Source organism: Pezoporus wallicus, unplaced genomic scaffold (assembly GCF_028554395.1).
Source record: "Pezoporus wallicus isolate ANWC-B61680 ecotype Strahan unplaced genomic scaffold, APGP_CSIRO_Pwel_v1 contig_2908, whole genome shotgun sequence".
NCBI lineage: Eukaryota > Metazoa > Chordata > Aves > Psittaciformes > Psittacidae > Pezoporus > Pezoporus wallicus.
The window spans coordinates 5958071-6220574 of record NW_026642179.1 but is presented as its reverse complement, the minus strand read 5'-3'; the positions used below and the strand labels follow the sequence as shown (position 1 = coordinate 6220574).

The window sequence follows — 262504 nt, the reverse complement described above, 5'->3', positions numbered from 1 at the left end:
ACATTGTACATTTAATGCAGAGAAGGGAAGAATTGTGCAAACGGGGTATGATAGCCCAGAGACCACCTCTAAATATGTTCATACACTCTATTAAACCAGGAGATAAAGTATTAGTTAAACCATGGAAAGAGGCATCTTTAACTCCTCGATGGGAGGGACCATTTCTTGTACAGCGATTCGTACGGCCAAACGTGCATGGACCCATGCAACACGCGTCAAGGGACCGATTCAAGATATACAGTGGAAAGTGACCAGCCAACCTGGGGACCTTAAGATGACCTTAAAGAAAGCAATATAAAATATAATTAAAACGTGGCTGTGGGAAGGTCCAAAGACGTTGTGAGGAACCCCACTAATCAATGGTTTGGGCTTGAATCATGGTAGTTTATAAACCCAATAAGACATTATATACTTAGATTTGACAGACAGGTCCTGTTAGAAGGAATATATAGAACTTCTGCAGGAAGGGTAGTAACTTTGGATTGGGAGCAATCACCTGTGGAAAGTTTGCATATTGAAAAACCTTCCATAATACCCTGTGTCTGTGGAAAGGTCCGACTCTTTCGATCTAATCAGGGAATACACACCACTTGGGTCCTAATTAAATGTGAAAGTTGTAACCAGAGGTGGTTTTGTTCCTCCCCTTGTAGACGCAATCTTTGTTGTTGGTGTGAAAAAGAATACCCAGATAAGCTACATTTTGAACCAGAAATTTTAAAATGAGTTTGCGGAAGGTCACGCCTAATCCCAGAAATCTGGGATGTGTGAGAAGAGGACTGGGATTGAACAATTGAAATTTGCAAAATTCGATTTGGGTGGAAACAAAGGAAAACCAGGAATAAAAATTGATTATTGAGAATCAGAAAATCAGTGGGCTCATAAGTGCCTTTAAGGGCGGCTACCTATATCCAAAAGGGGAGATGATTGGAACAAGGGGAACATATACCCGAGAGCCCTAAACTCTGCCCTCCAGGATATTAGGATTCAACTGTGGCCGAGCCCCTGAAGACTGCAACTGCTGCCGAGAAGAAAAATGACCTCACTGCTCCAGGCAACAGAGTAGGCGATGGAGGAAGAGGCGTACTAAGGTGGGGATATAGAGGGACCATAGCCACCAAAAGTTTAGGGTGGAAAGAGGCGCAAATTAAGTGGATGGGCCAGGTGGGTAGTAAGACCCCTAATAAATTCCGAAGGAAGGATTGGAAATCCGAATTTATGAGAGGAGGTAACCCACCAATTTTCTGGATCATCTATTGGATATGGGGATGGACATTAATCCCGGTAAAAGGATATGTCCATCAACCTTTCAAGTGGACCTTGTACAGATGGGAAGATCAACGAAAAGTCCAAAGTATAATCACATCAGGAGGGCCCACTTCTACTCCTAGCCTCTGTCAAATAGCGCCGATAAGCCCATGCTTAGATCGTATGGGATTTTATTTCTGCCCAAGCTCGAATCCAGGAAAAGGATATTGCAATTACCCCATGGAATATTATTGTGCCTACTGGGGATGCGAAATAATAGCCTCAGATTGGGTCCCTGGAAATCCGGACAGGTTTTTAAGGGTACAATGGGGGCCTTATGGATGTACCCCTCCAAAACGAGATTGGAGTGGAAGAATAGTATCCCCAGGAAACTCTCAGCATCTTATGATTAATATAACGAACCCTTTCGACCAAGGGTGGATAACGGGGAAAACTTGGGGGGTACGATGTAAGGAACCAGGAGCCGATAGAGGGGGCCTCATTTTAATAAAGGAGGAACCAATCCCACAAGATCCTAAACCCGTAGGACCTAACAACGTATTAGCAGAAAAACATCAGAGGAAGTTCCTAAAATAGACAAAGTGGGAGTTAAAAATGACACAATAATTTCTAACAACTCAATGATTCTCGTATTGAATGACACTCAAAATCCTAAGGACAGTAATGGAGACAACTTTCTTTTGAAATTAATGGAAGCTAGTTACCAGTTGTTAAATGCCACCAATCCCAACCTAACCGAACGTTGCTGGCTGTGTTATGGGATAAAGCCTCCTTTTTATGAAGCAGTGGGAGTTACTACAAAGGCTAGGCGTGTAAATGGTTCTAAGCCAGCAGAATGTATATGGGGAAAGGAAAATCAAGGGATAACATTGACTTAGGTCACTGGAAAGGGCAGATGTGTAGGAAAAATTCCAAAACATCAAGAACATCTACGTGAAGCTAATACAACTGCTGCTAAACAGAAAAAAACAGCTAAGGGGTTATTACCAGCCAAAAACGCCAAGTGGGTTTGCTCAAACATAGGTATAACACCTTGCCTGTCACTAGAATTGTTTAATGATTCCTCAGATTTTTGTATCCAAGTAATGATAATACCAAGAATTCTTTACCATCCTGAAAATTTTATGTATGACCACCAGACTGCCCAAGACCATCACCTGTTTAAACGAGAACCTTTCACTGCATTAATGATAGCCACTTTGATGATCTTGGGAGGTACAGGAGTAGGTACAGGGATAGCCTCATTAGTAAAACAAAGTAAAGAATTTCACACCTTAAGAATGGCTGTAGATGAGGACATAATGTCCTGGGTTCAGCAGTAGCAGTCATTTTTTCTCCTTCTTGGTAGCTAGTGTAGTGCAGTGTTTTGACCCAAACTGACCAAAGAGGTATTCCATACCACAGAACGTCATGCCCAGGATGTAACTGGGAGTTAGCCGGAAGGGCTGGGAGACTGCAGGGTTGGAGGAGGTATCGGTCGGTGCTTGGTCGGGCTGAGGGGGGCAAGTTATCGGTCGGCTGGTGCTGAGGTGTTGTACTCTCTTCCCTTGTTATTTCCTTTATCATTATTATCATTGGTGGTAGCAGTAGTGATCTGTGTTATACCTTAGTTACTAAACTGTTCTTATCTCAACCCGTGGGAGTTGCATTCTTTTCGATTCTCCTCTCCGTCCCTCTGGGAGTAGGGGGAGGGCAAGAAAGGGGGGGGGGGGGGAAGTGAGCGAACGAGTTACCAGACTGGGTTTAAACCACGACACTTAGTCAGAATCGAGCAATCCATAAGTGCCCTAGAAAAATCTGTACGGTCGTTATCTGAAGTAGTGTTACAAAATCGAAGAGGATTAGACCTAATGTTCCTACAACAAGGAGGGCTTTGCGCCACACTTAAGGAAGAATGTTGTGTGTATGCTGATCATACTGGGATTGTAAGGGATACCATGACCAAGTTAGGAGAAGGACTAGAAAAAAGAAAAAGGGAGCGAGAAGCCCAACAAAGTTGGTATGAGTCATGGTTTAATTACTCTCCATGGTTGACTACATTACTGTCTACCATTGCAGGGCCTTTAATATTGTTAATTCTGGGACTAACTTTTGGCCCCTCTGTGTTTAACAAAGTGATTGTAATTGTGAAAAGCAGGCTAGAGGCCGCCCACTTGATGCTTATTAGGGCTGAATATGAGCCACTAGATAAGGAATCTGCAGTAGAAGACGCCTTAATTTTAAGCCACGCGGAACTCCAAAGATTTGATGAACAAAATGGTAAACAGAAAAAGGGGGGATAGTGATGAGTAAATTCCTGTTTGTTAATCAAATTTTGCTTGCTTAGGAGTTACTGGAAAATTACGCCACCTTGACATTTTGCTTATAGACCGCAGGCATCCAGTAAAGTAAACAATGTATGGGGGAAGGAGATAAGGAGCCTTCCTCCCCACACCCACCGGGAGGCAGAATGAGACCCCTTATCAACAGGCCACACAGACGCAGAGTACGCCAGGAAGTGATACGTATATTGGATGAAGAAGAGTATAAAAACAGTGACTTTGGGGAAGTGGGGTGCGTGCCGTTGGCGGAGCAGAGACTCCCCGGCCGCCCAGCGCTGTTTTGCTTGCTGTCGCTTGCTCAGCAAACCGATTTGATTCATTGGTCTGGCTCTCGTCAATTTATTTGAGCCACATTCATAACAATGAGAAAGAAGAAGAAACAAGGGAATAAGCTAGTCCCCTCTGTAATCATATAGACTGTTAAAACAATAAGGAACGCTTTTAGGTTTGTTTAGCTGCTTGAATGCTTTAAGGGGGTTAGGTAACCAAGGAGACCCATCCTGTTACGAGATGTGGTGAAACCTATGCACTGAACAAATAACCATATGAGGAATAAAATATACAGGTCTAAGATTGTGGTTAAGCTTATGATAGACATCTTCCTGTTAATGTATTACCAAGAAGTTTCAGTATGTTTCTTCACCTGGAGAGAAGACCCCAGCAACGGGATAGGTACAAATGAAAAGGAGCCACATCGAGTTTCAGGCAAAGAAGACAACAGGATTGGCTGAAACTCAAAACCAGGAACTGAAACCCTGGACCGAGAAGTATAAGAGACTGGACCCCCAAAACCCCGGTGTGCATCTTTGGCGGAGCGGAGACTCCCCGCACACCCAGCACTGCTTGCTTATTGCCTCTTGATATTAATCAATTGTAATAAAATAATTAAATCAGATCATGGCCAAGGCTAAATTTTTATAACAAAATTGGTGACCCTGACATCATCTCTGTGACTGTTTGGAACTATAGCTCTTATGAGGGGCGCCCCCACAAATTGTGGCTCAGGGACTGTAGTCATGGGCAGTCTCATGAGATCAACAAACAGAGAGGCAATAACCAAGGAATTCGAGCTCCCTGAAAACTGGAGTGTAAATTACCCGTAATTCTTGTGCACGAAGATCCGGACGAGAACAGCGGACTGTAAGTATCGTTCGGTTGGGTGGGAAGGCCAGTGTGTGAGGCGCAACAAGGTTGCATGGTTTTCCTCTAACCGTGGTTTCAGTAAGGAAACCAGTCGGTGACGAGACGGGGGGGGGGGGTGCGTGTGTGTAAGAGAAGGAGTGTGTGATGAGACATGAACCAAGCACCCTGAATCTGTGAAGGCACGGGTCAGGATATCAGGATTTGTGAAGTGAGTGTGGACCTTTTCTAAGCGTGTTTCCAATCTCCCGCGAGGGACTTGGCTGCTGAAGGAGGGAAGCGATTGTGGTTGATTGAGAGAAAACACACCCAGCAGGAAATGGGTCAGAGTTACAGTCATAGGTCTAACTTAGGAAGGGGCCCATGGAGAGGTCCCGGGGTTCGGGGTCCACGGAGAGGCCTCAGGAATAAGGCAGGGAGCAAATTACCAGATATATCCCCAGACAGTCCCTTGGGGATGATGCTTGAGTACTGGGATTCTTGGCCATCCCAGAAAGGAAAGAGTAAGGAAAAAATGGTCCATTGCTGTATGGAAGTGTGGACTAGAGAAGAAATTTGGCCTGACCATTTATACTGGCCAATATTTGGGTCTTTTGATGATTGGATATGTAAGGCTCTAAATTTATATGTGAATGGCAAAGAACCTTTTAATCAGGAGGAAAGTGATTATGCAGCATTCTGGAAAGGATCATCTATCACGGTCTCGTTGTTTCCCTTGAAAGAAAAGAAAAAGGGGAACAAACCAAGTAAACCATCATGGGAGCCGTTAGATAATTTACCCCCTGTACCACCCCCTTACCAGGGACAGGACTCAGGAAATGAACGAGGAGGTATTTATCTTCCAATACCACCCGATCCGGCTCCGTCGGCTCCCCCATCTTCCCCTCCTTCTAGTCGTACTAGAAGTAAAGTAAAAATAAACGAAAACAAAAACCCACAGGAAGAGATAGAAGGGAGGGTAACTTTAGTACCCCTCCAAGAAGTTCCAATGGGAGGGAGTATGGGAGGAACTGTATTTGTAGCAGTACCCTTTAACACGGGAGATGTAAGATCCTTTAAAAAAGAAATGGGTTGGTTGTTAGATGACACTTTAGGGGTCTCTGAACGACTAGACCAGTTTTTAGGACCCAATACTTATACTTGGGAAGAAATGCAGTCTATATTGGGAATATTATTTACTGCAGAAGAAAGATCTATGATCAGACAGGCTGGAATGTGAAACTGGGAGAGACAACATCAACAGGGTCCTCCCGGAGAACTAAAATGGCCTAATCAAAACCCTAATTGGAACAACCAGAATGCCCATGATAGGCAAAATATGATGGATTTGAGGGAAATTATTATCCAAGGAATTAGAGATGCGGTTCCGAGGGGACAGAATATAAATAGAGCCTTTAGTGAACATCAGGAGAAAGATGAGTCCCCTACTGATTGGTTAGAAAGGTTAAGAAAAATGTTACAAATGTATTCTGGTGTAGATCCGACTTCCCCAGTAGCAGAAGCCCTTTTAAAAGCACAGTTTGTGGCAAAATCCTGGGGAGATATCAGAAGGAAGTTAGAAAAACTAGATGATTGGCAAGATTGCGGACTTCAGGAATTGTTAAGAGAGGCTCAAAAAGTTTAGGTACGGAGGGATGAAGAGAAACAGAAAGCAAAGGCAAGAATATTTGTAGCAGCAGTGCGAGAAACTCAGAGACAAGAGCGGCCTGGGCTAATACCCAAGAGCTCAGGACCCGGGTATCGAGAAAGAAGACAGTCAGAACCAAGGGAAAAGATATTTAAGACCACTTCTGGGGAAATACCAGAATGTCATTATTGTGGGGAAAAGGGACACATTAAGAAAAATTGTAGGACGAGGATGGAAGATGAGAAAATGTTTAAAGAGGAAGAATAGGGGTGTCAGGGGCTATACATTCTGGGGACAAGAACATCACCTGAGCCCTTGATAAATTTAAAGATAGGTTCCCCAGGGAAAAGAAATAACATTTTTAGTTGATACTGGGGCCGAAAGATCTACGGTCCCGTGTGTTCCTAGGGGATGCCGAATAAGTAAAGATACCACTCTAGTAGTGGGAGCAAAAGGAGAACCTTTTAGGGTTCCCGTTATCAAAAATGTAGAAATTGAATCTGAAAAGAAAATTTGTATAGGAGATTTTTTGTTAGTGGAAGAAGCAGGGAACAACCTATTGGGACAAGATTTAATTATAAAGTTAAGAATAAATTTGAGGGTGGAGAAGGGAGAAATTATGGTAAACTTATATCAATTAACAGAGAAGGATGAGCATATAAATTCAGAAATTTGGCATAATAAAGGGGAAATAGGAAAATTAGATATTGAACCACTGAAAGTAGAAATAACGAATCAAAAAGAACCCATTAGGGTCAGACAATATCCGATTTCTTTAGAGGGAAGAAAGGGATTGAAACCAATAATTGAAGATTTGATGCAAAAAGGAACTTTAGAACCCTGCATGTCACCACATAATACTCCAATTCTCCCGGTCAGGAAACCCGATGGGAGTTACGGTTAGTTCAAGATTTAAGAACAGTTAATCAGAGAACTGTTACCCAGTTCCCTGTGGTGGCAAATCCATACACCTTATTGAATCAGGTATCACCAGAACATACCTGGTACAGTGTAATTTATTTAAAAGATGCTTTCTGGGCCTGTCCTTTAGCTGAAGAAAGTAGAGATTATTTTGCCTTTGAATGGGAAGATCTGGAGACAGGTAGAAAACAGCAATTAAGGCAGACAGTACTACCCCAGGGCTTTACTGAATCACCAAACTTGTTTGGACAAGGAGAATTTGTTAACGTCCTTCAAAACTGAAGGCAATGTAAAACTCCTACAATATGTAGATGATTTACTGATAGCTGGATCATCAGAGGACGAAGTCAGGGAAAACACTGTAAGTCTATTGAATTTTCTTGGGAAAAAGGGATTGAAAGTTTCAAAATCCAAATTGCAATTTACAGAACCGGAGGTGAAATATTTGGGACACTGGATCAGTAAAGGGAAAAAGAAACTAGACCCAGATGGGGTGGCAGGAATTATAGCCCTACCTGCTGCAAGGACAAAGAGGGAGATTCGACAGTTATTGGGATTATTAGGATATTGTAGACAGTGGATAGAAGGATTTAGTGAAAAAGTAAAATTTTTATATGAAAAACTCACACTAAATATAGTAAAGTGGTCCCCAGAAGACGAGGAAAAATTCCAACACATTAAAGATACTTTAATGAGAGCTCCTGTATTAAACCTTCTGGATTTAAATAAACCATTTCAGCTGTTTGTAGATATGAGTAATCATACTGTGTATGAGGTGTTAACCCAAGATTGGGCAGGAAGTAAAAAGCCCATTGGATATTTCTCAAAATTGTTGGACCCTGTAAGTAAAGGCTGGCCAACATGTCTACAAGCAGTAGTAGCGGTGGCTTTTAGTCCAAAAGGCTAGAAAAGTGACCTTTGGAGGATCCGTAGTGGTCTATACCCCACACAACATTCAGGGAAACCTCCAACAAAAAGCAGACAAATGGCTCACAGATAATAGAATATTAAAATATGAGACTATTTTAGTTCATTCTCCTGATTTGGAATTAAGATCTACAATAGCTCAAAATCCAGCACAGTTCTCATTTGGAGAATCGGGAGAGGTATCCACTCATGATTGTATAGATGTGATAGAATTGCAAACAAAAATCAGACCAGATCTAGAGCAAGAAGAGTTGGAAGAAGAGTTAGAAGAAGAGGAAAAACTGTTTGTGGATGGATCCTCATGAGTAATCGAGGGGAAAAGAAAATCAGGATATGCAATTGTAGATGGAATAAAATGGAAAATAATAGAATTGGGCCCATTGAGGCCTAGGTGGTCGGCACAAGCCTGTGTATTATATGCTTTGTTAAGAGCATTAAAGAGATTACGGAACAAAAAGGAGACCATATTTACAGACTCTAAATATGCTTTTGGAATCGTACACACCTTTGGTAAAATATGAGAGGAAAGAGGTTTGATAAATACCCAGGGAAAAGGATTAGTGCATGAGGAATTATTTAAACAAATATTACAAGCTATAAGGGAACCTGAAGCAATAACCATAACTCATGTTAGAGGACATCAAAAGGGATTACAGTTCAGAACCAGAGGGAATAACTTAGCAGATGAAGAAGCAAAACGGGCAGCTCTATTAACTTTGACAACTAGTGAATATATAGGAGAGAAGGAAAAACAGGTAGATGAACAGAAAGTGTATTCTCAAAATGAGATTAAAAAATATGAAAGATTAGGAGCTAAATTAGAAGACAATAAATGGATATTACCTGATGGGAGAGAAATGTTACCTAAAAGTTATGCTAGAAGAATATTACATAGATTAAATCAACAGACACATTAGGGAACGAGAGCACTTACTGATCAATTTTTTAAATTTTATGGCTGTATAGGGATTTTTGAAATAGCCAAACAAGAAACATAAGGGTGTCTAACTTGCCAGAAAGTTAACAAAAAACAAATGAGACAAGCTCCAAAAGGGGGAAGACCTTTGGCCCACCAACCCTTTGAAAGGATACAGATTGATTTTACTGAACTACCAAAAGTAGGACGATATAAATATCTTCTAGTAACAATAGATCGATTAACACATTGGGTTGAAGCCATACCCACTGCTAGAGCGACGGCTCAGGTAGTGGCAAAACAATTACTTGTAAACATCATTCCTAGGTATGGAACGATTGAAATAATAGATTTGGATCAAGGATCCCATTTTACCTCTGAAGTCCTTAAAAGTGTTATAACTGCTTTGGGAATACAATGGGAGTATCACACCCCTTGGCATCCCCAAAGTTCTGGAAGAGTAGAAAGAATAAATCAAACTTTGAAACATCAATTATCAAAATTAATGATCGAAACTAAAATGTCATGGATCAAATGCCTTCCTCTGGCCTTATTAAATATTAGAATTATGCCAAATTCAATTACTGGAATTTCACCTTTTGAGATGTTATAAGGGATGCCCTATACTCAAGGATTACCAATAGATCATCCCAAGTTAGAGGATGCTACTATTCAAAGTTATATCACCATTTTAAATCAGAACATGCAAGAACCCGGGGCCAGAGGAATGCTAGCACAAAGCACTCCCTTAGAATTTTTAATACATTAAATTCAACCAGGGGACAAAGTATTAATAAAAAGCTGTAAAGAAGAAAGTTTGTCCCCTCGTTGGGAAGGACCATTTCTTGTTCTTTTAATCACAGAAACTGCAATAAGAACTGCTGAAAAGGGGTGGACACATGTATCATGAGTGAAAGGACCCATAGGAGAATGGAAAGTTGTGACTGAACCTGGAGACACCAAGCTAACCCTCAAGAAGACTTAACTGAATAACTGAGGGAATTCATATTGACTCCTGTAAATATGATATGGGAAAAGTAGGCATAACTGAACTCATTTTGGTAGATAATAGAAGAAGAGACAATACCAGTCCATGTCCTTTCTGTAAACGTTGCAATCTGTATATTAGGGCAAGGTGTCCCAATTGTTCGAGATATATTACTACTCGCAGAGGAGACTAAGAACAATTTTTGAGAAATCAGTTACAGTTCTTTTGCATTTGGTGTGAAACTACAACCCTGTTGGAACAGCTGTTGTGGGTCAGATATTATTGTCGTAATAGCTGACAGGAAATATACCTCTAACCTGCCAGAGAGGGCAAGACCGGAGGGAACCGGTACTGCAGCTGGAAGGGTCTGCCCAGGGCTGCAACCCCTGGGGCTGTGACCACTGAGCACTATGATCCTGACCGGACCTCTTTTGGTGGTGGTTCTCCTTGGGCCCATATGGGCAAATGCCATGGCTAATAAAAACAACAGCTGTGACAAATGCACTACCACAACCCGACGAGGGAGAGTAATCTCTCAAATACTAGTCTATCACACCCTGTATGAATGCAAAGGAACAATAATTGGCAATTGTGTACACAACCAAACTCAGTATAAACTTCGCAAAGAAAAGGAGAATAGGATTGTGTGTTTTGATCCGAAAGAACTTCCCTATATATATTAGGTTGAACTAAGAACAGGAGGAGTGAATTTTCAATCCGGGAGAAATAAATTAGGCAAAATGCTTGGTACTAGTAATAAGGTTCCCAATCTTAACTCCTCAGTATCTATAATTTTTGATGTTTGTGAAGCAATAAATGAACCCCCTTTAACCCCGTTCGGATCTTATACAGGGTGTGGAGATATAGGATGGAGAAGATACTATGGCACATTAGAAAAATATATGTGTCCGGGAACTAAAAAAGTAGATGGATATCTGTGTACTTCCCACTGTGATTATGGAAGTGGAGGAGGAGCAGTGTCAGGGACAGGGACTTGGGGTTGTGTAGGTTGGTCCACTGCAAATTGGGTTAACGCAAATACCGTTATCCAAATTTAGAAGCTTCAATTTGAAATATTCCTGCTAAACCGGACTGTGGACCAAATGAATGTTCTCCACTCAATTTAACTTTATATATAGGAAAATGGAAAAAGCAAAACATCAAAGAGTTTGGAATTTTCATATGGGCTTCAGGCACTGATCCATATGCTGAGGTTCAAATTATATTTAAAGAGAGTATTAGAGAATCGATCCAACATCATTTATTATTCAATTCATTTTATCATGAAATGGAAACAGGAGTCCAATATGAAATTCCCACAGTTGCTAAAAATCTCTTTGTAAATCTCGCCAAAAATATAGCCAAAGCTTTGAATGTAACCACCTGCTCTGTCTGTGGAGGTACTAACCAGGGGGAAAGATGGCCCTGGGAAGCAAAGGAAAGTAATATAAGCAATTCTGCGATTTGGAAAATTCAAGAAAGGAATAACAGGCAACAACAATGGGTTTTACAAACAAATATAGTAGGGAGAAGTTGTTGGCAAAACTTAGAAAATGGTGAAAGACCAGTAGGAAATTTACTTTGTGAAGGAGGCTATATATGGAACAAAACAAAGAAAAACTGGGGAAAATGGGGAAATCCTACAGAAATGAATCAGAAATTCAATAATTGGACTAATGGAACTAATATACCAAAGGGGTGGCCTGCTCCAGATGGACAGTATTGGATTTGTGGTAAAATAGCCTTTGCATTTTTACCTCAAAATTGGACAGGATCATGTATACTGGGAACAATCAGACCTAGTTTCTTTTTATTACCCATAGGCAAAGGGGAACGATTAGGGATCCCAGTATACACAGAAACAAATGAACTAAGGAGAAAAAGACACAAAAGGGAATTGCAAATCGGTAATTGGAAGGACAATGAATGGCCACCTGAACGAATAATTTCATACTATGATCCAGCCACTTGGGCTGAAGATGAGTCTTGGGGATACAGGACCCCTATATATATGCTGAATAGAATTATAAGGCTGTAAGCTGTAGTGGAAATAGTAGTAAACAAAACCAGAGGTGCACTAGGATTGGTTGCAAAGCAAAATACAAAAATGAGAACTGTGATATATCAGAATCGCCTAGATTATCTGTTAGCTCAAGAAGGAGGAGTCTGTGGAAAATTTAACCTTAGTAATTGCTGTCTAGAAATAGACGATGAAGGAAAAGCCATAAATGAATTAGTAAAAGAAATGAAAAAGATAGCCCATGTTCCAATACAAACCTGGAATGGAATCAATATTGGAGGATTAGGATCTTGGGGACAATTTTTTAATGGAGATTGGATGACTAAAAGTGGAATAGTGATATTGGGAATAATTGGTGGACTGTTAATCATCCCATGTGTAATTCCGTGTTTTGCTAAATTGATATGGACGGTTGTTCAAAATATGCAATTCACTGCTATACCATTGGAATCTGAGAAGACCAATCAGGGGGAAACCCATTACAGTGATGGTGTTGAAAACAAGGGCGACTCCAATATTATCTGCAGCTCGAAAAGCTGTTGTGAAATTAAAAGCCAAGACATGAATCAGTAAGTTACAAAAAAACAAAACGGGGAATTGTAAGGAATACCAGAATGATTCGTGTCAGGAACTTGGGAGTGCTGGTTGCTATTGTACTATGTCCCCCTGTGATCATTATACCATGTGTGAGATGTGTAATAATGCTCAAGATTATGATGGATATTTCTGTCAAAGCGATGATGAGAAAGAAGAAGAAACAAGGGAATAAGCTAGTCCCCTCTTTAATCATTTAGACTGTTAATAAGGAACGCTTTTAGCTTTGTTTAGCTGCTTGAATGCTTTAAGCTGCTTGCTTATTGCCTCTTGATATTAATCAATTGTAATAAAATAATTAGATCAGATCATGGCCAAGGCTAAATTTTTATAACACCTGTGTTTTCACTGTGCCTCTGGCAGGGAGCTGTGCCAGCCACGTTGTGCTCTTGGTTTCTCCAATCCCTGCAGAGCGAGCTCCTAGTCCTGCCTCCTCAGGGCCCCAGGGTGCTCCCGCAGCTCCTGGGTTCAGAAATGTCGCATTCTAAGGAAAACACGGTGATTCCTTCACCCACCGCCACAAGCTGAAGACCAGCTGGGACTTAAAAGAGAGCGTGCAGTCAGAGGAACTGGGGACTGATAAATGTAAAGGCTCTGTAGTAAAAAATAGGTAGATAAATAAATAAATTTTGTATATTTAACATGCAAATAAAATACATGTAAGCAATGCAGTACTTAAAGATAAATTTCACATTACAAAGTTACCAGAAGGCCGTGATCTGTTTAAAAGGTTTAGCTTTTAAACAACTGACTATACTGACTAGATCTTATGTATCCTGAGCAACAGTGAGGGAAACAAAGCTCTTGATGTAACTCTGTAGTCAGCGTGAGTTGCATCAGAATGATTCATGTCAGCAACTCAGGGGTCCTAGTGATCATTGCACTTTGTGTGGAGATAGAATCCCTTGTGATCATTGTGCTATGTGCAAAGCGTATGATAAGTGTCCCTGTCAATACCACAGTGAGGAGGAAGAAGAAATAAGGGAATAATTCCCCTGGGTCAACTGCAATATTGTGCAAAGAAATGTTTTGTTCATTGTTTAAACTGCATGAACGTCCTTAGAAAACGGGGGGGGGGGGTAGGTAACTTCGAGATACGCCCTGTTACAGAACGTTGTGAAATCTGTGCGCTGCACAAATAAACACATAAGGAGTGGAATTTATGGGGGCTAAGATGGCAGTCAGACTTGTGATAGACATCTTCCTGTTAATGCATTACCAAGACGTTTAGTAACCTTTCTAAGATATTTCTTCACCTGGACACAAGACCCCAGCAACAGGTGGAGAAGTCCGGGAAAAGAAGACAACAGGACTGGCTGAAACCCGAGAAGCCCGGGAAAAGAAGACAACAGGATTGGCTGAAACCCAAGCCCAAAAAGTGTAAGAGACTGTCCCCAGAAGTTCCCCTCGTGCATCTCGGGCGGAGCGGAGACTCCCCGGCGCACCCAGTGCTGCTTGCTTATTGCCTCTCAATATTAATTATAATAAAAATCAATTAAAACATATTGGCGATATTAGGTTTTTATAACATATGGGAAAGTGATTTTTACTAAGCTTTCTACATGAGTTGACTGCTCACTCATACAAGCACTAGGGTGACTGTCTCCATGCGACTGGTGTGACCTGTAGGTTAAGGGACTGGAATGTGGTGGAGAAGATGGCAGCTGCTGAATCCTCTCTGTACATCCAAAGTTCCTGTTTACTGCTGAAACAAAAGCAAGAAATTAGGGTGTCTTTACAAATAGATTAAGGAAATTGTGTAATTGGCAAACAGCCCTGGAACAGAGACAGGTGTACCTCCACAAAAAGAGTAAGAAAATGGTGTAATCAGCAAGTAACAAAATGTCACAAAACCGCAAAGCTTAAGGCTATGAACTTCTGAACTGCTAGAAGAAATGCACATGGTTGATAGGGTTAGAATATTAACTTCTCCACCTAGAAGGAGCATAAAGTAGAAAATAATGATCATACAACATCTGAAGTAAAGAGAAGTACATACTAAGGAGAATATGTAGTAGGTGTATTGAGAAATCTGTACCTCCAGAGTACCTATGCCAGTGGTGAAAGGGAGAGGGTGGTATGCTGCTGTTACAAAAACTCCGTCTTAGCCATGATCTGATTCAATTACTTTATTACCATTGATTAATATCGAGAGGCAATAAGCAAGAAGCGCTGGGTGCCCCAGGGAGTCTCCGCTCCACCAAAGACGCACACCAGGATCTTTGGGGTATAGTCTCTTATACTTCTCGGTCTTGGGTTTTCGCCAATCCATCGCCTTCTTTACCCTCATGTCGATGTGGCTCCTTTCCATTGTTCTTTTCTTGTTGCTGGGGTCTTTCTCCGGTGAAGACGTTCCTGAACTTCTTGGTAACGTATTAACAGGAAAACGCTTACAAGCTTAGCCGCAGACTTAGCATTTTGTTCTATACCTTATATGGCTATTTGCCTAGTACCAAGTTTCACAACATCCTGTAACAGGATGTTGCAACATTTAGGTAGTTGAGCAAAATGGGTTATCCCTTTGTTTCTTCTTCTCTTTCATCATTGTATTGACATGAACATCTATCATAGTCATGATCATTCCTATACATCCTACACAAGGTACAATGGTCACAAGGAGTTCCAAATTGTTGACACGAATCATTCCTGCATATTCCACACTGCCAGGCAGATAGGATTAAAAAGAGGCTGCATCCTCTGACCAATTTGAGAGGTATCACAGACGAATGTCCCTGTGGACTCTCCCTTTATTCAAATAAAGCTCATTAAAAGACTCCACTATCTCTTTTTCGGACATTAATTGGTGATTGTGAGGTTCAGTCTGCATACTGCTGAGAACAAACATCTTTTTGATAGGCCATATATATATATATATATATATATATATATATATATATATATATAAATAACCTTTTGCAGTCAACAGTTACTATGATCTTGCCTTCACGAGTCTTGGGAAACATATCTGAGTCAATGCTGTGGTTTTGTTTTTCCTTTCTAGTTACCTCCTGGCTCCAGGCCATTTGTCGCCCAGTGACAAGCAGCTTCCTTAAAGGATCCTCAGTAGAGTGACAGTTGACCACAAGTTTGTAGTTATAATCGGAGCTTTATTATTATATAAAGAGTTTAGCAGCCAGCATAGCTTATTGTTACAAAGAATTTCTAGCAATTGGCGTAGCTTTCCTATTACTTAAAATTTCAGTTAACTAGGCTTTTTAGTCCTTCAGAGTCACCTCTGCAGATCAGGTCAAATTATTAATAATAAACGCAAAGTACAACAATCATAATCTAGACTTTGACTTTTGAAAGCATACAAGTCACACACTCAACCCTCAGAGGAAGAAGAATGGAGACAGATACTCCAGCCAATGGCAGAGGTACCTGCATTCCCTGTGCCTGTATCACACAGGGAAATAAAAAGGCCTTAGCAGTTCATCTGCTGTTGGATCCACTTGAAAAACCTTTTGGATAAGCTTATCTATTGATACCTCTCAATTTGGAAGTGTGGTCTTTACCACTTCCATAAAGTAGTAGATTCCAAAGAGGCTGCCAGAAAATCGGTGCAAGAAGTTTGGGGCCAGGAGGCAGGTGCATATGGCTTTATTTTCTTCCTATCTGATTACTGAATGGAACCATGCATAGCCTGTGCTTTGATCCAGCTGAGCCGCAGACCTTCAGTAACAATGCATCATGTCCATTTTATTCAAAACCTCAACATTTCTCTTGCAAAATTCTGTGGTCCCTCATGGGACCTTAATGCTGCCTCAAGCCAGGTGGAAGAGCGGGTGTTGCTGGTTTGATGGTTCTGATCTGCCCTTGTGCAAGACCCACAGCCCTTGAGCAGCTTGACTGAAGACAACTGAAACCCTCATTATCCCTCATTTGCATATAAAATATACACCAAAGTGAGAACATGACTTCACACACACGCCGTCATCAGCAGCCAGTAATCTGACCACAGTCTCACCTTCTCTTCTCCCAAAAGTATAAATTTGGCATTTGAACTCCTCCGTGGCAGAGAATGAGAATACAGCCCCACTGTGCAGAAAAGTCTCCTTGTCAGGAGAGGAGAGTGGAGCAGTTACAGTCTCCTCCTCAATTCTCCACAAAACAGGGAAGCCTGTTGGGTAAGATTTACACCTCCAACTATTTTGGATGATACCCAGGTGGAACTAAGCTTAATGAATTACCATTTGGTTGTTTTTCCATATGAGATCAATTAATCGTTGCCTAGCCTTGGATTTTAGAGCTAATACAGTAAATGAATTTATGAACAGCAATCCCAAATCTGTATTTCTGGTTCTTCAATAAACTGCATTATTTGTGAATCCATAATCGTGATAATTCTTATTGAATGCTACTGTACATATAATGTTGAATTGGTTATAATCAGAAATTAAGCCTAGATGCACCCAGCCTCTCTGATCTCTGAGGACTGGCTGGAACACAAGGGGTTTTATTTTCGGCCAAATTTCTATGCTTTTAATGCAACACATATATATCAGAGGAAATCCAAGAATAGCCAGAAACAGCAGACTCAGAGTAGGGGAAATGAGATCATGTGCCATGACAGGACACTAATCAAACTCTCAGCACAACACAAACACATTTATCATCTATTTTGGTGCAACAAAGACCAGCTCATGGGTTTAGCACATTTAGAATATTGCTGGTTTAACATCTGGAAGGCAACAGCAATGTAACAATGCTGCACTTAAGAAAGCTGCAGGATAAGAGGATAAGGGCTCAGTGACCAATTATCTCTGATTATCTCTGGGATGGATATACAAATTGTGATTTGCCAGGGATGATTAGCAATTAATCTAAGGGATATAAGGAAGTACAAGGGGCCACAGAAACTCAAGAAAAAAAAAAGTTAAAAAAGAAAAAAAAAGAAAAAGGAAAAGCATTAAAAGATTATTCAGTCTGAGGTGGCATCAGCAACAGAGAACCAGCACCAAAGGTCCCACCATCTCATAGTGTCTTTCAGACAAAATGTCCAGCACACAGCTACACAAGTGCATAATACTTGGGAATACATTGGGTGATCAATTGGCTGATGCATGGAGCTGTAAGAGACTGCACTGAAATCAGGCTCCACCATCCATTGTCTCAAAGATTGGTGTGAAAAGCTGAGATGGGATTCCGCCCTCCATTGTCTGAGAGACTGGTGAGAGGAGATAAGACACCACTGTCCATTGACAGATGGGAGGGAAATGCTGAGATAAGGCCCCAGCTGTCCATTGCCTGAGAGATGGGTGGGAGGACCTGAGATAAGACTCCTCCCTCCATTATTTCAAGGATTGCCGAGAGGAGTTGCTGCCCATTACCTCAAGGGTTGGTGTGAGGAATTGTTGTTCATTAGCTTAAGGATTGCCAACAAACATGTGCTGAAGATCTGGCTGCAAGACCAGGGAAACTGGATACATGTGATCCACTAGGAATTTGCAGTACATGACATTAAGAACAGAGATACCCGCCCTCCAACACATAATAAAGGGAAAAAAAGTAATCGCTGCTGGGGACACCAATTGCAGAAGACAATGACTATAGATTCTTAGGATGCTGCTGGATCCACACTAGTGACTATCTCTCTCTGCACTCTGGATGCTTGCTTAATTTCTGTCTTTTTTCTGATTTGTCCTATAGCTTTTTACAATAATAATCTTTTTTATAATAACCATCTTTGCTTTAATAATTATCTTTTTATAATAAACAAACTGATCAATTGCAGCACTCGGCCTCATTTGCGTCTAAATTTCACTCTGAGGATCAGAACAACATATTTCTGACACTGGGTTTTTCTCCAGTCGGACCTTGACACAGGCTCAAAGAGTTCTAGTAGATGGTGTTACATCAGGCTGGTATCCACTTGCCAGTAAGGTCCCACAAGGCTCAATTTTAGTGCCAGTGCTCTTCAGTGTTTTTATAAGCAGTCTGGATGCTGGAGTCAAATGTACGTTAAGTTTGCCACTGATACTAAATTAGGAGGAGCTATGGACTGCTCCAGTAGATGTGGATAGACTGGAGAGCTTGGGCCATCACCAAACAGCTGATATTTAACAAGTGCAGGTGCTGATTTTCCACCTGGGACAGGGTAATCCTGGTTGTCCATACAAACTGGGAGATGAGAGGCTTTGGGAAAGCCCCATGGAAAGAGACCTGGGAGTTTGAATATAAGTCAACAGTGTGCCCTAGCAGCCCAAAGTTGGGACAACAACCCAACTGTGTCTTAGGGTGCATGTCACAGACCTGAGGTCACCAGCAGCCCTGAGTGTCCCTGCCCAGCTCCCCAAGGGCTCCAGCTACCCTGCCCATGGCCCAGAACCCCAGTTCAGAGCCTTCCCTGTCACTCCCTGCCCCAGTGAGAACAGAGCAGTGCCAGTTCACAGCTCCCCACAGCCCTGCCCTGCCCAGTCATGGGCCCCACTGAGCTGTGCCAACCCATAGGTCAATGCCCGGGCCCCAGCCTTGGTTCACCCACAAGCTCTGCCTGGACATCCTGGGGCTGTGTCTGACCCAGGTTCCCCTCATGGGCTGGTGTCCCAGCAATGCCCTGCTCCCAGCTGGAGCAGTGGGATAGACCTGGCTGCCAGCTGTGCCCTGCTGACCATTGGAAAAGCAGTCAGGGCTAGTGTCCGGTTGTGGCTTATCTCAGGGATGTCCCTGGCTCCTGAATTATGGATCTATCAAGAACTCACCAACAAAGTTTTAAGTTGACAAGCAGGTATCCCTTATTGTGGTGCCGGGAGACACAGGGGATAGCTCCTCTGAGTGTGTCTATGCCAAGTGCTAAACAAGCTGTGACTATATAGTCATTGAGCATACATACGTGTAACATACTTGCATATTCATGAGGTTACTTATGTGTTACATCATTCTTCTCAACAGTTTTTCCCGCATGCGCACAAATATGTGGCAGTGGTCTTTGGGGGTTTACTTCTTCCGACAATCTTCATCACTTGGCCGCTCCTTGAACTCTTGTCCTGGCAGTCTTTGGAGTATGCACAGTAGATAAACACTTAGCTAGCTTAACTAGTTTATTAACTACTGACATAATTGAATGATTTCTTCCCGTCCTTTTACTTAGCAGTTAACTTAGCTATAGCTCATCCTGAACATCTGCTAGTTTCAGATAATCTTTATCTACACGTCCTGTTTTGCTTACAATAAGTATTGTGCAAGGTTATAAGGTCCTAGAACTATGTCAACTACAGCCATTTATCTTATACAAGGATGACCACTAAGCAGAACTAAATTTACTTCCTTAGATTATATTCCATCCTTTATTTCTCTATTTCACTCCACTCACATGCTCTTCTTTTTGACAGCACATTATTTACTATCATGCTCACGTGGTTACACACCAAACAATTCAATGTTGAAGTAATTAGAAGCTGGGGTCACTGTGAACTGATGATTATCATCTGGGGCAGGATGTTCGTTTTGTGGACTGAGACTAGGTCATGCACATCGAGCCATGTCCTTGATTCCTCACCAATCTTACTCATCCTCTCCTTGAAATGAATAACCCTGCTGTCTAAGGGATATAGTAGTCCATATGTTTGAGGTGTGATGCACGTACTCATTTTTCATTACAGCATTTGATTGATTTGATATGACAGAGGAGCCGTTCTAATTGTAGTCACAGACGGACCTTCAATTTTATCCCACAAATTGTGTTATGTCAACAACTTCAAATGCAAAACTGTGTCCCCAGTCTCTGCATATATACACAGTCAAAGGAGCACCTTCACTTCTATCATTCCTACTCCTCCAATCTTCTGCTTTATCTTCTCTAGTATCTCTGACCATTCCTGGTGCATCTCAGTTATCCAGATTAAAATTCCTCCCCCTGGAGGACTTTCTAGTGAAGATAAGGGTATGATGAACAGCATCTTCATTAAAAAAAAGGGTTTGGAAGAAATAAATCCCACGTACGAATCATCTGGAGCTTCTTAAAGCTTTATCAGGATCAGGATAACTGGTAATTTTAGTTCTTCCTGCTCTTCACTGTCTTCCATAATGCCTCTCCAATGGTTTGGTTTTCATGCACCACTTGTGCAGCCACAATGACTGAAGGTCATTTAGCAATTGAAACCTTTGCTTTACCCGCAGACCTTGGAGGCCAGTTGTGGTCACTAAACCCTTGAAGCATAGTTGCACATGTGGAGTGTGTTTCCACTTGCCGTGTAATGCATTATATGTGTATATGTGTCTCTGTCTCCTTTTCCCTTACCTGTTTTTTTGATCTTCATGTTTCTGTTGGGCATGTTTCTGATATTTGCTGTTACTTATTTTATCACATGCCTCAGGCTGGCCATTTCTCTGAAAGGCATATTTGCAATTCTTTTATCAAGTTTCCTAATCCTATTCCTCTGATGAGCTTTCACATCTGATCCACAAATGGTTCGCAGACTGACTCATCCATTTATCAGTATTTTTACATGAATCCTTATTTAAAGTAATATTCCCATCTCCTGATTTCCACCACCTTTTTTGCTCAAGCAAATAACCAGAATCATATTCTCTGCATACAGTAATCTGAATCTCAAACCACCCATCCTTCTATTACCTCATGACCTCTAAAATTACTTGCAAGCCTGTGTGCAGGGCTGGATTACCTGCCCAGAATTGTGTCCTCAGGTCTGCACATCCAGTGTTCCAACATTGAACTTTGTCATGGAGGAATCCAGAACTTCACCCGTAAGAGAGAAGCGACAATATACTTTATTGATATAACAAAATTCAGTGGTAAGTGTGACAGGGGTTTAATAGGATTGGTGTCAAAGTTCATTGAATCATTTACTGCATAGAAGACAGGGTTACATAGAACTGTGAGGGAGGTCCTCTCATTGAGTCATTAAGAGAGAACTCCTTGCTTCCTAAGCTCCTTCTCAAAAAAGTGGTTAGGGGCAGCTGGATCCACTCCTAGTCCCAGACTTAGTCAAGTGTTTATATCTAAAGAAATATATATGTATGCATGATCAATCCTTTATATCACATAGTAGAGATTTTAAAGTTTAGTGTGCTATTAGTCACTGTCATGGAGGCCCACAAAATTTACTGAGGTAGGTTAGAAGCCACAAAGAAAATCTATTCTAACAAAAAAATCATTTAATACTCCAACAACATTAGTAAACTACAGGTTCTAAATGCCAAGCAGAATCAAATATGACTGATTTAACTTGAAGTTGTAAAGGGAAATAACCCAAAACACATTTCAATCACCAGCCAAGATGAGGGCTCTCAACCTTGAAGGGTTATCTCAGGCAGTGTCCTGTCCAGAGGAGAGAGTCCTCCACTATAGATGCACCACTCCAAGGAGGACCAACTCAACTCTTGCCCTGCACCAGGAGCCCATCTATACCCCAGTCAAATCTGATCTGTGGTGAAAAATATGATCTGAGGGTTCTTGGTTTTCAACCAAAGTGTGGGTCTAGCAACAGCCCATTGTTCAAGCCTGTTGTAACCAGAATAAGCAGATTTTGTGGTTACCCAAGCCAGCCCAGAGTCAGTGGATATATGCTAGATCTATCAGATATAGATTTATATTTCAACAGAGACGAGAGTAAGCAGAGTATTTATTAGCAAGTGGTGTGGCTCAACGATCCTTCCATCAGGGTAGATGCGGCTGCCAAAAACTTCCAACAGTGAACCAAATTTTGCTTGTGCTGAAACTATGCGTTCGTGTTTCAAAGCCTTCTACCAACAGAATACTCTTTTACAGTGATTGGGCATTCATGTTTTGGTCCTTAATACTAAGGGCATGATATCATACCCTGAAGAAGAGAATCAGATTTTTAATACCAGTAAGATGCTGTATTTAGATAGATTTTAAGGACAAATTGGGGGGGGGGGGAATTATGTATTCATGTATTATTTTACCTTTAATGTATAAGGTGAATTTTGAAGGTTGCTAGAACTCTAAAATAAGACCATATTGGAATGTGCTGAGACTATTAGTACACCCAGATAACATTATCAAGATACTGTATGTTAAATTATGTTAAGCTACATCAGAGAAAACATGAGCTATGCTACTGAGGAATTAATACCTCAATAGATGTAAACCTGATGGAATCACACATGAAAATGCTGTCAGGAAACTTCATCTTCAGGGAATAGCCTTTTAGCCTAGGTGAAGTGCTGTTGCCATTGCTGGTAGAGAGGCCAGAGGCTGTGATTTAGTTTTGTACTGCTTCAAGGCTAGGATTTGTCAACAGTTGCCTTGTCTGGGCTTGTCTTGGCCTGCCTGGGGCATTCTCTTAGTTTGTTTAGCCGCAATAGCAGCTGCTGACAATCAGATTACTTATTATATTACCTAAATTGTTTTAACTTTAGTTAGCTTTTTGCAATTGTATGCTGTAGTGTTACAGTAGTTTCGATGCAACTATTGTTGGTGAAAATAGGTCGTTATTCCATGTAGAGGGAGCAGTGTGTGACATGGAAGTCAGAGGAGTACAACTGCAGTACAAACAGACCTTGAAAATACAGGCACAAGATGATACCGGGGCCCCAGGGTTATAAACAAATCACCACTGGTCAATTACTGGTCACTAAAGGAATGCAGCCTTGGGAGCTGGCTAAAACTGGTTTTAAGGATAGCAAAGAGAACAAAGAGCCAGTATCCAACATTATATTAACTAAACCACAGACAGTGAATTCTGTTATAATAAGGAACTGTGAAAAAGGAACACATGGTACATGTTAAAAAATATATAAAAATAAGTCCAAGCACAGATCCTCTAGGGAGGAGGAAGTCCTTACCACGAACATCAAATTCCTCCAACTGAAGAACAAGGGACACCAGTGAATCACCATAACTCTTCTTTTCAAGTAAGAGTTGTCACTGTCAAACCTAGGGGTCAGAGGGGGAGTGGAATAGTGAGTCTAACACCAGAGAACAGGAGTAGGTATTATGAAGTTTCTGTACAACTAGCAGTTTAAACAGTTTTAACTGCTGGTACAATTAGCATTTTTAGTTGCTAATTAATGCCTTTTCCTGTAGTAATTATATTAATTGAACTATTATTGTTGGTACCATTGTCACCAGGGTGATTACAATGCTTTGATGTTAATGCAAACAGTAGCTGTGCTAGTGAAGTGTAGTTGAGTGAGCATATATGCAGTTCCAAAGCTGGGGTTCCCTGAGAGTCCCCCAGGTTGTCCCTCATATCCTGGTGTCTGCTGTTTGACTCCATCCTTTGAGCCAGCTCAAGTTAAGCATTTTTCACAGCCCCATGGGGGCTTATCAGCCCAAACAAAGGGGTCAGGGGGGTTGGAACTTTATGAGCTTTAAGGTCCCTTCCAACCCAAACCATTCTATGATTCTATGATTCCATGATCCTGTCTACACAGTATCAAAAGCTAACATCCTTGTTTGCTTCATTTATGATAATTCTTGCAAGGCCTCTGCTGGTTGAATGCAAATAGTGCCTCAGACAAGCTCAGTTTCTGGGCTCTCATGCTATGCAATGTAAGTGCTGTTTGAAACAAGATCAAGGCCCAGGCTCTCACACAAGCACATAATACCTAATCCAGGTTTTTGCCCCTGTATCATGAATGCCATGTGACCATTGCTCAACCCTATTTGACAATAATCATTGTTTAATTAATCAATGTGTTTAATCATAAGCACATATGTAGTATATTGTTCTGTCCACTTGGAATACAGTGTGTCTTTGATCACCAATTGCATATATTGATCCTAGGAACTGTAGGTTTATTAATGTGAAAAGGATATTAGGGTGTACTGCCAAGGGACTTTTCAAAGCTAAGTCTGCATTCCAAACTTCATTGCTATCAGGGCTGATCAACCTGTATTGTGAGCAAAGCTCTGTAAGAGTGCAGGGGAGCACAGAGCTGGCCAACCTTGCCAGGGATGGGATCTGCACAGTGTGTTGTGCCATCATAGGCCCATCCTATGCTTTGCCATCTCAGGGTTTCCAGCAATACAAAGCATGTAAGATTTTCTAACTTGCTATCATCTTTTCTGGAACATTAATAAATTAACTTTTTCATGAGCAGGTTTGTGCCCTTCTTGTTGGGAACCAAAAAGAAGTGACACCTTCTGATACCAAACAGTCATTAGCTTTTTTAAAGAAGCTGCTATTGATTTGAAAACTTTGGTATGAAACTGGAATGAAATTAGGGTGGTACTGTTTTGACAGAGAAAATTATGTATTCACTGAAGTAGTAAAAACGAGTTAATGCATAAATGGTAACATACTAACATAAAAGAAGGTAATCCCTGAAGAGATAAAGAGAATAACTATTTATCACAAAACTGCCCTTCCCTACAGAAGGATCAGCACCTGACTAAGTACTCATTTGGTTTGGGTGAAACTGATGTAAGACTCCTCATTTTTTGCTTTACTCAGACACAATAAATGTAATTCATTTAGCAAAAAATTCATTGTGCTTTATCTATTGTAATAACATCATCTTGGGTTTGGTCAGCTTTGAAAATCAAAACTTCTAGGCTTGCCATCTGCTTGATACTTGCCTACTTGGAACTCAGTTACCTTCTGCGCAATAGCAGTTAAATATATATTGAGTTCTATAACTTCAACTTGTATTCCCTGGTTTGGTACTTGCAGAGTGTAATTATTATGTTGTTGTATTTCCTATTTGACTATCCCATCTCTGAGAATAAGTACATGGTCTCTTCCTCTGAGAGGGGATACCCTTTTGGATAGCATAAAGCAGATGCTGTTTGCTTCTTTTCACTTATTCTGTATAAAGTATGGGATGATTGATAAAAAATTTTCTCAGTGTCACGTAGGGCTGCACTGTCTGGTCTCACTTTATCAGTCCAATGACCAGGCACCTGCTCTTGAGTTGTCTTCAGGAGAATGGATAGGTGCTCTGACACATAACTTCTATTTTATTTTCTTTAGTTCTAAACATATTTATTTTCAGCCAGCACGTATAGCTGCTCTGCCCAGAGCTGTCATTTTCCTTAGCCAATAAGTCTTCAGTCTATGTTGCTGGTAATGTAGCAAAATGAGAAAGGGAAGATGCTTTTTTGTTTTAAACAATACTGATCTCACTCACACTCATCATCTTAATGCCATCGACCTCATGAGTACCTGCCATATTCAAGTCATCTTAGCCAGACTGCTAAGATAGTCTTGGGTCTGGCCAAGACTGCTTTTGAATGACAAGGAGGAGCAAGTGGTGTACCAGATGGAGAGTGGTCATCATATCTCTCTGTTCCAGAGTACAAGGATTCTAGGTTGAGAGAAACGCAACACAATAAAGAGTCATAACTAGTTTATTAATACAGAGAAAATATAGAGGTAACAAAAGATACAGTAAAGGATATCTTTGATGTTTGGTTATCTTACCAACCCCAAGGACCATGTAATGACGATCATGAAGCCATCTCCAAGAAACATCATCACAGTGTGAGGTGGCAGGCTCAACCATAGTGGGTGTCCCCATGGAGGCAACGTTGACCCGGGTGGTACAAAGTTCTGCATCCTCGCATTGTATGAGGCTCAGGCTTTTATACTGACAAAAATGCACACTCATTCCGATGCAGGGGGCCAGCCTACATTGGAAGAAGTGGCCAGCAATATCTAGAAAAGTCTCCAAGGGTACTGTCTTTTCTGGGGAGTTCTAAAGCATAATTTTCTGGGGAGGAACCAAAGCTGGACTTTCTGGGGAGCAGCAAAAGCAGGACTCTCCAGGGAAGAACCAAAGCAGAACCTTCCGGGGAGGAGCCAAAGCAGACAAACAGCACTTTTCTAACATTGTGTGTTTCACCATGGACTATTATCTGTTGTCCCTGACACACTTTCTCTTGGCTGGGGAAAATAAATTGAGTTTGGAATGTACCTTTCATTCCTCAAGGTACTTCTGGAGTTGACAGTAATTGTAATCTTTTGTCTTTTTATCCTATCCAAGCTTCCTGAATTAACTTTGCTGATTTACTACTCTTTGTGCCTCTCTCTCCAGATATTTTATGGATCAAATCCTCTTCTTTATCTTCCTGCCATTCTCTCTTCACACCTTCAGTTCTGTCCATCATTTCCCCAGTATGCTTACTGATATTCTGTGATCTTGCTGACAATCTGGTATCTATGCCACCAACACTTGCCATTCTTTTACACCTGCTGTTACTGTTTCTGGTGATACTTTCAAACATATATGCATATTTACTAATCTTAATACCTCTATTATAAATCTTTGCATCAGTAGACCCAACCAGTAATAGAAATTTGCTTTTTTCTCTCTATCAGTCACCATGTGTAGTTCCTACTTCTTTTCTTTTCCAGAAAATGGATCTAACCACTTCTTTTCACAACAAAGAGGCAATTGCTTTCCCACCTTGGGTTCTCTGCCAGCTAATGTGGCAGTTAATGAAATAAAACTCACTATAAGATCACAGAGATAGGGAAAGTGATTTTTATTAATCTTTGTAAATTAGCTGACTTTTTTTACTCATATTTTCACTAACAGAAATATCAGTATGTGTGTGTCCAAGGTGTGTCCAAGTAATCTAGCCAGGATGACTTGTGGATGACATACAGGACAAGACATGCCAGTACTGAATCCTCACTTCATGTCTTAAGATCCTCTTCATTGCTGAGAACAAACTGATTTTGGCTAAGCCTTTTATAGCCTTTAAGAGTCAACAGTTACTTCGAGCTTATGCTGCTATATCTGGTTTCACTCTGTGTGTGTCTTAGTCACCACTGCTCACAGTCAATGCTCTGCTTTTGTTTTCCCTATCTAGTTACCTTCTGGCTCCAGGCCAGTTCCTTTATCATCCTTTCATCTTACCTTATGGTTTCATTTTCTTGCTATCTGGTTATTGATTGAAAACATGCTTAGGTTGCACTGTGATCCAGGTGAACTGCTGAACTTAGGTAACAATATATGCCATTATTTTAGTTCTTGTTCAACTGTTTCTTCTCATGTTTCCACTTGCCCAAGTACATTTCCATTCTCACTTTGTTCAGAACAACCTGAGTACAATCTTTACTGGCGACGTGCACAGTGGGATCCAGTGCACCCTCCTCAAGTTTGCTGACAACACTGAGCTGTGTGGTGCAGCTGCCATGCTGAAGGGAAGGGGTGCTGTCCTGGGTTCAGCAGGAATGGAATAGTTGCAGTCACAACATAATCTAGGGAGGAGGGGAAGCTGTAAGGAAGCAGAGATGGGGCGCCTGACCCGGGCTAGCCAGGGAGGTATTCCATACCACAGCACGTCATGCCCGGGGTGGGGGGTAACTGGGGGTTACCCGGAAGCCCGTGTCCTTCACAACATAATCTGATGGAAATATTTCATCCCAAAACTAGGCTAGTAATGCCTTGCCTGTGCATGGCTAGGTTCAGAGGTAACTTACAGATAAGCCCCTTTGCTGCATACATATTTGATTTAACATATTTGAGTTATTTGATTTGATTTACATATTTCTTTATTTACACATTTCTTTAACATATTTGATTTTTACTGAAATGCTAAACAGTATGCTGTTGATACAGGGTTAACCAACGTACAAGGGAGTTGTACAAGGGGGTTAGAGGAATTTGCTTGCTTAAACAAAAGTATTGTCTGTATCTATCATGCCTACTAAGCAGAACAAAGGCACTATCCATTGATAAGGAAAAGCAGACACCTGATTCTACTGATAAGCAGCTATTGATAAGGAAAAGCAGAGGCCTGAAGGGGGAGAAGCAGGTGGTTTATGGCTGGGACACGGACCAAACCCTAAGGCCATATGGGAAGACTAAAAGGTGAAAAGTTCAAGAAGAGGAAGACTCATTTACTTCATCCTGAAGACCCCTACCCACAGGAGGAAGACTCAGTTACTTCATCTTGAGACCCCTGCCCATGACCAGAGGGGGCACTGCGCAGGCACAAAGGACCTTCTAACTCATTATAATACGAAGCGGGGATGGGACATGAATATGTATATGCGTATTGTGCAACCTTACGAATATATATAACTTTAGAGAATAAATGTAGAGGGAAACAGCCCTGAGGCACGCATGACTTTGAGGAATTATCCCCGTGCGTCTCAGCGCTGAATGAAAAGCATACCTACTTTACAACTTTAACGAGTTGTGGAGTCTATCCACGTATGTATCACTGTCTTACATGGCTCAGCTTGAAGCCCAGTTTACTGCACAGTATTCTCTCAAGATAAAAGTCAGAGGTACTCCAGTTTTGAAGGGTACCTTTGCCACTTAGTCATTGATTCAAATAGGCTAAGTTTGGCTGAACCATTTGCAGAAGCTCAGCCTTTGGGATCAGTGGCAATTTAAATGTTGGAGTTACCTCTTTCCTTCAGGTTTTTATAATGGTTTGATTTGATTTCCCTGCATTCCCATCAACTTGGGGATTATCTAGTACCATGGAAGTGTGTTTTGTAACCTGCTATTTACAAGTCAGTGGGACTAATGACTGCGTTTTGCAACACTGAAAGTGCCTCCTCTGGAAATCATGTTCTGTCAGGTAAGGAAGTCCATAAACCTCTATGCTATCCTTTTCTAGGAGAGTTTTTTGATCAAGTTAGTTAAGGATATCAGCAAAGACAAGTAGGTAATTATTTCCCCTTGCTGGAATTTGCAGGAATCCTGTCTAAGTGATGATCACGGTTGTTGTGGAACTGAAAATGAATCTTTGTTCTTCTTTGTTTCATTAAGCCTCCATCTTATTTGATTAATCAAGGCTTGGGGCATTGGAGTATTTACTTTCTTTTCTAAGCACAGGTATTTAGTGCTTGTTTGGAGAATTTTCAGGGTTGTTGGATTAAGGCTGCCTGCAATACAGAACATTTTATGGGCAATATGAGTAGCTTCCTGCTTTTGTATAGGGAGTACTGTTCCTTCTGCAAATCCTCTGCCCTTCTGAGGGATTTTAAAACAATTTCATATGTGCACATGTCATGTCATATGGTGCATTTCTGATGAGTTCTCTTACATCATTTGACTCATGGTGTTTGTTACAGGCAAACTTAACCACAAAGCACCTATTTTAACCACATAACCTAAACAATTACAGCAGTTATATATTATTTAGACACAAAGTTCTGAGTAGATGAGCAAGTGGAGGTGTGTGGGAGGGATATGGAAGGCTGGTTTCTGTCTTTTGCCATGCAAGAATTTTACATGACAGATAACTTGCTCTGGGGTCAGATGAGCATATGTTAATCATGGTCTGAAAGGGACCTCCTGAAATCCATCATGACTCCTCTCTCCTCCAAACATAAGGTTAGATAAAGTTATACAACTCTTGCCCCCGGCATTAAGCAATATAGGAGCTTCATGTTAAATTAATGACTGTTTAGAGTCACCATAAACACTTGTGTATACTATCAACATAAACCATACAATTCACATTACCCTTTCTCATTCGTTTCTCAATCATTAAATATATCTATCTGTATTAGATTTATACTGTAATGAGTAAATTCCTGTTTGTTAATCAAATCTTGCTTGCTTAGGAGTTACTTGCTTAGAGTTACTTGCTTGCTTAATAGTTACTGGAAAATTACGGTGCTTTGACATGTTGCTTATAGACCACGGGTATCCGTGAAAGTAAAGGATGTATGGGGAAGGCGATAAGGAGCCTTCCTCCCCACACCCACCGGGAGACAGAATGAGACCCCTTATCTACAGATCACACAGACGCAGAGGACGCCAGGAGGTGACACGTATATCGGATGAAGAAGAGTATAAAACCAGTGACTTTGGGGAAGTGGGGTGCGTGCCGTTGGCAGAGCAGAGACTCCCCGGCCACCCAGCGCTGTTTTGCTTGCTGTTGCTTGCTCAGTAAACCAATTTGATTCATTGGTCTGGCTCTCGTCAATTTATTTGAGCCACATTTATAACAATACTATAAAATTTCCTGTATAGACTGGCTTTTGCATGTAACCTTTTTCCTGTCCACAGCTAAAGCAAGCAGAAGGTGCTTTTAACCATCTGCAGCCCACTGGAATATAGCCTTATGAGTACAAACCTAACTGATGTGGTTCACTTCTAAAGCATGATGGACCTTGGATATCCAAGCTAAAAAGCTTCCTTTTACAGCTGTTTGTCAGCAGCTGTTAACAACTGCTTCCATAGACCTGCTGTCTCAGCAGACCAGTTGAACGAAATTTGTTCCTGCTGAATCAAAAACAAATCCAGGGAGTCTTGCTTCCACCAGTTGCACAACAATTTTCTCAGGAAAGTACCCTCATTTTCACAAATCTGTCCATTCCTAAGCAACAGCATAAATTCTGAGCTCCCTCTCCCCTGAACATCACAATTACTCTGCTTTTTAGACACTGTAGGAAAATGTGTATCTTGTGGGGCACATTTCTTTTGCAGTTAGTCCCGTCCCCTTGATGTGGATTTCAGCTGTGTCTCAGCAGTGTCCCATTTCCAAACCACCAGGAGCCCCCTGTACTGACTATCCCCATGCACATTGTATTTTCCGCTTTAAAATCCACTGTAGGATATTGGTTTAATTCAGAGAAGAGTGTTTACACCAACAAAAATAACATGCTAGTTAGCTAGCTATTTCCATCTGCTCCCATGGAAATGAAAAGCAGAAGTACAAGGGTGAGGTTGGCACCACATATCTAGGAGGCAGGATGAGGTCTAGAGGATTGAGACTTATTCTATCCCATCTATCCCTTTTGAAACCGCACCCAGAAGGTAAAGTCCATTGTAGGGCTGAGCAAATTTAACAGCCCATCATCACCTTTTATTTTAGGTTTATTTTGCTGTAAGAATATATAGTGCATCTTTGGGCTAGGTTCTTCATCTGATAGTATAGGAAACTTGACTTTGCAACTGCCAGCAGTTTTGCTTATTATTACATGAGTGAAAAACTGTGAGAATGCTTTTCATAAGTATGTATTTCTGTGAGTCCTACTGGCTCTGTGCATCTTTCTGCCCCTCCACAGTAGTACAGGCACCTCACTAGGGCCAAGCCAGGTAATGCAGAATAAAATGTAAGTGAATCTAAATGAACCAGGTCAATACTTTACTTGGGCTATTCAGATCAAGCAACAAGTGTTTATCAGTAAATAAAGACCTGAGAAAGTATGAAAATCCTGGCAACATTATTCCAGAGACATGTTGTCTGAAAAGCAGATTGGTACTGATGCGAAGGGTTAACCGATGTACAGGCGGGTTAGGGTTAAGCCTCTTGCTTAACAATGTTACTGCTTACCCCTGCTTACTCAACAAATGCGTGCTCAACACTTACCATACTTGCCAGAACAGGGTGGGAGGACCAAGGCTATTGATAAGAGGAAGGAACAGTAACTCCTGTTCTCTGGACCCCTAAACTGGCTGAAATCAGCTTTGAGGTTTGGACAGTGACTAAATCACCAGGGAACATGTGCAACAACTAGTGGTGAAAAGTTCAAGGAAGACTCGTTTACTTCATCTTGAGACCCTTGTCCGCGACCACCAGGAGACATTACACAAGAAAGGACCTCTTACCTCATTATAGTACGAAGCGGGGATAGGTCATGAATATGTATAAGTTTGTTGCATAATCTAATGCATAGGTAATAGTTTAGAGGATAAATATAGAGGAGAACAATGCTGTGGTACTCATGCCTTTGGAGGAGCAATCCCCCATGCGCCTCAGTGCTGAATAGAGCATACCTACTTTACAATTTTAACGAGTTGTGAAGTCTACCCACGTATCAGTACCCATTGTGCAGTAAATCAATTCCACACACTCAGGAGAGATACTGTGTTTATTCAGGCCTGGGTGCTCCGTGAACATCTCCTCGAATCAAGCACACCAACAGCAAGTTTCAATATTCTTTTATACACAGAAATAGTACTTTATGCACACCTGCTACATACTGATTTGTTATTAACATATTATTATATATTAATATAACTACATATGCTCAGAGAAAGGGGCTTCACCTGGGCTGGGTTCTTTATGACCTGTGGGTTTGATCTTAATGCTGTAACAAAACAGTTCTCTTCAGGATGGCTTAAAAAATAGTTTCATTGCCAAGTTAGTTAATCAGATGATTACTTTGCCAGGCTGTCAAATGACTCATCTTTGATACAATCATTCCTGGCTGTTCTCCTTTGAGCACTTAAATAGAAACAGGGCCTGGTTTTACCCATGCCGTATTGTTAATGGAGGTCATTTTGACCCATGTTCAGGAAATAAGTTTAATACTTGAAGTTGATGCAGAGGGTTGACCAATGTACAGGGGGGTTGTACAAGGGGGCTGTACAAGGGGGTTAGAGGAATTTTGCTTGCTTATCAGAAAGTATTGTTTGCAAATACCTATCACGCTTGCCATGCAGTACCAGGACAATAAGCTACTGATAAAGGGGAGAAACAGACTGATAAGGGGGAGAAACAGTTACTTAGTTACAGTGAAAACCAGGTTTGCGTTCTGGACATTGACCAGACTCCTAAAGAGCATGCATGACAGCTAGAGGTGAAAAGTTCAGGCTTGAGGAAGACTCATTTACTTCATCTTGAAGACCCCTACTCACAAGAGGAAAACTCATTTACTTCATCTTGAGACCCTCGCCCATGACCCCGGGGGGGGGGGGGGGGGGGGTACTGAGCAGGTGCAAAGGACCTTCTAGCGCATTATAATAGGAAGCAGGGATAGGACATGAATATATATAGGTGTATTGTGTAACCTTATGAATATGTATAACTTGAGAGAATAAATGTAAAGGGAAACAACACTGAGGTGTGCATGCCTTTGGAGGAGCTATCCCCCATCTGCTTCAGCTGAATAAAGCATACCTACTTTACAACTTTAACGAGTTGTGGAGTCTATCTATCTGCATATCAATTTGGCGAGACAGCCAGGAGACCTCTGTTCTGCTGCAGGATCGGGTGAGGGGTGGATATCCTAGGCGCCCCAGTCTGCTTGCCTGGAGGAGCTCCGCTTCTCTTCCGCTCACTGTGGGGACAGACAACGACCTGTGCCGGCTGTGGAAAACGGTATGCTTGGAATTTAGGTTTGTAATTTAGGGGGCCTGTAAGTCATACGCGTGGGCCGGGGCTACTGTAATGCGCGGAGAGGCATCTGGCACACAGTGTTGTTCCCCTTGGCATGTAGGGCTTGCAAGCATGGGACTCGCTGACCGATAGAGGGGCTGCTAGTGATCCTGAGGGTGGATCGTGTGAGTCCAGGTTTTCACCACATAAACCGTGGCTAATTGAGGGGTTTAAGAAGAGTTCCCTCTGCGCCCCAGTGGCTGTATAAGAGAAGTATAACCCCTAATATTTGTGGTCCTATTCTTGAGACCTGGACTTTACACTCAGAGAATTATAGCCTCACATATGGGTGCCTAATAACTTTTGAACAGTGGAACCTGCCGTGGATACTAGGACAGTGTAAATTTTGCTGGAACTGAAGCTGCGATCTAACAACAGGGGAGTTGATCTGCAGAATCCAGAGATATTATTTTAATGAACCCCCTGAGAATATCATAAAACTTGTGTATAGGCGTTCTCATACTAATTTTATAATTGCATCCAAGGAGCACTGGGAGAGAGAGGCTATAGAGATTTGTAAAAGATTGTTTGAAATGGGAGCCGGTCAAAGCAAGGAAATTTGGAAGAAAAGCCCATTGGGTTACATTTTGACACACTGGAAAGAACTGTGAGGGTTTCCTGGGGGCTCAATAAATAGAAAACTGATCAAACTTTGTAACCAATGGTGACCTTTATACAAATTGGAAGATGGGGAAAAGTGGCCCTTCAATGGAACTTTTGAACTATAATACATTGTTACAATTGATATTGTTCTTAAAGTTACAAGGAAAATGGGATGAAGTGATGTGTTATAAATTGAGACCACAACGGATCATAATCCAATTAAAATTTTATTAATTATAGCAAGTAGAATATGAGCAAAAACAGCGCTGGACGACAGGGGAGTCTGCGCTCCGCCAACTGCCGTCCTGAGCAGTTCAAACAGCCCCTTTTATACATCTTTACTTCCGCGTTCATGAAGTAGTGGAGGTACTCTGCGCATGCTTCAGCTGTTGCTAGGGGGTCAACTTCTGTCTCCTGGTGGTCGTTGAGGCTGAAGTAAGAAGTCTTCCTCCTTTGTCCCATAGTTGACCTTTTACTCATATATCCTTATATGGAGTTGTTTGTCTTATTTCTGCCAGTTCCTGGAACATCTTACAGTTATCTTTAATCAACATCTGCTATGTTTGTATAAGCGGTACTTGGTTTAGTTCGTGTAAGCGATTGCGGTTATCTTATCTTGCACAAGCTGTGTCTGGTGGCTGTTTGAGTAAGCGATTTCATATCTTTTGTTGCCTAACCTTTACATTGGGCTTAACATAAATCTTAATAAACAATACCCTTATCCTTAGTTTCTTACATGATGTATGCAGATACGTTTTTCACTTTAAGAAACCACCCGGAGTGACAAACTAAACGCAAAATTAATATAGCTCTGCCACATCCCTTAATTTTTGCTTTGGAAAAGTACAGGGGAAAACTGAAAATTAAGCTGGAGAGATGTGGTTCAGCCTGTGATATCGGGGGAATAATGTTTAAAGTTAAAAAAAAAAACAAAATAGTAATCAGGAAAATAAACAGGAAAATTATATATCACAGGTACCCCCGAGAGGAGCATCCTCTGTATCTGTCCTATCAGATATTGATAAGGAGGAGGAGATTGCTGTCACTGGCAACAAGCAGCACATTCACATTAAACCAGAAGTGCTGTTGCACAGGCAGGCATCTGCAGCCCCTGCAGAGCAGGGTGAGCAGCTGTGAGAGAAAAAAATACAAGAGGGAAAACCAAGGGGGAAATTATGGGAGCTCGTGCAGCTCCTGTGTTTGAGCAGGGGATGGGTGCTGGGGCAGGCAAACAAGCGGGAACAGACATGTCGACAGACGGGACTGAGGGGTTGTTGAATAAATGTGGACGGGAGTAAAGGAGGAAGCATGGAGAGCATGTAGGAATCGGGAACAGGTAGAAAAGAAAAAGCTGGGTCGTGCTATAGCCACGGCTGCGGTGGTTGCTTTGAGACTGGTGGAGGAGGAGGAGTGTTGGGCAGAGGAGGGGGAGTGGGCTCTTCTTCTGTTCAACTGGATCTGTGTGCATGCTATGGGGAGTTTGGACACTGGAAGCAATGTTCATAACCAGCTTAATTAACATTACAGCAATCACCCTGTCCTCTGACTTAGCAGTTAGTTTAACTGCTCTCATCCTGGACATCAGCTAGTCCAGGATACTCCCCAGTAGATGCTTACACCATCTTAATGGGTTTATTAACACCCCAAACATAGCAATCATCCTGTTACTTATCAGTTAGTTTACCTGTGCCCACCCTGAACATCTACTAGTCGCAGATACTCCCCATCCCCAGGTCCTGTTTTCCTATTCTGCTTTTCTCACACCTTTTGTGCTAAGGTCCTGAGGACCTGAACCTATGTCAACTACCTTCAAGCACCCGCAGTTATTTTCCATTACAAAGCCATCAAATTTAACATTACTTAGAACTGATTACATTTTGTACTTTTGTGCCTCCTTGTCTCAACCTGGAAAAGCCAAAAATGCACCCCCAATACAGATTAAGATCAAGGAGGGAAGACAGCCAGTCAGGATTAAACAATACAAGGTGTGCATGCCTTTGGAGGAGCTATCTCCCATGCGCCTCAGCTGAATAAAGCACACCTGCTTTACAATTTTAACGAGTTGTGGAGTCTATCCGCGTGTCACAATAACTATGACTACCAACAGCAGATGAAAAATGTATTACATCTGAGAGGAAACAAACAATCCCACAAAAGTCCTGGATGAAAGCAATTGCTCTGTAACACAGAGCTCCAGCTTGCTCCCAGGCAGTTCACTGACTCACAGCCACGAAGTCAGATGCGAAGCCGCAAGGGTTTAGCAGGAAGGATTGTCCAGCTGTGTCTGAGGGTGGGTGGGCTGGCAGGAGTCTTTGGCAATAAGGAAAGTGAATGGGCTGAATAGGGCAGTCAGGCCCCAGTGTTTCTGAATGAATCAATTGAACCCTCTTCCGTGGAAGTTCAGGGATCCGAGCACCTGTGATGCATACGGGCTGGGACGCATCCTGGTGCAGTTCCCCTTCCAGGCATGTTATCACAGTCTGCTTCCAGGGTGGGGCTGGAGTGGGGGGAAGGTGGCTGGAGCAAGCTAAGAAGAGCTGTAAGGTGCTGAAAGGTCTGTTATCTGCAGCTGTCTCTGTCCTGAATGACCTTTCCAACATAATTGCTCTCTGGTGTCTCTTTTGTTCCCATTTGCCATTCCCAGAGTCAGCCCAGGACTCACAGCAATCCTGGTTCTCTGTCAGTGCTGGCCAAACACTGCTTCCAAGTGAAAGGCCCTTTTCTGTTAATGCATGCAACACTGAAAAGACTCTAAAAATCAACGTAAACTTCTCACATAAATATGGAGTCTCCACAGAGCAAAAGAGCAACAGATGGAGAGAGAGAAGAAAAGAACGGTAGAAGCAGAGCAGGTATATCCAAATCCCACGCAAGGGACCTTGACTTCACTCACCACAAATCTAAACGACAGGTATAAATTCTCCTCGCTTTACTTATGTGAGAAAATGAGTTTGGCTTGCTCTCACTCTCTCTTTCTTTCTCTTTACCAAAGCTCAGTCTTTAGTTACTCCTCCTTGCTGTAAGTTTCTTTGGATTGGAATTGGACAATCTCCCAGGTTCTGGAGGGACCCGGAATCCTGAGAATGCTGGCCCTATTTGATGAAACTGAGAGCTGGTAAACTAACAAAGAACTGACTAAAGACGGGATACACTGTTTGCAGTAGAAATTGTGTTTTACCAGCAGTGGTTTTTAAGGAGCCCTGTAGCAAACTCTGTATGTCTGCACATTCATATTTCTATATTTTTTCTTATTTTCTTTTTTCCAAATAAGACTCTGAATTTGACTGTAATGATTTGTGTGTCTCACAGGGAATTTGGACCTTAACCCTGCGTGCTTGCTACCCAGGACCTTGGATATACCAAATGTGTAGGTGCCTGTCCTAGCTGTGTGGTGGCTCTGCCTTGGCAGGGGCGTTGGAATAGATGTTCTCCAGAGGTCCCTTCCAACCCTAACAATTCTGTGGTTTTAACTTATTTCCCCAAGCCAGTTTCATTTAGCACCCTCTGAGTGTACATGTGGCTCTTAATTACATTCAGAAGCCCTACCATAACAGTGATCTGGGGAAAGGCAGGGCCCTGAGGGATTAGTGGGAGCACTCTGTCAGAGGTGGTCTCTTTTTCTGAGCTCCTGTAATACTAGAGATAGCCATTGTTTATGTGCATAGCTCTTCTTTTCCCAGAATATAAGCAGCTCATTTAAGGCCAACTAGCACAATTCATCATCAAATGAACTGTCTCAGAGCACAGTGTAAACCATCCTGCCTTGATAAAAACAAGGTAGGGAGGCAAGGTCAGACAGCAGTGGTATGATGTATCTCACAGGAACAAATTAATAGATTCCCAGTGTTTTCCTGCATACACATTATAACTGAAGATAATTTAGGAGGCACTGCCGTCAAAATAGTACAAATCAGTAGCAGAACCTTTTTTTCTCACACAAAGAGCATTTATTCAGTTCAGGTGCAAAGGAGAAGCAGCCCAGCAATTTAAACATAGATTAAGTAGCCTATTATCCCATGCTAAACTGTGTTTACCCATCTATCCATCTATCTAAAGCTTTTTCACTGTGTTAACAAAATGTCATACATTGCCAAAATGCTTGGTATGTATGCTTAAATGGATATATATAGTGTTCTCACAGACCTTTACTATCTTGCTTAACTAATAAGCAAAATTACTGGCAGGTGTACAGTCATGTTCTCTACACCAAATGAAGAATCTATCCCAAAGATGCATTACATGTTCTTATAGGAACACAAGCACTGTATAAAAGGTAGATTAATTAATTAAAAATAGAACTTCCTTTTTCAAGGCTGAAAGTTTCAAAACATGAAAAATTAACGTTTCAAGCATAAAAGCCATGGATTTATACAGTGATAAGGGAATAGACTCCGCAACTCGTTAAAGTTGTAAAGCAGGTATGCGTTTATTCAGCTGAAGGTGCATGGGGGATTACTCCTCCAAAGGCATGTGCGCCTCAGTGTTGTTTTCCTCTACATTTAGCCTGTAAAGTACTACATATGCATTAGGTTACACAATATGAACATACATATTTATGTCCCATCCCTGCCTCGTATTATAATGAGCTCAAAGGTCCTTTGCACATGCGCAGCTCCTCCTGGTGGTCGTGGGCAGGGGTCTTCAGATGAAGTAAACGAGTCTTCCTCGGGCCTGAGCTTTTCACCCTTGGTCCTCACACATGCTCTTTAGGAGCCTGGATGAGTCTGGTCTATGTCCAAATGGTTTTGCTGAAACTTAAGTAACTGTTTTCCTTATTAGGAGGTTATGTTCTGGTACTGCCTGGTAAAGCACGATAGGTATTTGCTGAGCAATATATCTGTTAAGCAAGCTATGTAACTTAAGCAATACCCCCTTGTACAATTCACCTAACCCCCTTGTACAATAGTCCACATCAACAGGTTCATGCATTTAGATAAGTAGTATCAGCAAGTTCAGCAATTTATATCTAATTCTGAACAAGAAAAATAATAATAATAATACAGTGCCATCAATTTCTGTCAGATATTTGACCTTTTCAGCTCTTCTGTGTTGTCTGGTTGGTTTGCCAGAGTTACACCTGCCTGGGTTACCTGCTTTGGGTAGATCATGCCTTTGCCTTGCCTTTAACACTTCGTGTTTCCCCATGACATGCAGTTAGCCTGTTTCTTTAGGATGGTATGAGCCTACATCATGGCATGAATTAATCACATTCAGTTATTTTCAAGTTTCTGTCTTAAAACATTGTGTGGACTTCATCATCTCTGGCACTATCATTGATTAGTCTTCCCCTTGAACTTCTGCTCTCCAGCCACTGTATCTTTTCCACTGTCTTTAAAGACAAGCAGTCTATATTGCTCCAGTGCACCACAGAAACGCAGCAACAGGCAGCAATGGAATTAATTTCTTGTTAGGACAAAACAGACAAACTCTTTAACAGAAGTCTGTGAATTTTCATCAGTGAATCTCATTCTTGTTTATCATTTCTGAAGGAAAAATGCTGGATGACCAGGCTGGAGGATGTCTGGAAGAAAGTAACTATAAAGGCCAGGCAGACAGGATTCTGAAGGATTTAGTTTTGCGTGGCCTTAACAGTTCTGTTTGATGGGCTTAAATAATAAAGGTCAGCTAAGTATATTCAGAGGGTGGAGAAGGAGAAGGAGCATTTAGATTTCCCAGCCAGTTGCAGCTCATTTTGTAAGCAAGGTAATAAATGTCTGACAATCAGGTTCCTGGAAGCTGAGAGGGGAGTGTTAGGAAGAGAAAATAAAAGAACAGCAAACCTAAGAAAACACAAAAGTCCACCTACAAAACAGCAAATAGAGGATGTTTTTTCAAATTGATCTATTCTGACACAAGCGCAGCATGATTTCCTGCAACCATCCTGGGTAAAGCAGTTTATTAGCACTTCCCTCAAGGCTTGTTTTTCACAACCAGCTTGTATAGCCTTGTGTGTTGGGTCTCACAAGATCTCTTGCTTGTTCTTTCTAACCATTAGCCACATCTCAACTTGTAGAGAACTGGAAAATTTGGAGGTGACAAGAAGCATGAGCCCATAACGAATTTGACAGAGGGTGATCTCCACCTCACCTTCAGCTGGCTAGGGCGTTTCTGGCGATGGTGAAAGCTCCACATTGCACAGTGCCAGGCAGCCCAGAAGGGAGAGACACACAGAAATGCCAGAGGAGCAAGGCAGAAGGGGAAGCACAGTCCACTGCTGTGTGGTTGGCCAGCTAGAGGTGCCAAATTCTCTTTAAGTCTAATGTAGTCTAACTGCTGAGAGAGACGGGTTGACAGAGGTGAAGAGGTGGGGCTCAAAATGCTCCATGTGAGCTTGCAGAAGGAGCTACTGAGTCATCAGTGTGACCAAAACATTGGAGAGTCTTTGTTATTCATAGCCCTCTGACATCAGGTGAGATTGCTATGGCACTGGAGGAGAGCTGCAAGGAGCTTGTCAGGATGAGATACAAGCAGAGAATGAAGCCCACACATGTATCTGAAGGGGACGTTTACTTCCTTAAGGATAGAGAGTCCAGCCTTACCTAAATTTTAGACATTTTTTTTCTCTGTAGTTCTGCCTGAATGCATTGGGAAAAGGAAAAAAGGCCATTGCCATGTAACTTCTGCTAGGGGTTCCTTTGAGTGCTGAGCTTGCCTTCTCACCTTCTAACAGACTTTGTGGAAACTACCTGCATAAACTTGTTACAGTGTTTTAGGAGTAACAGCCGGGGCTGAGTGTGAAAAGTGGCACATGGGAGAAAGTTGCAAGACCATGTGATAGGTAATGGCCATTTATATTTATATTTTCCTGTGTAATGGATATTCTAATGTCATTAGCATTAGGTGGGTAGTGAATAAGCTATGCTACCCTTCCTCTGTTAGATATTGCTCCCTTAAAACAGCAACAGTCGCTGATCGAGTTGACTTCATGAAGGAGTATTAAAACCTACACCAAGTGCTACTTCCATTTGGCACCTATTCCTCATCATATTCCAGGGACCAGTGTCGTTAGCTCTAAAGGCTCTTTCCAGTATGTGTCCTAATCAGTCTGGAGTATTAAAAGTACTGGAGCTACAGAAAGCCTCTTTAGTTCCAAAAGTTAGTTTACCACACACACTTATGAGAAATCCCTGCAGAAGGAAAAGGAGAAACTGCAAGCTTGCAACAACGGCTACATTGAATGAAGCACATTGCAAAGGACTCTCAAATGCTGAAAATAAAAGCATGCATGGGAAAAATCAACAGTAATTCTTTTTTTCCTTGTCTAACAATGATGAGTGTCTTGCATGGGAATACAAGAATTAACACTCAGGGATATCAGCACCATTGAGTTACTGCCAGGAAATTCCAAAGCTGGTCTTCAGAAGGGATAGCTGGATGCTTTGTCTGTTAGCTTCAAAGCACCAACGCATTTGTCTCAAGATGATATTAACATTTGTGTGCCTCTAGCAAGAACATTACAAACCCTGTGCTTCTTCTGCTCTTCCTTTATACATCGATTGAAGGTGTTGCATATTATCTTCCATTGTATTTCAAAGAGTCTGGCAACTGGCACCAGAGATACATACTGATCTGTATATTGGCATTGCACCATTATGCAGGCAGAGAGTGATCCCTCTAGTTCACGCACTCGTCTTCTTTTTTACTTAATGTGACCACACACAGTTCAAATGCACCCACAATGTCTCAAACCCAGCATGTATCACCTCGTGCACAACACCCAATTCACACATAGAGCCAAGGTATTCGTTTATTGCACATAATTTGTTATTATGTGCAAAGAGGACTGCTACCAACCCATACAAAATTCACAGTTAGTTACACAATTCAGTTCAGGTTAATAACTCCCCGTGAATCTCACACCATTCACCAATTGGGTAGTTAATTTACATTGTTGATTTCTTACTACAGATGCTCAGGGAAAGGGTATTTTAACCTGGGTGGGGGTCTTTCGACCTCAAGCACAATTTTTAATATTCAGATGAAGTTATAATGAGGATAGATCATCTAAAAGACAGCCTAATCAAGTCTTGCTGACACACTGAATTCGTATCTTGATGATGTCCATGTGTTTTCAGGAGGGTACCAGTTTTCAAGGATAGTATTTTCTGATAAGAAATTCTTCAGCCCTGTTTCATAATCCACCTACATGAGGTCTTTTTCTCAGCTATCAATTATCTTCATTAGTCAGTGTTGTTTCCAGGTCAATCTGACCTTTTAGGAGGCCCTTGTATCTATTCAGGCTTTTTCAATAGTAACACAAGTTCCAATTTTAACTATACAGCCTACATCACCCACACAGCTCCTAAAAAGCCTGTTTCCTGGCAGGGCTTTTCCATGCACAATAGATGTGATGCACAGTAGGTTTCCATACACAGCTGCTGAGTGATGCTCTAAAGAGACTGACAAAGTTTTTTATTTTACATTTTTCTAATTAAATATTCAGTTACAAAAAATCATGTGAATTGACAGTAAAATCTCTGCACTCAAAGCAACAAACTTCTACTAATAGATCTCTAATAGCTCATTTCAAATGGGACTAAAACATGCTTGTTTTTCTTTTGGAAAGCTTTAAAAATAGGCTGAAAGGATCTGAAAGAGATTAAGTGGTGTTGATTCAGATTTTGTCTACATTAGCAAGGAAGTCAATGCAACAGTAACAATGAAATATTTGCCCAGAGAAGCTGTGGATGCCCCTTCCCTGAAGTGTTCAAGGCCATGTTGGACTGGGCTTTGAGCACCCTGGTCTAGTGGAAAGCATCCTTGACTGTGGCAGGGGGTTGGAACTAGATGATGTTTAAGGTCCCTTCCAACCCAAACCATTCTATGATTCTATGAAATATGCTGATCTTGAAGCTCTTCACCTCCTCATTCCTTCCAGTTCAGGAGGTTTACTTCAAATTTGACCTAATTTACTGTGGTGTTGAACATCCTCCTCAGACAAAGTTCAACACTTTTGAAAAGAAAACCCCAAAAGAATCAAATGTAAACATGTGCTAACTATATTTCTGCAAAGAGATGTCAATAATAAATAGCTTAAAGGCATTTTAAATACATACACCTCTGTATACCTAGTGTGCACATATATATACAAGTAGTATATGTGTATATGTAGAGACTGGCTTCCTATTGTTATGCACCAGGAACTGCATGAACCCTGAAAAATGTAGGGACTCAAAACTTCGAATATATACAAGACAAAGAATATAATGGGGCTATCTGGAGCCACACTTTGAAAAACATGACACTGATGCAACAACTGAAAGACTCTTAGCTTGCATCTGAAGTAGAGAGCTTATCTTGATTAGATAAGCATGCCTTAGTAAGACTGTCAAGTACCTTGATGAGTGGTCTACAGATAAACGGGATACCAAGTTAAAGAAAATGCAGACATCCTGGTGAAAACTCAACCAATCATTCTCATAACAGAGGTGGAAATGACTGTACACCATGGGTGAGGCTGCAAGAAACAGCACTTGGATTCCTGTCTTCTTCAGAATTGGGTGTGCAGAACTCCTTTGCAACCTAATTAGGCTACAACAACCATTAAAGTTTGACTGTAAGAACTATAATAGAAAGGCTAAGATTTGTGGGAACAGAATGGGAATGTCTGGGTGTGGAGACAGCCAAGTACACCCACCCATTAGGGAAAGGGGCCTGTGTTACCACTTTCTGGTATGGAGGAGGATGGCTGAAGTACAAATATGGGGAGGCCTGGCAGATTTGTTAGTGTCGAGACAAACACATAACCACCGGGATGGTTAGATGAGGTGCTTTATTGAGGCGCCAGGAACCAGGGTTACGCACCCAAATCTGGTTCCGACTCCCGTCACATCGTGTTCACACTTTATACACTAAAAATTTCGTAATAATACATATTCAACACAGATTACATCATTGACTAATACATATGCATCAAGGATTGCTACATCAGTCTATTACGACATCAGCCTCTTTTGCGCTTGCGCAGCCCCCTCTGGTGGTCGCCCTGATGAAGTAAGGAGTCTTCCTCAGATGAAGTAAGAAGTCTTCCTCAGGTCCTCTTCACCTTTTCTCTACTTGGCCAGGTCCCAATCGTCTTGTGGACGTTAGCATTCTCTTATCTTCACCAGGATGCTTCTGGTATGCCCTTTTTGGCTATCTTAAACTTAGGTTCTGCTTGGGTAGAGTTTTACAATACATACACCCATACTCCCCTCACCATATATAGTTACAGACTACCATAGTTATAGAGTAACTATGATACAAAACGGCAAAGTTACAACGTTTTCTAATATACAAAGCCTCACTATTGATTTATAAATTTCTCAAATATAATCATTTAACTATTTTATATGATTATTTTATTGTAAAAACTTCACCCTTTTCTAACAGATTGACCATATCACACTCCCACTGACCTGCCAAGGCAAGCACCATGTGCTTACCATGGTGGAAGCAACCACAGGATGGCTGGAAATCTATGCTGTGCTCCACAGGACTGCCCAGAACACTATCCTGGGCCTTGAGAAGCAAGTCTGGTGATGACACAGGAAAGCAGTCTAGGTTATTGCTGCCTCAGGCAAAGGCAAGTCCATTTGTGGGATTGGTTTTGCTCAAGGACCTTGGTGCACTTGGTGGGTAGTGCAGGAGAATGGGGAAGTCTAGTCCATGCCTCAGGGGGATTTGATTTTGGGTGAAAATAGGCAATTAATTAAACTGTATGATGTTTATTGCAATATAATACTCTATATTATCACTCCTATGGCAGCTAGATACCCACCATCGCAGCGGGTGTCTGGCAGCACCTGTATTCACCACTCTAAACTCCCATTTTGATCACCATTAATGAAGAATGAACTTTGATGTAACTGGACAAGAGCAGTGGTGCTGGAATTGGAAATGGCTTCAGCATACAACAGTACAACACCGCACAATACCTCTACTACTGTGGATGGATTTTTAGCAAAGAATGGCCACGTTCCCAAGTCAGCAAGTGCCTATGTGGAGTTCGACATGAACCGAGGATGAAGGAGGACGTGGGTAAGGAAGCAAAAGTAACAGTGCAAGCAAGATAAGAAGAAACTGGAATGTGCTAAGATACAAAATAGTGAATTGTTAGCAAATTTTAAAGGTTAAGTTCCCATACGCTTATTTGATCAATTGTATACCAGTTGCTGTATGCTACAAGAATATATATCAAAACATAATATACTAAGCTATTGTATATGTATCCAATCATAATACAACAAGCTATTGAAGATGTATCTAATTATACTACAGCAAGCTATTGTAGATATATCCAAATATTATACAGCGAGCTATTGTATATGTAGCCGTAGTTGCTGTGTGTTACAAGAATATGTATCCGATTATAATACAGCAAGCTATTGTAAGCAGATGCAGAGAACAGTATAAAAAGGATAGATGCTTTGTAATAAACGGCTTTGGTCTGATGACATTGATCTCTGACTGAGTCCGTTTTTTCTGTGGCATACTGCCCTGTGAAAGTCTGTTGTGACAGATGGAGCCCAAAGTCATGGACTAAGTTAACAGACTTTTATAGGGATGGTCCATAAACTAAGGGAAAGATACCTGTGTGTGCATATATCAGAAGACAGGAAAGGTGATGGTGTTCGGCAGTGTGGGATGTGACGTGACATGATTGGTATTAAGGGTACTGTCCTGGTTTCAGCTGGGATAGAGTTAATTTTCTTCCTAGTAGCTGGTGCAGTGCTGTGTTTTGGCTTCAGTCTGAGAATAAAGTTGATAACACACTGATGTTTTACTTGTTGCTAAGTATTACTTAGCCTGATCAAGGACTTCTCAGTTTCCCATGCTCTCCCCATGAAGAACAGAGCATGGGAAACTGAGAATCCAGGAGGGAGCATAGTCAGGGTAGCTGACCTAAACTAGCCAAGGGGATATTCCATACCATAGAATGTTATGCTCAGTACATAAACTGGGGAGAGTTGGATAGGAGAGGGTAGTCACTGCTCAGGGACAAGCTGGGCATTGATCAGTGGGTGTAAGAGACTGTGTCGGTGAAAACACCACCGAAGAGACAGCATCAGCAAAAAACGACATTGCTGACACCGCTGCCTCAGTGGATGTTGGTGCAGGATGTTTGTCCCAACATTGCTACAGCAGGAAAACCATCGACACCTTGGAACAACAGGGGAGAGCTAACCCAACCCCCAACAGGGGAGAAACTTAACCCAACCCTTGTGTATGTGCACAGACCCGGGGTCAAGGAGATGGAGGAGTCTGGAGGCCCCTGAGGACCACCTAAAGCTTCTGGAAGATCCCCTAGTGATGGTACTGGGCATGCGCATTACTGCTGATGGATGGAGGATGTGGTTAAGGAGAGCAGGTCATGACAACTCTATAAAAGAACGGCACCAACCAGCATGAGGGAGAATGTTTTCCTCAATGGACTTTAAAACTAGTCAGACTGTCAGGATGCCACAGCTCTGGGGTGGTAGCTTGCGATGACAGATGACATGGACTCCTCTCATGAGGTGAAGAGAAGACCCTTTATTGAAATACAGCTCGAATTTTATACCCCCTGCCCCAGCCCTGCAAAGTGCGCACAGCAATTTTTGCTCCCCTTATTTCTATACAAAATATTAATCACAAGATTATGACATTATTCCTTTTTCTTTGCACAGGCTTATCTCATGTTAGTCTTATGATCACATTATTGCAAACACAGCATCTTATAATCACATTATTGCAAATGCAGTGTCTACACATTCCATTTTTGCTCAGAGCCAGTTCCTTGTTCTTTCTCCTGGTTCCTTTTCTCTTCTTTATTTTTATCTCTCCCAAGGCCTGTGTCCAACCGTCTGTATGAAATCCCAACTGCTGCTCGTGGTGGAGACTAAGCTGCATCCATCCTCCACAGAAGCTATTGCTGTGAACTCTTTTATTCTTTCCTCTTACTTTCCTTCTTTTCTCTCTTCATCTCCCTCTCTCTCTCTGGAATTTGCAAATCTGTTGTTGTACAAATACAGTTCCTTGGTGCTTGACTCTGTTTTGAGTCTCAGTTCTGTTCCCGAGAATACAAGCAAAACTGCGCTCAGGCCTTTGACCGGCATGAGACACTTTCTCAAAACCCAGGCCGTTAGTGTGAGTTCAGTGGAGGTAACGTAATCAGGGCCAATGCAGTTTTGCCTGGACCAGAGTATATGGAGCTAAGACGATATTAAAAGTAATAATGAATCAAATTAGGACACTGATACTAAGAGAGCAATTGTAGGCTCATAGGAAGGAATTAGGCATAGAGTGACCTGTTTTTATTTTATATTACAACAATTAAGCTGTTACTACTCCAACTAGCTCTTCAAGCACTGCCTCACAATGATGTTTCTAAGAACGGTGAAGACTGCCTTGTTGACCCATCAGGCCAACACAGCTGCAGCCATGTGATTTGCATTAACAAGAACTGTGATGAATTCTCCACAGAAGCGTCATAAATGTTATTTTCAGATTAAATTATGCAGTGAGACCACTCAGCTTGACCTCAAAGCACATAATGGAACATATTAAACTGGCTGCATCACTCCAAAGAACTTGGAGGAGTTTTATATGGGATAATTCAAGAAAAATCTGAACTTCCATGGGAAATTAGGAATTCCTTAATACATGCTATGGGCTAAAAGGCATTATGTAAGGAAAATACTGTTAATATGTAGACAGTGAACAGTCACAAGATCTGTAGTAAAAAAAAAAATGAAGGAAAGCCATTCTGAAAATTTCAGGCAGTGTATGACAGAGAAATAAGATGGGATGGATCAAGAGCTGACCAAGAGTTTATGGATCAGGATTAAAGGGAGGGCAGGGGCAAGGGATATTACAGTGGGGTTCTGCTACAGGCCACCAAACCAGGAAGACTGAGAGCGTGAGGCTTTCTATAGACAAGTAGGTGCAGCCTCACATTCACAAGCCCTGGTTCTCATGGGGGACTTCACCCACCCTGGCATTCATTGTAGGGGTAACACAGCAGGGCACAAGCAACCCAGGAGGTTCCTGAAATGCATTTATGATAACTTCCTTCTCCAAGTGACAGTGGAACGAACAAAGAGAAGGTCTGTTTCCTTCTTCTGTCCATGAAAGGATTGACAGAAAGCTGGTGCTTGAAGGTGGGATAAGAGAACTAAGGGAAATGTTGTGTGTTCTTAATAATTATTAGGAAACTTGTGCTTCCATAGTGTTAACACAGTGTCACCTCTTAAAAAGATGGTCATAAGACAAGGAGAAAAGAGTTATGGGATATTTAGTAAAGGACTCCTGCATATAGAATGGGAATGCTCCCAAGCAACTCACAGATGGCACACTCGGTTCTTGCTACAGTAAGCACCCCTCAGCGCCTCTGAGTTGCCTCATTTCTGCGGTCGAGGGGAAGGCTAAACCAAAGCTTGCTCTGTTGGCTTCGTGTGCTTCCTGCTTTTGTTAAAAAAAAAATCTCAACTGGCCCGTGCTGACTGAATAGAATTACAAAGGTAAATATTTATCCACGTGCGTGAAGTGTCCCAGCCAAAACAGGAACATCCAGGTGATTTTTTCTTTAAGTGATTTTACAGCTTATGCTCTTAAAGAGCATGATATGAATCATCCTATTACCTACTAATGCATATTTCTAACTATTAAATCATAACAAAGTACATTTTGTAGGTCTTGTAGTATCATCATCCATCAGCATCCTTGAGGATTATCTGTTAATCCAGATGTTGCAGTCACTGATTTCAGCAGTTATCTGGGAATCATCAGCAACCCATGTTTCTCCCAGATATTTAATTCTGGGTAAACAGGGGTTTCCTTATCTTAGTCGATCACTTGCTCTTTTTAGTAGGGGTGACAGGTCTGAAGATAATGATGCAGCAATTATATGCTAATAATGTTGTTAGGTCTAAAGAACTGTGTAGTCTAAATTTATACCACACTATCGAGACAGAAATGTAAAAGACAGAAGGAAAAAGAAACTGAATTGCAAATAGCAAGATCTGGCAGGCAGCAGGGTCTCGTCTCTGCAGATTAATGGAGGTTAGGAAAAGCGGTGCTGTGGTATGACTGCGATGATGCCAGCTATGAGGGAAACTGGTTGAAACAACTGCACCCCTTGCCTGAAGGCTGCTGATCTCCCCAGGTCCCCTTGTGCTTCTCCCCTGCTTGGGAAGAACTCTGCCCTAAATACTAAGCGCTGGGGGCTTAGTGGGGCGAGACTGACACTTTGTGCGAGTTTTGGGGCTTTTCATGCGCTTCGTGAGCCGCCCCCCCCTCCCCGCCACGACCCCCGAGTCGATCCCAGGGCTGGCCGAGAGCAGGACTACATCTCCCGTCATGCCTGCAGTACTGAGAGAGCCGCCGCCATTTCGGTACCGTCCGCCGGAGCCGTTGGGTCCGGGCGGTGCTGCGTTCCCCGTTTCCCGCCGCTGCTATGAGCCGCCTCAGCGGCGGTTGGGAAGGCGCCGGCGAGGAAGCCCAACTCCTCCTGGACCTGTGAGTGCCGTCCCGACACCCTGTCCCTGTGCCCGCCGGCCCCCTCTCCGTCCGGAGGTCCGGCGGGTTCCGGGCTAGCCGGGCGGGTTAGGCCGCTGCGCTCAAAGCAGGGCCGCGGCCTCGAGTAAAAGCATCGCCGCCGAGCAGCCCTCGGGGCCTCCTGTGGGGAGCCCGGAGGAAGGGTTTGGCCAGGGGGGCAGGGTTGGGCAAGCCTTTGGCCGGGGTGGCACAGTTGGTGACAGGGTTTGGTCATGGTGACAGGGCAGGCGGCAGGGTTCAGTGGGAGCCCCAGGAGAGGTGACGGGGTTTGATGGGGTGGCAGGGTGAGTGATTTAGTTTGGCAGGGGTGACAGCATGGGAAGAGTTCCAGGACAGGTGGCAGGGTTTGACAGAAGTGACAGAGCTTGGCAGGTAAAGCATGGGATGATCCCTGACACATCTGGATGTGGAGGGATGGGTGAGTATCCCTGGCTTCACCTGGCCCCAGTGAATCCACCGAATGGTGTTTTCTTTGTGGTTTTCATTATGCCAGATTCCTCTGCGTTCAGGAGGGAGTCTGAGCATAAGAATAAAGTATTTGATTTGACAACTGAAATTAGCTAGCAAACAATACAGTTAGACTTCCATTCTTATTTTAAAGCACTGAATATGACATAGTTCCCCTGGTGTAGCCAAAAAGTGGTTTAGTTTCTTATAAAGTAGAATAAGAGTGAAAACATAACTGAAATGATTGTTGAAACTGTAGAGCAGTAATGTACCCTGAGAATATCCACCAGTTGTTTGAAAAATAATATAATTAATCTTAATAAGCTTTCCTCTCAAGCTAAGATTAAAATTATGTGGCAAGAGACAGTTAAATGTAACCAGATGATTTGGCACAGCTTACATTGATTTCCATGTATCTGTATAGGTTTTTGAAGTATTTTCTGCAAATTTGAACCAAGTAAGTCAGTCTGTTTGGTCCCTACTCCGGTATGGCTGTGTTAGCCACTTAGTTATCTTCAAGAGAAAAAAAATTAAATTTGCATTGAGTTTTTAGATACCACAGTTTTTACATACTACAGTATATGGTGACAGTTGGCCTCCTTCAGGATGAACTGACAAGTTCATTTACCCAGTGGCCAAAATGTAGAGTCATATGAAAATATGCATTTAGTACTTCAGCACTGAAGTGTGTGCCCTTGTATGATAGAGGACTGCTTGCCCATTCGCATGGCATCCATTATACAAGAGGGAACAGCCACATGGAAAGTGCACACATAGCCCCCCCAAAAGGCTCAGAAACTATTATTTGACTCACCCTAGCCAAAGATAGGTGCTGTTTTAACACTGAGGAGGTGCTGGTTCATTTGGGATCTCCACAGGAAAGATGTGGGTTTTCAAGGCTAGTTAACTGGTTCATTACATAAAGGATAGTAGAAAACATGACAGCAGTCTGCTGCTCCTTCTGACGCTGGGGACCCTGGCTATGGCAGCATGAGAAGAGCCCCCCTCACACTGAGCAGCATGCTGTGCAGATCCCGTCTGGGGTGAGGTCTTTGGAGCTTTGATGAGATTTTCTTTTAGGAAGTAAACAACTGTTCTTTATTTCTGCAGTTAAGCAAAGGAATGTTACATGTAGGTATGCTGTTTAATCTCAAGACAAAGAATGTGGTGGTGTAACTTGCTTGAACATGCACTGACTTGGAGCCATGTACAGGCTTCTCAGTGTCAGTTAGCCAAGTTCATCCAGCAGCCACCGCAGTTTGGTGAAGATACTGCATTCTTACACATCTCCAGGGGAACAAGTTGAAGGCAGTCAGGGTGTGTGCTTAGGTTATGTAACAGCAACTTGTGCTGATACACTGCAAGCCAGTCCTGTGTTTACACTGCTTAGATTCAGCTTGACATCAGTGTCTTCTAGTTAGTGTCTTCTGCAGTGACCTGCTAGAGGTGCCCTGACTGCACTGTGGTAACTTTAGTGGGTTTTTTAATGTGCTTCCACACTGGAAATCTTGCTTCTTTCCTTGCTTAAATCTGTGCCACACTTCAGACTTGTAGAGCCTTAATATTTTGACCTCTCATGAGTTTTCAATTGATATGAATTTAATTTGTCGTGATTTGGTGGCAGTCTGGTGCCAGACAAGGTTCTTTTGAAGAAAAAAATTGTCACTTGAGACTCAGAGTTGTGGCTCTGTGCTAAATCTCGTTTGACTTAACTCTAGGCTACTGCTGCCCCCTGCCCTCAGCCACTTGTTTTGGCAGTACTATTTCTGTGACCTCACAGTTTCATGATTTATTAATACAAAATTAGTAAAGATAATACTAGGATAGAAAAATTTATGTCTCAAGTGACAAACGTCTGTCATCAGATCTAGTTTTAAGCACAGAGTTAAGAGAGTTGGGCACAAGGTTACACAGCACAATTCATATTAAAAGAGTGCTACAAACTAGGCAGTGAACAAAATACTGTATCTGAAAATAGCTCCTTGACGTTTTTAGCTGAGGTGAATCAAAGGTGTTCCTTCTCTGGAACCAGCTGTCCTAACTGAAGGTTTACGGCCTACCAAGTGGGGGCTTTGCTGGTAAAAAGGCTTTTCTTAGAGCTTATGAATGTATGACCAACAAACTCATTTTGTGAGCTGGGTTAATGGTTGCAGTCAATGAGGCTAATTTATGCCTAGCGTTGACTGGGGAGCACTTGCCACAGAAGGATCAGCTGATTGACCCCAAAGGGCAACAGCTGAATTGGTGGTAGCATGGAACAGCTGGAACTGATAAGGTTTGAAGGCAGCATAGCCAGTTGCAGAAGGTGACATCTTATGGCTTGATTTTTCTAATTCTAGTATGTAATGCCTATTTTTGACTATACTGTAACTTTCCTTTATTTCAGGTGCCTTCAGTGTTTGACAAAGAACCTTTCCAGATATGCTGCAGATATTAAGTCATTGCCACCCAACATAAAGGATAAACTAATTAAATTAATGAGTAGGCAAGGGCAAATAACTGATTCAAATATCAGTGAGGTAAGAACCCATTCAAAACTATACTGTCTGTGCTAGTTAATACACAAGAAAGAGCTAAACTAAAACTTTAGACAACAGATAAATTCAGGCCTGTTTACTGTATGTCTCTACCGTTTTTTCCTTAAACTTCAATAGCCTTCATTAACCTTTATTAGTAGTAATAAGATCATGTTTGTAGTGATAAAAGTGTTCTCTGTTCAGTGACATGTATCATCTCTTTTCAGTATGGGAAACTAGACTTGAAAACCAATTTCCATTCCTGAATGTAGTGTGTTTCAAGAAGCTAGTGCATAGTTTAGTAACAAAAAGATTTCAAGAACTTGTTAGATTTCTTCTATGTTCTGTTGACATTATGCACACGATCTCCATATTTCAAAGGATTAAAATTTAAATAAATTACATGATGATGGGAGGGCTAGAAATCGATGGTCAAATTCTCACATCTCTTGTGCTCACTGATGTGTGCCAGTTTTTCAAAATGAAACCAGTTAATGGCTTTTGTTTTAGCTGCAAATTCAGGGGCACGTCTGTTTTGGTATCTATCTGTTGCTATCTTGTTTAGCCTCAAAGGGAGGTGAGAGAATGGAGGAAAGCTAAAGGTTGGCCTTAGTGAAATGTAAAATGAATGACTCCCTGTTCATTCCTGCTTTGACCTGTAACTTGTAAGAAGCAAATAATATCAGTTTCTTAGAGTCAGAATAGTGAAGCCAAGACTAGAGGCAGAATCGGAAGTATTGTAGAAGACTTACGAACAAGAAATTTTATCTTTAGTACGCACCATTTTTGGATTGTACAAAATAAGTCTCTGAGTAAAAATCAGAGTCTTATTCATTTATCTTATTTTGAAAGGTTTGAGTTGACACAATTTGGTTTAGGCTATCTTTTCAGTAAGTAATCCTTTCTAAGCATCCTAAGAGATATATATATAATTAAAACCACGTGATCGTGTGTCTATAAATGTGCAAAACTTATTAGGATATCTTTAGTCTGGAAATAAACTAGAGAGTTTAAGATACAGTCTTTTCCTCTGTTTGTAAAATCTCATCTTACTTGTAATTCATCTGTGCCTTCTTTGGAGACTGTTTTCCATTCTGACACTGGGATACTCTGTGCTGCTTCCTTTTCTCATGTGTTTTCTCCTTTCTCTGTTCCTGAAATTTCCTGCAGTTATAGCCTTAGCTGTCATCACTTTTCTTAGACATGTTATACCTTAGCTCTCTTTACTAACAGTTTCCAGGTTTATTTCACTTGTATGTTTAAAAGTACGCTGGCCACCTCTTGAATTCTGAACACATAGCATTTCTCCATACCAATTTGCTCTGCGGTTTTCCTGTTCCATCATCTTGCAGATATTTTTTCTGCTTAGCATAGCAAAAATGGCTTATGTTAGTTAGCTCTTCTTACTACTCCTTGTTCACATCATGTATGACTGAAATATTTTACATGTGGCACATTTGCAATGTTTCAATTAGTCATCCATACAGATAAGGAATTCTCTTTCTTTGCTATTACTTCTGTCCTGGCCTTTTCTTTCATAGTCTCCACGGTACTGTAGCTAGGTCTATTCTCTTGGAATTTTCCAGGCTGTATTATCTCGTTTGCTTTTATGTATATCCTTTCTATGGTGTTTAAGTATCTTGCCTAAGGTTAAAGATCTTCCAGTAGAAATTCTGTTAAGTTGCACTTATGTATAAACTTGTATTTCATCTCTTACCTCCCTGTTCTTTCCAGATTTGTGTTATCATGCATTTTTTTTCCCCTTATTCTGCTTTTTCCTTGGAGCAGCCTTTCATGAAACATGGTAAACTCCGTACTCCAATTCACTTTTACCATAAAGATCTATAAAGCCATTCAGCATGTGTCCACAAGATATACGTCTGTACTTCAGTGTCCTGAACTCTGCATCCAAACAATCCTTATTCTATCTAAAGTTCCATTTTCTTTGAGACATATTAGGTTTTAGCTGTCAAAGCTATCTGAGGTCTGCCATTCAGAAATCAGAAAGTTTTGCTTGTTTTTCAAAAGACTTATTTGACTTTGTCAGTAAAGATTTTAGCACCTTATATATTTGCAAAACATAAGTATTCCTTGTAATATCTTTACTGTGCCTCTTAGAATGGTGAACCTGAAAAAGAAATAGGCCTTTAACAAGCCTGTCAGTTATGCTGTTACCTTTGCTTGTGTATGGAAATCTACTGTATGGTTTTATCCTTGTTAAGGAAGGGAATTGCAAGCTGAAGGGAGTAATAGTAATGTGAAAATTTGATTTAGCGCTTGCTTGTTGTTCTGAAAGACAGCTCAATGAAGGTATAGGTTGTTTGCACAAGAGGGAGCTATGAACAGTATTTATTAAAAAGTAGTGGGAATGCTTGAAAATGAAATTAGAGGTTATATATATGGGTATTGTTACTAAAATCAGAGGATTTCCATTGCTGTGGGTCTAAATTTCATAAAAAATGTCCCCTTGGGGAAGATTTCACAAAATCCAACCTATGGTCTTATGGGAGTGAAACAGCCTATTTAATGAGGATTTAGAACCTCCTCATGGTATGATAATGGGATTGCTTGTTTATGAGAAAAAGCGCGTGTGTGTAGGTGACAGAAATACACTGGGGCAAAATATCTTTAAAATATTACCCTTTTCTGTTCAGTGAATTTAAGTTTTGATCGCCATCAGTATATTTTTACACTTCAGATTACTGCCATCAAAATTGTAAGACTTTGAGGGTGTTATCCTCGGTAAACATAGGTGAGCTAGCAGAAGCATTAGTGATAGCAACTGCACCATCAAAACAGTATTTCCACTGTTTAAATAGTAGTGTTAATGTGCTCCTACTGTAGATGTGATCACAGAAATGGAATGGTCATGCTGTAGGGGATGAACAGTTGTGGCAAATATACCATATTTTCTTTAGAATTTTTAGGTCCTAGAACTGGGAGCCCCATCCCCTAGTGAATATTTTTAAAAAGTTCTATGTCATGTCTAACATTACAAGGATTTTAGATAAAAATAGGTATGTTCTATGACATAGCAGAGTTTGCCTGAAACAGTATGTTTTCATTACAGGTATTGCACCCTGCTGTAGAGTCTCTAGACCTTCGAGACTGTGATATTTCAGATAATGCGTTACTGCAGCTTCATAACTGCAAGCAACTGAAAAAAATCAACTTAAACTCTTGCAGAGAAAACAGATTTGGAATCACTTCAGAAGGTATGTTGTCTGTGCACAGGTAACAGGGATCTTAATTCTGTTTCATTTTTCTTGTTAGATTGGAGTAAGTTGCAAAAAATGTCTTGGGTAAATGTTGCTTAAAAAAATCCCCAATGTCACACCAATACTAATTACACGGTTGTGTAAATTACAGGCCTGGAGCATTGATTAACTTACAAAAGAGAGCTATCAGGTTACTCGCATGATAGTTTTCTGGTAAAACTATGGTACATTTGATAATCTGTTCCACTTCATCATAATTATTCCTTCCTCAGAACTTGTTTCAGAGCCTTTCCAATACCACTGGGATTGAAGTTTCATCAAATGTGTTTGTTATTAAATAAGCTTATATATCTTCTCTGACTTAAAAGACTTGACTTGCTTTAGGACTTCAGGATTTCAGGTGTTACAACTTGAAACTGGAGGTTAAAAGTATCAGGAGCTATTAGCTTAAAAGAATTAAGCTTGCTGAATTCTATTTCCCGCAAGTTTTGTTTTGTCTTTTTGGTTAGACTTACTCCTTGCTCCATCATTTACTCATCCTTATTGAAAATTGAGGCAAAATATTCATTTAGTATTGAGCTAATGTATACCATACTTTAAATCAGTCCTGGTTTGTATTTTCTTACCATTGCACACTGGTACACTTTTTAAGTGGTTAAACTTTTAAAAATGGATTTTGTTGATTTTTCAGTGTCACCTCATTACACTTTTTGACCCCTGAGATACAGTTTGTGATGGTTTTCCTCCATGGCTTCATCTATCCACTGATTTCTAGTATGGTTCTTAAGGTACCAGCTAAGCCTAAAGCTCTTTAGGTATATTTTTTGTCTGTTTAGGTAGAGGTTCCTGATCACTTTATAATTAAAATTGCAGTCTAGTTCTTTATTGCAAGTTCCTAGTCCACTGAATTTTACTAACTCTCCTTCTTTTAAATTGAGAATCAGTTATGAAGCCTTTAATTTAAGCTGGAACAGTTCTTTCTCACTCATCTCAGTTTTCATAGAGAAAAAAACAAAACAAACCAACTTAAACCCAACCCATTTGCATTACCTTTTATTAATTCAGTACTAGGTGTGTGTGTGTGGGCATTGCTTGGTTTGTTTGAGTGAGGCTTTTTTGTTTGTCTTAACAATCCTGTTGCCTACCACATGTAGGAATATCTGAGCCCTGAAACATTTGCTCTATAGGTTGCACATGGAGTATCTCATGTCCCTTAATACAATATCCAGTGGTACTTCTTTGTCAAATTCAACTACCAGTACTGTCTGTTCTGTCCTTCTTTGCAAAGTGGTTTTGACCCAAGTGTGTGCTATTTTATCAATGCTTCCGTGGACTTCTTGCATGGTAACATATCTTAATGTTATTCAGCTGTTTATTTTTATCTATCCAGAAGTAATGTATTTTTCTGTACCCCTATAATTATCATGTTTCTGTCATCCTTACAATAAAAGTTCCTTCACAATTTGCATCTGCGGTTCATGTACTTTTACTGACTACCAATATTTTGGTCATTACTGACTATCTGGGCTCTTAGGGCACCAACAGACCCTAATGGCCATGACTGGTCTCACCTGCCAGATCCACCTATGCTAACTGCCTAGGGACCCTCAAGTCCTGGCCTCAGCCATGTCATAGGTGTACCTGGTTCCTGTCCTGTTTCTGAACTATTGTTTTGATTTTTTGAATTGACCTTTGACATAACTTCTTACCTCACTTTTTACCTGGGACCTAGCACTACCATTATTCTGCTTTCGAGCTATTGGCCTTTCCTTGTGCACTCACTGAGCTGATACCTCATGTATGTAAGATCTCTCAGGTATCCCTCTGCATTACAGAAAGGAATTCAGTATTTAGAAGTTTTAATCAACTCCAGCATTGTTCATTGTTCATTGTAATTTTCTTTTTCTTATTCTTGAATTAAAAGAAACCAACCGCAAAACTGAGTCTGCTGGGATGGCATGAGATGAAAGTTAAGCAGCCAATGACCAGAGGACAGCATACTGGATTCAGCATGGTGGTTATGTAAAAAAATGAGTAATTCTTTAAATTGCTCTGTTTCTCTGACAGGTGTCATAGCACTGGCCTTATCCTGTCCTTACTTGCGTGAAGCATCTTTTAAAAGGTGCTGTGATATAACTGACAGTGGAGTTCTTGCTCTTGCGCTCAACTGCCAGTTCCTACAAATAGTGAACTTGGGCAGTTGTTCAGGCATCATGGATGCATCTCTGCAAGCACTAGGAGAAAACTGCAGATTTCTTCACAGTGTGGATTTCTCATCTACTCAGGTAGCTATGGTGGCAATTGGCCAATTGACTTCTATTTGTTTATTTTATAAGATTGTTATGATAAGGTTGAAAAGGGATCTTTTTAGCTGTACTCTTGACAAGATTTAGGACCATAGGTCCTTCCAATTTCCTCCTTTCAAAGAAGAAGAAAGACACAGTTTGCATCTTGGTAACCAGAAAAAACCCACATTTTGATATTACAGCATGTACTGTGGACCAAACATAAACTTTTATTAGAATCAGCGTAATAGTGGAGATTTTTTTTTCAGTATCTTTATTGAGAGCAATAATTTTCTTCAAGTTGTAATCAAAAATATTTCATTTAAAGAAAGTAGAATCTTACAGATATCATTGGCTTTTTATTAGAATAAACTGACCTGACTAATATAGGATATCAAACAATATAAGCCTCTAGTAGAAGTAAACACTGTAATTAATTCTAGTTCAGGAGTGACTCTGCTTTCTCAATGGCTTGTCAGAGTTACGGAGTCAACTTGGAAAGTGACATTTAAAATGTCAGAAAGGGCAGGTAAGAGAACTTAACAACAGTATTCAGTGTAAGAAGGGGAGCTCAGCTACAACAGCAATGCTGTAACATACTTTATAATTACAGTAAGATAATGAAGTGAGGGAAAGGATTTTCTGCTGTAAACATCTGGTTGACTGTGATGGTGAGTGGTTATGTTGAATGTGAGCCAAGCACAGAGAATTCGTAATGAAGTGTCAGATTTGGAAAACACACAACAGGTTCTTATTTTAGATGCTGTTCTTTCTGATTTTGCAGAAGTAGAGCATCAAAAGTAATTTTAATCTTTTCCTTGGTAATTTTTATTTTTAACATTTAACTCTATTTCTTCAAACTTTCTTCATTACTTTTTTGCTCCCTTGCCTCTCTTCTCCTTCATAGGAGATAACTAAGTTTCCCCATTTTCCATGTTTTAAATGAGATTAAAGTTTCTTGAGTAACTAAATGTTTCCACATTTTGAATTCTTTTCTGATAATGATACCATGATAATACACTAGAATTCTGAATTTTTTGACTAAAAATAAATAGAAACATATACAAGATGTAAATGAAATAAGTGTGAAGTGAAGCAGAGAAACTATGGATAGCTCTTGCCTCTAGAGATCACAAGGCCTAACCATACTCTTGTGTTTGAGTGCCAGAGTGCGTAGTAAAAGTATCAAGTGTAACTTGCAAAGCTGTGTGAAAAAGTAAGATGGCAAGAACATTGGAAATAAATGAACAGGCAAAGGAGGACACAGCTCACTTGTAGGAATGTGGAAGCAGATGTGAGCTAGACCACAGAGGGACTAAATGCTTCAAGGTGATGTAGCCATTTTTAAAATAGGTCTCACCTGGTGCCTGCAGAGATGAAGTACAGTAAGTAGAAGGTATGGAAGTAGTGTAGGGAAGGGAGGGGACTTTGTTTTAATACAAAACTGGTTTCATGCTCTCATGCTCTCATAACCATATACGCACAAGCAACAAGACAGTAGCATTCAGATGATCTCTCAGTGTTCAGTCTGGCCCAGGTTTGTTTTGGTGACATGAAGATACTCAGGCTGATCTTAGACTGGTGACCACTGGTTTTGGATGTGTCATTTTAAACCCTTTTGGGAACTGACAGTAATTACTCTCTCCATTCTGTCCCACTTGTGGGAATTATTAGAATTTATTCATTCACTGCTCTTTGTCTCCTGGTCTGGGTGTCTTGTGCTAAATGTGTTGCCATCTTAATGACCTGCTAAGATAGGTATTGACAATACCTGACAGTTCTTACAGGCCTTTATATGCCTTCATGCTGGGACATTCCTGTCCGTTCTCCATTTGTACTGATCTGACCCTTTCTGTTATAGTTCTGTAAGGCAGACTGGTAATAGAGGGCCAGAAAACAATTGGAGCAACAGGAATAACCAAACCTTTAAACAGAAATCGAGCTTGTGGTCTATGGATTCTAGCTGTCCGATTTGGCTGAGCCTTACTGTGTGTATTTGGTGACTACTATTCCTGCCATCTAATATAAGCTCTGTGAAAAAGCCTGTGTGATGAATCTGACATCCAGTTCAGCTTTCAAAGTGAAGAAGAAGTTTAATGAATTTGGTTCCTGGAAGCAAACAAGTAAATTGCCCTTTATTGCCTTTCTAAGGAAAGGAATGTCTTTTGTCTCTCTCCTTGTGCTTGCAGGTAATCATTGTTCAATCACTTTGATGAAACTTTTAGAGCAAGTGCATGATAACTGCTGTAAGGCTGCTTGTTTGAGAGATTTTCATCTTGTGTAACTGTTTTGCTTCAGAGAACAGATAAAACACTCCTGTGATTCCTTTTTTGTCTTTTTTCCCAATCCAAGAAATTTCATTAATATTTGCAGCAGTCCTGAAAACAGGAGAAAAAGTAGTCTGGGTAGAGCACAAGTGGTTTAAGCCTTAAGAAATTAAAAACTGCAATGCTCTGACCATGATAGTGTGGCCACTGTTCAGTGAGGCAAGGAAGCTGCAGGACCAGCAGTGACACAGTTGGAAACATCTGTTTAGAAAGGCAGGCTGGATCACACAGCAGTATAATGCAACAGTAGGTAACAGACTGAAAAAAGCTATACTTGGGTAATTTTCTCTACAAGCTTAGCTGGGAAGAAAATCCTGTAATGTTAAGTGTATTCAGTGAATGTAGGGAGTGAATAAATTAATAACATTTCCACACACCCCCAAATAGCTGTATTTGAAAAAATGAGCTTTAATCTGCTGTATTGATAACAACGTGATTTTTTTCTCTAGGTAACAGATGATGGTGTTGTAGCACTAGTAAGTGGAACATGTTCGGAAAATTTAAAGGTAACCTAATAACAAAGAAATGAACTAAAACAGTTGCCTGCATTTTAAAGTTATTATCAGTATTGCTTCTGAAAGACAGTTTTTATTGACTGACGTTTGCCTTTACGTACACACTTGGCCTGATCTTGGTTATGAATTGAATATTTTCAATCTCTGTCTCTCTGTAGCAGTGCCCCATACTAGCTTTTTGAGAAGCTCAGTCTTTCCAAAATGAGTTTTCTGCTGTTTAATGTAGTATGGTTATTTTAACTCACATTCTTTCAAGAGAGCTGTATAATAAGTGCAAATGAATGCTTAACTTTTTCCTTTGATTTCTGTGTAGTTATTTCTTGATTCTGTTGAACACTGAGGCAGAATTTGTAATGTGAATAATTTCACAGATACAAGAAATCACTTAGCAACTCTGCACAGATAAATCTCTTAATTTGTGAAAGCAACCGTGAAAATGAAGTTGTCTTTGCGTAAAGAATATCTGGACACTGAGGCAGTGATAAAATGTTGAAGAGGCATCCCATACCTCTTGCCACAAATGATCTACTTTTCTATGTAGTGCATATCTGTATGTGTTTACTTTCGTAAAGAGTGGTTCTGAATCCAAGCTAGGCATTTAGAAGTTAAGATGGGAAACAAGTCACAGTTGCTAGCTTATAATAAAAACAAAGCCAAAAAAAAAACCACCAAAAAAACCCCCCGCAACCAACCCCAAACAAAATACCAAATCTGAGTCAACTGACAGTATTAATAACCTGGAAAAATAGAACTGTTACTGTTTTATTTGGAGGACAAACAATTAGGTTTGGTTCTTTTCCGGCTAATTTTGTCTATTTTGGACAAACCTTTTAGTCTTGAATCTAGTCTTCATAAGTGATGTAGTACAAGATGATACTACCTTTCAGAAAATAGCAGTGAGATATTTTTTATATACTAGAATTGACTTGAAAATGTCTTTGTCTTTTAGCTGGTTATACCTTTAGCTGTAGCAAAACATTGATTCCAGCTGTTCTAAACAACCCTGAGACTATGCAGATAGCCTTCATAAGAGGCATAGTAGGTCAAGTTTTCTTCTAGGTGGGAATCTATGAAAATGATTGGACAAAGGAAAGCTCTGCCTTCAAAATGATGGGTGCCCTGACAGGCTTTTGTAACTACTATTTTCATAACAGGAGATCCACATGGAACGCTGTGTGAACCTGACTGACGTCGCTGTGGAAGCGGTCCTTACTTGTTGTCCGAAGATACACATTTTTCTGTTCCATGGATGCCCTTTGATAACAGGTAGGTCAAATCATGCAGCAAGCAAGAAGAGTAATTACTTCTGATAGTATCTTCTTGGTGTTTGGAAACACACACTACACTTTGTAAATAATCCCAAAAAATAATAGCTCAATAAATTAATAGTCATACTGTGAGATTTTTCAAAGCAAGGTGAGAGTTTTGCTTTGATATATGGAAACCATCAAAGAGGGAATTTTTGTTGTTGTTCTTGAATTTGGATTTTTTTAATTCCCTTCCCCCCTAGCCCAACGTACTGATGAAGACCTAAAGTTGATGATAAGACTTCAGAAACATGTGTTAGCATCTTAAACCCCTCCTCTATTCCAAAAGTATGCCACAGTATCCATTCTAGAAGCAGTGGAACGGAGAAGGACTGGTCAGCCTAAAACAAATTTAAGAGAGGTTATGATATATCTTGAGCTTTTAAAGTTTGTTTGATTGGTGATGCATTGCGGTTATGTGACTGGAGAAAAAATTGAGTAGTTTTGAGTTACTACAGGTGTATCTGAAGTGCGATATTGTAATAGCAAATTACAATAATAAACATAAATGCAGATATGGAATTATTTTGCTGTTAACCTAATTTCTAAACACCACTTACGTATATTCGGAATGAATAACAAGAAATTCCTTGGTTCTGTTCCAGATCGTTCCCGAGAAGTTTTAGAACAGCTGGTCATATCAAACAAAATCAAACAAGTAACATGGACTGTTTACTGATTGTTTATCATGTACGTATGAGTGTAAAGTTTACAGCTGGGAGAGCTCTTTCAGGAAACAAGCACCTTGGAGAAATAGCACCTTGGTGACTTTTGGACCATCAGATTGCTTCCCTCCTTGTTCCCACTAGAGGTCTCCATCGCCATTCCAGTCCTTGCCTGTGAGTCTGGGCTTCCCCGTTGTCTCTACTTAGAGCCCTGTATGTCTTTGCATTGCTAATCATACTTCGGTAAGAGGAAAGTTAAACTATAATTAATATTACACTGTCATCGCTCAGCCTCCTTCAAGAATGAGATTTGGCTACTACTCTGTATCTTTTACCATCGTAGTTACATATACAAACCAAATTTAAGTAAGTCTGTGTTCTGAGTTTGTAGTCTGAGAGGGTAGTTGCAACTAAAAGTACCAACCCAAACTATGCTGGAGTGTCTGTAAGGTTGGGACTGTAATCTGACAAAAGTCAACAAATCGAACTGGTGACTGGAGGTGGCATTAACAGCAGTGCAAATGTATTTTTAGTAAGAAACAGTCTCCTTTCACCATGTACTTTTGCTGGGTCTGGAAAAAAACTGTAGGTACCTTTTTTTTGATGTTACTGATGCTGCAGGTTTCTGTTCTTATTTTCTAACGCTGGATTTTTATACATCAAAAACTACAGTCTGTGAACATGTAAACGTAAACTTTGAAATTGTTGTGGTGACTTAATTACAAAGTAGTAGCTATGACTGATTAAAAAAAAATCTTATATATGGGCAAATACTTATTTGCTCTGACTTTTGCCTAAGTTGATGAAAATCCTTCTAGGGAACAAAATACTGGTCCTCATAAGCATTGCTATGAGTGAAATAGGACCAAATTGAATGAGTACATGAATCTCAGGATGCTAGAGTTCAGCAGAGTATGTGTTCTGCTGTGTGTGGTTTCTTTCTAGTGGCCCCAGAAGCTGAAAATACCCACTTGTATATTGTTTAATTGTGGTCATAATAAAGAAAAAATCTTAGAAATGTAAAATGTGTTTATTACATGCTGACAATTAGAAGTCATGTTCATTGGCTTTCTTGAAACAGCATAACCTCTAGTGGCACTTTTGGGATTTTTTTACATTAAACGTTAAAAAATGTTAGCAATTTTAGCATTATACAGGGCAGGTGACACACTATGTTGATACCCTGCATCTGGAAGTAGCAGGGTTTAGCTAGGGTGATCTTACATGGATCTGATGACACTTAGGAAGCCGTGAGTTTAGGCAGCCATAAGGAATATGTTTACATTATGATTTAACACTTGTCATAGCCACAGTTATTTAAAGTGCTGCAGAAATAAACCAGTCTTCTACTAATCTATTTAAAATTCAGGTCAAATTGCATGGAAGATAATAATATATGTTGCATCCAGTAATATTAAAGGATATTACGATGTCTGACAATAATCTCTGTTCTTCTGTTGATTATATGGTTTACGGAAGAGCAAGTTCGTGTGGAAAACTTGTTCAAGTGTAACTGAAAGCATAATTTTCAAACTCCAGTGCCTAAATCCCTGGCTTCTGCTGCATGCAGTGCCATGTCTCAGCCCAGTGATGAGTACATTCCTATGATACCTATAAGCATAGTGGCATTAGTACAAACCATTCCTGCAAACAGGAGAAGTTGGTTTTGCTATATTAGCAACTCGCATCTGAAGGCTGTAATTGCAGTGACTCCTTGGACCAGATTGAGGCCTAAGAATGTAATCTACCACATCTTATTCCCTTTCTTGGCTAAAGAGTAGCTTATAGGATTGTCCTGTGGAATCCCTGTTATCAGTCAGGGCCCGTCATTTCTTTGAAGTCCTGGACATGAGTTGGCAATAAATTTGTTTTGTACTGTTTTTCATATTGATCCATCTAGCTGATTAGGCAGCAGCAATGACACTCCCAGTAGTTGTGACAAATAAGTAAAAGCATAAGGACCATGCTGCCAGCCCTGGCTTCAAGAAAGCAACCGCAAAAAAAGTAAAATTGTGAGCTAACTCAGGTGGGATGGGGCCTCGGAAGTTTTCTAGTCTAACTTCCTGCCCAAAGCAGGGCCAGCTCAGAACTCAAACCTGCTTCGTTAGCGCTTTATCCAGCTGAGTCTTGAAAAACTGAAGATGTCAGAGCCTTCACAAACTTTTGAGGCAATTTGCTCCATGGCTTGACTATATTAATGGTGGGAAGATTTTCCCTTCTATCCTGTTTTGACCCTCTTTTGCTTCACTTTACAACCCTTCTCACTGGAAGAGCCTAGCTGTCATCCTGCCAACCTCCTTAATAGGTATGGGCAGGCTGCTTGTAGATCCCTTGAAGCCTTTTCCAAGCTGAAGAAGCCTAGTTCCCTCAGACTGTTATTGTAAGACGTGTAACTACAACATAGTGTGGTGACTATCACCAGACTCTCATCTCAAGTGCTACATCCAGAAAGAAGATTCTAAATGGAGATGGCATAAAGCAACTAAAGGCGTAAGAGCACCAAAATCTTTAACAGCAAAGGACACTTACAAAACAAATTCTATCTGTGGGACAGTGCTACTACTAACCTCACTGCCTGAGTGGTTCTTTTTGCCCTTGTTAATGTAAGTTTGGATTTGTCAGGTTGAAGGCAAATGCAGCTTATACTGTGTCCTTAAATGTGCATGTAGATTTACCATTTTCTCCTGTCGCCTCTACTAAATGTGTAACTTAGTGGTAGATTCTCATCTGTGCTTAAAAATCTGTACAACACTGCAGTGAATTACCAGTGTATTTTTAGGCTTGAAAGTTTAACATAAGTCATGTTAAATCCTTCAGTGTCAAAGCATGAGTCTGTATGCTTATGTGTTTATTACTAGCATAACTACTGAAATATTTATTGATTCAAGTTAAATCACAGTCATTTTCAAAAAATGCTTACAAGCGTAGGGTGAAGTGGGAGAAGAACATCTGGTCTGCACTGATGACTTCATATTCCATATTGTTTGGATATTGTTACTGTTGTATGTTGTTGGGTTAGCAGTGCAGAATACTTACTGTACTGAAGATTAAAGTTTGCAAACCTCCTGTTTGGATAGTTATGAAAACTTTTAAAGTTATATTTTGTAACCATGTACATTGTAAATGTGTTCCTAAACCTCCTACTTCATAAACACCATAGTTTTCTGAGGGAGCACCACCTGCTTTTTCATTTTTATAAGCTTCTACCATATCACCTGGTATTTGGATAGGTGTAGGTGCACTGTGTTCAACTCTGCAGTTACTAGTTCCTCATCACTGCTTGTCCAGTAATTAACTGCTGAAGGTGACAGTTCCTGCAGAACTTCCTGAAACATTGGTTCTTCTTCAAATGACTGCAGTCACAACCTCTGGCCAGTGTTTTAACCCTGCAGAGGGTTCTTCCTTGACAGATGGACCTGAGAATGATTCTTAGGCTTCTTGTTCAGTATCTCCTCCAGAGAAGAGAAAAATAATTCCACCTGACTTTTTAGTTCCTGTTTTTATGTAATTACTTTGTTAAAAAATGTCACAGAAGGAAAGATTTCTTTACCCTCACCAGTCTCCCATGGTGAGAGATTGCCTTTTTTTACCCCTGCAAAGTTAGAGAACGTAGATCATTTGACCTACTCTAAAGGATAAAGTTACCCTATAGCCATTATTATTTAATCACTTCCCACTTAGTAAAAACTTCAACTCTAGCTACAGTTCAAGAAGTGTAATTTAGATTTGTGTGCAACTCCTGAATAATCACTCCAGCAGCTTAAATGAAAACGTTTTATTATAGAGGGGAGGGGGCGAAACAGTCAATAAGTTACTCTGACATTCAGAAGAGATACCTCAAAAAAGAGCAAGGCACTTTGAGCACAGTATGAGCTAATACTTTAGTGGAGAATTTTATGAAGGACAGCAATAATTTTCATTTTAATTAAGCTGCAGCAGTCTTTGAAAGCAGTGCAGTAGTACTTCAGCCACCACCTTTTCCCCCACAGCAATATGCTGGACGTCCAATGCATTTCACAATAGTGTCAAATAGCAAAACATGAATATATATGGAAAACATCAAGCATGCAAACTCTTTCATGTTACTTGTCTTTGGATTTATACTTCAGAGCAGGCCCCTTTGAATACAGTTTGCATGTAGTTTTTACCTCAGATGGAGCAAAAGCCTCAGTGAGTACGACCAAAATCAGTACAGAGAAGGTACAGTAATCTACCTTGCATCAACACTTGTGTTTCATGTTTAATTCCCATTTTCAATCTACACACAAAAATAAAAAAGCCAACCACGTGAGACAGAATTCATTAGAAAGCCAGCTTCAGCAGCTTTCCAAGCTATCTGAGGGCTGATAGCTCCAAACGATACTTGATGTTAATCCATTGTTCTCTTGTCTAGTATACTCAGGAAGTGAATATTCTATGACTTTGTGCAACTGACTGTGAATACGGTGGCTTAAAAACTGATGCCTGCCAGGGTCACCAATCAGCACTTCAGTTTGCTGTATCCTGATGCATTTCCTCAGCCAGTGATGTAGACCATCAGCAAGCTGTTCATCGTAAAACATATCTCCTAGAACAATGAGGTCCCAATTGCCAGCCTCTGAGTTAATGATGTTCTTAATGGTGATGGGGAAGGGATTCAAGTGGTTCAGTTCACAGTTCAAGATCATTGCTATTCCTGCAACTAAAGAAAAGACAAAATGAAAGTTATGTTTTTGCATTCTGCCACTCATGCCCCATACACATTTCTTTGACATATCTTCAATTTCATCTCTTTAATATTTTTGTTTATCCTATCTAGGAACTTAGACATAAGTGACAGAATTCTAACCTCACTGCAGCATGACATAGGAAAGAATATTCCTGGAATGGATACCAATGGAAACCAATCACAGAATTGAACCAGAATATGCCAACTGCTGAACCCAGGACATTAAGGCAGGACTCTTTATGTATATACTTCCTCCCTAACCAGTGTGTAACTAAATCATGAATAAACTGAATTCATAAGTCAATAATGGGAAAACTAAATGGGGGGTGAAGGGGAAAGACAAAATCTAGGCCCTAAAACATGGAAGGGCAAGAAATTGGTATGGTCCTACAGAGAAGCCAACTTGTCACCTGTGCTTAGAGTTCTCCTCCAACCCAGCTGTGATGGTGATGGTGTACAGGCAACACTCAATAGGAACTTTCCTGTTTGTTCATTCTACAGAGCTAGGGAGATATACCCAGTACAAGAGAGGTGGGTATAACCCAGTTTCCCATACTGGCAAAATCCATTCATCTTTTTAGTATTCTTAGAACTCTCTTTGGAACATGAATTTCTCCCCAACAGAGCAGGGAAACATTTGTGTTAAATGTGCTTTAAAAATTATTAAATATCTTTACACAGAGATGAAAAGAAAAAAGGCCTTACTAGGGTCAATGTCATTAGCAAGGACTTGCGATGCACCACTCATCACAGCAGCTATTGCTGTTGCTCCACATCCACTTCCAAGATCCAAAACCGACCGTCCTTTAACAACACGTGGATTATCTAAAATATACCTGAAAAGAAAAAACAACATTCAAGCAATGAACGGAATTATGCAGATTTCTGTTTTATGTTACACTGCAGAGTTCTTGTCACACATGTAATGAAGCATGGTATCTTAAGAACATGACTCCACATGTGCAGCTGGTACATGGCTCCTTCTTTGCTGATACTGATATAAAATCAAGACCCATCATCTTTCTCCCCTATTTGTCCTCCACCCCCCCCCCCCCCCCCAAAAAAACCAAACAAACAAAAAACCCCAACCAAAAACCAACAGACACAATAAAAAAAAATAAAAATTGATCCAAGTAAGCAACATTTTATTTCAATCAGCTCCTTCTCTGACAGGTGAGCTTATCTAATACACGGACACAAACTGCAAGGTGACTAAAATGCTTGGCACCAGACTCCGGAAAGGAAGGATCTGTAGAAATTAAAAGCAATCTGACTGAAGAAGCATGAGGATATATTCGCAGTTGAATATTGTACCCATCAAAAGACAAGGCCTACCCATTGCCCTAAAATACTGCTTATGCAACTGCTTGGAAGAACAAGGTCTCCTCTTACTTTTCCCAAGCCAGGCAGACATAGATGCAAATACTTGTAGTCTGCTTAATGTTGCTCCTGAGTTAGGAGTAAGCAAATGAGATTAAAGCAGCAGTGAGTAGAAAGGGTATCTTCACCCAGTTGCTGACACCTGCCAAGAGGAATCCACAAGCAAAATCCTCTGGGCTGGAAATGGAGAACTGACAGAAAGCAAGCAGCAGTTACTGCTGAACACTACAGATCATCTAGCCATTACCACAGGCTCACAACTTGAACAATTGCCTTGAAATTCAATCTTCTGCAAAGGGGAAGGCCTTAAGTGAAGGGGGCAAGAGCCCCAGGTGAGGAGTTACTGCAAATTGCCATAAATTCACTACCAATTGCCGTAACTTCTTTTAAAGTAGAAACAGAAAGGATTCTACGTCTGTGTTGAGTTCCAAGACGGAGGATTATAGCTGACTCTTTGTACAGGGCTACGGGTAAGCACAGGTTTTGCTGTGGGTTGCAATGCAGAGAGCTGTAATGGAAATGTTAAGATTGGTGTAAATGGCGAACGGATGGATGGAAAGGCCAGGACCTAGAAGCACCAGCAGGAATGGCAGAATGAGGCCTAGTAAGATTGTCAAGTGTTAACGGCACCTAATGGCTAGAGCCCAACACATCTGGATGCAGATTCCTAGGAGCCCAGCTTGGGAGAATGGAAGACAACCCACCCTCATACTAAACAGTTCAAGCCATTAAGAGACAACAGCAGAAAGGTCAAGACCAAGACTGAAGATACAGAACACCCAGATCAGAATAAATCAGGAGACATGAGGATGGCCTGACATCCTATGCCTCTTATCCTATGTGTCATCACAAGAAATCCTACCAGTTTACATATGCAGAGTTTGGTGCTTTTGAGTATGTAGTTACAAATCTAGTAAGTGAAACTGTCTCCATTTTAATGAAAATTACCTTCTCCCATGGCATCCACACAGTGCATTATGCTGCCGTTGGGAACTGCTATCTGCCATGCGGGGTTAACAAGGTGCCTTGGGTTTCACCAAGAGGAATAGCTTGAAATGGGAGAGTCCTGATGCTATGGAAATGCCGGCCATGAAACCAGCATGGTTATGGAAGCAGCATGTATTCAGGCTCCCTTTTTCTTTTTACTTTTCCAGATTATGCAGCTAATTTCTGACATCCCCAGTACATCAAACAAGTGCTTAAACACAATGAAATGTCAGATAATTATTATTACTACCCAAATGTCTAAGCATATGGATCATACAATGAGAAAATGTAGATATTACCTTACCTAATTTAATCATGCAATATTTAGGAACACTCAAGTTCATCTACATGGCAGGCTAATCAAGTCACAACTTACTTGTAAGACTCCTCTTTCTCCTGGTCAAAAAATACGTTGCTGCTTATGCTTTCTGACAGAAAAAACAGTAAAGCCCCAATTCAGATCCTTCTCTTTCATCTATTTGGGGGATGTCTGACAGCTTCTTTGCTGTAGCAATTATAAGGTTTTGCTGCTGTTCAAAGTGAGACAGCTAAATTTACAGAATAAAAGAACTCTAACTAGTTCCTGGAAATCAGGAACATTAAAGACATTTTGACAGTAAGTAGCCAAAACAGAAGTGTGGCTTCAGATGTGACTAAGAGACAGCTACAATAAGGCTACTGAAATCCTACATGAGGAGGGTGATACAGGCTAACCAACACTCCAAGTGCATCAGCATAAACCTACTTTTCTCAACAGACCATACCATAAAAAAAAAAAAATAAAATAACCAAACCCACATGTTACGACAAAACAGCAATCCTCCTGTTCAGAGTGACAATGAGTGATAAAATTAAACAGCTCACTAGGTTTTGATTGCACAGCCCTCCACAGACCCAAATTCAGCCCTGTTGTCAACACATGCATCGCCACTGGAGAGAACAGATTTCAACCCAAGAGCTCTAAATTATTCTATATACAGCAAGTGCTGAACCTTCACTGCCAACCAGCAAAGGTTGAGCCTCTCCTCTATAAGCAGAGGAGTACGGATAATGCACTCTCATGCAGGGCAAATACACATCACTAGGAATCACTACAAACACAGCTAGGTTTGACATCCTGGCCCACAGCAAACTGGACTTAGAACTTCAGTGATTCATGCTGGTTACCTGGAGAGGGCTTGGCCTCCTGGCCAGTAAATTGCCCAGAACGGGTCCCCATAAGGCCACAGGTCAGGTTTTTCCTTCCAGAACCTGCAGCGAGGTGTGAGGAGGCGCAGACGTATTTCTGGTGTGAGGTGCCCACTGCTGGTGACCTCGGTGTTCTCCTCCAAAAACGCTCTAACCTCGGGGTCCAGAGACTTGCCGGCACTCCAATGGCTGCAGCGCTTCCAGCACAGAGAAGGGCCTCCTCGCCTCCTGCTCCTCCAAGCCTTGGCAAAGGTGTCCTGCCTGCCCAAGACGAGGAGCCACTTCCAGCTGCGGAAGGTCATGTCTCCCCACAATTGCTAAGAGCACAGCTTATCTGAAGCAGATGATGGGGCAGAAAGCTTGAAAAAAACTCACAGGATGTTGTTTTTCATAGCAAGATGACAATTCCTAAAAGGAGAACAATGTCAGTGATGTTTCTTCAGTAACTTCAAGGCTGTGCACCACCAGGGTTTTAGGAAGGAGGTGCATGTGCTGTGGCATGACCATGATTGCATGCCTTGCCCCTTCTCAAAGAGCCTTTGGAGTCTTAAAGAAGGGCATTTAAGGAAGAAGGTAACAAGACAGCCTTTCAGGAGTGTGCTGTGAACATATCCAGTGAGAAACAACCAGTTAGCAGGATAGCAGACAGAGCTAAAAATTAAACTTGCAGCCTTTTAAAATTTCCCTGCACACAGCAACCTACCCCATTTAAGGTTCTTATACTGAATCTTAAGATTCTGCAGTAGGGCTCTGGCATTGCAGGACCTATGGACATAGCAAAGGTTATCAGTAGGTTGCTTGAGAGACACTGTTAATTACAAGTATTATAAGGACGACAAGACTTTCAGATGAAAGCATCTTTCCAAAGGCAAGCAATTAAAGGATTTCCTCAACAGATTTTCCTCTTTCTCTCTCAGATTTGGCAGGCTGCCAGCTCCAAAATGAAAAGTGAAAATAAATACATAAAAAAAACATCCCAAGAACTGATCTTAATCAGAATGTTTCTGACTTGTTGCGTTTCAGTCTGTATTTTAAAGGCTCCATTAGTCTTATGGAGCAATAGTCACACGTGGATGTTCTCAGCTGTAGAAGAAAGGAGAACTTCAATCACTGTAGCCCACTCACTGTGGGGAACTATAGAAACATGCTCCAAGCTGTCTAAAGAGAGAGAAGCTGAATCCAACATGTTTTTAAAAATGAAGTTTTTAGAAGGTGAGACAGTCAGACTGCATGAGCTCTCACTCAAAGGCCTCCTGACACCACTCCAGGCCAGTTTTCAGGTCACAAGCAGTGAAGGAGAATGGAGGATTGGTATGTCAGAGTTTAGACTACTCTAAGAATCAGGAGAATGGAGTGTGAAGAGCCGAAGCTCTTGGCTGAGTGGCAGATAAAGAAGAGCCTCTCAGCACTTTATTACCCACCACCCCCCTGATTCTTTCTTACACTGATCCTGCGATTGTTCCTCCCAAGGGGAGGCCTGAAGAGAGAGCAGCTGGTTTTCTGCCTTCCTGCTCACGTCTCCTTCCTCATCCATCCTTCAGCATTTACGTATCTTTTTCCTTCCTCATCTTGCTCTCTAATTTCTTTTCAGTCACTCAGACGTACTTGCTCCAAGGCACAGTTTTCAAACCTTTCCCTAAACCGATGACCAGAGAAATATTTGAGGCCTGTACTTCCACAGCAGCAAGACCGTAGGTACAGAGACACAAGAGAAACAGCACTTGGTGGTTTGTGATTATTTTCTCTCTCTTCTGCAATGGTTTTCATGAAAAAGCAGAATCATGCATCAAGAAAATCAACTTCAGCCTGCCCCTGCCTGTTTTGTACAACAGAAGAACTGTGGCCAGCTTCACCATCTAGAGCTATGAAGGTTGTCCTCAAGAATAATGAGTTAAAGGGACAACAGGAAAAACATGCTAATAAAACAAAGTCTTAACACTTCATGTTTCACTGCTTCAGTTTTTCTTTGTCTGTAGTAAGAGTTAATATGTGTTTATTGACATTTTTGCTGTGCACTGGCCTCTGTTTCAGGTACTGGGTTTAGTTTGATTGATTATTGGAATGTTAAGCCATGAACATCCCTCCTGTTACACTTTGCTATTTAGGCTGATAGTCCAGTTAAGTCTTTGCTTAAGTCATTGGGTAAAAGCTTTATATTTTTATTACAAATAAATACATGTGACTGAACACTTTGAGGTTTTCCACATCGGAGAATGCCATTGCACAGTCCATGTAACTATCGAACATAATTGATTACTGCCTTCCTTCTTGAAGGCAGGGCTATATAATCCTCAGTTGCTTGAGGGAAGCATGAAGTTAACTGAAATCGTAGATATAAATCTTACCAGCTAATGCTGTGTACTGGTTTTTCCCCTCATGAATTACTACAAAGTAGCAGGGCTCAGATTCAGTAGCACATTATATCGCCTGTCACAATGGTTACTCTTTCCAAATAAGTTTACATAATCACAGGATGGTTTGGGTTGGAAGGGTCTTCTAGTTCTAAACCATTTGCCATAGCTTCTCTGGGCAACCTGTGCCAGTGCCTCACCACCCTCACAGTGAAGAATTTCTTCCCAATGTCTAATCTAAATCTACTCTTTTCAGTAGGGGTAGAAAAGTACCTGCTAAGAGCTGCCCTCAAAATGCCAAGCTGGGTTTAAGTATTCAGTGTAGGAAGGTGTCAGAACAGATATTCTTTCATTTGGCAGTCGTGGCCTTCCCATCTTATTGGGAATAAAATGAGTGGGTGAGTAGAACACTGACAAAACTCACCAAAAACAACCAAAAACAAGAAAAAAAAAAAACAACAAAAAAACAACAAACCACACAATTAATTAAACACAACAGGCCCCCAAAACACCACCACAAAAACATAACCAAACCAACCAACCAAAATCCTGTACAATTTAAGCTTTGAGCCTTTCCCCTTTTCTCCCCCCCGGGCGGCAGAGCAGGGCAGCAGGTGCCTTTCACACCATAACCACCCCGGCCCACGCTTCCCATCGGAGGCACCCAGACCTAACCGAGGCCAAAGGCCGCCCGCTGCACCGAGGGAGGCCAACACCGCGCCATCACCCAGCGCCGCGGCACCGGGCGGTCACGGCTTCCAGTCAGACGTCCCCAGCTTGTCACCCTGCCGGGCACCCCCCTGCCAAGCTGCCGCCAGCCCTGCAAGCGCAAGGAGAAGACTGGCACCGAGGCCACGGCCTGCGCCGCCCCAGCCCGCGCAGGCCCGGCCGCACCGCGACAGCCGCCGCTGGCCCGGCCGCGCCACTCCCCGCCGGGGCGGGACCGCGACACGGGCCGCGGAGAGCCCGGCCCACACCTACCTGCTGCCGACCGCCGCCGCTCCGCTCCGCCCGCTGCGCGGGGCCGGGCCGAGAAGGGCCAAGCTCCCGCCCGCCCTTAAAGCGGCAGCACTGCGAAGCGGGCGGTACCGGCCACGGCAGCTTCGCCCTGCAGCGTGTGCTGGTGGTTGAGGTCGTCTGTTTCCATCCCGCACCGCTTCGGCCTTGCCCTTCTCTTAAATGTAAGCCAGTGATGGGCATCATGTGCTTGTTCTGTTCCTGCTTCAGTTAAAGTGCTTTTAAAAAGGCTTGTGTCGATGTGAATTAGGCCTGTACTTTAAAATGTTAATAAAAATACATGTGGGAAAAGGAGTAACAACACATACTCAAATTTGACAGCAGTAAAAATGGTATTTCATGTATTTTTCTTCCTTTACACATCATACCCAGGCCAATGCCTCATCCGGCATAGCCCAACCAATCTTCCCAATCTCTTTGAAACCGCAACATCTATTGAAGGTGTCAGCCACCAAAAGATGGTCCCATCACTGCTCCAGTTAGTCAGTTCCTCAGGCAAGCTGGACATCTCTTTTCCTTTCCCTCTACATGTTTCTCTTCCCCATGCTCCATCCATCCTATTAATATTTCTGCTGCTCCAAATATCCCTTCGCTTCTCCACAAACCCTCTCCAGTGCAGACAGGAGGGAAGGGTCCTCCCTCACAGCACTATTGTTGTTACTTGGAAGGACACAGCCCTGCTGTAAGTGACTGCCTGGCAAGCCTACAAGCAGTGGCAGTTCCTCTGAGGTCACGAAGTGCATCTTCACAAGGTGGTGACTGCGACCCACTGGTGGCTGGACAAGGAACAAAAAACCCCTCCTGTGTCCCCCCTGTCCTCCACAGAGGGATACCGCCAGACAGATCTGTGGGATCTCCCCCCTAGACGGGTCCAGGGAGGCCATACAAGCACCTTCTTACAAGGGGACAAACGTGGTTTTCTCTAGCTTCCTATGGGACAGTGTCCCAGATTTCACATGCTGCGTTCTTAAAAGGTTCTCGTACCTCGCCCCAGGTGACGATTCTAGGTTCTGCAGCGCTTAGGGTGACAGTGTTTAAAGAATTACACCTGGCCATTGCGCAGCCTAAACGTGGATGTACCCAAATCTCTGAGGTGATGAGGCCATCTAGTGATCTCCCGGCTTATTACAAGTCAAGCGTACTCGGTAATGTAACAGGAAAGGTGAGGTAACAGCTTTAAGCACACTGACAGGTGATGATACACCTCCGCCTTGCACATTTTATTTTATACCTGAGAAGGTTCTCAGAGAAATCTGAAAGGGAAGCTTTTGCACTTGGGTCTTCAGCCTCTCTGACTGGGTATTTAACAGGTAACTTCTCAGGTCTGTTTTCTCTGCGCTCCTAATATATGGTATTACTTGGTAGCTATATACACCTCAGTGAAGTCCCGGCTGTCTAACACGGACCAACATCATGCTCAGGCAGTTAGGAAAAAAACATCATCCATTGGCTGCTCCCATCTTAGGGATTGCTGAAGTTAAAAAGGAGGGGTGAAGCCCCTGCTTCCCAGTTACATTGGCTGCAGTGTTAAAACCAGAAACCCACTCTTCCTTATTTAACTACCAATATTTAGTTACTATTGTATAGATTCCTAGCATGACATAAGAAAGCTCTGATACCACTGGTAGCTGCCACCCCTCTTGTAAAAGCTTAAGTGAACCACTTAGACTTTCAGGACATGCTTTGTGCTGATCAGTTCTGCAAAGTATCAAAGTCCTTGTGAGGAAAAACCCTTTTAATTTCCAAAGGCTTTTTGCTTTAGGTGGGGACAACTTGAGAATTTCTGCTGCTCAAATGCATAGTGTATTGTGCAGACAACAGCCATCACTGCTGGAATTTGCTCTGAGGACATCTTTGATCACAACATGACATTGATTTAGTGTATCATGGAGGAGTGCAAGACGTGCAAGATGCAGATGCAGGGTAGCACACAGGGGGCTCCTGCGTTTCCAAGGGAATTAGCTGATTACTGGCTGATGGTAGGACTGCCCAATGCTTTGGGGAAATCTTGTATGAGCCAATTAACCACAAAGAAACAAAACTGCTCAAGGACAGAGAGAAGAGGAAAGCAGAGTGGAGCTACCTCCACATTAGCAATTAGCAACACATGAATCTTTATAGATAGAAAAGGAGGAAAACAGGCCTGCAGTTTAGCAACCAGGTGATCATCCCAGTTCACCCTCTCTTCCAGCTGGTACAGCTGAAGCTCCAGCCTCTATTTCCAGACCTCCTTTGTTGCAAGGCCAGCTGCCACAGTTTGCTTAGCAGAAATTCACAGAACAGGGAGAGGGATGGATTCAGAGGTTTGTAAAAAGCATCCCAACAACTCAATATCCACAGTCAGGGTTTTTGCACATCAGGATCAATTTGTGGTTGCCCAGAGGCTGCGGAAGCAAGTCATAAAAATGTAGCTGGTGCGTTAGCTAAGGTAAAATTGAAGATGAAAGCTCTGGCTAGGTGAGGGAGAGGCAATTCAATTATTCTGTTGTGCCTTCAGCTAGAATCCACACCGACTCATTTCAGAATCACAGTACATCTTTTTCAGTTGAGGAATAGATATCCTAACATAACAAAAATCACACATTACCTGTAATGTGTGCTGAAAGCATTAAATATGTTTTTCATAGGATTATCTTTCCCGGCTGCCTCACCAGCTGTATTAGGTTAGGAGGAGGAAGAAGAGGTGGCTGACAGAGATGAAGACATCAGGTACCTTCCAGCAATGAATGTAAGAAGGGGAAGCTGGAAGCTGCAGATTTTTTTCGGGGGGGGGGGGGAGTTGAGGTGATGGAATGTGGAGAAGCTGTGACCCTTGTGCTACAACACATGCAGTCCTTCTGATATGAGGTATCTTTGTGAGAGCCTCAATGGTAAAGACCAAGAAGTTAGAAGCTATTGTATTTCAATATGTTCTTGATTCTGTTTTTTGTCCACATGTGCAATGATAGCATGCATGGCCTTAGCTGGTTCCTTGTGTACAATCCGACATGAGAGCCTTTTTATAACACAGATGAAGATGGAAAAGATACACAAAGTCAGATGTTTTGTGCTTTTCTTTGGTATACAGTTTGGATGCTTGGTTTGGTGTTAAAACTAGAGCGTGCGTGTCGTCAAGATCCCTTTCTCCATAGTTGAAGTCTCCTTGAACTAGCAGGACTTTGGCTCCAATATATCTGTTACAGTAATGACACTTGGGTTCCTAAGTTTCAGGTCCACTGATATCTCACTGGAGAGGAAAACTAGAAAGAAAGCAGTCCAGCCTGATGAATGTACTTGTAGCTAATGAACTCATCCAGAGATATGTCCTGCAAAAATAGGTACTCTGCTGGCTTTACTTGCACAGTAAAAAGACTGCAGCACAGGCAGTGACTAAGAGGAAGTCATAACATTGGCACAGCCACTTCTGGTGATACAACTGTGTTATTAGTACACTACAAAAGAGGTGGTGGTGGTGGTGAATTTGCAGTGGGCTTTGTTTGTTGTTCTCTTCGATATTCCATAAACTGAACTATCCCTGTTGTACTGTGCTGTTATGATGCTGCTGTTGTTATCTGTAGTAGCTTTCTGGATATCAGTGTCCTGTCTTGGGTGGGTAGGGGCCTGGGATCACTGCAGTTTGCAGGAAATGTTTGGGTATTCCCAAGGTCTGGATTAGTTCTGGAGCTAGACCAAGGTGGGACACAGCTTTAGAGGGAAGAAGGAAGGCCTGTAAATAGAGTTGAGCAATGGCTGTGCCTGATGTCATAGCCTTTATTTGGGGATTTTTGTTGTTTGGGTTTGGGTTTTCTTCTGTGCTTTCCCGCGAAGCGCTGAGAGAGGAAGATGATGAAAGCTGAGTGAAAATGGGCAGCCAGGGAGAGGGGCTGCTTAGGCACTATGGAGCCTCTCCAGACAATCTGTAGCTGCCTAAGTTTTCTTGAATGAAGCAAAGACATTCTCCATGTCCTCATCCCTCCTAACTTCCTATGACAGGAAAATACATCCTGTCTGCTTTCCCTGCATGGCTTGGCCCGCATTCCCTCCACATGTGACATATCAAGGGTGTTATGCAAGCCTTATGACTTCAGCATATTTATTAGACCTTAGCTTTTCCCAGACAGGCAGAAATGATGTCAAACAACAGAGCTAAGACAACAATTTAGTTTGAAGCATGAGAACATGGCCACCAATTGGTACCCTAATAGAAATGATGTTTCCCAAGCTTAGCTCTCTTCATGGCCAGGTAGGCTGGATTCACTGTTATGTTTAAACCTATGACTAATTCCTTCTCTCTTTCTCCAGGTAGAGCAATTCCTGAAGCTGGGTCCAGGAACAAAGCCTGCAGCTGTAATATGTTTGGTTACCTGATTTTAATGATCATGGCAACTTGTGTCAGGGATAAAGTAAGCAAATCAAGTTTTCAAGGAGCTGCACCTGTTCACAGCAGCTGGTTGGTTTTGTAATTCTGATTTCTTAGTTTCCCACTGGTGCTCAGGGCCTGGCACCAGCTGGACTCTTCCTTTCATATTCCACGTTGTAGTCTGCCAAATATTTGGATTCTTCCAAGGGTCTTGGGAACACAGGAAACTACGGGGATCTGAGACAGACAATACGGACAGGTGGTGCCCACTTCTGCTCCTAGAGGAAGCTGTTTGCAAGGACCAGATACAGTATGCCTTCCCTTTTGACTGATGTTTGCTATTGCATCTTTGGAGGGTTTCAGGGTCCTCAAGCAACTTAGTTGTAAGAGTAATGCTATATCAGGATGTCTGCTCTTCACTATTTTGCACTAGTATCCGAAGTACATGGAAAACAAGTGATACCACTGCAAGGGTGCCCAGATGAATGTAAACAGCTCCTCTGCAACACGAGCCAGCTCCCTCACATGATGAAAAGGTTGGAGCTCAAGTTCAATGTGACCAGGGAAAGAATGGTTACTATTTATGCACATGGAGGTGTGGGAAGGCCACAAAAGTCTGCAAAAAGATTCTGTCTTTGAACCTCTTACCAGCTTTCAAAGTGTTAGTTCCACTGCCTTTCCCATCCATACTTCTGCAGCACGTCCTCCAAAGGGGTCTTTGGCACACCTCTTCTTACAGGCAACTCTGTCACTTTTGTATCAGCAGGTTTGACTATACATGACCAATGGTTGGACTTGATGATCTTAAAGGTCTTTTCCAACCTAGATGATTCCATGGGGTCTGCATACAGAACAAATTAAACTGACATTAGCCCATGTATAATATCTTTGTGCATTTCAAGCTTTTCCAAGCTGGGAGCATTGGCAATGCACTGCAATTTCCTTCACTGCAGCAGAGGACATGGCACAGCAACACCCAAGCGGTGCTCTGGGAGTAGGCTTGCTTCCAGATGGACCTGTAACCTGCAGGGCTCGGCAGGTTGTACGTGGGGCTGCTTGGGTGCTTCCTTGTCACAGTCCAGGAGCTCCTGATAATGAAGGCAGTCTGATGAACCCCCTACCTTGTGCTGTGTGGTCTCTCATCTCTGGTTTTATCAGCTCAGGTGTCAAGCTTCACGCAAGCGGCTTATACTAGCTGGAGTGGGAGCAGCAGCGTTGTTGTGATGCTACAGCATAACTCTTCAGCTTCAGCACTGCTAATTGTGGTGGAGCCAGGGCAGGAGCATTCGCGGGCAGACTTATCCTCAGTCTGAATAAGTGGCCCAAGAATAACAGAGCAGACCGGCTCTGTCATCTTCCATACAAGAAAGTATGCACTTCCATGACTGAAACCAGCATGTAACAGCTGTATGTGCTGGGTGTCAGGGTCTTGAGGGCCCTGCCCACCCAATGGGGCTCCCCCCCCCCTACAGTCCAGAACCCTATTACAGCACCCCTGGGACTGTCAGTCCCTGCCACAGCTATGCCATATCAAGGCTGGTGTCTGTCTCCCCACACGCCTGCCCTGGCCATCCATGGGCCCTACCAAGCCACACCTCTCCCCATGGCCACCCAAGGGCTGTGTTCCCAGCTTGGTTCTCCTTGCTAGGCCTGATCCTGGCCCCTGCCCATGGGCTGACATCAGAGTCTGAGCAGCTGGACACACTAACGGTGCCTGGCACCGAAGACCACTGCTGCTGTCTTGCTTTCACTCCTGTCTAGTAGTGCTGAGCACCAGGAAGCCAATGACTCTGATTTAGCCTGGCAAACACTTTATTACTGAGATTTCCCAGTAATGGCTGCATTTCAGCCTGGAGGGAGGTATTGAGCTAGACCATCACCACATCAGACAGTACCAAATGCTCCCACCCCCAAAGGATATGCTTGATGGGAACTTTGGGAATTGCTCAGCATGGATCCAGGCTTAAAGAAGTTGTGGCTATTGGTCTGCGAGGAAGTCAGTAAGAAACATGATCCTCAAGGAGAAGCAAACTGCTTTGATCTCTGTCCTCTTCTTCTGTTCAGTGTTAGAGCTGATTTCAAGAAAAGCGTGAGCCCAGTAAACAAATGCAGAAAAACTACAATCTAGCTGTCACCAGTAGGAAGTCTCCTAAAGCAGCAAGTACTTCAAGGTGATGTGTTGTTATCAGGCATGAAAAATAAGTGGTAGAGAGATAGAGCTGAATCTGTGGGTGTATATGTTTAGACTTCTGCTAAAATCTCTATGAGAGAAATTAAAAAGGACCCTTTTTAAGTGCTTTGATTAGCAAGAACTACTTTTAGATTCAAACTATAACAACATTGCAATGATGTGAACACGTATTATGACAGTGCGCACAGCAAAGCAGCAGTCCTTGCTAAATGACAAAATTCACAATGCATATTCATTGCAGGAAATACTTTTCATCTGTCCTTGATCTTATGTTGTATATTGGCTATGGATTTAGTGGATTTGGTTTTCTTTAGCATGCCCTTGGGCTTTCAAGAGTGTTAGGATGCATTGTAATGGAGATGTGGGGTGTCTGGCACTTCTTACTGAATAAGGCTTCAAAGGGAAGTTTGGAAATTGAAATCAGGGAAGCTGAAATCAGACTCTAATTACATTTGTACAGAGGCCAAAGGCATTTTGACAAAGAGTTTACCTGCTGTTCATGGACAGACTTTGACCAGAGCATGTGAAAATGTGGGGTTGGTTCATGCTCCCACTGGTATCAGCAGACATGGGACTGCCTGAGCTTTGGAAACTGAAATATAGGAAAACAGTATTTGTGACTAGGCTTTGAACACATTGCCATTACTCATGTAGATGTGACAGCTTGAGTGCATCTTCTCTGGAAGCTTTCCCAGCACCAGAGATCAGCTAGTGGGGAGCACAGACCACAGACACACCTGTGCCTGACGCCCTGACACCACAGACAATATTGCTGTGGGTATGTGGTCTAAGCTTCCCGCCAGGATCTCCTCCTGCCTTTCTCCTTGCTACAATATGTACCTATGTTTTTTTTAAAAAGAAAGAAACAAACAAAAGGCCACAGTTCTTTACTCATGCTTTACATGGGCAGGTATATTATGTTGCAAGTCTTTTACCTTCCTGGGTCTTTCACAAGCAGACAGATTGCAAGGTACTGGTGTCCTGGAGCACTGTAAACAGAGGAATTGGAGTTTAGAGGCAGGGAAACAAACTTTCTCAGCAGAGAGCAAATATTATTTCAAAATGAAGAACAGAGGCTTGTTGTCCGCACTGAATTCCTACCTTATCCCAGGACTGGTGTGAAAGGCATCTGTCAGTGGATAATAGCATTGGGATGTGTGGGCTGGAAGGACTCAGCGTCAGGGCTGCTGCCTGTGTAGAGGTGCATCTGCCTCTCAGTGTGACGCCATCAGGGCCAGCTTTGAGAATAATAGAGCTTTGTGCCTGGCAGATGTTTGGGCAGAGAGGAGAAGCAGTATTTCCTTTCTTTTCTGAGGGCACAAGGAGTGCACTGACCTGATTTCTAGGAGGCTGGTGCTTCTGTAAACCAGGCCACAAGTGATTTGGCCAAGGTCATGCAGTGAGTGAGTGATGCTGTTGGAGATGGATGGAAATCTCTGTGTGGGTGCTTTGCTTGCTGGTCCCAGTGCAACACCTCCATTAGTGCATGACATGCTAGTGATTTATTCCAGCATCATACTTTGCTGATTAGGTTTTATCTCCATAGTGGCTGGAACAGTCTGTGTACCTCCTATGTCCAAAGAGCAGAAAGTGTACCTCACTCTGAGCAAAATACAGTCTTTGACCTCAGGGTCTTGGCACTGAATCATACAAAAGGTAATGGCTGCATACAATCCTTCTCCTGACTTCATGGGGTGGGGGAAGGAAAACCTCTACCCAGTTAGTTGCTCAGCAGGAAAACGCACATCTTGCAAGCTCTGTATAAAAGCACAGGCAGAAATAGAGTGAAATGGCAATCTCCACCACAGACTTTTGCCATTCGGTGTCGCTGAGCACTTGGAGAGGAAAGGGCAGGGTAGCAAAGGGCACAAACCTCTAGAAACTGGGCACGGCAACTATGGAACTTGCCCGGGAGCTGTTTCTGAGGAAGGGTTCAAAGTCTGTGTTCCCTCTCTGCCTGGGGTGTCATTGACCTACAAGAGCTGAACCCCTCAGAAGGCTGATTCAGGCTGGAGGAGGTTTGAAGCAAGGAGGTGAGGCCAGGCCTGAGGAGGAGGTATCTCCTCAGCAGAGTGCTGAGCTGTGTGCTGCAAAGCCTGGCTGGCAGGACCACAACCGTGCAAATGAAGACAGGCAATATAGTTCCATGCTTGGCCATGGTGAAGGATCTGTTTTCTTGTTACCAAGGATTTTTTGTGAAGGAAGCAGCAAGAACATAGGCCCAGTCCTGGGAGGGTGGGGAGAAGAAGGTGTGGTTAACTATTGAATCATTTCAGTTGCCTCTTGAAACATCTCCCTCAAAAATCCTCTCTGAAAGCAGATGCAAGTGGAATGTGTCTATATGTATTTGCAATGCGAGAGCACACATAGGATGGATGTACATAAAAGGAATAAAATGCAATGAGCTACATTAGGGAATTAGAGATTTTAAGCATTTAAATCTTAAATCACTGAAGTTTTAGAGATCCTATAGCAGAGATGCAGGAAAAGTTGTCATCTTTTACACTGTTATCTAATTCTGCTGTATGAATAATAATTTCCCAATCTGACAGAGGAAATTTGTGTGCTTTTATTCAAGCTTAATCTTTATAGATACGAAGCCAGTATAGAAGATGAGCTACTAGCTATAATGGTATTACAATTCGATTTAATATTAGAATATATGCCTATAGTACCTGCTTTCTAAGCAATGATGAATTGCACTGGAAGAAACAATCTTTGCTTTATGCCTTCTGGCTAGTGATTTGGTTTATTGGGTTTTAAACCCTACGGCAGCCAGTATTTTTATCAGTGCTTTAAGTAGTCTTCTTGCATAAGCTCAGAGAATAAAGATCGCTTTCTGTATGAACCTTGCTGTAACATTTTCCACTGTTGTTTTTTTTCTTCCCATTCTGCTATATGCTCTTCTCCACTTTGTGCCCGAATGGCTTCAATTTTGGTCTTAAAGTCCATCCTTCTCCCATTTGTTTTAGCTGACTACTCATACTGTTCATATTCATACTTCATACTTCTTGTCAAGTAGCTCACAGCGCTGTGAACCACTTAACTGAAAGTCAGCCAGAAGTAGAAAACTGTTCTGAGTATTACAAACATTCATGTTGGATCTTAGTTGTTTTCTCTCTTTTCCACCCGGCAAGATCTCATGACCCCATAGGCACTGCAGCAAAACAGGAGAAGCTTTCAACAGGAAATCAATGTGGCTTGGCAGCTGGTGAAAGATCTTCCGCAGGGAGCTGTAGAGATGTGTGAAGGAGTTGGGCAATCCATCACCAGGAGCGTGATTTCCAAGTCATTGAAGGAGGAAATAAAGAAGAAAATAAAAATTGATGCAACACCATCACAGCAAGGAGAGGGGATGCAACCTTTAAATAGCAGTTTTTTTCCACTTCTCAGAAGCTTTGGGCATTGGCTTCTTACAGAAGTAGGACAAAAAGCTTGACAAGCCTGTAGACTGATCTTTTATGTCAGATCCTAAGGGCAGGGGGATGACACACTTGTTAGCACGCGACCCAGTTTAAACTAACAGGTTCTGAGAAACAAAGGCTCCCTGAGAGGTTAAGGAGAGGGAAAGCTGAACCAACTTGATATTGAGAGAAATATTCACCACAACTGAAGACATAAGTACCTGAGGAAGAAGAACAAATCTGCCGAGCCAAAAACCTTCCCTTGCTGTTGCACCACTGGTAATCCTGCTGGTAATGGGACAAAGCTGCTGCCACAGGAAAGCACATGAAAGTGAAACATCCCAGGCAGTTCTTCTTTATGCCAGCAAGTTTCTGTGCTTGTCCCAGTCTGAAATTCTCAATCCTCCAAGGATTGTGTACATGTTCCTCCAAGGAACAGGGATAAGAAGCTACTAGTGCTCTGATGGTGCTTTGTGGACTGCTGTGCCAGGGACAAGGCTTATTTCCCCAGGATTATTGTTAATATGCTTTGAATAGGGGACATCCAGCCCATCCATGCTCCTTGTGGAGTTTTAACACCCTTTGTTTGTGAAAGGAAAAAATACTCATAGTCCCACCAGTTACCTCTGATCATGCCAGATGTGCCTCACAGCACAATCCTATCAGTCACTGCCTCTTCCCAGGCTGTAAAATGCTTTTCCATGGCATTTGGCTGATTAGGGAGCATGTACAGCAGTTCTTGATGCGTTGGGTCCTTGTCTTTGTTAGCCTCTCTCTCTTGCAAGAAGCTCCACAGCCCCTTTGTGGACCTGCCTGTGAATGCTGTGAAATTTAAGCAATCAACATTGCAAGCAGAGCAGAAGTGTTTGGTCTGTCCCTAAAGCTGGCCAGTCCTTCTATAGAGGCACTAGTGACCAGTGCAGAATGCTTTTGGACAGTGAAAAGACAACCAAAATACTGAGATTCTGGAAGAAAAGTAGTGCAAAAAATCTCAGTATGGAGAAGAGGCAATTATGGACATTGAGGGACTACTGCAGTGCTTTCCTGTGCTGCACATCATAAGATAGTGTTAGGTGGTGGAAAGTGGTAGAGAAGGTGTAATTGCACTTTGTTCACATGCCTAATGTTGGAAGACTTCAGGCCCAACAGAGCATGGGGTGGGCACAAAGCTCTCCTCGGTGCTGCAAGCCAATGTAACTCAGACAGCTCTGCTCTGCTGTGCACATTTCCTCCAGCCAAAGGCAAAGGCCTATGATGCAACAGATTTGGTTGTATTCCTATCCATTTTGTGCTGACATGAATGTAGCGAAAGAAGACCAGTGGAAAAAACAGATGTAAATGGGTATCCTGTCCAGTTCCTGGGGTGGAGGAAAGTATTGCTCCTGGGCAGGAAGGAGAAGGTCTTGCAGCTGAGCTCTGAAATTGTTTATTATAATCAATATTGTTGTCCAGTAAGCTAACTTTTAAGCCTGTTTTCACTGTTAAAATCTCCTAAAAGTTACTGATTCCCTGGGATGAGAGCTAGGATGGAGCTAAAGAACATGAAAGTGAAGAGCTGCCCAAAGGCAGCATGCAGTGACTAAAGCTAGACCAGCTTGGAGGGAAAGACTGGAACAACTTAGATGGAAGAGTTTAGATGAGAAAAATCCAGCCCCAGAGACATAACATGACTTATCAGAGTCCAGATGCACTTGGCACAGCCAGGTCTACTGGCACTGCAATTTTATCCAAGCAAAAAATACTGTCCTATGCAGAAGGCAGCTAAACCAAAACAATCTAGAACCACTTGCTACCCAAGGTAAAGAGGTCAGGACCATTGTGTTAAATTTTGGGTTGATGTTAGAAGCAGTCCTAACTCATACATCCTTCAGAGAGGCTGATGAAACCAGTCTTGGACTGGCTGGAGACAACCATGCCATCAGGCTTCCAAAAGAGAAGTGTACAATAAGAGATGAAGATAGTACTTCTCCACAGTAAGAGCAATTAGATTTGAATGAGACTGACTTGTCAAAACTCTTGTCATCTGACCTAGAGCTGAATAAGCAATTACATACAAGTTAATAAGCAAACCAAGCTACATAAAATAACCTAGCCCTCAGTGCAGTCAAGAAAACAGCTGGTGTCCTAGCAAATTACTACGTGGATCCAACAAGGTTCAGCTTGTTATGCCAAGTGCTGCAACCACCAGAATCATTGAAAGTGATAGAGTACTCATCTTCTTTTTCCTTGGATATTGGGGTTAGTTCTTGCCTGCTTTCAGTAGAGCACTGTGGGAAGCTGAGAAGTAAAAAGGCATAAAACTTGTTAATTCAAAAGACAGAAGAGAGATGTATGCTGATCCAGGTTGCCTTCAGGTGGGTAGGAACAGTTATTCCACATACCCCTGTAAAACAACCTGTACTGGATGAAATGCTGCAAGGTTCCTTGCAGACATTTCTTTATCAAAGGTGCTCGTTAAATAAGGACAAGCATAAATCATAGAAAGGGAAAGTGTGGCTCACATTGCTGAGAGGAAAGAGAAAGAGGCTATAAGAGTCCACAGTAAGCAAAGGATGAGACTGAAATTATTACAGACTGCATGAACCAAGACTAGTAAACAGATAAAAATAGAAGGATGAAAGTGCATATTGAATGCTACCCACAGAATCCTAAAGTACACCTATGAAGGGTCATTGTCGTAAGCAGGGATCTTATCAGTTTGGGGAAGAACATTTTAGAACTCCAAAAGAATCATTTTTGTCCCTTTGAAAGTAGGTGCCACTCCTGAATGGATCTGCCTGTGCTTTGCCATCAGGGAGTAATAATGGGAGGAGTTTTAGCAACGAGAGTAAAATAACATTGATTTCTTCCTGGATGAGGCAGAGCAGGTAATAAATCTTCAATAAACTGTGAATGAAGCAGCGTTTCAGATTTTTGCTTTGAAACAGAGTGCATATAGAAAAGAAATAGTTCTCCCTCCTAGCAATTAGGGGGATGCGATTGCCATCGATCATGGTGCAGGGATGGAGACTCCACAAAAGCCAGCCCCCCTCCTTCTCTGTCAGCAGATCCTTGCCGAGGTGGGGTGCCAGGGGGGTGGTGGTGGCTGTTTCAGCGCTTGACTCAGGAAGATAAACGCCATTTCCCCTGGCAGGATTCCCACAGAAAGTGATCAGCATAGGAGCTGGCCCCTGGGAGTGGCCCGGAGCACAAGTCTTATGAGGAACGCCTGAGAGAATAGTGAGTCTTTAAGCTGGAGAAGGACCTTATCACTCTCTACAACTACCTGAAAGGAGGAAGGAGAGAGGAGGTGGCTGATCTCTTCTCTCAAGTAACAGACGATAGGACAAGAGGAAACGGCCTCAAACTGTGCCAGGGGAGGTTTAAATTGGATATTAGGAACAATTCCTTCGCTGAGTATTCAGGCATTGGAACAGGCTGTGCAGGGCAGTGGTGGAATCGCCATCCCTGGAAGTGTTAAAAAGCCGTGTATATGAGGCCCTCAGTGACATGGTTTAGTGGCGGCTTTGGCAGTCCTAGGGTAAGGGCTGGACTTGATGATCTTGGTCTTTTCCAACATAGCTGATTCTATGATTTCCTTTCATATTCAGACAAAAGCCAACCTCCCCTACTCCCACCTGCGGGAGGCTGAGGAAGGAGGCAGTAAGCTTGAATCACATAACCCGAGAACTGTGCCAAAAGAACAAAACCACGACGTGCCGCAAAGCCTCCCGGAGCTCTCCCGCATCCCTCACACCCAAAGCGCAGATAAGGGCCGCGAACGTTCCGCTAAGGCCCCTGAGCGGGAGCAGGAGGAGACACCGCGACCGCCCGGGGTTTAAATACCCCGCGGGGGGCGGGCCGGCAGCGCGGCCCCGCCCGTTCCCCCCGCCCCGTTCAGCTGACAGCGGGGCCGCTCGCTGTCCGCCCGTCGCCGTCGGAGCTGCTGCTCGGTGCCCGCCAGCTGCGGCCTGCGCGCTCCCGCCGGGGATGGGGGGCGGCGCGCCGTGACCGGCCACCCGGGCGCGTCCCCGCCGCGCAGAGCCGCGCTGCCGCAGGGAGCCGCCGGCGGGATGAGCGGGAGCGGCGCCCCGGGGCCCGGCGCGGCTCCTTGCCGCTTCGCTCACTACTTCGTGCTGTGCGGCATCGACGCGGAGAGCGGGCTGGAGCCCGACGAGCTGGCAGGTGAGCAGCAGCGGCGGGGCCCGGCGCGGTGCGGAGGCCTCGCCCTCGCCCGCGCCCGCATCCGCACCGCTGCGGCTGGCCGCGGCCCGGCTGGCTTTTGGGATCCGTTGCCTCAAAATATCTGCGCCCCCCGCGGAGGGGCGAGGGGAGGAGGAGGGAGGAAGGGGGTCTCCAAGCCGGCAGGAGCCGCGGGGGGCAAGCAACTTTGAAGGATGAAACGCCCGCCGAGTGGCCGGGGGAGCATCACCCGAAGGGCAGCGTTTGCCGGTCGGGCGGCCGCCGGGATGCGCCCTCCCCGCAGGCAGGGGCCCGCGACCCGCCGTTGGCCCTGGTCCCTAACGGTGGAAGGGGAAAGGGAGCTCCCAGCGGTGGCTTACGACGGGGGCAGAAGGGTACCCGGGGTTACGGGATTGAAAGGAGCCGAGTGACCGAGGTTTCTGTTGGAGCAGATGGATAGTCTTCCCTATTTGCGCTGGAAAAAAGGGGAAAATAGGATGTGCGATCTGGGAAGAACTGAATAAAATAAGAGAATCACGTCTTTAATTATGTTCCTTTATTCACATCTTATGTCCTTTCAGAAAATAGTCTTCCTGCATCCTTCCTTCTTCCTCCACCCCTGAAAATGTTACAGAATCTAAGAACAAAATTATTACTATGGGATCTAACACATTAGCCAAAATGTTTATTTTTGGAGGGTTCATGACTGGATGTGAGCTGGTTATGTTGGCATAAGGCAGTATTTCTTCCTAAATGTCACTTTTGTTTATATAAAAGGAACTGTTTAAGTCGTGATTTTACATAGAGAACTAGATTGCCTGTAAGCTTAGTAACGAGGCTTAATGCATGGGAGCTGAACGTTTCCTCCTTGAGTTAGGAGTCTGAAAGCGCGTAAATGCTTACAGTTTGCCATTCCTATGCACTCGCACTGCAGGCAAATGGGTGAATGTGGCCGAAGCTGAAAGCAGCGTTGCTGTCACGGTGAGCGTCTCTGGGGGTGAGATCACGGCAGGGTCTCTGCTGCTGTTGCGTCAGGAAACACCTTGCCTCCTGATTGTGTGAGAGAAAGACTTGATGATCTGTTATCACTGATCAGTGTACCCTGGCTGAAGTTCATATGTTTGTCACCTGTAAAAGAGCACACACTAGAGGTAGCCCACAGATCTCCAAGTTGAAGCATTAGCCAAACGTGCTTTAGTCTCTGCTTTTACACATGTATTAGTGACTGCAATTGTATGTTTTCAGTTTTGCTGCTTTTAGTAGGAAACTCCTGCCTCGTGAGCCATCTCTCAGCTGATGGCATACAGTGTTTGGTTTGCATAATATGACCTAGTGGGATTTTAGCTACTTAAACTTTGAGTCATCTTGAACTCTTCTATCTGAAAATAAACTATTTTTAAAGTAGTGCTGGCTGGCAGGCTGTGCCTTCCCTCGTGAGTACCCAGACTTTCAAACTTGGCTTTTGCTATTTCCAAGCAAGATGTGCTGGTGTGTTCTTGGGGAGTGCTCCTCAAGGACAGCCAGAATGTGGTGGGCTCCTGCTTGGATGCAGGACTCATCTTTTGTGGTCATTCAGTAGGTTTAGCTGAACTGCTCTAGCAACACTAAAAAGATTTCAAAGATAAAAGAAGTCTCCCTCTTCGTTTTACATTAAAGGAAAGACATTTTGGCACATCTGGGATACTCCTATTTATCAAATAGAACACAACTGTGAATAATTTCAAAGAGAAATTACCAGAAGTAGTTCTTTTGGAAGAAAGTGGGGTTCTTTTTATTCTTTCCTCCTCTATAAAGCAGAAATGTCTTTAACTGGTTTAAAACAGGCAAGGTCCAGCAGTATGGCTTGAGCACACAATAACTGTTGATAGTGCAAATTTGGGAGGCACTCTCAGTACCTAGGAGGGTTGTGATATGATAGAGGAAGAAGTGGAATAACAGAAATATGATGGGACTTAATATTGCCACTGAGCAATGTTATATTTTTAGGGACTCATGACAAGAGTTTTCTGGTATCAGCTGGGAGCACAGCAGTTGGAAATGTTAGAGAGGAACAGGGAGTGCTGTGAGCCACAAATATAATGCAGCAATGGAAAAATTAACTCTGGTTTTAGATGTAGCTGAGGGGAGTATTAATGCCACTGTAGGCAGGCAGTAGTGAGATCCCTTCTAGAAATCTGTGTTACAGGTTTCAAAACCCAAGTTACTACAATTGAGTTCATTACCAGAATAGGTGGGGAGGAAGATGCTTGAGGAACCAGAAGGTCTATTGTATCACAGGAAACATGGAAATTAAGGCTATTTCTTTCTAAAAGTGCTCTTACAATGTTTTGCAGAAAGAAATCATCCTGTTCTTTCAGTATTAAGTTATGTAGCTGTGACAGCTTTACATCGTGCTCTCCTTGTGCTTAAAGAATTTGTCGAATGCAGAGTTGCTGTGACTTAAGCCATTGCACAGATCATACCCGATTTAGCAAAAAAGTAATCAAGAACCTGCTTACCTCCACGTGTGTGAATCCCTTAGCAGCTGGCATACACACAGTGCCTTGCTTAAGCTGGGTCTGACCTAATGGAGCTGTGCCAGGGCTGAGCAGAGGAGCATGAGAAGAACTCTTCTGCAGGGCCTCTCCTGTGAACAGAGAAGCACAAGTTACAATATCCTCGAGGGATTTTCAGCTTCCAGATGGACTCCCTGGTGATGAGCTGAGGCACAGGCACCTCGCTGGGGTGCGTGGCGTGCTAAGGAGCTGCCAGTGAGTCAGCTGTGATGTCATCTGGAGCTCCCTGACCTGAGCCCTCCCTACGCTGGGAACAGTGCAGGAGCCACCCGTTGTGAAGGCTTTCCATGCCTGATGGCTTAAACACAAAACCTCTTTCCATGCAAACCCTCTGCAGTAAAAACAAAACCAAACAAACCCACAGCAAAAAAAGTCATCTACAGCGTCAGGCATGAAGGGAACTGTTTCAGTGATGCTCTTGGAGGCAGGGTGAAGAACTGCGTTTTTAATACTTATTGTAGAGATGTTAGGTTTATTTACAAACTGAAATAAAACCAAGGTTTTGAAGTTGCATGAGGTCTTGACGTGCCTTCAGGGAAGAGTGACTTGCTTTATATATAGTTCCTTGTTCCTGTGGATGCTCAGCACTTAAAATAAATTGGGTAGATGAGGATTTTCCACCATTAGTTTTTAATAGGAAATTGCTCCACAATTGCTCCACAATTGCTTCTCAAATGGGTTCATTTTGGGTTTTAAAATTAATTAGTTTTGAAAAGTAAAAAGCTATTTACCTAACTGTTCAACTTGGTAGGGCATGCAACCATTCAGCAAAGTAGTGTATGGACTGTAATACTGTAAAAATACTTGTGGAACCATCAAAAAGCTGTCAGTTAAGGATGGAAGAAATAAGTCTCTCTAGGGACGTAGTTTCCTTTCCTCTCTCATGTAAGCACTTAATAGTTAGAGAGGTCAGTAAAGAAAAATGAGGGTTTTGATGTGAAGTATCTTGAAAAGCATGAAAATCTCAGTATTGGGTTTTATGCCCTGTTGAACTCCACTAACATAGGATGAAGGGAGCTTTTCTCTCATATTCAGGGCTGATGGAAAATACGTTTCAGTTCACTTTCAGCTTTATGCCTACTTCTTCCAGGTAAAGCCATTTTGAGACTGTATCAGTCTTGGAATTGCATCAGCTTAAATGAACTCGTTATAGTAGATATGTAACATTGCCTTAAACAAAAAAGACTTAATTGTTCATTAAATTGTTTCTATTAAATATTTTTTCATACTATATGAACTTTATCAGTGTATGTGCAAGGCATGAGATTTTTCTGGCTGTAGTGGATTTTACATTTTGGTTTGAGAGCATGTTAAATTTTATAGTTTCTTGCTACAGAGTGCCACAAACTACAATTTAGCAAAATCCAGAATATATATGACTCAATTAAGAAGAAAATTAAGTATCTTTTATTGGGGAAATAATTTAGTGCTCTGGAGGAAAGTAGAGGGAGAATTAGGGATGGGAGTTCTGTTCCCAAGTGGAAGGTCTGTTCTGTGCTCCATTGAGGATGCTGTTGCTGGAGTGGTTTGGAAGGAGAGAGAATTCGTGTTTGGAAGGAGAGAGAAGAGCTGGCATGTGAACTGCGGCCTGAAGGACCATGTTGGATGGTGCCTTCTGCATCTCAGAACTTGCATGTTGGTTGAGTTGTGGCAGCTCTCTTGCTGTGTGAAATGAAAAGGTTTATAGCCGATTTTTTGACTCTCTTTACAGTGACGCGACATTCCATTATCTTGTCTGGTAACATATTTTGTATTGTCTAGTTTTAACCATTGCATAATATAATAACAAGTTCCCCTATCTTACTGTCCTGGTTCAATGTATTCTTTAAAACTGTAGAGAGCTTCATTACTCTACTTTTAAGATCAAATTTATTTTTTCTTTTATTTCTATTCCTTTATGATGAGCAAACCCGAGAGTGATTACTGGCCATGCTCATTGGAAATGCTGAGTGTCTTGGGGAAAATAAACACTATTCCTGCCTCATGCTGTTTCCCCGCCAATATGCAGGTATTGGGTATTAATTTTCCCCCAGTGAAACATAACTTCAATTCATAGTGTTGAAAGCCAAACAGGGCATGCTGCAGTCTGGCTAACTGTGCCTCTTATCTAGAAGGCTCTTATTTTTAGAAAGCTGAAAGACTTTTTTTGTCCTTATGTGCTCTTGGCACCTGTGTGCTCGTGCCTTGCAGAGTCTCCCCGCAGCCTGTGCACTTCTCCATTGCGCTTCCTTCGTGCCGAGTCACCCTGCAGTGCCTGGTGGCATTACTACAGAGATACAACTTCTTGTGTAGGTGGCTTTTCTGAAAACAAGTGATTGGGTTTTTCCCTAGTTAACTGGAAATAGACTGAGAAATGTCCCTTGACGAAGGAATTTCTAAGCAGTTGCGGTTCCTATTCATAACTTAGTTGTTGTAAATGAAAAGTGACTACAGTTTTGCTTTTCATTTTTTAAGTACAGTCCAGTATTGCATAAAGAATTTTTTTAGGCATTACCCGGGTTAAGTAACCTGGATGCAGATAAGAATGGTACAAGTAGAGAATATGGCTTATACTATACAGCTTCACAAGACTTAACTTGCCCCTCAGAAGCAGTTGCAGTAGATTGTTGAGGATTTCTGACTGTTATAGGGCTTGTGAGAGGGATGGAACTCAAGCATTTCTCCTGCTCCCCTTGAGAAGCAGCACTCAAATGCACCACTCAATCTTCTGAATTCATGGGTAGAATAAGCAAGTCTTGTGGATGAAAGACTGGATGGAGTAGCTGGCTTATGGAAGTAACTGTTGTAAATTGTCACAATAAACAAGAAAACACTGGCTATACATTTAGGAAACCTGTTTGATAAAAATCTAATCTGGGTTAATATTTTTTTCATGTAAAAACACTTAGTCTGCGTTACGTGTTGCGTTTCTGGTTAAAGAGAACATGGAGGTGATCCCTGCTTAAGTGCAACCTCAACTCAATGCTGAAATGGAAATAATAGAAACAATGTTTTGTGTCTGCTCTTTTCAGCATCTTTAAAAGTGGTAACATGGATAGCTGCTGTAATGGTTTATTCTTAAACATGGGGGATTTTGGTTGGTTGGGGTTTTTCTTGCTACTGGGGAAAAATAGAATTCCATTGTAATAGCACACAGATTTTTCTTTTTTTTTACAGATTTCTGAATTATACATTAAAGACTTAGCTTCTGTAGGAGGATTTCTGCAGCCAAAGGAAACTGCTCTCTGTAAAGAATTGTCGATATTATTGACAAGTATGATCTCCAGTTACAGTTACCTTTAATAAGGAGTACCTCTATTGCCTACTTGGATAACAGAATATTTGTGGAATTGCTAATGGCTGTGATGCGTTATTATGCTTTAGTAATAGCGCTTTCATTCTCTATATATGCCAGAGAGACACCGAGTATAAATGCTCCCCCAGTCCTGGTGTGACTATTCTGTTATACATTTGCCTTCATCTAAGTTTTTTTTTTTTTTTACTGTATTCCTTTGAAAATAAGGTATTGATTGGTTTGGAAAAACATCATCATTCCTATCAATAGCACAGACTCAGTAATGCGAAACCAAAGAGCATTTCTTGTACTTTTTTTGCCAGGTAAGTTGCTGTTTTGATTTCCACTTAGACTAAACCCTCTTTCACTCTCGGAGGCAGTTTCACTGTCAGCATCTGTTGTGGTAGCACCAAAGAAGGTGTGACCAGATGAAGGTTGTTTTCTCAGTGAAAATCCTGGTAACTGGCCTGTTAATATTGCAGTAGGTAGCCTTTTTCCTTAACATAGTGTAAGTAGCAGTTGTAATGAAAGTGTTGGCAGGCTGAGCTGCTGCTGTCCTTTACAAGAATGACCTAAATCCAACCCTAATCTTGTTCCTGCATATCAGTCTGAAGTCGCTGCTTCCATCCTGGTGGTGCAGTGGTGCAGTGGTGCGGTGACTGGTGGGAGCCCTGGTCCCTGGGACTACAGCTACCTGCCTCAGGCAAAGAGCAGTAACAGGCAGACATGTCCATGTCCTGAAGACTATGGCAGTGCCAGATCAGGATCATTGCGACTGGGTGTTAGTAGGGACTGTGAGTAGATAGGGTGATTTGAGCCTACGCTGGAGGGGAAAGTCCCTGTTGCCAGCAGAGAGAGGCTCCTGTGTTGGTGTCCACCTCTACAGTGGTCCTAACAGCGCTCGAGGATGGTAGCATCTTGGGGAAGGAGATACCCACTCCTCTGAAAACGGAAGAGCAGAAACTGAATATGTCAGAATTGCTTGTGGCAGTTTATGACTGTAGTACTGATTTCTTTGCTCAGCTGTTTGCCCCTGAAGCCTTTCTGTCCTTGCCAAAGATTTCCCAGTGCTGCAGGAGCTGTGCCAGCGCCCTGACACCCTGCCCACATCATTCCTATGCTAGCCTGGAGCTTGCCATAGGAATACCTCGAAAATAAGCTGCTTCAGGAGAGGCTGAGATGAATGCAAGCAGCCAGAACAAGGGTTTCAGGGCTCTCTTGGCTGCCTTCTTTCACCTCCTAGTCATGCACTAATCAAGTTCTCCTTAATGCCAGCTCGTCCCTGAAACTTGCTGGCAAGTGTACAGCCTGCAAAGCCTTGGCGTGTGCTGATGCTGGATATGTGGCTGGCACGCTGCTCCCTGCTGCAGTTGCTGATCTGTTGCAATGAGGGTTGGAGTCAATGAGAAATGTGAATGAAGGGGGGGGGAACCACTTTGGTCCAGTTGATGCTATGGTGTTTGACTGGTGCTATCTGAGGTCATGTAGGACTGCTTATGTATGCGAGAGGAAGATTACAAGTAGATTGTTCAGCCATCTCTTGTGCACAGGGAGAGGAACTGAATGTAGCAGTCAATATGTGAACCTACATAAAGTCTGTGAGTGTAAATAACATTATTATTATTATTATTACTTCAGTATCTACCTCTTGACCAGAAAATTGTAAATAAAATACATATGGTGGGAAAAATTTAAGACAAAATTTGTTTGAATAGCGAATTTCCATGTGAAAGCACTAGGCCTTTACTGTGGTATTTTGGTCACATTAGCCATACTGATAATCTCAAAAGTAATTAGGGAAGAAAGGATGATGGGTCATCACAATAAAAGGCACATACTGGGGAGATGACTAATGTGTGACAGACTGCTGAGGTGTCAGATGCTGGCATGGATGGAAGAAGCTTCTATTACACTACCAGTATGAAAATATAAACAATTCATGCTCCTTGCTTGGAGTCAAAGATAGTTTTACTCAGCTCAGATCATTGTATCTTAGCTGAGAGCTTTCTCATCTTTCTCATTAGGGTGTCCTAGGCTTGATGAAGGAGCCTGGTTGAAAACATGAAGCCATGCTCCTTCAAGGTGTGAGGTTTTGCTTCTTCCTCCTTTCTCCACCAACCCAATCAATCTGTGAAAAATAATATCAAACCATCCAAACAGATGCTGAAAGAGAGAAAGGGAAAGAGTATTCCCTTGCTAATAATTACTCCATGTAGAGCTGGTTGAAGAACTTTTCTAGATCTCAGTGACCTGCTTTGAGTGATAGTATAAAAAATAACAGTAGAATATAGGATTGGGAGGAGAGGTCTGGTTTTGGTGGATCTGTAGAGAAAAGGTCTCTTGCAAAAGAGCAACCTTCACAACTTCATACAAAAATGTCAGCAGTTCTTGTGTTCAGAGGCAATTTAAAAATATGTCAGTCTTGAAGTGTGAGCTCCCCTGCTTCCGCTTGGAGCATGAACTTGGCTTTGCCTTACAGTCACATTATTCATCAAATTGCAGTAATAATTCTGGGACCTAGTAGCAATTAAAAAATAAAAATAAGCAAAACCCCAGACAAGCTTTATATCAAATGGAGTCAAATCATGCTTTGAAGGGGTGTGAGTTGTAGGTTGCCGAGCATGAAAGCTAGAAGAATCCTCGGTCCAGCCCCTTCTTGGTATTCTCTTGTCATGTTAAGTACTAACATGTGGAAGGGTAAGGGGGCTTAATCTGAAACACCATTCTGTGTAAACAATTACAGGATTAGAAGGAAGGGGGGAAAAAAAGTAAAACTTAACTGTCATGGGTGTGTAGGGGCTGCTGCTTTTCATGGGTGACTGAAATTATTTGTATAAATTTGCATTTTCCCCTTAGCATCTATATAAACTTATGCTCATTTCCATACATGTACAAACTGATTGGCATGTGATGTAATGCAGTGTTACCTGTGTTAGCAATAACTGTAATTTCAAGGAAAAAGGAAGTGTCACCATGGATGCTCCTTACACGGGGCCGTCCAGGTGTAAGAAGTGCTTCCAATCTCTTGTCACAGAAGGACAAGAGACTGAGCTCTTTGTAATGGAACAATGAAACCAAGTGCTCACTGAACTGGGAATGTCTCAATGAAGTATTGATTCAATGGGTCAAGCAGTTTGCTTTGGACTGACTGACGTTTGGGATGCAGCTGGAGCCTGCTGGGTGAGGATACTGCTCTCATGGTTGAAATAGGTATTGCTTACACTGACTTTAGATGTCTGGTGGGTTCTGGAGCCCAGGTTCTTGCTGGCATGCAGACCGTCTGGAGGTCCAAATCCCTGTTTAGGAGCCTATCCTCCTCTTTTTTTTCCCAGGTTGCTGCTCAGATGAATCCAGTCAAATGGTGTAAATACCTTCTGCTGGGCCCTCTGGTCTCCCGTGAGATGCTTAGGAAAGAGGATTGGGATTCATTTTTTAAATTCAAACTACAAAGTATTTGAGCAAAGAACGAAATATACAATTGAGTAAATATTTGGCCTTTCATTGTTGAGGGAGGGGCAGATTGGCTGATTAGTCAGTTATTCGCACAATAGTATTTTTTTATCAGTATTCCCACTGGGTATTCTTGTTTGGTTTATGCACTGCAATACTCTGACATGAATTTAAAATTACGAACAATTCTGTGCTTAAAAACAAAGCGTCAGCTCTGTTAGCGTAGACTTTCTCTCAGGTGTGTTGCTGGCTGGCATGGGGAGACATGAAAGGCTGTTGCATGGTTTATAGAATGGGACTTTTTGTAATGTAGATGTTGTGCTTTCTCACTTTGTTTATTCTTCCAGTATAACTATTTGAAAATATACAGCACCACATATTTGGGGAAGAATTCTCACCTTTTATTAAAAGAAACCAAAACCAAACAAACAAAAATCCAAACAAAACATGAAAACCACTTAAACCTCTAAAATGTTGTGTAATCATACGAAGACGAAATGGCTGGTTGTGACTCACTGTGCTTAAAAACTGCCAGGTGCTTTGTAAAATGACTGATGGTGGATTTATGTTCTGTCACAGAGCTTTGAAAGGGTATATTCTGCTGTAGGTTTTGCCTTGTAAACACTTCAAGAACATCAAGGCCAGCAAGAATGGTACTATGGGGCCTTTAATGCACCCGTTTTCAGGTTGTCAGCCTTTGTCTCTAATGACTAGGGTTATGTATCTATTAAGAGAGAGTATTTATGTCTGGAAAACGGGATAGCAGCTATTCAGCACAGATGAATTACATGTTTAGCCTTTTCCCAAGATGATGCTGCTAGAGATAGGTTTGTCTTGGCATTTGCAAATATGTTGAGTCTTTCTGGCTTTAGCGAGTGTGATAACAGATGTTGTTTGACTCTTAATTCAAGCAGGGATGTGTAGTCTAGTGTTTCTATCTCAAATCAAGGAATGACTAAGAGATAAAGAATCCTGGTATAAGGAATGCTATTAAGTAATCATTTTTTCCTGTGTAAGTATGAACATCTGCATAGGGTGAGGCAGCTGTGGTCTGCTGCTGCACTTAGCAGAAGGGAAACGGTGATGGGAGATGTTAACTTTCATAATAGCAGTTCTGGTTAATAACTTACTGTCATTTCTATGCCTGTGTCTTTGTTTCCTTTCTTCCTAATGCTGCCCCCAGGGTGGTGAGTTGGGAGGGGAAAGAGCAAGCCCTGTTGAAAATTGCTCAGTCTAACACACTGTTAAAACAACAACAAAAAAAGCCGCTAGCTTAATACAGGCTGAACTTCCCATGAAAACTCTGCCTTAATGAGCTCAGACCCCTCAGTCCTGCTTTGTCCCTGTCAGCAGGTGAGAAAGAGCTGAGGTCCCTGGCGTGGATGCCCTGGCTGTGACCCAGGGCTCAGGGCCCTGATTAGTTCAGCTCTTGTGCTTTCAGCAGGAATAAGAATGAGAAAACATCTTGTCTTGGGGCCTGCATGTATTCATGTTCCCTGCCTGCAGGTCTGTGCTGGCGCGGGAGGAGGCGTTTGTCCAGGAGCTGGGAGAAGAGGCACAGATTTAGATCTGTCCCAGAGCTGAGAATGAATTGCTTGGAGCAACTATCACAGTGGAGTGTCCAAGATGCATCATATTTGATAGTGGTGAAGATCCAAAAAGATTCGCAATTCAAAATCTGTCTTGGGTTTCAGTTATTGGTTAGTTTTTTATCAGCACTTCATGCCAATGACTGCTGTGTCCCAGCATTGCTTGTGGTACACTGGTAGGAAGCTGACGCTAAGCAGGAGACCATCTGTGTTGTTAATACTATAGTGTTATCACACTTGAAACTCAGCTTATGATTGATAACATGATCACACTAGACCTGTTTCCTTCTTTAAAAAAAAGTCAAAAAACCAATACTCCAAACCGGTCTGTATCCTTACCCACCAACTTCTGAGCACACAGATCAATTTAATTTTGTCAGAGGTGAAATTATAAAGATAAAGGGTTTTTTTTTGGCTAAGTCCCTGCAGCTAGAGCAGAGATCCTAATTAACCTTCCAATAATACAAAGGCTGAAGGGAAAGCCACAGCACTTTATAAAGCAAGAGAGGCCCCTCCACGTGCGTATCCTGGTAGGCTAATTGGCAGCCACATAGCTGGGATCCAGGCAGAGCGTGCTTTGTCCCATGCCCATCTGGTGGGTTGGGGAAGGAAGGGTAACTCATGGTGCTGGGGGGAAGGAGGGAAGATCAGAGCTAACAGGCTTGTGTGAGCAAAAGGAGCTACAGATGAGAGGTCCTGGTGTCCTGTCATGTAATTCCTAGTGCTTTTCGCCCATACCTGTGAAGCAATACAACTGTGTTAATGCCATCTTTCTTAGCCTTTCCTTCTCAGTCTCCAAGAGTATTTTGTTAGGGGAGCAAATCCTGCTACAGCTCCTACAGTGTGATAGCAGGTGGTGGAAGCAAAGCTACATCTGGTTGTTCACTGGGTCCAAGTCCTTCTTCAACCTAAATGGAAGGATATGGGAGCTTGGCTATGCTGGTGCTGTTGCATCCAAGAGATGTGCCTATAAAAAAGCACCTTCTCCCCCTCATCCCTGCCCAAATGCACCAAATGGGAGATACAGCAGCGGAATATGCTGGGGAAGGGTGTTTTTTACTTTTTTGTTCCTCCTTCATCTTTCCCCTTACCACATTTAAAAACAAATCCACTCATCCTCATGCTTTATTGTTTCTGAAAGGTATTCTGATCTTTCCAATAATATTGTTAAGAGCCAACTGTATTCTGATATATTAAAGCGCTACTGATGCATAAGGATTCATAAAACTGTATCCAATGCATTAATTTTTTAGTAACACTAGTAAAAAGCAGTACAAGGGGTGGCTAATCACTCTGCATGTATGAGTTGTCTTGGAAGTAAATGGCAATATTCATTTGAATCTGACCACTGAAGCAGCCTAGAAGGAGATGGCATTGCCCTGCAGTGTAGAGGGAGCTTGGCAATCCATGCATGATTAATCTGCTGATACCAAAGTGGCATCACTCCATGCTTCCAGCAAGCTTGTAACAGATAAAAGCATTAATGAGCCCCTGGGTAACTGAGACTATGCTCGGGGGTTATGGGGGGAAATCAGAAAAGGTAAATGTTGCTGACTCAGTTTTTCTTTCTTGTGTTCCCTCTGTGTATTTTTTTGAGGTACTGCTTAAGTAATTCCATGTTAAAGTGAGCATTTAAAAATGCCTCTACATGTCACTAGCAGTAGCAGAGCTGTTTTGTGTGGGTTTGACCGGCTGGGTTATTTAAGCCTTTTTTGTTTCCCTGGACTTTCTTTACCTGAAAGTATTTTTGGATCTTCAGATATGAAAGAGTGACTCTTGATTAGTCACTGACAGACTATGCTGAGTCTTAGTATGTCACAGAGAGAGGTTGGGGCCAAACCTCCCTCAGGGCCAGCCAAGTGGTCTGCTAAGCCATCTTCTTTTGAGTGGATTCAATTAACTGGCTAGTAAGTGTGTAGAGGTCTCTGAGGGCTGATGATAATTTCCAGAGGGTTTGGAAATTATTCCAGCATTAAGAGAAACCATTTCAGGAGGCTAACTTAGCTTTGTCAGGGTTGATTGTTTTTGATTTTCACTTTCTGAACATGTTTGATAAGAAAGAGATTGCAGCTAAATTTAAGCAAATTCTTGCATTCAGGACTTATATTTCTGCCTTCGTCTCTTGCTTACTGATAATGGTCTTGCTAATGCATTTGTATTCTACCCCTAAAATTGTATTATCTGTTTTATTTTGTGGGAGGTCATTGGTTTCACAATATTGTGTAAAACTGAAACCAAATCCTCCTGTCTGCAGCTGCAGTGTTAAATAGAGCATCACTGTCATGTGGTGAGCATGGCTGTCAAAACACTTCGGGCAGAGTGGGTAACATGAACAGTTCTTCTATGCTTAAATATTTATAGAAGAAAATGCAAACTCAGGATGCTGCCAGCAGACAGACGTACTGCTTAAATATATTGTTGTGTTGGTGAGGGCACCAATCTTTGTGCTGCAGCTTTAGGAAGAAGATAGTGAGTTGCCTCTTCTTGCACACCGGCTCGATGGTGTATTTTTTCTGCACATAGATATATATGTGCAGAAAAGGAACTGGGAGTTTGAAACTTCAGAAGATAAACAATAGCTCTATGCACACGTAGTTTGCCTGCCAGCTCTCCCAAAGCAAACCATTCTCTTTGCCCACTGGTCCTCTGCTACAACAGCAAAAGCTCCGCACAAGCCCCCTCTCGCATGCCTAGCCTTAGGGGCCAGCATGTTTTTATTTCAGGTCCTCTGGTGCAAACAGGTGGTGAACTGCACGCGGGCAAGATACTGAGGAGAAAACCATGTAATTAAATCTGGCACTGTAGTATAGTAAATCTCTTTGGTATTCTTTAGCTTCCTAGACCCCTTTCAGGCAGTACACAATGGCTGTGATTAATGACTATTGTATTGTCTTAAATAATAAGCTTGAGCCTTCAGATAGGTGACATAATTTAGCCTTAATGGGCGTCAGCTTCATGTGTTTGATCTCAATGCTTTGAATTTCAGCGTCGTTGTTGCCATGTCCTTGAGAGATTGTTTTATGCTGAAGAAAACAGTAAAGGGGGATGGGAGGCAATTTCTATGAGAGTGTGAAGAATCCAACCAGTCTGTTGCTCTGAGGACATTGACTTTCTTGTTGAATCTCATTTTTAAATATGCACGATAAAAGCAGTTGGATTGTTCATAAATTGGACCCATTCTTATTTAGAGGGATTTTGTCTTTGACAAAAGTATTCCTTGCTGGGAGGTGTCTGCTGACAGTACCAGTGATGGGCGTTTCCTTTTGTGTGTCAAGATGCACCAAATACCCATAGCCAGGAAAAGGCTTTTCAATCCTTTCCACACCATCACCCCATCCATCACCTCCTCAGCAGGCTTCTCTGTTGTTTCCTTCCTTGACTGAAGGCATCAGCTCTTTGATATGAGCTCCTCTTTCTTCACATTTCTCTTTCCATTGCTTGGGTTCAGCTGACGCAGGAGGAAAAAAAACCGCTTGCTGTCTTCCCTGCAGCTACCTGTGAAGAGCTTTCCCTCTCTGTGCTGCCTATCTGCACAGCACTTCAGCAGAGCTGCGAAGGGGGGGCTGAGAAACTACAAAGCACATCAGACCTAATTATTCAGCTAGCATAAGGGCCTTTCTTTCCTGCTTGGGATATGCGCACTTGACTGTGCCGGTAGTTTGACTGACATAGTGTGCTGATTTCAAAGCCCTTGCACAGCACTGCATAAATGCTTCAAACCCAAATCCATCCCCCTTTAGCAGCCTGGCCCAAAGGGACAGCCCTAACGGCAGGGTTTGGTAGGGCTCATAAGTGAAGGGTCAGCACAGATTCTCCCCCTTGTCATTATTTTTGTGAGGTTGGGGGGGGGGGGGGGGGGAAGGGATTTAAAATCCCTCGCCCCTTTCCTATTCTGATTCATTTTGTATGGTTTTGCATTGTGGTAGAAAGAAACATAATGGATTTGTTAGGGTCAGTGCTTCACAATGTGACGGTTGACTTTGATGGGCAATAGGGCCTAGTTTGCCACTCCAGACAAAGGGTTTGTAGGTCTTGCAGGCTGCCATCTGTTTCTAAAAGCAAGTTTTTGTGGAGAAGGGATGCAGCTTGCATGCTGAAAAAGTTGGCATTTTTCTGAGAATTGCTGACTCTTCGAGCTTTTTATTTCAAAACAAAGTACAGTTTATTAATAGCAGGACTCACTTTGTGCTCTCCCTCAGGCAAGCTGGACATCCAAATAACATTAATGATGGATTGATGTCTTGTAAAATACTTGTATTTTAGAGCACATGTTCTTATCCCCTGAGTGTGTTCTACTCTCCAGCCCCCACCCAAGCTCTCTGAAGTGCAGTGTCTGGCTGCATTCAGGTTGTTTGCGTTTTGATTGTGCTACATAAGCATATAAGGCACAGATTGGAGGAGAAATCATGTTCAGCCTTTGTTTGCCTTTTCACTTGTGCTGAAGCTTTGTCTTGTGCTCTCTTAAAAACAACAGAAAAAAGCAGCTGATCATACTCTGCCCCTATAATCCAGACTGGAAACTCCTACTTTCCTGCAGTGATTCCATTGCAGAATCTCTTAAATAAAGTGGTCAGCCAACCTGTAGGGCTTAGGCACACTGACAGGTACGATCTGCTTGCGTGCCATGCGTTAACCTGGCTGTTAGTGGATTGTTTCTACATATAACTACTAGAGGTAGAGCAGAGCTGCACAATCCAGGTCTGGAGGGCAGGGAAACATCCTGCTGTAGGATTTACCAAGAGTAATGAGTAAAGTCTCTGCGGTTTTTTTTTCTTTCCAGCTGGGGATGTACAGTGCTGCCAGCACTGATAAAGAGGTCCTGGACTGCAATCCTGTCCTGCCAGGTTTATTTATACAATCACTGTCCTGATGCAATATTGGGGGGAGGAGGGGAGTGTTAATCCAGTCCTTCCTAACACTCTTATGGTGCATTTTTCCTGTTTTATTATGGAGAGTGACTGGTGTGGCTGCTGTGGCTGTGCAGGTACACAGATACACCACTGAATGTGGGACTGGAAGTACAGTGCTCCCTTGTTGTGGCAAGTGAGCCAATATGCTACCGATGAATATCACATTAAGAGTGTGGTGGCTGCCAAAAGAAACTGGCCCCCAGACACAATAGCCTGCATACTGTGCCAGAAGGGCCTGCCTCCATAGCCATTCCATGCATCTTGGCATCCTCCTGCAAACCAACATTTGCCACTGACACTTGTTCTTTGTTCCTGGTGGTTGCCAGCCACCAGCAGAAAGCTGGCAAGCCACGTGGGGACTCGTGCTCCCATTGTTGGAGCGCCGCATTTCTGGCCGTTCCTGGAATTAACCTTTTCTCCAAACTCACTCTCAGCCCTGGCAAGTAACATGGGGCTGGGGGCCGGGTGTGGGAGGGAGGGGCTGCCAGCTTGCCTGCACTGCCTGCCAGGGAGAGATGGAAATACAGCCATCACCTGGCAAGCAGCACAACCAGCTCTGATTCCCTGCCCTGGCTTTCCTTCCCTGCTTGAGCAAAAAGGCTTTTCTTCCATGCATGCAGCTGTGAAGAGAGAAAGATTTATTTTTTGATTTTTTTTTATTTTTTTTTTTCTTTTTAGGGAATTAAATGACTAAAATGACTGCCTTTGATGTGGTGGCCTGGTTCTGTACCAAGCTTTCTGCCAGATTTTCCTCCTAAGTCTGTTCATGCCTCCTGCAGAGCAGCCGCTGACTGCTTGTGGAAACCATGCCAGTGGTGCGGCTTTGTCTGGATCAATTCTTCACAGCGTCCACATTTATTCCTCATGGGTGGCACTCTTCAGGTTTCATCTTGACAGGTGAAGAGAGCACCTATATTCCTCAGAGATCCCATGATCACACAGGTCAGGACTATATTTGTGCTGCAGGTGGTGTGGAACACCTGTGTTGGAGGGAAGGCCACTTCCAGCACAAGTCCCTTGCTCAGAAGTCTTTCTTCTGAGGAGTTGAGGTCTTCAAGGTCCAAAGGATGGCACAACAAGCCTGGAAAACACTCCAAATAAATACATGAGGCCCAGAGAAGCAATATTCCTGACAATTAAGTTAGACGAGTGTGTACCCAGCTCTTACATAAAGACCAGAACTGATACAAAATAGGCACTCTGATCATAGGTTGTTTCTACTAATACTGGCTTCTAGGTGCTCTGCCTGGCCCTTTTGTGGAGTTCAAATATTTTGCCAAGGAAGGGCTTGTCAAGTCCTGCCTTGTAATCTAGCCATCTAATATTCTAGATAGCTGATGCTGGTGATTTTTCTTTGGAGACGTGATTGTTCAGCTACCAAATGTATGCCTCATGAGTGAGCCCATCCAGCTTACCGTAACTCCTTTCAAAGAACAGAAAAACTTCATGTCTGCTTTTAGGTGCAATAGTACCACAGTGTTGAGTCCTAACACCTATATGGCATCCTTAAAAATAACTCTTGAGGAAACCCAAAGTTTTCATGCCGTTTCACTTTATACCAAAACTGAGAATCTCTTGTGTTTCTTCCATCAAAACGCAGGGTGACACCACAAGCTTCACAGAAGTGTCTTCACCAACTTGAGGATTGAAACTGAAAGGGTTTGTTTTAATTTTCATAATGGGATGCAGTAGTCAATGGTGGTGCATCAAGTACTTCTAGGTGGTTATAAATACATTTTAAATGAGTATTGAGTTTAAGAATCCAACATGCTCTTTATGGTCCATTTGTGGTCTCCAGCCTTTTGGCAACATGAATATATACTGCTCCTTGGTAGCTGTTGAAGTTGCTGCAGTGGTAGCTATACAATCCTCTGTATCTCCTCTTTTTGTGTGGCCTTTGTGCCTTCTACAATTAAAAAAGCTGAGGGGTAGAGGAGAGGTAACATATTTAAGAGTGGGGAGAAAAATGATGGAAACATCATTCATAGAAATAGCAGATGATTTAGTTGGCTTAGCCAAAGTAGGTTTGGCCCTATTAGATGAGAACTTTTCTGCTGTACTTAAATGAATTTGCCAAGCTGAAACAAGCCCTGGCATAGCAGTTTCAACCCCTGCCTTTGCTAGTCAGCAGGATTCAGATCTGCGGAGAGGTGATGAAAAATGCTTAGCAAATGCCGTGTGAACTGGAGAGTCAGCACTGAAATGCCTTCTTGACCTGGTGTTGATGGTGGGTCATTTCCTTCTCCTGAGTCAGGTTGGGACATTTGGGCACATGTCCAGCACACAAGTGCATTGCGCACCTTGGGCAGTGTGCGTTGCCACTGCAAGGATTTTCTTCCTTGTGGAGGACTGTGTGCTTGGCACTATCCTGGCAGGTGCCTGCACAAACTGTGCTCTGGAGAAAGCATTTGATCTGAGCCTTTCTGGAGATGGAAGACTGAAATTACTTAGGAGCTGTGAGAGGAAGCCAAGATTCCCATATCCCATTATGTAGGAGCGTTATTTGTCTCTGGAAGCATATGGGTATAGTAGAGGAGTCTGAATTCTAAATTTTAATCCTAGTGGCATTTTAATTTTAAGAGGCATTGACTGTAGGTCCCGAGGAGCTTTATCTTCTGTCTTTCCTGCAGTCTACTGGAAAAAATGTGTTATTTGTACATGGCAATGAAAGCACTGGCTGTGCAGATATTTACACATACAGTTGTATGGTTCTGAACCAGCTCAGCTCTGAGTGGTTTCAGCCTGCCTACTGGGATGGCAGGGAACTAACATCCTACCAAATTAGTTGTTAACTTTAATTGGGAAGGGGAGGAGCAGTGAACAAATGAATGCCTTCCATTTGAGTTAATTTGGAGCTGTGGATGTAGGAGCTGTTTTTGTTTGATAAACTTGATAAACCTCATCTGCTGTAACAGTGATTTCAATTGGAGGAAGATAAATTGAGGTGGAGAAGGAAATTGGAGGGTGCACGCTCAAGCCTGAGCAGGAAGGTTGTTTTAATAACCTTGTAAAATGCATGTTGCTTTCGTCTGGGATGAATGCCAACTTTTCAAAGTTTTTAAGGTAAAAAGGAAGAGAGCTCAAGTTATTCAGGTATATTTTAGTATGACATTTGAATATATTTGAGATGCCTCTGAGAAGCAAGCCAAGTTTCAGCCAACAGAGCAAGACCGAAGACTGTAACTTCCTTGTGGAAACAGGCAGGCTCTCTGCTGGGTTTGTGTTCTCAGTCCTAGAATGAGAGCTTTCTGTTTGTGCTATCCAAAATAGTGATTAGTCAGATGTGCTGACAAAAAGGAGGAATTTAACGCAGTCAGGGCAAGAGTGATGTAGTTTATCTGTGGGCATGGGTGTGCCTCTGTGGGTGTGTGAGATTCCTGGCATGGATTAAGTGAGATGGTGTATGCTTCTGTTGGACCCAGAGGAAATGACTTTAAGTGCAATGAATAATGTTTGGAGGGCTGAAGAATAGGAGGCAATGAACACAAGTCTCTTTCTAGCTTAAGGTTATCTTTTACGTTAGTTTTTTGTTTGGTGCACCACATTAAAATAGCCCAAATACAAAGCTTGAGGTTAAAAAGTACACTAACACTGGAATACAGACTGCTCTTTGGAAAAGCAAACTTGTGGAAATTTGTAAAGTCTGTAGCCTAAGAAACAGGTAAAACTAATAAGAGACGTGATAGCTTTTCCAGGTTGCAAGGGAAAAAAGATTATCAAACAGAAGAGTGATGAGTTGGTGATCCTGAAAGTCAAATAGTTTTGCAACACTGTCGAAAAACCTTAAAGCAAATATCCACAATGTCTGGGCAGCTGAGTGATGTTAGCTGTTCTTTCTCTAGATCAGTGGGGAAGCGTGTGTGCACGTACAGATGCATGTGCAGATCTAGTTCCTCCCTTCCATCTGAAGGGACACCAGATAACCTGGGTTGTTAGAAAACTGAGTTTCTACAGGCTCACAATTCTGTGACCCTTTTCCCCTTGCTAGATGAGAATTCAGCAGTTTTCTGGTAGTACTGTATGAGAGACAATGACCTTAGGGGCCAACAGGTACAGCTTCAAGAAGAATCATGGAAACCTAATGGCTTCGTGTGTGTGTTTTCAGCACCACATCTGTATAATAATCCTTTGCATGGGGTGTTCAGTCAGTGATACGAGCAAAGTAGCCTGTTTCATTTGGTGCCAGGTCCCTTGCAGATGAAGAACATGCAGTGCCTTTTTTTTTGTGGCACATGACAACTGATTCTAATGATTGGTCACAAACCTCATTATTCCAAGAATCCTATTACTCCACCAGGAGTGGTTGCCTAAATTTCTTCAAACTTTTCACTAATGTAAAGAGTAGAAATTTTGATACCTTCTTCCCTCATTTCAGTAACAGAAAGTTGCAGAAGCATAAACCAAGAAATCAATCTTTGGGGGGGTTTTGTTTTGTTGTGGTTTGTTATTTTGGGTTTTTGTTGGTTGATTGTTTTTTTTTGTGTGTGGGTTTGGGTTTTTTTTTGGGTGTGTGTATGTGTGCATTCATGAGAAGTCAAGCTTATGTTCTTAACTTCCTTAGGGCTCTGAATATAAAATCTGTATTTCAAAATCTGTGAGGTAAGAAATAAAAAGACATAAATGGGAGTGATTTTGATAAATGTTTCTAAGAGGATTTGTTGAGGTAAGTGATGTATAGGGGTTACCCCACATATGTGCATATACTTGTACTACAAGATGTTAAACCTCTGACAGACCAAATCACTGTATTTCTCAAGTGGGTACAGCATTTACATTTTTCTTGCCATATGGCTCTGATGCAGAGTCATTTACAACAAGCTTGTCCAGAAGGCTTGGTTTGCGCTGTGAAAGCACACGCTCTGTTACATCCACATTCACTATAATGTTCAGTGATCTTAGAAACAACTAATGGCTGACAGCTGTCATTTTTCTTTCCTTTTGAAACTAGCAGGCAGCGTGTCATCAACCAAGATGGTGCTTTTCAGGGCTCTATGGTCTTTGTGCAGGTACTACATATTTCTGCAGGGTGATGGGTGGCTTCTGAAATAGTCTGCAAAAGCTGTCCAGTTACTGGAGCAGTGAGTGCAGACCAAGTTAGCCGTTTTGGTGCAGGGGTGATGGTTGCTGCAGCACTGGCAAAACAGTGGTTGGAAGAAGAGGCGGGTTGCAACTGTTCATGAGGAATTTTAGGAAGATGTGTGGCTTGATCAGGACTGGCATACCTGGTGACACTTAACTGCACAAAAAGCCTTAGCTAAACTACCATGCCTAAAGTCTTGTGGTGAGATCATGGAACAGACTTTGACAGTTTTTAAAGGCTTCAGTCCATTCCCCAATATCTGAAATACTTTCCCTCAAAACCAATTTTCAAAACAAGTTTTCTTCAATCTTTGACTCTTTTATTGGAGTATTAACAATAAAAAGAGGGTTATCTGAGGGCCTGTAAGCTTTTGTTTGCAAGAGGGAGTGTTGCAGAAGAGGCCTCAGGGGACTTGCTCTGACAGAAATAGGTACCCTTCAGAGGAGTCCTCTACTCTGGAAGCTTTGTCTTTCCCCGCAATACGTAGTATGTCTAGTAGGAAAAAGGTCTTGCAACTCTCTGCCTTCTGTCTTACCTTGTTAAGCCTCCAAAGAAAAGTAGTTTCCTTTTTGAAACGTACCAATTTAATGACGACGACTGATCATAGTTGTTGCAATATGTTGTATTATGAGGTTAAATTTAGTTGGAAGGCTGAACTGAAAGCTAGGTTGTCTCATTCAGGCAAGCGTACATGTTGATTAAGTAGCTTGAGCTGCAGATGCTGTTCCATGCTGTGTATCAATGTCTGCCTAGATCACCAAAGGGTCAACCTAATGCTAAAAAGGATTCAGAGTTCTTCCTATTACCCACTAATGGCATGTAACTCATGTAGCAATTCGTTTCTTGGTCAGCTGTATGGTCCATCTTGTCTAATAGCTGGTATGTGCTGTTGCTATGGTGTATAATTTATCGACAGCGTTATAAAGTAACTCTCCCTAAGGGGACACATCTTCATGGTTACCCTTTGGAAAGCTTGATTTACATACTGAAATAGCAGGGGGCTTGTATGCACGCACGTGCATCCTTCAGCTGAGCCCAGCCTGCTGTGGTGGGCAGACATGAAAAATGGCTAGTCAGCTTTCCATCTTCCACTGATATCAAAGGGAGGTTTTGTTTTGCTGTCTCCTATGTACCTAGAGGTCTTCTTTTTGTGTGCATCCCCAGCCTATGAAATAATTCAGGGGACGTCCAGTTTGTTTGATGGATAGGGTTTATCCCCACGCCCATATTACATTTCTATTACAACTTCTACCTTATTTTGGAAAGTCACTTAGTTCAGGGGGGAAAACATAGCTTGTTGAGACATGATATTTTTGGAAGCGAGAGAGAGGAGGATGTAGCTATTTGGATTGCTTCCTTGAAGCTGCCAGATTGTCTGCACTAGTACAGTCTTCAGAAAGCCAGATTTGGTATTTCTGAAGAATATGCTTACTGCTCTTTTTCACAATTTTAGGAAACTATTCCAGCTCAGGGAGGTGCTGGGCCCCTCCAGTAGTCTAAGAGACTGCAGTAGCAGTGTGTGCATTGACCCTGAGAAGGAGCTAGTGCACCCTTGCCATTCTGGAAACCCATCTCAAATGGTCTCTCAGTGCATGGTTACTCATGCTCAACAAGCTGTGGTCCTTTAAACAGAAGAAATAAAATATGAAGCAGATTGAAGTTCAGTGTAATCTCTGCGTAAATCAGAACTGCCTTGCTATTTATTACAAAATCAGTTGAAACAAAATAATGGATTCATCAATATGGATTTTGTTCATTTGCAAATGATTCCATCAGTATTTTGCTCTTTGATGTATCATTTTATCCAGTTTGTTATGTAGCTATTATATCTCGCCAAACAGTCTCAGCCCTCCATAAGAGGCAACTTGCTGTGGCAAGAGTCAGCTTATCAGTGTGCTTGCTTACTGCAGGTCTGCCAATGAAGTATACGGATAGTCGTTTACAGGCCTGCAGTTTGGACTTGCCTATAGAAAATTCCTGGGAAAGCCCCCAGAATCCTTCTAGGAAGAGCAAAAGAGAGCTTCTAGGTCCCTTTTTAATGTGGTTTTATGTTGTGTTTGGCTGAGCGTTCAGCAGATCTGCACCTCTGTGAACCTGGCAAGCAGTGGCACGGGCTGACAGAAGAGATTTTGGGGTGCTCCCCTTCAGAGTCCTGCACTCAGGCTACATGTTCTTTCCTGCCATTCCCTTCCTCCCCCCTCCTTTCTAGGCAGTATCCCTGAGCTGTCCCTTAAGAGGAGGTGATACTAAAACCTTGTTTTCTGGTAAGAATTGATGTGTGGTCTCTGTGGGATCAAGGAAGAAGAAAGTCTTCTGGCCAAAACTCTCCTCACAGAAGGGATATTAAGTACTTTGGCTATTTAAGGAAAGCTAAATGTCCTACTGGTTATGGTGGTTGCCTACAACAAATCTCTCATGGAAGAAAAGTAGGAGGGAAGACTCTTCGAAATTGTGTGGGCACCTGGCATGGGTAGGACTGGATGCTGTGTAACTTCTGAGTAGCTGCTCCTAGACTAATCATTGTTGATGACATTACATATCCTTGCAATATAAAATATAAGTTGATGTATCTTTTCAGCATCATCCTGTAGTTCATATTCCATGCTTTTACCACAGCTTTGGTTTACAAGGTCATATTGCAAGGCCAGTATAAGCTCTAAGGGGCTGTGTGAGGGAGTGCATTCTCCTAGGGCAGAACTTAGGTCACTGCTTTGCTGTGTGTTGGAGAACTGCAGAACCTGGCTGAATAAAAAGCTTTTGCAGGTTGCATAAACTATTTGGTACAGCATGCCACAAGGTAATGTACGTTGTGAAATATTAATGTAGAACTTAAAAATCTTGCTTTAAAACTTGTTAAACTTTGATTACAACAAGCATGGTTTAGACACCTCATTAAAGGGTTAGAAGTTGACGTTCAACGTGTGAGTTCAAACAGAAGATGATTATCCTGAAATATGCATGCAAACAGGATTTCCCCTGCCCTTCCTCTTCAAAATAGTAGGGAGGAAGCATCAGAAAATAAAGTATGACATTAGCAGTGCCAGCTTCAGAAGTCTCTGTGGATTTAAGTCACTAGGTTCATATTCATAAAAGAGCTTGCCCCAGGAAGAAGAAAGCAATTGTTCATCGTTTTCTTCTTAATGGGGCCCATAAATCTTTCTGGCCTTATGAAAGCTGCAGAGCACAAAGGAACTTTGATTCTCTAACACAGTTACAAGGTTCAGCATGAGATTGAGGAAGTCCCTGTCCACAGTCCCAGGATTGTCCCTGTGTTTTATCCAGCTGAGGAGCGGTCACATATTTCACCTGACATGAAGCTCATCCCAGTCAGATGAATGGTATCACCAGGGACCTATGAAGTTATAGGCACCCTACAGGTCTTGTAAGGCTTAGCATCCCTGGCTTAGCCAGGAATACATTTTTCCCTCACTAAAGTGTTGTCAGTGGCATGGCACCATTTGAAGTAATGCATAATCCTTAATGTAGGCTCTGAAGGACTGTATGTAGTGATTGATTTGGCAATGCTTTGGAGCACCCCATTTGTGGCTAGGTGGTCCATGTCTCCAATGTGGATAACTCAGGCACTATTGCATACATCTCTAAGAGGGCCTTTTATTCTTAGTTGTTGCAATTATGGTTCAGTGTTTCTGTAAAACTTGTAGTTCTTTTCATTTGATCCTTTATTTAAAAATAATAAATACATTAAAATATATATATGTTCCTAGCATATCGCAGAGATGACTATTACAAAGCAGTGAAGAGCCTCAGGCTTTTCAGGTGCAAGCTTTTCTCACTGCAGTAGTTGCCTTGGTGTAAACTAGAAATGCAGTCATGTTGAATAGCAGCGTTATTATTGGCCTGCCTTGCAGTAGCATGTGGGGAGGAGAGAATGGGAGGGAGCAGTATTCTCCTGAGAGGAAGCTGTTAGCTACATGTTTGGAAAACCCTGCAATTACCCCTTTGTAAGCCACCTTTTGGTAAGGTAGCTATAGGAACCTTCTTTCAAAAAGAGGTAATCAAATATTTTTTGTCATCCTACATTTCAGGTTGGTTTTCGCATATTTCATTCTTCCCTTCCTTTCTTCTGTGTCCTGACAGTTTTCTTTTGCCAGCTTGGGGTCTTTAAATGCTAGCATCTGTCCTCTATTGTTATTTTTTTGAATCGGTGCACATTAAAATCTTTTCTTCCTTTAAATAAAAATGGCCACAATTCAGAAATTTAGAACTTTTTCCTGTGAAACCAGAGACCTTTTCCCTCAACTTTTTAACACTGGTGCTGCTTGCTTCCTTTTCCCCATATCTTCCCCATCCTCCAGGTGTCTTTGTAACAGAAGACACTGAAACCATCTCAGAGGTATCTCTAGCCTACCATGCAATGCACTGGAGCTTGTGGAGACTTTTATATTGTAAATAACTTGTACATGTTTAACATGAAAATTTTATATATGAATCTGAATGTAGCATCATTTACCATCTGTAAATAAAACAAGGACAGGGCTTTGCAATAATAATGTGACTTGCTAGTCAAAAGAAATGTGAAAATCTGAAACAGATGTCCAAAATCCTTTTGTGGCATGCATAAATAGATTCAGCTGCACAGGTGCTTAGAACAACAAAGAGACAGGAAATGGAAAACTTTGATTTCTCTCTTAAAATAAACCCCAAATTAACAACAAGCACAGCTTGTGGTGTCAGTTTCTAGCCAATGTAAACCTTCTTGGTAGACCACTTGTGGTCTCCTCCTGACAACAGTCCAGCAGTAAAGGCTGCTGGCTTTGGGTTGGATGTGAAGAGCATGAAGTCAAACAAGCCTACATTTTATTTGGTGTCTCTAATGCTACAAAGATCCTAATTCTGAATATCTGATTAAAGCTCTGAGCCAATTAGAGGTGACCAACACTATACAGAGGATAAAAATGCTGAGGGTTTTCCACATTACTTACCGCATCAGCTGTACTTTTGTAGTGATTGGTGTTGTCTCAAGCACTCCTGAAAATCTTAATTACTGCAGGCAAATCAGAGAGTGGCCTGTGGGGACAAAGCCTCAGCATTAGTTAAAAGTGGATGCGTGTAAGACAGATGGGAGAGCATGTTTGAGCACTAGCGATAGAAAACCATGAATAGGCAGTGAAATGATAATGATTAAAGTTATGAGAAAAAGGATATGGATGTGTCTGATCCATGCTAAATACTTGACAAGTATTTAAGGCAGCTTGGAGAACAGAGTATTCATCTCTTCCTGCCTCCTCCCCAGCTGGAGCCCACTGAGCAGGGACACGGATGAAAAATTAAGTAGCAAATCCTGTTCCCTAAAATGTATGCAGATGGTTACTGAAACTGCATTTTATATTCTGCTTCATCTCTGATATGGCCTTGCAGGGATCCCTTAATTTTTTGTAACTGCTTGGAATATTTCAACACCCCTTCTGAATTAAAGCAGCGAAGTGTACAAATAAGACTATTTATAATTTTATTTATATTTATAAATATATTTTTTATAAAGTGTGCCAAAAGATTATTTACTTTTTCTTTAGGTTGTGGCTAGTAGTTGCCTAAAAGTGATCATATTTGATAATTTATCAAAAAGGGATGTTATGCTTTCCTGTTATGTACAGGCCTGTCCCTTATAACAAATGCAGCATGAGCATGCTCCCATCTTTTTCTTTTTTTTTTTCCAGTTGTTTACTGTGGTACAGTGTTTTAAATAGCTGTTACTGAATAATTGAATGTGTCTCCAAATATGCTTTCAGATGAGTCTTACTGCTAGTGTGTGAAAAGTAACAGATGCTTAATGTAGAAGCTATGTTCTCTAGGAGAAAGGTTTGAGTCCATAGGTACAGGGCATGTAGGTATACCCTTTTGATCCATAATCTTTTTATTTCACTTGCTTCTGAGTGCTCGCTTTAGCATCCCTAGTCTACCTGGGCTATGTATCCAGTTGGCTTTGTTCCTGTGACTGGATTTCTTTTAAGATATCTGGCTTGTGGGTTTTTTATTTCTTGAAAGAAAGATGATGAGCCAGAACTGACTCATTTTATACTTTGAAGGATTAAGTAAAATCTGGGATATAAAATTTGCTGGTTTGGGTGAACGTCGTGGTGAAGCTGTTGTATTACTGTGGATCGTCACTGTTCATCGAGTTGTCTTGTTGCAGTCCATTAAACAAAATGACAGCTACAGGAAACATATGGTTTCAGTTTTAGTGGCACAGTGTGTTAAGCAATCAGCAGTTTGTGTTCTTAACCTGTTTATTGAGCCCCATTTTTAGCAACCTCCATCAGAAGGGTTTGTTTGTTCTAGGGTGGCTTGTGTCAGGCTTCCCCTTGCCAGTTTATTGGCAGGGCACTGTGTGTGTTTACAATGCAGATGTCTGTCTCCTACAATACAGTCATACAGTTCCCATTCAAATTGAGCTCTCTTATAGAGCCATTTGAATGTTTTTAATATTCAAGCCCGCTGCAGTCTCACAACTTAGCCTACCAGCTGAAGTGAAGGCTTTTAAATGAGACTCTTCACTGCTGTTCCTATGGTTACACTGGAACAGGAACCTGCTAAATAGGAGCCAGAAGGGCACAGAAAATCTTCTAGTAACAGTTGCTATCATTATTGCAACGCTACAATTTCCAATTTATTCTTTCATTTTCTTTGCAATATTTTCTCTCTAAGTGGAAGCCCGTCTTTCTGGGAATTACTGGCTGCTACTGTTGGAAAACAGTAGCTAGAAGAAGACGGAGCCCCACCCCCTGGAAACAGGTTTTTGTTCTGCTTGCAAGTGGATTTATTCCCCTCCCCTTCTATCAGTTAACTTAATTTGAAAAGTGCTCTTTATGTGCAGTTGTAAGAGATCGTCCCTGGGTTAGCTGTAGCTGACTTGAATGCAAACTATGAACCGGCATCAACGTACAGCTTCCTATCAGATGGTGGGAGTAATAAGGGTACGTTAACTGCTATTGTGGGGAAATAATACCTGTTTAAAGCAAACAACCAGCAGTTCCTTGAGCGCTGGAACAAACGGAGCCCAAGTCTCCTGTGGATTTGCCTTGTGCGGGATTGATTTTTACCATCTGAGAACGAGCACGAGCCTTTCCTTGCAGCTGAGGCATTTTGTGGTGTTTTCTGCATGTTGTGTCTCCAGGGGGAAAGCACACACAGCAGTGCTGTTGGGAGCTATGCTGTTCTTTTCCCTTTCTTATCTCCACCCTATGCCCACCTTTGGGTTGAAGCAAAGGGGTCTCCCCACTTACCCAATTTCGCTGTCTACTTTTGCTGGCACAAGAGCATATCTGGCTGCCACTGCGGTGTTTGTGTGCTCTTCCCTTGGGCTCCCTGGAAAAGCAGGTTGGGGCACCAGGCTGCTCCTGCCTGGATGTTGGAGAGGACATGTCAGGGCCCCAGTGGCTGCTGGAGACCTGCAATGGGGAAGATGCTTGGCAGTAAGCAATGGGACTGCCCCATATTCATCTTGGCCCTCCCCAGATTAGTGAGAAGGTGAAACAGACCCTCTTCATCTCTCCAAGCAGGCAGGTGGCTGCCCCTACAGCATCTGCCCACTTTGGGTCTGCCTTGAGCTGCCTCTCCCAAAGAGCCCTTTCCTTTGCCTAACTTCCCTTGGGCAGCAGATTGAGATGTCATGTCTTTTATCTCACTAACACTGTTGAACTCAGTTTCCACGAGAGAGCAGAGTGAATGGTAGCTGTGGGAAGGCGTGTTATCAGCTTGGGAACTGACCTCTTGGGGCTTGTTCTGGTTCCTGTTTAAAAGCATTGCTCTTGAGAAAACATCCTCAAGCCCTGTGGCATGAGAGCAGGCTGAAGTAAGCTTTTGTACTGCAGAAAGCCCAGGGTAATTAGGCATCTATGTAAGTAACACTTGAGGACACATTAAGACAGAAGAATGTTTATTCTAGCTGTTCTCTGGTACATGAGTTTCCCTTGCTTTTTAGATTATTATAAAGGATGGATAGAAGATCATAATAAAAGAGGAGCAAAGCAAATCAGACCCCAATGACATAATGAAGCTTTCTTTCCCTTTGTAACACTCCTTGTGACTCAAGTCACATGCAGTTTGGAAGTGTTGTCAAACCAAAGGAAAAATCAAAGTAAAGAAATACAGGGTTGTAACGGAGATTTTTGGGAGGGACTGAAGGGAAAGTGGCAGGCCTACAGAATGTGATTTAGGGGTCTGCTTCCTTCTCTGAATAATTTCAAGTGGTGTTACATAGCATGGTGCCTACTGGAGCAATCCTTGCTTGTATCTCAGTGGTAAAGTGTCAAGAATACCTGGGGCCAGTGAGCTTAGAAGTAGCAGCAAGCTGTTGGGGCAGTGGGAGAGAAAGTGCAAAGCAACAAACTGTAGCAATATATACCTATTTTTCAGTCGTGCTTTGTGATAAATGAACTGCTTTTGGTGGTAGACTCTGCCCTTTGAGTCAGCAGCTTGGCTCTGACCTCTGGATGTTACCTGGCAGTGGGGTTGGGGCTCCAAGGGGGTAGGGGTGCTCTGGTACCCCTACTGTCCTGCTGTTGCCAGGGAGCCAGCCTGGCAGTGACCTGCCATGCACCTACTCAGCACCATGCTGTTTTCTCCAGAATATCCAGAGGATAGAGGGTTTGGCAGAGTGATGGTGCTCTGGTGGCCTCATTTCTGGGATAGTCACCCTAAAGATTGGGAATATCTTCTGTCCATCACTTGGCCTGAAATCTTCTCTGTTGTGAAGCAGCTTGAGGTAAACACAGAAGAATTTTTTTTTTTATTATTAAATAAATCACAAGGTAGAAATGCAGTCCACACAATTGCAAACTTGAGAAAAACAGGTGTAAAGAGATAAAAGGAAAAGTAGAGCTATCGTTTCCTGGACTGCCTTTTGCCAACCAACCAACCTGGCTGTCCCACCCTATTCCCCCTAACTACTCTGATCTCCCCAAGAACCAGCCAGCTGTGTGCTGGTCTGATGCCTGGCTAAGCCTTATGTGCAAGTCATTAGAGTTTTCCATATGAACCTTATAAATGGGATGGAGTGTAACCGTGATAAATGCACCTTGCATCCTATAAAGTTTCACTTGAGACCAGCAGTGACTGTAGTCAGTCACTTGGGGTGACAGTTGGTTTGAAGGTGACTTGTGCAACTTAGTCATAGGGAATAGCATAGCAAAGTCATTAACAAAAACTCATTTGAGTTCTCTGAGGATCAATGGCACGATGAATGCATTACTTTTCCTGTGCTGGATCAGAGACTTCTGCTAAGCTTCACCTGTAATAATGTTTTAGTGGAGGTGAATTTCCAGCACTGGCGCAGTAAATAACTCTGCCATGGTAAATTCACTGAACCGTTTGGTGAGGGATGCTGACTGCTGAGACTGACCTTTCTCCCCAGTCTGCTGCTTTCAGGGAAGTGAAATTATCATTCCAGAAGTTGGTAGTTTATTGGTGTTCATCTTGAGATGCTTAAAATCTCCTTCAGTCTTTGATACAGTTATCTTTATGCAAACACAGTCTAAGTCTTGGAGATAAAATGGGGAACTTCAGAAAAGCTGTTAACTGCATGAATTAATTCTGAATTTAAAATTAGTAACACTTCTGTCTTGTCAATATAGAGAGATACAAAAGTTCACTTTGTACGTCCCCCTCCCCTTCTGCGACCATTTTTTGTCTTTTAACAGAGTTTTTTTTTCTTCTTGGAGTCATGAGTAAGACTGGCATTTTCTTTTCCCTGTGTGTAAGAGCTCTCTGTTGAACAGCTGGTGAAGGAAGGGTGTTTAGATTGTGACCTGGGGCTGGTTTCTGAATGGCCAGGTCCCTCTGTACTGAATTCCCCAAACAGTTTTAAATGCGAAGTTCCTATGGTTGACATCTAGACTTTGACAGCTACTGAAGAAATATCAATTCCTTCTGCTTTCCTGCTGGGCAAGATTTAATTCTAAGGCAGGCCATCTGAGTTTAGTGAAATTCCTTCTCTTGGCAGGATTTTGATGGGAGTTGCTTGCAGGGATGATAAAGTAGCAGCTTGTAGCTCTGGGAACTGTGTTGTGATATTGAGACCCCTACTCTGCCCTGTGAAGGGTGACATGCTGCCGCCTTCTGTAGGTAGCCAGATAATTGGCAGATACTATTTCTGCCAAAGATAACTGCCGAAGTCCTTCAGGCATGTGCTGTATTTGTTCTTAGTAAAAAGTGGAGAAAGGCACTACCTTTCTAGTCAAGGTGATACAGTTGTTTTAGAAGTTGGGTGCCATACCTGAGTGGAGAGGAGAGACATCTTTTATAAAATGAGTAGGATATAAGAAAATAGAATAAGAAAATAGAATAAGAAAATGATTAAACTTTGTGGGTTTACGCACTTATGGTTATGAAGGAGCATTCCCACGCATGTGGAGCTCGGCAGGGAGCAGGCTGCGGGAATGCTGGTGCACTGACTGAAAATCCAGACCACTGGGATACGTTTGGGATCCTTCTTGCGTGTCTCCTTCCAACATATTAATGATGCACTTCCCTTTTTTTTTTTTTTTTTGGTGTAGTCATTTTTCTTCTTTTTCAAAGAAGATTTTTCATGCCTGAAGGCAGGTGTTCTACCTCTTAAACCACGTTAAAGTGGACCTTTGCTGTTCCCTTAGAAAGAAGCTTGATTTAATGCCAGCACCACACAGCCACTGGCTCGGTCTCCTCCAGAGTGCTGGGGGAGAGAATTGGAAGAGTAAAAGTGAGAAAACTCATGGGTTGAGATAAAGACAGTTTAACAGGTAAACCAAAATAAGGAATTTATTCACTTGCCATGGGAGTCAGGCATTCACCCATCCCCAGGAAAACAGGGCTCCATCACATGTAGTGGTGACTGCCCTGACACGCTGAATGCCCCTCCCTTCCTTCTTCTTCCCCAGCTTTATATACTTGAGCATGATGTCATTTGGTCTGGGGTGTCCCTGTGGTCAGTTGGGGTCAGCTGTCCTGGCTGTGTCCGCTCCCAACCTCTTGTGTACCTCCAGCCTGCTCACTGATGGGGTGGTGTGAGAGGCAGAATAAAGCCTTGACTCTGTAAGCACTGCTCAGCAGTAACTAAAGCATCCCTGTGTTATCAGCCCTGTTTGCAGCACAAATACAGCATAGCCCATACAAGCTACTACGAATAAAAGTTTACTCTATCCCAATCAAAACCAGCACGAAGTTAGAGCTGCATTTTGTGAGAGTACCATGCTTGTAAAGTGCTTGAAGCTTGCTTGCTGGATCAGGCCATGCAGGGACTGGAAAATAGGCAAAGGGGTGCCTAATTGTAGCTAACGTGGTCAGAAGCTTTGTCTCTGATGGCTGAGGGAGGAAACGTGATGGGAAGGAGAATCCTGCAGAGCTGGAGGTGCCCAAGGGATTTTCAGGTCAAAGGAGGAGTTACTTAACAAATCCATAACCCCCCAATCAGTGAGCAGCCAACCCTGCAAATACCAGAAGACAGGCTTTTCATATATATAGAAGGAAAATCCTGTGGTGCTGTATCTACTTTTGGATATGGATTTAAAGTTTTTCATAGACCACAGAGCTCAGTGGTGTTACTTTTCCATTAAATCCATTTTGTAAGAGCCTGAGTAATACCAGCCTTGCTGATGATTAGCTTGTGAAAGCAATTCACGTGCAATTGTTGCCTCTGTGCATGTGCTGTCTCTGGGAAGATGATGGATTCTGTAATTCATGTCAAGAGAGCTGTGTGTCATTCTGAAAACAGAAGGGATGCTCCAGATCAAATCAATAGATCACTCCTGAGCAGGAACCCTTCCAAACAGCATTTTAAAAACAAGAATCACAGCTAATACTTGTATGCAGGTACTTACTGACAGCAGGCTGATAAAGACGTCTTATTTTAGAAACTATCATAGCTTTGTTTTGATGCTCTTCATAACATCTCTGAGGTTGGTGAGTATCTTTCACAGGTGGAGAACTATGTAAAAGTAGCCCAAGGTGCTCCCCAAAGAAGTGTATTTTTAAGTGATGATGGAAATTTCCCTTTGTACTACACTAACAAACATAAAGCATACCCTTAACCTCTTGCTATTCAAGCAGTTTCCACACCTATGCATAATACGGTTTTAGCCAAACAGAAAACAGACCAATGAGGAAGATACAAGCACCTTGTCAAAAAATAACTTCGTTGGTTTTCTCTGGATTGAATCTTTCTTGACTCTCCCTTCTTTCCCTCTTTTTCTATCTCTAAACAAAGAACAGCAATCATCTAAATGAGTCTTTATTTATACTGCTTCTCTCAGTCCTGGTGCATCCTAATTTTACTTATGTTCTGAGGCCTGAACAGTATGTTGTCAGTCTTAATGGTTTTGCACCTAAAGACTGTCTGTCCTGAAATATATACAGAGTGATTTTAGAAAGCATGTTGAGTTTTGCTTTGGCACCAGCCTTGCAGATTCCTGTGTGCTTGATAAGCTTTATAGTGGTGCCCAATACCATAATACAGGCATCTTAAGTTAGCTGGATAAATGCAGATTGATTCCAGTCTTTCATTATAGGAGAAAATTGAATCAGGAGGAAAAACTGGTAGTGAAATTAGGGCTTGCTGCTTCTTTAAGGGCACTGAGGGTTGGGGGGCTTATGGAGGCTCAAGGCTTCTCTATTCCTAGTGCTGGAGGAAAAGGACATGGGGAAGAATATGCTCCAAGTATGCACTGTATACCACTGTCTCTCTGGCTGTGGAAGAAGCCCTGAGGGCATTCTGCTTGTGATCTCCCCCTCCCGAATCCTTTCTTTTTAAAAATCTAGCTCTTAACCTGGGCTGGGAGGTTCACTTTACACAAAGCTTACACTTATTATACCATGGCTTATTTGAGCCCAGGCAATGAGGCCTGACCAAGTCCCATCTCGCACCTTCAGAGCCAGGTTGGCATTGCTGGCTTTTAGGATTTGCTCTGTCCTTCTGTCTCATGCTGGGCTAATTTAGCCTCATCTTGGTAAACAAGAAAAGGGTCCTTACTCAACAGATTTGAGCTGGAGTGACTGCAGCTGTCGTCTGGTCTGTGTGCAAACCAATTTTGTTCATTCCCTTGCCTGGCAGGAAGCCTGCACCAGAATTGTGTCGGGACTAATCAGCATTAAACCAATGTCAGGAGGGCTGTGGCCAGCTGCCCTGTAGCAAGGCAAGAGCAACAAGGCTGTGCAGGAGGGATTAGTGTAAGTCCTGCCTGGGATGCAGCTGTGCTAGGAAAGGCACCAAAACTGTATGGAGTACTTTTCTTGGGCCTTGTGAAATTCCCTAGCCAACTGCCAAAAAGTAGCTACCCAGTTAGCAATCTGTATTATTTACTATATGTGACCATAAATATGAAAGCCAGGAGGGAGAAGGTGCAGTGTCCGTGGAGCTGTAATATCCAGGAGATACAACTGATGCTTTTTAGCATGCCTCTTCTGGAGAGGCAAGGTGGCAAATGTGTGTGGTCTCCAGCCAAAAGATGGTGTTAGTGGTGCTGCTGCTAGTCTTGTTATACCATAATAGACGTGCTAATACAAAACGACATGAAGGCTGGGAGGTGGACATATTTCTGAGAGAAGACCTGAGGCTTGGCAAGGGATGATTCATAGATCTTAATGCCTCACAGTCTCTCTTTTCCTGGCTGGTATTTATTTACATTGCAAGTTCAAGAGTGCCTTTTTGTTTGCACTGAAAGCATTAAATCTGAGAGATCCCAACTTAGGCTTTTTGCTCCCGAGATGCTGAAATGTTGATGTCTCACTTTGCTCTTCCCTCCCTAGCATTATTGAATTGTCTTTGCAGCTTTCCATCTCAAGAATTATTTTTGTTTTGCTCTGAGCACCATGATGTGGCTTTGAACAGGGACCAAATGACCTCCAGAGGTCCTTTCCAACCTGATTTTCTTCTGATCCCCTCAATCCTGATTCCCCCACTTTCATAGGTACATGTTTTGGATGATCCTATACCTAAAATTATCCAGCTTCTTTGACTTTGTTAGGGGTTCATATGTTTGTGTATCTGCTCAGCATTAGTCATCCCTTCTCTGACTGTAGGTATTACACTTCATTGTATAACCACATGAAATGGGTATGCTCTTGTGTTATCTACAGCAGGTACAGCCATGGTCTAAATGCCTTTTAGTCCTTCTAAACCTTTAGGTAAATCTGCTCTGCCTAAATTTACATGTTAAAACTGTTTTCTTGTGCAAAGCTAAGCCCAAATGAACTTTTGGACCATGTCCCTGCCACATGTTACGTGTGTTTTTGTGGTTTAGGCAGCTCATTCAGGGGGAGCAAGCAGACCTTCTGGTCTAAGATGCCCCAATTAATTATAAGCTATGCAACATAAGAAATCCTCCTTCTTAGGGAAAAATCATTAGCAACAAACCTGTCTGAGATGAGTGAACTGAGACACAGGAGCAGTGCAGCTTTGAGTGCTCTCATCAGGAGAAAAATCCATCAGGCTTTGGAGAACAAGGGACCGAAGACCTCAGCTTTGCTTTGTGCTTACTCATACGTGAGATAGATAGCACCAGTGGGGATCTTAGTGAGACTTCGGCTGCTTTGGGGGAGAGGGTGTGACAAGATACAGCACTGTGCTACCAAAGCTCATGTAAAGCCTGAATGCCTCTCCATCGAGGTGTCCTCAGGCGGTGTCTGATGAGCAGGGAGCATTTAGTGAGTATGAGGTTATTAATTAGGCAGAAGACTATTAGCTACCAGCACTGCTTTCTGAAACAGTAAGCTTTCCTAAAGGGAGGTGGAATGGCTTGGGGGATACGCTTCAGTGGGAGTAAAAGGTTACAATAAACAACCAAGCAAAGAAAAAAACAAACCCTGATTTTTTTGAAAGCACGATATCCAGCTAGGTACTAACAGAAATGGATGTGATTTCAAAGGAGCCCCACATGTGTGTGTAAAATACATGTGAACCTCTACAACTTTGGTACCTCTGGTTTTTATTCTGTTTTTCCTTATGGTGGTGGTGTTGGGGGGGGGGGGGGGGGGGGGGGGGGGGGGGGGTTTGCCAGTTCTAGGTGAGAGAAACGTGGCTGTTGTAAGAGGGCAGATGGGAAAGGCTGGGCAGGATCGTGGTCCCTTGTCGCTCTCACCTTTCTCACTGCAGGACAAACTAGACCACGGAGTGCAGGGCACTCCTCCTTTCAGGTTTCTCCTTTTACTTTTCCCTGCTCATCTTCTAGCAATACCTTACCTGCCACATTCATGCTAATGATACATCTCAGTCTTTCCCTGACAGAGGTGATTGAAAATAGCTGTTTAGATTGAGGGAGGGCCAGTAACAAAAACTAGATTTGCTGCAACGCAAGCCCCCTTTTCTATCTTTAAAGACTGGAAAAAATAACATTTTTTTCCTGAACCAGTTATTGCTTTTTCAGAGTGTCTCTGTTAGATTCTGGATCTTCAGAAATTACTTTTCCCAATGCAGTTTTTACACTTGGATTCAGGTGTGTGTGGGTGTGTGTGTTTCATGCTTAATCATAAGCCGCGTGCTCTGCTGATAGCCAGTGGCTTCCGGCTATTACCCTGGAATTGCCACCTCTTGCCATTTCTAATGCAAGAGGTTGTGTTTTTTTAATTCACGGTATTTGACAAGTTTGAGTCCCCTCCCTGGGGGAGCACAGATGGCAGCTAAAGGGATGCTGGAACAACTCCACTCCTACCTCGCTGATGGCAAACCGGGTTTCAGGAGAGAGTGGTGAGACTCTGCAAATCTGTTTGAACAGATCCTGCATCCCTGACAAACGTGGAAGGGATCTGATGCTCCCTGTAAGGCCTAGTGGTCTGACATCCTATCTGCCTACCCATACTCTCCTGCTTGGCCGTTATGTCCAGGGCTCCCCTTCAGTCCAGATCTTAGTTTCTTGATTTCTAGTGCTCTTATGGAGCACATGTAATGTTAAACCAATCTTAGTGTTGTGTTTTGTTTTTGTCCTCCCCCACAACCTTGTACACATCTCCAAATATCATTACTTTCTACTAAAAGGGGATTTTTGCATTTGGTGACCTTTTTGACAACTGTGAGAAGATGGGAAAGTTTCTGTGGCATGAAAAGGTTGACCTTACAGGTCAGAAAGGCACCTTGATATTCTAGGCTTGAGGCTAGGAAGGAACTGTTAGCTAAAACAAGGCTGAAATGCTGTTGAGCCTGTCTGCTTGACATCCCAGCTGGAAACGTCTTTTTTCACAGCACAGGTTTACCCTGCAGCAACTCCTGAGTGGGTCCTGGAGGAGCTGGAGCAGCCTGCAGTGCACTGCTGCCTCTTCTGCCTCAGGGCATCTGCTGTGCTTGTCAGGGAATTGAATATTAATCTTTGAGGAGAAGGGCTCTTCAGGAAAATCCAACCTGGTGCAGCTCCTTTATCCATTTTAAGGACCATGTGTGGGTTTCAAGTTTTGTGTGTGTCCACCTCACAGAGACCAAGGGTTTGAAGAAGGGGCAGTTTGGAGTTGAAACATCTTCAGGCAAAACTATTTCAAAGTTTGCAGTCTGACGTGGGAGTTTTTCTTTATGAACATAATGCTGGGGAAAGAAGCTATGGTCAAAAGTTCTTCCTCTTAAAACTGTATAAATTGCGTAAGATGTTAAAAAAAATACATACACATGCACAATTATAGAATCATAGAATGACCTAGGTAGGAAAAGACCTTTAAGATCATCAAGTCCAACTGTTACCCTAGGACTGCCAAGGCTGCCACTAAACCATGTCACTGAGGGCCTCATGAACACTTCCAGCGAAGTTGATTCCACCACTGCCCTGGGCAGCCTGTGCCAATGCCTGAACACCCTCTCTGTGTAGAAACTGTTCCTAATATCCAATCTGAACCACTCCTGGTGCAGCTCGAGGCCGTTTCCTCTTGTCCTAATGCTTGTTACTTGGGAGAAGAAACCAATCTCCACCTCGCTACAACCTCCTTTCAGGTAGCTGTAGAGAGCGATAAGGTCCCCCCTGAGTCTTCTCTTCTCCAGATTAAACATCCTCAGTTCCCTCAGCTGTTCCTCGTAGGACTTACTCTCCAGACCCTTCACCAGCTCTATTGCCCTTCACTGGACCCACTCCATCACCTCAATGTCTCTCTTGTAGTGAGAGGCCCAGAACTGAACACAGGATCCGAGGGGCAGTCTCACCAGTGGCCAGTACAGGGGGATGATCACTGCCCTGGCCCTGCTGGCTATGCTATTGCTGATACAGGCCAGGATACCGATGGCCTTCTTGGCTGCCTGGGTTCAAGCTGGCTCATGCTCAGCTCCATCAATCAACACCCCCAGGTCCTTTTCTGCCGAGCAGCTTTCCAGCCACTCTTCCCCACACCTGTAGTGTTGCATGGGGCTGTTGTGGCCCAAATGCAGGACCCAGAACTTTGCCCTGTTGAAGCTCCTATCATTGGCCACAGCCCATTGATCCAGCTGATCCAGATCCTCTGCAGAGCTTCCTATCCTCAGGTGATCAATGCTCCCAGCCAATCTGCAGACTTACTGAGGGTGCACTCGGTCCACTCATCCAGATTGTCAGTAAGGTCTTTAAGGTCCCTTCCAACCCAAACCATCCTATGATTCTATGAAATAATCCATTGCAGCTTTTTTTTTTCTGTTGTAGCTACTGCAGTTAAAGCTGCAGAGCAGCTCAGGCAATTTTCTTCTCTCTTTTTCTCCTAATTGCTGCTGTAGATTGTTCTTGGAAGCTACTGAAGAAGTTTTCTGCTGGGGATCTTTGCAAAGCTTTGTGTTATTTTCTGATTGGAATGCACTTCACTGTATCTTGCTTACTGAACTATGTTCACATAGAATGCGCTGTTTTTCAAAAGGTTACCATTTCCAAAATATTAAGTAAAAGAAAGGTTAGGGAAAGGGAGAAGCTGACCTCCTGTCAGGACAGAACATGTACTGAAATAAGTGCTTGTGCTTCTACAGGTCGACGCAAGGTTGTGATTAAATGCATTTTCAAAGCAGAAACTAAAAAGGCTTAGGAAACTTAAGTTATTTCAGACCATGTTGATTGCATGGCTTCTTCAACATGCCCTGACAGTTCAGTGAGATGAAGCAATATTGTCGTTTGCCTAAGAAAGTGCAAATCTCTGTTAGAGAGTCCTCCTGGATGACTACTGAAGAGTCATACGAGTCTGTGTTTTCTTTTAGGTAGGGAAAATGCACTTTGGTCTAAACTGGGAAAGGAGCTGTACCTGTACAGGGCTTGGGTTTTACAGCCATTAAGTCACCTGCTCAAGATTTATCCTGGCGGGTTGCATCAAAATCCACCATCTCTTTAGACATGGAGGAAGGGAGGGAGAGGTGGGAAGGTGATGTGGGATAGAGCCATTGAAAGACTGTTACAAGTGCATCCTCTGTCCTCACTGCAAAGTGGGAAGTGTTACTGTCCTGAATGAAATGGGGCTCAGTGCTACTCTGCGGCCTAAATCAGCTTTGTGGGAAAGCACCTGTATAAGAATGGGAGCAGGAAAGGTGAGGTGGGTACCTGGATAAACACTCCAAGGAGTTCAGGTCTCTGAGACAGATGGCAAAGGGGTGTTTCTTTGGGGAAGGATTAACTTGGGAAGGAGTTAACCAGCAGCACCACAAGAGCAAACAGTTCCTCAGGCTGTTTATAAATTGATAACTCTGATGCCCCCAAATACAGATTCAGGTTGAAGTTTCAGATTTCTGTGTTAAAATTAGTCACATTCAGGCTGTCATACTGGTATAAGCAAAATAAACCTTGCTGAATTCAAAGCCTGGGGTAGAGTCTTACTTTAACAAACAGGCTTTTTCAGAAGCAAAAGGAGTGCATTTTGGAAGCTTTGTTGTTTTGGTTCATAAATGAGCTCAGCTAGAAGTCTGAATGGCTTGTAATTATTTCATGACCCCAGAATTTGCAGCTGTAGGATGTATGTGAGTGCTCAGATTCCTTTAATCTCATGTACATACATAGTCCTTTTGATTTCAAAGAGGAATTCTGTTCCCCACATGCACTGCCTGTTGTGACAGCCCCATTGGACTGATTTCGCTGTATACACGTGAAGCCCTTGAAATATTCATTATGGTCTGTGGTAATCTAATAGTAGTGAATCATCTTACAGTCCTTTACAAGAAGGTCTGTTTTTCAGCCTGATAATAAAACTGCAAGCTTTATTTAAGCAAATATACTTGTGCCCAGCTAGCCTCTGCTTAGCTTATTGCTAACAGCTGTGTGACTGCTGAGATCTGCATCTTTTATTGTCACAAATATTTATAGTTTTGGTCTTTCCTCTTGTGTGTGCTTCCTATGTAAGTGTCAGGAAAAAAATGTGCTTCCTTAATGTAAATATTTAATGCAGCTCACACAGACCTGTTAACCTTTGCATTCAGAAGGTCTCCATCAGGAATGCTCTCAGGGTGTTTGCATGTTGCAGAATAAATCACCAGAAACCTGCCAAAGCCTGAAGAGATATGCAAATGTCTGCGTCTCTTTAATCTGGCATGTGTGTATCCTGTCTGATTGGAGATGGGAATTCTAATCCCATGGGAGCCATGCAGAAACTCCTGATGCTACTGCAGAGCTGTGAGGAATTACGAGCCAGCTGGTGTCCACATTTGAGGACTGTCTCTATTTTAGCTTGGACCGTTTTGTGAAGCTGGAAAGAGCCCCAGGTGCAGGGGACAGCTTTTAAACCTGTAACGGAGCATTCCTGCCAGTCCCCTCACTTTGGGAAAAAGGGAATGTGCACATGTATGTGATTGTGAATACATTATACATGTGCTCTCTCACAGTGAATAATGTTGCTTAGTTTGATAGGGAATGTGAGCAGGGACTATTGAAACCTATCCTTATGCACCAGAAATGATGGTTTCCTGCCTTGATTTGAAAGAACAACAACTTTCTCCATGCAAAATGATTATGCTCTTGTTCTCTGTAACATGATGCTCAAATTCAGCTGTCCTACATTGACACACCAAGACACCATCATTTTGAGTTGTGCTGCTATACCCATACATTGTGTTAGTTCTGTTTCCTTCTGCATGCGCTTCCCTGCATTTATTACACCTCTCAGACCTTAGTACACACACAGAGACCATAAGTATTAAAGTAAGTTCAGATATGGTGTGGTCTGTTCCTAATCCAGTCTTGATCTGCTCAGTATGAAATACGCCATTTCTAATGTATGTTCAAACAGTTACTGAGGTTCCCAAACCAGCATGATATGGTTTGCTTCATTACATGAATCATTCTATTTAACTCCATAAAATTCCCCTTTGTGCAAAAGCAAAGTGTAAAATACTGTAACATACCTCATGCAGCAATAAAAGGAGTTGTGTGCAGTGGCCAGGCGGGCTCTCGTGTCTGTTTAGGGGTGGCTCTAAATGCCTTGGTTTTGAAGTAGTCTCTCTGTAGTCAGTGACAACATGTGCTTATTTAAAAATCAGAGCAGCAATTACATGCCTTCTACCTATGTATCTTTATCATGCCAGTCAACCTGGGACCCACGCACTAAAAGATCAGCGGATTAGTGGTAAAGAGGAAACATTTGCGTAGATGCCAACTAATTTTAAGGTTATTTAGAGCTCTGCTCCCTGCTGCTTGCATCTCTTCTAGCAGGGTGCTAAAATAATAGATAAAGTATGTGCTTTGGGTGAAAGTGGACTTCAGTCTCTTATACTCCTTTTTGTGCATCGCTCCTCTTTCAGAGTCCCACTGGCTCTTTTCAGCCCTCTTTCTGACCAGGAAATGTTCCTTTTTCCATTCTGTGGCTCTCCACAGTCTTCTTACCTTTAGGGTTTAAAAGCATCCCTGAAACATGTATTGTTTTTACATGGGTATCCACTGCTCTACAGAGGGATTTTTAGTGAAGTGGCCATGGCAATTTGAGGGGAGATGGGGTGAAACACTGCTTTTCATTGCTGGGCTTTGACAAAGGAGAGACTTACAAGATACAGAGCCCTTTGCACTGACCCCTTTTGGTTGTTTTGTGGGACTTCCCCTGTGTTTTTTAAGAGATTGATGACACTGGAAGGTGTATCCCTGTGATTTAAGGCTGGGTTGTTGGGAGAGGAGAAACTCCAAAATACACTGGAGAGCATATCCAATATAAGCCTTGAAATGGTATTTTTGGGGTAGAAAGGTTAGGACCTCACCTGCAGAATCACCTCCACTTCCAGACATCTGGGGGAACGAATGGGACAGGGGAAGAAAGGGTCTGAGGTCTGAGGTCCAGGGGCATATGCGAGCTGAGCCCTGAGACAATTATTTTTCTGGGCTTCTCAATGGAGATCCACCTTTACAGAGGTGCTTTGGCACCTAATACTCCCCAAGGATTTAAGGCTCTCCTTTTTAGGGAACTGAACTAAATCAAGAGGCGTGGTAGAAACACTGCTATGCTTTGAGGTTTCCATCTGGAATCTATTTTGGATCCAGAAATTAATATTGGTCCAGAGTTTTGAATTTAAATCCTGACACTTTACCATGGCATGGTGATTGAGTCCTGGTTTCAGTTTTCCGTATTTTCAGTAGACTTGGAAACTGGCCACAAAATGGTCAGAAGTGATAAAGCATAAATCTGATTGTTTATGCTTTGTCTGTATTTAACTAGTCATGGTTTACTTAAGGTTTGCTTAAGCATAGAGAATATTTTTCATGTGGTTTAGATGTGCAATTGCTGTGCACTGATGGCTTCTTAATGATCCCTTGTGTAAACTCACTGGCAGCAGCCTGTTCTTCAAACAGTTTCTAAATGCAGGTGGTGTTGATCAAGACATGTAGGTACCTGCAAAGATGTTTGTGGCAGAAGAGGTATTTTAACTGAGTTGTTCCAAGATCTGATCCTCCTTTCAATATGATGGTGTTTTTGCCTCTTAACGCTTTTAGTTGACAAAACTTCATTGTTGTTTTTTGACAAAGCTAATAAGAACTGCATCATACAGTATGTTGTATAAATGTCTTCTGCCTCCAGTGGCCAGTTTGCCCACAGTAGAACCATTTGCAGCAATATGCTGATCTCCAATTATTGTAGTACAGCTGGGCTGAAACAGCTGAGAGCAATCTCCAGATTGAAATGGTTCCTTGGGTAGCTCTTTAGTGGCAGTATCAGTCGTAAATACCAATACTGCTGTGTGGGCAGTGGGTACTTGTCTGCCTGCATCTTCATTCCTGCTCACCACCCTTCTTCATCCGGGAGCTCTGGTAACTGCCAGACTCGCCTGCAGGTTCTTGTGACTTTTCAGCATGCAGAAAGTTTTTGTCCTTTCTTCTTCTGAAAGGATTCAGTTGTTGAAAACTGGCAGAAGATGGGCTCTTGGAGACTGTCATAAGGACAATTCTTTATTGGCAGCAGCTTAAATGGCAGTTTCTCCAAAAACCCAAGACAAAATCAGTTTGTGCTACACAAGGGAGTGTTTCTGCTTTGTGCTGATAAAAGAGCTTTTCTGACTACAAGAAGCAAAGTTCTTTCTTTGCCTGCCCCTTTTCCCATCAAAACCACATATAACTAAGTTTTCATAAAGCTTAGCAGCTGCAGCCTTTGATAAACAAGCATTGCCTTGATGTAACCCTTTGCTTGTAGAGGGTATGCAAAAAAAGTAACTTGGTACAGTGAGGAGCTATTTCAGTGTCCACCCTCTCTAAAACCACCTCTTGCCCCACTGATAACACCAGTTGTTTGAACTTCACGTGTGGGCTGGCTCTTCAAGAAGTGTGAAGACGCTGTCTGTGCTCAGGGTGTTTGAAGTAGCCAACTTCAAGTGCCACTGTTGGGTTGTGTGGATTGTGCTGTTTGAAGAAGAGCCACCTTCTGAAACTGGGGATAGCTTCCTTCTGGTCACCACAGCCTGTGCTCCTGAGGAGGGCCGATTAAAAACCAGTCACAGTCCTTGGGATCCTCCTTGTGGCTCAGCACCGAGGGGACATTGGAAAACAAGGGTTTACCTTAAGCAGAGAAATCTATTGCCCAGTGTGACAGGGATAGGTTCAGGGAGCTGAGGCCTTCAGCTTGTGCAAGATAGGTAAAAAGAAAGCTGCTAAAGAGCAGAACCCTAAATCAGGCACAGCTGACTATTCAAGCTGCAGGATGGGCATTTTTGTGCTCTGTTTATGTCAAAGTTGATTAGTGCTGAAAATGGCTCAGGCCAAATGAAGTTTCTGTCTTTTCTTGTACTGATTTGCAGGCAGAGCTTAATTAGGGTGGCAGAAGGTGTTATCAGTGAGTGTATTCACGCTCTGCTGTGATACAAACACAGCTTTGATGAAACTGCTTCCAACTTCATGTAACAAAACACCTGAAACTTGCCATCCTTGTGTGTCAGGGGAGACTGATATTGGTTCATGATGTTATGTGCATCTATCTTAACACAGCCCCATTTAAAAGATAACTGAATGTGCTATAATTGTGAAAATAAAACCCCAAAGCAAAATTTACTGAAAAATTCCCCTTTCTTTCCTGCATTCTTGCACACAAACCTAAACAGTAATAGTACAGGGATTTTTAGGATGACATGTTCTGGTTGGTTGTGGTTTGTTTTGTTGGGGTTTTTCTTTACTCTTCTCCAGAAATACCAACTCTAATAAAGCGTATCTTGGGACAGGACTGTTGTACTACCTCTCTCCCGGTGGAATAGAGGACAAAACCTGCTTTAAGATGCATTTGAATTGAAAATGTTTGTGAGTGCCTGTTTCCAAAACCAGTGTGAGAATGCAGCATCATGTTTTAACACAGAAATTTGGCACATTTGAATTAGATCCTGCCCTGTAAATGAGTAGAAAACATAAGTATGAAAGGGATCCTGTGCAGAAGGCATGACTGGATACCTCATTCTGTGTTCAGTCTGTGTTCATGCTTTGGCGTCCTGCTGTGTTTAAGAACCTGAGCTGATGTCTTGCTCTTGCTTGAACACTTTTCACGCTGCCAAGTTTAATGTTCCTCTGGGAACTGAGATTTCAAGCCCTTCAGTTCCATGTGGGTATGTACGTTGCTCATTTTCTATGTAACTAACCAAAATGGTGTCAGGCAATCTAAGAAGAATGATGTATGAAACTTAAATGAACTTTTAATTACTGTTTGGACTGTTTTCTCCATTAGGAAAAATGCTCATTTCTTCCATATCAAGTATTCAAAATGAATTTGTGTATAAAGTGCTATAAGAAATAAAGCATTCCACTTCCTGTATATAAACAGGATAGACCAAGGAGCTCTGGGATGTGCTTTCTGTATATCACCTAGTAGTGGTTTAGGAGCTCGTGATTGGAAAGACTGCACGGCAGCATGAACAGAGTAAGTGAATTCCACACATCCTGATTTCTAGAGAAAATAAATTCCCTGTAAGTATAGGTCCAGTTTTATACCTGTTCCACTGTTTCCTGCTGCTAAATTCCAGCCTTTGCAGACAGACTCCAAGGTGATTGTGTAGGATCACTGAACCTCAGATACCTGTTTATTAAACTCCCTCCACCCCACCAGAAATAATCACCCAAACTGATGTAATTTAATTCATGACTTTCAGGATTTGACAAGATTATGATGCAATTTTATGTAAAAGAGATGGTGTAATTCTTACTTGTTTGCTAGTGTAGTGGAGACTCTGTGGTCTGTTGGCAGCTGGGACTTGTGGCTATTTTAAGAGCTGACATTGTTGGTGCTGTATAATGTTACTCTGTAGGCAGATAGTTAAGTATTTAATCAAGGTCAGAAGGAAGGGATCATGGCAAAATAAACTGCTCATGTTAGAGCCTTTTTATTTAGACTTGTGCAATATTCTTTTAGGTGAACAAATATTTTTTAAAGCGTATTTTAAATACTGAGCCTTTCCTAAGCGTAATTCGTTTGTGACAATAGTTGTATTTCATTGCAGTGTATTTGTGTGAAGAATTAGGCTGTACAACAGTGGTCGTGGCTCTGCGTTTATATCACTGGTGTCAATGATCTTCTTTCATTTGACTCCTTGTGGAGAAGTTTTTGCATACCTTCTGTGAATGGTTAGCCATATGATTGATGATGATATATGGTCATAATACTGAAATGGGTAGCAAAAGCAGAACCTGTGCCAGTGCATCTGGTTGTCCATCCCTTCATGAGTTTTTCCATTTTTCCTTTTTGCTCTTCCTATTGCAGAGGTGCTGGCTAAGTCCGTGGAAGCTTGGTACCAAATTCACTTTGAATGATAATGTTGTAAAGGACTTTTGGGGAGACCTGTGAGGGCAGTCTGGCAAAGAGGCTTGTAAGGGCAGTGTAGGTGTGGGCCATTAGCAAGGGGAGTCTTGAGCTTTGACAATTGTTTTGTTTCCTTTAATTTAAATATTTATGCAACTTTGAAGTTCAAACAGCTCCAAAGTAGAATGAAATAGCTTGAGACACTTGGATTGGGAAGACATCATCCTGCACATTGAAATGTGGGTTACCTTCAGGTGTGTCCTGAAGAAATGAGAAAATTATCCTAAAATACAAATTCTCTTCTAAAAATCTGTATTGAAAGCATTCCTGTGCCCTCGAGGACTGCCTTCCCAGGACACAGACTTGGCAGCATTTTCTGGATCCGCTGAACTGGTACTTGGATTAACAGCTGAAGTAGGAGGTCACGGTGGAAATACTCTGAATTTACACCTACAAACTGAATGACCAGACAGCCCAATGGTGTTGCAGCTTCAACATGTGCTTCAGGTTTATAAAAATAGATTTAACTTGAGGAGGATTGTGTAATGCTGCATTGTGGAGTGCAAATGGGATTTGGGGATTATATTTTTTTACAAAGGAATGCCATGGTGTCTGTGAAAGCATTTTTGTTTTCCTGCAGGAGATGAGCAAACCAGTTGGAAGAAAATTCAGACGTGTTAGTAGGACGCTTTTCTGTTAAAAGTGCCTACTGGGTTAGCTTTTACTGGAAGAGATTAAAATTGTTCATCCAGGTTCTAAACAGAGTTTATTTATTCAAATTTTAGTCTAAAAACAGCCTGTTATGAGACAGAAATGATGAATAGGGCTATTAGGTAACTTCAGTAAGCCCTGAAAATGGTATGCAGTGCTGCACTGAAGGTGTAGCAACACAGTTTAACAGTGTGATACTAAAGAAAACTTCTTGTCTTTACACCAAAGTGTTCAACACCAGTTAAAGAGCTGGTGTTTTTTCCCCCTGCATTTCATAGGCTCTGGAATGGCTCAATATATGAACAAAGATGTCTTTCATAATAGGGAAGCTGCATGGAAGCGTGCTGTTTGAAGTAGCAGAATTTAATCTTGTTACTAATTTTGACAAGTATTTCTGCAATGTCTGTCATTGCATTCAACACCTTTGTAGTAATACAATCGTGAAGGGCTTTATTTGTCACATGGGTTTACCCTTTGCCAGTAGTGGGGGGGAAGAGAGGTTGCAAAGGGGGAGTGTTTTATGTCTGCTTCACATTTCTTCCCTTCCCCAGTACATTTGTGTATCTTTTCATTTTGTTCATACTTGCTTTTTTTTTATCTCTGTTTCTTATGTTGTGTAGTCTTGTACAAATGGCTAGAAGCAGAACTCCATGGCAAGAGCTCAGATACTGCAGACAAAACCTCAGGTAAAGAGGGATTAAGGACAAAACAATCACCAGGCCTTCTCTATCTCTTTGTTTTCTGTCTTCCAACTCCCCTTGAATCAAATTAAGGATCAGAGTTCAAAACTGAAACCAAAACTCATGGACTTTTTCATTCTTTTACCTAATTTAAATCAGTATCTGGTAATTTTTTTCTGTTTCTTGAAGCTGTCTTGGCAGATGTGCTTCCCCTTTCCAACAAAATGCCACTAGTGGTGTCGGGTGTATTGGTGGCTATACGATATGCTGGATTTTTGTGTGCTTGATAAAGACTGAACAATACCTTGTGTGAGGCTGTATTAAAGGATACTTACCCAGCAATCCTACTAAGCTTAGTTATGCGCATTTGTGAACAAAGAGTACTGGAAGGTCCAGCTTCACCAATTTCTGCTACAAAAACTCAAAGGCTCCTGACACCTCAAGGAAGCATGTTTTGCAGTCTAGGCTTAAATAGCAATGTTAGTGGGGTCCACACAGACATACACCAAGAAAAAGCCAAATCATTTAGATGTATTGATAGGGTACACAACCACTATGGCTTCCTGCTTAAATATGATCCATCAGTTCCTTTACATATTGACATGCAAGAGGTAGGTTAGACCCTGCTCCCTCCCTAACCCCTGCAAAAGCTGCCACGATCTTACAGACAAATCGGATCTTTAAATTTTGGAATGAAAACTGTCTGCCTTGTCCCAGTCCTGTCTTCCATATAATTTTTCTCCTTTGCTCTAAGGTTATGAGAATATGTGGCCACAAACACTACCTTTGGGTTAATACTACTATGAGTTAATACATGGCCACAAATACTACCTTGAACTCCAACTAGCCTGCCATTGCCACCTTGGTGTCCTGGTGAAGCCCAGAAGAAAAGCAGCAGAGAACACTTTCTGTACTACTTAAACTAGCCAGTTCCTGAACCTGACAATTAACAGCTTAGTCGTTCCCCAGCCAAGCCCTGTTATTCCTGTTCCCACTCAAACATTGTATATTGATTCTAATGCAGGGTCATGCATGCAGTTATCCCATAAGCTTAAGGAAGTGCAGTCTGCAGGGAAAGAACATAGCTGGATGTGCTGAACACTTTTAATTAGAAATAGCTATCAAAGAGGCTGTCACCATGAGGTGCATAATTGTGCTCCCAGTACGCTCCTCTAAAGGAACAAAAGATATTTTTACTCCTGTAGTCACAAGCATTCCTCTCCACGTTCCAGAGCTTGGAAGGAGCAACAGATAGCTCACATTCCCTGGACCAGAGGGTATGGCTATGGGTGGAGGATGCCTCTGCCTATTTGGAAAGTATGTTTGTATGCCTCTGTAGCTGTGATAATTAGTTAAAATTTAAATATGATCACCCACATGAAAGCCATAGTGACTGACAACCTCACAACTGTAGCTGCATTTCCCTGGTAATTGTATCCTTCATCCGAAACATGGATCAGGCTTGTTTTTCTAATTTTGAGAAATCTTTTCATTTTGAAATGAAATTAGCACAGTTTTCTTGATCTAGCATCCATCCCCATTTGCTTTTCATCTGAAACTAAATCTCCCTTTAAAAATGAGTGCTTTCAAAGGGAAGGCAGAAGTTGTTTCAAAGCTCTGTTACATAGGCTGTAGTACCCAGCTGAAATGGAACTTGAGTCTGACACTTTCTATGCAATTTTGAAAAGTACTTGAACGACTTTTTATTTTTAATATTCTGAAAGTGAAAGGATTCCATTCAAAGTTTTTTATTTGCCTTTGAGAGCCATCTTCCACAATGAGACATGCTGTTTGTATGAAGGGTGGCCATGCATCAAGTACCGTGTTTCTGTCTGTATTCATAGTACTCTTATCTGGCCATGAATATTTTAGAATACGGATTCAATTTGTGTTTGATACTTGCTTCATTTTTAATGTGCCTTGCTAGTCCTGTTTGGGAAGTTAGCAGGAAAGCACTTAAAAGCACATAGTAGATTTAATGGAAATTCGCTGTTTGCCTAGAATAACAGCTAAATAAATGTTTCTTGCCACATGTGACTCAGCAGTTCACAGCTACCAAGGCTGAGAGCTGATAATATCAGGTACCCTTCAGTCCAGATCCCTTCCCTCATGTTTGCCAAGAAGTTTTTGCTTCCTGTGATTCTCTTCCAGCTGCTTGTCAGTGTGGAGCTGGCTGTCACAGTCCGTATCTCTCATCTCATGGTGAGAGTTGGGCTGTTTCCTGCTAGTTTGGCCAAACGATGGCACTTCACCCTGACATGCAGGCTGCTTTCTGTCATACCCTTTTACTTTTTCTTTCCTAAATTATGGATATCCTCTAAAAGCTTGCCCTGCCTGGCTGCCCAGGAGGCAACTTTGTATGTAGGGTGCCATGTTGCGTCCTTTCAAGCTAATGACCAATTGATCCACTCCAGTGTGCTTTCTTGGCTCTTCTCTTTTGTTTCATGATCACTGATTGAGAAAATTATATTTTCTGTGTGTGTGTGTGTTTTAATTTATATACTTTTAAAAACCACTGGCATAGTAAAATGCAGACCCTGCAGAGACTCTGCAAAGGTGAGTTCTTTGTGCCATTTACTTTTCTGGATAAAATGTATCCATGTTGTCAGCCTACAAGGGCATTTTTACTGCTGGTTTTGGGAAGCTGGGTTTCTTAAAGCAGTGCTAGTGCTTCATTAACAAAAGGTTTTAGCCACGTCTGTTGTCGAAACAACTGGATGGGTATTTTCAGCAGCATACAAATTATTGGTTATTTCCAAAAGCCAACTGAAAGCCTCAATTTTTCATGATTACAGTGGATTATTAGCAAATACTCCTTGTTCTCCTCCACTGGTTCCAGCTGCTGCCAGAGTATTGCCTGTCAAAATGGAGGGAAAATGTGAGAGGAAGGATATTCAATAACAAGAACTGCAAGAAATCAAGGCCTTCCCTGCTCTTACATCTCCAGAGATGGAGATTTTGGTGTAACTTGGAAATAAATACAACTTTCTCTACCGGATAAAGTTGTTAAGGGTTAATTAGTAATTGAGCCACCAAACTAGGGGGGATAGTTTCCCATGGAGAAGCCTTCCAGGACCACTTCCCTAACATCTCTGAGCACTCTGACGTGCTTCCAGAGTCTGCCGGTGCCACTTTAATGCCAGAGGACACGTTAAGGCAAGACAGCAGCTAGCACCGTGCAGCATCTGCCCTCTCTGCTCCACCACGAGCTTAAGCTGTGCTACCAGAACAGATAGGTAACACTGTCTGCACATACACCTCCACCTCTGGGTGCTTGTGGAAGCTATTTAGGAGAAAGCAGGTTTACTCTCCTACTCGATCTAAGCACACGCAGCCACATTCCCTGAAATGCTGCATCTTAGGTGTGCTGAAGGCAGGGCTCTCTTGAGCACACCCAGAGCACAGGGCAAAGCCTCCCTCAGTTTCTGTGGTGCCTGTAAGTGAGCACAGGCATTGTAAACAGTAAACGACGTGATTAATGCGCATTGCTGCTGCAGTCCCTATTACAGTTATGTTCTAATGCCAAGGTGATTAATCATTTAGTTGTTGACTGTCATCACTGGGAGCTATTTTTCAAGAGGAAGGTGTTTTTACAACACCCATACGATATAGGTCAAAAACTGGCCCCCACAGCACCTGTGAAGGGCTCAACCAGTGAACTGCAGCAGTGTTGAGTGCCTCTGAACCACACAAATTACCCAATCAGCATCCACCAGGTTACAGTAATGGTTTGTCACGATAAAGGAAACCTTTAAAGAAATTTGGACTCCAGCAATTACTTGCTGTTAGCGGTGGAGAACTTAATGAAGTCATCCAGATGCTCTTCGAACATTTAATAGAAACATCCAAACAAATTTAGCATCAAATACCTGCCTTTCTGCTGATTCACAGCTGTAAGGTAAACTCTGTCAGATGTGAGAAAGATTGAAGATCTAATTAGGAAGTAACCTCATGCATATTTATTTGATTATGCAAGCCCATTAATTACTGTTTGATAGTAAGAATTAAAGATGTTGCCAGGTATGTTTAAGTGTATACCTGGAGAGAGAATTTTTGCTGGCTTTGCTTGTTGGGATTTTTATTTTGTGGTGGATGACATTATATCTTTGTCTCTAATGCCTCCACACAGAACATCTGGACCAAAATAAGAGGTTGCTCTGCTGTCATGTTCTGCCAGAGTAATGACCTTTGGTGTTGTGTACTTCAGTCTGAGCTTTGTAATGGAGCGTGGAGAAGGTGTTTGTGGAGCTTGTGCTCTGGACTGCCATAGCAGCTAATAGCAAGTCTGGTCCAGCCTGGCAGATGTTATCAGCTAAACCCTGTCATGTCTTTTAATTTGGTCCAGGTTAGCTGATACCTCCAGTTTTCTTTATTTCTGTGATGCATAAGCTTTCGCTGGATTCCTGGTTTGCCTTGAGCAATTCCAGAAGCAGGCTGGATTCCACTGTGAAAGCTCCTCACATAGAATCACAGAATCACTTAGGTTGGAAAAGACCTTTAAAATCACTGAATCCAACTGTTAACCTAACACTGCCAAGTCCACCACTAAACCATGTCCCTGTGTGCCACATCTACACATCTTTTAAATACTTCCAGGGATGGTGACTCAACCACTTCCCTGGGCAGTCTGTTCAAGTGCTAGACAACCCTTTTGGTGAAGAAATGTTTCCTAAAATTCAATCTAAACCTCCACTGGCACAACTTGAGATCATTTCTTCTTGTCCTGTCTCTTCTTACTTCAGAGAAGAGACTAATACCCACCTTGCTACAACCTCCTTTCAGGCAGTAAGGTCTCCCCTGAGCCTCCTTTTCTCCAGGCTAAACACTTGCAATTCTCTTAGGTGCTCCTCATTTTACCATTTCCATTTATTCCTGCCCAGGAAATACGGGTGCAGCATTGCATCATCTCGGACTTTTTCTCCTACCAAGCAGAGAATATTCTTGCAGAAGCTTATTTACTTTTCTCCCCCATGGTTACACACTAAAATCGAGCAAGACTGACGTAGTGCTACAAAAAACTAATGCTGCAATGTGTCTGAATCCTGTGTTAAAAATGAGCTGTTGTATAAGAATACTTGTATGTTTAAAATCTCAGTGATGCCTTGGAAAGGAAAAGATTTAAAACCCTTTCTCTGAATTAATTTGAGAGTGAGTGCTGTTTGAAGGGCTGTTTACCTCTTCTCCACCTGGCTCATGAGCTCACTCAGTGCAGCAGCTCATACAGCAGGGAGACGTGCAGTCCCAGCACAGCTGAGTCATTCATCTCGAGGAATTTCTGCCTGCCTACGCAAGCCCTCGTGGAGGGGAGCTCCAGCACAAGCCTCTGCTAACCCTTCCTAGCCAAGCGGGTGGCTGGTATTGCTGTAAGGAATGCCTGACCTTCACCGCCTCTGCCTCCACCTGCCTCTTGTGCAGTCACTGCTGTGATGGCCCTGGCACTGCAGCCCCTGAGGGACAGCACAGGTTCTGCCCTCTACATTGAACATGTGTTAAGGGATTCCTACAACGAATGGTTTTCATCCCTCCTAAAACTTGGCCTAGTTAATTTTTGCCTTGTGAGCAGCCACTGTGTTTTTCTGTTACCTTTTGTTCCCCACAGTTATCTGCAGATCCTAAGTTCTGCCAGGCAAAGACTGAAGCTCTGCTTTCAGGTATCATTTTGTACAGAAATTTCCTTGTATTAATTCACTCTGAGCCAGACTGCACTTCACAAGGAGCAAAGGGCATGTGCCAAATGGCCTGTGGCCTCAGAAACCTTCGGGTAGCTGCTGAGCTGTGAATCTTGCAACATCACTCAGAGGCTGCTTGCTGCACAAAGGTTGAGTTGACATACGCAATTCAGCAAGCACAAATTGCACTCCTGCAGGCCATGTTACCTTCAGAGGGGGGTTAGTGAGGTTGGTGGCTTGCAGTTTAGCTTTTCTGCAGGAATATTGCCTTTGGAGCTTGCCAAGTGATTATGTTTTCATTCAAAATAACCTCTCATTAAAAACCTTTAATTCATTCATTAATGAAATACATAATGAAATACAGAGGGGTTTTTGTTTGTTTGTTTTTAAGAAAGGAAATCCAATTCTATTTCAGTAACATTTTTTAAAGTATCTTGGTAACATTAAGGCGTTCCAAAAGGAGCCTTTGATTTCAAAGCATGATTTCATGGAAAACACTTCACATTGTGAACTTAAGGCTTTCATCCCATTCGTTTCTCTCAGGTGAGAAAGGAACTGAACAGGAAAGATCCACCTGTAGTCTTTAAAGCAAGGAACCTGAAATTAGTAACCTGAGATACCTGAGAAAAGTGTAGTAGATGGTAATACAATTAATAGATTTTTAAGAACTTCTTGTTTTGATTACTGTGTTGCATGCTGTAGGCTATCCAGTGGTGGAAACTCCATTAACAATATCCCTGTGAAATACATTATTTGTATGCTGATAACTGGATGCATTTCTGCTTGAAGTCTAATTTCAATCTTCTTTGCACTTGCTGGATTCTTTGTGTGAAAAAGTCTGTCCTTGAAATTTGATGTAGAAAAAAGAAATGTTTAATCTTCACCCAGGACTTGGGATATAAAAAAGATCTATAATGATTCCTTGAATAATTTATAGAGCTGAGAGGTGCTCATACCTTTTATTGACCCCAAGACAGTTTCTAACAAACTTGAGGGAAGTGCCTCTTCTAGCGTGTAGGTAAAGCTATCGCTAGGTATTCAAGCTACAGGGGAAGGTGAAGAATTCAGTTAGATATGGGGTCTTCTTCAAGAAAACTCCAGCAGTAATTTTTCTCTTAACAGTAAGTTTCCATGCCATAAATACTAAGCTGGAAGCTGTTCTGTAACTGTAGTAAGATTTTGTGGGAAGGTCAGACTGAAAGCGCATCTTTTCTCTGTTCTCTTTTACAAGAAGTAGTGCATCTGTTGGGAGAGAAAATGCCCATCAGATTTCACAAAAAAAACCCATCCCAACCACGAAGTGAAAGCAGCTGCCCCGGCCCGCTCTCTCTGAAGCCTTACTGCTGTGACAAATCATTCTTTCTTCCTTTGTTGCAGGAGAGAATTTCGACCAGAGTCCCTTAAGAAGAACCTTCAAGTCCAAAGTTTTGGCCCATTATCCTCAGAACATTGAGTGGAACCCCTTTGACCAGGATGCTGTCAATATGGTAGGTAGAGAAACTCTCTTCTTAAGGTGTTTCCTGACAACTTCAACACTCGAGTGGTTCCTGGGTTGTTTGCAACCAGTCCTTGTGATGTGATGAGCAAGGTGTTTCTGCTGGGACTAAGAGCACGCACTAGGCATGCTGGTTGAAAAGCTGTTGTGGAAGAGGTAATATGAAAATACAGAATACTTTCAGGCACAGCAAATGTAAAATGCTGCATTTCTCTCTTCAATTCAAGTTTCATACTGTGTGATGAAGCAGTTCTAGCCACCATCTCAATGACTGGGTGAGAAGAGATGTAGTCACCAGGATACGTATCTGTGGGTGAGAAGGAGACTAACCAAGGAATTTTTACGATACTAATACCCATGTGAAATTTTTGAGTACACAAATCTTGATGCTGTGTACAGCAAGGGAAAGAGGAATCTTTATGCAGAAGCTGGAACTTACCAAAACCCCAGCTTTTGTTGGGTAGCTGGTTTTAATGGCATCTCTGCACCAATACAACTTCTGTACATGTCTTTCCTCTTGGCTAAATTTGATGTATCTGTGTGGCTAAGTCACATGAATAGGGGAGAGAGGAGTAGGGACAGTGGCAGCTGAAAGAACGATGATCCACTGGACTACATCCTAGCTACTTCTCAACAGAATGAACCTCATTGTACAGTGAAGGTGTGAAGTCCAGAGAATCTCCTGGCCCTCACCCAGGAGATAGAGGGACAGGGATCACATAAAACCCACAATAAAATGGCTTTTGCAATGCAAAATGCTTTTGGAACTTCTCTGCAATCATTAAGGTGTAGAAATCTGAAGTTAATTTCAATTTCCACTGATTGACAGCTGGGGATTTCTGTCCTCTGCTTCCAAATGTGCACTGATGGAGATGGTGAGGTATTTGAGCAGGTCTCCACATCACTTTTCTTAAACAGAAAGCATGAAGGACTCAAAATGATGCTTCATCAGCACAGTTCAGATGGTAATAGCTACTAAGGCTATTTGTGCCTTTTAATTCTGCCTTTGAATTGGGAGTGTTCGGAGGAGAAGTGATGTGAGGGGTGTGCAGCAGGAATATGGCAGCAAGAGGTAATAGCTGGAATTGCTGCATTATTTGTCTCTTACGTTACAGATGAAAATGTCTAGTATTCATGAAGTGTGATCATATTATTGGACAAAAATGGAATACTAAAATCAGCAGGAAACCTATTAAAATAAAATAATTGAACTGAGCTGCATTCAGCTGAAATCAAATAGCTGAAGAACATGTCTTTCATTTGCAGTGTGTCTTGGAGGGAAAAAAAAAAAGCAGTTACTAACAGCAGCAGTATTTAATGGTCTTTTAAATCATCTTTTGGAAAACTGCTTTATTGTTTTGATCTGAAACATCATTTAAAGTAATATCCACCTCCACAAAATCCCTTGAGGCAATTATTGGCCTTTCTGATCTTACCTTGCTGCATTAGTTCTGCCTATGTGTTTGCTTTATGTGAGCTTCCAGAAGCAATTTTCCTCAAAGAAGAAAATGCATAAATCCTTGAAGGTTAACTTGTGAGAATTCTGGCCTTGCTGAATGCCTAAGGAATTTCAGTTGCCTTCTGAAGCCATCCTGTCACTTTAAAAATAATCCTTGAAGTCCCAAGAAATCACACTGACTACAAGTCATGTTTTCTCTCCCTTTCAAAGTATATATCAAAGTACAGAGTTCTCTTTAATAGGGAAGTATTTCTTTCCACCCCACACTGCTTTTTGTGATTATCCCTGCCTAATGTCACGTACTGTCTTCTGTAGCCACTCTGAAGTAATGTGTTGTACCAAACTTAAGTTCTCAGGAGAGAGCAAAGTGAATTTTTTAGGAAATAAACCTCCTATTTTAGCTGTATGGTTTGTCAAGGTATATAAATCTCTGACTGTATTTCTGAAGTCCGAGGAAGCATTTTCTGTTTAACATCTCATGTACTGAAATAAAAGAATTAAAGGTTCCTTGGTGTAATTTGAAAGAGCAGGCTTACAGACGAAAGCATCTTTCACTCCACCCTCTCACCCATGGTGCAGTTTGGGTATGGAGCTGGCTGCTGTGGCGTATTGTAAACATGAAAAATATACAGGGACTTAAAAAGTGAAATAGAGGATCTAATAGAGAAGAGGTGAACCAATGCTACTGGGCAGTGGGTCCAGAGGGAGCCTTTGGTTCAGAAATATCTGCAATGGATGATGGCTGGGAGGAGGAAGGAGGGAGGGATTACAGTTTGTGTTTCTCCTGACTCTACATTTAGGGAAAGGGCATCTCCTACTCATCACTTCTAAAAATGGGATATGGGTTAACTGGTATCTTTTTGTCTGACTTTGTGAAGCTTCCTTTTGTTTTTGCAGACCCATCTTGAGTATAAGCCTTATTGCAAGTATGATTTATTCCACCTTTTTCTGCTGATGGATATGTTTAAATATAAATAGTAAAATGCTCTGAGAACCAAAATCCTTTCCTTTAATCAGTAATCTTGGATAGTTTTCTGTCATTATACAAAGGTGCAATAAAGGTGGGTGACTTTCTGTGACTGCCTTCTCAGTCAACTTCACCAGCAGGCAAAGCTTTTCAACCCTCTTAGCGTGCCCCATGCCTGCTCTTCCCCAACACTGTCCAGTGGCACATGTGACAGAGACGAGATGAGAAGTGATTGATGTCCAGGGCACTAAGATGAAAGTTTTCATGCGTTAACTGCGAATTTGAAGCTTTCTGTATTGCTGGAAAGAGAGCACAGGGCCTTGCTTTTGATCTTAGCTTCTTAAGTGACTCTTGGTCATTCTTCCCTTCCCATCTTCTTTCTTTCTTTGCCTTTCCCTTTGTCCTCCTGTAGGTCTAACAACAGCCTGTGCCAGGGTTTGCAGCAGGGTGTTAAAATGTTGATAGTCTGTATATGCGGCGCTGTGGCTGAAATGTAATAGGTGGGTGTCCCTTTGTGTGTGTATGCACAGTGTATAAAGCACAAAGGAATAATAATTAAGACTTGGAGGAAATTTATTTAAAACAGCTTTCTGAAACACTCTCAGCAGGTCTGATTTTCCCTGATGCCTGTCTGTTCTTGATTGTATCATTATGTACAATTCCCTTATCCGGGTATTTTTCTGTAAAAAAAGGAAAGACAGTCTTTGATAGCGTTGAGATTAAAACCTGTGATTTCAGTCTGATTGGATTTGATAAAGCTATAGCTGCAGTTAAATGCCTACATTCTAGAAATATATTTTTGTTAAACAAGCTTGCCAAAAAAAGAGATTTAAATATTTTCTTATGCAGAATAAATTAAAATAAAGTCTGAAACAAGGATTTTTTACTACTTCTTTATTTGAGAAGTCTTAACCATGGCACTGCTGTTAATGCCTCAATAAAAACAATAAACCTTTTCAATGAAAATGTGGCTGCTCTTCAGAAATGGTTCATAGAATCATAGAATAGTTATGGTTGGAAAGGACCTTAAGATCATCAAGTTCCAACCCCCCTGCCATGGGCAGGGACATCTCACACTAAACCATATCACCCAAGACTTCATCCAACCTGGCCTTGAACACTGCCAGGGATGGAGAATTCACAACCTCCCTGGGCAATCCATTCCAGTGCCTCACCACCCTAACAAAAAAAAATTTCTTCCTTATATCCAATCTAAACTTCCCTGTTTAAGTTTTAACCCGTTACCCCTTGTCCTAGCGCTACAGTCCCTGATGAAGAGTCCCTCTCCAGCATCCCTATAGCCCCCCTTCAGATACTGGAAGGCTGCTAGGAGGTCTCCACGGAGCCTTCTCTTCTCCAGGCTGAGCAGCCCCAACTTTCTCAGCCTGTCTTCATACAGGAGGTGCTCCAGTCCCCTGATCATCCTCGCGGCCCTCCTCTGGACTTGTTCCAACAGTTCCATGTCCTTTTTATGTTAAGGACACCAGAACTGCACACAATACTCCAGGTGAGGTCTCAGAGAGCAGAGCAGAGGGGCAGGATCACCTCCTTCAACCTGCTGGTCACGCTCCTTTTGATGCAGCACAGGATACGGTTGGCTTTCTGGGCTGCGAGCACACACTAAAGCCGACTCATGCTCAGGTTCTCATTGACCAACAGCCCCAAGTCCTTCTCTGCAGGGCTGCTCTGAATCTCTTCTCTGCCCAACCTGTAGCTGTGCCTGGGATTGCTCCGACCCAGGTGTAGGACCTTGCACTTGGCATGGTTAAACTTCACAAGGTTGGCATCAGCCCACCTCACAAGCGTGTCAAGGTCCCTCTGGATGGCATTCCTTCCCTCCAGCGACTCAACTGAACCACACAGCTTGGTGCACAGCTGCAATTCCATGCTATATGTAAGCAAAGACCATCAACTGAATTAAATTCTACCAACTCCAAGCTACTTATTTCCCTATACATTACCTTTTAGAACAATGAATGCGAGCTACCTCAGATAACTTAGAGGCTTGCTATATGTTGTGAAGGGAGCCTGAAGTGCCTAAATCCCAGCTGGGTTGGTAGCAGCTTTATCAGGCTGTCAGATGGTCTGTGCAAGGTGCACTGGTGAAGTTCAGGGTAGGATGTGCCTGAAAATGTATAATTATTTCTCTCGATCTCTTCCACCATCAGAATCATTTACTTCTGGTAAAGGTGAGACATTAGGGGATGCACTCAGTCATGGGTAGGTTCACATCCCTTGGGAAAGCTGGCTTCTAATGTTGCCTTTTGGAACAGGAGGAACACTTCGAAAGCTTTCTTTCAAAAAGAAAGCTCTTTCCTTTTATTTCTTTAGATAGAAGGTACAAAGGAAGCTTTAGTTCCTAGTTTATAAACATACTGATTTAGCTAGAACATAAAGAGTTTCATGCTGACGCACATTCAAACAAGTTTGCTGCATGTTTGTTGTTTAGTATTATGTGGCTGATAGAATTCCTGAGTAATGCCTGGAAAAATGCCTCAAGTTATCACTAAGGCTGTATTTCAGGAAAAAAAAACACAGTGTAGCAGAATCGCTGCAAAAGATTTTGCTGAGTGGTAAATAAAAACCAAGGCTTTCATAGATTTTTGGGTGTTTCCGCATACACACACCTCATCTAAGCTTTTTTTTTTGCATTTAAGGAAGAAAGTCAAGGTAGTATCTGTCAGGCAAATGTTGGGTGTTTTGGGGTTCATTTCTTTCAAGAAAATTAGGGAAGATGAAAGAATTTCAAGAAGTCTGTGTAATTTGAATTCAGTGGTATAAGATACTTTCTCGGCTCTCTGATTTGAGGGAACTGTGAGCACAACATACGCAAATAAAAACAAAACTGGATGCTTTCTATGATGCTTAAGTAAATAAGATAAAGACTATCCAGCAGTGAAAAGAATTTCACAAAGTAATGAAAATTAGTTGTAATGACTTAATAGATGGGTCATTTTGGAAGATGTTTTCCTTTCTTCAGTCGTGTCTACCTCTTCTTTTAAGTAGCATCAGTTTTAGGCTGTTTGTTGTTGGGCTCCTTTACAGAGGAGTTATATTTCATGATGCATGGCTTTTATGGTAGATAAGAACATGGCTGTAAAGCAAAAATAATGAAATAAAATTGTAGCTTTGATAATTGCATTTATTCCTTTTCTCTTTTCTTAGCTGTGTATGCCCAAAGGGTTGTCTTTCAGGACACAGGCAGACAACAGAGATCCACAGCTCCATTCGTTCATCATCACCAGAGAAGATGGCTCTCGTACGTATGGGTTTGTGCTCACGTTCTATGAGGAGGTCACAAGCAAGCAGATCTGCACAGCCATGCAAACACTCTACCAGATGCACAATGCAGAGCAATACAGCAGTGTCTGCGCCTCTTCCTCATGCAGCATGGACTCCCTGGCCAGCAGCATCGACGAGGGCGATGCCACGTCTCTCACCAAGCTCCAGCGGTACAATTCCTATGACATCAGCAGAGACACACTGTACGTCTCCAAATGCATTTGCCTCATCACCCCTCTGCCCTTCATGCAAGCCTGCAAGAAGTTCCTGATACAGCTCTATAAGGCAGTGACATCCCAGCAGCCACCTCCTCTGCCCCTGGAGAGCTACATCCACAACATCCTCTACGAGGTGCCCCTGCCACCCCCGGGGAGGTCACTGAAGTTTTATGGGGTTTACGAGCCCATCATTTGCCAGAGACCTGGGCCCAACGAGCTACCGCTCTCTGACTACCCACTGCGGGAGGTCTTCGAGCTGCTGGGCCTGGAGAACCTGGTCCAGGTTTTCACCTGCGTTCTTCTGGAGATGCAGATCCTTCTGTACTCACAAGGTGGGCACTTGTCTGGTGGTGCATGTTGGGTCTGTTCTCTGGGCAGGTATGGCCACAGGATCTAATATAAAGCTGTTGATTTTTCAGTGGATTTGTGAAAAAAAATGTGAGAGAAATGAGTCTGTCCTAATGAAAGCACTAAATAATTGTTTTCTGCAGGCAGTCTAGGTGCTGCTTGTTTAATTATGCATTGTATTTATCACTTGTGACAGCTAGCAATAGAATTCACTTAATTATTATCCTTACATTGTACTTAATCGTGCTGCAAGACAGCATGAAACTAATCATATCTTCTGCAAAAATACCAGCAGAAAGTGTCTTTCTTTTTCAAATTTCAATAGCAAACTGAAGATTGGTGAGATTTCCTCTCTCCTGCATGATGGATGTGTTGTGGTTAAAGCACTGAGAGTTGGATGTCCATGTTGAAGTATGCCAGCAAGCTTTTGAAAATCTGGCCTGTACCTTTTCTCTCCTGGTTGTGTCTTTCTGCAAAGAATGACGAATTTTGGGAATCCTGACTTGGTGCTGGGCATGCTCTGGGGTTTTACAACCCTGTTACTGTTTCCTGTGTGTTGTTGGTTACTGTGAGTCTGGCCCTGGTGATATTTGGGTACGAAAAGGAATGTGCTGCAAACGCAATGCACCAAAGTGCCTGAACAAGTCAAGTTCAAGAGTTGCTGACTTTCAAGGGGTTGTCCAGACTTTCTGGAGGTTCCTCTAAGTCTCACTTGGATTCCTGTCCCTATTATGTCAGTTCCCAAATGGCTTCGGTTATGCTGACCCTAAATTAGTAAAATATGGCTGAGGGAAAAAGTGGTTTCATCAGACTAGAATGAACGTGAAGCTGGGAGGTGCAGATAACTTCTAACAAAAAAAAGGAAGAGATGAAAACCTAGACTTCTGAAAAGATGTGGTTCAAGCAGCAGACAGCTCGAAGTGGGGAGGAGAGAGGAGGTGGGAAGTCACCTAAAATGAGTATGGGTAATGAGCCTTCAGGCTACAAAACTGAATGCTTGAGTTTGTCATAGAAAAGGTCAGTAAGTGTATAATAGTGATACTAATGAGTAAATGACTGAGAATGGGGAAAGATGTTCAGGGAGGTGGAAGGAGGTTAGTTCTTCAACAAATGACTGAATTCAAAGGATTGGTAGTTCTTTGCAGAGCACTTGTCCACATGAACTCCAGGGGTTTGCTTTCAAGAACTGAAAATGAAGGGTTTTATCTGCTCTCAGTTTGAAGTGCAGGCAGAAATCCTGCTGTTAGTTTTGATTAGGCTGCTTTCCCCCTCCTTTCTGCTTCTGTGTGCGTGTGCTTATCCCTTTCTTCCTCACTTTGAATCGTGCTGTCTTTGCCACTTCACACCAGGGTTCAATATTAAGCAGCAACACCACTGAAATACCTCCCCATCCCTGCTCATCATTCCCACTCTGGTCCCTGCTTATGGACTCACTGAAAAATGAGATTCTTCTTTTTTTTTTGTTGTTTTTTTTTTTTTTTGAATTTTACTGTAAACTAGTAGCATTAGGAAAAATCTGCTTTTCAGATTACATTTTAGTTGTATTTTCTGCAGCTGGAGAGCAACCTGCATATGCATTACTTTGTAATAGTCCCTAAGACAGATACAAAATGTCTACTAAATAATTTTTATTCCATTTTCAGTGCCACCAGACATTAGATAAGTGTTTTTCTTCCAATTACTGGCTATTATTTAAGGGTTTGTTTTCACTGTGGGTTTCTTTGCAAAGAAAAATGAGATAGTGAGAATTAATCCTCTCCACCCTCTAAAATTTAGATTTCTTTGTTTTTCTCCTCTCCCTCTATTATTGGTGAATCTAGGTATGTCCTTGGCATGGCCTTTACTTCCTGATCTAACATAGACACAGATTGATGGTGCGTGGGGAAAAGGATACAGTCGTACTAGGGAAATTCTGTGATTATGTAAATAGCATCGTAATGCTGGTTCCCAGAGGTGAGGAATGTGGAGTGGAAGTCAAGTGCAAAGCCTCAGTTTTGGCACATCCTAATAGCTGCATGCTTGGCTAATTGTGCATTGTGGTTTCTTTCAAATGTCAGTCTTGCAATTCCAGAGAAAGAAAACAAAGCAGCTCTTTCCCTATGTGAGATACAACCAGCCTAGATACTACTGAAGTCTTCTCTCTAAGCTCAGGGGCAAATTGTTTCTTAACTCCCAAGCTCTTCCAAGGCAAAAGATGAAAAGTTTGGGGCTTATCTTTTATTCCATAATAACGAATGAAAGAGTGATTTTGCAAATGCATCCTTCCTCCCCTTTCTGCTTGAAAGACTGTTTCCCATGGCCTGGCCTTGCTGCAATCTTCCCAAACTCAACAAGAGATTAGTAGGAGATGTTCCTGTGTCCACAGGGTGCAATTTCAAGCAAGCCAGCATTATTCACTCAAAGGCAGAATTCACTGAAATGCTGCAATACTCAAGGAATCGGAGCACTGGGCCAAAACCTACTTCAGTTCACCAAACTCTTTCAGTGAGACAGCTGCTAGTAACATGTATGGGAAATGTAAGCTGAATTTGTTGAGGTTCTCCTAGCCCTGTCACAAGGAAAGTTTTCATTCAAGCTTGACAAAATAAATTGTATTCCTTTTAAAAAATTAAGACTTATTTTAGGAAGTTGAGTGAAAATACAAATTGTTGCACAGCCCTGATCACACAATGAGCCTGCTGGCTGTTCACTGAGAACCTTCAACTTCTCACTAAGCAGCTGTCTGCTAAAGGTAGATTACATTTGCAGCCAAGAAGGAGCTGTGGGGACGTGAAAGCTGCAAACAATGGGAACAACTGGTCAAACAGCTTTGGTTCCAAACTTTATAGGCAAGCGTGAGAGTGGGTTGCCTGCGGGAAGGATGGTGGTCAAGTGGAGTGATGTTGGTGATAACAGCAGCAAAGTGCTGGCAGAAGGGTTGCACGGAGACTGTACTGGCTTTTCTAGGGTGGTTTTCCTCTAGTGAACTAGGAGTCAGTGATGAAAGCATTTATTTTTAACCCTGTAGTTGAGACATAATGTTTCCAGCAGCCTGAACAAGAAAATCTAACTAAATGAAGAGGTGAAGGTGTTGCGTGACTTTACTCAGTTTGCGCTTGACGCGTTCCCAGCGTGATATGAGAGTCTGGTACAGCTCTGCAGGGAACAGGACCTGTAGCTGTTTATACCATGACTGCTGTAGTCAACTTTGATTATCGAGTTGTTCTGTTCATGGTGTTTTACAGGGGAGTGGTATCCCCTCATTTAGGAAAATGCAGGGGTGGAAGTGGACTAACAACTTTGCAGCTGTGGTGGTTAAGCAGAGGGGTGGAGAGATTGACATAAAAGAATGATGAGCTCATTTTTGAACTCATTTCTAAGTTGCTTCATTCCCAAATGTTTTGGACTACAGGCAACTATCTTAATCCTCAATTTCTCTCAGGTCTATAGTTTAAGCTCCAAAGCAGCTTGCTGCTACAGGGCTCTCACTGGCTTTACAGGCCACAGTTTGGGAACTGTTGGTGTGTGGATAATTGTGTCCTTCTGGGGCAAAAGCCAGTATGACCAAAGCATTTCAGTCTAAAGCTGTGACACATCTGTGCAGCTTAAGAACAGCAAGCACTACTGTGGCAGCGTTAGGGCAAAACACAGAACAAGGCAAGGATAGCTGGGTAACAGGCAGAGACCTGTGCTCCTGCCTAAACAGCAAGACTGAAAAGACAAGCCCTTACTGTTCATGAAGACAGCATGGACTTCAAAGGAATTAATCAAAATCACTGTTGGTGGGTAAATGTAATAGACTGCTCTAAGCATCACTTTGGCCAGCAAAGGTGATGCAGAAAGCTGTACCTGAAAGCCCTAGAAGGAGAACGCCTTTGGATTCAGGTTATATCTTCCTGCATATAGTGAATGCTTTTAAGTTTAAATAGGACCAAATTGTACCTTTGGAGCTTTGAAAACCAAGGGGAGGGATTAGATATTTGTCCTTCATAATTCTTCAGGTTGCAGTCTTTGCAGTACTCTTGCAAGTGCCCTTTATTTGATTCAGAGCACAGCTCTCCTGTGTGACCATGGAGGTGTAAGGGTATTGTGAATGTCCAAACTTCCAGCAATGTCCGCTCTGTGGTAGCTGCTTCCCAAGAATCAATAACAAAACACTGGCATGATACATCTGCTGGAGAGGGATGAATTAAACTATGAGCTCTGCAGAAACCTTGGCAATCCATTTCGCATGTCTGCATTTCTAGGGATTTAAACATGAGAGGGAATGCGTGGATGAGACAAAGATAAACTTCTTAGAGCTTAGGCTGTTTCTACTCATTATAATTTTGAGCATTTCCCAAGTTGTTTTTCAAAGGGTTTGAGTAATTGCTCCTCAAAATTTATTTTTTTTTTTCACTCTTAGCAATTATAATACAAATGATTGCATATAGAGAGTCATTGCCTTGAAAAAGGTAGTGCTTGAAAAGTCTTTTTTATGAAGTCTGTTTTGGGGGAGATTTTTTAAACAAATACATCCATGATGTACTTGCTTTTTAAAATGTTTTACACCAAATAGTTACATAGAAAACCTTTTCTCTTCTGCTCCCTACTTACCATGGTTGCACTCCACACTAGTATTAATTAAAAAACAGTGGAAAGCTGTTGGAGAGAGCAACTTACACAGCAATAAAATGCTGTGAAAGAGACCTGGGTTTAGGCCCTTAGCAGCACCACGGTCAGAGGAGACTGCCGTGTGTGTTCTGCTGGAAAGGAGACAAGTAGTTGGATAGAATAATCAAATCGACTCTTCATTTTTAGCTTAGGTGAAAAGACAAAAACATTTTTTAGTTAAAAGTTGCTCAATTTTATTAGCTGAGGTCAGTATGGCCTGAAAAGCCAAGTTTTTAATGCATCTGGAAACAAGAAGAAGGAGCTAGTACAGGTCTATACCACAACCCTGCTCCTGTTCATATTCACACTGAACTTTAGGGAAAGATTGGGCAACTGCTTTTAACACTAAGCACACACACACTCCACCACCTCTCCACTTTTCTAAGTGGAGTCTGTGCCATCCACGCCACCTTGCTGCCCTGGTGCAGAGCAAGGGGCTCCCTGTGTCATCAGGGGCATCTTCACATGTCCTGCTGCCCCCTTGCCAGCTTTGTCACAGACTTTTGCCCTGCTCTCGGAGGCTTAACCATGCTGGTAATAGGAGCTAATTCAAGTTTTCCTGTGAATTAATTCTTAAGGTGGCTCTTAATCATAAGCTAATTTATGCTGAATCACTGATGGCAAGCTGTGACATGGATAAATGGAAATTTATTGAAGTGGAAGTGATTTTTTCCCATTAAGCATTTGCCAGCATGGGAAAATGAGAAGAATTGGCCTCAGTGAATAGTGGCCTCAGGATGTTCCCCTTGAGGCAGAGCTGACCCCCAGTCTCAGAGGGTAATTCTTAGTTCAGGCAATTAGATGCAGTCTCATCTTGATCATCGTGTATAAGAAAATATGTATTTTCAGATTTACATAAATTGCTGCTCTGCTTTTATCTTGTAACTCACGTGCTATGTCACCCATGGATAAATCTACTCATCCATCAGGGATAAAGGGCATTTAGATGCCATGAGTTGTTTCTTCAGGATGGTCTGCTGGTTACAACCCTATGTCACTGACCTGTACAAGCATCCTGAATGCAGCACTGGTGCAAGGTGCTTTCTATGGAGAATCCCTGGCAGTGTTCAAGGCCATGTTGGACAGAGCCTTGGGCGACATCGTCTAGGGTGAGGTGTCCCTGCCAGTGGCAGGGGGGTTGGATCTCAATGATCTTAAGGTCTTTTCCAACCCCAACCATTCTATGATTCTGTGACCAACCTTTCCTGAAGTCTTTTTGTGCATTTCATCTGAATATCTCTTGAAAATCACCTGGTCTGGCTGGTCAGTCATCACAGCTGCCAGTATACAAACCAGATGAAAGATGGAAGCTTCCAGGGCACTTTGAAGTCTGCAACACTTTATATGCATTGATGCTGTGGAGCTATTGAGACCTGATTTGAAAACCTTTGCTTTCATAAACTATTTTTGTCTCAGATGTGAATTTCAGATTCCCCTTTTCATCTTCATTATGCTATATATAAACATTACAGTTCTGAAGTTGACAAGCTCCTAGACAGGCTTCACTGTGTGCCATTCCTGACTCGCACTCAGAGCTCAAAGCAGAATATTACCTTTTATTTTCCCTTTTTTCTGATATACCTGGTTCAGCTAATCCATACTTGTTACAAAAAGTAGCAGTTCAACAGATACTGCTTATAATACTTCGACTGTAAAGGTAGCATGTGGAAAAACTTATAAATCAAAAGAATGTTTTAAAGCCAGTTCGGATGTTTCCCTCTAAAGAATTAGCTCTTTCTCATTAAGGTTCATTGGTTTATATTGTTTTCTCTGTTGTTGGCTTTGTTTTGTTTAAAATGATTGCTTAGAATTGTTTTCTTCCTTTTGATAAGGGAAGAAAAATTATTCTTTGGGATCTGATTATCATCTTTCAGGATGCGTATTTAAATACATGGCTTTGCATGTATTTGTAGGTGTACTTCATGCATGTTCAAAAAGCAGTAGAGGAAATGAAGCGGTGTCCAGGTAACCCATCTTTTCAAATGCTTCCAAGTGCTTTCAAATTGAATGTAAAGCAGGACTTAAAAGGGAAAAGAAAGAGGAAGCATGGTCTATTTTTAAAGCATTGTACCAGATTTAGAAGATCCAAGCTGAGACTCCAGCTCTTTAGCAGCTTTCTACCTTACGTTTGGTAGGTTACTGGAAAAGACAGCTGGAAAACTGCCAAATTGTTTTTTATCAGGAAGGCTAGGTGTATTGAAACTGTGATCAGTGTACTGATCACAGCAAGAATGCTGTTTCTGGTTTGAATGAGCACGTGTGTGCTCTTATACTCACAAATTCCATGGTTGGGCCTTTGCTGAGAATGTCCCAGGTGAAATTCTCTTTTGTTTGATTATGATCAAAGATTCCAACCTGTTTTGGAGGTAGCACTTGAATGAGGGAGGTCTCAGCTGTTCTGGGCAGGGTCATCCCTTTCCTCTCTTAAAGAAACTTGGTTAAACTTTGCTGCAGCATGGTAAGGATTTTGAGATATCAGATTCCTTTGTACTAGGAAAAGTAATTTTCATGTTGAGCTTTGTGAATTGCTTAAGATCTTAGAGCTTCTATCCCAAATCTGTAAAATGAAAAGAGAAGGATTATTTTGTCTTGTTTTCTCAGTCACTGCCTGTGTTTGGACTTTAAGCTCTTCGGGGTAGATATTTCTGCATGCACAGTATCTATTGTAATACTGTACTGATTGGTTATTGTCCTATTATTGTATTATGGAGAATCAGCATCAAGCCCAATATGTGTCAAATTTTGCCCTCTTTCAGAGTTACATTTGTAGTGAATTGGTGTTCAGAATTGATGTTCAAATGCCAAAACCATATCCATCTCCATGCTCATGCAGCAGAACTGCCGACTCGAGGTGGAGCGGATCCCTGCTGCAGTTATTTGTCCTGCGCAAGAAGTGAGATGCAGGGACTTGGCCAAGGGCCCCTGGCAGATGCTGCCAGAAAAAGGGGTTGGATCCAGACTCCTTGAACTCAACTCTTTTGCCTTCTTCTTCAATTAGGGGGAAGGTTAAGTATGAGAGACAGACCTGTGCCGAATCCTGCTAAGCAGCTGGTAGGAGGTGGCAGTTGCAATAGGAGCCATAGGGGCCACTTTGTCCTGGGATTATCCTCCTTGAGCAGTTTCTCTTGGGAAATGTCCTGTGTACAAATCAGAGATTGGACCCTGAACACAAAGAAACATAGAACTGTAGAGTCATTCAGGTTGGAAAAGATCATAAAGATCATCAAATCCAGCCATTAACCCAGCACTGCCAAGTCCACCACCTTGCTAAGTGCCACATCTACACATCTTTTAGATACCTCATGGGTAGTCACTCCACCACTTCCTTGGGCAGCCTGTTCCAATGCTTGACAACCCTTTCAGTGAAGAATGTTTTACCAATATTCAATCTAAACCTCCCCTGGCACAACATAAGGCCATTTCCTCTCATCCTTCAAGCCATTGCAGAGAGCAATAAGGTCTCACCAGAGCCTCCTTTTCTCCAGGCTAAACAACCCCAGTTCTCTCAGCTGCTTCTCATAAGACTTGTTCTCTAGACCCTTCACCAGCTTCATTGTGCTTCTCTGGACACACTCCACACCTCAATGCTTTTCTTGTAGTGAGGGGCCCAAAACTCACCAGTACCCAGTACAGGGGGATGATCACTACCCTGGCTCTGCTGGCTACACTATTTCTGATACAGGCCAGGATGCCGTTGGCCTTCTTGGCCACCTGAGCACACTCATGTTCAACTGGCTATTGACCAACACACCCAGGTCCTTTCCCATCAGGCAGCTTTCCAGCCACTCTTCACCAAGCCCTTAGCAAGCGCTGTAGCAGCTGTAGCTACTATCTGTAGCAGTATTATTTCAGGCTATATAGCTCAGAACAGACTTTGAAATGGTCTCATGGATACCAAGACATGCTACTTTCTATATTTGGTGTTTTTTGTTTTAAACCTCTAAAGCTTTCAGAGTTACGAAAGGTTATTAGGTGCTTAAGGGGTTCACCAGTAGTATTGTTTCAGTTTGTATAGGTGCTCCTCAGCAAGACAGCACATGGACCTGTGTAATTATAGACCATTGCACAAGGAGGGATTCATAAATGGCTGATCTGTAGTTGGGAATGGCTTTGAGGTGTAACCTTGAGACTGACTTGTGCGCATGAAAATCATTTTGAAGATTGAGTGACTAGCTATTAGTAAGACAAGATGAAAAATGGTTTTGCCCACCTGGCTGACCTCCGCAGATCGAGGCTGGTTTTCCACAAAGAGGTGCTACGAGGAAGGAGAATGGGTTATGCAATTTGTTGTTTTAATTTGCATATTTATTCAAGTTCATCTTGCCAGTGACCTCCTAATAGCTGAGCTATGTCAGATGGCAGTACTGTTGCGGATGTCTGCCAGGGCATCAGGCTGGCTTGTTCAGGAAATGGAAAGGGCCAGGCTGGGTTCCTATGCAGGCAAAAGCAGACAGCGGGGCTATAGGAAAAAAGCAGCCTTAGCAGACTCAAGACCAGGTTCATACATATACCTTTAATTTTATGGAGTGAGGCAGAGGGGCTAGAAGAGATGGGCAACAACCCAACCGTTACCAAGGATCCGGGTCTGGGCTTGGTGAGAGTAAAAAACCCTTTGCTCAATGAGACTTGCCGGGCACTGACGAGAACTTGAGAACTGGTTTAGGATGCAGCCATAGAAGAGACATCCCTTCTGCTGCTTTTGGTGGTTACTGATGGTGTACCGTGCACTGGAGCTGCAAATAGTAAAAAGAAGCTTTCACAGGTAGCAGAGACCCAGGACAGGAATTGGAACTGACACCCGGTCTTCTCTGTGCCATGCACCTTGTGTAAGTTCAAGGACACTTACACAAACTTATGCTTTGGTGTTCCTATCTTTAACCAACACTGTTAAATGAGGTGTGCTGCTGCTTCATGGCAAGTTAAGATTCTTAAGGAACTGGGGTTTAAGTACCTCCATGTTCTTAGAAATTTGGGGGGGGGGTGTTATTAAGGCAGAAGCTGCTGTAATGGGGAGTAAGAAAATCATCTGGTTTCAGATTCACCTGCAGCTTACAAGAGCCAGGGCCCTTTACGTGTTTCCTGATGGATTGCCTGCAGTTTACTATTCACTGTAAAGATGCCCTTCTCTTTAATACCAACATGTGATTTATTTATTTATTTAAAGGAAAACAGAGAAACAAAACCCAAAGTGCTCTCAAATCTAGATTCCCTCATATTAACAAACAGGTTGTGGTATTGCATCATGCCAGCTGGGTAGTTGGAAAATAATTTACTCATATCCAAATATTCTTGCAGCTCAGCTGGATCAAATTAAGTTTTAATTTAAAAAGTAAAGCATGAAATGTTTATTTGAGCCAAACATTGCAAAGCAGTGAACTAGTGGATTAAATACAGATTTGGGGAAACAATACAGTGTAAATATGGTAGCTATACAGAATATTTTTGACAACTAAATTTCTGCTAGGCTTCTGTTTGGGTTTTATTTACAAGCGGTGCTTTTAAATACTTAGGGACTGTAAACTTCTGCTGGTATGTGGCCAAGGCAAATCTGAAACTTAGTAGTAGCAAGTGGAGCAGAAGCAGGCAGACAGGAGCAAGAGAGAAACCACAATGTTTCCTTCAAGTTCACTTCTTTCTTCTCTCTTTTCCTTATAAAAATACATGCTTTTTATAGAATTAGAGTATTATTATCCTGTACTATAGTGAGAACTTTTGGTATGCTTTTAATAAATGAATCTAATGACATAATAGATCCAGATAAGATATGAATATTTATGCTCAGCAGTTTCTTCCTGGGGGTAATAATGAGTTTTGACAAATAGTGTGTAAGGGTTTTAAGTACTGTCTTATTTTCACACATCTTACCACATAAACATGGTTTCTGTTTTGTTTTCTCACTGATGTCCTTGCCAAGCTGATTTCAAAAGTGAAACACAAAGATAACTCAATGTCTGTCTTTCCCTCTCTCCCTCCCTGTCTAGATTATCAGCGGCTGATGACGGTGGCAGAGGGGATCACAACGCTGTTGTTCCCATTTCAGTGGCAGCATGTGTATGTCCCCATCCTTCCTGCCTCTCTCCTGCATTTTCTGGACGCTCCTGTTCCCTATCTGATGGGGCTGCAGTCCAAGGAGGGAACCGACCGCTCCAAGCTGGAGCTGCCTCAGGAGGTCAGTCTCCACCTTTGGGGATGCAATCTTGGAATGCATTGTTAATATCTGCATGTATGCCTGCTGGAAAATGCCATGCCTGGTCTTAGGAACCTTCTCTGGCACTGTGAAGGCTGTTTGCCAGCCGGAGCGAGACAGTAGGGGAAGTCTCCACGGCCCTTCTCAGTGCATTCCTGAATTTAATGAGTACCACTAAGTATACTGACTTTTGAATGTTCTCCTGCTTCTTATTATGACACTGAAAGTTTCTATGTTTTCCCTAGATCGCATGCTTCATCAGGTTTTGTTGCTCTTTGTCACTGTCATAGTCCTGTTGACAGTGGGCTACAGAGCCTTTCATTCAGGGATGGTCTTCATGAATCTGGATCTCAGGTGCAGTTGCTAGATCATAGAATCATAGAATAGTTAGGGTTGGAAAGGACCTTAAGATCATCTAGTTTCAACCCTCCTGCCATGGGCAGGGACACCTTACACCAAACCATGCCACCCAAGGCTTCGGCCAGCCTGGCCTTGAACACTGCCAGGGATGGAGCATTTACAACCTCCCTGGGCAACCCATTCCAGTGCCTCACCACCCTAACAAAAAAGAATTTCTTCCTTATACCCAATCTAAACTTCCCCTGTTTAAGTTTGAACCCGTTACCCCTTGTCCTGTCACTACAGTCCCTAATGAAGAGTCCAATGGCATAAACCTGTCCCCCTGTTGCTGATGAGAAGTATCACCCTGTCCTGCCAGCCTCGTCCCACCCTTGCATGAGCACACAAGTTCCTGGCTGGGTTGAGGTTCATTACAAACAAGCCAGATCTGCATTAATTCCATGCCTGTGAACCACCTATAGGCATACATGCATACCTACTTCTGTAATACTGACTCAATCCAAGGGTGGTCTTTTGAAGATCTTCTGTCCTCCCATGCAGTGGGAAGTGAAAACTTTGCCTGGTCTATCACTTTTTCCACAGAGTTAAAAAGGATGGAAAGGTTGTCCTCCTAATCTAGGTGTTCAGATCACTGGTGGTAGAGGGAAATGGAGATCCTTCTCCTCAAAATTTCACCAAGATGATTAAAACCGCTTCACATTTTAACCTGGCCACTGATCACTCTCCATAGTGCAAAGTCTTTGCAATATGGCTAGCCTGTCTGCATTTGAGATAGTGACTGGACCCATCTCTAGACCATGCTATGCATTTTAACTTGGGCTTGCATGGCTGTGACATCTCGTGGCGGTGCTAGTGCTGTGCTCAGCTTCATGCACAGATCTTTCCTTGGGGCAGGGTCCCTAAGGCTTGCAGGTAGGTGCCCTGACTGAGGAGGCAGATTGAGAGCAGCAGCAGGGGAGAATATGCTGGAGGGGGAGTTTGTATGTGGAACTGGAGGGATAAACACAGGGCAAGGATAATACAGTTGTTAATAAAGGTCTATTTTAAGTATTAAGTGGGGGTGCCTGATTGTTAGGATCAGTGGCATGTAACAGTGCAAATCAAGTCTTGCCTCATGGATACAATGACCCAATTGCATGAAATTTGCATTGGTGTGGAAAAGAAGCTGGTATCTAGCTACGCTTTTCAGTAAAACCATGCTAATATTACATAATTACTGTGATTTTAAAAATTATTAGTCATGTGTTTTAGTTAGCAGATTAAGCTGTCATTTTGCTTAAATTAAAGTTCTAATGTGATGGGCTTGAAGTACTGCTGGAATAACAAATTAGATATTGCCAGTGAGGGAAGAGTAATAGTGGAGTGGAAACACACACACCCCCCACCATGATATATAACAAATATTGATGTATGAAAAATATTAGCATTTATGAACACCACAAGTCCAGTAACTGGGAGAGGGAAAGAAAGAAGGGGAATTGAACAGGCAAGACCTTGGATCTTAAATTCCTCTAGATAATAAAAAAAAATAGAAAATCCTTCGACATGCAAGCAGTGATGAAGTGCTGTTTGCTTTAGCATTCCTTTATTGTTCAGGCCAGGGGCTAGCTTTTCAAGCTCTTGCTCTAAATATAAACCATTTGTTTGTTAGAGATAAAAATTCTAACAACTGGCCATCATGCTGTTTTAAGGTTACTAATCTGCCTTCATTAATTTTAATCATCGGATGTTTCTGAAGAGAGAAGTGAGACCAATTCCCTGAGGGTTTTCTGAATCCAAATCTCATTTTTCAAATTTCGTAAATTATATGCAGAGCTGAAATTAAAAAGCCTTTGAAATGAAATATTGATAGATAAGAAGACAGTCCCTGAGCTAAGGAACCGCACCGATGCATACCACAACTCTTCAAAGCTGTATAGCTAAGTAAAGCAAATTGTTTTGGATGAAGATACGCTTTTCTTTGTACAATCCAGATTTATTATGAAAAAGCGATCTGAAGGGACACTTTGCTTTACCAAATTAATGCTAATACACTTCAAAGTATCTATGCGAAAGGTGTTTAATGTCAAACATGTCCCTAAAGTATCCAGTATTTTATAACCATGTTTTCTGTGGAATGTATTGTCCTGCTGAAAATTAACCTTTTCAGAAGGAGGAAAATAAGTCCTTTCTGTTCACATAATCTGAAGATTAGTCTACAGTCTTTGGTGAGAAGTCAAGAACAGCACAAGCACTTTGGAGCAGGCAGAGGAGCTGAGCTAATGGCCAAGTAAGGCATAACAGAGATCTGCTGCTGCCCCTGCCCTGTGGGTTTCTGCATCTCCCGTTCTGCAGCTTTGTGCCAGGGTAAAACCCATCAGAGCTCAGCACCTTGGGAATCTGACCTGGTTTAAGATTTATTCAGCACAGTGCACTCAGACAGTGAATTTCAGAAATAAGCTGCAGTCCAGGAGATCGATTACTGTTTTTCATTCTGCTGTTATTCCTGAGGGTGCATTTGCAATGTAATTAATTTTTATGTAGGGCTCTTCCATCCCCCCATTGACACTTCCCTAGCAAAAAGTATCTGCTCCGCTAGATTAATGTCTTCACTTAGCTTTAATCTTATGGGCTGAGATCCATCTCCATTCGTAGCAAAGCTGTCTAAGAGCACTGTGTTTAAATCTCAGGCAGAGGAATTGCCAAGATTAAAAGCCTTCATGGAAACAGGGAATAAGGGGAGCGGGGAAATGGGGCTTGACCTCCAGTGAACAAGCTATACTCAGACATGATCCCAAAGGATTTGCATGGTACCCTTATTTTGTAGCTTCGCTTGTAGCAATGTCATCTTTCTCACTGAGCATCTCGTTCCTTGGTAGCACAGCTACAGAATCCTCTTGCAGTTGGGTCCTGGTAAAATAAACATGTCCTTGAGATGTGATAATTCAACACAGATAGTTTTTACATGTGCTGAGAAATGGCACTGCACATTGTGCTCGCTGGTGTGTCCTTGGCCAGTCTGGAAGGGGATATCAAATCTTTGCAGTGGGAAGTTTGGAATCTGCAAGTCCTGAGGGAGCAGGAGAGGGCAGGACGCTTTATTTATTCAGTCTTCAGCTTTACTGAAGCGTCATAGGCTAGACAACACAGCTAAAGTCTCCTGCATATGTGTGTTCTTGGCTTTCTGCTGAAAGCTCTTACCTTAGGAAAACAGGGCTATTTATTAGAGAATCATAGAATGGTTTGGGTTGGAAGGGACCTTAAATCTCACCGAGTTCCAGCCTTCCTGCCATTGGCAAGGACACCTTCCACTAGACCAGGTTGCTTAAAGCCCCATCCACCCTGTCCTTGAACACTGCCAGGAGGAAGACAATTCTATGCTGAGCATCCATTTTGAAACTTTTATCTGTATTTCAGGCAAACCTGTGCTTTGTGGACATCGATAACCATTTCATCGAGCTGCCAGAGGAATTCCCCCAGTTCCCCAACAAGTTGGAGTTCATCCAGGAAATCTCCGAGGTTCTCCTGCAGTTTGGCATCCCGCCGGAGGGTAACCTGCACTGCAGCGACAGCGCCACCAAACTCAAGAACCTGGTCCTTAGTGACCTGGTGAACGACAAAAAGAACGGGAACATCCCCAGCAACGCCCTCAACATGTACGAGCTGCTGAAGGGCAATGAGACGATTGCCCGCCTGCAGGCCCTGGCCAAAAGAACTGGTGTGACGATGGAAAAAATGACCATCACGGCTCCCCTTGCAGAGAAGGAGAAGGATGGGAAGTTGCCCTGTGAGGAGGTGGAGTTGAGGGACTACAAACTGAACGTGCAGCTTCGCGAGGTGTTCGCCAACCGCTTCACGCAGATGTTCGCAGACTATGAGGCTTTCGTCATTCAGGCTGCCCCCGATATGGAGTCGTGGCTGACAAACAGGGAACAAATGCAAAACTTTGACAAAGTAAAGATAGCCATGTATTCATTTTTCCATCTGAAAGTGCTTTTGGGAGGGAGGGAGGGAGAACAGCTATGTAATGTGTGTATATAGCCTAGGTACTCTTTAATTCCCTGTTCTTCATCTGCCTCACTGAGAGATTTATCTGGTTTGATTACACAGGGCCAGATTGTCTGCCAAAGTGAATTGGTGCAGATTCACTGAGCTGGTCAGAGCTGTCCTGGCTTGTATGAACCAGGCTGGCAGGTTTCTGCCCAGCTGATGGGGCTTCCTCTGTGGGTTTGGTGGAAAGGGTAGCAATGGAAATGGACTTTTTTTAATTTCTTTCTTTTTTTGTTTGGTGAGAAGAGAGGTGCACACACAAGGCAAAAACCAAATCCAGTCCTTGTCTCCTAATCTCACAGTACAGCTTTTTTTTAATGGGTAGTGTTGCTCTGTAGAAGGTTATCACATCCCTATGGCAGAAGAGTACTGTTACGACCCTACCTTAGTGTGTACACTAGAGTGAAAAGAAAGCTGAGATTACAAATGGGGAAATAAAGAGACTGTAGGCTAGCAAAAGGAATGAGAAATCTTGGGAAGCTTACACAGTTATTTCTGAGTGACCTTGCAAAGTAGTTAGCTCTCCTAGCCATCAGCTTTTTCAGACACAAGTCCTTCTCTAAGGAGAATGGTAGAAGGCTAAAGAGGCAGGAACAGACTAAATACTGATTTGAGTCAGCTTTTGATCAGAAAAATGCTGACATGCTTTTTATTGATCTTGTTTGTATTCAGGCATTGAATGGTGCAGCATTCATAAGGCAAGTGTTATTTAGGCAATCTCTGCTGATACTTCTGCAATAAAATGGGCTATTAAGGTTAGAGTTTTCAAAGCTCAGTTACAGACTTGGGCACACACTCAGTTTTTATTGGAAATTCGTGATTGATTTCCCTGAATGACTTTACAAGAGAGAATTAGCTGTTGTGCACTGTGTGCCAATTGATACGTACTTAAGTGATTTGGTCCCAGGCAGGGATGCCAAACCAGAGGTCCCAAGTGGGCTCATCTGGTGGTGGTCTGCCATGGGTTGCACAGGGCTTGTTCCTGCAGGTGGTAGCTGCTAGGCTGCTTTGAAAAAGCTGGAGTTACACTTCAATAACTCCATATTTCGTTTGTGACAGTCTACCTGTCACAAAGTTTCCACAACTACTTATTTCTCACAGTTGTGATTGAAGAGGTGACCCGTGAACCAAACCGCTTTGCAGATGGATTCACAATTCTGAGAGGGGTTTCTGTGGTGGGGAAGCCTTGTCCAAGCCTTCCCGTTGGCTGCTGGGTCAGTTCTCTGCTGCAGGACAGCTTGTCATCTCAATGGCAGGTGGGAATATGGCACTAATGAGCTGTTCTGTATTTCAGGCTTCCTTCCTTTCGGACCAACCTGAGCCTTACCTCCCATTCCTTTCACACTTCATCGAAACACAGATGTTTGCAACCTTCATAGACAATAAGATAATCTCCCAGTGGGAAGAGAAGGACCCTTTTCTGCGAGTTTTTGATTCCCGAATTGAGAAAATAAAGCTGTATAATGTAAGGGCCCCTGCACTGCGGACATCCAACTATCAGAAATGCAGCACTTTGAAAGAAGCAGGTATGTTCAGACAGGCTAGTAAAATATTCAGAAGTACAGTGTCAGCCACAAAGAAATATAGGTCCTTAGTTATCTGAGCATTGCAGCCAGCGAGGAAGCCCTAAAGCTACCTGAGGATGACTCAGCAGTGTCCTTATTTTCCCTAGGCAAAAACATCATTATGCTTTTAAACCCTCAAAAGAGTGAGAGCCTCTACATTCCCTTCGAGCTCTGCTGGGCTGGTGCCTTTAATAAACACAAGCCAAACCATGGAGCTGGGCTCGCCGTTTCTCATTTTAGGCAGCTTCTGTTCCATTGCCAGGAGAACTTTCCTTCACCATGGTGGTGGGACCAGCACCAGTGGCACCGAGGAACCCCGGTGTCTGCTCCACTGGCCTCATCTGCCCCTTCCTGTAAAAAGACCTTCTTTTGCCTTATGCCATTTGGATAGAGCAGCAGGGGATGCTGGGGACATAATCCTGTGTGGCATATCTGGTAGCTTCAGCTATCATGTTAATGAATAGTATGCTGTACACTAAGACTTAGGGTTTTTTTCTATTACAGTCACAAGATGCATTTTCAAATTACACTTGAGTTTCTTACTGTGCAAGTATTTATTTCATTTCCAAGTAATACAGGGAAATTATGGTCTTAAATTTGTTGGGACACACATTAATGAACTGGGGTAAACACACACTTCCCATGGGGATTTTTTGTATAATTCCTTCCGAGCATTTTACTTGGTACAAATGTGTCAGAAATAGAAATCCTGTGTCTACTTAACTATCTAAAACCAATTCTAATTTGCAGGTCGACTGTCTATTCAGCGTCTAGTTTTGGTAGATATTGTGGCACCGGAACCTCATTTTCTGTCTTGTGAAACGCAGCAAACAGATAGTAATGCCAACTTTCCTTCCTATTTCCCATTCAGAATATATGTGACCCGAGCACCGATCCAGCACCTGTTTGTTTAACTTCCTATTTTCAGAACTCTTCAAACCCTCTAACCCCACACTACCCAGCCCTTTTTTCCAAAAGAAAACCTCATGAAGGGATTATTTATTTATTATTTTAGTGGGGGAAAAAATGTTGCTGAGTTTCCAAGGGTAATGTATGTAAATCTCCTGACAGTTTCTTTCCCATCACAGTTTTATAAAAAAGGAAATGAGTTCTGTGTTGTTCCTGACAAATGGAAAATGGATTTAGCTTCCACATTCTGCATATTCAGTAGTTGCGATATGCTGAAAAGGACAGGCCTGCCTGTTAATGGATGGGCTATAGAGAGATGAATATTAAAGTTGCTAATTAAATGCTGATTTTCCCCATACACCTCCTTTCCCCTTTCCTTCACAGTGCATCTGACTCAATGTTGAGAGGGTGACAGATTTCACCATGCTTGAGATTTGAGATGAAATCCTCATGTTCTTAAAGCAAATGACTGAACTACATGAGTCTCAACAGAGCTGAAATTCCTCTCCAATCTTGCCATAGTTTCCTCCCCTCTTTCCAAGCATCTGTTCATCTTCTTGATGCTGCTCAAGCCTTATTACAGTTAGCTATGCTTTTTGAAGGCCTGTCATCCAGTAGTGGGATATCTAATTTTGGAAAGAGGATCATGATAAGTGCCAGATGTTTGTAAAACTCGGGTATTGCCTCCTGTGCAATGTCTGGGGCAGAGCAAGGTGCCTGATCCCATAGAGACTTGCAACCAGCCTTAGAGGTCTCAATTCTGCTGAAGGAGTGTTAAAACTAAATAGTGAATTGCAGTGAAAGATTGGACTGCTCTTGCCAGTTCATAACGCATCTCGTAGGCTCCTGTGAATCCTTGCTCGTTTAACAGCTAACTTGCTTGTGCTAGTCCTACTTGTGTTGGGTGAAGAAACTAAAAGCTAAATAACAACATAACAGCGCAGATGCTCCCTCACTTCTGTAAGTGACAGAATTCTGGGTTTGAAGTCACTATTTAACTCTTATAGAGCGTTTTCAGGGATCAGAGCATGACCGCTTCTGTTGTCATAGCATGTGTCTTCAGGTGGTTCGCTAATGCAGTTGTTCACCTGTGACTGTAACTTGCAGCTCAGTCTATCGAGCAGCGGCTGATGAAGATCGATCACACAGCTATCCACCCACACTTACTTGATATGAAGATTGGCCAAGGGAAATACGAACAAGGATTTTTCCCAAAGTTGCAATCAGATGTCTTGGCAACAGGACCCACCAATAACAAGTAAGCACAGGTTTTATTTTCTGGATGTGAAAGCAAGTTTCTCATATAAAAGATTCACATCAATGGACAGAAGTTCTGATTTTGAATGGCTTTGACCAGTCCAATGAACTACTAGTAACTCCTTCCATTTCTGTTTGTATGGGCTGCAATTATTGAAGTTATAGCCGTGGTTTGGGTTATGTTAGAAAGCTTTAGCTCTGGTTTTGGGAAGATTTCTCAGTTCTGTTTTCTACTGAGTGTTAAGTACCGTGTCTTCTCATACATACTGTTAGTTTTATCATTGTCAGAGTAAATTTAAAATTCACTTCTTTGCTGGTTTTAGATTCTGACAGAAATTTTGATATTGAAACCTCCACACCATCCTACAGAATTAAATTAATACCCACTCTGTTTCTCTTTTTTCTTTAGCTGTTACTAAGTGACCCGAAGATTTTTATAGCTTTCTTTCAGTTTCCACATTGGAATAACCAGGAAGAATAACTTTGTGAGGGTGGGAAAGTATGTGGTTCTCTACGTGGGTTTCTTGTCTGAGTCTGATAAGGTTCTGTAGCGCTCTTTAATATGAAGGCAGGGGTACCTGTAGATGTGGAATCAAGCATTGGAATCAAGATGTGGAATCAATCATTACATAGTTAATTTACCTAATGTAAAATGAGAACCTGGAGTACTGACATACTTTACATTTATACAGCTATAGTATAAAGGGAGTGCTGTAAGTTACTTTTTTCCTTTTCTGTTTTCCCTCAAAACCCAGGAATGAGGGGGTTTTTCCCCCCTTCAAAAATGGTAGATTTGTGCATCTATGATTACTACTTCATGAAATTATTAGCTCAAGCCCCCACTCCCAGTTTCTGTGGTAGGTCACAGATAAATCTGAGAGCTCCGATAGCTATGACTGTCCGAATGTTAAACCTAGCTCTTGTATTAGACATGTGCATGCACACACACACACACACACACACACACTGCTCTGAGCTCCTGTAGGAGGTGCCCACTCAGTTCTATTTATACACCTTTTGTGCACCCCAGTGCTAGCTAATTCTTTTTTTATAACATACTAGGAATAACACTTGCAAATGATAAAAGAAGATATCCTCAAGCATTCAGGGTTTAAAGGACTGCAGTTCTTTAACAGAAATTAAAAATACCCACTGAGCAACCGAAGGGAGGGATGCAGATTTCCAAGTTCCTTTGTTTGCAACCGAGACAGAAGTTTAGGGGTAATGCTCCCTTGAGGAATGGAGGATTTCTTCATCTTGTGGGATGCTGTGTTTAGCAGTCTGCCTCTTATCCTTATGGTGGGTTTCAGTTTTACAGTGTCAGCAACAGTGTAAGCGTGCCCAGCCTGCTCAAGAGTGGCTTATATCTTCTGGCTCTATTGCAGATTCTTAGTGAATTTATGAATAAGCATCAAATTAAAAATAGTTTTCCTTATGCCTTTTGAGATGCTTCTCTTATATTGGTGCCTGTTCTAAAATGTGACTTTAACTCCTTGAGTAATGATTTTGATTTAGATAGCTGATTTTAGTCTTCAAATTGCAGCATGTTTCAGAATTTGTAAGTACCAAAATCCTATTACTTACCTCAAAGCAATGTCAAAGTGACAAATGTTTGGAATTCCTCCAGTTATATATTGCCAAAAAGGTTTGTAATTGGAAAATCTCAAGACCATCTGTTTCTATCTTTCTGCTTCCTGCCTTTCTATGTGAGCAGCTGAGAGGACTCATTCTCTCTCATTCAGGATATATAATTCTGATGAATTTACACCCACATAGAAAATAGATAGCCTTTTCATGCTCTTTGCAAATACAGCTTAATTCTTATGACCACAAAATCAGTTGAAGTATGGCATTACTTTAATTTGATTTTCCAAGTGTATGTTTCTTGGAGATATCTTATACTTACATATGGGACTGGGTCTTTGCACATGGGGATGGGAGAAGAGAACATTTCAGCTACATTCCCAGGCACTTCAGATGTAGCTAATTGTGTGTTTCATAAAGTTAATGCAAAGGATATTGTTGTGTAGATGAGAATTATTTTTGTATACTTAGCAAATTTTGTCCTGGATGTTGTAAGTGTATTTGTATGGGGGGGGGGGGGAAGAAAAAAAGGCAAAGAAAAATCATTCACATTTACAGTCAGTTGTTGCTGGACAGTAGAATAAATCATTCACATTTACAGTCAGTTGTTGCTGGACAGTAGAATAAACCAATTCAAAGCTGTTTTAATGAAAACCTGTCCTCACTGGCCTGTAATCAGATGTTTCTTGCTTTTCTTTCTAGGCAGATAAGCTAACAAATATGTAACTAGAGGTCATAATGTAATCAAGCTATTTCCTTCCTGTAACCAGGCAGAGCACTGACAGTTCCTGGGCTGTTGTATGTATATCCAAATCAGAAATATAATGCAAAGAATAAACACATAGTTTTAGTCCTAGATCCTGTATGTGATCCCAGAAAACTGCATTGCCTAGACAGGCAGAAATCAGTGTTTGGGAGAGGAGGTGTCTGGCTCTTGTTTGCTAGGCATGGAGAACAGGGCTTGGGGAGAGAGGAAGGGCTGGCAGTCATGTTGGATTGCTTCCACCTAAACGCAGCTGGAAGTGAATGTTGATCACATTATCATGTGTGTTAAAACACCAGAGTCTGTCATACAAGTGAAGTCTGGTAATGTTTCTGACCTGTCAGCCTACAGCTCAGCAGCACGCTTTGTCCCATTTCTGTCATTCTCCAGCTTCCCCTCAGGGTGTCCTTTAAGACACTAGTGGAGGGGGTGAACTAGTGCTCCTCTGGCCTCAGCCATCATCACACTGCTTGCTGCTTTCTCTCACCTGCTTGGTCATTTTTAGGTCAGTTGAACAAATCCGCTTACATTTGCTCCTATTCTTACCAGCATGCAGACTGCACATGCATGCTTGGTATCATTAGGGCTGGTCTTCACCTCTTCCCCTGGGGTGGTCAGGAAATGTGGACTTGCTCAGTTAAGCAAGAGCTTCACTAAACATAATCTCAAACTTCAATTTACTGAAAAGAAATGAAAAGTTTAAAACAAGTGAGTAAAACCCCACAAAACCAAACCACAAACAAAAAAAAAAACACCTCAAACCCTCACCTCCATAAAACTGGAGGCTCACAGGTATAGTTTCCCTAATTGTTTTTTTGATCAAAACTGCGAGAACATAGAAAGACAGTAACTGCAGAATATGCAGACATAAACTTAAGCAAAATAGGATAACTGCTGTATCTGAATTATTTCTATAAATTAAAAGAAACACTATTTTCTGTAAAGAAAAGAGCAATTAATCACAGCTAACAGCAATCAAAAAACCCACAAAACCACAGCACCCCCCAGTTCTGTCTTCTTACCCATCAGGAAGCAGTGTCCCCCTTGAGGGATCCCCCTGCACTCGTTGCCTTCGGTGCATCTCCCATGTCATGGGAAAACCTTCTGAATCTACAGAGAGCAGCTGCAACTTCCTCTGGGTACAAAAGCAGCTCATCCATGCTGCTCTAACCTTGTAAAGCAGTGCCTTCTGCAGTAGTCCACCTAGAAAGTGTCCCAGGAGAAAACAGGCTGCAGTCCCTTAGGCAGTTTGCCATGATTCTGGAAAAGAGCTGCAGTTTCCTGAGTCCTCCTTCCCTTTTTCAAACACCACCACCACACTGGTTCCTACATGTTCCCCTTCTCCTTTCCCATGTGCATTTTCTGCCAGGCTTTTAAAGTTGTAGCTGGGACTCCACTGGGTGATGTGTTTGCAATGATTCAGGAGAGGAATTTGAATGATAAAAAGCCAAGCAACATAAACACTTCATGGTTTTTCATTAGCTAATTGTTAAATTAGGGTGAATATGCTTACGGTGCAAAATTAAAACAATGAAACAAGCTGTGTTTTCAATCTAATTGATTACCTTGTAACTTAATTTGTACTAAGAAGCTTGATAAATGAGATTAAATATTGCAGAGGAAATCATTGATTGCACACTAAGCATGGGAATATATTTGCATTCTGTGAATTTATAGTGAATGCCTGCAGAGAACTGAACTGATTTTTTTTTATCCTAGTTTCTTTTGGTTTTCAAAGGAAGGTTTTGCTTTGTTACACATTTACAAAATGGCTTAAATTATACTTTTTCCTTTGTCTTTGTTTAGCTCTGTTTTTCCCACCTTCTTTATCTGAGCTCCATTTTCCTTGTCAGCCTTCCCTCATCAGCCCGTTTCCTCTTTCCGTTCCTGGCCGCTTCTCTCTCCTGGGCTCTCTCATTTGTATCCCTGCTTTCTGTGAGCTTCATGCTTTTGCCTGTCCTCTGTACCCTACCTGACCTGCAGCAATCCCCAAAGGAGGGTGCAGTCCAAGTCTTCAAGCACAGAACTGGCTATACTTGGCCTCCTAACCTCAGGCTTCAGCAATGTGGTGTGTTGCCCTTACCCAAGAAGCAGATTTCAAAAGCATTTCTTTACTTTCTCCAGGCGTTTGTTCCTGTGCTGTGCTTTGCTGACCCCACCACTGTGTCAGTGTCTATTTGTGAAAATCATGCATTAGGAGTGTATGACATTGGTTTATTGTCGTGCTCCAGTTTATGGCATGACTTGTGTGGGCACTGTTCTGTGTCCTCCATCACCAGTCTCTGCTTCAAGTTGTGAACTACCCAGGGTTTATCTGCCTGGAGCTTTGGTTCTTGTCATTTTTAAATAGGATACCTTTTCCTTAATCACTAACATTTACCATTGGTTAATGTTTTTTAAAAATATGTCATGAATATAATGGAAAGTGGTTGCTGAGTCTCTCTATGATGATAGAATCCATTCTGGTTTAAACTACAGTATTTTTTTATGGGAAATGATCTGGTTTTTTGTACTGAGTACTTCTTATTATATGGGCTTTTTCTACTTCCTTATCTGTTGGGTGCTGTTTTAAGGATGGCTTCCATGAAGCTATTTTTTTAATCAAGCCAAACAGTTGCATTTTCAAGTAGTATAGGCTTGCATCTCTGCAGGGTATCTAACTTAGCAAGACAAAAATCAGCAATGAGCCATCCACGCACAATGCTGATGTTACGTCAACTTTGCAAGTAGTAAAAGTTCACTTTTTATGTATGAAAATCTGAAATAAGCAGCTCCTATCTATTAGCACCTATCCTATGAAGACAGGGCTGAGAGAGTTGGGCTTTTGCAGCCTGTAGAAGAGAAGACTCAGGGAGACCTTAGAGCAGCCTTCCAGTACCTGAAGAAGGCTACAAGAAATCTAGAAGGGGGCTTTTTACAAGGGCCTGTAGGGACACGACAAGGGGGGATGGCTTTAAACTGAAAGAGGGGAGATTTAAATTAGATGTTAGGAAGAAATTCTTCACTATGAGGGTGGTGAGGCCCTGGCACAGGGTGTTCAGAGAAGCTGTGGCTGCCCCATCCCTGGCAGTGTTCAAGGCCAGGTTGGACAGGGCTTTGAGCAACCTGATCTAGTGGAAGGTGGTCCTGCTTGTGGCGGGGGGGTGGAACTGGAGGACCTTTAAGGTCTCTTGCAATTCAAACCATTCTGTGAACCTATGACTAGGTAACCTAATATAGCAAACTATTGGCAGGTGCAATGAAACTATTAACCACTCGTGTTCAAGTACGTTAATTTTCAAGAGCAAAGTATGATTGACAATCTGTGCTTAAGAGTGGTTTCTGAAATAGGAACTATGTGCTATGGGAACATGGAACCTGATGCATGAGTCTCCTAAGTGCTCCTCTGCTCAACTGGTGCAAGGTGGTAAAAGGGCAATTAACTTCTTTCAGTTAATATATCATTTTAAAATAGCTGTGCAGAATTAAAGCTCACTGGGAAAAATATGTGTCGGATCCTTGCATCCTCTGTTCTATTTACTCTTCCTTGAACAGCATTACTGTCTCAAGGGAGTTTGCAAATTAAATACAACTTCTGGCAGTGATTTGTCAGGGCTTTAAGGGGTGATGCTGGCAAATTACTACTGCTGTTCCTTGCAGAAGATGGTGGTTGTGAGTGTCACCCCTTTAAATCACTTCTTTTCATACAATCTGAGAAGACAGCCTGTCAATGCAAGATCACTCTCTGCAAAGCATTTTGCTCATTTTTGTCCACTCATCAAGCCATTTAAAAGCTTTCTTGTTCATCCCTACAGAAGAGATGGTAAGGTGTATTAATCTCTATTTGAGCCTTCATCCTCCTTACTGTGGAGCACTGTGTGCAGAGCAGATTCACAGTTCAGAACGCCTCCCCTGTCAGCCCATCCATCATCAGGTGAAGCTTGGTTTCAACCTTCCTTTTAATTTCTCTGGTCCAATTTGTGTTTGGCTTGGAACCTCTGTCTAGACCAATGCAAGCTACATGTGAAGCAGATTACACATGCAGTCTGTGTGTATTCAAAATGTGCAGGCTGCACGCATGCTTTCAGGGGATTTGGTGGAGGGTGTAGTACAGGTACATGCTAATTTGTGAATACAGAAACACAGTTAACTCCTTTGATGGAAGTATATAGGTAAAAGGGGTATTGTGATGATTTGCAAACTTAAATAACAGTCTGCCTCAGGAGATGGTCTATATGTGAGGAGATTTAGGTTCTGTCCTATAGACAAGTGTATTTGTCTTCTTCCTTTTCTCTGTTGTCACTGTAAATAGATTGTAAATTACAATAGCTATTTTCATGGTGATGGCGATATTGGTTAAATCTGTGAATGAAGTTCTCTAGCAGCATGTTTCATGTGTTGCTGTACATATCCTATCTATTGTATCCATGTCTGGTTTGGGTAGACATAACTTCTTCATTTCTTCGTGGATCTTTTTTAAGTGGTGCAGCGGGAAAGGTAGGTGGGGAGAGAGAGATGTACCTATGGTTGCAGTACAGCACAGCCAGTCCTTGGTATGAGGCTCTGTTCTGCTAGACTGGTTTCTGACAGCTCAGCTGTGATGCTGACTACCTTACCATTTTTATAATAGAAATCAGGTATCACAGGTTAAGTATCATCTTTTCAAAGTGTCACCTTTACATTTCCTCCTTATCTCTACAAACCTATTCCTATGCTTGTAGGGTTGAATTTGATCTTAAGCAATACTGGCTTCTCTGTCTTCATGTTAAATAGGTCTTAGTTGGAGGTGCCTTCATTTCATTTCTCTATATTGAACACAGCAGTTTTCCCTGGTCCCTCCTCTGAAATACCATTGGTTTTTCACAGTCCCTGAAGTGAAGAGCCTTCATTTCTGAGCATGGGAGTTAGATACAGATTGGCAGCTGAAATGACCCCTTTCTCCTTTCTTGTAGGCAGCTTGTCCCTGGGGGCTCTGCAGCACAGCACCTGAGCTGTGACTGCTTCATCCCCAGAGACTTGGTGCTCATAGCAATGCCCCTCCTGTGAAGAGTAAATGAAACATGCCAGTAGTCCATGCTCTTGGTCCTACAGGCAAAAAAAATAAAGGGGAGAAAGCATTCTGGGGGGCAGGGAGGACTGCAACAACATGTAGTTTGGCAGCAGTGCTGATGGAAGGGCAGGGACCAGCCTGGAGGGCTTCATTTCATGTGCTGCACACGGGCAAAGGTAATAGAAGTTCAGCTCAAAAGCCCCAAACCAAGGGACAACAGCAATCAGGTGTTTGCTCATGTGAGTACAGCCTTCCTCACTGCTTCAGCAGCATCAGTGCTGAGGTGTGAATAAGGCAGCAGCCGGCAGCAGCTCCATCCCAGCAGGGCCAGGAGAGGCACCCACGTGGGATTGCAGAAACCCAAAGGAAGCGGTGTGGCCACGGGGGAGGTCTTTCACCCCCCTTAATTCCCTTTTAGTGACAGAAGGGAGAGGCAGAGTAGTGTAAAATGCAGTCTGCTGATGACGGGAGGGAATGGTTATTGCAATATCGAAGAGTTATTTTGGGAAAATTCTACGTGGCCCAGTAAAGAAAAGGCTTTAAAAGATTTAGCTGCTTAATCCTGCGTATCTGCTGTTAGATCTTCACCAAATCTCCTGGGGAGATTCAGAGCAGCATCTAAATGCACAGACCTCACCCAGCGCCCCAGCAGCTCCTCTTTCTAGTTTAGAGGCTGGGGAAGAGGGAACGCACGGCTTGCTGCATGTGTAATTGCTCCACTTAATGAGCAACAGGTTTTTTTCCGTAAGTGTCCAATGATCTTTACATTTGTATATATAGTTCTGATTAATAATCCGGAGAATAGTCTGTGCCTTCTCTCAGGTGGAGAACAGGGCTAGAATTAACTGAAAACGCTTTAATGATGGTGTATTTCTGTGGATTTCATTCTGCTTTTGCCTTCGGTGGGACGTGCTCCCTCAAACGATGCTTCTGGCAATTCTTACATTTTCCAGTAACTGCAGAAGTGCCAGGTCGAGAGGGATCCAAACTTTGTCTAGAATTCAGAAAATAGTGTATAAATTGGAGCGGAAAAATAGGATGTAGGTAATATTTGATCTCTAACTTAACTTTCCAATGTATTACTGGCTTTCTGTCATGTGAAATGTAAGCGTTGTACTAACTCACAGTACATGGAAGGTCTCCAGAGCCAGGTAGCTAAAGTCACTTTTACTGTGTTTGAGGGGCTATTCTTTGTGCTGCATTTCTACTTGTTGAGATTATTAAATTGTAAGGGTTTATTTCCCCCATTTCAGTCATGCAATAAGGCATTGAGTATTGCTTCTGAAAAAAATAAGTGGTGACTTATTAAACTCACAGGCTGTATATTCTTAAGACTTCTGAGGAGGTGCAAAGACACTTATGTCAGTAATGTATTTCTCTGAGAAGGGATCAGCATTTGCTGTGCAGACACCTATTGGGCTGTTTTGTTTAGTTACCAGAGACTTGAGGCTACATCACTTTGAAAATATATTTCTTGTCATGTGGGATAGTGAGGTGCTGAAACACAGTAACACGCAGACCCAGATGTTTGTTTCTTACTTTGTACTTGTTGGTGCTATTTGGGAGGTAGGAAGTGACTTAGATTTGGCTATAAACACTGTAGATCCTGTGACTTTTTTCCCTTATTATCTGTGTGGTTAGCCAAAATCTGGTCTTCAACTGACCCACTGGTGGAATCGGTGGAGATGGTTAGGTACATATACGCAGTCCTTCTCTCTGGAAAGAGGAGGGTTTGTTCTCCAGGGGTTACATCCCTGCTCTTCTCTTGGATCAGTTTCTCCTCCCTGTGCATCCCCAGCCACTTGCTGGACATGTCAGGACCCTAGTCCAGCTTTGTGCAAGGGTTTCCTCCTCCAGGTGTGCATCTGTTTACATGTCACCAGCTGAAAATCCTTGCCCGCATAATTCAGATCCCACATCCTATTTGTATGTGCTCCTGTTTGGGGTGCATACAGAAATAGGTGGGTTTGGGATCCAAAGGCTGCTGCTGTCCTCTCCAATACCACCTGTGTGGAGAAGATCACCAAGCAGACAGTTCTGTCTTTGATGTGGGTATCTCTAGGTTTCCTTCTGTATAGATGTATCAAAGGAAGAGAACCCAAATCCCAGGGGCTCTGCCTGTTGATCACAGGTCCTGTAGAAGAAGCCATCTGAGAGCAGTTGCTTATTCATACATCCTGGCAGGCACTGGAGCTGGATGCTGCTCTAGGCAGGCTTTGTGTTCTGCTTCGCCTTGGTTTTGCTCTTTTAATTCTGAGTGCAGGAGAGAGGCAGCTGACTGCATGAAGCAGCTGAAAGGATATATGCTTGGAGGCTTTTTTTTATCTCTATTTGAAAGATATTTTTAATTTTAATAAATGCAACCACAGTAATTAAGTAATCTCATTCTGAAGATACAGCCTTCCTGTCCATTAAGATACTTATTCTTAATGCTCGATAGGTGGCTTTTTACAGTGTTATTTCAGCTTTCTTTTATAAATAATGTATTAACTTCTTTATTCTCTGCATTAGTTGAGCATTTTTGCTTTCAAGGATTTGACAGAAGGCTGTGGTATCCTTAGGAACCCTACAGTCAGACTAGAAAGTCCTTGGGACAGAATTACCTTGTTTTGGCATAAAGAACTTTGGACACTTGGAAGCTTGGGCACTTGCAGCCTTAAGGTTGCTTCGTTTCAAACTTGTGGCCTGAAAGTGGCTATTTTCAGGCAACAGCTTCAGATGAGGGAAAAATTCAATTGGACATACATGAATATGTAGAAAAAAATAAAGGCTTTCTGTGGTATTTTGAAGCTCTATGTAATAAAGATATGGTGGAGATAGCAACGTGATTAATCCCAGGAACATCAACATTGTTTATGGTCTTTAGACATAGGTGCATCCAGTATCACAGTAGTTCTCATTGCAATAAGAATTTGCTCTGAAATTATTCCTGGGAGGACCACAGGAAGTGGAGAAAGGAGAAGTACCACCTCCCAAAAAGTGGGAAATCTTAGAGGTTGCTAAAGTTGTTTTATTTTGTTTGTTCCTACAGGCACCATTTTTATCAGACTTCAGCAAGCACAGCAAACAATGGTGGTGTTGGATAACCAAATATAACCAGTTGCATAGTGGTGGCATCAGTGTTGTGACATGACCTGCATTTGGGTAGCACAGGAGCTCTCACTGGAGACCCTGGCAGGCAGCAGGCATGTTTCCAGCAGGGCTTTTGTCCCTTGGGTGTGTGCTGGCCTGTCACCAGCCAGGCAGTTTCCCACTGGGAGATCGGATGCCAGCTTGCACCTGCATCTACTGCAGGTCCAAGTTTGTGCTTTCACTTCTCCTGCTGCAATCACATGTCCTCCGGCTCCTGACCCAGGCTTTCCCTCCTGATACGTCTTCCTCTCACACATGTCTTGTCTCTCTCTGACTTGGCAGCCGCTGGGCCAGTCGCAGCACCACCACGCAGCGGAGGAAGGACCGCTTGCGGCAGCACTCGGAGCATATTGGGCTGGACAACGATTTGAGGGAGGTAGGTGGCATCTTCTGCGAGTGGCACGAGCTTGGGAGCGAGGAGGTGAGGTTTAGAGTAATTATGTGTTATTGCTTTGGGCAGTTTTGTGGCAGTCCTAAGGTTTGTATGGGTCTTTGTAGCCATTTAGATGCCACTTGTCGCAGATGCTTGTGGATGTTATGCAATTTCAAAGCACATAACATAAATAAAATGCTGTTATGATTTTGTAATAAGGCAGTCCCTTTGTTATCATGAAAATGGCTCAGTCGCTGATTTGGTTGTGTTACTGCATGTTACTAGATGCAGCTGCGGGGTTCTCGCTAGGGTGAAGGTCTCTGGAAAAATCAAGTCCTTGAATAAATGTCAGTGCTGTGAAGGCGAATGAGGCAGGGCTTCTTTTTTTAAAGGAATCTTTTTCTCTGTCTTTCTCACAAAGATTCCTGACATGAGTAAGCCTGTTTGAAAGGTTAGGACTTTGGGGCTTTTTACGCCTAAAGCTTGGAAACTGCCATGCATCTTGTAAATGTCATTCACATGAACTCATTTCCTTCCCATCTTTTCAGTTTCTTCTCCATCATTAAATATTTTCTGCCATATTATTCCATTTGATGTCCATGTGCTTCTTCTGTATGGCACTAGCAAAAATAAAGCATTCATGCTGTTTTGTGGTAAATCTTGTTGCATTATGTTGGCCAGTGTTGGCATTTGCCTTCTGAAAGAACCCTAATGGGTATGTGGACTCTTGAACCACAGCTTCGAATGATGTTTCATGGAAACTCAGCAAAACAGCAGTTATATGTTTGTTGCTATTTTTGCTAACATGGCTTTGCAAGTGTATTTTGAACATTGCCTTATGTGTTATATGTCAGAAGAGCCTTTTCAGTATTTTGTCATGTATTTACTTTCTTCTTTTTTTGGCTGTGGATCATATGCATGCCTCTTCTGCTTTGTCTCTTCTTTCTTTCTGGCTATTCTGCCATTGGGGCATCTGCCTCCTCTTAGCCATCGGAGGAGCTTTTGCTTCGTCAGAACTCAATGGCCTTCTGGGAGTGGGATCAGGGACCACCCCCTCCTGCACGGCCTCCTAAAAAATCCTTCTCTGAGTGCTGCCTGGTATGTTTTAGTTTTTCTTGTTGAAAGCTGCTTTTGAGATGTTGTTAGCATGAGGAACTGCTGTCTTCACTGTGTCTTGAACCGCTCCCTCTCTCACAGAATATGAGCACGTCCCTGTAGCACTTGGAAGTGTGGTTATAATCGGAAAAGTAGCTGGAAATGAGCTCTAGGCTTCCAGGCCAGTTCCCTGGCAAACAGGAAAGCTCTGAGGCTGAAAGGCAAGAGTTTTGCTTTGCTTCATTCTTTCCGGTTTCTCATCTGGCAATTCAACTTAGGGTGTCAGGTCCTAAAACATTGCTTTCTGGCTGATGGATTATCATATCCCAGTGTGGAAGAGGACAGTGTTGTGTGGATGCTGATGAACAGGCAAAGGCCAATCAGTTTTTTCTCTCAGCCCACCCTTATTCTTCTCTGGAACTTACAAGAGTTCATATTTTTCGTATTTTTTTATTGTAGCATAATAACAAGACGTACATTGAATCAAGTAAGGTTATCCGTGTTTGGTACTCTTCAGAATATAACCACACTTTGCATTTTACTTTTTCCTTTACATCTAGAAAGAAATACTAGATTTTCTAATTATACATTCCCTGTATTACTCTTTCACTGGTTTTGCTGCTAATTTTTGCAATGAGTTAGATGGAAATCACTTGTGATACTGCTTGCTGAAAATTATGCTGTAATTTTTCTTTTAAATTTATTTCTGTGTGTAGTTTTTCAACTATTTTTAAGTCCTTACAGTATTGGTGAAACTGTAGTTACCTAACTGAGCGCGTTTGTTGAACAGTTTTCTCTGGCAGAACCCTACATGCTTGTCTGACCTGTTGGACTGATGTTAAGTGGTTCTTGTCCAAATTTTGTCTTGAAAAAATCCGGTTGTGTCAGAAAAATTGTACTCCTCCATAAAAAAAAAAGAGTGAGCTGTTTCAGTTAACTTCAGTATGTCTGCATTTTTCTTTTGCTTTTCCTGATCTAGTGGAAGGTATCCATGCCCATGCAGGGGGTTTGGAACTAGGTGATCTTTAAGGTCAGTTCCAACCCAAGCCATTCTGTGATTCTATTAAATAAATTGCTTCCTACACAGACAGAAAGCCCTAAGGATGCAGCAGCCATAGTGACCTCTCAGTTCCCCAGAAACCCAGCCAGCAGCAGCGCTGGATCACTAGAGGGGATGTGACCCACTCATCTCCAGGGGAAGAGCAGTCATTGTCACATGCCATCCCCAAAAGAGGCAGCATTAACTGGATAAAAACACACTGTAGAAATGGAGCATTCCTACACCAGGCTATGAGTGTTGGGTTTCAATACTTTTATTTGGCAACATTCTGTAATCTTGCTTATTTTAACAAAAGCTTTACAACTAATGCTTGGACAACTCTTTGATAGGCTTCACATTTGCACACCTATATGAGGCCAGCTTCTTAGCTCTGCTCAACATGTTGACTGGTTTGGGGTTTTTGGCTTAACAAGAAACACCCCACCCCTGAACAAGAAGGCAGTGGAGCGGGAAGGTTTAAAAGTATCTTATTATAGCTTGAATTTGTTTTATTTTTAATAATATGCTAGATTTTGTCTATACTTCTCTATTACTACCCCACAGTAAAAACATGAATGATTCTAAATGTCAGTTTTGCTTAAGATGAGCTTCACTTGTAATTAAGAAGTTAATTGAGAATAAAATCAAGTCTCATTTTTCCCACATAAACTATCCAGATGAAAAGTAATGGATGAAACCTTTCTCATTCACTAAGTGTGTTTCTGCTTATTGTAATTTATTTTCAAAGGATTCTTTTCAGTTCCTGCACAGTCTGGTCACAGATCAGACAAATGACTTTTAATTTATTTTTCTTTTAAGTGTGAATCAAATAACAGTGAACAAAACCTTGGTGTTTAGACTTTATTGCTGAATGAAGGTATTGCACTTTTATACACTTGTTGTGGCTAACCTTGTGCTAGTGGCTAACAGCACAGTTCACTAGCTAACATTGACTGTTTCCTTACCAGACTGGAAAATACCTTGCTTTTTCTGTTGTCAGAAGGGAGCATTCCACTTCTCCAGCCTGACACCTAAACATCAGGCAAATCATGATTTTGTTCCTAGATTTACACTAGCTCATTCCTTTTCACCAGCATTGCTTGCCTAGGATTAGGACAAGGAGAGTCCCTCTGACTTGTAATACCTGAATGTTCTGTTTATTTGTAGAAATACATGCAGGAGGCGAGGAGTTTAGGAAAAAATTTAAGGCAGCCCAAACTCTCAGACCTCTCTCCAGCTGTGATTGCACAGACCAACTGGAAATTTGTGGAAGGGTTACTGAAGGAATGTCGTGTGAAGGTAGGTCCTCCTCATCTACTCTCCCTTCACTTACACTGAGCCTACATAGCACCCACAAGTGGCATCCTCAAAGTCCTTCACAGCTGGAATGGTGTTGGTGTGTTGGTATACCAGCCTGCTGCAGGGTGGATATCCCTTTAGTGTTGTATCTTTCAACTGCTAGGAAAGAAAAGAACATGCTATCACTCTTCTTTTTATGCAGTCTAAGTTGGTGGAAACAGCAAAAAGAACAGGAAGGAGAATCAGCATTATCAGACGTCTTAGGGAGAATTTCCTTTAATTGTTCATATTTATATTTAGCCTAAACATAACTTGAGGGCTTGAGACCCTAAGTCAAAAGGGAAGCATTCAGCATGTGCAACTGTTGTGCATGTTGTTTATGCAGAGCAAATTAACTACAGCAGTTTCTAATGTTAAAGAAACTTGTGTAGCCATGGAAATAAAAAAAAAACTTTTTAATGTCTCTGTGTCAGTTGCAGTTGAAACTCTAATAGCTGTAACCAAGTACTGAGTAAGGCTGAAAATGTACCTAGTCTATATTCTGGTTTTGATAGTAGTCTATTATAGATCAGCAGTGTAGGTATAGGGCAATAGATAAAGGGTATAGAAATAGGACTGCATGGAGTAATCATGCAATTATTTTGATTATAATTCTTTTTTACTTACTACCTGTGTAAAGAGATTTAAAGTGTCTCTGGTCAGGCCATTAGCAGAGGTCTCTAGATTAAGCATGTTTAAGGAAAATAATCTGTAAATTCTTTTCCTTTTTGGATAATAATTTTAGAAACCTTTGGAGATTTTTTTTTTTCTTTCTTTTTTTTACAGACTAAACGTATGTTGGTAGAGAAGATGGGCCATGAAGCAGTCGAGCTGGGACATGGAGAAGCCAACATAACAGGTCTGGAGGAAAATACATTGATTGCTAGTCTCTGTGATCTGTTAGAAAGAATCTGGAGCCACGGTCTGCAGGTCAAGCAGGTTGGTAACTGGAAACTCGGGGCTTTGTGTGTACAGTACTCTAGCAAATACTAAATACCATCTCTACCTTTTAAGCTGCTACTCAGTGGTATCATTCCAGCATAAAGTGAGAGTAATCTTTGGGCTCACAGTCCCTGGTCTTGTAAGGGTTTGGGGTTTTGTTTGGGGCAGGTTGCTTTATTTTTCTTCTTTTAATTTGACAACTACCTATGGAGATACCAAACACCTACTTGACATCATCATTGCTTTCTTCTCTTTCAACCTTCACATAAGAAACCCAGGGACAGGACAAAGAAATGAAGTGGGAGGTATGACTGCTAGGGCAGTGGGATGGTCCTGTACTTTTCCTGAGGTTTCACGGCCCAAGAGAGAAGGATTGGTTGCCATTATGGAACTTTTTACCCACTGAAATGCCACCCCATTATTTTGCCATGTTCATTGGCCTGTTTTCTTTTGCCTGATCTATTTAAAGCTATGTACTACATATTCAATTTTCAGGGAAAATCTGCTTTGTGGTCCCATTTACTTCAGTACCAGGAGAGAGAAGAGAAGCAAGAGCATAGTGCAGAGTCTCCAGGTGAGTACTTGGCAAGTGACTCAACGAAGGGTCCATCACAGCAAATGAACTTGGGCCTTGAAGGAACTGTGCAACCACATGAAACCCATGCTGGATTTTCAGTGTATTTGCTTGCTAATACCACATTTACATTTTGAGACCCTTCATAATCACTGAAGATGCCGTGATGTCTGAACAAAATAGGTTGACATTGGAGGCAAAGGGACTACTTATTATCCCTGTCTTGAAAATCACTTGATGTCTGTTCGCTACCTGAATTCCCTTGTAATCAGCATTGAGTGAGGTGTGAGAAGCAGTGCTTCCACAGGAGATGATTTCTGAAGAAGCTGAGGGTGTGGAGCTGTGTCTAAGACAGCTGACGTTTTTCTTCTAGTGAGCAAAATCTGTCTCAAATCCCAGTGTGAATAACTCCATGTTTAACAAATCCTTAAATTGGTGGATGGTACAGTTCAGAAGTTGTGTAATTAATCTCTGTGCTCAGTTTAGGGCTTGGCCCTTTGCAGTCACTATATCACTTCTGTGTTGTGAGAGGTTGCTTTTCTGATGTTCTTGAGACCTCCCTGCCCAGTGGGTGCTGATGGATATTATAATAAAAGTCTCTGAACTTTAGTGGATCGTTTTCCAAGGATTCCCCAGTTGTCCCAGTCCTGCAGATGGGAACTTGTATGATCGGTCCTCAGAGACACATCTATGGACAAACTAGTCTTACTCATGAAAAGACTTTTTAATAAGCTTCAGTGACTAATGCACTGAGCAATCTGACTGGCAGGCACAAATTCCTGAGAGCAAAATGTGTCACCACAAAGCAGTTTGATCACAGCAGTGGAGCACAGAAATGCACGGCATTCTTAGCATCAAATATGCTACTGTAGCTTCATTCCATCACGTCCTTCTCAGTTGTGAGCTTTCTATAGACACGTATTGCTAATAAAACTGATTGCCATGCAGAATTATATTAATGTATTTCACATACACAAGGGGAAGCTAAATCTGCAGCTTCAGTGCTGGATTAAGGAAGGAATATATTAAGCATTTTTCATTTTGTCTTTTTCTACATTTCCAGGGTAGCGTTAATGATAATACACAGAAAGATTGCAGTTACCAGCCACTTAAGATTGTTTTGTAAAACAAATGCTTTGCAGACCATTACTGTAATTTTATGTTAACGTCATGTATTTTCTCCACCGCAGTTGCTGTTGGAACAGAAAGACGGAAGTCTGATACAGGAATTACTCTGCCTACTTTGAGGGTTTCCCTGATACAAGATATGAGGTACGCACTTTGTTTCCTAAAGCATTGATTGTGGTTTTAATTGTGTAGCATAAGGTAAAGATTCTCACTGCCTTTGGGTCTACAAAAGCTACAGAGAATTAAACCTTCTCCTCAGCCTTCATTAATATCTACAAAGTGTTGCCTTCTCATTTTGCAAAACTCTTTTGCATGTACACTTGATTTATTCTAGTAAAACATGAAAAACACACAAGCAGTATTGGTTGGGAGCCAATAGGAGTGAGGAGTGAAAAATGGTGGAGGCCCATGATAAAGGCCTCCTTGATAAAGCTGCTGCCAGGTCAGGCCACTGTTTGGACACCACTTGTCATGGCTAGGGATGGCAGTGAGGTAAAAGTGCCATGGAAAGTGGGGAGGAGTGATGCGATAATGCTCACCTGCACAAAGCTGCTAGCAAATGCTAGCAGTCTGTGAGACAACATGAGTATTGTTTCTTGTAATACAGTGTCCTTCAGCCACGTAAAATAGGGCAAAAAATCTGATGGTAAAAATAAGATTAGTTGTAGTTAATTCACAAAGCCATGGTTACGGTGATATGATCTTTGCTTTGTGTGTTGTCACATCAGAAAATTATGTATCTGTAATATCACACAGATTAGTCAGACTTCTGAAAGAAAATAACTGTACTTCCCACGTGCAGTGTGCAACCTGTTAGTCTGACGTTACGTAGTCTGAGTTGTGCTCTGATTCTGAAGAATGTGACATGCCACATAAGGCTAAAATTGCATGTGAAAGAGGGAGGAGGACTATATTGTGTAATGAAGAGTATAATGCCAAGAGGTCATTTTGAATGTGTGTCTGTCATTTTAGCATCCCTCTCATGGGACATGGCAGCTATTTACTTGATTCAGTCCTCTGAAGCTGATGGGCATGTAGAGGGTCAGGCTGAGGAAAGGATGAAGGAGGATCTGGAGCGGAAACTCATGTGCTGGGCAGGGATTCCTGACAGGAGCCCATGTTTGCTTGCTGCTGCATGCATGGGTTTTGTCTTCCATGTACTTCCACTTAAGAATGAAAGCCCAGCACAGATCTGAGCTCTCTTGCTTAAATTGAAAGAATATTTCTGCTGCTTTTTCAGAGAAACTCTGTTCTGCATCTGTGAAGAGTTTCTGTTCTGCTTTTCACAGAAGCAGAACATTACCTTTTATAATACCTTGGGTATTCGTGATTGTCTACAAACATGTCTGGTCATAGAAAATGCTGGGCAGATGGTGAGTTGAATTTGTCATCTATAATCTCGTGGCATACTTTCTTCTGCTTGGAATGAGTGTTGCTTGGTATTTGTTTGCACGCATAGATTCATGCTGAAGATAAAAGGATGGGTAACTATTAAATTGCCAGGGTTGCTGTGCTAACTGAACTAACGGCTAGAGGATTAAGCATTGCCTTAAGCACAGCTTGGTTTTGATGGCTCATGCAAGGTTATGTAAACAACAAAAGGAGTCACTCTCTGAATGTGCAATGGGCCTGTGCTGCAGGTAACTTGCTGTGTCCTCTGCCCCCCTCACAAATCCAGGCATCTTAGATGTGGTAAGGAAGATGCTCAAGATGTTTATTTTGGTTCTCTGCATGGAGAGTCTCTGCACAGGTGTGTCTGTGGGTATTGCCTTCAGCCTCTTCCCTGTATGAGGATCTGCAGCAGCTCTCTCACCCCTGCAGGCTCCTGCTGCAGCCTGCCTCCAGCATGGCCTCACCCCTCAGGCACATTGCTGAGCGTTCAGCTAGGGCCAATACAACTCCCTGAAACCTTTGGTCCAGCTGGGCCTTCCCCATGGGACAAGCTCTTCCTTTCTGCCAGCGCTTGCCTTCATGCCTGTGTCGTGCCTCCCCTTCCGCGTCGAGCTTGCAGGAGAGGATGTGGGCCCCAGGTGCTGGGCCCACAGCAGTCATGCTTAACCTGCTGCAGTTAAAAGAAGCTGTGTTAGAAAGGATCTGCTACCTACAAGGGACGAGCTAGTGGAGCTTGTTTCTGACTGCACTGCAATGGGGAACATGAACACCATCCTCAGGGCCATGGTGATATTGAGCAGCTGTAGCCTCTTCTGTCAGCACAGCTATTTGCAGAGGGTATGTCTCACCATTCCCCAGGCTTACATTTGACAGGGTAAATAGATTTTTCTTTATTGCTAATGGGATTAAAAGCAAGTCCCAACCTAGGGAGTTGCATGGAAATTGCTGTTCAGTACCCTGACAAGAAGAGTTTGCTGTGCAGTGGTGAGCAAACAGTGCTAATGCTTAGGTCACTGATAAAAATAGAGCTGTTCTGACTCTCAGAACTGAGGGTGAAATAAATTTGAGTTCCCGAATGCTCTGTTCTGTTAAACTCTGCTTTGCTGACACCAAGACTGATAACTGAATCTTTTTTATGTCTCTGTCAATCTGCATGGTTGCAGAGCCTTATTTTTCCCAAATGCACAGTTATTGCCAATCTGGTCAGAACCAGATATGGGTAATGAAGAGGTACAGAGCATGCATGGAATGAGGTTGAGTCCATCTGTATTTGAATCTTCTCACAGCAAAATAACATATTCTACTCAGTGTTTCATCTTAGATGTAATTCAAGCGGAGCACTGGGGGGGAAGGTGTGGGAGGGAGATGGTAGTCTGTGCTTTGATCTTCCCATCTCAAAAGACTTGAAATGTCTGAGTGTCTCAATGGATGTAGCTGAGTGTAGTGCGCATCCTGTTTCTCAAGGACTCATGTGCCCAGCTGTCTGGGCCAGAAGGTCGAGTGCTGGCTGCGAAGCTCTGAGCCAGGAAGGGCTTTCCAGAGCCAGGAGCAAGGTTCTCAGCAGGGATTCAGCTCACAGGCATTGCTGCTGACAGAGGGAGGCTGCCAAGCTTGCTTATAAAGGGCAAGGACTAGTACATGAGTGTAATGTGCCCTCCTGCATTTGTTTTACAGGTCAGAAAAAGTCAGTATTTCTCACCTGGTCCATCAAAGATCTATCTGTGTGTCATGTTAGGAAACAGGAGAAAGGTTTCTTTAAAAAGACATCTGGGTTTTTTCCTTTCTTTTTTTTTTTTAGGAGGAGTTTTAAGTAACCTAGGTTTTGCCACTGGCAATCCACCATTAATCTTATTGATTGTTCCTTCTTGATGGTTCTTCTGATATGTACATGAAGCACCGAGCTGTGTGACAGAGACACCTCAGCTTGGATTGCAAGGGTAGGACCTGCGTTTTTAGGATTAGGGTTAGGTCAGCCTGTAGAGAACGGTGTTGCTGAGCTATACCTGGTGTATCCCCTTCATTTGTGCACAGTGAGCTCTTATGTCTGGACAACACTAAGTTTCAGTTTGCAAATTTGCCCTCAAGGTCCTGGTCGTGTTATGGTAAAGAATCTCTATAAACAAGAGAGTGTTTTTCTCAAATAATACAGGGTCCAAATATAACACAAAGCACGTGTTTGGTGTAACAGATGGGGGAAAACACGAGACAGTGAGTCTATGCTAGTGATGTAAAAAGCATCAGTCACAGCATGACTTTGATGGATTTTCTTTGGAGTAAATATTGCCACATTCCCTAACACTCAGCAATGCGTGGAGAGCCTTCAAGGAAGATGCAGGAGTTGGAAAGTAAGTTACAACAGAGATAGTTAAGGCTCAGCTAGTGGTACTTGGAGCCTGCCACAAAGGTTTGGAGGGCTGAACTGCCTGTGCACTTAACATGTAAATTGCATGAAAATGAAGAAATTGCAGCCTTTTCTTTCCTCTATTGGAAAATGTTACTCTTGCTTTTGCTGTTTATTTAACCAGGTTGGGGGGTTTTGCAAGTAACTTCGCCCTGCCAAGGCAGTTCTATTCCTCCTCTAAAGCTCCCTGTGCTCTAAAATTGGGTTTCTGGCATTCTCCAAGCTGAAATAAGGGAAGGTTAAAAAAAGAAAAACAAAACCATAGAAGAAAGCCCCTATGGAACAGTTCCGCTTTCCTACAGACCAAGCATGAGGAGGGCTAGTCAGATTGTCACTTACATGAGGACCTCATATCCCTGAAAAAGTGATACTGCTTATGAGTGCCTGTCACTCAGTTGACCCCAGTCCTCTTTTTCTCAGGTTTTCCATTGCAGCTGCCATCAAGGGGTTTGTTAGAGCCTTCAGAGTAGATTGTGGTTTGAAGAAATGCTTAAGATATGTATTTGTCTTTTGTCCTCCCAAACATACCCATTTGTGTTGGCAGCTCGGGGAGCAACTGTGACAATATAACTGGGTCTCACAAGGTAGCTGCTTGTTTAAAGTGTTAGCGGTGTCCATGAGGACTTCTACCTCAGGCAGTGCAAGGATGAGCAGATCTACCCCTGCTCACCTTGGCCAAACAAACACCAGGACACAGAGCAGCTGATACAGGCTGTAGTGTGCCCAGGTTGCACCATGCTGTGCCTGGGAAGGGCTGCCCATATCCCCAGGCCAGTGCTGCAGTGCAGGGCTCTGCAGGGCCCTGCTGAGTGTTTTCCAGTTCAGTTGCTGCATCACACTGGATGTTGCCATTTAAAGCATGTAGAATTTTTATGATTCATCTGTTATTATTATTTCTTTCCCACCTGTTTCAGGCATGTTCAGAACATGAGTGAAATAAAGACCGATGTGGGACGAGCCCGAGCCTGGATAAGGCTTTCTCTGGAGAAGAAGCTTTTGTCTCAGCACCTGAAGCAGCTGCTTTCCAACCAGGCTCTTGCCAAGTAAGCTGGCTCTTTTCTTCAAGCTTCACTTTCAGGTCTTCCCTGAGTGGTGTGTCAAGGTGCTGTGCAGGTTTGGGGTGCAGCCAGGCACCCTGTTTGGATACTGTGGATTCCAGCTAGAAGTGATTTAAAGGCAGAGGTTAGCTGGGAGAGAAGGTTCTGCCCGCCCAGCAGGGCAGAAGTCTGCTCACCTGCATGGAAAGCATCATAATTTTCAGGAAGGAGGCATTAGGTGCTGGTCAGATCAGGGTTTTGACCCAGGCCACTTTGCCACCCTGCAGTTACTGTATCTTGTGCAAATGAAGCAGCAGGCACAGGATTGCCCCTTTTCTCACAGCAGCCCTGTGTTAGGTTGGCTCACCCCCATCCTGACAGCCATGAGCTGGGTTAGAGGCCAGCTCTCCCAGCCACTCAGCTCTGCCTCCTCTTTCAAGAGCAGGCACTGTCCGTGTAGATGTTCCTTGACTTTGTTTTCTCAAAGCAATGCATTTAGAAAAAACAACCAAACAAACAAAACTGTATGAAAAGAAAACATCCTAACTCCTACATGCAGTTCTGGCTCTGTAATGAGTTACATGGCATGATTTATGCCAGAAGTTACCAAATGGGAAGAAAGAGGAGTAGGTAGAGACAATCTCCTCTTGGGTTATCCATTTAAAGGCATGGTGGCAGGCCTGTCTTTTCCTGAAGTTTCATCTACATCTATCTACCTCAGCAGCTTTTTGGGAGTCTGCTGCCTTCAGACTGCAGGCAGTGTTGCAAGCTCTGCCCTTTCTTGCAGCAGGACCAGGTTATCTCCTGGTGTGTCTTTGCACTGCTTTGGGCAGTTGGTGATGTACACTAGGTTCACTGAACTGAAAGAGTGTTGGGAGCGCTGCTGCTGCTTGGTGCCTTCCCTGGTTTGGTGCCTTTTGCTTAGTTTTCTCTGTTGCAGGATTGAGCAGGAGGAAGATTAGGTTATTAGACAAGGCTATTCCACAGTGGGATGATACAGGGAAGAAAGGAGGTTGCTGTATGTTGTTTCAGGTCTGCTGTGGTGGGTAGTGTTAGTTTACATCTGTGCTTTGCAGCAAAACCCAATCCTTTAATGAGATGAACCCTGTAGCCTTGCTATGGTAGCATGGAGCCAAGAGTGATCTGTAAAACACATGTGCAGCAAATGCTCCTGATGGATTTCCAGCAGCTTGTGTTAGCTGGAGAATCTCACTTTTCATGCCTCCCATTAAGATCAACTCTTCATTTGTTTCTACCAGGAAGCTTTACAAGCGTTACGCTTTCCTGCGCTGTGAAGAAGAACGGGAGCAGTTCTTGTATCACCTGCTCTCACTCAATGCTGTGGATTACTTCTGCTTCACAAGCGTCTTCACCACAATCAGTGAGTTGGAGAATCAATTTTTTTCCCCCTGAATAAAAATTAGTTGCTGTCATGATTTGTAAGGGATGATGGTGCTGGTGCTGGGGCCTGAGCTGACGAGCTCTTATCTGGAAACCTTGGTTGTTGCTGCCGGGCTCATGGGTGCTGGGTGTTGCTCTGAGAAACCAGCTGGAGAGCCAAGGTCATGTGGGAGTGCTATGGATAAAAGGATTGCACAAAGGAGAGCAATCAGCACAGAGTGCCCATGTAGGGCTTGATTTTCATCACCCAGTTGTATAGGCTCCTTGATCTTCCCTCCCAGACAAGTACATCCTAATGCTTCTTTCTGGCCTCTGCAGACTGAGGAGGTGGAAGTCTTGGAGGATGAAATACAAGGCACTTTGTGCTCTGATGTATATTTTAAATCTCTTTTTGTCTCTCTTTAAATGCCAAAAAGATTCCCTCTTCTTTCCTGTCTTGTAAGGAGAGCAGAGACTGGATTGAAGTCTGAGAATGAATCTTTGTCTCTCCAGCACCGGGCACTGCAGAGAAGGCAGGACCCCATTAAATGACCTAATTATTTGGACTGACTTGGCGGCCCGTACTCTTCATTTCGCTGCCTGCTCAGAGTGAAGTGAAGCAAGTTTTAGGTGGCTGTCAAAACAGTCACTCATTCTACTTTTTCCCCCCTTAAAGCAATAAATCCCCTCAGAACTAGCACAGCGCAAAGAGATTCACTCATCCTTGATTTACCTTACTTCTGTGGGGCATCCAGCTTGACAGCTTTCCCCTGTAGGATCAGTGCTTGGAATTTGAGGGTATTTTTTGAGTGCAATATCATTATATGGCACGCACAAAAAAGTAAAAAGTCTGCCTTATCTTCCCCAGTCAGAAAGGCAGCTTATGAAATATATGGAGGGTGAGCCTTGCAGAGCTAATGTGCAGTATTTGAGTCAAATCTGAATCAAAATGTGCAGTATTTGAGTCAAATCTGAATCCAGGCGGGTGGCAGTCCCTGTCCCTGTTGAGAATGTTATGGGTGGTGCAGATTTAAAAGCAAATTAATAATATATTTTTTTTATATAATAACAACACGAAGCAGCAGCATAAAATCATAGAGTTAAAAAAATCACAGTCATAGAATGGTTTGAGTTAGAAGGGATCTTAAAGTTCATCCAGTTCCAATCCCCTGGCTTGGGCAGGGACACCTTCCACTAGACCACGTTGTTCAAAGCCCCCTCCAACCTGGCTTTGCACACTGCCAGGGATGAGGCAGCCATATACATGTATATATTATGACAATGGTGATGAACGGGTTTTGAACGGGTGGACGTCCACGGAGACAGATGGGGCTTGAGGCTTCGGCTGTGCCGTTGCCAGCCGTGCCGACATTTCTGACATTCCTTTTCCCCCCGTAACCTTTCCATTCAGCCGCTGAGCCCGCCGGGCCCCGCCGCAGCCGGGTTTACGCGTTAGCCCGTCAGCCCGCGGCCGGCCGGTCCCTGCGCCGGCCGGACTCTGCGGCAGAGGGAGGCCGGTTCTGCCGCGAGGCTGCAGCTCCACCGTGCGGCGGCACCGGGCCCCTCGCCGAGGCTGCTCGCGGTAACGGTGCCGGCGGGAGCTCCCCAAGAGCTGGGCCGCAGAGCCGCTGCTCCGGCTGTACTGCGGCTGCTGCTGTGACCCTCGGTGAGACGCACGCTGCGTGCTTAGTTCGGCCCCTGTGCGAGGCGTGCCCCTCGTCAGGTTGCTGAGGCATAGGACAAGATTTTAACCTTCAAGGGAGAGCCTGGAGAAGAGAAAGCTGCATGGAGACCTCAGAGCAGCCTTCCGGTATCTGAACTACAAGGACTCTTCATTAGAGACTGTAGTGATAGGACAAGGGCTAATGGGTTCAGACTTAAAACAGAGGAAGTTCAGGTTAGATATGAAGAAGTTCTTTACTGTGAGGGTGGTGAGGTACTGGAATGGGTTGCCCAGAGAAGTGATGAATGCTTCGTCCTTAGCAGCGTTCAAGGCCAGGTTGGATGGGACCTTGGGTGACATGGTCTAGTGGAAGGTGTCCCTGCCCAGGGCAAGGGGTTTGCAACTAGATGATCTTAAGGTCCCTTCTAACCCAAACTGTTCCATGATTCTATAAGAGATGTGGTTTACTCCAGAAATTGTGTTTACTGCAGGAGGGAAAAAGGTCAAGAATAACTTATTTCCCCCATTCTGTTCTTAGTGATCCCTTACAGGTCAGTGATAATTCCCATCAAAAAACTGAGCAATGCAATAACCACATCAAATCCATGGATATGTGTATCAGGGGAACTAGGAGATACAGGTGTAATGCAGATTCCTAAAAACCACCTAGAAATGACATTTGAGGTGAGTACTCACTCTTTGCATTTTACTTTTCAATTTGAAACATGCTTCCAAATAAGTGTTGATTTGCTGAGAGTTTATTTTCTTAAGATCACAGCATTTCAGATGCTGTCCAGGTTTTCAGGGTTGCTGTACGTACAGGTATGTACAGGCTAACAGCACTGCCTGATGATGCTAGATGAAAGTCGAGCATACACTTTTAACTACAGGCTTCACTGCTCTTCTTGTCCCAGCCCAGGCCTCCTCTTCTCACCTAGCCAATATATTTCTATGTCTCATTCCTTTCCACATTTCCTTGCCCAGTTTTCCCTTTCAGCTTTCATTTCTGACTCCTCCTTTCCCTTGCAAGCTGTTTTTACCCTCTTTCAATGCATCTTCCCAGTTAAGCATCACCCAGGTCCCTTTCTACCTCTGATGAGTCCCGAATTTCTTTTCCTCCTTGTCCAGCATTGCTGCTTTCCTTCCAACCAGCCCATTTAACCCCTGAGTTCTTCAACTTCCTGGCCTCAGGTGCTACCCCCTCAAGCCACAGACCTACCCACCATCACTGTGGGCTTCTTCTCCATGCTTGCTGTGGTTTTCTCTGCATTTAACTATACAGCGTTTCCCTCTGCTTTCCCACCCATCAGTTACAGGTTGGCTTAGTGCCACCCAAAGCAGCTGGTACCAGGAATTGAAGGGAAAGGCCTGTCAGGCTCCTGCAGCTCCAGGCTGCATGATGTCCAGTAAGGATTGATTTTTTTTTTTAGGAAAATCTGCTACTAAAATTAAAGTTGTGTCTTTGTGTCTGAAGAACAGTAGACTGTTCTTCAACAATAGTAAAAAGAAAACCTCTTGCCAAATATAGGTAGGTTTTGACAGGGAGAGGATATTTTCATGATACAATGGCTGCCTCTCAGATACCAGTATTTCATAGAAAAGATCCCCAGGCTTGTAGCAAGCAAAATGACATTTAGACATTTCTAAGCACCATAACAAGACTATTCTGGATTATTCCTTTGGCTGAAGTTTTCCAAAATACCAGCTTGAGCAGCCACCCACTATGGAAAATGTCAGCCCAAGCCCAAGCAACGAAAACCAAGGTCTTGAAAGGGAAATGTTTAGGTGACGTTAATAGATGTCGCTGCCAGCCACACCTACAATTACATCTTGCACTGGAATTCACAGTCCCTTGTTTTCCTTGTTCTGTATCTTTATTATAAGAGTCTCATGTTAGTGATTTTTATCTTGCCCAACAATAAGCGAATCAGTCTTTGAAAATAATAGAGGATCTAGGGACTGCTTCATAGTGTAGAGTGAGTCAAGTGAAGGTTAGTATGCTCCAAACGAACTTTTGAAAAGCTGTTTGTACTAAACATCTATTTCTTCTACAAAAGCATGCCTTTTTATCACCTTAGCTCAGAAATACTCAGTGAGTGTTCACAACAAACAAAGATTGTAATCTCTTCACAAGCTTTTAATAGTTTTATTTCAGGTTATTTCTTTTCTCCTGACTTAATTATTCTGCTTTTCAAAATGCTTTGCATGTTTGGTTGAAAATACTTGCTGTATAAATCAAAGGAAACTGAATAAAAACATACATTTGAGACCATATGTGTGCATGTGGTGGTGGTGGGGATGTGGTCTGTTGTTTTTTAAATTAAGTGAAAACTGTTATTCATTTCAGTGCCAGAACTTAGGGAAGCTGACGACCGTTCAGATTGGTCATGACAACTCAGGGCTACTGGCCAAGTGGCTGGTTGATTGTGTCATGGTCAGAAATGAAATAACAGGACACACGTACAAGTAAGCATCAAGTTTTAATTTTCTTTGTCTGAAATTCTTACTTGTTAAATCTAGAGAAAGCAAGAATGTTTTTCATCAGTTGACAGAGCACTGTGGGCTGATTTGGGTACCTGGTAAGGTTGGGCTGGTCTCCCCTACCCCAGTTCTCTCATTTCAGAAGCCCTAGTTGAAGTCAAATAATCTAATTGAGACATGAATGTAGGATTTTCTTTGCACCTCTCTGAGACAGGACAAACAGTATGGATACTGTTGAAGTGATTCATATGCTTGTGTCTAATAATTAAATCTCTCGATTTAAAGTAGTGTGGTAAATTGTGCGCAGATGAACTCTTTAAAACCCCAAGGGATGGATTTATAGTTTAGGGCAAATCTTTTATGTCTTTTTCATTTTAAAGATATTCAAATGTCTAAGTACTGTACAAATGTACAGAAAGTCAGATTGCAAGAAAATAAAAGGGTTTGATGATTTCTCGATCTTCTGTTGAGTTCATACCTCTTGTATTGAAATGATCTCCTAATTCACCATCGGTGTTACAAAGCATCTGGCTAAGCAGACTTAGGTTTTTTTATCTAAATGTAGATTTGAAAAGGTATAATTCAGAAAGATGAGCTCAGGGTTGGCCACAGGGGGAAAGTATAAGGAAACTGGGTACAAAGACTGGGGGTATGGACATGTTCATGGCTTTCATTAGGAATGTGGATTGGGTCAAAACATACAGCAGTAGAATGTGCTGTATGAGATTTGAGTATGAGGAAACGTCACAGCTTCAACTGGGTGGGAACTCTGTGAGGGAATTTAGTTGTTAATCATGACAGTATTTTTAAAGGCAGAATATCACTTCTGGTTGCAAGTCTAAAAGAACCTGGCAGAAATCAAGATGTGGACCATAAAATATACGTATGATGCTTTGTTGTCCTGGGCTTTCATGCACTCTTTGCATATTTCCCTTTTCCTAAGGATGATTGGTTCTGCAGGGAATGCTGCCTGTTGAGCTCTGGTTTGTGAAGTTTCTGGCTACAAAATATTTCCTGCCTGTTAGCAGTGTTCATTGGGCGCGAGCTGTTCCTCTAGCTTTGAGATGAAGCTAGAGTGCTTGCATGGCTGACCTGTGCTTGTCTTGGGTGTGTGTGGCAGGTTTCCCTGTGGGAGATGGCTGGGGAAAGGTGTTGATGATGGCAGCCTGGAGCGAATACTCATTGGAGAGCTGGTGTCCTCCACATCTGATGAAGAGCTGGGGAAGCAGTGCCGTACCCCACCGCAGCAGAAATCTCCTACCACAGCTCGACGGCTTAGCATCACTTCCCTCACAGGGAAGAACAACAGTAAGTCCTTTCTTTTCTCCCCGGGGCCCTAGACAAGGGGGTAACAATGGCTGAGAAATAAAGCTGTTGTGAACAGGATTGCTCCTATTAAAAAGAGGCTTGGTGCAGAGGAATAGCTGCAAGCTGATGAGTTTTTCCTGCCCTAGTTTGTGAGTCTGCAGCTTGTTCTGTGACTGCACACACTGCCTTTTTCAATGTCCCCCATTTGACAGTTGAGAGATAATAATCTCTTTCCTTGGAGCACAGAGATGTGAGATGAAGGAGGAGGAGGCAGCAGAATTTGCAGTAGCTGATGCTGCTCAGCTTCCCAGCTCACTTTGTAGTCAGTGGGAAGACAGTCCTCTCTCAAGGGCAGGTCAGAATTTGATATGGATACTGTGAACTGCCTTCTAGAGGAGCACATCTTTAGGGGGACCCTGGGGGACATCAACTTTGCATTCCTAAAATTAGCTTTTATGAGTAACTGTTGCTGGCTACTGCAGGGCATGGGACTGTAAGGGCCATGTGAGGCATTCTCCACTAAAGCAAACTGATGAGCACAGTGTAGATCCTGTTCATAAATCTGTCCAGCTCCTGTAAACCTAGAGGACATGACTGCTGAAATGTCAGGCTAGGAAAGAGTAGCCTTCAAGGGCAATGCAGTATCTAAAAGCCACCATGGGGCCACTGCAGCTTTTCACACGAGTCCGTATTAGCTGGAGAATTGGGCACCAGAGCATTTCCTTAGGTCTGAGAACACTAAGACCCAGTAATTCATTTGTCTTGAGAGCTAAATGAGGCTCTGTATTAGACCTGCCAAAGAATGTAGAGGTCCTGATGTACTAAAATGATGCTGAAATACTCCATGCTTCCAGAATAACAATTGTAAGGCCAGCTAATAGCAACCTACATATGTCTGAAAAATAAGAAAGGCCTTTTAGAAGAACCATGAAAATCTGGCAAGCATCTGCTTAAAATTAAGTTTTAAAAGTTCAGTCTGTTTTAATAAGAAAGTGAATGAGGACTGGATAATTTTCTGCAGGTAGGTAATTTTCAGCACAGGAAGATGAGATGGTTGCAGGTGGAAGCATAGCATGATTCAATGGTAGAGGCATACAGCTAAACAGATGCAGGGTAGGAATATGGCATACATTTTAACACAGAAGATAACTTATTCTTGGAACTATTAATAAGGAATATTCTCTCCCTGTGGTCCCCCACACTGGTACAATGACTAGAGATGTGTCCAGATACTTTTGGGGGCTCATTAAAACATTGTGGGTTCCAGTCAGAAATTAATGAGTGGTGGGTTTTCTGGCCTCGGTCATGTAGAAGTGAGCCAAATGACTGGGCTACAGCCTTTCAGCCCACATCTCCTCATGTTAGGGTTGCTGTACTCTATGTAATGAGAAAGAAGTGATTAACTCAAATAAAATATTTATCAAGCCAGATCCTTGGGTTGTGCATTTTTAAGTAAGGCAATTTATTTGACCATTCCAGGGTTGCTCATCAGTTGCTTGTAATAAGGCTCAGGATTACACAAGACAAATGATTGCCTGAACTCTGTTAAAGACAAAGAATAATTCCTGCAGTTCAAGCTATGTCATCATGAGAGTTTGATGAATGTTTTAAAGTTGGTATCTTCAGCTAGTATGCTCTCCATCATTCCACAGAACCTAATGCGGGACAGATCCAAGAGGGAATTGGGGAAGCTGTGAACAATATTGTGAAGCACTTTCACAAGCCAGAGAAAGAGGTACTTCCTATTTTTCATTACTTGCCTGGAACCTAAAATCCATGTAAATATTTTTATAATGAGAAATGGAACTGAAGTACTAGTGGAGACTATTAACCTTTAAATTTGAAGGTTCTGGCATGCAAACAAGACAAGTTGTACTTACAGACTCTCCCTTCCTCACAGAGAGGGAGCCTTACCATTCTGCTGTGTGGAGAGAATGGCCTGGTTGCAGCACTGGAGCAGGTCTTTCACCATGGATTCAAATCTGCTCGCATTTTTCATAAGAATGTCTTCATCTGGGATTTCATAGGTAAGGTGGTATGTGATTTGGAGGCAGAAGAAGAAAGATAAGTGCAAAATGACTACTCACACACAGATCTTGGGTTCTCATGAGCTAAGGTGTTATTTGTTCCTGCCTGGCACCTGTTCCAGGTTGCTTGAAGTCAATGAGAAACAAGATAGAAGATGAGAAATACTAAGCTCTGTATAAGGGATGAATGTGAATCTGGGCAGAACCTTAAGAGCACTTCAAATTCTAGTCATTTATTCATAACTGAATGTTCAAACAGCCAATTTTCTGCCCAGAAAGAATGGAGGTTGGGGTAGAGTAGCAGTTGCTGTCAGGGGGAGACGTAGGAAAGGGCAGGGAGGCAAAGGTTTATATTTGTAGTTGTTTGTGAGAACTCTCCTAATCACTACATTGGTCTTCTGTGATGCTTATCTGTATGCCTACATTGTGGTAATTTAAGATGTACTTACTCCCTTAAAACATACAAGTTGAGATACTTAGCCTGAGGGTAAGTGCTTACTCAGAAAAGATGAAAAATCAAAGCTGATGGTATCATTCAGAAAGAAACCACTGACAGGTACTCTGGTGCAACTCCCTGATGTTACCTAACTGTATTAGACATCAACCAGTCCGATGACTGCTGCTATGTAGCAAAGGTGGAGATCATCACCTACCTATGTTCTTGAGAGTGAGGTATCTGTATATAAACTGTCTCAGCAAGTTGTTTTTCTGAGGATTCCCTTGTCTAATTCTATGTCTCAATGAAGTTACATCTCACTGGGTTCTGATTTTCTCCCTACCACAGAGAAAGCTGTTGCTTATTTTGAAACCAGTGACCAGATTGGAGATAATGAGGAGGCCCTTTTGCTTCAGAGATCTTCATGCAAAACCTTCTGTCATTATGTGAATGCCATCAATACTGCTCCAAGGAACATTGGAAAGGATGGCAAATTCCAGATTCTGGTTTGCCTGGGGACAAGGTACCTAATTGCTCTTTGATATATGTGTCCTCTTGCATTAGACTAGAAGAATATTTTTACACCATTGTTATTACCTTTAGTTTTCCATTTTAAGACATCTCACACCCTTCTATTACCCAGTACCTATTAAAGCTGCTTTAGTACTACGTGAAAAATTGGATCAAAGAAGCAGTGTCTAAACTGCTAAAAATGTTTTGAGCTCTTTTATAACTGTTAGCTTGACAGTCATAGGTATGAAGTCTGTCTTGAAACTGTATTTTTGATGAAGTGATGGCTATGTGAATGCAAAATTCCCTTGCAAGAGCTGGTGCATTTCTAAAGCTTCATTAAATCACTTTGCCTATGAAAATGGGATGTCTGTTACAATTTTGACAAAACTATTCTAGTTCAGTCTTTCCTTGCTTTCTGTCTTGCACTTGGGGAGGGAGGTGGGGCTTGGTTATATTTTGGACGGTGGAAGTTGTATGTCTAGAAATAAGTACCATTTTTGTCCTGTCTGTCTGGGTATGTGGGAAATCAGTGGGAAAACAGTCTATTGATTTTGCATGAGCTTTATTTTCTCACTTCCCGATCTGAAAATGTTGCTGAATTCTTCCAAAAGCAATTGTCCAGTTCTGCTGATATCCTTCTATCTTCGTTCCTACAGTATGCTCAGCTATACAAGTATACATGTGTTCCTACATGTATATTCATCCAGTACTCATTTAATATACATGTATATTCATTCAATATACTTGTATTCCTACATGTATGTTCAGCTCGCTGTGTTTTATTAACAAAATCAAGGGTTATGATTACAAAGGAAGCTTCTATGTGGAAACAACATGTATCACCCTCAAAAAGAGCCTGCATATTCTGAGTTGTGTTCTTGGAGAATTTATGTTTGAGATCTGTTTACTTGGTGCTAAAATAATTCTCTTCATCCTCTTCGCAGGGACCACTTGCTCTCTCAGTGGATCCCATTGCTGGCAGAATGCCCGCCCATTACAAGGATGTATGAGGAGAATGCTCTCCTACGGGACCGCATGACTGTCAACTCCCTTATCCGAGTCCTACAGACATTGCAAGATTTCAATATCATCCTAGAAGGATCTCTCATTAAAGGAGTGGATGTTTAGCATGGCTTTGCTGAGAACTTCATTATTCCTTTCCCAAGCAAGCAAACCACAATTGGAGACCTGTCAGGACTTGAACACGATGGTAGTGCACCACTGTAAGGCAAAGCTGCCAGTTGAAATGGGAGTGGGAAGCCCAGTTTGTGCCTGATGGGGACTGTCCTCTAAAGCTGCAGAAAGCTAAGATGCAGTGTTGTAGTTTATTTGAAACAGAAATTTAGTATAAAATAGAGTATTTTCATGTGTTAGATGTGTGTAAATATGCTATCTTCTTTAAGAAATTATACTACTCTAAGAAATTTTTCTTAGACTGAATGTTCTTGTTCTGACTATGAGTAGCTTAAACCCAGGGAAGGACTGGGGGGAGGGAAGGACCGAGGCGGGAAGGGATGCCGCTACTTGCTTGCAAGGAAGAAGCCAATCAATGTGTAAATACAGTGCAAACTCAGCAGGGCTTTTTTCAGGTATTGCAAATTAATACAGCAAATATCCTTATGTAGCCATTGTGATTGTCTCACTCTTGGAAATGTTGTAAGCATATATGCTGTCTTACCCTACTGTACATGGGCTCTCTTAGTTCTTTGTTTGTTCAAAGACTCAAGCCATTCCGTGCATGGAAGTTGTGAGTCGTCATGTTTTTTTTCTGTTAGGTTTTATGTGTCACTTCTGTTGATCTCCAAAAAGGGAGACAAGTGTTGAAACGCTTGAACACTGGCGAGGAGGACTGCTGTCAGCCTCAGAGCCTGAGAGTATGAGAGACCTGTGTAAGGGGTGCTGCTGCAGCCTGAGATGGGAAACGATGGCTTGCTTGAGTCGCTTGGTGTATCCCTTGCCTATCTAGATATTCAGATGATTCTCCCTCGCCCTCAGCCAGTTTGTGTTGTGGATGACTTCTTTTTTCCCCATGTTGAGGAATTTGGTTCATACCAAATTCTTGCTGTACTTGAGAATAATCATTGCTGTAGAGCCACAAACATGGATGTTGCTGTGCTACTGAACTGTATCAGCTGGTTTTGAAATGCTGACAGATTATGAGTCTTCCTTTATCCCACACAATAAGTGTTCCTAGGAAGTACAGGGATCTTTGATTGATACTCTTTCTTTTTTCCTTTTTTTTCCCCTAGATTATTAAAAAAAAAAAAAAAAAATGGAGGGGGAAGAAAGCAAAAGGAGGGGAAAAAAGAATCTTACTTTTGTATTTTGTGGCTCTCTCTTTCCAGTTAATGTGTTACTAATACAGTGAGTATATAGAGATACAGCTCTTGAAGAGGAACTGGGATCAACTGAAATCCTGTATACTAAAAATTTAACAAGAGATTACATTAAAATCATCTTGAGGATACCATGCAGCAAATGCAGAGTATGTTTTCTGTCTTATGGATAGGAGTTGGAAGGATCTGAGGGCATAGCTGGCTTCATCTGGTTTTAGGTTTTGGAGCTTAGTTTAAATATAGGTGTTTGTTTCACTTGTTTATTCCCATTTTGTCAGTGGATTTCTGTGGATGTCTCACTGTCAGCTGTGGATTGGGAAAGGCCCTAACTGGTATTGTGAGGTTATTGCCTTGTGCTGTGCTCTCAAGTGGCATTAGGAGGGGAGTGTTGGGCAGTAGCAGGTCTCGATATGGTTTGCACGTGCTGGAGAGAGGAATAAGAGCTAAGAAAAAGGAAAGAGGAAGAAAATTAGGGTTTGCTTTCTCCCCTGCCTTTTGCCAAGCTTCTCTGTTTTCCTGTGATCCTTCTGCTGTCCAGTTCTTACAACAACACTTGCTTTAGTGTAAAAGTTTCACGTCATATTCCCAGCCAGAAGAAAACTCTTATGTGACTTTATTTCATTAACAGGGAGAGGTTTATGCTATAGAAGGGGTTTTTATTTTTAAGAAAGAAGAAAACAACACTGTCAGGGAGTCATTGACTTTTATGAGGGTTCCACTTTTTAATAACCGTTCTTTCCGCCTGGGCTTGTACTTCCTTAAACTGACTAAACTCATCCCAAATACTGTAGACAGCACTGCCATGTCACTGCTGTGGGTGTGAGTAACTAACGTAAAGGCTGTGAATGGTGTCATGAGATAGAAGCCAGAGCCCACGGATGTGCGACATCTCTCTTGCATTTCCAGAAATGTGAAATTTGAGGTGTGAGGCTTTTCAGGGTGGCCAGGCAATTCTGCTTAAAGTCAGCAGAAGATACATGACAACCCTTCAGCAGCAACTGAAAATGTGTCCCTAATACTTAACTCTATCAATAAATTACACATTTAGCACCAGAAACCATGTGGCAGCATTATTTGGTAATGACTACTTAGGATGTTTTGATTTCTATTGCAACTCAGGCCTTTTATGTCTAATTACTGCTATACATGATTTTCTTCAAGCCCAAACCAGTCTAAGTGACTTTCATTTTACTGAAATAACAACCTCTTTAGTCCTTGGATTTCTTTGCAGCATCATCTGCATTTGCTAGCTAGATACTTCTCAAAAGTACACTGCTGCATACTTCTGTAAAGACTATGACTTCAGCAGTCGTAACAGTCATCCGACATGATTCAGTTCAAGTGCAAGCAGGATAAAGTAGAAATACGGGCACCTCTAAAGGTCAAGCATAGATGAATAAACCACACACAGAGAAAAGGGCAATAACTAAATAAAGTGTTTCTTAAGTTAAAACAAGTCAAAACCTGAGAAATTTTCAAATTCAAAACAGGACCTTCCCCCCTTTCAAGCTACATTAAGGAACCTTTAGCCCTTTAACACAACTTCACGTTGGCTTTTTCAGCAAGTATTGACTTGTTTGGTTTTTTCAGGTTTCCCATCATTTGCAATAAAAATTATGTATGCCTAATATTTCCCTGTAGGCAATAAAACACCCTAAGATATGTCGAAAGGGGCAGAGCTGAGTGCCTCAGATTCCTGGAAGACTTCTTATTTGACAACTTTGGAAGTACGATTCTTTGTAGTGAATTTTTATTCTACCCTGTATTTTTTTCCTTAGTAGACCACTTTTGTTTCTTGGAAACCATGAGTTTTCTTCTCTAAGGTTTATAGATACCATTCTACCCATTAGGATGGTGAGAAACCCATCAGGATTCTTCTAAGCTAACACAGTTTTTACTTCAGTGTTAAAGCACCTTCTGTGGTTGAGAAAGGGAAACTTGGAAAAGACCAAAGCTATCTGGTGTCTGCTTTTTTTTAAAGAAGAAAAAATTCTATCCAGTACCCATCTGCAGGTGTCTGAGTTTGCATCGTCCTGTTATACTAACATCCAGCATGATAACTTGAGGGAGTCAAAGAATCAAATGCCTCACTGTGTACAAAATGTGTATTTATAATTCTCTGAAATGAATGAAATTCTACTGTTTAGTGAGAAATCTGCTCATGTTTATTCCGAGTTGGTTTGTGTAATTAGATATCATTGTTCAAAAATGTCTTTTTAGAAGGGTTGCGCAATGGCATATTTGAGAAAATTCCTCTTTTCAGTCAAGTGAAGGTGCGCATCTTAAGGGAAAATATTGTATGTTACACTTGAAATGTACAAATGTGCCCTGTATAGCTTAAAATGATCCTTACATGTCTCCATTAAGTATATTTTGTCTTTACATTATTACTAACTGAATAAGAACTGGATAATTTTCAAGACGACATGAGTAAAAGTATTGTTATATCAAGCACTTTAACATACATACCACAAACTGACATGAGTTTTTCAGGTTTTGAAGTACATTGAAATACAGCTTTTCATGCTAGTCCTTTACAAATAAAACTGTGAGAACAAAGGTTGGTGTCATTTTCTCCTTGCAGATGAACTGAGAGATTCGATTCTCAGACTGAAGAGCTGAACCGAGGCTCCTGGCAGTGGGAACTTGCTGAAGCAAAGAAGGAGAAAGGGAGTGCGAGGGTCTGCTCTCAAAACCTGCCCTTCTGCCTCCCCTGGCACAAAGTCTGACTGTGCCAAGCCTGACCAGCCCTCCATTTTCAAGGCTTAGGTGGAAAGTGTGGCTGATCAAAGGGAAGAATTGGGATTGCAGTGAAGTTTAGCTCTTTCCAGGGTGGCATTTGCTAGGCAGCCTGGGTTGCTCTCCCTTAGTATCTGCATGGGGAAGAGTGGAGAGAAGGGGGTGGGATCCTATTGGCAGCCAAATGGGAAGTGTGAGATTAACTGCCGCTGAGGGTCTCTTTCCTCTCTTGACATGAGTTGCTCTGATATTTAAACTCAGGGTTAAAAAGCTGGAGTGAAACTCATGCCCTCCAGCCTGTCAGTTGGCATGTCCCATAAGAGGAGAAGTCGATACAGAAGAGATGGGTGCCTGCAACAAGAAGGTGCAAAAGAATGGTAGTGAAATGCCCTGCTTGGTAATTACAGGTTTTTCTAAGCTGGACTGGATTTTCAGAAATCCTCCCCATGTTCTAGTTCTGCTGCAATTGGCAAAAATATGAGAATTTTTGAAACCAGCACTGTTGAAATACAGTTCCTTGTATGTGTGTGTATATAGTGTGTGTGAAGTGGGCCATGTCTGTTCATTCATTTTAACTCTTGGTTTTGAAAAGGCTTAAGAGAGGACTGAAGGTCTCAGAGTCTGGGACCATGTATGTGGGAATCCTGAAATATGTAATTTCATGATACTGATGTTTAGCAACAGTGTAGCAGCAAAATTATAGGATCCCATAAATGTGAATAAAATCCGTAGAGCTGCTTGTGGTCAAATTTCAATAGGAGGAGTGGCCACATGCAGCACACCTCCTTACTTAATGTGTTACGCTTAAGTATGTAAATTTGAGATAGTGGGATCTGGCATCTTAAAGGCAGTAAGTACTTGAAGTAACACAGGACTGAACTTGTCCAGATGAGGAAGTGCAAATAACTTCCTCTCCACTGCGCTGTCATTAATGCGGTCTGGGAACACTACAATGTTTTCTGCAAAGGGTAGGTAGAAGAAAACGGAGAAAACTTGCACAGGTAGAAGTTGAGACAACTCACCCATCTAGTTTGTTCCTTTCCAGCATTTCAGGTGAGCTTGTTGGAAAAAAATTATGCTCAGGTTAAGAGCAGAGCTGCTTCCCTGTCTGTCACCCCATCAGCTCAGGGATTGAGGCTCCTGTGATTGCAGTCAGGGAGCATTTAATTGCTGACGTTCCTGTTTTCTCTTGTGTTGTTCCATCAGACACTATAAGCTGGTTTGAGCTCAGCACACGATGTGAAGGGAATGGAAAAATTTCTGTACAGGTCTGCTATCTCGTGGCTGGTTAAGGTAAACTGTCTGCTGAAGCCACTGCACAGCTGATTCGTCAGTGGAAAGCTGTAGATCTGCAGGAAGGCTTGACACTGTAATAGGCCCACCTGTATTCCCTGCAGACCTCACAGGGCATCTTGGCTTCTCTGAAAGAGCTACTTCTCTCAGAAGAGTATGTGACCAGACAAATTATTTTCTCCTTTAACCAAACCCACCTTTGTCTCGAAGGGAGAAGCAGGAGGAAACACAGCCAAAACCTTCCTGATCCTTACCCAGGCCATATTTATCATAAGATGTTGCTGTAAAGGACCTCATTGTTGTGTGATCTGGTGACAATCTTGTTATCATTCAAGAAGTAATTCAGTAGGATCCATAAATGTCAAATAATCGTGGTTTATATCATAAAGACTCAAGTGTTCATACCAGGTGCTCTGAGTCATAATCTGTAAGATACTCTTCCTCTTACTTCTAGAGGTTATCTTAAGTCTCATGCAAGTCTATATGTCTTGCTCAAAGGGTAAACATAGAAGATAGCCAGCACAATTCTTTGTGGAAAATAACAGTCCTTTGCCCAATACAGACCTGTTAATTTTATATTCTCTGAATGATCCATTTACTTTTAGACCTGGCCAGAGCAGCAAGTTAAAATGGGTCAATCGTAGAGTGGTCTGTTCCACCCACAAGTGAAGCGAACAATTGAGTTTTATTTGCAAAGTGCATTTGGCAGCACTGTGCAGCAGATGTAATTCCCAAGGACCTCAAGCGCTTACCCCAGGGCATCTATTCTCCCAGCGAGAGACAGGCATGGAGAATGCAAGATGCATCCCAATCTTCACACAGTACATTCAGTGCCAGATTCTCTCCCACTCCCACAGCCAGGTGATACAAGCCTAAACTAAAATAAACTCCTTCCTCAGTAGCAGCCAGATGTTAGTTTTGATGCTGTGCAATCCTTGTCTTCTCCTGCTTTCAACAAGAGGATTTCATAAAGCCTGGTGTTAGCCTGGGGAAGCCTTTTTCCTTGCCCTGGCTCTGCAGCCAGAGAGGAGAGATGGGCTCCTTCAGTAGGCCTTGCAAGAAGAAACCTCACTTGGCTGCTTTTAATTATGACTAGAGAAGTCCAGCAGAGGCAGCTTGCGGAGGCTAAGCTAGCATTAATGTTTATGATTATCCCTCCCAGCACTGTCCTCCCATGCTGAATTCATTTCTTCAAAGGCATTCGAGCGATATATTGGCATGTTCTTGACACATCAAAAAACAAAGAGTTTACAAGAGCAAAATCTAAGGGTGATGGACAGAGGTAGTTGTAATTTTTACAATATATTAATAATTTAGCTACAAAGACAAGTTCCTTATCTGTCTTACAGAGGCACAGGATAGAGATCAGAAAATGTGGCTTCGTTTCTAGGTCTCCCTGACTTCCACCAAGGCCTTTTAGCAATTTGCTTATGGCATATTCCATTTTGCAGCCAGAGGGCTGAGGTACAGAGTGGTGGAACTTTGCTTCAGCCAGTCTCTGCCTTGCCAATCTAGGCTGTTCAGCCTTTGGGTTAGAAACTGCTCATCCAGAGTCCATTGGTGTGTGACCGAGAGCAGCTTTTCAATGTTACTGTGACAGAAGTACCCTAAGGTCTCATCTGTGGTTAATTCCAGTTTAAAGGCATTGGTACAACCTGTTGATTTGTGTTGTTGTGGGTAAGTCTGTCTAGCTGTGTACGGTTAGAGAGTTTTGTAATTGTTAGGACAGAAGAACGGGCTTTCTTCTTACTTAACTACAATACAGTGATTATGGTTACTATCTGCAACGTGGTTAAGCACTTCAGAAATGCATACAAATACTTGTTTTGCTGTTGTGTGAGGATGGCAACTAATTCCCTACCAAAAGGGAGGAACAAACAACAGCTGCTTTGCAAGAGCAGTTCTCTACTGCTTTTCATCTTCAGGCCAAAGCTCTTCCATTAACATCAAGTTAATCTTGTGCCGTCTCTGCCCCGCAACCTGTGTCTGCTCATTGCAAGCTCAAATAAACCATCACTCACACCAGAAAATGCATGGTGAAGGACAAACAAAGTTCTAGCAAGAGATTCCCATAGTAGTCAGAAATAGTCAGTAGAAATGAGAATCATCTTTGTTGTTGGTTGTTTAGGGTTTGCTTTGGTTTTGTTGTTTGGTTGTTTTTTTTTAAGGCATGGAATTAATTTTAAATTAACTGGGAAGGCAGTCCAAAGACTGTGCTTTTGTTCTTGAGATGGCTGTGAACTCTTCCACTGAGTGTCCTTAGCCTGTTTCTTCCACTCTGTGCTCTCACCTGAATTCAGTTTACCTGCTTGCACGTATGCAGCTTTTGAACTGTCATTATCCCATGGGATAAAGAGGATGTGCTCTAAATCATACCATGCAGTATGAATCCACCAGCTTGGAATTAGTGTGGCTATTGGCTTGCCTGAGATCTAAACATCTTGCAGATGGTCTGTGGTTCCTGACTGTATAAATAGTACCGAGCTGGCTCAAACTGGGTGGGGTGCACAGGACAGCTGCCCCCGCCACCACCACCAAGATGACTTTCAGAAGAACTGCATTCAGGGAGTGTAAGTGGAAGCATCACCCCATGCCTCTACCCAGCCTTCATGTTCTTAAAACTGTGGAAAAGGTTTGCACTCATGGTAACAGGAACACAGGAGAACTAGGAAAAACTTGCAGACCAGAGAAGCTATTTAATTCACTTTGTTAAAAGAGAATTTTGAATGTCAGCAGGAATTTGTGCTAGACAGGGGTAGTGTGGGTAGCTGTGATCAGTGAGAAATAGGATAGCTGTTCTGGGCTTAGTCATTCGTGTTTAACTGGCACAATGCTGAGAAGGGAGGAATGAACTAGCGGATCTTCAGTGGAAATGTGTGCCCTAGGAAGTGCAAATACAAGCTGATCCACCACAGCTTACTGAAGTCAGTGGAAGTTCCTAAAACCGACGAGTTTAGACAGGCATTCATGAGCACTATAGTCTACTAAGCTACTAGTTTGTGCACAGAAGAGAAGCAGCTCTCTCTTGGGAAAATAATAAAGTGACTATTGCTGCTTCCGTCTCATAATGTTTAAGCCAGTCTCACTCTTACACATAAGAGGTTGCTTCTAGGTGATCTCAGCATTTTAAGTAGAAAAGTTTATCTCTGTGAGAGGCCAGGCTTGTGCTAATGAAGATACTCAAAAGCCTTGTGTTCATCTCTTCAAGATCTTTGGTTAAGATCCTGGAAGAGAGTAGTGGCAATAGTGTCTGACAAGCAGGAGATTGAATCTGAAGACTGCCAGTGTGGATTCCAGGTAGAGCTGTGAACAGTATGGATTGTCTTGCCACTATGTGCCAGATGTCCTGGATAGATCCTACCCAGCCCACTATCAGCGATCATGTTTGTAGGCAAATCTGAGATTCCATTGTCCATGGTAAAGCAGCAACTAGCAGTACAAGGCAACAGTATAGGCATGCTCCTTTTCTCCCATCCACCACCACTCCCAGCTGTAGTTACCCAGAAGCACTTTGCCAAGTAGAGCCTGGATGCATCAGTCTTTTACCCACTTTTGGCCTGTAACCAAATAAAGCCTTCCTTTGACATTGAAAGACAAGTCTGTTTGCAATAGAATCAGCTCTTGCAAGCATCCAAAGCATTGTTTTCATTCAAAAAATGATGCAGGGCTACCAGCAAGTTCTCCCAAGCACTGCAAGCTTAATGCCTTGTCTGTTTATACTGCCATCCAAGCTAGCCACATTCCTGTTGATGTCCTAGGTTGAGCTACTCAGTGAGGTCCCTCCTGAAAGAGCTTTCTAGGATGTTCCTCTGTCCCTTGGATTTTGCTTCTTTCAGGTTTTGTAAGCAGGGGGTGTTCTCATTTACTTTTGTGCTGAAAATAAGGGTTAGGAAGGGATGGAGAAGGAAGCAGCAGCAAGATGGGGGAGGAAGGAGCCTTTGTAGTTCATTGAAATGTTTCTCAGCAGGCAGTGTTTCCATAGAAGAACCTCCCTGACTTCTCCCTTGCCAAAGTACTGCTTGGGGGAGGATGGCAGGAGGGCTTGCACTCTCTTCACTCCTCCCAGATCTAAAAGAGACTTTCTGCCCTTGGCTGAGGCAATTCACCAGGTAAGGAAAAAACTATTGAGGACTCCAGACACAATACACACTGCAACAATTTAATTGATTCTGCCTCCTCCTCTTTCAAAGAGGGCCTAATGTACTATTTTTGCCTTGTTTTAGCAATGCTGGCACAAAAGCCATGGGTAAGAAGCTGGGAGATGATGGTAGCAGCTCTTTATGTGTCTGTACAATCACTCATGGCTCTCTTACTCAGCTAATTAAAACTAACCCCCCCCCCTCCCCCAGCTACCCTGAAAAATGTAAATAACAGTTACTAAAACATTGTTCTGTGGTATAACCAGCACCAAAGTTACAGAAAGGCTGTTATGCAACAGGATTTTGATTGTGAAGAAGTGGATGGCTGCAAATCAAGTGAATGCCAGGCTTTCTTCATGAGAGAATGATGCTGGGGACAAACAGAAGTGTGTACAATTAAAAATGTATAAAATACACAAAGACAAACAGCTGGCAGACGCCAAAGCTGTCTGAGCACCTTCATGTTGTGCTTTGCCTCTCTCTAGAGTTAGCGCACATACAAAGGGTGTAGTACATGCAGTGAAACAAGATTTTTTCCGAGGGCATTGTGTTCTTAGCACAAGCAGCAAGAAAATAGGCAAAGCACAACAAAGCAGGAGAAAAAAGTTTTGATGAGACGGGACAGTGTTAGTTCCTGTATCTCTGGCTAAATGCACAATGTGCGTTCAACAGAAGATACGTCATAATGTAAAATAAAGGGACACAATGTGGATGTGAAGCCAAGAACAAAAGTTGTACAAGCACAAAATGAACCCTTGGTACAAAAACCAAACCTGGTTGTTCCCTGCGCTTGATAAAGACGTTATGAAACAGGCCTGATTTAATTCTTCTCCAGCTGTGGCAATGCTAGAAGTTGGAAGTGACTTTAAAGATAACTAAATGGAGAACTCTGGAGCTACATGAGCGTGTAAAGCCAAGTGCATGTTCCAGCCTTGCTGAGCTAGGGCTGAGCAGCATGGGCTGGAGTGTGGCAATCCTAAACCCCCATTCCTTAAACGGAAATCATGGAGACATGTAGAGAGGTGGTTCTGCTTTTATCCAATAAACCAATAAAGTTACATATGAATATGTTGCCTTATTCTTGTTGGTTTCTTAGGTTTGCAGTTTTTAACCTTGACTCAGCATGGGCAATGCCAAACTTTGAGTCCTACAACATGCTAGAATGTATATTTAGGTATTTGCAGCCAATCCAGCTGTGCTAGAAAAGATTAACCTTCCTGCTTTTTCACTCGGTGTAGGAAGTGAGGACTGGCCATCCTGTACTGCCCAGAGAATCTGCTGGAGCTAAAGCATCCTGTGTCCTGGCTGACCCTGGCAGCTGCCCTGAGGAGGAATCTGACCAGAGCTGCCACGCTCAGAAGGGGGAAAAAGCAGCAGAATGGCTTTATTGAAGGGCGTTATTGAAGGTGCAAAATACAGTTTACAAAAAATAAATAGTAAAAGAGCAGGAGAGCAGCACTCAAGAGAGAAGGACAGCCGGGGAAGCCAGGACTAGAGAGGAGCATGCAGGCTCAGGGGGGCAGCAGCTCTGGGGCCTTCTGAGCAAAACTACAAACGGAGCACGAAGAATTTGCCTTTCTTCTCGACTGGCTGCCTTGTGAGGACTTGCTTGTGTGCTCCACCAGCACACCTCAGCAAGCACCCGCAGGAAGCCAGGGGACACCTGCAGGGATTCTAAAGGGAGATGGCAGGAATCATGTGAATGCCTAGGGTAAAGCAGAACCATAACCTCTTCAGGGTAGCAAAGGGGCCATCGCCTTGATGAACCACAAGCCCCCAGGGAGAGGAGCTGGCAGTGGCCAGGCCCTGCGCCAGCCTGAAGAAACCACTGACTAGTCCTGTCCAACTGAAACAAAACCTTGCCCCTTCGATACAAGGATCTCCCATCTCATGTTATAGTGGCATAGGTGAACCGTACTGCAAACCCCACGGTGCAGCCTAGAGATCAACATGGCCACCAGCCCATGTATAGTGACATAGATGGGGCTGGGGCTTGTGGAGGACTGACGCTGGCAGGTGGACGGCCAGTGCCCTCCCACAATGCTTTTAAAGGGAAAAAGGCAAGGGGCATCAAAGCGGTGCCCAGACAGTGGGAAAAGTGCTGGTGCTTACTCCCTGCTTGGAGCATGAGTTGGAGACCTCGGTGAAGGCAGAGGCCTGGCTGCAGGGAAGAAGGGTCTGTCACGGCAGCCCATGCCACTCGTGCTGCAGTACTGCTGAGAGCTGCAATAGCGCAGGCAGAGATCACAACAGCATGTCAACACAGGTGTCTGTGGCCCTGAGGAGGAGGAGAGAGCCGGAGTGAGGACGTGCCTTTGTATTTCTTTCCCAACAGCTGAGCGGTGGAACAGCATGTAAGTGAAAGCTTTGAAATGCAAAGATCAAACCAGACTTAAAAGTCTGCCAAGACCATAGGTAACTAGGCAGGAATCTTGTGCACTTTGGCTCAATAATATAGTGTAGAGAACAGTCTCTGCTGAAAGACCAGTGTCAAAACCCTTCAGTATAGACAGCTCACATAGGTTCTTTCTTTCTTTTAAATGGCAGTCACATTATCAGTGAAGGAGAAGCTGCTCTGATACCCACTACCAACTGGGAGGTGAGAGAAGACTGGCAGCTCTGCAGCTGTGGGCTTTTTGGGTTAGGCTGCTTTTACATCCTCAGAGGTTGATTCAACTTCATACCATTCATTTTGAATAGGAAGCACTGAATCCAGTGCAAAGCACTGGTCTCCAAAACAGTAGCAGACAGCTAGTATCAGCCCCTGTGGCATTAAAAAACATTAAGCCTACGTGCTCATTTAAGAGGCACTTTTTGCTTTCTGTTTTGAGTGATGTTGCAGGATTTGTGCAGGCAATTAAATGTCAGCCTATATATTCCTATGGTTGGTGAGCTTTTGGAAACAAGTAATTCATAAAGGGTTTGGAAAAGTTAAACATAAGAACAGATGTTTTAATACTTACTTTCTTTGATTCATCTAGGAGTTCATCTCATCGTATGATCTCAGTTTAAGTTACTTGTCCCAAAGTATCAGATCCAGAGGCCAAAATGTCTTACTGAGTCAATATCTTGCAAGTAGACAATGGCCAAAGATATCAGTGTACTCCTTTGTCAAATCAAGAATCACAGTTTCTGTCTTGGTTTTAGTGTTGGAAGAAGATTCTGTCTGTGTCTAGTGAAAAACTTCGGTCCAAGATGTTGCTGAATCCAACCTTGCCAGTGCTCAGAATTTGTATTACGACCAACATGAGTCCAAGTATATGGCTAGTCTCAGTGTTTTCACTAGGACTGAATTATACACAGGCAGATGACATTTTCTGTTCCAGTCTACTTATCATGACAGACTTGGAGAACGGAAAATGAGTAACTGCTATCATAACAGTTGCCTTGTAAAGAGACCTGGATCATTTAGTGTCCGGCTTGCCTGAAACATGACTGCACGTATCTGCTGGAGGGAAGTCTGTGTCTTTGTCCAGGCATTTAAAATCTGTGGAGCAAGAAGCAGTGACAATGATGGATTATATAAACCCAGCAGGGAAGTGTTCTGTTGCAGAGCAGAAGCTGGCCAACATGAAGACGCACCAAAATACTTAGAAGGCAAAAAGTTGTGGAGGCATCCCTGAGCCCCGCTGTCTCCCAGAAGTTGGGATGGCGGTAAAAGCCAGCACAAGAGCACCACAACCTTAGGACAAAGGGCAGTGAAAGTTTGGGATCATGAGCATGGGAGGGGACTGTCATGCCACAGGGATTACAAAGCAACATGGCATTTACCAGAGCTAAATAGTCTGCTGTTAAGGACACAGAAATCCACACAGCAGGCTTGAAGGAAACTGGCAGTAATCGATTTCAATCATTCCCCAAGAAGCTGAGTCTCTGGCATGCTGCACCTGCACAACTTCATACATGATATCCTAATCTCTCTAGGGATAGATAGAAAGGTGTCACAAATTTTAAGCGGACTCTTGAGTGTAGCAATTGGTATCTGTCCCCCAAGCCCCTCAGCACACCCTCAAAATGTTGTTTCCTGTGCCCCAGTCAGCATCTACATGCATCATCATGCTGACTCGGTGTAAGGAGCATGCTGGGAGCCCATTTGCCACAACTTATAAAAGAGGCTTTAAAGCGCTGCTGCCGCCTTAAAGAATGGCACATACAAAACCCCTCCTGTTTTGCAGTCTGCCTATGAATAGCTACTTATTCTAATTTACAGCAGGATGTGTTTTATAAGAGGGTAAACTTGGCCTAAGTGAAAAGCATTTGAATGCTTGCACACATGCATGCACACACTTGCAACTGAGAAAGACTTTCACAACATGCACACACAGCTCTGCTTAATGGGCACCACCATCCTTGCACGTGAGGGTTGCAACTGAGCCACTCCTGCTGCCTTCTGTGTGTGTCTAAATGTGTTGGGCCGCTCTGTTCTGAAATAGCTTGAGGGTCTAGAAGTAGAAGAAACACCAGGCTGGTCAGACCTGCAGTCTGGGGTCTGTCTGGGACCATGGCTGGTACCAGATGTCACAGAGAACAGTGCCTGAAACCTTGAACTGTTTTCGCTTGCCATCAAGCAGTTAGCAATTGGCCAAAACGGGAGGATTTAGCACTTGCTCAAACTTCTTTTTTCTATTACATGGTGTGAATCAGATGTTTATGATTCCCCAGTCAACCCTGAGTGCAGGTACACAGCCCTAGCATTAGCAGGGCAAGGAAGGATCATTTCAAGAGGTCACTTTCATATCTACCCAGTCTTCCCACTTTCCTCCTACAGATAATGCAAATCAAGTAAATATTGCTCTTGTTTCTGAAACCTTGCATTAGGAGTGGTTCAACCACTGCTGAAAGGGTAGTTGTCCTGACAAGAAGAGTCAGTCAGTTCATCTGTGGATAGAGATTTTTTTGACGGCATGCTGAAAATAGCACCTCAGAAACCACACTGCTAGCTGGTTTTAGAAAGGCCAGTTTTTGAAGCGTCTCTAAGCGGCCAGCTTGTTACTCTGTAAATAGCAATCACTTTGTTTAGCTGTTTTTCAGAAAGTGCCCATGCCTGAAGGACAATGCTGCCCTGGGGCACCTCCTCACAGCCTGGCCATCCCTGCAGGCTGCTCTGATTGAGCTTCCCCAGGAGCCCCTGGGGCTTGTAAGAGAAGCAGGAACCTACTTGGGGATGCCATCACTCACACAGCCATGCTACACATGCTCACCTGCGTTTCTTCGGGAAGGCTGAGCTCCCCATACATCCCACATGCTTCAGGGCACTGCTGTTCGCTGACACTCCCCACCCCCCCCCCAACTGTCTATGTGAGCTTAATCCCAGCTGGAGTATCTCCCCTCCCATGGCACCTAATCAGCCTTAATCCTGCCCAGATAAACCCAGTCATCCCAGTGGGAAAGAAAAAAATACAACGGTGGCTTTAGCCGAAGACATTTCTTCTGAAGCTAAAAGGTATGTGGCATGGAAGTTCTAAACCCTTCTGCTTCGCAAACTGTCCTCTCCCTGCTGAGAGGTTTTTTAAATCTTTCCTGGAGATGTACATAAATCGAAAAATACCCCCCTGCAGGGCCAGTACCCCCTTGCATCTCTTCTCTCATATACCCACATGGAACTTCCTTGGTGGTCTCTGCGTCACGAGGTCAGTGAAGACATAGGAACTTTACCCACTGGCCCTGAGATGTCTAAGAGATCACTCTACCTATGTAGTATAGGGCACATGCTGTACACTAGCTGTGTGGCTCAGGCTGTGCCACTCGTGCCCTGGAGGCTGCATCTGGGTCCCTTGACTGCTCTGTATGCTGTAATTTGCAATATGAACAGGTAGGCAGACCTGAGGGAAGTCACTGAGGTCAGATGAGTGTCCTTTGGTTTGTGTTTATTTAAGTCTCTCATAACCCTCTAGAGTTAATTCCTGAGCATGAACATCCATTCTGGGACCCAGCGTACTTCTGGGGATCCCTGTGATGGACATCTGCTCAAATTTTGCCTGAAGGTTCCCCATCCTGCTTCTGACCTCCCCTTAGCTATGTGTCTTTCTGAATGAAGACTTCCTCCTGGAAAGTCCTTCTCCTTAAATTTTTTTTAGAATGGGATGCCTCTGCTCTGAGGAAAGGGTATGTATGTATCCTACTGCCTTCTCCCTTCATGCTGCTTTCTGTCTGCCCTTTTCCTCTGTCTGCCCTTGGCTTGCTTTCTAGAGGATGTTAAGTGTCAAATTTGGTTGATTTGTTGCAGCCTAATTATCTGATTTAATCCAATTAAACTATCTGGAGTTATCTGTGTGATGTGGTGGCTTTGTTAGCTAACTCCATTCACACTTTCCCTTGCAAAAAATGTTCCCTTCAGCTCCTCATTCCAGATCTCCAGTGGTAGATTCCCATATGGTTCTTGGCTGTTTGTTGAATGCTTGTGATCAGGACTCTAGGTTCTGCAGATTTCCTTCAGGGACCATCTCTGCGCACCCTGGTTAGCCAAGTCTGCCCACTGCTCTTCTTCGTTGCCAGAAGACTCTGTCTTCAGCGGCTTGGGAATAAGGTCAGCGACATGCTATGCCCTCATGAGACTAGTCACTTGTACTTGAGCTCACTGTTCTCTGCCCACAGAGAGACATGTTTTCTCCATAGTACCAGTGCAGTTAAAATATTAAATCTGAAACTGTCGCCTCTTCCAAGTGCCTTTTTCCTTTCCTAGGGTATCTCAGTGTTAGGTTGATGTCATTCTTCAGCTAGCTCCTCCTTGATCTGGGAACAATTTTTTTTATTTCCCTGAAAAGGGAATCTCTGGACCTTTGTTGTGTCCGCTGGTGCTGTAGATTAGAAAGCAGTGCCACTGAGAAGAGACCTGTAGGCTAGAAAAATCTCCAAAGAAAGAATGGTGATGAGGGAAGCTTTAACCTGGAAAGATACTGCCTCAGGTTTCTTGGTTTTATTTAGCAGAGTTCTGGGTATGAGCCTAGAGCACCAACACCTATATGGAAACCCTTCTCATGGCCTCCCATGCTGACTGCTCCCTAGCAGAGGATTTTCGAGCATCCCTATTTACCTGCTTAATTCCTGTTGAGAGGGAGGTCCAGAAAGAAAGCCTGCCATGCCAAAGTGTTGCTTTTAGCCACCATGGATGCCCTCCAAACCACATCCCATAGCTGCACCTTGCTTTTCATTCTTCTCAGCCACCTCTGCGTGTGTTCAGGAACGTGCAAGAAGATGGACATGCTTAGTCAGGAGTCTTAGGTTCAGTAAGAAGCTTCAAAGAGCAAATTCTGTTCCCTAAAAATGATCCTGCTTGAGACCACAACTCTCTCTGAAGAGTTCATAACTTTGTGCTCCCTAAAGATTACTCTGAAATAGTCAGTATAAAATCTGGAACTTGCTGCTGCGAAAGATGGAAGTCTCTGTTTGGAGGAGAGACCTCTTTTGGGTTTCCGAATACTTGGTCTTTGTTTTCAAAATTGCCCCAAATGACAAAATAAGGTGGGGATAACTTTCTTGACAGGAAACAGACTGGCAGGCATAGAGGGCTGATCTTCTTAAAGTCATCTTCGAATCACCCTAATACAAATCCTCATGGAATAGTCTTACCGGCTTCAACAGGGATGAAAGCAATAGTGCAGCAAAGAAATGAATAGCCCTTGAGAAGCTCCATTAAAGGTGTTTTAGTGGTAATGGAAAATTATCATTTTACTACAGAATTTGAGCAATTCTTAAGAATTTAAGAGAATTATCTTCCTCTTAAGCAATTTGAAATAACAATTAAAAACTCTTCAGAAAGGCGGTTATTCTCTGTTAAGCCCTGATGGATTTCTTACTTAGGCTGGGCTATAAATGATCTTGTTCCTAGGAGTAATATGGTTCAGGGTCCTGTCTCTGAGGCACATAACTTGTGTGCTTCATTCTGGCAGCATGAATATCATAATATCTATTCTTATTATCATCAAACTTTGCTGTCACTGTTTATTTGTAGCTATCTGTCATTTGGCCTAAAACATAAACCAGAGGGAAATACCACATTCTTTATTAACCTGTTTGCTTTAAATTACCACTTCTGTGAACATTTTCACCTTCAACAAATCAATATACTGTTACTCATAGGGACAGCTGGTGCAAGCAGGAGCTAAAGAACTGACCTGTTGATCAACTATCTGTTGATCTCCCTCTGAAATCATACTCCTTGGCAAAATCTTATTTACAACTCTAAGTCAACCAACACTTTTCTCCTTTTTTGCTTGACAGAACTCCTGGTAATATTTTTTCCAAAATCACTTGGCCAGGCATTTAGCCAATAAGGCAGACTTTCAAATTACTTAAGTTGTAAAAATACATTTTACAGTGAAATCTCAAAGCAGAAACAGCTGCCTAGGTTCAGTTTTGACAGCTGCTCTTCACCTAACAACAAGTAGCCTATTTGTGTTTGCTTATTCATTAAAATTGAAATATAACACAATAGGATCAGGTGTCTTAGCTGGCAAATGCCCTACTTTTTCTCTGTGTTGGTGCCTCTGCCTCAGTGCTCATGATACATACGTGTTTTATATTATAAACCCCTTGTGATTAGCTTTATTGTTATACCATCAACATACTTTAGCTTCCCAGATAAAACAATTAAGAACCCACCTAGGAAAGATACTAGTTTAACTGGAACACAACAACATTCCCATTAGTTTTCCAGAGACCACATGTGTTCTTGAAGTAAATGTTTCTTAAGAGCTAACCTGGATCAGAACAAATTTCAGGTCACTTGTGATCCTCATGAAATCCCATATTCCACCTTCCACTCAGACCAAGCTCTGAATGGAAAGGAAAATGCTTAATTTTTCAAAGCAGAGCCTCATCAAATGAGGCTTTACCTATAGTGTGAAGGTATGTGCACTGTTTCAGATGTCTGCATTTTCCAATTTAAACTCCTTCGGCTTGTTCCAAGTTTGCAGCTCTTTTTCATGCCCCTCGTTCCATTCAGTGAGGTCAAAAAAGTGTCCCTCTGATGGTGTGGGGAGCACAGGTGGCTTGCTCAAGGGGAAGGGGCTAGAAGAACCTCGATGGAAGCTTTTTAGCTATTGAAGTGCCTTTTACTTGCAAGCTGGCTATCACCCAAAAATGAAAACTCAAACCGCTGTCAAGAGGGTGGCCCTGAAATGTCATCAGCAAATGCTTCAGGGAAACCAGAGACATTTGAGAAATGAAGGTTTTGACCACATTTTTCATTTATGCATTGTCATTGGGACTCACATGGCTAGAAGCTGTTTTCCTCTGAGGGCAGGAATGGCAGAGCTAGCTGTTCACAGGCCACAGCAGTACAGGATTTGCAGACTTAAATCCTCCGTGGGTTAAAGCATCAGCTCTGTTCATTACTGTCAGTTAGAAGCCTGCATTCTCCACTGAGTTTTGGGGCTTGCATGAGATTTGGAGTGTAAGGGCACAAAGCCATGAAATAAATACCAGAGCAGTTGCCCTGACCCTGGTTTGTATGCAGCCAAAGCCTAGGCCAAGCCATTCTGTGAATGTTCAGCATGGTGATGAGGGAGGGCAGCCAGCGATAGGCACCAAGGGACTGGGTTTGTTCAGCTGGGAATTGAGAGGCAGCACGTTGTTTGATACCTACAAGGATCCTCCTTGAAAATATATTTCATTCTCAGTGGGGAATTTAAATACTATACTAGATGTCATTATACTGAAAGGAATGTCACTGGTGGTCTTTGAGAAGTGCAGAGAGGAAAAAAAGGGGAAATAATGGGAGAAAATCTGGGAGAATCACTCCCTCAAAACAAAGAGGCACATAAAACTACACACGTTATTTAAAACAAAAGTTGCCAAAAGAGCTGGTAGAGTTCCCCAGACTAGTTAAAACTAGTAAAATCATATCTGCATTTTGAGAATTTATTCAGCATTAGCTACACTTATGTCTCACAAGTTGAATATGATTTGGAAGCACCGGTAAGGAAGTCAGCAGGCTAGGATCAGTTAAAAAAAAATCCCTAAACAACAACCCCCCACCCACCTCACAGATAAACCTGCAGACTTCCTTGTGAGAGAGAAATCCTGCTGCGCCTCATGCCCAAATGGACCGGTTTTGCAGTGCTGAGGGAGGAGGTGCTGTAGAGTTACCAAGGATTTACAATCAGGTAGAGATGAGGTGAGGTGCTCCGACTAACCTAAGGAAAAGCAGATGGTCCTGCTCCCCTGGAAACCTGCCCCCCTGCCCCCACTGAGGTTAGCCAGTGCTGCTGCGGGGAGCAAACAGATTCTTTCAGCAAGAGTTCGCCATGAGCTGCTAAATCTGTGCCTGAATTAGGGTTAGACCCAAAAGGTCATTACCAGGATAAAAATTTGTGATAGAAACACTCAATGTTATTTTTAATATTTTTGAGTATTAGCCAACAACTGCATGTTGTGTCTCTGCTGCTGCTCATTCTGTGAGAAAATTTTTATCTTTCTAATAGTTGGAAATGCAGCATCAAGGCCAGGTTGGACAGGGCTTTGAGCAACCTGGTCTAATGGAAGATGTCCCTGCCCATGGCAGGGGGGTGGAATTTATTAGATTATCTGTAAGATTAAAGATTATCTTTAAGGCCCCTTCCAACCCAAACCATTCAGTGACTCTACGATTCACGCTTCAGCTGGGCTTGACCACAAGGTTAGGAGGGAGCAGCTTGCACTTGTAGTTACAGGCTGTAATGGTGCTGTTGTAACCAAGTATTCCCTTGTACATCACAGGCTCATCCTTTTGACATTGCTAGTTTTTAAAGGAAGCCTATTTCAACATACCCCACCAGCTGTTTCATGAAGCAGCTCTTCCTAAACTGCACCAGAGAGTGGGAAGCAGAGGTTGCAGCGATGTGAATTTTTACATCACTCATTCTGACACAGCAAGAAAAACTCCCAAAAACTGCTGATGATTTTTGAAAGTACAGAAAATGAACCATATGTGGAGAAAAAACCTCCCAAGACCAGCACAAAACATTCCCTCTTGCTGCCAGAAGCTATGACCCACCACCAAGGTCGAGCGCTGGTGCCTCAAGTGTGAGCCCGGACACGCTTTGTATAGAAAACACACCAGCTGTTGCTATTGGGTCATGTTAAAAACAGCAGTTGGGCCACACTTTTCAGAAGAATGCTGCCTTCATGGTGCTGATGTTTCATAAAATCAGCTAGGTTGGAAATAACATCCAAGATCATCAAGTTCAACTTTTATCCCAGGACTGCCAAGTTCACCACTAACCCATGCCACTGACGGCTTCATTTACATGGTTTTTGAACACTCCCAGAGACGGTGATTGCACCACTGCCCTGGGCAGCCTGTGCCAATGCCTAAGCATCCTCTCTGTGAAGAAATACCCAATCTAAACCTCCTCTGGCACAGCTTAAGGCCATTACCTCTTGTCCTATAGCTTGTTACTTGGGAGATCAGCCACCTCCTCTCTCCATCCTTCTTTCAGGTAGCTGTAGAGAGCGATAAGGTCCCCCTGAGCCTTCTCTTCTCCAGACTAAACACCCCAGTTCCCTCAGCCACTCCTCATCACACTTGTGCTACAGACCCTTCACCAGCTTCGTTGTCCTTCTCTGGACCCGCTCCATCACCTCAGTGTCTCTCTTGTAGTGAGGGGCCCAGAGCTGAGCACAGGATTCGAGGTGTGGCTTCACCAGTGCCGAGTACACTGGGACGATCACTGCCTCACCCCGCTGCCACGCTACTCCTGATCCAGGTTAGCCTGTCGGGTCCCGCCCTGACCCGCGGGCTGCAGCGCGCCGGACGCCTCGGGAGGTGGCCGCTGTAACCCCGCCCCGCCCCGCCCCGCCCCGCGCTGCTCCTCCGGGCAGGCAGGCAGGTGCCCGGGTCCCGCCCACCGCCGGCTGGGGGCGGGCCGCGGGAGCGGGCCGCGTGCGTGAAGTCCTCGCTGCCGTCACAATGGCCAACATCCCCGCCCCCTACTCCTCCTCCTCCTCCTCCCAGGCTTCCCGCGTTGCCTTTCTCCCTTAAAAGGACAATGGGGCGCGCAAACAGAGAGGGCTTGATTGAGTAGAATGGAGCCGTGGGAATGGCGCATGCGTAGAGCGGCGGCTGCCGGCGGGAGGGGCGGTGCGCTGTCTGTCGCGCGCCCGCCCGCTCGGGCTGTCCGGTAGAGCTCGGAGAGCGGAGCGAGGCTCGGCCGCGCGCGGCACAGCTGTTGGTGGACGCAGGAGCGCGGTGAGTGGCTTCCTTCTGCTTAAGAGAAGGAGAGGAAAAAGCAAAGCTGCGAGCGAACGTGAGGTTTGAACCGGGATTTTGTGTTTGTTCGCTTGCTTGGTTGGGTTTGGGTCAAAATTGGGGTGTTTGTTGGTTAGGTTTTTTTTTTTTTGTTTTGGTTTTTTTTCCTAGTAGCTGGTGGTTTCTGTTAAACATAAGTTAATCCCGCAGCCTGCGCTCAGTTCTGCAGCGGCAAAAAAGACTTTGCCTCCTGAAACAGTTTGACACGCATGGCTCCCGTGAGCGGCGTTTTCCATCTTTGCCTCAGTTAGTGGAGTTTAAAGGAGGTGCTGGGTGGCGGGGGGAGACGCCTCCCGCGTTGTTGCGGACTGTTCCTGGGAACTCTAACCGTCGTCGTGTCCCGTTCCCAAGTACGGTTAAAGCCTTAACTTTCGAGGAAGCGTAGACGGGTGCCTGGCCATTTAACTCCAAAAGCGGACCCTAGCTGCGGGGTGCGTTAAGTAAACCGGGCTGCCCGGCGGTGGCGGGGCTGCACGGAGCCGTGCCCGAGGCCTCGCCACGCGGCCCCCCTGGCCAGGTTCCACCGTTGCGACGCGGGAGTCGCAGGTGCGGCTCCGGCGCGCCCCGCACCGCACACCTGTAGCGCGGGCGCGCACGAGTTGCTGCTGGCAGGGTGGCGGAAGGAGCGGGAGCACGGCAGTGCCCGCTGTCCCTGCTCTCCGTGTTGCACGGGGAGGGTAGACGTTGGTTTTAGTTCTGGTTATCGCTAGTGTTTGCGGTCAAGCACCGTGCGCGCCCGGAGACGGGGAAAATGTGCGGCTGCAGGCTGGCGTGACGCGTGCTGCCGGTCTCATGGGTCGTGGTGTGGGGCCTTCTCCACATCAGCAGGCGCCCCGCCACCGGCCCGGTGCGCAGCGTTACAGTTGTGGAGACGCGCGGCGGGCGGGCGGCGATGGCGTCCTGCCGCTCCCGCCGCGCGGCGTGAGTGGAGGTCGCTCCCGGCCACGGCAGCCGATGCCCGCGCCCGGCGCCAGCAAGTTTTGGCTCCCGGCTTCCACGGGGCTGCGGCGGCGGGGCTGGGGCTGGAGCTGCCGGCGTGCCCCCGGCGCGGCACGTAGGCAGCGCCCGGCTGCAGGGAAAACAAAGGGCTCGCATGTGCTGCGGCGCCCAGCGCGCCGGGGACAGGGCTTCTCTCTGTATGGGGGGGGGGATGGACCTTAGCCCAGGGAGGTGTCGGTGGGATAAAACTCGTCCCGCGGGAAGAGTGATGTTTTTTTAGCGGCTGGTTGGCGGTTTTGGAGGACTTTTGGAGAGGCGGTGAAACTTTGGGTGCACACGCGCTCCCTTGCACACCGCAGTGCAAGCGGGCGGGCGAGCCTCGCTGGCCACCCCGGGGCTGCCGCAGGGTCCGGGGGGTCCGTGTTGCCCGCGCCGCGGCGTGCCCGCGTTGCTGGGAGGTCTGCGACGGCCCTTTGAAGTACAACTGTTGCCATGTTTGAATTACGTCAGGGCCGAGCCATGAGGAACCAGCGCGGAGCGAGGCGGGGGCGACGGGTGGCAAGGGAACGGGACCGGTCCCTGAAGGGGGAGGTAGTAGTGAGAGGCGTCCATCAGCTGCCGGGACAGGGGTCTGGGTGCCTGGCGGGGCTGTTGCGGCTCGATCCCCGCTTACCGCCGGATGGGGCGGCTGCACCGAGACCGCGTGGTGGGGCGGCGTCTGCAGCGCGGGGCCGCCTCGCAGCGCCCACCTCTGTTCCGCGCTCGGGGCTTTCCTCCGCTTCCTACGCCTTTTTAATTCGCTTTTAATTATATTCGTCTTTCGGCAAGTTCAGCGCTTGGCAGCCCCGGCGAGGGGAGCGGAGGGGTGCCGGGGCCGCCAGCCTGTGCACTCCCGCCGCTCCACCTGACCGGCGGGGCCGCCCGCGAAAGTAGGTCGTCCGCCCCGGGAAAGAAGAGGGGAGAGTCTTTGTTCCTGGCGCTGCCGCGCCTCCGCCCGCCGCGGCCCCCAGCCGGCGAGCCAGCCCGCCGGCGGTAACGGGCGGGAGCGCAGCCCCGCCACGCGGTGCTCCGCTCCCGGAAAGCGGCCGCCGCCTCCCGGCCAACTGCGCTGCGCCCGTCCCGGCGGCTGCGGGAGCGGCGCGACCAGGCTCCACCTGGAGCCAGCGTTTATCCCCGTCCTCTGAGTTATTTTATCCTTCTTAACTTGCAGGCTTTCGCCAGGGGAATGCTCCTAGTCGCGCTCTCTCCCTTTCATGAGATAAAAGTTGCTGTCTGCTCTCGTACATACCTCTCCGGATGCGTGTAGCTAAAGGGATTTAAAGGGACCTGCTAAACCTGTTGTTCACTCCTCTGTGCCTTAGCGCAGCGAGCTGGTCTGAATCCTTCCTGCCCCGGGCTCCCCCAACTTCTTCTGGGCGGGAACGTCCCCGGTTCGTCCTATTGAGAGCGTTGTCCCCAGCAGTCTGCTGGTCGGCTAGTCCTTTCGACCCGAATTATCCAATAATCATTAAAACTGCAGGAAAGATAAGTTTGGAGCTGTGCCCCGCTGCTGTTGTTCTTTTGGCAGCTGGTGCAGGATGCTGCCTTTCAACCTGCTGCTGTGTGCCTCTTGCCCTGCCATCCTTCCCTCGTGGGCAGGGAGAGGGGAAGGCCTAGGTTCCTAATTCTGCCCGGAACATACACAGCATCGCATTTGTGGTGGAGGCTGAGCAGTGTACTTGAGCACAACCCGACTGTAATGCTTGCCTTTTTTTTCGTTTTGAATTTTAAGTTGTCACTGGTGGAAGGTGGTAGGTTGACAGCCATGGAGGCATCTGCTTAACCCTTTTACACAAGGCAAGCCAGGAGGGTGACTGTTGCTCAGCAAACCCGTTCACTACTGTGTGCTTGCTTCCAAAGGTGAGACTGACTCTCAGCCACGTGTGGGGTAAGTGCTGTGGAAACCCCCTTTCCCCCCAGTTTGCACACAGTTAGATTCTCCATGCAGTTAACAGCTTTTTTTGATGAAGGGGAAAAGGTTGCGCAAAGCCTGCAGAGTAGGGGCAGACAGCGAGCTGGATGCCTTTCTGCTCGCACCAGTGGAAGCTGAACTCCTTTGGCACCCAGGTGAATTCCAGGTTTCTTGGGATCTGTGGTCCCTTGTAGAGAATCAGCAAGTAACAAGTTGTGGGATTTTCAGACACCCCCACAGGCATGCAGCATCCAGCTCCCACTGAAAGTAGGTGGGATTGAGTGCCAGAGCCTCTGAGAAAAATTCCTCCTTGCTTCTCCCAGCCCAGAGATTCTCAAACAGAAGCTGATTGCCTACAATTTCAGTCTTTCCTTTAAAAAGAAAACGTCACTGACTTCTTGGAAGATGTTAGATTAGCTGATAAGTTCACACAGGTTAAAAATAAACAACACATGCTGAGCAGCTCTGTGTCACCAAACTCTGCTTTGCATTGATTCTTAGCACCTGATGCTTTGTACCTCTTTCATAACAACATGACACACAGACAGTTGTACTAGACAACCAAGCTCTTCAGACTTGCACTCCTTGTAGCGCTTGCTTTTTAGCAGTAAGCAGTAGCTAGTGAGCTGGGGCTTGAAGATTGAGTGGTTAAGCAGAATGCATGGGCAGGACTCTGTTTCATAACTTGGACCTTTGCATTTCTGTAGAATGTGCTCAGTCCAAGTGAAATGATCAATAATATTACCTAAGGACATGTAAATGTGTCCTTTTAAATGAAGTCATTATGGTTCTTCTGACAAATAATTACTACTACTTCTGGCTGAATCCCCTTCAGGTATGTTACTCTCATTAAAAAATGAAAAGCCCCCTAACTGTTCAGTGTCTCATGATCTCAAGTGTCTGTGATGCTTTTTCAGCAGCAGGTGGTTGCAGACAGCATCATAACAGTTGCAGTGACTGCACTCAAACAAACAATGCAGACTGAACTCTATCACTTGCTTGGGAACATCTCAAGTTTTCCTCACAGATCTTCTGCTCAGGCAGAGTGGGGTGTTAGTTATGTAGTAGGAGTTTTGGGGGGGGGAAGTCCTCTTTCACGATGGAATGTCTGCAGGTGGGACAGGTTTGGGATTTTCCCCCCATGCAAATATTACTGATTACTGTTTTCATGCTTTGGCCTATTCCTTTTGAAGCACTAACCACATGGCAGTTCAGAGGAACACCCAAGTGGCTTAGCCTTTTGCTTCTTTTGTCTAAGTGGTTTAGGTACTTATTTCCCTCTGAAGATCAACAGGTAGGTAGGTTCCTTTGTGACTTGACTGCTTCTGAAAACTTCACTCAGAACAGCTTGTGACCCAGCCAGGATGCTGTGGAGGCTCAGACATGTGACAGAAACATCCAGTTTGACTTTTTTATATGCTTGGTAGTTGCTGCCAGTTGCTAAGATTGCTCTCTAGCACTAAGCACAAAACAGTGGCTGCAGACAAGTACCAGCAAAGAAGTGAGTTACTTGCTTTGGCAGAGAGAAAGATCCCTGAAGATGGAGTTTTGACCTTTAACTGATTTTACTCAGCTCATCAAGTGAAAACTCCACAGGATACTGCTTCATTCAGGTGTGTCTGGGCTGTAGTGGCCAAATACAGCTTTCCCACAAGTAAAGTTGTTCTGGGTGGAGAAAGGAGGGGAAGTGGAAGGAAAATCTGAGGATAAAGGGGACCAGAAGAGTGTACAGCCACAAAGTTCTAAGTTTCTTGTTGGAAATCAGTCGCTGTTTTGAGCTATAAGGACAGTTGACCGTGTAAAAAATGTGGTTTTTTTTTGTGAATACTGAAGTTGCATTTTCAGATTAGTCCCTTTAGCTTGGTCTGTTACTTCCTTGGAGTATTCTGGCTTTGGGCACGTTCAAATACACTTTTCTGGGGTCCAATTTTAACTTCTGTGCCGAAGTTTTTTTCAGCATGTAAACTCAGGGGGGAGGTACGTTTACATTCAGTCTCTGGTATAGATCAGCTCCTCTGTTGATGTACAATTCTCTTTCCTACAGTTGATTTTCAGTAGAGGTGTTCCAGTTTATTTCAGCAGAGGGACAGGCCTCAGAATTTATTAGCAAGACAAGCAACTGCTTCTGGCGCCATAGACAGCTCTGGAAGCGTTTTTCGTGTGTATGCATGCGCCTGGGTGTATGCACTTGCAGATGTAAAAGCCAGAGCACATATATTCTTTCTATATAAAGGCATGTCTTCCTTTTATTTTAAAAGAAAGTCCTGTTTTGGTTATGTTTCTTAGCTCCAATGCAATGTTGGAGAGATGAACACTGAGGTTTTTACTGACAGGAACCTGCTGCATCAATGTACCCAGGCTAGATGATATTTTTCTATGGCCCAATTTCAGGGAGGCTGTGCCAAGGCTGTTTTGTACACAGAAGGAGAAATCAAATGATTTGCAGCATTATCTTCCTCTCTGGTGATACACTTACAGTTTTGAGTTGCACAGAGAGTGAATAATCCAGGGTCAGAGGGGATGGGAAGAGACAGAGGTACTGAGTAGTCAGGCTGGCATCCCGCTCTCCCATAACTCCAGGGAAAATTTCTCTTTCAGCTTTGCAAGAAGCAGGTGAGCATGTTCCTTCCAACTGGTCTGATGATCGTGTTACAAATGCAGGCATGCCTGTCTTCTAGGAATTCCTTCCTTTCCATTATAAAGGGTTTTCATTCTTCTTGGGTGATCAGAAAGAATGCAGAAGGAATCTGGAAAAGCAAATGAAAGGGGCTCACCTTATTTTAAAATTTAACAGAGTTCACAAGTTCTCCCCTAACTTGAAAACTTAATTAGCATCTGAAGCAATACCTCTTTTTAATTTAGATCATCAAATTAAATTTGGAAAGAAAGCTAAGCACCAAATTCTAGTCCTGACAGGTAACAAAAGCATGAAACCATTTTCACATGCATATGATGCATGCTGCTTTATGCCAGCCTTTCAGAAATGTAATAAGCAGGGTGTGTTTGGTTGGGTTTTTTGTTTCGTCTTTTTTTGTTTGTTTTATTCACCACCTGCTTTCCTGTTCTCTCTCTGACTTTTTTTGCACGACAGGTCTTTTTGATGCTGCTTTTCCAGAAGTGAGAGGGCAGAGGGATGGAGAGAGCTTTTTCCTGTAGTCTTTTCCGAGTCCATTTAACTTGCTAAAGCAGTTGTTTAAAGCAGAACTTGGGGGAATAGGAATTTCTCCTTTTGCAGGGAGACCAGGGAGAAAGGGGACCACTTTTCCCTGACTTAGGGGAATGCTGCTCCCCTCCTAGTGCAGGTGAATCTCTGCTTCTGCAGAATGACAAGTAGGCTCCACTAGGATTTCTGATTCTTTCCTGGTGAACTGTCCCTTTCACTTCTATGCACCTGCTGATTTAAAAGAAATCATGTATTTTAGCAACATGCATAAATTTGGCAAAATTATATCGTGTAACACTTTTTGACTTCTATGGAAGTTACTTCACTCCTACTTGCTATCTTTTTTTACCTGTCCCAAATTTCACATGGTTAAACTTTTGCAGCTGAGATTCAGGTGTTGGTGGCCAGCAGTCTAACTCCCTCATTCTAATTTAAGATCTAAATTGCAAAGCTTTCAAGTAAAACCTTTTAAAGAGCACAGTCATACGTACTTCTAAGTACATGCTAGCTATTAAGCTCTCCAGCTGACAGAATATTTAGTGTATAATGGTCAAATGGCAACTGTTTAGGATTAAATGTGTTACTGGACTGACGCCTTCCATTTATAACTGCACTTAGATGCAGTTGTCAGAGAAATGTGTTTTACTTGTGGTTTTGCTACTAGCTCTTCCCCATTCAGGCATGATATATAGTAATACCATTGCTGACCATTCATCAAGTGGGAAACAGATGGCACTAGTTTCCCTTCTATTGAAAGATTGTGTTGAAAGGCTGCTCCTGTGAGAATGGCAGCAACGATGCAAAACAAAATATTTTCAGAATATATGTCTGATGCCAGTCTTTGCTAGAACATTACTTGTAAAACATGCATCTTGTTCTGCTGTGGTGTGAATACCAGCTGGTGACAGAGATCATCTCACCAGTGTCTGGATTTCTGGAACAAACAGGGTTAGAAAGTAAATCACATTGTTGATATCGGTTCCGTCTCTTGCCCTGTAACAGCCAAGATGTTCTTGCTAAGTTTTTAGCACTGATGAACCTTGTGTCTGCAGCTCGTCTCTAACTTTCTGAAGAAAAGCACCAGATCATGGACCTGACATTGGGGTGGTCAGACAGAATCTCAAGGTACTGTTTTGTAGTTGAGAATTCGCATGTGAACATGCTGTTGGATCTCTAAAGGCTTGTTAAACACATTGTCCTCAAGAGACTGTCTCTTGAAGAAGTGCATAGGATGCTAAGAAACAAAATACATACTCTTAATTATTTGCCTAGACGTTCTGTTGTTTATGTATCTTGACCAGCCAGGGATACTAACCTGATTTGCCTGTGTGCTAATTTGCTACATGTCCCTGAAAACATATCCAAACAGAAGTAGAGAGTAGTTCAGAGTCTGTCCATCCCTCAACAAGCCCATTCAGCAGTTCCTAAGAAATCTGGCAACATTCGGGATAACTTTGCAGCACAAGTAGCTCACCTAGGGCTAGGTTTTCCCAGGAATGACTTGCGCAAATATCCAGCAAATGTGCACAAAGGAGAAAGGAATACAGCACTTCAAGCCTCTGGCAAATAGCGTGAGTTGGGACAGGAGGGAGGGGAAGATCGATTCCCTCTGTCTTTCCTAAGCCTGGAGGATCTCCTTATTGATCAGCTTGCGTATGTCCCTTGCTGCCAACAGGCTCTGTGACAGGTTAGGTCAAGACAAGCTATTTGGAGAGTTTACTTGTGTCTTTCCAATACGTTTGTGTAGTGGTAATTGCAAGGAGATGCAGCCTTAAGTGGGCACCAGTATTCTTGTGTAACTATATGCTAGATGGAAATGTAAACATGTACACTTTCAGGTGAATATGGGTTCCTTCATGGATCTTGTGTGAGAGTATTATCCAACAATATTTAATACAATCTTTGGGTTTCTGTTCTCAGGAACCTGGGAACCTTGTATGTTTATTTTGCAGTGCTGTCATGCTTTGATCTTACTCTCTGGAGTGTAGTTTCACTTTTGGAGCACAGTGACTAGGCCTGGGTTGTTCGCTAGCTTTTGCTGTGGTGCCACAAAAATACGTGGCATTTTCTTCCCCTCACACCCCCTCCCTGTCTGTCAGTAGGGTAAGCACAGTGGTAGCTGCAGTTGTTTTGTGGAAGCATGTTTTTGGCCTCAATTGAACCTACTTTTCAATATTTTTTTTCTTTTGTAATGATGTGGCAAGTCTTGGGGCTGTATACTGAAGATTTTGGGTTAATTTTCTCTGTCCTTCTGGAGCATATTAGAATTGCATCCCTTGCCTTTCTGCAGATGGAAGATACCTATACCCAAGTTGGGTTGCTGGCATTTCAAAGTCTGTGGGACTGACTAGGAGCTCCCTCTCACCAGACTTACCTACAAGAGATGGAGATGCTGCCTTCCAGAAAGTCCTGCCTGACCTACTGGGTTTTTCAATAGTATTTGAGAGGAGGAGAGGTGGATTTCTGTTAGGTTTTACGAGAACATGACAGCTTGGCCTTTTGTTAAAGGAAGAGGGAGAAACCTTGTGTTATATGTGTGGCTTCATACGATTTTGCTGCTTTTTTAAAAGCAGAAGTTCTCAGCAGTGGGAACAATTCTCAGAGCTTCCTTTAGCAGGTGACCTGTCCCCTCTCTGAGCATTAGTGTGTGATAAGCAGCAGAGCTGGCTGTTTGCTCCTTGCAGTGGGTGGTTGAGGCAGACCTTGTGCCATGGTCTAAGAGACATCTTAGAATGGTCCCTGCCTGTGTTATGCGACAGATGCTGTGTGGCATGTGAGGACTTGCTGTGTGTCCAGGCTCAGTGCCAGGAAAGCACCAGCTTTTCTTGGTTTTTGAAACGCTGTGGGAGCTCTGTTTGCTCTGACAGCTTCTTGTGCCATGTCAGACTGTGTCTGCGCTGGGAAGTAACTGATGCTTGGGGAGAACCAATTTGGTGCTGGGGACACAGGATCATAGAATCATGTGTTGAAGGGGTCTTTGTCATGATGGCTGCAGTAAGTTCACTTTAACCAGCATTAAAAGTTTTGGCCTGGAAAACCTCCACTGTATGTTACTGCTCTAATGGCAAATCCCAGCCCAGGTACCAAAAAGGATAGGCAGACCTCTAAGAGCAGCATGGCTTTTGGCTTTGTGGCTGACTTTGCAGAGCTGGAGGTTAAGAAGAAACAGCTTCCCTGTAAATGGGAGTACCCTTTGCTCTGGCATCACTAGCTGTGGCAGGGATGTGCGATAGGCGCATGCTGAAATGCGCCGCAGGGTCCTGCTTCCCACCCCTTTTCTAGGTTTCCTTCCCATGGAAAGCAGGGCAGGGAAGGTGGGAGGGTGAGAACTGAGCCTGTACTGACATGGAGCTGGGATGCTCAGCCAGGCCTGAGAATGGAGAAGCGCTTCTGGGTCCTGCAGTGCAAACATGGCCACCAAGGGCTGGGTGGGACTCCACCCTGCTGTTTTTAGAGTGGCTTTTCAGGTATGTCTGCAGCCTGGAGGTATGGCTGCAGCTCATTTAAAGTTACTCCTACTCACTTTCGACAAAGTTTGGCAGGGCTGTTTCCACCAAACACCAGTGGTGGTGATGAGGAAGTTCCAGTGACCCAGGGCTTGGGCAGGTTCACACGGCCTGTCCTGCAGCCTGTTTTACCACGTACATAGGGCTTTCATTAGCCAGGTCATCAGTACTCACACCTCTGGGTTGTGCTGTTGTAGATACGCCCTTAGAGTAGAATTGTGCGGTGATGAATTGTCATGAGTCTTGCTGGGTATTGCTTAACACTCCAGCTGTTAATTATTTTTTCTTTTCTTTAATAAGACAGTACATTCCAGGTACATCTATTTTAAGGCAGTGCAGGATAAAGCTATGGCCTAATCTAGCAATTTCCCATCCTGAATAACAATTTACTTTTGTTTTGTCCAGTGAACTGCCAAAGATTTTTCTTTCAGTATCTAACAGTGATAAGTAACACTAGCTCCTTTTTGTTTTCACAGGCTACAGCTGGGAGGAAAAGATGTTTGGCTTTCACAAACCGAAGATGTATCGGAGTATAGAGGGCTGCTGTATTTGCAGAGCTAAGTCTTCAAGTTCTCGTTTTACTGACAGCAAGCGTTACGAAAAGGATTTCCAGAATTGTTTTGGGTAAGATTATTTCTTTAGTCAACATCATGGTCAGTTATGGTGTTGTTCTCCAAGCCATGATCCTCACATGCTGTCCCTCTTGCTCTGGAAGACTGAAGGGTTAGGTTAGCAGAGGTGTGTAATTGGGAAAGTCGGGCTTCAGCGTCTTCACAACTTTCCTGGCCAGCCCAGGAGGGGCTGGATCTGCTGCTGTGTACGGTACCATTTTGTTGTTAATTTTACTGTTGCTGCCAGTGGTGAGCTGCTGTAGTTCCTAAGAGTGAAGGGTCAGTCTCGTGCCTCTCCCACCTCACAGCACATGCAGGGATTTATTTAGACCTCTCCCAGACTGTGCATTTTGCACTTGTTCCTTAGAGGAGGTGTAAATTCTCACACAAGGTGGTAAACAACATGGGTACCTGGAGATTTTCTGTGGCTCTGAAGATTGAAGGGTGTTAGGCAAAACTTAATGAGTAAATATTTAGCAGTTCCAGCTGGGTTTACGCAGAGTACCCTGTTTCAAGTGTCCCTGTCTTTGTTCAAACGGGGCATATCAACATGATATTAAACTTCCCATTGGAACTGCATTCTGATGGAAAGCGAGCATCTGGTAATTAACTTTCCAATTAGCTAATGTTGCATATGATGTTACCTGAAAGCATCAGTAAGCAAAACTATAAATACCAGTGATTTCTTTTACCAGCTGCTAGGACTACAGGTCACAGCAGCTGGTAAAATAACGAAGTATTTAAACTTATTTGACATACCTTCTGAGAACTTTGAAATTCTGTATAAATTTGTGTCCCTGAAAGTCAGCAAAGCAAGTTCTTCTGTGATAGCTTGTGATTATTTTTTATTTTGTTTATTAATTTCTTTTTTCCCCTGAGGTATAAGAATTTTTCCTATTTGTGCTGTAATTTTCCATGAAACCATTTCCCTTGGAAAAAGTCAGTGTTGTCAATAGCTATTTTCTACTTTTTCTTTCTAGTCTTGTTGCATTACCTCTCATCAAAATCTTAAGCCCAAGGGGAACTTTCATGTGCTGTATTAAAAATTATATATATATACCAGTATTGCTTCTGTATCTCAAGTGCTTAACTTTATGTGTGTAAATCTTTGCAGTCTTTAGAAATATTTCTCTCTCCCCCCTTTTTCAAGAAGCACTCCTTTCATGTGCAGCTTTATAGCGCTTTGTATTTACTGTGGATTTTGTACATAAAGCTAGTGCTGACAGTTTTCCTTATCATGTTTCTTTGCTCCTGTCCTTGGCAGTGAAAAGACTGTGTGAAGACTCGTTGCTTCTTTTTGTTGTTGTTGTTAACTATAACAAAGAAGCTTGCAATATACCAGGGCCTTTGGTCTTGTGCTATCTGAAATATGTTTGCCAAGGTAAAAATGCAGTCTTAACACTGAGCAAATAATGGCTTATCTGAGCCTGCCCCATTCATCTATAAATGCTTCAAAGTCTTCCCATTTAAATAGCTGAAAACTTCTACAGTGTATCCCCTTCATATTCGTTTTAGCATGGATTAGCAGTAGAAATGGTTTCTGGAAAAAGCTTGTTAAAGGGAGCAAGTATTGCTGTCATTCCAATGACCGCTGCTTCTGAAACCTTATCCTACACTTACGCGGGAGTGTGTTGGGTGGTATTTGTTACTCATCCTTGAGGCTCTGTGAGAAAGTTAAGAGCTGATTAAGCTTTTGTTGGATCTCTGAAGTCTATTTCCAAATGTACATTCAAGGAATATGATTATTCCTCCTCCCTCCTTCTCCAAGCCAACCAACCCACTGGAACTGTTGAGTGGGTGTTTTTTGGGTGTTTTTTGGGGGTTGTTTTTTGGATTTGGTGTGGAATGTTTTTGAAGGGTGGTGGGACTGTTGTTTTTAGTGCCCTTCTGGAAGCAGATTACAACATCTCTTATTTTTGTATGGAAGAGTGCTTTGAAAGTGAGGCTTAGTCTTTAAACTTCAGTGTTAGAGTACCCCAAATGAATTGTCATGCCCAAAAATGAGAACATGAGAACCCTTCTTGTCTAGCAATTTTTATGCTTCTTGCTGTTAGCAGGCAGAGGTGTGTGTTTATTAACTGTTGTTAAGTGGCTTTTGCTTTTTCTCCTTTACCAGGCTCCACGAGGCCCGCTCAGGAGACATTTGCAATGCCTGTGTCCTTTTGGTGAAAAGATGGAAAAAACTGCCAGCAGGATCCAAAAAAAACTGGAATCACGTTAGTCATTTATTTGTTCTCCACCCCAAAACTAACTAGCCTGTGCTTCAGTCCATCCTGTTAGAGAGGGGAGGTGCTAGTGAGAATTTGATGTTTTCTGTTTCTCGTCCCACCCTCAGCATCTCCAAGTCATTTCTGGAGTATTTGCTGTTACATGGCTCTTACCTGTCTTTGGTTTACGTGCAAATGGTGATTATGCAAGCCTGGGAGGGAGTCGCAGACTAGCTTGCTGTGTAATTCCTTGTTTTCACTTGGTCCAAAAGTCTCTTATGACACTCAAAACATTTCAGATTTGGCCTCTATCCAAAATTGGTTGCTTTTTTTAAATACTTTGAACAAGCAAGGTGACTTGCTCAAGCAACACATAAATCAGTGTCATTTAGTCAGATAATTACAATGACTAATATCTTGCAGCTATTGCCGCTCATATATTCTTTTTTGATACAGCTAATTCAGTTTGGGCCTAAGGCTGGGAAGATAATCAGAATTCTTTGTGTATGTTATAATCTTTATTCAAGAAACCTTGATGGGAATGGGAAGGAGAACTATGGTTATTGCTACCACTGCTTTTAATCAGAATTTAAATTGATGATTTCCAGGGCAAATGTCTGGCAGACACTCTTAACTGAACCCGTACTGGCTTAAACAAATGTTGTCTAACTAAACTGAAATTTCCAGAAATAGGAAAAGGGCTAAAGTTGAACTGAATGTGCTTTTTAAGCTAGTTTACTGCATTTTCCTACAGACACAGCCTCTTGCAAAACAGATATAAGTGAAACATATGAGTGTTGGTGCACAGAACTGCTTTGGTTTAACTAAATTGGTTTTGAACACCTTCAGCTGGGTCAGTGCATGTACTTTGATTAGGGCAATATCTGGGCATGATGCAGAATTATGCATGCATTTTCTGTGTTCTAGGTGGTAGATGCCAGGGCTGGACCCAGTCTTAAAACAACATTGAAACCAAAGAAAATGAAAACCCTCTCTGGAAGCAGAATAAAGAGCAATCAAATCAGCAAACTGCAGAAGGAATTCAAGCGGCACAGTAAGTGGATCCAAATGGATTTTGGCAATAAACTTTAGCCTCCCTTAGCGTAGTTTACTGTTAACTGGCTGAGCTGAATCACCACCTAAATTCAGTTGTATGCTTACACATTTGGACACTCACTGTTCTCACACTCCCTTGTATTCCAAGGGCTCAGGAAGGGGGTGGAATGAGGAGGGAGAGCTGGTGTGCAGTGTGGGCTGTGGGGGGAATGGGAAGCCTGGCTTGAAAGTGTAGGCAATTGTAGGCATAAAGCTTATGCCCCATGGTTAAATGATGTGTCTCTAGAAAGAACTTCTTGGGCAAGACTCACTGAAACTAAAGTTGGAAGAGGGTTTTCCCCTGCTCTCAGTAATGCACTATGGCCATTTCAGCTCTTTTCCCAAGACGTAGTGTTCTGTTCCTAGCTCTGTCAGCCATTTTCTTCTATACATGTTTTCAGCCAAGGCTTTCTATTTAACCCAGATTTTTCCCTCCGGCTTTAAATTCATGCCATGTTTCCTCTCTACGGTTTCCTTACACCTTCCTCTGCCATTCTGTGATTTCTTTGCACCACCTCTTAGATTCTTCGAATAGATTTGGATTTGTAGCTTTCCAGCAAAGCCATCTGCCAGTTATACTCTAAATACATATTAGTACTTCAGGTTTTTCCTCTAAAGCAAACCTTCCAGCTCCTTACCTGTTACTGACCTGGTCTCCTCTCTCTTTCAATTATCGTACCTGGCCTGAAGGAAGAGTGCTGTAAAGAATCAGTATAGGTCCTGACGTGAAGGGCTTGTATCTCCTCATTCAGTGAGCTGTAGTTGATCTAATTGTGTTGCTTTAGGTACTAGAGATAATAACTATAAAGGTAGTCAAGTAGACCCTCTGTTGAGGTATGTGTCTGCACAGAGTCTGTAGTTCATAGTCTCGATCCAGCAAAAGCTCAACCTGTTGCATTAATGAGAAGAGCTTTGCAACTGAATGGGTGAAAAAGAACGTTTACAGTGAGAAAGTACTAGGTTTGAAGCACAGATCTTCATCATCTTCAAGGATCTTCAAGTGATTCCAGAGCAAGAATAGGATCTTTTCCAAAGGAAGGCCAGCATAGGCTATGTTTGAGAGCCAGGAACTGAAACCTCATCCTGAACCTCTTTTTCCCTTGTGTATGGGTTGTGTGCTCTGTCTCCCAAATGCTCATAGTCTCTACTGAAACTGGCAAGGGCAAGTGAAAAATGGGTTGAGGTTTTTCTTGTTAAAGTCTGTCTCTCTGTTCCCTATGTACATGTGACCTGTCAAAAGTCAGGAAGAGGGTAAGTCACTGGGTGCATGTCCTGATTCTTGTATTTATTCTTTCCCCTGCAGATTCTGATGCCCACAGCACCACTTCAAGTGCCTCTCCAGCTCAGTCACCCTGTTACAGTAACCAGTCTGATGATGGTTCTGACACAGAGATGAGCGCTGGGTCCAGCAGAACACCAGTTTTCTCCTTTTTAGATCTCACATATTGGAAAAGGTAAAAAGCAACAGAACGTGTGCTCTGTGCAGATAGCAATTCCCGTACACAGTGCTTGATTCTGCTGAACTTCATGAGTTTTAAGGATATATTTTAAGTTGCAGAGTATTATATAATGTCTGTCTGTGGAAAGAAATGCCATGTGTTTAAGGCATTTTCTTCATCTCCCTCCAGTTCCCTAAATACTAATACAGTTGCACTTAAGAGGTAGGAAAACCACAAGATTTTTGGGAGCTGATGAGCTTGTTATCTTTTACTGCTTGTTGTGACACAGTAAGCCCTTGTTCAGTTATTGCTTTATTGAAATTGTTACTTTGCTGCTTCCTCTCAAATCATGTTTGCAAGTGCATTGTAGTCAAGGTCAGTTCAGCCCAGATAGCTGAGTATGTGAAACTTCCCTGGGAAGCAAAATGGGAGATGTAGTTTTCTATAGACATGGGTTTGGATTTGTATTACTTTGTTGGGTTTTATTTTTCTTAAAGTGGTGTTGTGGATTTAGACACAGACTTATTTTCTCCCTGAGGAGGTTTTTCCCTCTTATCCCTGAGCCAGAGGCTCAGAAAAGTTATGTTTTGGGTCAGACTGATTTTTTCTTTTTTTTTTTAATTTCTGTAAATTCTCTATATTCTAAACACACACACAAACTATCTGTGTCTCTCCCTGCCATTTCTTCCAGGCAAAAAGTCTGCTGTGGAATTATTTACAAAGGGCGTTTTGGGGAAGTTCTCATAGACACTCATCTCTTCAAACCTTGCTGTAGCAATAAAAAGTCCACCACTGAAAAGCCAGAACAAGAAGGACCGCAATCTCCAGCAATCTCTACCCAGGAGGAGTGGTGACTTCCTTGGATAGCTGCAGAAGGTTATACAGATCCTCTTTTTCTCTGGAAAAATACTAGAAAAGTGACTTGACTTTGGACACCTGCTATGCTGCCAAAAGACTATTCCCTAGAACTGTTTTTTTGGGTTTTAGTGCTACAATTCCACAAACTCTGAAGCCAGTTTATATCCTTTCAGAAAGACTGTATATAATATTTAAGATTCTATGGAACACTTAGCAAAGCTGAATGCTGCTGCAAGGTTGTCGAATCTTTTCTCCCCTTCTTCCCCCTTGCTTCACTAGTGAATTTGAGGGTGGGGTTTTGTATATTGAAAGTATATGTAGTTCGTGTTCCTGTATTGACAGAAGCAGTGGTTGTAAGGCTTTTTTTTTTAAGTTTGTTGGTAACCTCCCTTAAACCCCCAAGAAAATATTTCATTCTTAGACATGAATGAGTCAATGAGATGAGCTAATACATAGAAATGATATGTCACCTCTCTAGCTATATAAATATATATTTTTAAAGGTGTGGAGATCTCGCCCTATACTACTGACGTAACAAAGACAATTATTTCATCCCCCCTATGTGACAGACTGGCAAACTGCAGACATCTCTACTACAAATGGTAGCTATCTGAGAAGGCCCCCAACATAAAGTGCCCTTCAAGAAGGGGTGGGAGGGAGATTTACCCAAGTCCTAAACATAGTGAGATGGGAGGCTACTTTGGTTTAACCCAGTGGCAAACACCCTGGGCTTCATATTGTAACTGACTGGCAATTAGAGGTGGACCAAGAAAACATCTTGATGCCCAAGTTAGGTATAAGTGATGGCCAAAACTTAATAACTGCTATCTGCTGGCCCAGTGCAGCTGAAATGTGTCCACAGATCAGACTTTCTGCTGGTTTGTGACCTGACACAAGAACCAGACCCCTTGATAAGCAAATCAGGTTCTGGTCCACAATCTGAGTGCAGCTTGGGGTCTGGATTCATGATTGCTGTTTTGGAACACTTCCCCTGCAGTGCTTCTTTGTGTTTGGATTTGGGGTTTGTTTTTTTGTTTGTTTGTTTGTTTAAACAGATCAATTCTTTTGTGAATGCAGAGTATGAAAAGTTGTGTTAAGAATGGTGCTGTGCTGAATTGAGGCAGCTCTGTTTGCATATGTGATCAAAAGGTAGTATTTCTTACATGGTTCCCAGACAAAGTTGTGTGCCATCCATTGTGACACACCTTCAAACTCCATTTTGCCTGTAGGGTGGAAGCAGCTTCCTGAAGAGTGTGCTGCAGATTTAGCTCCCAATTGCTTTATGTTCTTTTTATGAAGGTTTAATTTGTATAAGCTGGGAATTCTGCTTTTTCATTTGTTTGCTTCTGTTTTGGGGGGAGGGGGGATTTTCCTTACTGTTAATCTCTTGGGATATTCTACGATGGATTGTTACAGGCTTCCCTTTCTGCGAGAGTCATCAGCATAATACTGTGGTGGGTAGGGCTTATGACTGGATTTCCATGTAGTCTCGCTTCCTGAAATGGGAATGATTATCAAAACATAGGTAGGGAAAGATGTGCAGGTTTAAAGAGAAGCCTCTACCCTCAAAGCTTGTTTCTTCCTTAATTTTCCCTCTCTTTCTGTTGGGTAAGCCAACCTCAGGAGAGAAAGGACAACTAGGATAAGCAGGGTTTTGACATATCGCAGCCTTACAGCTTTCATTGGCCTTTGCTTTTCCTAAGCTCCCTGAGATTCTGAAGGGAGGAGAAAGCTGCCTGCCTTGCTTTCATCTGCAACCAAATAGAACCATTCAGGTTGGAAAATACCTGTAATACCATCAAGTCCAACCATGGATATAATGGCTACTTGCTTGAACAATGGCTTAACTGGGTTGGTTGTGTTTATTAGGGGCTTGAGCAAGAGTTCTAGCTGTTTTTTGCAGACACCTGCTTTCATTTCAGTTTGTCTTCTCAGCATCAGTAATTCCATACACCTAAGGCTGCAGTGTTGGTGGTAGGATGTGCTCTGATATGGATCATCTCTTCTGTATTTATTTATTTATTGCTAGATTTCAATCACCAACTGCTTCCCCTACTCCCTCCCACCTCTTCCATTCCTGGTAGTAATGCAAACATGAACTGTATGTAGTCATGCACTTTGTATTAATGTATTAGAAATCTATGGAACCTGTTTTGTACTTTTATACTGTTCAGACACCTGTAATCCAAACTTTTTTTTACTAGGTTAATGAATAAATTTAGACTTATTTAGAAAATCATTTCTCTGTTTATTTCAGCTCTGTTCCATTACTGAGACTAGGTGTTTAAACCAGCTCAGGCAGCCTGTGTTTCTGTTTGAACAAGACTGTTTTTGAGGGGGCAGGAGGGGAAATTCTCTTCCTATTTAATTTGGAAAGAGGAGCAGAGGAAGGGAAGGAGATGGTGTTTATTAAGATAGACAGCTATCTTGGGGCAGCATCACAGAGTTTTTCCCTTGGCACTGCATGTGTCAGGCATTCCTTTACTGGGAATGGGTGGTGCTTACATTCCGGGGGGGCATGCTCTCTGTCTAGCTCATCGGCCCTCAGCAAAGGCCAGCTCAAGCAATGGTGTTCAAGGGTTGGTGCTGACAGTATTTGGAAAGCTCCCTTTACAGATCCAGCCAAGTCAGTGGAACAGACTAGTGCCGCTCGGCTGGAGCCTTGAGCGCTTCTTCCCGCGACAGGCGTAGTCAGCTGGATAGGCTCCGGCAGACTGGTGGGAGCAAGGTCTCTGGCAGGAGGTGGCAGTGAGTAACTGTGTCTAGAAGATGAGGCTGTTCCCCGATAATGGGGAAAACATTGCAGCTTGAAGCATGATGGCTTGTTCAAGGGATTATTTTGGACTTTGGTGGAGTCACTGATTTATTCCTGCTGATTTAATGGTGGTCTTCTTATAAATCAAGCACAATGATATCCAGAGATTCATGTAGAAATTATACTGGGGAAAGCTCTGCATAGACCGCAAGGCCATGTGGTTTTGGTACATTAGCATCTATTTTAGTTATATTTACATTATCTGCTGTAGGTGCCTAACATGCCTTGGGTGGGATTGCATCCACCTAAAATGAAAACCTCTGTAGAGTTATTGAAGAGAAGCAGTTACACCAAAAAGCAGTTTAAAGCAGGCGAACCCATGTGTATCCCACTCTTTGCAACTTCCACCTTTTTTCACATCATGAATTCCTTTTCCCCCTCTTCTACACTGATGCTGCATGCCAGTGACTACAGGTACTGTCTGGGAAACCTCTGGGTGCTGAGAACATCAGTGTTGATGAACAGAGGGGCAGGTAACCTCATGGAGGGGTACAGCTGTGGAAGTAGCCCACCTGTGGAGGAGGAAGCTCCTGTGAAACACTGGGGTGGCAGGACTTGCAATCTTCAGAGCAATGTGAAATTAAATCCAGTGTCAAATTCTGTTTCACCTGAATCAGCTGCCACAATGGCAAGTGTGACATGTGCTAAAATACCTGGCAGTGCAAGCATTGTAAAGGTGCTTTATGGGGGATTGTATGATACTCCACAGATGAAAAGAGCAAGGCATATGACAAGGTATTTTGTTGAAGGTCACCAGTGGACAGGGAGCAGCTCCATGATTTCCAGTGCCTGAGCTGAGCATCTGGTGCTGCTGAAGAGGCAATGGCAGGTTCTCTGCTTTTGTATTGTGCTGCATGAAGTGTAATTTTTCTTTCTCTGTGACTGCTACAGCACTGAGCCTCTTGCCTCCTTTCTGAGCAGATTGCTGGGTGCCAACCAGCCCCAGGGACTGAACAGTTCCAACTCTTCCAAACTCATGTAAATAGAGTGTGCTGGGCTGCATCAAAGGGAGGAGCCTGGCCAGCAGGTCAAAGTGGGGGATTCTCTCCCTCTGCTCTCATGAGATCCCACCTGCAGTACTGCATTCAGCTCTGGGGCCTCCAATACCTGGAGCAGAGAAAGTTCCTGGGAGACCGATACTTAAAGGGCAACCTACAGGAAAGCTGAAGGAGGACTTTTTACAAGGGTTGTATTGACAGGACAAGGGGGGATGGCTTTAAACTGACAGAGGGGAGAGTTATATACTAGGAAAAAATTCTTCACTATGAGCGTGGTGAGAGACTGGAGCAGGCTGCCCAGAGGAGCTGTGGATACCCTGATCAAGCTGGTCTAGTGGAAGGTGTCCCTGCCCATGGCAGGGGCAGCTTTAAGGTCCCTTCCAACCCAGACTGTTCTGTGATGTAAGAAAAAGGGAAGCTCCTTCTAAATGGTTCTTGTGGCACAGAATGTGATTATTAGGTTGTCCAGATAAGGGTAAGAGCAGTTATGCCATTTATCACAAAGAATTTAGGTTCTGTTTTTCTTTTATGCTTATTAGTGAGCGTTATTTGGAGGATATTTTCTAATGCATCTGAGGGCAAGGTTATCACTGTATGAGATGCTGATGTTTTGCCATAGCATCCTGCCCAGTATAAGATTGACTGGGAAGGGACAGACTGCTGGCTGCCCTAAACCTTCCACCCTGGGCATGGCAAAGGACTGATGATGATCCCGCTCAGCCTCTACCCTCCGGGCTGGCTGCAGGCTTCACCACAGACACCACTTCAAGCAGCTCAGCAAGAACCTGTCCCCAGGTCTCTGCTGAAGCCCAGCACAGGACAGGGAGAGCTGGAAATGGACGGGAAACGGGGTTGTTGTGGGTGAGACTTCTTGGAAACCTGAGGTGTGGGCACTGGGCTCTTTGGCGGCTGCAGAGGGATGGGGTGCAGGTGGCTCTTACCGCTGACCTCGGCAGCGTGCGGGATGATACCGGGGAAGATGCGGCCGCTTATGAGGCGGTTTAAAGGCCTCGGTACCCAAGGCCAGGAGGCTGAGCAGCCGCGTGCTTTGCTCGGTCGGGAGGTGGGGTCCCTCCGCGGTGCGGCGGCCGAGCCGGGGGGTCCCTCAGGCTGCCGGCGGCCGCGAGGTGGAGCTGCCCCGCCCGGTGGCGCTGGGCGCTCGGTGGTCAGCGCGGGTGCAGCGGGTGTCAGACCCCACGGCGTGCCCCGGCAGCCCCCTGCTCAGCCCGGGGGTTGGTGGAGCTTCCCGTGAGCCCGCTCAGGAGTGGGCAGGAGCCCGAGTCACCGGTGTTCGAGGCTGCGCTCCGCACCGACCCGGCCCGCCACAGAAAGGGAACAAGACCCTCCTCCTCAGTCATGTGCGGAGGGAGGCAGAACCAGTGCACACGGGGCTGGGCCCTCCACTGCTTTCCCTCCCAGCGAAGAGGTGCAGCCTGAAGCTAACCAAGTGAATCGGTTGGCAGGTCACAAACTCATAGAATAGTTTGGGTTGGAAGGGCCTTAGAGATCAGCTGGTCCCAGCTCCGTGCCATGGGCAGGGACACCTTCCACTAGACACATCCAACTGGCTGTATGGGTTGTAGTTGCAGGAAGCTGGTTGTTCATAGCTCTTCCTTGCTGCCTGGGTTCAGAAAAGCATGTGAGTGCATGATGTTAAAAGAAAGGCACAGCACTTGGGCAAAGAAGGCTGGTTACTGGATGTGGGACCCGTTTCTGAGGAGGAGCAGCCAGACAGAGGTCGGGGCACACCACGAGTGAGGGCAAGAGGCCAAGGAAGAGAGAGCGCCTGAGCCTCTTTGTTCACAAGGAGTTTCAGAGCACTTGTATGGCTAAGAGTACCAGCCTGGCTTGGGAAGGCTCCACTGTGCCTGTAGGTAATACTTCCAGAGTTACATATAGACCTGTGGTGGCTATTAAGGCACTCTGACAGTAGCTTCAAGGCTCTGGGAGGTGCTTTTTTGTTGCCTCGGAGATTTTACCTGACATCAGGAGCATAAAGTAACTGTTCAGGTTCTAGTTTAATCGTTGTGTGTATTCTGTTTTAATAATGGTCCTTATGTGGCTCTTCAGGTGAGGATTCTCGTGGCTCCAAGGCTCTTGAGAAGAGGTGCAGAGGGAGCAGAGAGCATGGTGAGCCTCAGTGGTGCTTGGCACAGATCAAGGGCTGATCCCAGTTAGCCAGCTTGAGTCTGGACACCACAAGGTGTTGACGGTTCGATCAGGCTCAGTGTTGTATGCTCTAACTGATGTGCAAGTGTTCAGAGTAGTGATAAGCAAGTTAGGGAATCACCATGCCTTCTTGAGCATTCTGGCTTGGTCTTGCCGCTGTCCTTCATCCTTCTACAGCTTAAGAACCAGGCTGTGGTGAGGAGGGAAGGGGCAGTGCTTCCAGTCTGTTGAAATGATCACGGAAAGCTTATGTGGCAGGGAAGGAAGTGGCTGGGTATTTTGTCTGGATAACTGGAGCTGGCCTGTGTGGTGATATGGAGCAGCTTCTCCTCACTCCCTGTCTTTCTCTCCCTGCCACCTTCCTACTTCTAGAAGGCAGTTTGGGGCAGAATGAGACAAGCTTAAAAACACTTTGGGGAGGTGGTGTTAATGTTTTTTATGGAAATGGAGATGCCTGTCATTAAATACCTTTTAGGAAGGGGTGTTAAATGGTAGGCTGTTTCTTCACTGTGGAGCAGGAAAGTAAAACTCCAGACTTCACACCTCCACAGGCCCTTTGCTTGGGTATTGCTTGTTGTCCTCTAAATGAACACTTAAGAACCAAGAAGAGCAAACCAGCTGAAACTCTTCAAGCACTGTTCCCTGTGCTCTCCCCACCCTGCACTTTGATGTCTAACTAGGAGGGGGGTGAAAAGTAAGAACATGGAAACCTCGGTATTATTATAGCAGCATATATAATAATGTATAGAATATTATATATTATTATAGTTGTTGCCTGGTAACAACACTTTTGTGAAGGACCTCGTGCATGTTTTCACATAAACTCTTATTTTCAGATTGTAAAACTCAGCCATAAAGTTCACCTCCTTGCTGACACCAGGCACTTAAGGTTTGACTATAAGCACTTCAGTCAAGCAAATTTCCAGTTAAAGCAAAGCCCTCAAAATCTTTCTTATCTATTCTAATTCTAATTTGCTTTTTCTGCAGTCTCTGCACTTGAAAGTACAGAGTAGCTATGTGAAATTATAATAAGCATGCTCTATAGGTTTCTGAATGGAATTAAATGAAATGAACAACTAAAAATGTTTGCAGAGAGGTGAAAATCCATTGCCAAGCCGGGTTTGCACGCTTACTCACAGCCACAGATAAACCTTTCCTGGCAAATGTTTCTGTTTGCCTCCCTCAAAAGCTTCTATAGTGAAGTATTTGCAGTATCCCGAGAGAACAAAGATTATGATGAGTGTGTTTAGCTGCACTGTAAATAAACTGAGGATAAAATGAATTTGTTTAAAGGCAGAGCACTACAACATGCACATTTCCTTGTAACACTAGACTTCATTTCTAGCTATCTCAGGCACCATTATTGAAGGAGGCAATTCTAGGAAATGCACCAAAAATCTTAGCTTGGGAACATTTTAAGGGTGTCCAGAAATCCACCCCTCAGATACATTTTGAAAAACCTCTGTATGGCACCAGTCAGGGCCATGCTGAATCATGGAACAGTTTGGGTTGGAAGGGACCTTCAAAGCTCATCTAGTCTGATCCCCCTGCAGGGAGCAGGGACATCTTCAACTAGATCAGGTTGCCCAGAACCACAACCAGCCTGGCCTTGAATGTCTCCAGGGATGGGGCATCCACCATGCCCACTGCCTCAACAAAAAATACTTTGAAAGTGCCTAAATTGGTGCAGTTGGCTACAGAACACCCTCTGTGCTCGTTTCAGTATGCTCTCAGGGTCTCACCTCATGGAGAAATAGGAAATGCCCAGTTTGAGGAGCAGCAAGGGAATGTCCAGGCTATAGCAAGTCCAGTTAGACAACTACAAAAGGCTCATTGCCTTGGGAAGATCTAGCAAGTCTCTGTGAAAAATCCCAGCAGCACCAGACTGGGATTCTTTTGGTGGTGCACAAGGTCCCCAAACAGAGGCCACCCTGATGTTCCTCTCCAGCATGAGGTCTCTTTCAAAATCCCTTCAGAGGTCTGATGGACAGACATTTATATACATCACTTTTAATTCTGTGCCCAAAAATAAAGCTGTACTGAAACCAGTCAAGAGATAACTCTTTATTTTCTAACTGCCTCTTACATCCAACCACAAAACTGGCTTGAGTGATAAGATACAAACCTCACAATCTTCCTGCCTGACTCACAGTCACTTGTCAGAAACTGAACACCTCCCAGGGGTGTTAATTTCCAAAATAGCCTCTTCAAACAGAAAAGAGTATTTTTTTTAATAGAAATGCCACTCTTATTAAGATGGATAGCATCTACCTTTTTATGATAAATGAAGTAAATCTGTTGGATGTAGAGTAATTTGAAAACCTATAAATTGGAAGAGGACATAAAAAGCTGTAATTGCAGTTTTCTGCACTCCAGTGTCTATTTCTTAGGCATCACAAGGGTTTGAGGGACAGCACAGGGAACACGTTTAAAAGAGATGATACTGATTTGGGGAGAGGTTGGAGACACAGTTATGGGATGTTGTCTAAATAAAAAAGGAGCCCTTTAAGAAATTACCAGCAACGCTGATTGCACATTTCAGTCCCTTCTTTGTCATCTCCTATGGTCTGGCCCTCTGATCCTGAGGCACCGAGTTCTGAGCTGGTTTCCTTTGCGCTGTGTACACCCCAAGACTGTCAGCTTCAGGTGGGGTAGGGAAGGGCAGCCATCACCCTGGGCCCCAGCAGAGTGAAGTCAAAGATGATTTGTCTAAACGTAAGCAATAGCACTAGTATATAGCGGGTTCCTATTGCAAGTGAAGAATGTGCCTTTTAGGAAAGGTCAGAGAATGTGGAGCTACGTGGCAGTGTGGAATAAAAGGAGAGCTGAGAAATATTGTGACCTGAACAGATTTTCAGTGGTGTTAGAATACAGTAACCATCTGTTGTCTCTTTTGCTTCTGGAAGGCCTCTGTCAGCAGACAGGAAGCCGGAGCTTCGCCTCATCTGTTTTACCAGCTTTCCATGTGAGACAGGCTGTTTGCTGGGCAGGCACTTTTCTCCTCTTTTGAAGGCGTGCGAGTGAAGAGCCCATCCCCTCTGCATCACCTCTCACCGTTTATACAAGCTAACCCTCTGCTATTGTTTGTGCCTGTGTGAATAGTGCTCTGTGCAACACGATGCATGGCTCCGAGGCTTACATGGGAAGCTGGTGAGCTGCAGATGGCTGCCTGGTGACAGCATGGGGTTGAGGAGAAGGCACTCAGCCAAGCAGAGATCTGCTGGTGTAACAGCGTGGGGATAGCTGGCTTCCCACATGTCCTCCCTTGAGCAAAATACCCATCTGCAGTGACCTCAGACACATTTTTACCTGCAGGGAAAACAGAAGAGAAACTCAAACTAAATAGGAACAATTTAATATCCACGCAGGAAAGTGTAATCCAGACTTTTGTAGGTTTTGAGGGGCAAGGGAGAAGTTACAGAGGTGGAATTTCTGCCATGGAGTTTAGAAGATAATTCTGGCAGCCTAAGATGTAGTTAGATTAGATTTGATTCTCTAATACAGGAATCTCAGGAAAGTCAAGACTCTTCCTTCCACATTAGTTCTTTATTGGTTCCTACATTGCTTCAATTAGGTTAAAAACAGCAATGTCTACAAGCTGTGAACCATGAGGTAGATTTCTGTTAAATTTCTAACCTGGAGATTATGCATCCATGAGCTGGCCAAAATAAAAGGACAGTGTTTATATGAGGGATTAGGCTTTCTGGCTGCCTGTGGCTGCAGGGGAACCAGTTCCATGACCCAGGATAGGTCCCCTCTCAGCTCTGTATTCTATAATGAAAACAGAGACAGGATTTGAAACTATGTAAATTATTACCTGCCTCCTTGTTTAGAATGTTTTGGTCAGTTACTGGCAGATTATCGGCCAAACCTAGTGAAAAGGGAGTTCAAAAATTATACTGTCACCTCTGCTCTGTCTAAATTGGAATGAAGTGAAAATTGCTTCTTCCTGCTTCACATTTTTCTCTCATTTCCTAGTCTTTGGAGATGAGTAGCTATTTCAAAAGTTAAGAAAGACCAAGAATCTGATTGCTGTTTACACTCAGGTCACAATACCCTGTGCTGACAACATAAATGGCCTTTAAAGTGGCTGTAAATGTCCATGTAAAATTGACAGATGGCACACCAGTATTTCTGTGCACAGTGCCCACTGTTGCAATGCAGCAACAGTGTAAGTCATACGAATATGTGTACAGTTTACTGGGGAATTTACTCAGGGCCCTTGCTAACTTTAAAGCTGCCCCCTGACTTCAAACCGTTTTCCTCTTTCCTCATTAGTTCCCTTGTCCTTGATTGCATCTATGTCAGACAGCGTGAGTTATTCAAGGGTTAGGATACTATATCTAAAATACAATAGAGTTACAACAGTATCACATTTCCTACTGAAAGGGCATTCTTGCTGTGCTACAAAAATGAGTTATTTCAATTTGTCTTAATCACTTCTATAAACAATATCAATGCCGACGAAGCCCACCATAACACTGAAAGCACATACTCGGTGGGTTGTAAGCTGTAACTATGTGTTTTCACTTTTACAGCTTTTTAAGGGCTTAGGTGCATATGCATTGGCGAACAGATGAATTGTTTGAGATGTTGCTCTCTAGGAAGTCATTACAAGCTTGTTACGAGCTACTTGTCATGGTTTATCTGATGGAGGTGGGGCTATTGAGGGAGGAGGATGTGGGAGGGGAAGGCCCGTGATGGTAGCACACACACAGAAGGTTCTATCCCAGCCGTGGCTTGGTAAACTGATTGGTGCTGTACTGCTACTTCTGCTCTCTTTTCCAGTGTTTCGCTTGTTACAAGAAGGAACTTTAAAGCTACTAAATCTAGCACTTGAATCTGGAAACACATTATAGCCTCAATGTGTAGCCATTTGGGGGATGGATCGGGCCACATATCCAGCTCTCAGTATCTGCAGAATTAGAGCTATCTAGCACAGAACTTTAAAATATCTTAAAATCAGCATAAGTAAAATGGCTTGTCAGGAAGTGGAGTAGTGTGAGATTAAAGAGTAAAGGATTATCCAGTCCTTGAGATCCTCTGGAACCTTTGGAACTTCTACCTAATTTCTAATTTCAAAATTCATATTTTATTTTGGGTTTTCTAAAAGCTTGTTTGTTGTGTTTTTTTTTTTTTTTTTAATAACGAAAACCCCAAACATACAACTTAATTGTGGATATTAGCTGACCACTACTGCATACTCTCCGCCACAGCCCTTTCGAATGCATGGGTTGTTGTGAGCAGCGCAGCACAAGGGAAAATGAGATTTTTGGGTTTAGGATTGTCTTTCTGTCATCTGTCAGCTCTAAATTCTTTTAAAATTTCAAATTAGTTGAAAACTTCTGAACAACAAAATAAATAAAATGTTAGGTTTTACAAAACCCCCCATACATTCATCATCACTTCTACCTGCCTTAGTATCTACAGAGCAGTAAAAATAAAGAATGATTCAGTCTTCAGTACATTCATTTAATAATGATAATCATTCACTGGGCCAAAATGATTCAACAGACAGACCTCATGACTATGCAACCAAGTGGGAAATTTTCAGATCACGGTTTTAAAGCATGTGTGCTAGGTCACTGTTCTCTATTATCTATTTAGAAATCACTGTCACAGCTCTCTTATTAATGTATGAGGCAGAAAATAAATGTATAATAATTTCAATCAACTTCCTAATTTTTTAAGCCATTGCTTTTAAACTCTCCATTACCATATGCAAAATGGCAAAGTCAATTCCACTTAATTTATTTCATATGTTATTCCAACAGCATCACAAATAGTTCATTATTACTCACCTCTCCAAATAATGAGTTCGAGACATTCTTTCCTTCGCAACATTTCAGCTGCACACTACATGCTACACACTTCATATCGCCTAATTGTCTGACGAAGAAGGGAAGCAGGTAGCCCAGGGCTATTGGAAAGAAGCAGCTCAATGAAAAAATGTTGGACACAGGTGATACCCCCTAAGGACAATGGAATATTTGGAGGATGAATAAAAAAGGAAACATGATGAAAATAATCAACAGGTGATTAAAAAACAGTTTAGCTTCCCTCCCTCATCAGGATGCTACTCATCACCACAAGCATTCTCTCTCAGGGTGGGAAACTTCCAGACAACCATGAAATTCCCATAAAAGGTGGTGGATAAAGCTAACTGAGCTCTGCCTGAATGCTGCACTTACAGGATTTGCTGGAACGATTAACATGAGTCTAACGCAGCATTCGGTAGCTAACCAGTACACTTCCAAATTGTCAAAAGAAACTAAAAATTTACAAAAAAAAAAAGGTGTTTAAATTGGAGTCAATTAATTTCTTGTATATTAAAGTCAGTGCTTTGCTGGCCTGGCAACATAGTAATCACTCATGTAAATTTGTCATAGTAATTCCTCATGTAAATGAGGAATGTGGGGGGGGTTCATTTAAAATGTCTGCCATAAAATACATCCAAACATTCAGTTGCTTGGATTTTTTTTCCTGTATGGGAACACGAGTCACATTTAGGCCTCTACTGAATACAGTGGGAGTGAGGAGCAAAATACCTCTGAGAAGCCCATGGCTTCAATGAAGGCTGAATGCTGTCTTGCAGGACTACTTACGTACTTTAAGATAAACCTGTGAAAAAATATTTACAGACCCAGGGCTTTTGGTTTTATTTTGAGAGTGGCTGAGCATTTCTGGTTAACACGGATGTTGGAGCTGGCTGTAGGGTCTTAGCATTTCTGGAAGTGGAGGCTTTTAGTTACAGAGTTGTCTACTTGGTCTACAGCTACCCAGAGTCCTACCTACCCCTGGGCACTTGAGGGGTGTTAAACGAGGCTGGCTTCTGGTTCTGCATCTGAGATCTGATCCACTCACCAGTCACATAGCCTTTGTGCCCCTCCTCTATCTTGGTGCATGCAACCAGCTATCTTGGGATGGAAACTCAAGAGCAAAACAGGCTCTCGTTCATGAGCTCACATCCCTACATGTAGCAATGAATAATTCAAGTGGTTCCAATGGTCTCTGAGGCCTGAGAAGTCATGGCCATGATTCGGGCATCCAGCGTGGCCCAGGATTTGTGCTCTTACTGACGTGCTAGCAGCAAAGACAGTGTGGCCATAACCTAGATGTGTAAGATAGGGCAGCATTCAAAACCAATGGTTTTTAATTAGTGTTAACAATTCTGTGCATCATGCTGTTGATGTAGAGGTTCAATCTAGGTCATTCTAGTCTGTGAAATTCATGCATATTTATTTATCACTGAAACATGAAGGTAACCACATCTGTTCATGCTGCCTTCCAGCCTTACAGTTATAAAAGATTTCAAGGTTGCACTTTCTTGTGTTTGTTATAGTTTTCCTTCCAAGCTGTAGGATGGTCACTAAATCTCTCCCTCCCTCCCAGGCTCACCCCTGGCTCTTTGTTTTCTTATCAGCAGTGGGAATGGTGCAGGAGTATAATTCTGATCTGCTTTTCTGAGGATCTGAAAGCACTCTATTGCCCTTGACTGAAGGCTCTGATTATTTCACAGGTTTTTGTCTTCAGCTGTGCTAGTGTAGACTTGGTTGAAAACTAGGAAAACTGAAAGTGTTCTCCTATATTCTGTCAAACTTCAGAGCTGGTTTTGTTACTTTTTCACCAGAAAATGTTCCTCATATTCCATTGGCTCTAGGAGGTATAGCAGCAGTGTGCTTTTGATGACGTTATTCATTGCTTTTTCATAACTACATTTCTGCATGTTTGAAGTGCTGCAGAAACAGTAGGGGTTTGTTTCCCTCTCTTTTATTAAATCAGGATCTCTGAATCGAGCAATATTCATAACTCTTAACACAGAATAATACATATGTATCTGAATTATATGAATAATACAGAGAATAAACAATTATTAATCAACACCTTAAGTAAAGTTCTTTCTTGTCACTTTTCCATTAGCATACAAATACTGTTCTGGAAAGCTGTCAAGATTTTTGCCTCAATGAAGCACTTACTGCTCCTTTTTAAGAAGACAAACCAACCCATTAAGATCACAGCTCTTGTGAGCAGGAAAACCAGCAAATACAAAGAAAACCCCTGTGCTTTTCAATATGACTTTTTAATAAAAATGAAATTTGTAGAGTTTGTTGTCTTACTGAAGTCAGTGGGAACAGGCAATGCTCAAAGTTAAGCATGGGCTTATGTACATGTATAATATGGGTCCTGAACAAAAGAAATAATTTACAGGCTTCAACAATTATGAAATTGTTGGGGTGGTTTCAGCCCTGTTGTAAATTAACAATATTCCTATTCCTGATAAAAATCAACTGCTATTTTTAAAAATATGTGGATGAGCAATTTATTTGCTGGTGAGTCTAAGAAAATCATGGTTGCAATAGAAATACATGATCTTTTTAGAATGCAAATTAATAAAGAGCCTGGATTTTATTAAAAGGTAGGAAAATGAAGGACTATGATCAAAATTGGTTTTCATATTTTGAATTCTACAAGGAATCATTGGAGGTCTTCAAGACACAGAGGCCCTGTCCCGTAAATACTTAAACTCATGTTTATTTGCATTCATGTTATCAGTATTGTTTCATTTTGTGAGGTCTAGTGTGAGGCGTCCCTACCCAAGGCAGGGAGGTGGAACTAGGATCTCAAGGTCCTTTCCAACCCAAACCATTCTATGATTCTATAAAATGGACACTGTAAAATTAAGCATATGCATGTACATTTTTAGAAAACACCTCTCCACTTTAATAAAGCTATCAGAGGGATGGTTTGGGTCTCTGCTTCATTATTTTCTTCTCTATTATTTTTATTTAGCACACATTTTAAACTTCTGTTAACATCTTCCCCACATAAATACCATATTATTTCATGTAAATTTGACTGAATCTCATAACAGTACTTTCAGAAGTTGCCAAATTCTCCCCTTCTTTTTTTTCAGTTACATACAGGTGGACAACATTTTGCATATGGGATTGCTCAGAACCTGCACAAGATAAAAAATAATAAAAGGAAAAAAAAGAAGCCACGGAAATTGAATCCTGAGTTCAGGTCACAGACACATTTCAGGAATGTCAATTTGTCTGCAGCTCATCCTTTCTTTCTACTGAGAAAAAGAAAGTGGGGTCTATTTTTTTCTTTCCTCGCAACATACTGGGTAATGATGAAGAGGAAGTATCAGATTGCAGGGACAGTCTGTGATGCTCTGAAATCAGACTTTAAAATTAAGTTTAATTGAGTCTCCAAATGCAACTATGACATAGTAAGATTCAAAGGGAAATACAAGTGAAAGATTTTCTACGGGTCCACCTGAAAAGCCTGAGAGCAAAGGTGTGTTTCAGTGGCAATAGGAAGGAAATAAATCTGTCATTAGTATTTCCTTGGGAATCATAAAAATCCATTAGCTTCTCTGGAGGAGTTAGGGTTATTGGTCATAAGATGAAAGGCATGAAAGCTGTCCAAGTCATTACTATGATTACTGCATAACTGTACCTAAGATGACCAACTGCATAAAGAAATAACCAAGTCAGGCTGCTATATTTTTAAGACCAATATGACTTAAACATTTTTGAGCCATGCACCATGATCATAAGGGCACAGCCAGCCAGAGATCCAAGCTTGTGAGATGCCAGCAGACACTCTGCTAGCCTGAGGCTGGAGCCATTAGCAATTAATGATCCTGCAGCTGAGTCAGTGGACAAGTGAACAATTCTGTGAGAACAAAACATGTTCACATAAGAATTCAGAAAGCTGAAAAAGGACCCCAGATGTTTGAGAACAATTGCAAAGCTACTTACAAAAAAGGGCTTTAACAGAGAAATACAACATATTTTAATGGAGGCCTGCAGCATCAAAGGGCTCTTCAGGGCTGCTATTGAAGGACAGGGTCACTGAGCAATTTACAGCTATTTCTTGTGAAGTGCAGAAGCACTGGGCTGTCTGGGCTCTGCCAGAGGAGCAGATGAAGGCAGCACAACTAGCTCACAGTAACCCTGTAGTTAATCCCTGTGCAGAATGGTGAGCATGTGCTGTTCTACAGTTCCTATTCAAAATAAACTCTTTCCATCACAGAACTGCCCTTTACATTTAGGAAAGAAAACATTTTCCTACAGACTACCAACTAAATAATACACATCTGTTTTGAAAACAGCATTGGTTTTGAATGGGGAAAATACACTGAGCAGCTTTTCCTCAGCATTCCTGTGAATGGTGAAGGCAGGATTAACTCCCCTATGGCAAAAGTCACAGATGCTACTAATTTTGAGTGTGTAATCTGAGACATATAATGTCTCATTCTCCAGAATACTTTATATACAAAAGATTACATTGTGTTGAAAGAATCCACCCTGGTTTTGCTTACTGCGGTTGTGAATGCTCTAGAACCAGATCCTAAGCCATCTAGAAAAAGATCATATCATGTAAAGTTCTCAGAAGTTTGTAGCAGAAATAGGGTTAAGTTTAGCTTATAATCAGTGTTCAGTTGTATTATCCATAAAATCATCTTTTCCTGCAGTTATTTTGCTCATTCACTGTAAATCTTCTAAATACTGCAAGGTGGAAGTCCTGAACTCATCAACTGTTTTAATGCACAATCTAGTTTTGTTCTAAGGCCACATCCATGCCAAGCACCAAATGAAAGAGGGGAAAAGGAGTGGTTTCATGGAGAAAATAACACTCTAAATGCGTTAACTTGTCAAAATGCTGACAGACATAAGATGAGCTGAATTAATAAGCTGAATTAATATTGGTTTTAAAGGAAAATATACTTCTACTATTTTCTAACTTTTCAGTGCCAAATTTTACAAGCCTACTCATATTTTAACACCAAATTTCCAAGGTTTCCCCAGTAGTCTATCACTCAGACTACTCTTATGCCCCACATATATGTCCCTTTTATGTCCTCTGCATCTGAGTTAAGCATCTTCTTGCCCATGTGCTCAGTAGCAGAAACACAGAAAACGTTGAAGCATGACTCACAAACTGAAAATGAGGGCGGTCCTCATAGCAGAGTGCCACGGCCATTCAAAGCTTTACAGTCTGCATGCTCTCTGCACATCAACTCTGGACAGACTTCAGCTGCCAAAAAAGTTGAACAAGCATAGGTGTAAGTTTCAACTCCCAAGACATATGAGTAGGCCTCTTTTCATGGGGTCAATAAAAGAAGTGCTTCTGACAGAAATCACAAATGCACTGTCATGTGCCAGTCCCTGTTCCAAAGCATTTCTGGGCAAACATTCTGTTTAATCTCACCCTTGGAAATTGGTTGATTTCTTTTGAAATTTTCACTATGCATGCACACAAAAGGAATCCCTTTTGAATGCCTTCTCTGCAATACTTCCCCTTTTGCAACTGAGGTCTGATGAGGTCAGAGAAACTGAGAGAAGCAGGTGCTACTGCTTGGAGCACAGATTCTCAGCTGATACCTCTTATTACTAAGGTTGCCCAGCACATTCCAATTTATTTTGTTTAAATTTGCTTTTGCTTTAACAGCTCTTTCTGTTCCAGATGAACTTTTTAATTCCACTTATCTGACTCAAACTGAATTGAGACCTACTGGGTTAGCCATTTGCAAGAATGTGACCAAAAAAAGACAAGCATTTGACAGGGTTCCTTCCATGGTTTTAATGAAGTTCCAGAAACCCGAAGCCTGGGAACAGGAATTTCAACTTTGCTGTCAAGGAGTGCCTTTTGTGCAATATACCTGTTTGCAGGCAGCTAGCACATACTCCACAGAGAGCTCTTTCAACTGAATTTGTGTATTCTCCAAAGGCCTTCTGGCAGGGAGGTTAACTCAGTTTCTTTGCAGATCTTTACAGGTGTTAACGTGGGCTTTAATTATACATACTGTGTTTGGCCTGCAGCTATACAGGTGAAATTTGACTAAGTTTGTAATTGCTGTTCCCAAGCAGAGTAACTATTTCTACTTACTTTTACAGCTCCTTCTCCCTTGAAAATCATGTAAATCATAAAATATCTGATGAAAATGTAGAAAGCTTGGGCTGGGGGTGGGGGACCAAAATGAGAGGAAAGGAAAGGAGTTAACAGAATCATGAATTCTGGCAAGGTAAGGACTGAGTGAGGAGACCGAAACATTCTGGGAATTGGAAGGTGCCGCAGAAAATATATGGACCCAGTCAGAGATCAGTGTGATCAGACAAAAGCCATTTATTATAGAGTATCAATCGTTCTTATACTGTTTCTCTGCCTCGGCTTACAATAGCTTGCTGTATTATAATCAGATACATCTTCAACAGCTTGCTGTAGTATAATTAGATACATGTTCAATAGCTTGTTGTATGATGATTGAATACATACATATACAATAGCTCAGTATACTATGCTTTGATACCTATTCTTGCAGCACACAGCAACTAGTAACAATAAGCGTATGAGAACTTAACCTTTAAAATTTGCTAACAGTCCACTATTTTGTATCTTAGCACAGTCCAGTTTCTTCTTACCTTGCTTGCACTGCTACTTTTGCTACTGCTACTTTTACTTCTTTACCCACGTCCTCCTTCATCCTCGGTTCACGTCGAGCTCCACATAGGCACTTGCTGACTTGGGAACGTGGCCATTCTTTGCTAAAAATCCATCCAGAGGAAGGGGGGCCTGGCACTTTCGGCAATGGGGAAGAGCAGGAATATGAACCACTCTGCTAGGCAGGATGGAGTGTGGAGGTAAAAAAGGAGAAAAAGGTTTCTATACAAGGACATGGAAACTGGGATCCTGTAAAGAAAACACATAAGACAAGGATCTGGAGTGTAAAGGGAGAACTGTATCTTTAAAAAGCATTTGCAAAAGTTGGTTATGTGGTGCGCAGCAGCTTGTGTAAGGCAATGCTGGGCTCTGAGTGAAACACCCTTTCACCAGACTCCTTGGCTTTGGTTCTGAAGAGCAGACAAGTAGCCGCAGGGTATATATGTGAAAAAATTCCTTGCAGCATAGCATAGCCCTGCAGCAATGTATTTCCTAAAATCCTCCAGGTTCTTCCAGTCAATTGGGTGTCATTCCAATATTCCTCTTTGTGAGATCTAATGTATTTATCCTTTGTTGGTTACAGAATTCCTCAGCCTTCTTTCCTGAGAGATGCTCCATGAGTAAAGCAGGCTTCCCTAGTCCGTCACTGTATAATCTTAGCAACACATTTACTTGCATTGTCTTTCTCTCCTATAGTTAACAAGCAGCTGATCTTATTCTACACAACCATTTACCTTCTGGAGTTTCAGTACAGTAATAAAAGGGATGGCAGGGAATCAAAGTGGGAACCTGGTCTCATTCTTTGCCACGGCTGCCTGGGGAGGAAGCAGGCTGGCACTGGATGTCCCTAGGATTATGAAGGGTTTTGGTAGGCTGCATGAAGAACCAGGTGTGGAAAACTGGAAGTGATCGGGCAAAGGAGCTTGTGACTCGGACAACATCACAGTATCACAGTATCACAGTATGCTAGAGATTGGAAGGGACCTCGAAAGATCATCTAGTCCAATCCCCCCGCCGGAGCAGGAACACCTAGGTAGTGTTACACAGGAATGCATCCAGGCGGGTTTTGAATGTCTCCAGGGAAGGAGACTCCACAACCTCCCTGGGCAGCCTGTTCCAGTGTTCCGTCACCCTCACTGAGAAGAAGTTTCTTCTCAAGTTTAAGTGGAACCTCTTGTGTTCCAGTTTGTACCCATTACCCCTTGTCCTATCATTGTTTGCCACTGAGTAGAGCCTGGCTCCATCCTCGTGACACTCCCCCTTTATACATTTATAGACACTTATAAGGTCACCCCTCAGTCTCCTCTTCTCCAAACTATAGAGATCCAGCTCCCTCAGTCTTTCCTCATAAGGGAGATGCTCCACTCCCTTAATCATCTTTGTTGCCCTTCGCTGGACTCTCTCCAGCAGCTCCCTGTCCTTCTTGAACTGAGGGGCCCAGAACTGGACACAATATTCCAGATGGGGTCTCACCAGGGCAGAGTAGAGGGGAAGGAGAACCTCTCTCGACCTACTAACCACACCCCTTCTAATACACCCCAGGATGCCATTGGCCTTCTTAGCCACAAGGGCACAGTGTTGGCTCATGGTCATCCTGTCGTCCACTAGGACCCCCAGGTCCCTCTCCCCTACACTGCTCTCTAACAGGTCGTTCCCCAACCTATACTGGAACCTGGGGTTGTTCCTGCCCAGATGCAGGACTCTACACTTTCCCTTGTTATATTTCATCAAGTTATTCCCTGCCCAACTCTCCAGCCTGTCCAGGTCTCGCTGGATGGCAGCACAGCCTTCTGGCGTGTCAGCCACTCCTCCCAGCTTAGTGTCATCAGCAAACTTGCTGATAGTACACTCAATTCCCTCATCTAAATCGTTGATGAATATATTAAATAATAAATACCGGTCCCAGTACTGACCCTTGAGGCACTCCACTAGTTACAGGCCTCCAACTAGACTCAGCCCCATAGACTACAACTCTCTGGCTTCTCTCCTTCAGCCAGTTCGCAGTCCACCTCACTACCTGATCATCCAGTCCACACTTCCTCAATTTAGCTGTGAGGATGCTGTGGGAGACTGTGTCAAATGCTTTGCTGAAGTAACATGCAGACTGAGGCAGAAAGACCAAGCCTGGGGGGGACAGGCATGCAAGGAAAATGAGTGGGATAGACTGCTGGGACTGGGAAAAATCAGGGCAGTCCCAGCTGAAGGGGACAAGCAGAATCAGTAAAACGTGAAAAATTAAGAGCGTGTTTTTCTTCAGCCATTAGAGTGCAATCCCCTTCTGATCCTGGAGTAAAAGGCTCAGGTCTCCGGGTTGAGAATGCTGAGTGTCTAGGACTTCATGGCTATGATCAATGTCTGGCTAGACTGTGATAACCTATCATGTGATCACCTACTTAAAGATTATCTCACGATGGGTCTGCAAAATGGCATTAAACTAATTAATTTAGGCTGCACTTCATCCTGGCGTTTTTTAACTTTGGTTATATTTATATACTATAAATCTATATAGCATCCATCTCAAATAGTTATTCTGTATTTGTTTTAAAAAGAGGTTCAAATATATTTTGATTTTAAATGCGGATTTGGCTTATATGAATCTTTCTTTCAATTTTTTCCTTTTTTATACAATTTTCTAATTGTAAAAGCATACTATAAAGTAGCTTTCAAGATGTAATTAAGATTTATAGAATAGTCCCAGGTGTCTGCACATTAATTATGACTTATTATTAATATATGCATTAATTGATCATTCATTTTGTAATTACTTTGCAAGGATCTAGCCCATTACTGCTAGCTTTGAACAAAACCACACAAAGAACAGAAATCTACTGGAAGGACCTCCAGTGTATGTTGCTTGTCCTAGACACAAGCTGTGTCAAATTCATTATCATTTATTCTCTGTCATGAAAACCATCCTCACAAAGTGACCTCATTCTAGGAGCTAGGGCTTTAAGAAAAATAGCGTATTTTGAGACTAGTGATTAAGCAGGGACAAGTGGCAAGATTGTGGATGCTACAGGTGGTTCCATATGGCTGAATCTGATTCTGCACTGCTCAATCGTTCTTGTTGTTTGACTCACTTATCATTTGCTTGGGTTTACTGTTAAACCCAATCTTACTTTGGTGTGAGCCTTTCCTCTCCCAATCTCTCATCCATGCTGTGTACTATATAAGAACCTTTGGTAATCTGCAAAACCTCTTTGCGATCCTTCCATACTGACTAATTTTTGCCTCTTTCAAAATCACAGAATCACAGAATGGTTTGGGTTGGAAGGGACCTTAAAGCTCACCCAGTTCCAACCCCCCTGCCATTGGCAGGGACACCTTCCACTAGACTAGATTGTTCAAAGCCCCATCCAGCCTGGCCTTGAACACTGCCAGGGACAGGGCAGCCACAGCTTCTCTGGTCAACCCATTCCAGTGCCTCACCACCCTCACAGTAAAGAACTTCTTCCTTGTATCTAACCTGAACTTCCCCTGATTTTTAACCTGTTACCCCCTTGTCCTATCACTACAGTCCCTGATGAAGAGTCCCTCCCCAGCATCCTTGTAGGCCCTCTTCAGATACTGGAAGGCTGCTATGAGGTCTACATGCAGCCTCTATTTTCATGTCTCTATTTTCATAACTTTCACAACTTTCAGCATCTCTCTGAAGCTGCTGTATCATCTATTAGACATATTTAGCCTATTTGGCCATTACTTTAGACATGAAAAGAGAAACACAGAAAACGAAGCTTCCACTTAGTCCTCTGGTCTTGGAAGATCTGCTTTCTAAGAGGTTAGCAGAAGGCTGTGATCATTTTATTGTGTATGTTCAGGGGACTTCAGTGTTTTTACTAGCTATCAACTGTTTACATGACTGAGTTGTAGTATAGAGGACACACACATCTTTGGTTATGAAAAGGACAGGGAGACTGGTCAGTCTCCTCAGAGGGCTCCATAATGGCCCAGAGGAACCCTTCTGCTGGTTTAAACAGGCACGAACCAACATTTCTTACTGTCCCACAGCCACCCAAACCCAGTGGTCATGGAATGCTAGTGAAGGGTGTGACTGGGCCCTGTGTGGTGGAGAAGGCCAAGATCTTCTTGCAGTGGGGTGACAAGACACTTTTCTTAGGGCTGCTTGGAGAGACAAGCCAGCCTGTCCTTGGCCGACTGTTTTGAGGGGCTGGTGTGATACATGGCTTCCCTGGGGACCCGGGTGAACCTCTCCTCACGGACAGCACGAAGCACGGCGTCGTGTCCCTCCATGCATCCCGTCCGTACGAGGCTGCCGACCCAGCGCCAGGCCTTGCCCGGTAGCCTGCCCCCGAAGACCCCAAACCCAGCGACCCCTGAGCCGAGGGGCGGGCCGCCAGCTCTCCACACAAGCACTCCCCGCCGGGGCTGCCGCTCACGGCGGTAGAAGGCAGACGGGCAGGTGAGGCGGCGCCGCCGATTGGGAGGCGGGCGGTGACCCCGGCGGGCGGGCCCCGCTCCGCCCTTCCGCCGCCGCTATATTAGGCGGGGGGCGGGCGACAGGGCGGGTCTGAGTGTGTGCGGACAGAGAGGTGAGTGGGGAGGCGGGTGCGAGGCGGTGCGGGGCTCGGCCCGCGGCGGCGATGCTGGCGGTGGCGGCAGGGACCCCTTCGCCGCTGCTCCTCTGTGTTCTCTTTCCCCTTGCTCTGGGAGCGGCGGCGGGGCGGGGGTTCGGCATCTCTTCCCGGGAGGGGCTTCCTCACTGTCCCTGGCAAGGGCGTGGTGAAGGGCTGCCCCCGAGCTCTCCCTTCGGTGGGCTTCGGGGCCGGCGGGGTGCGGCGGCAGCTCCCTGCCCGCCGGCGGAGCCTGAGCGGGCGTCCCGGGGCGATGCCGGTGTTCCCCGGCTCGGTGGCCGTAGGGAGGTGTGCCGCAGGCCTTCCTGCAGGCAGAAATGTGGTGTCATTGCTTTTCAGAAGCAGGTGTAAGTAAGTAGTTGGAGATGAGGGTGGTGGAGCATCTCTTACAGAAACTCTATGTTCAAGGTTAAAGCCTAGCCCCTCCCATCGGAGCTGGTGCCTTGCCGTGGCACGGGCCCGTCTTTTGGGGGTGGCAGAGCCCAGTTCTTCAGGAAGAACAAAGCTGTTGTATCCGAGCGTGCCACTCGCTTTACGAAGTGATCTAGTTTTGTCTTTTTTCAGTTGAAGTCTTTTTAGTTTAAGTCTTCTGTTGGATTGCTGCAAAGGTCATGAGGGGGTAAAACTGATTTAATGGGGATGAGAGGAAGAGGAGCTATATCTTCAGGCGTGCCACTTCTAAATCTTCATTCAGGCTGCAGCCTGGATGTGAGGCTGGCAGCATGATTTGCAATTGCTTGCTTGCAGTTTTTTTCCCTGGTGGGTGATGTGTG

At 42.9% G+C, this 262504-nt stretch overlaps 4 protein-coding genes and 1 long non-coding RNA gene across 17 annotated transcripts; 3 read left to right on the top strand and 2 right to left on the bottom strand.

Moving 5' to 3' along the window:
• Positions 1-49643: 49643 nt before the first annotated feature.
• On the top strand, positions 49644-66301 carry AMN1 (antagonist of mitotic exit network 1 homolog). 2 transcript variants are annotated; one of them, XM_057428013.1, is made up of 7 exons: positions 49644-49807; positions 52680-52812; positions 55880-56024; positions 58095-58312; positions 61089-61145; positions 62309-62420; positions 63067-66301. In XM_057428013.1, the coding sequence occupies exons 1-7, from the start codon at positions 49746-49748 to the stop codon at positions 63138-63140; spliced, it is 801 nt and encodes a 266-aa protein (XP_057283996.1). In that variant the 5' UTR covers positions 49644-49745; the 3' UTR covers positions 63141-66301. The 2 variants fall into 2 exon arrangements, with proteins under 2 accessions (XP_057283996.1, XP_057283998.1); XM_057428015.1 differs by lacking the exon at positions 49644-49807 and adding an exon at positions 49848-49989.
• A 692-nt stretch (positions 66302-66993) lies between these two features.
• ETFBKMT (electron transfer flavoprotein subunit beta lysine methyltransferase) lies at positions 66994-73706 on the bottom strand. 4 transcript variants are annotated; one of them, XM_057427977.1, is made up of 5 exons: positions 72093-73706; positions 71765-71797; positions 71369-71650; positions 68540-68670; positions 66994-67807 (listed from the first exon to the last, which is right to left on the bottom strand). In XM_057427977.1, the coding sequence occupies exons 1-5, from the start codon at positions 72095-72097 to the stop codon at positions 67443-67445; spliced, it is 816 nt and encodes a 271-aa protein (XP_057283960.1). In that variant the 5' UTR covers positions 72098-73706; the 3' UTR covers positions 66994-67442. The 4 variants fall into 4 exon arrangements, with proteins under 4 accessions (XP_057283960.1, XP_057283959.1, XP_057283956.1 ...); XM_057427976.1 differs by lacking the exon at positions 71765-71797 and having other exon boundaries at positions 71369-71723; positions 72093-73705; XM_057427973.1 differs by having other exon boundaries at positions 71369-71935; positions 72093-73704.
• A 7939-nt stretch (positions 73707-81645) lies between these two features.
• Positions 81646-83252, bottom strand: LOC130609281 (uncharacterized). The gene is made up of 3 exons (XR_008974750.1): positions 82389-83252; positions 82223-82276; positions 81646-81879 (listed from the first exon to the last, which is right to left on the bottom strand). It is a non-coding gene; the product is annotated as an uncharacterized LOC130609281 (long non-coding RNA).
• A 5437-nt stretch (positions 83253-88689) lies between these two features.
• DENND5B (DENN domain containing 5B) lies at positions 88690-202346 on the top strand. 7 transcript variants are annotated; one of them, XM_057428085.1, is made up of 24 exons: positions 88690-88855; positions 136128-136193; positions 143234-143343; positions 148943-149609; positions 160239-160426; positions 164201-164737; positions 166128-166359; positions 167149-167235; positions 168415-168565; positions 179355-179448; positions 180433-180543; positions 182747-182878; positions 183704-183856; positions 184355-184433; positions 185624-185705; positions 190269-190397; positions 191651-191772; positions 193973-194118; positions 195782-195900; positions 197036-197223; positions 198876-198958; positions 199124-199250; positions 200035-200209; positions 201144-202346. In XM_057428085.1, exons 1-24 carry the CDS (start codon positions 88744-88746, stop codon positions 201325-201327), a joined length of 4074 nt encoding a protein of 1357 aa, XP_057284068.1. In that variant the 5' UTR covers positions 88690-88743; the 3' UTR covers positions 201328-202346. The 7 variants fall into 7 exon arrangements, with proteins under 7 accessions (XP_057284068.1, XP_057284069.1, XP_057284070.1 ...); XM_057428086.1 differs by lacking the exon at positions 136128-136193; XM_057428087.1 differs by lacking the exon at positions 167149-167235 and having other exon boundaries at positions 88691-88855.
• Positions 202347-212940: 10594 nt separating this feature from the next.
• SINHCAF (SIN3-HDAC complex associated factor) lies at positions 212941-240941 on the top strand. Of its 3 annotated transcripts, none has more exons than XM_057428093.1 (6): positions 212941-213060; positions 232971-233118; positions 235222-235321; positions 236240-236366; positions 237711-237861; positions 238538-240941. In XM_057428093.1, exons 2-6 carry the CDS (start codon positions 232991-232993, stop codon positions 238698-238700), a joined length of 669 nt encoding a protein of 222 aa, XP_057284076.1. In that variant the 5' UTR covers positions 212941-213060; positions 232971-232990; the 3' UTR covers positions 238701-240941. The 3 variants fall into 3 exon arrangements, with proteins under 3 accessions (XP_057284076.1, XP_057284077.1, XP_057284078.1); XM_057428094.1 differs by lacking the exon at positions 212941-213060 and adding an exon at positions 222780-222875; XM_057428095.1 differs by lacking the exon at positions 212941-213060 and adding an exon at positions 231882-231982.
• The last annotated feature ends 21563 nt before the right edge of the window (positions 240942-262504 follow it).

What these genes read in the sequence shown, in the direction of transcription:
- AMN1 (XM_057428013.1), top strand. Translation starts at nt 49,746, where the DNA reads ATGAGCCGCCTCAGCGGCGGTTGGGAAGGCGCCGGCGAGGAAGCCCAA. An exon ending in CTGATTCAAATATCAGTGAG is followed by an intron (nt 52,813 to 55,879) that starts GTAAGAACCCAT and finishes TTTTCATTACAG; the next exon opens with GTATTGCACCCTGCTGTAGA. An exon ending in TGGATTTCTCATCTACTCAG is followed by an intron (nt 58,313 to 61,088) that starts GTAGCTATGGTG and finishes TTTTTTCTCTAG; the next exon opens with GTAACAGATGATGGTGTTGT.
- ETFBKMT (XM_057427976.1), bottom strand. Translation starts at nt 71,691, where the DNA reads ATGACCTTCCGCAGCTGGAAGTGGCTCCTCGTCTTGGGCAGGCAGGAC. An exon ending in GGAGGCCAAGCCCTCTCCAG is followed by an intron (nt 68,671 to 71,368) that starts GTAACCAGCATG and finishes TTTTCTTTTCAG; the next exon opens with GTATATTTTAGATAATCCAC. An exon ending in TGCTAATGACATTGACCCTA is followed by an intron (nt 67,808 to 68,539) that starts GTAAGGCCTTTT and finishes TCTTTTCTTTAG; the next exon opens with TTGCAGGAATAGCAATGATC.
- DENND5B (XM_057428085.1), top strand. Translation starts at nt 88,744, where the DNA reads ATGAGCGGGAGCGGCGCCCCGGGGCCCGGCGCGGCTCCTTGCCGCTTC. An exon ending in CAGCACTTTGAAAGAAGCAG is followed by an intron (nt 166,360 to 167,148) that starts GTATGTTCAGAC and finishes TCTAATTTGCAG; the next exon opens with GTCGACTGTCTATTCAGCGT. An exon ending in CCTCACAGGGAAGAACAACA is followed by an intron (nt 197,224 to 198,875) that starts GTAAGTCCTTTC and finishes ATCATTCCACAG; the next exon opens with AACCTAATGCGGGACAGATC.
- SINHCAF (XM_057428093.1), top strand. Translation starts at nt 232,991, where the DNA reads ATGTTTGGCTTTCACAAACCGAAGATGTATCGGAGTATAGAGGGCTGC. An exon ending in GATTTCCAGAATTGTTTTGG is followed by an intron (nt 233,119 to 235,221) that starts GTAAGATTATTT and finishes CTCCTTTACCAG; the next exon opens with GCTCCACGAGGCCCGCTCAG. An exon ending in GATCTCACATATTGGAAAAG is followed by an intron (nt 237,862 to 238,537) that starts GTAAAAAGCAAC and finishes CATTTCTTCCAG; the next exon opens with GCAAAAAGTCTGCTGTGGAA.